This window comes from Mastigoproctus giganteus, chromosome 5 (genome assembly GCF_048544385.1).
Source record: "Mastigoproctus giganteus isolate SK-2022 chromosome 5, ASM4854438v1, whole genome shotgun sequence".
In the NCBI taxonomy this organism is placed as follows: Eukaryota; Metazoa; Arthropoda; class Arachnida; order Uropygi; family Thelyphonidae; genus Mastigoproctus; species Mastigoproctus giganteus.
The window spans coordinates 189,471,454-189,752,158 of NC_143579.1; the positions used below are offsets into that span (position 1 = coordinate 189,471,454).

The 280,705-nt window shown below is 37.1% G+C and overlaps 2 protein-coding genes across 7 annotated transcripts; one reads left to right on the forward strand and one right to left on the reverse strand.

The window, feature by feature from the left end:
* Window positions 1-58,340: 58,340 nt before the first annotated feature.
* On the reverse strand, window positions 58,341-58,688 carry LOC150085948 (uncharacterized). The gene has a single exon (XM_090374751.1). The coding sequence runs from the start codon at window positions 58,686-58,688 to the stop codon at window positions 58,341-58,343; it is 348 nt and encodes a 115-aa protein (XP_090230877.1).
* A 31,282-nt stretch (window positions 58,689-89,970) lies between these two features.
* On the forward strand, window positions 89,971-243,227 carry LOC150085949 (CUE domain-containing protein 1-like). Of its 6 annotated transcripts, none has more exons than XM_090373604.1 (7): window positions 89,971-90,148; window positions 112,623-113,383; window positions 134,781-134,979; window positions 169,870-170,007; window positions 199,066-199,135; window positions 218,409-218,529; window positions 242,922-243,227. In XM_090373604.1, exons 1-7 carry the CDS (start codon window positions 90,121-90,123, stop codon window positions 242,976-242,978), a joined length of 1,374 nt encoding a protein of 457 aa, XP_090229730.1. In that variant the 5' UTR covers window positions 89,971-90,120; the 3' UTR covers window positions 242,979-243,227. The 6 variants fall into 6 exon arrangements, with proteins under 6 accessions (XP_090229730.1, XP_090229731.1, XP_090229729.1 ...); XM_090373605.1 differs by having other exon boundaries at window positions 89,974-90,148; window positions 112,100-113,383; window positions 169,861-170,007; XM_090373603.1 differs by having other exon boundaries at window positions 89,974-90,148; window positions 169,861-170,007.
* Window positions 243,228-280,705: the final 37,478 nt, after the last annotated feature.

Sequence of the window (280,705 nt, forward strand, 5' to 3'; positions counted from 1 at the left end):
TCCTCAACCTTTCCAGATCCTGTTGCAGTAGCATAGTGTCAGTAGTGTCCTTGACAACTCTACCAACCTTCGTATCGTCGGCAAACTTGGACATTAAGCTTGATATACCATCATCGATATCATTTATAAATACAGAAAACAATAATGGACCCAATACTGAACCCTGAGGGACTCCACTAATAACATTAGTCCACGATGAGCAGTGTCCATTGATTACCACTCTCTGTCTTCTCCCCCTCAACCACCCCTTTATCCACAACAGCAATTTACCTCCAACGCCACACTGCTCCAATTTGTGCAGCAGTCTTCCATGTGCAACAGTATCAAATGCCTTTCTAAGATCCAAGTATATAATATCAAAGTTATTCCCTGCATCAAGTTCTTTTGTGACTGCATCATATTATCCAATCGAATTGGTCAGGCAAGATTTCCCCTTAACAAAACCATGCTGTGTCTGAGCTATGACTGAAGTCTTGTCTAGATGATCCTGCAGTGCTTCTTTAACCAGTGCCTCCATTAATTTTCCAGGAACAGAAGTTAAACTAACAGGTCTATAATTATTTATGTCGCCCTTTGATCCTCCTTTGTGAATTGGGGTTACATTTGCACATCTCCAGTCCATGGGTACTTCCCCTGAGTCCAAGGAAGCTCTCATAATTATGGCTAAGGGTTTGCTTACTTCCTTTGCAGCTTCCTTTAATATAACTGGATAGATCCCATCCACCCCAGGTGCCTTTCTTGTATTTATCTTCAACAATTTCTCCTCCACTTTACTCTCAGTTATTACAAGATTCTGTAGCCTACTGCCAGAGTTAAATACACCTCTGGCATTCCCCTCGCTGAATAACTCCTCATGTGTGAATGTTGATGCAAAATATTCATTCAGTTTGTTAGCTACCTGAGCAGGATCATCAACAGTTGACCCATCGATATCAAGTGGACCAATCTGATTCATCCCCTTGCTTCTAGAGTTTACATAAGTAAAGAACTCTTTGCTGTTTTTCTTTCCATCCCTTGCCAAAGATTTCTCGTAATCTGCCTTCGCCTGCCTAACCTCCTTTGTAACTTGGTTACAGATCAACTTCTATCTATCATAGGCGTCTATGTCACGTGTTAATTTGTATGTATCCCATGCATTTTTCTTCTCTGCCATATGTCTCATTAGTTCATCTGACATCCACTTAGGCGGGTTCGGAACCCGCCTCAGGCTTGGATCAAAGTACTGCAAAAAACCTTGGGAGGTGCACTATGGCCACAGAAGCCGATGCGCCAACAACTAACAAAGAAAGAAGAAGAAGAGAAGACATCCACTTAGGCCTAAACCTTGAACAATATTTCTTAGTTGGTATGTAAAGTCTAGTAGCTTCCAAGATAAGTTCTTTGAATGCTTCCCATTTTGAATTTCCTGTTGGTAACATCATCAGTTGGTCCCACTGTATAGAATTTAAATACTGTCTCAGTCCATCGTAGTCGCCTTTACGAAAGCAATAACCCTTCCCTTTACCCCTAATGGTAGTTACCTCTTTGAGTAAATCCCACTTCAGCACACTGTGATCACTGCCACCTAGTGGTTCATTTACCTGCAAATTCTTAATGCATGAAGAATCACTACTCATAATCAAATCAAGAGTATTACTCTCTCTAGTTGCCTCCCAAACATGCTGATGTAGAAAACAATCATCCAATAAATCCACAAAAGCCTTGCTAGTGTGTGAGTGACGAGCCCCCAAATTCCAGTCAATATCTGGGAAATTAAAATCCCCCATTATAAGACTCTCTGATTTACTGGCCCACTCTATTTCCCTGTACAGTTTCTTATTATACTCATCAGAGTCATTAGGCCTATAGCACACTCCTACTCTCAATTTTGATCTCCCAATGCTTATGTCACACCAAACTGACTCGACACTGCACTGTCCAGCAATGTCGACTGGCTTCACATCCTTGGATTTTATGGATTTCTTAACTAATAGCATAACCCCTCCTCCCTTCCTACCCTGTTTATCGTTTCTGTAGACATTGTACTCCCCAAATTCCAGTTCTGCATTCCTTATATCTGTGTGACACCATGTCTCTGAAATCCCCACAATATCTGCCTTTGATGTTTTGAGCAATACCTCAAATTCATCAAATTTATTCACTAAACTCCTAGCATTGGTGTACACGCAAGTATACATTCACCTGTTCTTTTTCTTAGCTACCCTAACACAACCTATGTGTTTATTTGTAACCCAATGATTCCCAGCAGTCTCTGAACTATCCTGCATCTTATTTTCCAGCTGCAGCTTATTCCAATAGAAGCAGTGCAAGAATCACTTTCACCTCTGCCAGTGGCTACCGTTAATCTATTAGTCCTTGTATCCCCCCCAAGCTAGCAGTTTTCCGACCCACCTTACACTGCCTCGATAGAATCAGCAAACATTCTTGCACCCTTTCTATTTAAGTGTATCCCATCCCTGTAGAAGCAGTCTCTCCTGTTAACAAGTACAGACCAGGCTGAAAAAAATTCTACCCCTTGAGCCCTGCACAATCCTTCCAGGGCCGAATTGATCAACAGGGCTCTCATCATATACTCCCTCCTATCGTGTCTGGGCAGAACTGGTCACTTGTTAAAGATGCACTGCATGATCATCTAGACAAGACTGCAGTAATAATTCAGACACAGCATGGGTTAGACAAGACCTTCATTTGATACTATGATGTGGTCACTAAGGAACTGGATGCAAAAAATAATTTTAATACCATATACTTGGATTTCAGGAAAGATTTTGACACTGTTGCACATGAAAGACTATTGTACAAATTGGAGAAGAATGATATTAAGGGTAAGTTGCTACAATGGATAGGAGGGTGGTTGAGTGGGAGAAGATAGAGAGTGGTAATCAATGGACACTGCTCTTCATGGACTAATTGTACGTTTAGTCAATGCACTGTTTGCTTGATGCTTGATGTTTGCAGAGCAATCGGGTACGGAACATGATACTGCCAAGGGGGATGTCTTTGTGTGTGCGCGATGCAAGGAGTGTATCGATATCAGGCAACAACTCGGCGTTCTTGTGGGCCTATATGAGAGCTTGAAGGACAGGGTGGATGCCCTCGAAGAAACTAAATTGAGGGGCCCATCAAGCTCTCAGCTGCCCACATCAACGCCAGAGCTTGCTCTTGGGCATCGCGTGACACAGAGACAACCCCTAAGGCAGAATGCACTGGTCCCGAAGGAATTAGTAGTTGTTGGTGACTCTATTGTCAGGGAAATGGGGAACATGCTTTGTAAAAAAGATAGGTGGAACAGGACCAGGGTATGTCTGCCAGGGGCAAAGGTTGATGACGTTGTAGAGCGAATATCATCTTTTAAGGGCACAAAAGGTGATATAGTTGTACACGTTGGCACTAATAATATTAAGAGTAGGAGACCGGCAGAATTACTTAACAAGTACAGGTCATTGTTGAACAAAAGCCGAGAATTAGGGTTGAATTTGAAAGTGTCTGCAATTCTGCCCAGACATGATAGGAGGGAGTATATGATGAGAGCCTTGTCGATCAATTCGGCCCTGGAAAGATTGTGCAAGACTCAAGGGGTAGAATTTTTTTCAGCCTGGACTGTACTTGTTAACAGGAGAGATTGCTTCTACAGGGATGGGATACACTTAAATAGAAAGGGTGCAAGAATATTTGCTGATGCTATCGAGGCAGTGTAAGGTGGGTCGGAAAACTGCTAGCTTGGGGGGAGACAAAGACCAATAGATTGACAGTAGCCACTGGCAGAGGTGAAAGAGATTCTTGCACTGCTTCTATTAGAATGAGTAGAAGCCTGAAAAACAAGATGCATGGTATTTCAGAGACTGCTGGGAGCCATTGCGGTACAAGTAAACACATGGGTTGTGTTAGGGTAGCTAAGAATAGAAACAGGTGCAGGTATACTTGCGTGTACACCAATGCTAGGAGTTTAGTAAATAAATTTGATGAATTTGAGGTATTGCTCAAAATATTGAAGGCAGATATTGTTGGGATATCAGAGACGTGGTGTCACACAGATATAAGGGATGCAGAACTGCAATTTGGGGAGTACAACGTCTACAGAAAGGATAGACAGGATAGGAAGGGGGGAGGGGTTATGCTATTAGTTAAGAAACACATAAAAACCAAGGAAGTGAAGCCAGTCGACATCGCTGGACAGTGCAGTGTGGAGTCAGTTTGGTGTAACATAAACATTGGGAGATCAAAATTGAGAGTAGGAGTGTGCTATAAGCCTAATAACTCTGATGAGTATAATAAGGAACTGTACAGGGAAATAGAGTGGGCCAGTAAATCAGAGTGTCTTATAATGGGAGATTTTAATTTCCCAGATATTGACTGGAATTTGGGGGCTGGTTACTCACACACTAGCAGGGCTTTTATGGATTTATTGGATGATTGTTTTCTACATCAGCATGTTCGGGAGGCAACTAGAGGGAGTAATACTCTTGATTTGATTATCAGCAGTGATTCTTCATGCATTAAGAATCTGCAGATAAATGAACCACTAGGTGGCAGTGATCACAGTGTACTGAAGTGGGATTTACTCAAAGAGGTAACTACCATTAGGGGTAAAGGGAAGGGTTATTGCTTCCGTAAAGGCGACTACGATGGACTGAGACAGTATTTAAATTCTATACAGTGGGACCAACTGATGATGTTACCAACAGCAAATTAAAAATGGGAAGCATTCAAAGAACTTATCTTGGAAGCTACTAGGCTTTACATACCAACTAAGAAATATTGTTCAAGGTTTAGGCCAAAATGGATGTCAGATGAACTAATGAGGCATATGGCAGAGAAGAAAAATGCATGGGATACATACAAATTAACACATGACACAGAAGCCTATGATAGATACAAATTGATATGCAACCAAGTTACAAAGGAGGTTAGGCAGGCGAAGGCGGATTATGAGAAATCCTTGGCAAGGGATGCAAAGAAAAACAGCAAAGAGTTCTTTACTTATGTAAACTCTAGAAGGAAGGGGATGATGAATCAGATTGGTCCACTTGATATTGATGGGTCAAGTGTTGATGATCCTGCTCAGGTAGCTAACAAACTAAATGAATATTTTGCATCGACATTCACACATGAGGAGTTATTGAGCGAGGGGAATGCCAGAGGTGTATTCAACTCTAGCAGTAAGCTACAGAATCTTGAAATAACTGGGAGTAAAGTGGAGGAGAAACTGTTGAAGATAAACACAAGAAAGGCACCCGGGGTGGATGGGATCTATCCAGTTATATTAAAGGAGGCAGCAAAGGAAGTAAGCAAACCCTTAGCCATAATTATGAGAGCTTCCTTGGACTCAGGGGAGGTACCCATAGACTGGAAATGTGCAAATGTGACCCCAATTCACAAAGGAGGATCAAAGGCTGACACAAGTAATTATAGACCTGTGAGCTTAACTTCTGTTCCCGGAAAATTAATGGAGGCACTGGTTAAAGAAGCACTGCAGGATCATTTAGACAAGACTTCAGTTATAGCTCAGACACAGCATGGTTTTGTTAAGGGGAAGTCTTGCCTGACCAACTTGATTGGATACTATGATGCAGTCACAAAAGAACTGGATGCAGGGAATAACTTTGATATTATATACTTGGATCTTAGAAAGGCTTTTGATACTGTTGCACATGGAGGACTGCTACACAAATTAGAGCAGTGTGACATTGGAGGCAAATTGCTGCTATGGATAAAGGGGTGGTTGAGGGGGAGAAGACAGAGAGTGGTAATCAATGGACACTGCTCATCGTGGACTAATGTTATTAGTGGAGTCCCTCAGGGCTCAGTGTTGGGTCCATTATTGTTTTCTGTATTTATAAATGATATTGATGATGGTATATCGGGCTTAATGTCCAAGTTTGCAGACGATACAAAGGTTGGCAGGGTTGTCAAGGACACTACTGACACTATGCTGCTGCAACAGGATCTGGAAAGGTTGAGCAGATGGGCTGAGAGGTGGCAAATGAAGTTTAACATTGACAAATGTAAAGTACTACACATGGGAAACAGCAACCCCAGAGCAACGTATCAACTCTGTGGTACTACACTGACAGTGGTAGAGAATGAAAGGGACTTGGGGGTGGTTGTGCAGGCAGATATGAAGTTCTCTGAGCAGTGCAGACGGGCTGCAAGAGTAGCTCATGGAGTATTATCAATGATATACAGGAATTTTTCTAGCAGGGATAAGGAGGTGATTATTCCATTGTATAAGGCGATGGTCAGGCCACACCTAGAGTACTGTATACAGGTCTGGAGGCCTCATTTCAAGAAGGATGTAGAGCTGCTGGAACGAGTACAGAGAAGGGCAACAAGATTAGTGAATGGAACAAAGGGGTGCTCTTACGAAGAAAGGCTTAAGTTTTGCAAATTACAGTGTCTGGAGTCTAGGCACCAGCGAGGTGATCTGATAGAGGTGTATAAAGCCTTGAATGGTTTAAGCATGCTCAATGCTGTTGGGATTCTTCCTGTAGCTCAGAAAAATCACCTGAGAGGGCATAAATTCAAATTGAGGAAAGACAGATGTAGGATAGACGTGCGGAAATTTGCCTTTAGCCAGCGGGTGGTTGGTTGGTGTAACAGACTTCCATCCCTTGTGGTGGAGGTTGATAGCCTAAATAAGTTTAAGGCTCAGCTGGACAGGTATTTTGAACGATCAGAAGGGTGAAGTGGGGTTTTTTTTTTTTTTTTTGACTGATGCTGCATAAGCTTGCTTTCTTGCATCAAATGCCTCTACTAATGCTACTAATGTTATTAGTGGAGTCCCCCATGGTTTGGTGTTGGGCCCACTGATGTTTTGTATATTTATCAACGATACTGATGAAGGTATAGCAGGCTTAATTTGGAGTTTGCAGATGATACAAAGGTTGACGTTGACAGGGTTGTTAATGACAGTAATGGCAGTGTGCTACAGCAACATGATCTAGAAAATTTGGGCAGATGGGCTGAGAAGTGGCAACTGAAGTTTATCATTGATAAATGCAAAGTACTGCATATGGGTAGAAGTAACCTCAGAGAAACGCACCAACTGTGTGGTACTACATTTAGTGAGGTAGAGAATGAAAAAGATCTGGGAGTAATTGTGCAGTCAGATATGAAGTTTTTTGATCAACGTAGACATGCAGCCAGAGCACGTCATGGGGTATTGTCAGTGATATACAAGAATTTTGCTAGTAGGGAAAAGGAGATTATCCCTTTGTATAAGGAAATGATCAAGCCACACCTTGAGTACTGTGTACAACTCTGGAGGCCTCATTTTAGGAAAGATGATGGAGAGTTGCTTGAGTGTGTATGGAAAAGGGAAAGAAGGTTGGTAAGGGGAATGAAGGGGTCCTCTTACCAAGAGAGACTTAAGTTCTGCAAATTGCGGCCTGGAGACTAGCCACCCTCGAGGTGATCTGATTGAGGTGTATAACGCCTTGAATGTGTTGAGCATGCTGAATTCTGATGGGATTCTTCCACCTGCTCAGATTATGAACCTGAGGGGACATAAATTCAAATTTAGGAAAAAGCAGTTGTAGAATAGATGTGCAGAAGGAAGTTGATAGCTTAAATAAATTCAAGGAGTAACTGGATGAACTTTTAGAGGGAATAGATATGTAAAATTGTTTTTTTTTGGCTGATGCTATATAAGTTCATGTGCTTGCTTTCTTGCATCACATGACTCCATTACTACTACTATATCCAGTTATCTTTACCCCACTTGTAATTCTCCAGTGGGGTAAAGATAACTTAGTTGATTTCAATCCTTCTAAAACTCAATCCTGTCTTACACCTCACAAAACGGATTTTTTTGCTCCTATACTTATCTTTGATGATGCTCAGATTTCTACACATGTTCGCACATCTCTCTTAGGGATTACCCTGACTTCTAATCTCTCTTGGCATAAGCACACCACAAATATTGTTTCCTGTGCATCTAAAAAACTGGAGTTTCTCTTTCTCTCTTGTTTTAATTTTCTTCCAACAGCTGTTCACTGTACACAAATTTCATATCCACCCTACCATTGAATATTATTGGCACATCAATGTGGGAATAATATTCAATGTTAGGATTCAATGGATGGGAATAATAGGCCGATTGATGACCATCTCTAACAAAGTCTCTCACTCTCTGTCTCATATTTGTTCCATTCCTGCTACATGCCTTTTCTGTATATGCCTCCATGGACACAGTTCTTCTGACTTGGCTTCTATAATTTTTGCCCTCTCTTCCAAACTTGTTCAAACACGTGCAACAACCAGTCAGCATCCTTTTGCTGTCCAACTTCAAACTCACTGAACCAACTTTCCTCCTTCCTCAGTTATTCCTTCAACTTCTGTTTTTGGTTCAACCTCCCTTCACACATATTTCCTGAAAATTATAATCTATAGAAATTCAAGTCTCATGTCAACAAGTATCTTCTTTCATCTTCCCAACCTTCTACCCATGCACGATAATAAGTACTGCAGGTTCTAATACCTTTCATGTTTGGGGTTTTCATAAAAAAAAAAGCTTGATCTGTTTCACAAAAAAAAATGGAAACCAATAATTAATGAAGTAATGCAGGTTCATTTTTACAAGAATGCAGTTATATGACAATCACAGCACAGATTCTTTAAGGAAAGATATTTTCTGACAAAACTGGAACAAAGGGTTGCTCTTATGAAAAAAGGCTTAAGTTTTGCAAATTACAGTGTCTGGAGACTAGGCACCTGTGAGGTGATCTGATTGAGGTATATAAAGCCTTGAATTGTTTAAGCATGCTCAATGCTGATGGGATTCTTCCTCTTGCTCAGAATAATCACCTGAGAGGGCATAAATTCAAATTGAGGAAGGATGGTTGTAGGATAGATGTGCGGAAGTTTGCCTTTAGCCAGCGGGTGGTTGATTGTTGGAACAAACTTCCATCTGCCGTTGTAGAAGTTGATATCTTAAATAGATTCAAGGCAGAACTTGACAAACATTTGGAGCGAGTGGATGGGTGAAATAACGGGTTTTTTTTTTTTTTTTTTTTTGGCTGATGCTATATAAGCTTGCTTTCTTGCATCATGTGCCAATGCTAATTCATGACAGCTAATCTAACTGATTAGCTGCCATGATGTAGTAACAAACGAACTGTATGCTAAAAATAATTGTGGCATTATATTATTTAGATTTCAGAAAATCTTTTGATACTATTGCACATGAAATACAACAGTGCAAATTAGAACTGTAGTTAAATTACTGCTATGATACAAGGATAGTTGGCAGAAAGCAGAGTTTAATTATTAATGGGCAATGTGAACTAATGTTATTAGAGGAGTCCCTGAAGGTTCAGTGCTGGGGCCCTTTACTGTTTTTTAAAATATTTATTAATGATATCGATGAAGACATACATATTAGTGGAGTCTCCCCAGGGATTCTGTGTTAGGCTCGTTGTTTTGTATATTTATCAATGATATTGATCAAGCTTAATATTGAAGTTTGCAGATGATACAATGATTGCGACTATTATTGATCAGCATTTGGCTGATCAATAATAGTCGCAATTCTCATTATTAATTCTCATGCAATCAGTTGCATATTGAAAATCAATATGCAACTGATTGCATGAGATCGGTCTCATATGACTGATTTTATGCAACTTGAGAAAGCAGCCTAAGTGCATTATTAACTTTTAGCTTCAACAAATTCTCTTCCAATTTCTTCTCAATTATCATTAAATAATTTAGTTCTCAGCATAATTCTGCTATCCTTAAATACTTCTTCATGTAATGAATGTAGATGCTAAATATTTATTCAATTTTTCAGCAACCTCAACAGGATCATCAATAGTTATGCCATTCTTATCCTCTGTGCCAATGTGATTCATGCAGTTCCTTCTAGTGTTACCCCCAAACAAAGAATTGTTTGTTTGGGGTAACACTAGAAGAATGGGCTTGGCACACCCAGGGTCCTGAGCTGGATATCATCATTCTTCTCTTTCTTGCTCTCTCTCTCTCTCTCTCTCTCTCTCTCTCTCTCTCTCTCTCTCTCTCTCTCTCAGGGTAATTCAGAACTTTTTTTTTTTTTTGGCTGGTGCAGCATAAGCCTCAGGCTTTCTTGCACCCCATGACTAATAATAATAATAATTTGCCTTAGCTTACCTAAGCCTTTGGTGACTTGACTATAGTTTGTACTTACTATAAGTTTCCATGTCGGCTGAAAATTTATAATCATCACATGCATTTTTTTTCTCTCTAAGAATAGTCTCATCAGTTCATCTGGTGTCTATTTAGGTTTAGACTTTACACAATAATTCGTATGAAAAGCTTAGCAACTTTTATGATTATTTCCCATTCAGAAATTGCAGCTGTTAACGTCAGTTGGTGATCTGATTGAGGTATATAAAGCCTTGAATGGTTTGAGCATGCTCAATGCTGATGGGATTCTTCCTCTTGCTCAAAATAATCGCCTGAGAGGGCATAAATTCAAATTGAGGAAGGATGGTTGTAGGATAGATGTGCGGAAGTTTGCCTTTAGCCAGCGGGTGGTTGATTGCTGGAACAAACTTCCATCTGCCGTTGTAGTCTTCAAGCCCACATCCTCAGTTCTGCCTTCTTGTTGTTATGGGGGGGTTGATGGTGCATAAGCTACTTTGGCTATAATGCCTCAGTTCCAGCAAGGTTACAACTAGTGATGGACATAATCGATTATTTCGATTACAGCAAATCATTTGATTATTCTGATTACAGCAAGTCAATTTATTATTTCAACTACACTCATATCATTTAAATCATTCATTTGATTATTTTGACTATACTCATATAATTTAAATCATTCATTTGATTATTTCGACTATACTCATATAATTTAAATCATTCATTTGATTATGACAAATCATTCATTTGATTATGACAAATCATTCAAATGATATGATTGAATTAATTATTCAATTATTTCATTTGAATCATTTCATTTGATTATTTCAATTACTGAATCTCTCTATTGTGAATCATTCAGTTATGTCCATCACATCTACTGAAAACCACAAAACTGATATAGGTAATCGCTATATTCAACCATTTGGGCTATAAGAGAGAGAGAGAGAGAGAGAGAGAGAGAGAGAGTGTGTGTGTGTGTGTGTGTGTCTGTAATTTTTTTTTTTTTTTTTTTTTTTCATAGTATGAGACTTCACTTCACATGTACTTACTTCACCTCCATGCTGCTTGGGATTAGTAGTCGGTTTCCAAAATGTAAATCGGGAACTTTAACCGAGTTATCCAAATCTCTATGATAAAATGCAATTAGAAACATCAAATAGATTTACCAGATTATATTCACATAATCAAAAAAACAAATAAAATTCAACCATTTGGGCTATAAGAGAGAGAGAGAGAGAGAGAGAGAGAGAGAGAGAGAGAGTGTGTGTGTGTGTGTGATTTTTTTTTTTTTTTTTTTTTTCATAGTATAAGACTTCACATATACTTACTTCACCTCCATGCTTGGGATTAGTAGTCAGTTTCCAAAACGGAAATCAGGAACTTTAACCGAGTTATCCATATCTCTATGATAAAATGCAATTAGAAACATCAAATAGATTTACCAGATTATATTCACATAATCAAAAAAACAAATAAAATTCTGGATATAATTCTGGACTAATATTGACTAATGCAATACTTTGCACTAGTCAATGTTGAACTTCAGTTGTCACTTCTCAGCCCATTTGCCCAACTTATCTAGATCCAATTGGAGTAGCATACTTTCTTTACTGTCGTTAACAACCCTGCCAAACTTTGTATCCTTTGCAAATTTCGACATTAAAGCTGATATACCTTCTTCAATATCATTGATAAATATACAAAACAACTATAGGCCCAACACCGAACCCTGGGGAACTCCACTAAAAACATTTGTCCACAAAGAGCAGTGTCCATTGATGACCACTCTCTGTAGTCTCCCACTCAACCATCCCTTTATCCATGTAGCAACTTACCCTTAATGCCATACCTCTCCAATTTATACAGTAGTCTTCCATTTGCAACAGTATCAAAAGCTTTCCTGAAATTCAAGTATATGATATCAAAATTATTTTTGGCATTCAGTTCCTTTGTGACCACATCATAGTATCCAATCAAATTGATCAGACAAGACATCCCTTTAACAAACCCATGCTGTGTCTTAACTATTGTCTAAACGATCCTACAATGCTTCTTTAACCAGTGATTCCATTATTTTCCCCGGAACACAAGTTAAACTTACAGGTCTATAGTTACTTGTATCCTTTTGAACCCGCTTTGTGAATTGGTGATGCACATGCCTCCAGTCCATGGAAGCTCTCATAATTATGGCTAAGGGTTTGCTAACTTCTTTGCTGCCTCCTTTAATATAACTGGATAGATCCCATCCACCCCAGGTACCCTTTTTATGTTTAACTTAGCATTAGTAGAGGCATATGATGCAAGAAAGCAAGCTTATGCAGAATCAGCCAAAAAAAAAAAAAAAAAACACTTCCATTTCACCCCTCCGTTCGTTCGAAATACCTGTCCAGCTGAGCCTTAAATTTATTTAGGCTATCAACCTCCACAATAAGGGATGGAAGTCTGTTCCACCAACCAACTACCCGCTGGCTAAAGGCAAATTTCCACACATCTATCCTACATCAGTCTTTCCTCAAATTGAATTTATGCCCTCTCAGGTGATTATTCTGAGAAAGAGGAAGAATCCCATCAGCATTGAGCATGCTCAAACCATTCAAGGCTTTATACACCTCTATCAGATCACCTTGCCGGTGCCTAGTCTCAAGACACTGTAATTTGCAAAACTTAAGCCTTTCTTCATAAAAGCAACCCTTTGTTCCATTGTGGCGCCTCCGTAGCCAGGTGGGAAGGAGCAGCAGTGCATAGCACACGCTTCTTGATTAGACCGGGGTTCGAGCCTGTCACCACCAAATACGGAGAATGCGGAAAGGTCAGGGAATGACCACCGCATATCCCGGAGCAATATGGCCTTAGTTGCTAATGCTCCTAAAAACCAAATAACAACAACAACAACAATTTGTTCCATTCGCTAATCTTGTTGCCCTTCTCTGTACTCATTCCAGCAGCTCTACATCCTTCTTGAAATGTGGCCTCCAGACCTGTATACAGTACTCAAGGGGTGCCTCCGTAGCCAGGTGGGCAGGAGCAGCAGTGCGTAGCACACGCTTCTTGATTAGACCGGGGTTCGAGCCCGTCACCACCAAATACGAAGGGTGCGGAAAGGTCAGGCAATGACCACCGCATATCCCCAGAGCAATATGGCCTTAGTTGCTAATACTCCTAAAAAAAAAAAAACCAAGTACTCAAGGTGTGGTCAACTTCAACAATTTCTACTCCACTTTGCTCTTAGTTATTACAAAATCACTTAGCTCCCTGTTAGAGTTTGATAAACTTTTTGCACTCCCCTCATGTGTGAATGTAGATGCAAAATACTCATTCAGTTTATCAGCTACCTGAGCATGCTCATCAATAGTCAACCCATCTATGTTAAGTGGTCCAATCTGATTCATCCCTTTCCCTCTAGAGTTTACATAAGTAAAGAACACTTTGCTGTTTTCCATTGCATCCTTTTCCAAGGATTTTTCATAATCTGCCTTTTGCCTACCTAACCTCCTTTGTGACTTGATTACAGACTAGTTTATATCTGCAATAGGCTTCTGTGTCACCTGATATTTTATATGCATCCCATACATTTTTCTTCTCTGCCACAAGCCTCATTAATTCATCTGACATCCATTTAGGCCTAAATCTTGAAAAGTATTTCTTAGTTGGAATAAAAAGCCTAGTAGTCTCCAAAATTAAGTCCTTAAACATTTCCATTTAGAATTCAATGTTGGTAACATCGTCAATTGATCCCACTGTATAGAATTTAAAAATTGTCTGAGACCCCTGTAGTCACCTTTAAGAAAGCAATAGCCCTTCCATTTTGCCTTGATGGTTGTTACATCTTTAATTCCCACATCAGTACATTGTAATCACTGTCACCCAGTGGTTCCTTTATCTGCAAATTCTTACTGCATGAATAATCACTGCTGATAATCAGATCAAGAGCATTACTCTCTCTGGTTGCCTCTCTTTCTGTAGAAAACTGTCATGAAATAAATCCATAAAAGTCTTGCTAGTGTGCGAGTGACCAACCCACAAGTTCCTGTCGATATCTCCACACAATTGCTCATTATACTCATGAAATTCATTAGGCCTATAACACACACACGCACCTACTCTCATTTTTTCCTTTCCCAGTGCTTATGTCACACCAAACAGACTCAACATTGCATTGTCCACCAACATCAATTGAATGCACTTCCTTAGATTTTATGTGTTTCTTAATTAACAGCATAACCCCCTCCTTTGTTCCTGTCCTGTCTATCCTTTCTGCATACATTGTACTCCCCAAATTCTAATTCTGCACTGCTTATGTCTGTGTGACACCACATATCTGGTATCCCAACAATATCTGCCTTTGATGTCTTGACTAGAACTTCAAGCTCATCAAATTTATTAACTATACTCCTAGCTTTGTTGTACACAGAAGTATACATGCACATGTTTCTACTCTTAGTTACCCTAACACAGCCCATGTATTTATTTGTTGCACTATTACTCCCAGCAGACCTGGAAATCTCCAATAGTTTGCTTTCCAGATTGCTGCTCATTCTAATAGAAGCAGTCAAAAAAAAAAAAAAAAACACATTCTAATATACCATCATCAATATCATTAATAAATACAGAAAACAACAATGGACTCAATACTAAACCCTGCGGGACTCCACTAATAACATTACTCCATGAAGAGCAGTATCCATTGATTACCACTCTCTGTCTTCTCCCACTCAACCATCCCTTTATCCATAGCAGCAATTTATTTCCAATGCCACACTGTTCCAAATTTTTGCAGCAGTCTTCCATGTGCAACATTATCAAAAGCCTTTCTAATATTCAAGTATATGACATCAAAATTATTCTTTGCGTCCAGTTCCTTTGTTACCACATCAGAGTATCCAATCTAATTGGTCAGACAAGACTTTCCCTTAACAAACCCATGCTGTCTGAACTATAACTGGTCGCGTATAGATGATCCTGCAGTGCTTCTTTAACCAGTGCCTCCATTACTTTCCCCAGAACAGAAGGTTTGTTTGTTATTTGGTTTTTAGGAGCATTAGCAACTAAGGCCATATTGCTCCGGAGATATGCGGTGGTCATTCCCTGACCTTTCCGCATCCTCCGTATTTGGTGGGCACGGGATCGAACCCCGGTCTAATCAAGAAGCATGTGCTACACACTGCTGCTCCTGCCCACCTGGCTACGGAGGCACCTTAAAGTATACATGCACCTGTTCCTATTCTTAACAATCCTAACACAGCCCATGTATTTTCTTGTTCCATTGTCCCGCAATGACTTCCAGGAGTCTCAAAAATTCCCTGCATCATGTTTTCTAGGCTGCTACTCATTCCAATAGAAGCAGTGCAAGAATCACTTTCACCTTTGCCAGCGGCTACTGTTAATCTATTAGTCAGTGTATCCCCCAAGATAGCAGTTTTCCGACCCGCCTAACACTAGCATCAGTAAATAGCCTTGCATCCTTTCTATTTAAGTGTATCCCATCCCATCAATTATGAAGCATTCTTGGATTCAGGAGGGGTCCCAATGGACTGGAGATTTGCAAATGTATCCTCAGTTCATAAAGGGTGACAAGAATAATTACAGACCTGTCAGCTTAACATCTGTTCAAGGTAAACAATGGAGTCACTGGTTAAAGAAGTAATTCAAGGGCCATCTGGACAGGAATGCAATTATACTGCAGTCACAGCCAAAGGCATAGCTAGGTTTTCGGTGCCCTTGGCAAACTCTCGGCTACGTGCCTTTTTTCGATAAATGGTAAAATTATAATAAATAATAATAAGCACAGTCGGACCTCTGTTTAATGAACGCCCTTCTAGCGAATTTTTTCTATTTAGCATTTTTTTTTTTTTTCAATTCCCTTGGTTATTACATTATAAAACGAAGAAAATTTTCCATATGATGAATATAAGAGACTTAACTGGGTAGCACTGTTGCACTGCCGGCCTTCAAGCAATTTAGGTAATAGTGCTGCAACTAAGTGGTACCCGCAAAATCTATCCCATTACCTGTTTAACACCCCAGGAAGTCGAGCTGGTCAACTACTTTCTATGTATCCATAGCCAGTGGGCAGATCAAGGCATATTCCACATTCGGACATTAGGCTCTGGTTTGTTGGGCTTTTGTTGTTTTTTTTAAATTATAAATCACAATATTCATGATAATCAGTTTTTAAGCACAAAACACTATACACACATTATTTATAACTTCTAACTTTCTCAGTATCGTAGAACGATGAATTTAAATTCAAATTATTATATTAAGGTCACCCATAATTTCTAATATAAATCTGTATTTGTGTCTGTAAATTGCGTGTGTTCTATGGTCGATTTGCCTGTTTTTCTGGACGAAAAACCTGCAGTTCTGAAAGAAAAAACCTTACTCTCTACACCTGAGACTGACTACTTCAGCCGCGGAGTGAAAAAAGTCCATTAAAGTTCCTCGCATCATCGACAGGATTCGAACCCAGGCCCTTTCCACCCGGTGTGGGGAGGACAGTGAAGATACCACTGCGCTACAAGCGCAGACACAATGCATGAATTGTGAACAGCTATGCATGCACTGATCTAGGGGTGCCATTTCGTCAGCTAGCCTCGGGTGTTGAAATAGCTTGGTACAGAACTGATATCTCCTGTCAGTGGCACCCTTTTGATACTGTCACCCTTGGCACCTGCCCCAATACCAAGGTGTTCCTACGCTACTGGTCACAGCATAGATTTGTTAAGGGACTGTCTTGTCTAACTAATCTGATAGATTAGTATGATGCAGTGACCAAGCAACTGGATGCAAAAAAACTATTTTGATATCATATACTTCGATTTCAGGAAGGCTTTTAATACAGTTCTACATAAAAGACTGCTGTATAAACTGGAGCAATTTGGCATTAAAGAAAAGTTTCTACTATGGATAAAGAGATGGTTAAGTGGAAGAAGACAGAGAGTGGTTATCGAATGGCACTGCTGGTCATGGAGCAATGTATAATCGGAGTTTCCCCGGTTTCAGTGCTGGGCCCATTATTGGTTTTAATATTTATTAATGATACTGATCACGATATTAGCATTAGCATTAGTAGAGGTATTTGATGCAAGAAAGCAAGCTTATGCAGCATCAGCCAAAAAAAAAAAAAAAAAAAAAACCCCACTTCCACTTCACCCCTCTGTTCGTTCAAAATACCTGTCCAGCTGAGCCTTAAACTTATTTAGGCTATCAACCTCCACCACAAGGGATGGCAGTCTGTTCCACCAACCAACCACCCGCTGGCTAAAGGCAAATTTCCGCACGTCTATCCTACATCTGTCTTTCCTCAATTTGAATTTATGCCCTCTCAGGTGAATTTTCTGAGCTACAGGAAGAATCCCATCAGCATTGAGCATGCTTAAACCATTCAAGGCTTTATACACCTCTATCAGATCACCTCGCTGGTGCCTAGTCTCCAGACACTGTAATTTGCAAAACTTAAGCCTTTCTTCGTAAGAGCACCCCTTTGTTCCATTCACTAATCTTGTTGCCCTTCTCTGTACTCGTTCCAGCAGCTCTACATCCTTCTTGAAATGAGGCCTCCAGACCTGTATACAGTACTCTAGGTGTGGCCTGACCATTGCCTTATACAATGGAATAATTACCTCCTTATCCCTGCTGGAAAAATTCCTGTATATCATTGACAATACTCCATGAGCTACTCTTGCAGCCCGTCTGCACTGCTCAGAGAACTTCATATCTGCCTGCACAATCACCCCCAAGTCCCTTTCATTCTCTACCACTGTCAGTGTAGTACCACAGAGTTGATACGTTGCTCTGGGGTTGCTGTTTCCCATGTGTAGTACTTTACATTTGTCAATGTTAAACTTCATTTGCCACCTCTCAGCCCATCTGCTCAACCTTTCCAGATCCTGTTGCAGCAGCATAGTGTCAGTAGTGTCCTTGACAACCCTGCCAACCTTTGTATCATCTGCAAACTTGGACATTAAGCTTGATATACCATCATCAATATCATTTATAAATACAGAAAACAATAATGGACCCAGCCCTGAGGGACTCCACTAATAACATTAGTCCACGATGAGCAGTGTCCATTGATTACCACTCTCTGTCTTCTCCCCCTCAACCACCCCTTTATCCATAGCAGCAATTTGCCTCCAATGCCACACTGCTCCAATTTGTGCAGCAGTCTTCCATGTGCAACAGTATCAAAAGCCTTTCTAAGATCCAAGTATATAATATCAAAGTTATTCCCTGCATCCAGTTCTTTTGTGACTGAATCATAGTATCCAATCAAGTTGGTCAGGCAAGACTTCCCCTTAACAAAACCATGCTGTGTCTGAGCTATAACTGAAGTCTTGTCTAAATGATCCTGCAGTGCTTCTTTAACCAGTGCCTCCATTAATTTTCCGGGAACAGAAGTTAAGCTCACAGGTCTATAATTACTTGTGTCAGCCTTTGCTCCTCCTTTGTGAATTGGGGTCACATTTGCACATTTCCAGTCTATGGGTACCTCCCCTGAGTCCAAGGAAGCTCTCATAATTATGGCTAAGGGTTTGCTTACGGGTTTGCTTACTTCCTTTGCTGCCTCCTTTAATATAACTGGATAGATCCCATCCACCCCAGGTGCCTTTCTTGTGTTTATCTTCAACAGTTTCTCCTCCACTTTACTCCCAGTTATTTCAAGATTCTGTAGCTTACTGCTAGAGTTGAATTCACCTCTGGCATTCCCCTTGCTGAATAACTCCTCATGTGTGAATGTCGATGCAAAATATTCATTTAGTTTGTTAGCTACCTGAGCAGGATCATCAACAGTTGACCCATCAATATCAAGTGGACCAATCTGATTCATCCCCTTCCTTCTAGAGTTTACATAAGTAAAGAACTCTTTGCTGTTTTTCTTTGCATCCCTTGCCAAGGATTTCTCGTAATCTGCCTTCGCCTGCCTAACCTCCTTTGTAACCTGGTTGCATATCAACTTGTATCTATCATAGGCTTCTGTGTCATGTGTTAATTTGTAAGTATCCCATGCATTTTTCTTCTCTGCCATATGCCTCATTAGTTCATCTGACATCCATTTTGGCCTAAACCTTGAACAATATTTCTTAGTTGGTATGTAAAGCCTAGTAGCTTCCAAGATAAGTTCTTTGAATGCTTCCCATTTTGAATTTGCTGTTGGTAACATCATCAGTTGGTCCCACTGTATAGAATTTAAATACTGTCTCAGTCCATCGTAGTCGCCTTTACGGAAGCAATAACCCTTCCCTTTACCCCTAATGGTAGTTACCTCTTTCAGTAAATCCCACTTCAGCACACTGTGATCACTGCCACCTAGTGGTTCATTTATCTGCAGATTCTTAATGCATGAAGAATCACTGCTGATAATCAAATCAAGAGTATTACTCCCTCTAGTTGCCTCCCGAACATGCTGATGTAGAAAACAATCATCCAATAAATCCACAAAAGCCCTGCTAGTGTGTGAGTAACCAGCCCCCAAATTCCAGTCAATATCTGGGAAATTAAAATCTCCCATTATAAGACTCTCTGATTTACTGGCCCACTCTATTTCCCTGTACAGTTCCTTATTATACTCATCAGAGTCAGTAGGCCTATAGCACACTCCTACTCTCAATTTTGATCTCCCAATGCTTATGTCACACCAAACTGACTCAACACTGCACTGTCCAGCGATGTCGACTGGCTTCACTTCCTTGGTTTTTATGTGTTTCTTAACTAATAGCATAACCCCTCCCCCCTTCCTATCCTGTCTATCCTTTCTGTAGACATTGTACTCCCCAAATTGCAGTTCTGCATCCCTTATATCTGTGTGACACCACGTCTCTGATATCCCAACAATATCTGCCTTTGATGTTTTGAGCAATACCTCAAATTCATCAAATTTATTTACTAAACTAGCATTGGTGTACACGCAAGTATACCTGCACCTGTTTCTATTCTTAGCTACCCTAACACCACCCATGTATTTACTTGTACCGCAATGGCTCCCAGCAGTCTCTGAAATACCATGCATCTTGTTTTTCAGGCTTCTGCTCATTCTAATAGAAGCAGTGCAAGAATCTCTTTCACCTCTGCCAGTGGCTACTGTCAATCTATTGGTCTTTGTCTCCCCCCAAGCTAGCAGTTTTCCGACCCACCTAACACTGCCTCGATAGCATCAGCAAATATTCTTGCACCCTGTCTATTTAAGTGTATCCCATCCCTGTAGAAGCAATCTCGGGCTTTATATATCAGTATATCTTTATATAACAATTTATATATCTTTATATATCTTTATATATCTTTATATATATATCTATCATTATATATCTTTATATATCAAGCAATATATCAGGCTTAATGTCAAAGTATGCAGATGATACAAAAGTTGTCAAAGTGGTTAATGACAGTAATGATGGTATGCTACTGCAACAAGATTTCGAAAAATCAGGTGAATAGGATAAGAAATGTCAGGCGAAGTTTATCATTGACAAATGCAAGGTACTGAATATGAGCAGCAGTAATCTTAGAGTAACTTATCAGCTGTGTAGAACTACTGTCAGGGTAGTAAAAAATGAAAATGACCTCGTGGTAATTGTGCAGTTAGATATGAAATTCTCTGAGCAGTGCAGACGTGCTGCTAGAAATTTTGCTCTTGGGGACTTTTGTCAATGATATACGGCAACTTCTATAGCAGGTATAAGGAGGTGATTATCAATTTGTACACGGCCATAGTTAGGCAGCATCTTGAGTATTGCATGCAGGTCTGGAAGCCTTACTTTAAGAACGTAGATCTGCTGGAATGGGTGCAGAGAAGTGTACCCATTCCAGAAGAAATGCACCCAATGGCAAAGGGAACAAAAGGGTGCTCTTACCTAGAACAGCTTTGGTTCTGCAAATTGCAGCTTCTGGAGACTAGGCACCTGCAGGATGATCTGAGTGAAGTGCTTAAAGCCTTAAATGAATTGAGTAAGCTGAATGTGAATGGCACTCTTCATCCTGCTGAGATTACACACAATGGGGCATAAATTTAAATTGAGGAAGATGGTTGCAGGATAAATGTGTGGAAGTTTGCCTTCAGCTAACAAGTGGTTTATTGTTGGAACAGGCCTCCATCTCTTGTTGTGGAAGTGGATGATTTGAATAAATTCAAGGATGAACTAGAGAAATCCTTGGATGGTAAAGATGAGTTAAGAGTATGTGCGTGTGTGTTATATTTTTGGATGATGCTATATAAGCTTGCTTTCTTGCATAATTTGCCACTAGTACTACTTTCATCTGTTGCTGTAGAAGTGAGTTTGAATAAATTCAAGAAAGAACTAGGAAAACTATTGTATGGATGGACCAGTGATGAAGTTTTTTTTTTTTTTTTGACTGATGATGCTGTATAAGCTTTCTTTCTTGCATCATTTGCCACTACTAATAATAATACCAAACATGAATACTTTGACTGGGCACCCATATGGAGAAAATTTTGTTGGACTGGGGGTCTCGGAAACACAACTAGTTGTCCCATGATCACCCATCCTACTGTTTTCAATCAGTTTTAACAAGGTGGGACAGCCTACATTCACCATAGCCTGTGCACCTGCCACTGTTGCTTTGTCTACTGTCTATCCATTCTTAGAACACCATAACTAAAGCAATCCACAAACAGCACTCAAGGTATTGCAGTTTCTGTAATACTGCCACCCTTCACCTGGTACCCAACAATCATCCGTTTATTGAAGTCTGTCAAATCACGTCAATTGCCCATGTTTATTAAGTACTTCGTATGGATCACTTGCCACAAACCTACAGTATCACCTTTACCGGTTCTCACCACACCAGGTAGGGAGGAACAGCAGAGAGAGGAAAGTTAACACACCGAGGGTGTTCAGAATGTTCTGACTGGACAGTAAATATGCCTGAAGTCACATTACAGCTGTTCTGTTCATCAAAGCATTATGTTAAATGAGGGAACAAACAGCAAACATTAAATCTTATTTCAAGTTGTGGAAAAGTACAACTAATGAAATGATAAAACAAGTGTACAGTAACAAGCCTCAATCTCACTAGTATATTCAGAATTTATTTGATAATCGAAAAACAACAAGCATTGTGGGCATCTAAAAACACATCCAAACTACAGAAATGATTGAAAAATTTTGTGTACTGACTGTTTTTGACCAATGACACTTCAAATGACAATAACAAATTCACATTCAGATAGAAACAATTTGAGCAATCCTGACAGATGACAAGGTCATCTGTCAAGATTATAAATATTATAAAGTTTCAAATATTATAAACTAAAGTGATGTTGATCACTTTTTTGGTAACAAGAGAAGCATTCATAAGTTCTACCAAGTAAAACAGTGAATAAGGAATGTGAATAAGTGAATATGGAGTATTAGCATTAGCAGAGGCATATGATACAAGAAAGCAAGCTTATGCAGCATCAGCCAGAAAAAAAAAAAAAAAAAAAATTCCATTTTACCCCGCCGTTCTTTCGAAATACCTGTCCAGCTGAGCCTTAAATTTATTTAGGCTATCAACCTCCACAACAAGGGATGGAAGTTTGTTCCACCAACCAACTACCTGCTGGCTAAAGACAAATTTCCGGACATCTATCCTACATCTGTCTTTCTTCAATTTGAATTTATGCCCTCTCAATTGATTATTCTGAGCAAGAGGCACAATCCCTTCAGCATTGAGCATGCTCAAACCATTCAAGGCTTTATACACATCTATCAGATCACCTCGACGGTGCCTAGTCACCAGACACTTTAATTTGCAAAACTTAAGCCTTTTTTTGTAAGAGCAACCCTTTGTTCCATTCACTAACCTCGTTGCCCTTCTCTGTACTCATTCCAGCAGCTCTACATCCTTCTTGAAATGAGGCCTCCAGACCTGTATACAGTACTCAAGGTGTGGCCTGATCATTGCCTTATACAAGGGAATAATCATCACCTTATCCCTGCTGGAAAAATTCCTGTATATCATTGACAATACTCCATGAGCTACTCTTGCAGCCCGTCTGCACTGCTCAGAGAACTTCATATCTGCCTGCACAATCACCCCCAAGTCCCTTTCATTCTCTACCACTGTCAGTGTAGTACCACAGAGTTGATACGTTGCTCTGGGGTTGCTGTTTCCCATGTGTAGTACTTTACATTTGTCAATGTTAAACTTCATTTGCCACCTCTCAGCCCATCTGCTCAACCTTTCCAGATCCTGTTGCAGTAGCATAGTGTCAGTAGTGTCCTTGACAATCCTGCCAACCTTCGTATCATCTGCAAACTTGGACATTAAGCTTGATATACCATCATCAATATCACTTATAAATACAGAAAACAACAATGGACCCAACACTGAACCCTGAGGGACTCCACTAATAACATTGGTCCACGATGAGCAGTGTCCATTGATTACCACTCTCTGTCTTCTCCCCCTCAACCATCCCTTAATCCATAGCAGCAATTTGCTCCAATGCCACACTGCTCCAATTTGTGCAGCAGTCTTCCATGTGCAACAGTATCAAATGCCTTTCTAAGATCCAAGTATATAATATCAAAGTTATTCCCTGCATCCAGTTCTTTTGTGACTGCATCATAGTATCCAATCAAATTGGTCAGGCAAGACTTCCACTTAACAAAACCATGCTGTGTTCGAGCTATAACTGAAGTCTTGTCTAGATGATCCTGCAGTGCTTCTTTAACCAGTGCCGCCATTAATTTTCCAGGAACAGAAGTTAAACTAACAGGTGTATAATTACTTGTCACCTCCTTTGTGAATTGGGGTCACATTTGCTCATCTCCAGTCTATGGGTACCTCCCCTGAGTCCAAGGAAGCTCTCATAATTATGGCCAAGGGTTTGCTTACTTCCTTTGCTGCCTCCTTTAATATAACTGGATAGAGCCCATCCACCCCAGGTGCCTTTCTTGTGTTTATTCAACAATTTCTCCTCCACTTTACTCTCAGTTATTACAAGATTATCTAGCTTACTGCCAGAGTTGAATACACCTCTGGCATTCCCCTCGCTGAATAACTCCTCATGTGTGAATGTCGATGCAAAATATTCATTTAGTTTGTTAGCTACCTGAGCAGGATCATCAACAGTTGAACCATCAATAGCAAGTGGACCAATCTGATTCATCCCCTTCCTTCTAGAGTTTACATAAGAAAAGAACTCTTTGCTGTTTTTCTTTGCATCCTTTTGTGAAAGATTTCTCGTAATCTGCTTTCACCTGCCTAACCTCCTTTGTAACTTTGTTACAGATCAACTTATATCTATCATAGGCTTCTGTGTCATGTGTTAATTTGTATGTATCGAATGCATTTTTCTTCTCTGCCACATGTCTCATTAGTTCATCTGACATCCATTTAGGCCTAAACCTTGAACAATATTTTTAGTTGGTATGTAAAGCCTAGTAGCTTCCAAGATAAGTTCTTTGAATGCTTCCCATTTTGAATTTGCTGTTGGTAACATCATTAGTTGGTCCCAGTGTATAGAATTTAAATACTGTCTCAGTCCATCGTAGTCGCCTTTACGGAAGCAATAACCCTTCCCTTTATCCCTAATGGTAGTTACCTCTTTGAGTAAATCACACTTCAGCACACTGTGATCACTGCCACCTAGTGGTTCATTTATCTGCAGATTCTTAATGCATGAAGAATCACTGCTGATAATCAAATCAAGAGTATTACTCCCTCTAGTTGCCTCCCAAACATGCTGATGTAGAAAACAATCATCCAATAAATCCCCAAAAGCCTTGCTAGTGTGAGTGACCAACCCACAAATTCCAGTCAATATCTGGGAAATTAAAATCCCCAATTATAAGACTCTCTGATTTACTGGCTCACTCTATTTCCCTGTACAGTTTCTTATTATACTCATCAGAGTCATTAGGCCTATAGCACACTCCTACTCTCAATTTTGATCTCCCAGTGCTTATGTCTCACCAAACTGACTCGACACTGCACTGTCCAGCGATGTCGACTGCCTTCACTTCCTTGGATTTGATGTATTTCTTAACTAATAGCATAACCCCTCCTCCCTTCCTATCCTGGCAATCCTTTCTGTAGACGTTGTACTCCCCAAATTCCAGTTCTCTATTCCTTCTTTTTGTGTGACACCACGTCTCTGATATCTCAACAATATCCGCCTTTGATGCTTTGAGCAATACCTCAAATTCATCAAATTTATTTACCAAACTCCTAGCATTGGTGTACACGCAAGTATACATGCACCTGTTCTTTTTCTTAGCTATCCTAACACAATCCATGTGTTTACTTGTACCGCAATGACTCCCAGCAGTCTCTGAAATATCCTGCATCTTGTTTTCCAGGCTTCTTCTCATTCCAATAGAAGCAGTGCAAGAATCACTTTCACCTCTTCCAGTGGCTACTGTTAATCTATTGGTCCTTGTATCCCCCCAAGCTAGCAGTTTTCCGACCCACCTAACACTGCCTTGATAGCATCAGCAAATATTCTGGCACCCTTTCTATTTAAGTGTATTCCATCCCTGTAGAAGCAGTCCCTTCTGTTAACAAGTACAGACTAGGCTGAAAAAAATTCTATCCCTTGAGCCTTGCACAGTCTTTCCAGGGCCAAATTGATTGACAAGGCTGTCATCATATACTCCCTCCTATCGTGTCTGCGCAGAATTGCAGACACTTTCAAATTGAACCCTAATTCACGGCTCTTTTTCAACAGTGACCTGTACTTGTTAAGTAATTCTGCGGGTCTCCTACTCTTAATATCATTAGTGCCAACATGTACAACTATATCACCTTTTGTGCCCTTGAAAGATGATATCCGCTCTACGTCATCAACCTTTGCCCCTTGCAGACATTATGCAGAAGTTCTTTAATCAAAAAGATAAATGAATAAAAGATAAAAGAAACAAGGAGTTTGAATAAATTTAAGGAAAATTTATATGGGAGGATGTGATGGGTAGTAAGACACCAGTTCAGAAAAAACAGGGGGCTGGATCCAGTATGACATTATAAAGACACATTCTCTGCTGATTATCAACGAGTATCTGGAAAGCATGGGCCTGTGAAGTGATTATGTTCCATACATGCCTTGATTCTTGCACAGTCCAATATGATTATTTATACATATTACACAATATCACGCATATTTATTACTTTGTGCCTGTACCTACTAAGAGAGGTTCCAATCCTTTAAAAAATCAGCCAATTGATATTGTTAATCATATACAGTATAAACACACATATATCAGGGGTTATCATTAACATTAGCAGTGACAAACAATGCAAGAAAACAAGCTTATACAGCAACATCAAAAAAAAAAAAAAAGACACCTCCCATTTCACCTCTTTATACCCTCCAATGGTCTGCTAATTCTTCCTTGAATTTATATAAGTTATCAACTTCCACAACAACAGTTGGAAGGTTTGTTCTGGCAATCAACTATCCACTGGCTAAAGGCAAACTTCCACAAATCTATTCTGCAATTATACTTCCTCAATTTTAATTAGCATTAGTAGAGGCATTTGATGCAAGAAAGCAAGCTTATGCAGCATCAGCCAAAAAAAAAAAAAATAATAATAATAATAATAAATAAATAAATAAAAAATAACCACTTCCACTTCACCTCTCTGTTCGTTCGAAATACCTGTCCAGCTGAGCCTTAAACTTATTTAGGCTATCAACTTCCACGACAAGGGATGGAAGTCTATTCCACCAACCAACCACCCGCTGGCTAAAGGCAAATTTCCTCACGTCTATCCTACATCTGTCTTTTCTCAATTTGAATTTATGGCCTCTCAGGTGATTATTCTGAGCAAGAGGAAGAATCCCATCAGAATTGAGCATGCTCAAACCATTCAAGGCTTTATACACCTCTATCAGATCACCTCACTGGTGCCTAGTTACCAGACACTGTAATTTGCAAAACTTAAGCCTTTCTTCGTAAGAGCACCCCTTTGTTCCATTCACTAATCTTGTTGCCCTTCTCTGTACTCGTTCCAGCATCTCTACATCCTTCTTGAAATGAGGCCTCCAGACCTGTATACAGTACTCTAGGTGTGGCCTGACCATTGCCTTATACAAGGGAATAATCACCTCCTTATCCCTGCTAGAAAAATTCCTTTATATCATCGATAATACACCATGAGCTACTCTTGCAGCCCGTCTGCACTGCTCAGAAAACTTCATATCTGCCTGCACAACCACCCCCAGGTCAATTTCATTCTCTACCACTGTCAGTGTAGTACCACAGAGTTGATACGTTGCTCTGGGGTTGCTGTTTCCCATAGGTAGTACTTTACATTTGTCAATGTTAAACTTCATTTGCCACCTCTCAGCCCATCTGCTCAACCTTTCCAGATCCTGTTGCAGTAGCATAGTGTCAGTAGTGTCCTTGACAACCCTGCCAACCTTCGTATCATCTGCAAACTTGGACATTAAGCTAGATATACTATCATCAATGTCACTTATAAATACAGAAAACAACAATGGACCCAACACTGAACCCTGAGGGACTCCACTAATAACATTGGTCCACGATGAGCAGTGTCCATTGATTACCACTCTCTGTCTTCTGCCACTCAATCATCCCTTTATCCATAGCAGCAATTTGCCTCCAATGCCACACTGCTCCAATTTGTGCAGCAGTCTTCCATGTGCAACAGTATCAAATGCCTTTCTAAGATCCAAGTATATAATATCAAAGTTATTCCCTGCATCCAGTTCTTTTGTGACTGCATCATAGTATCCAATCAAATTGGTCAGGCAAGACTTCCACTTAACAAAACCATGCTGTGTTCGAGCTATAACTGAAGTCTTGTCTAGATGATCCTGCAGTGCTTCTTTAACCAGTGCCTCCATTAATTTTCCAGGAACAGAAGTTAAACTAACAGGTCTATAATTACTTGTCACCTCCTTTGTGAATTGGGGTCACATTTGCAAATCTCCAGTCCATGGGTACTTCCCCTGAGTCCATGGAGGCTCTCATAATTATGGCTAAGGGTTTGCTTACTTCCTTTGCTGCCTCCTTTAATATAACTGGATAGATCCCATCCACCCCAGATGCCTTTCTTGTATTTATCTTCAACAATTTCTCCTCCACTCTCCTCTCAGTTATTACAAGATTCTCTAGCTTACTGCCAGAGTTGAATACACCTCTGGCATTCCCCTCACTGAATAACTCCTCATGTGTGAATGTCGATGCAAAATATTCATCAGTTCGTTAGCTACCTGAGCAGGATCATCAACAGTTGACCCATCGATATCAAGTGGACCAATCTGATTCATCCCCTTCCTTCTAGAGTTTACATAAGTAAAGAACTCTTTGCTGTTTTTCTTTGCATCCCTTGCCAAAGATTTCTCGTAATCTGCCTTCGCCTGCCTAACCTCCTTTGTAACTTGGTTACAGATCAACTTGTATCTATCACAGGCTTCTGTGTCACGTGTTAATTTGTATGTATCCCATGCATTTTTCTTCTCTGCCATATGTCTCATTAGTTCATCTGACATCCACTTAGGCCTCAACCTTGAACAATATTTCTTAGTTAGTATGTAAAGCCTAGTAGCTTCCAAGATAAGTTCTTTGAATGCTTCCCATTTTGAATTTGCTGTTGGTAACATCATCAGTTGGTCCCACTGTATAGAATTTAAATACTGTCTCAGTCCATCGCAGTCGCCTTTACGAAAGCAATAACCCTTCCCTTTACCCCTAATGGTAGTTACCTCTTTGAGTAAATCCCACTTCAGCACACTGTGATCACTGCCACCTAGTGGTTCATTTACCTGCAGATTCTTAATGCATGAAGAATCACTACTGATAATCAAATCAAGAGTATTACTCCCTCCAGTTGCCTCCCGACCATGCTGATGCAGAAAACAATCATCCAATAAATCCACAAAAGCCTTGCTAGTGTGTGAGTGACCAGCCCCCAAATTCCAGTCAATAACTGGGAAATTAAAATCCCCCATTATAAGACTCTCTGATTTACTGGCCCACTCTATTTCCCCGTACAGTTTCTTATTATACTCATCAGAGTCATTAGGCCTATAGCACACTCCTACTCTTATTTTTGATCTCCCAATGCTTATGTCACACCAAACTGACTCGACACTGCACTGTCCAGCGATGTCGACTGGCTTCACTTCCTTGGATTTTATGTGTTTCTTAACTACTAGCATAACCCCTCCCCCCTTCCTATTCTGTCTATCCTTTCTGTACACATTGTACTCCCAAAATTCCAGTTCTGCATTCCTTATATCTGTGTGATACCATGTCTCTGAAATTCTCACAATATCTGCCTTTGATGTTTTGAGCAATACCTCAAATTCATCAAATTTATTTACTAAACTCCTAGCATTGGTGTACACGCAAGTATACATGCACCTGTTCTTTTTCTTAGCTACCCTAACACAACCTATGTGTTTATATGTACCCCAATGATTCCCAGTAGTCTCTGAAATATCCTGCATCTTATTTTCCAGGCTGCGGCTCATTTCAATAGAAGCAGTGCAAGAATCACTTTCACCTCTGCCAGTGGCTACTGTTAATCTATTAGTCCTTGTATCCCCCCAATCTAGCAGTTTTCCGGCCCACCTATCACTGCGCCGACCGGGCTAGCCGGGTGGGTAAAGTGCCTGCCTAGCAACCCAAAGGTCGCGGGTTCGAATCCCGCCTCGGGCTTGGATCAAAGTACTGCAAAAACCTTGGGAGGTGCATTATGGCCACAGAAGCCGATGCGCCAACAACTACCAAAAAAAAAAAAAAAAAAAAAAAAAAAAAAACCTATCACTGCCTCGATAGCATCAGCAAACATTCTTGCACCCTTTCTATTTAAGTGTATCGCATCCCTGTAGAAGCAGTCTCTCCTGTTAACAAGTACAGACCAGACTGAAAAAAATTCTACCCCTTGAGCCTTGCACAATCTTTCTAGGGCCGAATTGATCGACAGGGCTCTCATCATATACTCCCTCCTATCGTGTCTGGGCACAATTGCAGACACTTTCCATTTCAACCCTAATTCACGGCTTTTTTAGTGCCCCCTCGTGTGTTCTGAGCAACCCCAGAGGCTCACATCTGGTGAGTATGGGCTTGGCAAACCCAGGGTCCTCAGCTGGATATCATCATTCTTCTCTTTCTTGGTGATTCCTTCCTACTTCTCTCTCTTTCTTTCTCAGGGTAACTCGGGATTTTTTTTTTTTTTGGCTAGTGCAGCATAAGCCTTGGGCTTCCTTGCACCATAGGACTAATAATAATAATAAGAAGAAGAAGAAGAAGAAGAAGAAGAATCCCATCAGCATTGAGCTTGCTCAATCCATTCAAAACCTTAAACACCTCAAACCTGCCTAGTCTCCAGATGCCGAAATTTGCACAACTGAAGCCATTCACGGTAAGAGCACCCATTTGTTACCTCACCAATCTTGCCGCCCTTCTTTGTACTCGTTCCAGCAGCTCCTTCCTAAAATGAGGCCTCCAGACATGTATGCAGTACTCAAGGTGTGACCTGACCACTACCTTATACAATGGGATAATTACCTCCTTATCACTGCTAGCAAAATTCCTGTATTTCATAGATAAAACTCCATGAGCTGTCATTGGTACTTCATAATCTAAAGATTAACCAAAATTTACTTTTAGCCAGGTGTGGAGGTGGTGTTTGAATAAATTTAAGGATAAATTATATGGGAAGATGAGGTGCTTAGTTTTAGTTTTATTATTATTTTTTTATTTTTATGTATTTATTTATTATTATTTTTTTTTGTATGCTGATACTATCTCCTGCTTCCTTGCACCAATATTACACATTTCTTTTAATCCCTGAAAATTTCTAGTACTGTATTTTTACGGTGACAATCAATTTTTGCGGTTCTTATGCGATTGTCTGTAAATTGAATGTACAAATCATGAATGAATTTGTGCCTCTTATAACAAGAATTTTCTGAGAATTTTTTTAGTTATCCAAACTAATAACAAAAATAACAAATCTGTAAGCTGCCTTAGTTAAAAAGATACCTTTCCTCGATACTGCATCAGGCATGTATCTATATTATATATAATGAAGTTGTCTATTTACAAGCAGTGAAATACTCGCAGTTTGACTTATCATTAAAAAACTACCTATTCTTTTTACCATCAATTCGCAGAAGTAAATTCAATAAGTATTGAATACCGGTATAGCATATGGATAGCAGACGACAGCAAATTAAACATATTGCGCCACCATGCAGTCGTAATACACTGCTCGACAAAATTAAAAGAACTCGTTAAAAACGGCAACTTGCGATGAACGGGACAAAATTATAAGAACTCGTTAAAAACGGGCAATTTGCGATGAACGGGACAAATAAGAACTCGTTAAAAACGGGCAATTTGCGGGACAAAATTTGATTGGCAGTTATCATAGAATAGCGATGAAATGAGGAGACATCACGAAACTCCGGACAGGTATATGGGACATTTATAGGGGTTATATAAGAATTACCATAAAGGTTAGATTACAGAAGTCGATAAAAGATGCTCGAAAATATGGTCACATGACATCGGTACGGCGTACGGCGTATTATCTCCTCCAACGGCTAAACAGTCCTCGAAGCGGTGAACCACGTTCGATATAAGGGTGCCTATAAGGTACTGTGGCAACAAATCCCATTCTTCCACCACCGCAGACCTTAGCTCACCAACTGACCAAGGAGTTGGCTATCGGTGCGCATACAACGCCTGTGGGAATCCCACACATATTCAATCAGATTTCAGTCTTGAGATCGTGCTGGCCATGGCAGTCGTCGCATATCTTCAGCTTCAAGATGTTCCTCCACAACTTGAACTCTATGTGCAGTGTCGTTGTCGTGCATGAAAAGAAAATCTGGGCCAACCCCACCCCCAAAAAGCACATAGGGTTCAAGGATCAATTCTCGGAACCTCTATCAAAAACATGGAAAGGAGTGCAGCCGTCGATCATTATTATAATAGATTCAAGGCAGAACTTGACAAACATTTGGAGCGAGGGAATAGGTGAAATAAGGGTTTTTTTTTTTTTTTTTTGCCTTATAAGCTTGCTTTCTTGCATCATGTGCCCTTGCTAATGCTAATGCTAAAATTCCGCCCCACACGAGAAGGCTGTCTCCACCGCAAGTGTCCCTTTTACTGACGTTGGAGGATTGATACGCATTCCTCGTTGTCTCAGAACGACATAAAGTCTACAGTCTGTTTGGAGGCTAAAATGGGAGTCATCAGGGAACAGAACTGTACCCCACTTTGTCAGGGCTCCAAGTCACATGTTCATGACCCCAGTTTTGGCTAGCCCTGTTTGGGTCAGTTTGGGGTTAATGGGATTCAAAAAATTTTAATTCGAATTTTTATATTAGGGCCACCTATAATTTCTTACATGTACCCATTTATGTAATTTGTCTGTAAATTGCGTGTGTTCTCTGGTCGATTTGCCTGTTTGGCTGGGGTTAATGGGATGAAGGTTTGGATTTGTTTACCTGCCTTGTTGCCTTCCTAAATATGATTGGATAGATCTCAGTTATCCAATAAATCCAGTCAACAAAATCATTTAGCTCCCCGGGTAAATCTGAGTCAAAATCATTTAGCTTCCTGTTAGAGTTTTGATAAACTTGTAGCATCCCTGTTCCTAAGGAATGTGTGAATCTAGAAAAAAATACCTATTGAATTTGTCAGCAAACTGAGCAGGTCCATCAACAGTTAAACCACAGACATCAAATGAACTGATATGATTCAACTACTTCCTTCTATTGATAATTTAAGTAAAGAAGTTTTTGCTGCTTTTCTTGGCTTTCTTTTCCAGACACTTCTCGTAATATGCCTTGGCTTCCTTACCTGCTTTGTGACTTAATTACAGACTAGTTTACCATAAAATTCAGTAGCACCTGTTAATTTATATGCATCCCATTCATTTTTCTTCTATGCCACGAGCTTCATTAGTTCATCTAACGTCCATTTAGGCCTAAATATTGACCAGTATTTCTTAGAAGATACTATACATGTAGACATGTATAGTACCTTCTGCACAGCGGCTCCAGGAACTTAAGTTCATCTCCACCAAGTTACTCTGTGATGATACAAAACTCTGTAGAGCGGCCAAAAACGTGTAGTATTATGTTTGCATATGCTATGTTTTGTTGTGTTGTTTCTGGCCTCTTTGCCACGGGGCAAGCGGTCACCTGGAAAGCGTGCCCAGTGTCGGTCTACGCCATGAGGAGGTGGGCCACAACTAGATATGTCCTTAGCCAAGTGGGGATAGACCATTATAATCTTTGTCTGCCCTGAAGAGGGCGAAGTCCCACACCCACCAGAGATAGTGCTATAGGGGTGCCAGCAAATCCCGTACCCACAGCTACCCAGACTTAGGGTACAGGCATAGAGAAAAAAATAAATAAATAAAATCACAATTTTTTAAAAAATAATAAAATAAATAAGTTAGTTAAAAAAAAGTAAAATAAAATAAACTAAGATAAAAATTTATAGATGAGTAGAAAAAATAAAATAAAACAGTATTAAAAAAATGTAAAATAAAATAAATTAATAAAATATATATATATATAGATAAAAAGTTTAAAAAATACTAATAAAATGAATAAATACAATGAAGATGAAGTGAAATTATATAATATCAGATTATATAATATCAGATTCCAAGGTGTGAGGCAGATTCTACTAGATGATTTTCGTTGCCAGATGAGAAGGTGTTTATACGGTCTGGTAGGAATTTCCGTAGGTCAGCATAAAGAGGGCAGTGATAGAGCAGTTGGTTCCAGTCTTCCAATTGGAGACAACGGCAAGAATCGCTATTGCTTATTCTGAACTGAAAGAGTTTGGAGTTAAAAGAGCCATGTCCAGTTATGATAAATAATGTGTAGAGGTTTGGAGAGAACCCCACAGGGAATTTTTCTTGTTGGCAGTAAAGGAGACGTCTGGTATAAATTTATATGTAGTTCTGCCTTTAGGGGTTGTATTCCAACGATCTTGCCAAATTTTTTTTAAAGCAGACCAAATCCAGGTTTTTTTCAGCTTTGGTGTCTGCAAGGAAATCATTCTGTATTCCATAGACTTCCATGGAGGTCTGATGTTTTTGAAAGTAACAGAAGGCACGATGTAAAATGTGCAAGTCCAGAGGTAATACTCCAGCTGTGACATAGCTGGAGTATTACCAGCTTTTGAGCATTTGAGACATTTGAGCTCACATTTGAGACATTCCTGCAGGCATGGAGCAATGTAAGAATCACGGATCTTTGCAAGGAGAGTAGTTTAGATTTGAGTTTGACGTTCTTAATTCTGTCATACCAAACCGGAGCAGCATAGGTTGCAATAGGTATGAATACTGCCTTGTAATATAAGAGAACTCTGTGTCCAAGCCCCCAGTCAGTTCTTGTCATCCGAAAAATAGCCATTGTAAATTCTTGATTTTATCTATTAGGTGGTTTATGTGGAGAAAATAATTGAGTCTATCATCAATGCACACCACGATGTTTTAAGTGCTTGACATATGGTATTTGCTTGTTAGCTATTTTCAAGATAGGAGGATGATGGATATTTAGTTGACCTTTAAAGCTCATGAGCTGGGTTCTGGATGGAGATATTTTAAGTTTGTTGGCAGTTGCCCATTTATTGAGATCCTTTAAGACCGGAGAAGCTCTTGCTTGAATTTGTTGCCTGGAGTTGCCTGAGAAGGCAATGACAAGGTCATCAGTATATGCGAATGGAGTAGCAAAATAAAAATGTCTGGTTAACCATGTAATTAGTGTAATGTTCCAGAAGAGCGACCCCAGAACAGAGCCCTGAGGACATCCTCTATTGACAGCTAGTGTTATGCTGCAGGTTTTTGAAGTATCCTGTATAGGTCTGTGATCCAAGTAGGCTCAGATAGCTTGGTACAACTGAGAGGAGCATGAGATTTTCCGAAGGCTTGCGAGGGCGCTCTCACACAAGAGGGAGTCAAAAGCACCTTCGAAGTCTATGAAGATGGCCTTTTCACATTTTGATGTGGAATCCTGGATGTATTTTTTTAACGCAAGAAGTGCATCTTCACAAGACTTGCCCTTAACGAATCCATACTGGTGAAGTGAAAAGATGTCTTGAGCTTGGAAAAGATCATAGATTCTTGGGGCGAGTAGTCGTTCGTAGAGTTTTCCCAAATTCGATAGGAGAGAAATGAAGTGGAAGACTCTGGGGTCTTGTTGGGCTTGTTGGCTTTTCTTTGTAGTTCGACTAGTGCATTCTTCCAGAGACATAGAAAGTACCACAGAGAAGCCATTTTTTGAAGAGATTTAACAGGATGTTAGAATAAGTTTCTCCAAACTTCTTAATGATAGTATTCTCCAGCAAGTCAGGTCCAGGACATTTTTGGACATTGATTTTATTTAAAGCTGTTTGAAACTCTAGTTGAGTAAACATGTGGAGTTTTGTTGAGTCCCAGCGGGTTCGAGTTGCCCACAGTGGAGACGAAAGACTGCCAGGTAGCGATTTTATGTTACATAAAAACTTACCATAATGAATCCAGATTGCACAGGCCTCTTTACCTAGTGTAGGTTAGTAATCATGATGATGCCGAACATGACATGATCGCCAAGTTAAATTTAGCAATCTGTTTGGGTTTTAACAAGTACAACTTTCTATAAACATCCTCTTCGTTAAGCAAGATAACATCTGTAGGTGATATTTTTAGGTGCGATGAACTGTTCGGTTATAAGTGTCGACAATATCGGGGAGGACATGAACACATTTCTTATTTTGAGAATAAGTTATCCATTTAAAGATATTTTTTCTTTCAGAGTTCTGCAGAAGTGTTCAGCTACAGTGGCCTTTTTTTCTTATCTAGTTGTACAGAAATTAATGTTAAGAGACTTAAACAACGCATAAACAGCTTTATTCGTAAACTGTTTCCTTAGTCAGTTTTAATGTTAAACAGTATTTTTTTTTTTTAAACCGACTTGAATGATTTAACTATTTGCTGTGAAGTCTTATTTTTAATTGGTTGCGCCCAAACATACCTAGAATATACAAACTAGAAGAAAGCATATACTCCCATTCTCTTGGACGGATTGGATACTTCAAATAATCACATTTAAATGTATGATGAAGTCCTGGAACTATTATTTTGTTCCTTGAAAAATTAATTATTTGTGGCTTATGTCGGACAAGATGAATTGATTGACTGGCCAAGTACTCTTTCACGATACGGCGGGGTAACTTTGTATGTTTTTGTAATGCATTAACACCACTGAAACTACCCACTACACGAGGTCGTTGTAATCTTTAACATGTGTTCTTTTTCAAATAACAGAACTATAGGAAAACATTTCGCTGTTCTAATGCTGGTCCTAATATTGCTTGTCATCTGGGATTTTACGATGTGTTCCTAGACGAAATACACAGACATGTAAACAACACAAAGGATGTGTCCATAGGAGCATTAAATGTGTCATTAGTCAATTACCATTAAAGTAAAAATATCTATATTGCTTTTCAATTAATTACGTTTCTGTAAATTTTATCAGTGTCTGTCTGTCCTTCTTTTTAGGATAAGTACTGTTCTGAAATAAACTTTAAAATTAACTATAAAAGAAGATGATTGTTGGCAAAATAACTAAAAGCAAAACTAACTCCGAATTTCAAACTTTTACATTGGAAATTTTAAATTGTTCCAGAAAAACACTCTTATTTGTTTATTTAAATAATGGGGGATTTTAACTTCAAAGATATAGACTGGAACTTGTGGGTTGGATACTCACACACCAGCAAGAGTTTTGTGGATTTATTGGATGATTGTTATCTTCAGCAGCATGTTCGACAGGAAACCAGAGGGAGTAATACTTCTGATCTGATTATCAGAAGTGATTCTTCATGCATTAAAAATCTGCAGATAAAGGAACCATTAAATGGCAGTGATCACAGTGTACAGGTGGAGGATTTATTTAATTATGTATCTACCATCTGGGGTAAAGGGAAGGGTTTTTCCTTTCGTAAAGATGACTACAGTCGTCTTAGATATTTCTTAAATTTTATACAGTGGGACCAACTGATTATGTTACCAACAGCAAATTCTAAATGGGAAGCATTCAAGGAATAAATCTTGGAAGCTACTAGGCTTTTCAAACCAACTAAGAAATATTGTTCACGGTTTTGGCCTAAATGGATGTCAGATGAACTAATGAGACTCGTGGCAGAGAAGAAAATGCATGGGACGCAAATAAATTACAGATGCCTATGGTAAATATAAGATAGCCTGCAATCAAGTCACAAAGGACGTTAAGCAAGCAAAGGCAGATTACGAGAAATTTTTGGCAAACTGCAAAGAAAAGCTATAAAGATTTCTTTATTTATGTAAACTATAGAAAAAAGGGGTTCAATCAGATTGGTCCATTTGACATCGACGGTTCGATTCTACATGAACCTGCTCAGATAGCTGATAAACTGAATGAGTATTTTGCATGTACATTTACACATGAAGAAGTATCTAGGGACCAGAAACGTATCAAACTCTGGGGCCAGAAACGTATCAAACTCTGGGGCCAGAAACGTATCAAACTCTGGCAAGGAACTAAATGCTTTAGTAATAACTAAGAGTAAAGTGGAGGAAAAATTGTTGAAATTGAACATAAGAAAGGTACCTGGGGTGGATCTAGTTATATTAAAATAATGGAGTCGCAGGTTAAGGAAGCAATGCAGGATCACATGGGCAAGACAGCAGTTCAGATATATCAGCGGTTTGTTAAGGAGAAGTTTTGACTGAGAAATTTGATTGTACAGTCACTCACTGACTAGGGAAGTTTTGCGTTCCGCGGAAATCTACGTAAGTCGAATTATACGTAAGGCGGAATTTCCCTAAATGCTTATGCAGCACTTGCAACCATGTGTGCTGCATTTGATTGAAGCAAAAAAGGAATGCTAAATAAACATGTAAATAGAATTATTTATTCAATTTTTTTATCTCATGTGCAAGAAAAATTACAAAACTGTTCAAAATTACAAAAAGTGAGAGGAGACAGATATAAGATCAGCAAGTTTTAGCATCGTCCAGAATCCACGTCTCCAGGTGATAAGTACGCTACTCCAGAAGTTTAGGGCTATGGAGGTTTAGAAAGGGTTTTATCCAACACATAACCCCGGGGGCTCACATCTGGTGAGTATGGGCTTGGCAAACCCAGGGTCCTGAGCTGGATATCATCATTCTTCTCTTTCTTGGTGATGCCTTTCTACTTTCTCTCTCTCTCTCTCTCTCTCTCACACACACACACACACACACACACACACACACACACACACACACACACACACACACACACACACACACACACACACACACAGGGGGGTAACTCGGGAATTTTTTTATTTTTTATTTTTTTTGGCTGGTGCAGCATAAGCCTCAGGCTTCCTTGTACCATATGGCTAATAATAATAATAATAATAATAATAATAATCACAAAATTTGTCAGCAGCTGCAGAATCAGCACTGGCAACTTCACCGCATACTTTAATGTTTTGGAAACCACCGCGATGCATGAACCTATTAAGCCACCCGTTGCTTGCCATGAACTTGGCTTGGGGTTCACTGTATTTATCCTTAATATCTTCATAAATACTTTAGTTTCAATGGCCATTGGACTCTTGGGTACTCGCTTCTCAGTCTGATTTTCTATCCATATTATTAATAGCTTTTCCATCTTCGATATAGCACCTGAATGCTGTTTTATGATCACTGTTGATCTTAAATGCGTTGACCATTTCACATGTTCTTTTATATGCGCACTGTCCCTTAAAACAGTACTCATTGTTGAAGCTGCGAGACCTAATTCCGTGCAATGGATGACAACTTTTGTCCTGCTTTGTACTTCTTAATAAATCATCTTCATTTCTAAATCAGTTTTGTTTCGTTTCCTAGCACTGCCAGCAATTGCCCTTTCCGTTGGTCCTTTTTCCTCCTCCATTGTAATAAGTAAATAGGAATGAAGAGAAGATTCTGAAAATTTATTTATGGTTTTATATGATTCAAGATTTCAGTGAAGGGCAATTCATTTCCTCTTCACTGAAATCTTCAATAAACCAGAAAGTGAAAATTAAAAGTGAAAGCCCAATAAACAAGAAAGTGCAAATTGTTTTTATTGTTTTATGGTAATGACCACCAGAAATCTGGTTTAGAAAAATATCACAAAGGCATTCAAAATTGATTCTTATAAAAGAGCAGACGATAACGATGAAAGTGTAGCGAAATTTCCATTATAAAAAGAACCTTTTAGAGACATAAATAGCTTAGTTATATAGAGAAAATTTCGATTTCCAAGGTCTTGGAACAAATTAATAGGATACCTGGTTTCACATTGTGATGTTTTCACAGCAGCTCCATTTATTCCTATGGGATGCAAAATATGTTTCCACAGGCCAGAAAAAACTTAGGTAAACTTGAATTTCCATAAGTCAAGTATTACGTAAGCCTGGAAATGCCTGTATACTATGATGTGGTCACAAATGAACTGGATGCAAGAAATAACTTTGATATCATATACTTGGATTTGAGGAAAGCTTTTGACACTGTGGCATTTAGAAGACAACTGTGCAAATTGGAGCAGTATAGCATTAACGGAAAGTTGCTACAATGGATAAAAGGATGGTTGATGAGAGAAGACAGAGAGTGGTTATCAATGGACAATGCTCTTCATGGACTGTTATCAGTGGAGTCCCCCAAGGTTCGGTGTTGGACCCGTTGTTGTTTTCGTTATTCATCAATGGTATTGATGAAGGCAAATCAGGGTTTATGTCTAAGTTGGCAGACGACATTAACATTAGCATTAGCATTAGTAGAGGCATATGATGCAAGAAAGCAAGCTTATTCAGCATCAGCCAAAAAAAAAAAAAAAAAAAAAAAGCCACTACTCCCATTTCACCCCTCCATTTGTTCGAAATACCTATCCAGCAGAGCCTTAAATTTGTTTAGGCTATCAACTTCAACACCAAGCGATGGAAGTCTATTCCACAAACCAACTGCCCGCTGGCTAAAGGCAAATTTCCGCACATCTATCCGACATCCGTCCTTCCTCAATTTGAATTTATGCCCTCTCAGGTGATTATTCTGAGCAAGAGGAAGAATCCCATCGGCATTGAGCATGCTCAAGCCATTCAAAGCCTTATACACCTCTATCAGGTGTATAAGGTTGACATGAAGGTTGACAGGGTTGTTAATGGCAGTAATGATAGTACGCTACTGCAACAGGATCTCGAAAAGTCGAGCACATTGGGCTGAGAGGTGGCAACTAAAATTTAATATTGAAAAATGTAAAGTACTGCATATGGGTAGCAGTAATCCCAGAACAATGTATCAACTGGTTGGTATTACTCAGATTAGTGGAGAATAAAATGTGAAGTTTTCTGAGCAGTGTAGAGAGGCTGCAAGGGTAGCTCATGGTGTCTAGTCAATGATATATAGCAATTTTGCTAGCAGGGATAAGGGGGTGATTGTCCGCTTTATAAGGCAAGCCACACCTTGAGTACTATAACCAGGTCTAGTGGCTTCATTTTGGAAAGATGTTGAGCTGCTGGAATGAATGCAGAGCAGAGCAATGAGATTGGTGAGTGGAACAAAGGGTTGGTGTTACCAAGACAGGCTTAAGTTCTGAAAATTACAGCTTCTGGAGACTTGGCACCTGCGAGGTGATCTGTTTGATTTGTATAAGGCCTTGAATGATTTGAGCAAGCTCAATGCTAATGAATGCTAATCTATTGGAATGAGCAGCAGCCGGGAAAATAAGATGCAGGATATTTCAGAGACTGCTGGGAATCATGGGGGTAAAAGTAAACACATGAGTTGTGTTAGGGTGGCTAAGAGGAAGAGCAGGTGCATGTATACTTGCGTGTACACCAATGCTAGGAGTTTAATAAATAAATTTGATGAATTTGAGGTATTGCTCAAAACATCAAAGGCAGATATTGTCGGGATTTCAGAGACGTGGTGTCACACAGATATAAGGAATGCACAACTGGAATTTAGGGAGTACAATGTCTACAGAAAGGATAGACAGAATAGGAAGGGAGGAGGGGTTATGCTATTAGTTAAGAAACACATAAAATCCAAGGAAGTGAAGCCAGTCGACATCGCTGGACAGTGCAGTGTCGAGTCAGTTTGGTGTGACATAAGCATTGAGAGATCAAAATTGAGAGTAGGAGTGTGCTATAGCCCTAATGACTCTGATGAGTATAATAAGAAACTGTACACGGAAATAGAGTGGGCCAGTAAATCAGAGAGTCTTATAATGGGGGCTTTTAATTTCCCAGATATTGACTGGAATTTGTGGGTTTAGCATTAGCATTAGCATTAGCATTAGTAGAGGCATTTGATGCAAGAAAGCAATCTTATGTAGCATCAGCCAAAAAAAAAAAAAAAAAAAAAAAACCACTTCCACTTCGCCCCCCTGTTCGTTCAAAATACATGTCCAGCTGAGCCTTAAACTTATTTAGGCTATCAACCTCCACCACAAGGGATGGAAGTCTGTTCCACCAACCAACCACCCGCTGGCTAAAGGCAAATTTCCGCACGTTTATCCTACATCTGTCTTTCCTCAATTTGAATTTATGCCCTCTCAGGTGATTTTTCTGAGCTAGAGGAAGAATCCCATCAGCATTGAGCATGCTTAAACCATTCAAGGCTTTATACACCTCTATCAGATCACCTCGCTGGTGCCTAGACTCCAGACACTGTAATTTGCAAAACTTAAGCCTTTCTTCATAAGAGCACCCCTTTGTTCCATTCACTAATCTTGTTGCCCTTCTCTGTACTCGTTCCAGCAGCTCTACATCCTTCTTGAAATGAGGCCTCCAGAGCTGTATACAGTACTCTAGGTGTGGCCTGACCATCGCCTTATACAATGGAATAATCACCTCCTTATCCCTGCTGGAAAAATTCCTGTATATCATTGACAATACTCCATGAGCTACTCTTGCAGCCCGTCTGCACTGCTCAGAGAACTTCATATCTGCCTGCACAACCACCCCCAAGTCCCTTTCATTCTCTACCACTGTCAGTGTTGTACCACAGAGTTGATACGTTGCTCTGGGGTTGCTGTTTCCCATGTGTAGTACTTTACATTTGTCAATGTTTAACTTCATTTGCCACCTCTCAGCCCATCTGCTCAACCTTTCCAGATCCTGTTGCAGCAGCATAGCGTCAGTAGTGTCCTTGACAACCCTGCCAACCTTTGTATCGTCTGCAAACTTGGACATTAAGTCCGATATACCATCATCAATATCATTTATAAATACAGAAAACAATAATGGACTCAACACTGAGCCCTGAGGGACTCCACTAATAACATCAGTCCACGATGAGCAGTGTCCATTGATTACCACTCTCTGTCTTCTCCCCCTCAACCACCCCTTTATCCATAGCAGCAAATTGCCTCCAATGTCACACTGCTCCAATTTGTGTAGCAGTCTTCCATGTGCAACAGTATCAAAAGCCTTTCTAAGATCCAAGTATATAATATCAAAGTTATTCCCTGCATCTAGTTCTTTTGTGACTGCATCATAGTATCCAATCAAGTTGGTCAGGCAAGACTTCCCCTTAACAAAACCATGCTGTGTCTGAGCTATAACTGAAGTCTTGTCTAAATGATCCTGCAGTGCTTCTTTAACCAGTGCCTCCATTAATTTTCCTGGAACAGAAGTTAAGCTCACAGGTCTATAATTACTTGTGTCAGCCTTTGATCCTCCTTTGTGAATTGGGGTCACATTTGCACATTTCCAGTCTATGGGTACCTCCCCTGAGTCCAAGGAAGCTCTCATAATTATGGCTAAGGGTTTGCTTACTTCCTTTGCTGCCTCCTTTAATATAACTGGATAGATCCCATCCACCCCGGGTGCCTTTCTTGTGTTTATCTTCAACAGTTTCTCCTCCACTTTACTCCCAGTTATTTCAAGATTCTGTAGCTTACTGCTAGAGTTGAATACACCTCTGGCATTCCCCTCGCTGAATACCTCCTCATGTGTGAATGTCGATGCAAAATATTCATTTAGTTTGTTAGCTACCTGAGCAGGATCATCAACACTTGACCCATCAATATCAAGTGGACCAATCTGATTCATCACCTTCCTTCTAGAGTTTACATAAGTAAAGAACTCTTTGCTGTTTTTCTTTGCATCCCTTGCCAAAGATTTCTCGTAATCTGCCTTCGCCTTCCTAACCTCCTTTGTAACTTGGTTGCATATCAACTTGTATCTATCATAGGCTTCTGTGTCATGTGTTAATTTGTATGTATCCCATGCATTTTTCTTCTCTGCCATATGCCTCATTAGTTCATCTGACATCCATTTTGGCCTAAACCTTGAAGAATATTTCTTAGTTGGTATGTAAAGCCTAGTAGCTTCCAAGATAAGTTCTTTGAATGCTTCCCATTTTGAATTTGCTGTTGGTAACATCATTAGTTGGTCCCACTGTATAGAATTTAAATACTGTCTCAGTCCATCGTAGTCGCCTTTACGGAAGCAATAACCCTTCCCTTTACCCCTAATGGTAGTTACCTCTTTGAGTAAATCCCACCTTCAGCACACTGTGATCACTGCCACCTAGTGGTTCATTTATCTGCAGATTCTTAATGCATGAAGAATCACTGCTGATAATCAAATCAAGAGTATTACTCCCTCTAGTTGCCTCCCGAACATGCTGATGTAGAAAACAATCATCCAATAAATCCACAAAACCCTGCTAGTGTGTGAGTAACCAGCCCCCAAAATCCAGTCAATATCTGGGAAATTAAAATCTCCCATTATAAGACACTCTGATTTACTGGCCCACTCTATTTCCCTGTACAGTTCCTTATTATACTCATCAGAGTCGTTAGGCCTATAGCACACTCCTACTCTCAATTTTGATCTCCCAATGTTTATGTCACACCAAACTGACTCCACACTGCATTGTCCAGCGATGTCGACTGGCTTCACTTCCTTGGTTTTTATGTGTTTCTTAACTAATAGCATAACACCTCCCCCCTTCCTATCCTGTCTATCCTTTCTGTAGACGTTGTACTCCCCAAATTGCAATTCCGCATCCCTTATATCTGTGTGACACCACGTCTCTGATATCCCAACAATATCTGCCTTCGATGTTTTGAGCAATACCTCAAATTCATCAAATTTATTTACTAAACTCCTAGCATTGGTGTACACGAAAGTATACCTGCACCTGTTTCTATTCTTAGCTACCCTAACACAACCCATGTGTTTACTTGTATCGCAATGACTCCCAACAGTCTCTGAAATATCCTGCATCTTGTTTTTCAGGCTTCTGCCCATTCTAATAGAAGCAGTGCAAGAATCTCTTTCACCTCTGCCAGTGGCTACTGTCAATCTATTGGTCTTTGTCTCCCCCCAAGCTAGCAGTTTTCCGACCCACCTAACACTGCCTCGATAGCATCAGCAAATATTCTTGCACCCTTTCTATTTAAGTGTATCCCATCCCTGTAGAAGCAATCTCTCCTGTTAACAAGTACAGTCCAGGCTGAAAAAAATTCTACCCCTTGAGCCTTGCACAATCTTTCCAGGGCCGAATTGATCGACAAGGCTCTCATCATATACTCCCTCCTATCGTGTCTGGGCAGAATTGCAGACACTTTCAAATTCAACCCTAATTCTCGGCTTTTGTTCAACAGTGATTAGTCACTCACACACTAGCAAGGCTTTTGTGGATTTATTGGATGATTGTTTTCTACATCAGCATGTTCGGGAGGCAACTAGAGGGAGTAATACTCTTGATTTGATTATCAGTAGTGATTCTTCATGCATTAAGAATCTGCAGATAAATGAACCACTAGGTGGCAGTGATCACAGTGTTCTGAAGTGGGAGTTACTCAAAGAGGTAACTATCATTAGCGGTAAAGGGAACGGGTATTGCTTTCGTAAAGGCAACTACGATGGACTGAGACCGTATTTAAATTCTATACAGTGGGATCAACTGATGATGTTACCAACAGCAAATTCAAAATGAGAAGCATTCAAAGAACTTATCTTGCAAGCTACTAGCCTTTACATACCAACTAAGAAATATTGTTCAAGGTTTAGGCCTAAATGGATGTCAGATGAACTAATGAGGCATATAGCAGAGAAGAAAAATGCATGGGATACATACAAATTAACACGTGACACAGAAGCCTATGATATATACAAGTTGATCTGTAACCAAGTTACAAAGGAGGTTAGGCAGGCGAAGGCAGATTACGAGAGATCCTTGGCAATTTATGTAAACTCTAGAAGGAAGGGGATGAATCAGATTGGTCCACTTGATATCGATGGGTCAACTGTTGATGATCCTGCTCAGGTAGCTAACAAACTAAATGAATATTTTGCATCGACATTCACACATGAGGAGTTATTCGGCGAGGGGAATGCCAGAGGTGTATTCAACTCTAGCAGTAAGCTAGAGAATCTTGTAATAACTGAGAGTAAAGTGGAGGAGAAATTGTTGAAGATAAACATAAGAAAGGCACCTGGCGTGGATGGGATCTATCCAGTTATATTAAAGGAGGAAGCAAAGGAAGTACGCAAACCCTTAGCCATAATTATGAGAGCTTCCTTGGACTCAGGGGAGGTACCCATGGACTGGAGATGTGCAAATGTGACCCAATTCACAAGGGAGGATCAAAGGCTGACACAAGTAATTATAGACCTGTTAGTTTAACTTCTGTTCCCCGAAAATTAATGGAGGCACTGGTTAAAGAAGCCCTGCAGGATCATTTAGACAAGACTTCAGTTATAGCTCAGACACAGCATGGTTTTGTTAAGGGGAAGTCTTGCCTGACCAATTTGATTGGATACTATGATGCAGTCACAAAAGAACTGGATGCAGAGAATAACTTTGATATTATATACTTGGATCTTAGAAAGGCATTTGATACTGTTGCACATGGAAGACTGCTGCACAAATTGGAGCAGTGTGGCATTGGAGGCAAATTGCTGCTATGGATAAAGGGGTGGTTGAGGGCGAGAAGACAGAGAGTGGTAATCAATGGACACTGCTCATCGTGGACTAATGTCATTAGTGGAGTCCCTCAGGGTTCAGTATTGGGTCCTTTATTGTTTTCTGTGTTTATAAATGATATTGATGATGGTATATCAAGCTTAATGTCCAAGTTTGCAGACGATACGAAAGTTGTCAAGGACACTACTGACACTATGCTGCTGCAACAGGATCTGGAAAGGTTGAGCAGATGGGCTGAGAGGTGGCAAATGAAGTTTAACCTTGACAAATGTAAAGTACTACATATGGGAAACAGCAACCCGAGAACAACGTATCAACTCTGTGGTACTACACTGACAGTGGTAGAGAATGAAAGGGACCTGGTGGTGGTTGTGCAGACAGATATGAAGTTCTCTGAGCAGTGCAGACGAGCTGCAAGAGTAGCTCATGGTGTATTGTCAATGATATACAGGAATTTTTCTAGCAGGGATAAGGAAGTGATTATTCCCTTGTATACGGCAATGGTCAGGCCACACCTAGAGTACTGTATACAGGCCTGGAGGCTTCATTTCAAGAAGGATGTAGAGCTGCTGGAACGAGTACAGAGAAGGGCAACAAGATTAGTGAATGGAACAAAGGGGTGCTCTTACGAAGAAAGGCTTAAGTTTTGCGAATTACAGTGTCTGGAGACTAGGCACCAGCGAGGTGATCTGATAGAGGTGTACAAAGCCTTGAATGGTTTGAGCATGCTCAATGCTGATGAGATTCTTCCTCTTGCTCCGAATAATCACCTGAGAGGGCATAAATTCAAATTGAGGAAAGACAGATGTAGGATAGATGTGCGGAAATTTGCCTTTAGCCAGCGGGTGGTTGGTAGGTGGAACAGACTTCCATCCCTTTGGACAGGTATTTCGTGCGAACAGAGGGGTGAAGTGGAAGTGGTTATTTTTTATTTATTTATTTTACTTTATTTTTTTATTATTATTTTTTTTTTTTTTTTTGGCTGATGCTGCATAAGCTTGCTTTCTTGCATCAAATGCCTCTACTAATGCTAATTCTAATGACATTCTTCCACTCGCTCAGATGATTCATCTGAGGGGATATAAATTCAAATTGAGAAAAAACAATTGTAGAATAGATGTGTGGAAATTAGCCTTTAGCCAGTGGGTGTTTGATAGTAGAAACATACTTCCATCTGTTGTAGGGGGGTTCAAAGCTTAAATAATTTCAAGACTGGAATAGACAAACATTAAATAGACAAAGTGAATGGTTAAGTGAAACGCAAGGTGCTTTTTTTTTTTTTTTTTGCTGTTGCTATATACGCTTGCTTTCTTGCATCATATACCTCTGCTAATGCTAAATATACACTATTTTTTGGAAGAATTCCAATACAAAATTTTACAATTAAGATTTTTTTCAGCTTTCAACCAACAGACGAAGCCACAGAAAAACACCATCATCCGTGAGGAAAGGCAAATTACAGTCGTTCACTACTACCACGATCGAGACCATCTCAGGTAAAATTAAAAATATATTGTGAAAAATAGTACTGGTGCCATCTAGTGAGGAATATAAAAATAAACAATAAAAGCGAAAAATAAATCATGTTCGCCAAAATCAAAATTAACAATAAAACGCCGGCCCCAAATAGCTGCCGTAATCACAAACAAAATTGTTCCCCGCCGTCATCTTGTCAGTGATGACCATGTTTAATCTCTATTCTGATATTACTGGTATCTCTTTGAAAAACCCTAAGCGAACACAAACACTGAATATAACAAATAATAAGGAAAACTAATATTAGCATTCAACATTTACAATTTTTTTTAAAATGAAATTTTAAAAAACACACCGCATTAATTGCTTGGTCAGAAAGCTTGGATTCGGTGTCAGTGAATATTATTATTATTATTATTAGCCATATGGTACAAGGAAGCCTGAGGCTAAAAATTTCCGAATTACCAAGAGAGAGAGAGAGAGAGAGAGAGAGAGAGAGAGAGAGAGAGAGAGAGAAGTAGAAGTAGAAGGGAATCACCAAGAAAAAGAATGATGATATCAAGCTCAGGACCCTGGGTGTGCCAAGCTCATACTCACCAGATATGAGCCCCTTGGGTTATGTCGCTTCATATAAATTCATCTCACTTCTTAATGATGAAAATACCTTATTTGATTGGATTGGCTCTGATTTTGCTGTTTCAGGGGCTCACATCTGGTGAGTATGGGCTTGGTCCTGAGCTGGATATCATCATTCTGTTCTTTCTTTGTGATTCCTCTCTCTCTCTCTCTCTCTCTCTCTCTCTCTCTCTCTCTCTCTCTCTCTCTCTCTAGACAAAGAGACTGCAGCAATAATTCAGACACAGCATGGGTTTGTTAAGGGAAAGTCTTGTCTGACAAATTTGATTGGTTATTATGATGTGGTCACAAAGGAACTGGATGCAAAAAATAATTTTGATATCATATACTTGGATTTCAGGAAAGCTTTTGACACTGTTGCGCATGGAAGACTACTGTACAAATTGGAGCAGAATGGTATTAAGGGTAATTTGCTACAATGGATAAAAGGATGGTTAAGTGGGAGAAGACAGAGGGTGGTAATCAATGGGTGCTGCTCTTCGTGGACTAATGTTATTAGTGGAGTCCCACAGGGTTCGGTGTTGGGGCCACTGTTGTTTTGTATATTTATCAATGATATTGATGAAGGTATATCAGGCTTAATGTTGAAGTTTGCAGATGACACGAAGGTTGGCAGGGTTGTTAATGACAGTAATGGCAGTGTGCTACTGCAACAGGATCTAGATAATTTGGGCAGATGGGCTAAGAAGTGGCAACTGAAGTTTAACCTTGACAAATGCAAAGTACTGCATATGGGTAGAAGTAACCCCAGAGAAACGTACCAACTGTGTGGTACTACACTTAAGGTGGTAGAAAATGAAAAAGACCTGGGAGTAATTGTGCAGTCAGATATGAAGTTTTCTGAGCAATGTAGACAGGCTGCTAGGGCAGGTCATGGGGTTTTGTCAATGATATATAGGAATTTTGCTAGCAGGGAAAAGGAGGTGATTGTCCCTCTGTATAAGGCAATGGTCAGGCCACGCCTTGAGTACTGCGTACAGGTCTGGAGGCCTCATTTTAGGAAGGATGTAGATTTGCTTGAGCGTGTACAGAGAAGAGCAACACGATTGGTGAGGGGAATGAGGGGATCCTCTTACCAAGAGAGGCTTAAGTTCTGCAAATTGCAGTGGCTGGAGACTAGGCACCTGCGCGGTGATCTGATTGAGTTCTATAAGGCCTTGAATGGGTTGAGCACGCTGAATTCTGATGGGATCCTCCCACTTGTGCAGATTACGAACTTAAGGGGTCATAACTTCAAATTAAGAAAGGATAGATGTAGAATAGATGTGCGGAAATTTGCCTTTAGCCAGCGGGTGGTTAATTGCTGGAACAAACTTCCATCTGTCGTTGTGGAAGTTGATAGGTTAAATAAATTTAAGGAGGTACTGGACAGGCAATTGGAGGGTATGGTGTGATTTTTTTTTTTTTTTTTTTTGGCTGATGCTGCATAAGCTCCTACACTGCTTTCTTGCATCAAGTGCCACTACTATTACTACTACTACTACTACTACTACTCTCTCTCTCTCTCTCTCTCTCTCTCTCTCTCTCTCTCTCTCAGGGTAACTCGGAAATATTTTTGGCCGGTGCAGCCTAAGCCTCATGCTTCCTTGCACCATATGGCTAATAATAATAATAATAATAATAATAAGAATTTTTGTCCTTATTCTAGTCAAAAAACACTATAACAATAAATGGTACACTATGGTCTTTAGAAGTAAAAGGCTAAAATTTAAAGAGAATGACATATTAAAAAAATACCACTTATAGTTTGATGAATGTAAACAGAAAAATTTTTATACTGGTACTGCGAGCAGTTAGATAACATAATTCTATACATTTATTCGAAACACGAAGATTGAGATGAGCATAAAAAAACAGAACAAATAATAAGGAAAATTAATATTATCATTTAACATTTACAATTTTTGTAAACATGAAATTTTAAAAAATACACTGCATTAATTGCTTGGTCAGAAAGCCTCGATCCTTTCTTAGTTACAAATAAGCCTGAAGTAGAAAAAATTCTTTCATTTTGGGTTGAAGTAAGTCTAATTGTTAGCAGTGCATCTAGTTAAATTTTTAGATTCGGTGTCAGTGAACATGTCGGTGTCAGTGAACAGCTTCATATAAATTCATCTCACTTCTTAATGATGAAAATGCCTTATTTGATTGGATTGGCTCTGATTTTGCTGTTGAAATGGATGTAGACACTCGCTAACTCTGTGTTTAAGTCCGTTTCTAATCCCACGAATTCCGAAATTTCCATTGCTTTGTATGTATTATTTTGTTTCAGACTCTTCTATTGAAGTACACCTTTCTTTGAAAATTCATTCCATTATCGATTTCACAGATCGCATAATTTCATTTTTATTTGCCATAGCAAAACAATCATTACTAACCTCATTTAATTTATTTGGATTGTTTAAATACCTAATGATGGACACTAAGGCTTTATCCCTGTTTAAAAAGCTGCTCTTTAATTTCCTTTAAAAGCTTATTATTTAAGATAGAATTTTTAAATTTTTTTTCCAATTACAAAACAAAAATCTAAAATTTCTTAACTTGATAGTAGATTTGAGTTATGATTACTCAATGTTTCAGCTGAGCGTCGCAGGTGTTTTAAGCAGTTTAATATCTCTTCGGCGATTTTTGGATATTCATTCTTCCCTAGATAACAGAGCGTTAATTCAATTCATGCAAAACAATTTAGTAACACTTAACTGTGACTTCAGCCTGCACATGCACTGACCCACATAGAAGGGATCTGGAATTGTAACGAACTTAAAGAATACACAATTATTTCACACTGGAACTACCGCCGTTCTCATGGCGAAAGCGCAGTAATTTTCTAATTGGACTTAGATCATAAAATTAGAAAAAGAAAATGAAATGGTTAATTTCAACTATATTTCAATAAAAATTCTGATTTTTAAAATAAACTACGTAGCGGTCTTTATATTACAAAAACAAAAATCACAAAATCTGAATTTCTCTAGAAACATTTTTTGCTTTTCCTGGGAATTCTCGATAAGAAACTCTATCTCTGAACCCCCATCACATGTGCTGAAAACGAATTTGACAGTAGAAAGTGCATAGCATGTCACGTTTAGATGTTATGGCTTCGTGCTGCTTTTTTTTTTAAATTGAGAAATTTTACTTATCTAAAGGTATTCGACTACTTTTCTTGTAAATTAATTTCTAGAAATAGAAATGACATCCAGTAAACATTCCAAATGGATAAAAATAACACATTTAAAATTTATAAAAACCTATTTGGATTTAAGTAAGCAATTGAATCATAAAATTGGAGGCAAAAGTAGAAAATCTTAACTTGGTAGTAGATTTGGTAGTAGTAGAAAAAACTACTTACAGTTGTCTTTTCCTCTTTTGAGCAGAATGGTCCTCCCTTATAAAAACCAGCAATAGTCACCAATCATTGCTGGAAGCCATCTTCCTTGATACCTTTGCTCCACAGTGTGGATATCTTGGTGGAATCATTCCCTGTTCGTTACTAACAAATCCCAAGTCGCCCGGAAACAAGTCCAGGTATGAATGTAGGAAGTACATCTTCAGCAGCATTCAATAACCTAACTTTTGGCTGTTATGCAACAATTCTTTATAGTTCTCTACTTTTTTTATTCCCTAAAAACCGGCTAACAACACCTCTGAACAATTTCCGCACAGCTAATTCAGTGGAGTTAAGTTTAGTTTCAAATATTTCATTTTTTAAATGCCTTGTAATTCGTGGGCCTACGATTATATCCTCCTTTCACTTTGCATCACAAATTTTTGGGAACTAGCTTTTTAAGTACTCAAAACCTTCACTATTTTTGCCCAGAGCTTTTACAAAATTTTTCATGAGACCCAAGTAACGTGCAAAGGAGGGAAAAACGCCACTTCAGGTTTCACTAAAGGCGTGCATTTGATGTTCAGTTTCCCATGAATGTATAATACTCTGATGGGCATTCCTCCACAATATAATGATATTCTACTGCTCGACTATCCCATAAACACAAGAAACAACAGTACTTAGTAAAACCACCCTGTAGACCAAACAACAAAGTTATTACTTTTAGATCACCACATTTTATTGAGTGACATTTATTAGTTAAAGCGGTCCCAGCCACCAATGGCAACCCCGCTGTCAGTTGCACATAATTTAGCAGTACTCTTATATACTGCCTCTCCTGTTTTCCCAGTTACAGGGGGGGAAGAAATCTGCCATGACCAAAACAGATTGATATGAACAAACTGGAAATAATCAAATTACATAAAAAATAAATATACATGTAATTAAATTTCAGACAAAGTCCAAATTTCATTGGAAAGAGCTACATCTGTTCACAGTCTGTTGAAAAGCCAGCAGCACCAGGAGCTGCCGAGAATAGAAATGCCAGGAAAAGGAGCTGAAGTTGCAGTGGATATACAGACTCAAGACCCCACGATTTCACAGATCTTTAGATAATTCGAACCTACACCATACCACACTACAAATCCAAGGCTTCTAGATGCAGGAGAGTCTTCTGCCTAAGAAATATTGCAGTTGCAAAAGCTTGGAAGCCAAGAAGTTCTCCTGTTTATCAACTAGAATTGTCTCGCAGCCTTCTGCCATAAGATTGAGATTACTAATCCGCGATTACTAATCCAATTCAATTCGTAGATCGCTTTACTCCTAACAGTTGTACATAATATGTTCCCATGATTCTCTTTCGCCACAATGGCAATTAGAACTTTCAGTAATTCCTAAATCATGCAACTTTGCATTAATCGAACCATGACCAGTCAGTAAGAACATAGCTTGTAAGTTTGGGGCAAACCATTTGAATCTTATCGAGGCTCATCACCACAGATTTTCCAAAAATATTTCTTATAGTTCAAGGCATTTAATAGCAATGACATGCTATCATAACTTTCTTTCATAGCCACTGAATGAGCCATTGGGACCGACGGTTTGATATTACCATTTGGCAAACAAAGTTTAGAAGAATCGGTGAATAATCTCCATTCTTCAGGATTGTGTTCAAACCTAGTTCATCAATCACGTTTACATCTTTGTAGACATAAAGAGAACCTTCAATTTGATATTTATCAGGCAAACTTTTCATTTCGGTTTCTAAACACAGAAATCCTCGTCGTTTTTGCCAGCAAATTCCACTGTTGCAACCTTGATCCTAATAGCTCATCCTGTTGCTTTGAAAGATTTAAATCCCTAACCAAATCATTAAGTTCACTTTGCTCAATTAAGTGTGGAGTTTTGTCAGTTTTGAGGATTGTAACTAGGATCGATAGAGGTTTATGGTGCAGGTATGGTTTCTAGTGACTCTTGCTCCTCTTCCAGAATAGTGACTTCACAACTAGGTGGAGGAATAGGAATAAGGAGTTCTGGTGTGCAGGGTAGGTTTTGGGCGGTTAGCCGCCTGCGTGCTAGAGATATTTGGCCGCCTGTATCAGTGCGGATCGTGGGTAGATTCATAACATAACCAAACCCATGGGATCCTACTAGTATGTTCTTATGACAATTCCATATAGTGCACAGGGGTAAAAAAATCAATAAAAATATTTGATATATTTATTTAAAATTTATTCAAATCAATAATGTACAAGATATCAAACAGAAGTAACAAAATGTAACCATAAAGTTAGAACTGAATGCTCTTCTTATTTGCCAATTCATCAATAACATCTGATAATTCCAAACTTTCACACAATTCCTTTTCTATAGCTGACAGTCCTAGATCATTAAACCTTTCTTGAGTCATTGACGTTCTTAAATATGCTTTTATACGGTTGAGTTTCGAAAAACTTCTTTCACCTGATGCTACACTAACCGGTATTGTCAGAAAAATTCTCAAAGCTATAAACATATTAGGAAATGATGACATCAAGTTATTTATTGTAATAAATGTCAAGTTTTTTAATGGGTCTGCAGTTCCACTGCTCAAAATTCTATATGTTATCAGCTCATTGAAGAACTGAAGACCATTAATATCCTTAATACTTGTGCTTCCTTTATTAATTTGAAGGGAAACATCTAAATCAAAACAAGATTTTTTAATTTCCTCTTCAGTCATTTCTCCAAATTCACAAAGAAATGTAAATACATTATTACATTCATTTAGATTTTCAAACCTTTCCTGGATGGAAGTTAGCATTAGCATTAGCATTAGCATTAGCAATGATGCAAGAAAGCAAGCCCTTATTTCACCCATCCACTCGTTCCAAATGTTTGTCAAGTTCTCCTTGAATCTATTTAAGCTATCAACTTCTACAACGATAGATGGAAGGTTGTTCCACCAAGCATCCACCCGCTGGCTAAAGGCAAACTTCCGCACATCTATCCTACAACCGTCTTTCCTCTATTTGGTTTTATGCCCTCTCAGGCGATTATTCTGAGCAAGAGGAAGTATCCCATCCGCATTGAGCATGCTCAAACCATTCAAGGCTTTATACACCTCAATCACCTCGCAGGTGCCTAGTCTCCAGACACTGTAATTTGCAAAAACTTAAGCCTTTCTTCGTAAGAGCAACCCTTTGTTCCATTCACTAATCTTGTTACCCTTCTCTGTATTCGTTCCAACAGCTCTACATCCTTCTTAAAATGAGGCCTCCAGACGTGTATACAGTACTGAAGATGTGGCCTGACCATTGCCTTATACAAGCAGATAATCACCTCCTTATCCCTGCTAGAAAATTCCTGTATATCATTGAAAAGACACCATGAGCTACTCTTGCAGTCCGTCTGCACTGCTCAGAAAACTTCATATCTGCCTGCACAATTACCCCCAGGTCCTTTTTATTTTCTACCACTGTCAGTGTGGTACCACAGAGTTGATACGTTACTCTGGGATTACTGCTTCCCATATGTAGTACTTTACATTTGTTAATATTAAACTTCATTTGCCACCTCTCAGCCCATCTGCTCAACTTTTCTAGATCCTGTTGCAGCTGTGTACTGTCATTAGTGTCATTAACAACCCTGCCAATCTTTGTATCGTTTGCAAACTTGGACGTTAAGTCTGATATACCATCATCAATATCTTTTATAAATACAGAGAACAACAATGGACCCAATACTGAACCCTGAGGGACTCCACTAATAACATCCGTCCACGATGAGCAGTGTCCATTTATTACCACTCTCTGTCTTCTCCCCCTCAACCATCCCTTTATCCATAGTAGCAATTTGTCTCCAATGACACACTGCTCCAATTTTGTGCAGTCTTCCATGTGCAACAGTCTCAAAGGCTTTTCAAAGATCCAAATATATGATATCAAAGTTATTCTTTCCATCCACTTCCTTTGTGACTACATCATAGTATCCAATCAAATTAGTCAGACAAGAATTCCCCTTAACAAACCCATGCTGTGTCTGAGCTATAACTGTTGTCTTGTCTAGATAATCCTGCAGTGCTTCTTTAACCAGTGCCACCATTAATTTTCCTGGAACAGAAGTTAAACTCACAGGTCTATAATTACTTGTGTCAGCCTTTGTGAATTGGATAGGTTTTACGGGTACCACTAAGTTGCCGGGTAATCTTTAAAGCCAAAGAGATTACCATTGTGCTTAGCAATAGCACTGTTGCCTAAATTTCTTGAAGGCGAGAAAGACGAACAATGCATACCCAGTTAAGTCTCTCATAATCCATTAACCACATAATCTCATATATACAATTTTCTATGTTGTACACAATTACATTTAAAATAGTTAAGGGTAAATCAAAAAAATTCCCTAAACAGAAAAATCTGGTATAAAGAAGTTCATTAAACAGACGTAAGACTGTACTTATTATTATTTATTATGATAATTTTATTTACGTGCCTTTTTACGATGGTTTTACTAATTATAGTAAAAAGCGCGTAGCAACGAATTTGCCAAGGGTGCCAAAAACCTAGCTCCGCCTCTGGCTGTGCCCGAACTATAACTGAAATCTTGTCTAGATGATCCTGCAGTGCTTCTTTAACCAGTGCCTCCATTAATTTCCGTGGAACAGAAATTAAACTAACAAGTCTGTAATTACTTTTGTCCTCCTTTCATTCCCCATTATGAATTGGGGTCACATTTGTACATCTCCAGTCAATGGGTACCTCCCCTGAATCCAGGAAAGCTCTCATAATTATGGCTAAGGGTTTGCTTACTTCCTTTGCCGGCTCCTTTAATATAACTGGATTGATTCCATCCACCCCAGGTGCCTTTCTTATCTTCAACAATTTCTCCTGCACTTTACTCTCAGTTATTACAATATTATCTAGCCTATGGCCAGTGTTGAATACATCTCTGGCATTCCCCTCCCTGAAAAGCTCCTTACGTGTGAGGAGTTATTCAGGGAGGGGAATTCCTGAATCAACGATTGTTAGATAAAATTGTATTGTAAACAATTCTTTTGGATTCATGATTTGTTCATCGGGACTTTCATATCCAAATTGGTGAACTTTAGTTCTACTCCTTACACTGGAAATCTGCCACTACATTTACTTTTGCAGCTAAAACATTTGCATCCCTAATATATTTATTAAATGCCTCATCAGATCTGGCTACACTTAAAAACTTAACTAGCTCATTCAAAACATTAAGAGGTTCATTTATGTTGGATTCAGGGCACTGCAACATTTTACTTACAACGTCAATTTTTGCCAGAATATCGTTCCATATAACGACTGAGCAAATGAACTTGAAAGACACAACCTGATCTAACAAACATTGAGCTGTATGTTTTGTTTTCATGTCTCTGGACTTGTCATCTATTATGTCATTTAAACTTTTCAAGACTTCACTTAATAACGTCCTCGAAGTCCATATGACAAGTAATATCGTTCTCGATACCTACAAGTACCAACTACGATAAGCGAACTTTGCTCATCTTTGAGCATACACGGTTCTTGATCTGCTTAAGTTTCGAAAATGAGCGCTCTCCTTCAGCATTCGATCGAATTATGGATAGATAAATTCTTAAAGCTATGTGTATGTTAGGAAAACTAGTCATCAGTTTATCTTTTATTTTTGCCTTTATTAATTCTGCCACCGACGTTTTGACCTTGTATAGTGTCGAAAACAATAGGAATTCATTAACGAAGTCTACTTCCAAGTCTGAGGAATGGGTGTTGACTAATGCTGTGACTTTGGTTTGAATTTCTTCCTTTGACATATATTTATCTATAAGAAAACTGAAGGTATCATGCAATGTACTGTATGCAGCACGTCATTTTGTCATTTCTCTGACTAAGGCGTCAGCAATACAATAAAAAACTAGAATTATAAATGTATCTTTTGCACTTAGGTCTGCTGTTTCCAATTCCTTTGGTGTTTCATCAAACGATTTCTTCCTTTTCCACTTTCGGTCTTCATGTTGTCTGCAATCAGAATTTGGAACGAATTCTTTTGCCATTTTTTCAAAATCATCAAATTTGTCTTCGTCTCGAACATCAATCAAATAATCCAGAAGAGCATCATATAATTTCACAATTACCCATAACTCAATTCCAGGTTCTTGAATTGCTTTGTTCACTCTTTGCTCACCATGTTTTTTCAAAAGATTTTCCCAAATGACAGTCATTAATGCTATTTTTAACCTGTTCAGTTTATTTATCAAAGCTTTTGCTTCATGAACCACTGTCGGGTTTTGTTCTTCGCATTTTGAGATATCAACGAGTTCTGCACGAATTTTATTGTAATTTTTTTTTCCAATGATCTCGAAGCATTGTAACGTGATGACCATATTGTGACTGACAGATTTTTTTATCGAGATTGTATTCTCCATCATATTCAATATAGACCATCTTTGTGGTGAGGCTGCAAAGAATGTGTAGAGCGATAATAAAATTCCGAAAAAATTAACGGCAGCAAACAGCTTTCTGCGAATATGGTCCCCACTAAATTAAGACTGTGTGAAGCACAAGGAATGCATATTACTAGTTTGTTGACTTCCTTGAATCTGGCTTGGACTTTAGAATACATTCCACTTATATTAGCAGCCTTGTCATATGACTGAGATCTGTAATTTGCTACATCTATTCCATGTTTATCAAGAACAGATGCTATCGTGTCAAAAAGATATTTTGCATCATGCCTTTCAATGGGAACAAATATGTACTTCGCCATTTTTTGATACATAACGAATAATCACCGACAACTGATATGTGCCGCTTCTGATCTGAACTGATCTGAATCTATGCTGATGCCTTAATATTTGGCTTCTTTAACTTCAGATGTGATGTGTGGCAACACTTTTGACCCTTAATAAATTGATAAATTCTTCATATGTGGCTGAAGACAGGTACGAAACATTTCCACTTCCTGGATTTCCGAATTTTCTTTTATGCTCTTTTAGAAAAGGATCAAACTCAGATAGAAGATCAATACACTCGAGGAAGTTGGCATTGTTAGGATTACAGTGTTGCTCATTATCACCACGAAAAGCTATACCTCTTTCAGCCAAAACTTTTACTACCGCAACTACTCTTCTTAAAATTTCAGTCCAGTATTTAGTTGCTTTTTCCTTCTCGATTTGAAATTTTGTATCAATTCGAGTAGAATTTTGGAACTGCAACATATTAAATACAGAAGGGAAATTCTTTTTTGATTTTTCATGTGTTGTGATTCTTGCATGTGCATTCGAATCCAGTTTGAAATTGATTACATATCTCATTAAATTCGTCTTCAAATAACATACACGCATAACAATACACTTTTCCAGTAGATTCTGAGAATATTAGCTAATCTCTTTTAACGACCTTGCCATTTCCCATTTTCCTATAAAACAATTCTTTTCTTGCATATCTTACTGTTGCAAAGCGCCTATCATCGCTTCACAACCAACCCAATCTCTCTCTTACATTATTTACTTTTTTATTCTATTTTAGTTTACTTACTTAATATTATTGATTGGGAATATTATCAGAAGAGTAAATTGATATCGGAAACCATCAAAATATAACTTTAATATGTTGCTATCAGTTAAAGCTGATGAAGCTTTCTTTTACTGGTTATTGTTCAATTTTATTCTTTCATTTCGCTTACGAAACCGAGCTATAATTAACGTTTTTTAACGTTTTACGCATTGTCTTTCTGACAACTGCCCTTGAAAGAATGATGAAGTAACCTTTAAATTACAAACAAGCATGTGTTGTTCATATAACTAAACCACGACCATGTCAAATAGTTAAACATAATTATTAACCCCGGGGGCTCACATCTGGTGAGTATGGGCTTGGCACACCCAGGGTCCTGAGCTGGATATCATCATTCTTCATTTTCTTGGTGATTCCCTTCTACTTTTGACTCTCTCTCTCTCTCTCTCTCTCTCTCTCTCTCTCTCTCTCAGGGTAACTTGGGAATTTTTTTTTTTTTTCCTGGTGCAGCATAAGCCTCAGGCTTCCTTGCACCATATGGCTATTAATAATAATAATAATTAATAATTATTAATTCTTGTTTTGTTTCAGGGTTTCTTATCCATATGCCATGTTTTGACTCATAAACGGACATAATAACCTTCGTTTCGTAAGCGAAAGCTTCGTTATAGGCCTAATGACACGAATGACTACAATGCACAATTGTACAGAGAAATAGAGTGGGCTAATAAATCGGAATGTCTTATAATGGGGGATTTTAACTTCTATAGGGATGGGATACACTTAAATAGAAAGGGTGCAAGAATATTTGCTGATGCTATTGAGGCAGTGTTAGGTGGGTCGGAAAACTGATAGCTTGGGGGGATACAAGGACTAATAGTTTAACGGTAGCCGTAGGCAGAGGTGAATGTGATTCTTGCACAACTTCTATTAGAATAAGTAGCGACCTGCAGCGTGGGGTGTTGGGGGTTTCAGGGACGGATGGCAGTCATCCTGAAATAGGTGGGTATATGGGATGTGTTAGGGTAACTAGGAATAGGAGTAGGAGCATGTATGCTTGCATGTATACCAATGCTAGAAGTATAGTAAATAAATTTGATGAATTTGAAGTGTTGGTCAAGACATCAAAGGCGGATATTGTTGGGAGAGCAGAGACGTGGTGTCACACAGATATAAGGAATGCTGAACTGGAATTCGGGGAGTACAATGTGTACAGAAAGGATAGACAGGATAGAAAGGGAGGAGGTGTTATGCTGTTAATTAAGAAAAACATAAAATCAAAAGAAGTGCATCCAGTTGATATAGATGAACAGTGCACTGTTGAGTCAGTTTGGTGTGACATAAGCACTGCGAAAGCAAAAATAAGAGTAGGAGTGTGTTATAGGCCTAATGACTTTAATGAGTACAATGAACAATTGTACAGAGAAATAGAGTGGGCTAGTAAATCGGAATGTCTTATAATGGGAGATTTTATCTTCCCACATATTGCCTGGAAATTGTGGATTGGTCACTCACACACTTGTCAGATTTTGGGGAATTATTGGATGATTGTTTTCTGCAGCAGCATGTTCGAGAGGCAACCAGAGAAAGTAATACGCTTGATCTTGTTCGGGAGGAAACCAGAGAAAGTAATACGCAGATGATATCAGCAGTGATCATTCGTGTATTAAGAATTTGCAGATAAAGGAACCACTAGGTGGCAGTGATCACAGTGTATTAATGTGGGATTTACTAAAAGATTTAATTACCATCAGGGGTAAAGGAAAGGGTTTTTCTTTCCGTAAAGGTGAGTACAGTGGTCTCAGACAGTTTTTAAATTTTGTACAGTGGGATCAACTGACGATGTTACCAACAGTAAATTCCAAGTAGGAAGCATACAAGGAATAAATCGTGGAAGCTACTAAAAGTTTCCTACCTATTAAGAAATATTGTTCAAGGTTTAGGCCTCAATGGTTATCAAATGAACTAATGAGACTCGTAACAGAGAAGAAAATGCATGGGATGCATATAAATTATCAAGCGATTCAGAAGCCTATGGCAGATATAAGCTAGCCTGTAATCAGGTCACAAAGGAGGTTAGGCAGGCGAAGGCAGATTACGAGAAATCCTTGGCAAAAGATGCTAAGAAAAACAGCAAGGATTTCTTTACTTATATAAATTCTAAAAGAAAGGGGATGAATCTGATTGATCCACTTGACATCGATGGTTCGACTGTTGATGATCTTGCTCAGATAGCAAACAAACTGAATGAGTATTTTGCATCTACATTCACACATCAGGAATTATTAAGGTTTGAAAATGGCAGAAGGTTATCAAATTGTAGCAGGATACTTAATGATTTTGTAATAACTGAAAGCAAAGTGGAGGAGAAATTGTTGAAGTTAAACATAAGAAAAGCACCTGGGGTGGATGGAATCTATCCAGTTATATTAAAGGAGGTGGCAAAGCAACTAAGCAAACCCTTAGCCATAATTATGAGAGCATTCTTGCACTCAGGGGAGGTTCCCACGGACTGGAGATGTACAAATGTATCCCGAATTCACAAAGGAAGATCGACGGGTGACACGAGTAATTAGACTAGATAGTTTAACTTCTGTTCCGGGTAAAATAATGTAGTCACTGGTTAAAGATGCATTGCAGGATCATCTAGACAAGACTGCAGCAATAATTCAGACACAGCATGGGTTTCTTAAGGGAAAGCCTTGTCTGACAAATTTGATAGGATATTATGATGTGGTTACAAAGGAACTGGATGCAAAAAATAATTTTAATATCATATATTTGGATTTCAGGAAAGCTGTTGACACTGTTGCGCATGGAAGACTATTGTACAAATTGGAGCAGAATGGTATTAAGGGTAATTTGCTACAATGGATAAAAGGATGGTTAAGTGGGAGAAGACAGAGGGTGGTAATCAATGGGTGCTGCTCTTCGTGGACTAATGTTATTAGTGGAGTCCCACAGGGTTCGGTGTTAGGTCCACTGTTGTTTTGTATATTTATCAATGATATTGATGAAGGTATATCAGGCTTAATGTCGAAGTTTGCAGATGATACAAAGGTTTGCAGGGTTGTTAATGACAGTAATGGCAGTGTGCTACTGCAACAGGATCTAGGTAATTTGGGCAGATGGGCTAAGAAGTGGCAACGGAAGTTTAACCTTGACAAATGCAAAGTGCTGCATATGGGTAGAAGTAACCCCAGAGAAGCGTACCAACTGTGTGGTACTACACTTAAGGTGGTAGAAAATGAAAAAGACCTCGCAGTAATTATGCAGTTAGGCTTGAAGTTTTCTTAGCAATGCAGCCAGGCTGCCAGGGCAGGTCATGGGGTTTTGTCAATGATATATAGGAATTTTGCTAGCAGGGAAAAGGAGGTGATTGTCCCTCTGTTTAAGGCAATGGTCAGGCCACGCCTTAAGTACTGCGTACAGGTCTGGAGGCCTCATTTTAGGAAGGATGTAGATTTACTTGAGCTTGTACAGAGAAGGGCAACAAGATTGGTGAGCGGAATGAAGGGATCCTCTTACCAAGACAGGCTTAAGTACTGCAAATTGCAGTGGCTGGAGACTAGACACGTGCGCGGTGATCAGATTGAGGTGTATAAGGCCTTTAATGGGATGAGCACGCTGAATTCTGATGGGATCCTTCCACTTGTGGAGATTACGAACCTACGGGGGCATAATTTCAAATTAAGAAAAGACAGATGTAGAATAGATGTGCGGAAATTTGCCTATAGTCAGCGGGTGGTGGTTAATTGCTGGAACAAACTTCCATCTGTCGTCGTGGAAGTTGACCGGTTAAATAAATTTAAGGAGGAACTGGACAGGCATATGGAGGGAATGGTGTGATTTTTTTTTTTTTTTTTTTTGGCTGATGCTGTATAAGCTCATACACTTGCTTTCTTGCATCACATGCCACTACTACTACTACTACTATTACTACTACTACTATTTTATCATAATTGTTAAAAATAATTATGATGTAAATTTAGAACTCTCTAAAAACTCTATTGTTCTATTCTATTTTGATGTCATGAAAACTCTAAAACAATGGTAGATTATAAGACAGTTCTCTCAATAATCATTTTTCATCTACAGGGTGTCTCAAAATATTAGTACAAACGTTTAAGGGAGGAAGGTAAAATCTAAAGGAATGTGAATCGCATCGGAACCCATAACTGGAAACGTCACCATAAGTGGATAGACGGTGCTGTTCATAAGTTCGCGAGAGGGAAAATTTCTGGTTTACTCATTCATGCGGTAGTTGCAGCATGAAGACCATGCATCGATATACGAAATGTGAGCTGGCAGACATGCACCTAGTGTATGGATTAGCAGAGGGCAATGGACGAGCCGCTCATCGAATTTATATAGAACGCTTCCCAGACAGACATGTACTGGACCACCATTTGTTTGCGCATGTGCATCAAAATTTGTGCGATTGATTATGGGTCATTTAGAGGTAATAGAAGTAGTGCGGGCAGACCACGTTCGACGCGAACTACCACCATGACAAAAAGTGGGTTGAATGCCGTCCAGAATAATCCTACTACCAGCGCACGTGCTGTTGCCATGTACAGCGTATCTGGCACGACGATTCCTTACACCCCTTTCATCTCCAAAGGCTTGAATTACTGCTCCCCCAAGATCATCCTGCACGTGTGGCTTTTGCGCAGTGGTTTCTCCAAGAAAATGTTCAACACTTGAATTTTCCAGCCTATGTTTTGTTCACGTATGTGGCTTATTTCACTCGGGAAGGCTTATTCAATCAACGCAATGTTCATGTGTGGGCTCACGACAACCCACACAGTGTGCGTACCCATGCGGCACACATCGCTTCACAATAAATGTGTGGGCAGGTATGGTTGGTGACTGCTTAGTCGGCTCATACCTGTTACCATCCCGCATGAACTCCGCTAAATATCGGAACTTTCTTGAACAAGTTCTACCAGGGTTACTTCACGATGTCCCAGCAAATGTGAGACACAACATTTGGTTTCAACATGACGGGTGCCTGCCCATTATGGAAGGTGTGTTCGTGACCATTTGAACAGGTATTTTGTTCGTCGATGGATTGGCCTTGATGGACACGTTGCCTATCCCCCACGCTCACCTGATTTATCGAGCCTTGATTTCTTTCTGTGGGGGGAATCGCCTGTGGAGACGGAAATGGATCTCGCGGCGAGACTTGTCTGAGCTGCTGCTACTGTGAAAGAAATTCCAGGTGACCGTATCTGCCAATCCATGCTGCTTCGGTGTCACGCATGCATCGCGTCTTACGGTAGAACCTTCGAGCAACTGTTGTAACATCCTGAAATGCATCCATCCCCTGCTCCATTGTTAATATTATGTCAAATAAATGTTTGCCACTAATTACTCTCTTGTGTCATTTCTGCTTCTTGTGCCATTGCCATTGCCACTACTTTCCCATGATGTAGCAGTAGTAGTAGTAGTAGTGGTACTGTGATGCAAGAAAGCATGTGTATGAGCTTATGCAGCATCAGCCAAAAAAAAACAAAAAAAAAAACAATCACACCATTCCCTCCAAATGCCTGTCCAGTTCCTCCTTAAATTTATTCAACCTATCAACTTCCACAACAACAGATAGAAGTTTGTTCCAGCAATTTACCACCAGCTGGCTAAAGGCAAATTTCCACACATCTATTCTACATCTGTCTTTTCTTAATTTGAATTTATGCCCCCTTAGGTTGGTAATCTGAACAAGTGGAAGGATCCCATCAGAATTCAGCGTGCTCAACCCATTCAAGGCCTTATATACCTCTATCAGTTCACCGGGCCGGTGCCTAGTCTCCAGCCACTGCAATTTGAGGAACTTAAGCCTCTCTTGGTAAGAGGATCCCTTCATTCTCCTCACCAATCTTGTTGCCCTTCTCTGTACACGCTGAAGTAAATCTACATCCTTCCTACAATGAGGCCTCCAGACCTGTACGCAGTACTCAAGGCATGGCCTTACCATTGCCGTATACAGAGGGATAATCACCTCCTTTTCCCTGCTGGCAAAATTCCTACATATCATTGACAAAACCCCATGACCTGCCCTGGCAGCCTGCCTGCATTGCTCAAAAACTTCATATCTGCCTGCACAATTACTCCCAGGTCTTTTTCATTTTCTACCACCTTAAGTAGTACTACACAGTTGGCATGTTTCTCTGGGGTTACTTCTACCCATTATGCAGTACTTTGCATTTGTCAAGGTTAAACTTCAGTTGGCACTTCTTAGCCCATCTGCCCAAATTACCTAGATCCTGTTGCAGTAGCAAACTGCCATTACTGTCATTAACAACCCTGCCAACTTTGTATCATCTGCAAACTTCAACATTAAGCCTGATATACCTTCATCAATATCATTGATAAATATACAAAGCAACAGTGAACACCGAACCCTGTGAGACTCCACTAATAACATTACTCCACAAAGAGCAGAACCCATTGATTACCATCCTCTGTCTTCTCCCACTTAACGATCCTTTTATCCATTGTAGCAAATTACCCTTAATACCATTCTGCACCAATTTGTACAATAGTCTTTCCTGTGCAACAGTGTCAAAAGCTTTCCTGAAATCCAAATATATGATATCAAAATTATTTTTTGCATCCAGTTCCTTTGTAACCACATCATAGTATCCTATCAAATTTGTCAGACAAGACTTTCCCTTAACAAACCCATGCTGTGTCTGAATTATTGCTGCAGTCTTGTCTAGATGATCCTGCAATACATCTTTAACCAGTGACTCCATCATTTTACCCGGAACAGAAGTGAAACTAACTGTTCTGTAATTACTCGTGTCACCCTTCGATCCACCTTTGTGAATTGGGGATACATTTACACATCTCCAGTCCGTGGGAATCTCCCCTGAGTCCAAGGATGCTCTCATAATTATGGCTAAGGGTTTGCTTAGTTGCTTTTCCGCCTCCTTTAATATAACTGGATAGATCCCATCCACCCCAGGTGCTTTTCTTATGTTTAACTTCAACAATTTCTCCTCCACTTTACTCTCAGTTATTACAAAATCATTAAGTATACTGCTACAATTTGATAACCTTCTGCCATTTTCAAACCTTAATAATTCCTGATGTGTGAATGTAGATGCAAAATACTCATTCAGTTTGTTTGCTATCTGAGCAGGATCATCAGCAGTTGGACCATCGATGTCAAGTGGACCAATCAGATTCATCCCCTTCCTTTTAGAGTTTATATAAGTAAAGAAATCCTTGCTGTTTTTCTTAGCATGTTTTGCCAAGGATTTCTCATAATCTGCCTTCGCCTGCCTAACCTCCTTTGTGACCTGATTACAGGCTAGCTTATATCTGCCATAGGCTTCTGCATCGCTTGTTAATTTATATGCATCCCATGCATTTTTCTTCTCTTTTAGGAGTCTCATTAGTTCATTTGATAACCATTTAGGCCTAAACCTTGAACAATATTTCTTAAAAGGTATGAAACTTTTAGTATCATCCACGATTAATTCTTTGAATGCTCCCCACTTAGAATTTACTGTTGGTAACATCGTCAGTTTATCCCACTGTACAGAATTTAAAAACTTTCTGAGACCGCTGCACTCACCCTTACGGAAGCAAAAACCATTTCCTTTACCCCTGATGGCAATGATATCTTTAAGTAAATCCCACATCAGTACACTGTGATCTCTGCCACCTAGTGGTTCCTTTATCTGCAAATTCTAAATACAGGAACGGTCACCGCTGATAACCAGATCAAGAGTATTACTCTCTCTGATTGCCTCTCGAACATGCTGCTTCAGAAAACAATCAATCAATAAATCCACGAAAGTCTGACTAGTGTGTGAGTGACCAACCACAAGTTCCATTCAATATCTGGGAAGTTGAAATCCCCCATTATTAGACATTCTGATTTACTGGCCCACTTTTGGGTTACAACCCAAAAGCTAAAGCAGCCGTGATGAGAGTCCCAGTTGAGAACTCACTGTGGGTAAGAGTCTCCCTGGACATATTAGGACCTCTCCCTATGTCACTTAGAGGAAATAAATACCTGTTGTTAGCAGTGGATAATTTTACCTGCTATGCCCAATTTACTCCACTCCAGACTCAGAAAGCGGATGAAGTTGCCATAGCCTTTATGAACAACGTGATAACAAGACATGGATTCCCAAGTACATATTAACAGATCCGGGTACGAATTTTATGTGTTCACTGCTACGACAAGTGTGTGAGAAGCTGAACATCCACCAACTTCACACATCATCTTTTCACTCTCAGTTTAATGCGAAAGTTGAACGTTTAAAGCATACTTTGGCAAATATTTTTTCATATATGGTGAATGATTCCCAATCCGATTGAGACGTGATGGTTCCTCTGGCAGTGGCTGTGTACCATGCTGCCCCTCACAGCACGACACAGGAATCCTCCAACTTTTTAATATATGGCAGAGATTTGGTGTTGCGTTCAGACTTACGGCATTCTAAGGAGAGGCGAACTTATTCATCATTGGAGAATTATTCTGAACAAATGTGTGCACGACTTAGGAGAACTTATGAAATTGTCTCCGAGCATTTAGAAAAGGCAGTGCAGAAACAAGAACAATGAAGAGCAGCAGTAGCTGTAGGTAAGGATATCCGTGTAGGAAATCTCATTTATGTCTTTATCCCTAGGGTGAAAGTCGGTACCACGAAGAAGCTAGCTCATCTTAGCTCAGGTCCCTACCGTGTAATCAGTCAGAGTTCACTAGTAAACTATGAAATACAGAACTTGTATAACACAAGAGATAGGCAGATAGTGCATGTAGACCGATTGACGAAAGTTGTTGATCGAAAAGTTTTTCCCGAACTTAGAGTAGAAGAGTCAGAAAACTCCGAAGATAGTGATGTACAAGATCAATCGTGTACAGAGTGAGAGCCTAAAGAGACTTGGATGTTTGATGAACCCACTGTGGAAGAATGTGCTTTAATTCCACCAATAGACACCCGACCTGTGTATTTTCAACCAACTACAACTCCACCTGTTCCAGAACCTTTGACGACGTCTCCAAGTGAAAGTTTGATTAGACCCTCAGTGATAAGACCATCTGAGGAGTCAGCTGAATCCACCCGTAGGCCAGCCCAGACACATGACTATAATTTGCGTAGTCTCAGTCGGGTGACTCATACCCCCTGTGGGGGTGGCGTTTTATTCTTTATTATTATTATTTTTTTTTATTTATATATTTACTATACCCCACTTTGCATCTGACTTGTTATCTCACAGAAGAATTCCGGTTCTGAGGGAGTTTCTATATTAGTGCACTCCTCCTTTGGGTTTTGCTGTGTGTTCAGAAATGACCAAACTCTATTTTCATTAAGTGAAATACAATCAGTTTATTATACATACTTACAAATAAAAGATAAGACAAATCATTACACATTATTCACTTCATATATAGGTACAGGGCATGGATCACGTTCCTGGTCATTAGGCTCTCCCATCCATCATGTTCTTCTTACTATAGGCCCACTAACATCTCGTACAATCAGTTTAATTTAACTCTTTCTTAACTACAATTGACATTTATTATTTATCTATTTATATCTTTCTTTTTCATACCTATCTAGCACAATCCTACATTCTTCTTCATGGTTGATACAGTTCTTCTTCTGGAATTTAATGTCCACTTTACAAACTATTCTATTCTATTCTCTCCCCAGCACTTTAAAGTTACATGTTAATGAAATATACATGGGATTATTTATTTCTTCATTCCCTCAGGTAAACTTCAGCATATAGCGACTAATTTCTCTCCTTCAGTAACATTATATAAATAACATACAACTGTACCTCCTCTATAGGCTAACCCGTCCAAAATTATTACTTTTACTCCATTAATTGATCGGTAAATAGACCACAACTGTAAACCATCCTTCATTAAACTATTTCTATGATATTTCCTTACTTATCTATACAACATGCATTGAATTAATTGTATGCTTCCCTAAATCTCACTTAATATTTATCTATCTTCCCTGCAGTCCTTTGCAATTACATAGAGGTAAATTCGTTGTTTAACCACTTACTTCTGGGGATTTGGATCTTACCGCTAATACAACGTGTGGCCTGTGACTTTCTACTCTGCATCGGGTCCTCCATTGGTTTGGGAACGTTCATCTGGAATGCTAAACTTTGCCAGGGACACCTTTCGCTTTGCCGATCATCCTGGTGTCGTATCCTTCTTTGCTGTGCCGGATCATTCAGTAGGAGTCGCTTCCCATCACTTTATTTCTATAGGACGGTACGGTGTTCTTCTGTTAGCATTATCTCGCTGTCTTCCTTTCAAATATATCTCTCGGTGGACGCTCTCGGACTTCTATGTTCCATCTCGAGAAAGTTCCCCTTTCTGTAACTTATCTACAGTTTATTAAAGCTATCAGAACTTAGTCAACTCACCATAACTGGTTCTACTGGTGGATCGCTTCCGGGGACTGTTTCCTGAGCCTATCTCTCCAAAAACACCTTTCTCGCCTCCAAAAAGAAACTTTATCACACCGAAAAAAACTTTATCACACTCCGAAAAACTTTATCATCTCCAAAAAAACTTTATCACATCCAAAAAAACTTTATCACATATCTCTTTTGCGCGCGCTCTTCCCCTTTTATTTCCCAAAATTTAGTAACGCCCCTCCTTTCCTCAACCAATCACTTCTATCTGACCATCATCGTCTCCATTCTCATTTGCCTATGACACATGACAGGAAGGCCGAGTTCCTTCCGGTGTAGAAAGAACTTCCGTTTCTAGAGAATTCTCGAATGTTCTGGAAATGACCAGAAATTTCGGAGCTCAGAATCCATCCGGAAAACATCTGCGTCCATTTACTTGATTCGTCTCGCATTATTATAAAATGACCACACCTGCTCTGTTTGCAGTAAACAAAAACGCTTACACCTGTTACCCCTATTGTAATCTCTGGAGCACTCCGTCCCTTTTGCCATGCCATCAATTAACCCCCCACTGTTCCGTTTCGTTTTCTTCACTTGCTGCTTCAGGTAGTGGGCGCTGATCGTATATCTGTTTCTAATGTTTATCTTCAAGGTATATTTGCTTGTACACTAAATTTAACCTTCTCTTAAATTAATTCCATTAGCGCGAGACCCATTATCTTAAACAATATTTGTGATTTTAAGTGTTTTCTTTTGACGTTTACAAATCACTCTATCTAGCGTTCTATCATAAATTATATAGACATTTAATTTAATTTGTAAGACTTTGTGTCTTACACCCCACATGTAGTAACCCTTATTCCTCTCTCACAAAATGAAGTGATAATTTCCGAATCAGCTTCTGATAGAAAAGAGGAGGCAGTACAAAATTATCCCACCATAGTAACGGAGGTTCAGAGGAGTGAACCTCCAGATCAAAATAGTGAAGAACAAAGAAGTGCAGACCCAGTTGAACAGCTGAGTAGGGTGGATAGGACTATTAAATGGATGGTGGGAGGTCCACTTGCCGCGAGGTGGGAGGCACCGAGTAATGACAAAGACTTTGATTTGACAGGTCTTTTCAGAGATGCATGGAGAGATTAAAAAAAAAAAGGAAATCGCAAGGTTGAAATTCTGAAGAACAAGAAAACAGCATGAGGGGAAGTTTCATTATTGTGTTTCCTCTGTCTTTAAAGAAAAGGAGTCAGTTCTTGGAAAGGGAGAGGTACACAGAATGACATTTCCAGTATCATGATAAATTGATTCATAGTGTCCTGAGACGAATATGGCATTCGGCCGAAGATAATTTGATTACTAAGGCTAAGAAACGAAAAAAAAATGAAGCTTCTGATTAATTAGAGGGTCAGGCCCATGAAGATTTATACTTCTAAGGGTAAAAGAACGGATAGTTTTCATCAGACTCTATCAATGTGTTTTCAGCAGTTATGTTATGGACGTTGCAACGAGCACAAAGAATTAAATGATGAAGGTAGAAACACGGGAAAGAGAACCTGGATTTCAAATAAAAGCAAGAATTATTTCTAGGAGTCAAAAAAAAAAAGGCAAAAGAGGGTGAATACTAGAACTCCTATTCAAATATGACCATTGAGAAAACATTTTTATGTAACCTATATTATCACCCTCCTCCCACAAAACATGTTTCAATTATATAGGCCAATGTAGAGAGGAAGGATGCAGATGGGGCTAGGGCCTCATGGGTGCACCCCTTGGTTTCTTTTTGTTCTCTTTCTCTCTCATTGCATGGTAAAATTTAAGTTGAAGAGAAAGGATCCTAAGCGAGAATGGAAAAAAAATATTTAGACTTTTTCTTTTGAAGATCGGATGAAATAAGTAGCCTGAGGACGGCTGGATGCGTTCAGTCACTGCTTGTTTTGTCGTTTCTCCGAAGAGTAGAGTAGAGTGAAAGAAGTAGTAACACCCGTATTTCAAGATGAAGATAAGACGATCTTTTCTTGTGCTTTTTTTTGAAAAGAAAACTCAGCCTCATCCTGAGTTCAGGCTTGAAAGAATACAAATCAGAATTCTAGTTCCATAAATAATTTTTTTTTTCGAGAAGAAGTTTATCCACTAATTGCAACTTTATCACGTATGAATTTAGAGGAGTGAGTGATATTGCATTAATGTAAAGAGGGTTTAGACAGTACACATACATAGTTAATATCAACTGCAATTAAAAGAAACCTGAAATCAAACTGCTGAAGTATCGCACTCATGCTCATGTCTTCGAAAATCCAGACAGCCGATAATTAAAACAATGTGCTGATTGAGAAAATCAGAGCTCATTTTCAAATTAAGAGAATGGTTTCCAATTCCTTTTGATGAGAATCTTGTAAATCTTTCATGCGTGACTTGTGTGTTTCTTTTTTTTGCAAATAAATTGAGAGATCGGTTTTTGAAAAGGGATGAAAGGAAATCGAGAAAGTGACAGTTTTGAATATGAATGAGAACAAGAAGAGTGAGTGGAAAGTGTAAATGTGAAGTGTAAATGACATGAGATCTCACCCCTCTCCTTTAATTCAAAATAAAAAGCAAAAAGATGAGTAAATGTTACAAATCTGTCAGTTGAAAGTGTTGAATGGAAAGAAGAGTGAGCAAATGAGATCATTTTCTCCGCTTAACATTTTGCCCTCTTCTTGCTCACAGTTGCTTTGACGAGATTATTGCTGGATGTCGTAGGCGTCTTTGCACAGCTGTTGGCTTTTTTCTGGTCGCCTTTGAATTGGATGCAAGGCGCTCAGCATCCAAGGACCACCCCTTTGGAGACTCAAGAGATCCCAGTGTCCAGTCAGCCCATGAAAACCTGCCAGGTGACACCCAGAGTGGAGTTGATTTTAACTCCCCAACGTTTATTTAAACCACGACATGACGTTCATGCCAACTGTGAAGGACTATCTCCATGAATGTCCATGGAATCACCCAAAGGAACATTGTGCTGTCTTCACAGCCAACAAGTGTACACAGTGGCTTGAACGCAAAGGACTTGTGAAGTCGAGAACTCTCCCTATCCGGAGGTAGTGAGATACCTCCTAAGATGACTGACAACACCGCCAGAAGGTCGTAAACAGTTAAAAACTATTCAATAGGCCAGTTAATGCAACTGCCAAAATTTTTTTTCAGTTGAATTTGTATTCTTAGAGCATTGCAAGTTAGGTCATATGTAGAAACTTGCAACCATATTTACGCATATGTATTCCTTATATTCATTGGTTTTATCTTCTTGCAAATAGTATGTAGAATTTGCAATTATATATTTGAGCATTTATATTATTTAACCACTTTGAGTTTGTTGTTTGCTAAGTTTCCCTTTAAAAAAAAAAAAACTGGTCACGTGTTGTAAAAAAAAATAAAAAAAACTGCCTTTACTGTTTACTAGATACATATATAAATACATTCACCATAAGAGAATGTCAAGTGTATTGTATACTTATGTTGTCTCAGATATTAACTGTCACAATGTAAAGTATGTCTAGTGTTATGTTATACTAATTATGTATAAACAAGAACAGATATTGATTCTTTGAGTTTTCTGTTGCATGTAATGCTGATGTGTAGAGTCAAGAGTACGATAAAGGAAATGTGTTCAGAGAATTCTTTGAGAAGAAAATTCCAGTATTTCCCCGGACCAACAATGGACAGTCTCATCTGTATTCCGATACTTCAAATTTCCAGTCTCAACATTTGCAGTCAAGAGAACATTCAGTGCAACGGTTTCCAAAACAATATGTGTCGATCCATTAAAAAAAAAAAAAAAACATTGCTACACTGTAAACATTGACACATGATAAACAGGACATTGCACCTCTTATGTTAAAATATACTTTCTTTTGTGTGATTTTGTTTAAGGTCCGTGTGAGACCAGTTTGTCTGTTCAACCAAGGTAATATTGTTGGATGTTAAAATTTACACAAAATTATCATTGTTTGTTACTAGATGACTCAGGAGATACAAAAATTTTTATTAGGTGAACATATATAATTTTCTTTTGATACTATTTGTCTAGTTAAGATCAACTTAGTCATGTAAGAGAAGAGATGTTTGTATCTACTACCCCCCAATAGCAAGGTTTCATGTTTCCACGGTAAATTCAAATAAAAAAAATAAATAAATTTTGAGTGTGTGAAATTTTCTTCCCCCTTACTCAAAATTTATGGCCGTAGCAGGATGCCCCAGGGGATGCAGTCATTGAACCATTACCTCTGTTGGGTGTCCAGTCAATTAATGACGTCAGCCCCCTCTCCCGAAAGCAGGCAGGTGGGCAGCGAACACGTAATTGCCCCAAGAATGACGAGGAGAGGACGCGACTTTTGTTGGAGAAAGATGATTAAGCAGAACAAGAGACATGATATTTTATGCAATCGAATCCGATAAACATTGACTGTCATTTCAAAATTCCATACATAAAAGTGTATCGATTTATGTTCGATGACTGCGATTTTAAAACAAAAGAAACTGCCCTACACAAATATCAGGTTTCCCTTCTACATATAACATATAATTTTTAATAGTGTCAAATCCCAAAAGTTGACAGTCCCCAAGTATAATTCTTTGCCCCACATAATTAACCCGTGAGATCAGAACAGGCCATGGGAAACTTAGGAAGGGGGAAGCAGGGATATATATATATATGTATGGAAAGGGGATAGAAAAGGCGAGCATCTTTGGGTAGATTTTGAAAGATTCGGAGTTGTAAGAGAGTCTGTGGCTAGATTTTGGAGCGTTCAGAGTTCTGAAAAGAGATTTGAAAGTCACTGATTAGATTCAAGGTTTACAGAGTTTGAAGAGATCTTCTGGAAGCCGAGTGTAATCAACAGAGCCGTGAAGAGCACAAGAATAAGAAAACAGAAGAAGATCGCGTCAATTGAACAGGTATCCCCAGAACTGTATTTATGGAGCAAAGAGTCGAAGCCAGAAGTGTCGAAGAAGACTGATGGTTTGTTGGTAAGTTGATTAGCCTTTTTTAGAACAAACCAAACCCGACCACTCAAAGTTAATCCTACTCCCCCATTCCTGTAATTAATCTGTACCCACTGACCTCTCTTCTCACAGAGACATTCTGACAATTGTTTAGCTACTTTTAGTAATTAGAATTTAACAGGTAATGAGACTTAATGACCTAGTTGTCAAAAATACTAATTGTATTAATTGACATACTTCCCTATTCTAGCAGTAGAACTGTTGTACACCAGCCATTGTGAGTACTTGTGAGAGTAATGGTGGAAGTACCAACACGAAGAACACTGTAAAATTGTAATAATAGTAGCAGCAAGATTATACCTGCTATTCAGTTAGTTTTGAAACAGTCAATTGCCAATTATACTAAAACTTTGACCGGTTCTTTACAACTATTTGTATGACTTATATGTGTAATAAACATTGTGTAATAGGGCTAATATTTTCATTTTTTTAGCCCTTTTACTTACTTTCAAGAAGTAATTTTTTTTTTCAGTGACCTGTACACTAAGGCAGATAGCGCCACTTGACAGAGCCTAAGCTTTTGCTTTCGTTTTCAATCACCCCAGGGGTGCAGTCGCCGTAATGGGACACTACAGTGACGTCACCCGTTCTCCTGAGTGGACAAGAGTGTTGATCGAACGCAAAGGTCCGAAGAACGGTGTAAATTGTTATATGAGTAGAAATTACCAGAACAAGACACAGCAGGTCTTGTGTAACAAGACCTTTATAAAAATATTAATTGTCACTTCGACTCCATGCATGGTACAGTATCAATTTATTTCTTATCCCCCCCTCCCCCCCGAGGCGATGCAGTGATGTATATATTTGAAAGGGAAAAAGAGGGGGGATAGATACACGGGGACACACAGTTAACTTTGGGCGAAACATGACAGGAGGAGAAGATCAGTGAAAGTTTTTCGCCAATTTTTGTCATTGTGTAAAGAAGAAGTAAATAATAATTACTAGGAAAATATGAGAAAGGAACATATTGATGTCTGGTACAGATTCCTAACCTCCCCCCCCCCCCCCGAGGCGGTGCAGAATATTTTCGGGTAAGTCAACCCTTATTGTTTAATAACAAACTGTATTAAATTGCCCAAAGTTGAACCTACCATATGCATAAGTTTTAATGCATTAATAAGATATCTTTCCTCAGATATATATAAATATACCCCGACAACTGTATTATTTTCTTAGTATTCAACTTTAATAATAATGCGACTTATTAATTTAATTGTCAATCACTAATTACACTATTAAGATAATATAATTACCTGTCTCATATTTTGAACAGTGGTATGTTATGACAAACACTAATTATTTTGTACTTGCTAAGGAATTAGTGGAGAAAAACCATATGAAGAATATTACAACATTGTAATACAGCTAACAGCAAGATAATGCTTGCATTCAATTAATTTGTCTAACAATTAAATACCAATTAATCTAACTTATTTACCAGTTATATTGTACTCATTTGTATACATATATGCTAAATAAACCTTATTTTGTTTGTTATTATTTTGCGTTCTGCTCATTCTTTCTAAATTACATACAATTCACTGAACAATCATTTTTTTTAAAGAATCATTAAATGCGGCATTTCGAGTCAGCCCTTAGCTAAGAGGTGTCTCGGGATGAAAAACACAATGTGTCTGGATGTTGCAATTTGCTCTTTACTTCTCAGAGTAAATTTAGAACACTAGATTATTTTTTGTCCTAATTTGGAACCGCTAGACAGATCATTCGAAACCCAGGGTTTTCTGGAATTCACATGATATTGTGCTGGCTTGCTATAGCGAGTGATTCATGAGTATATTGATAGGCAAGGGTATAATATGACGGAAAAGCCTGTGGAACACTGTTGCTAATTGTGACCAGGATCAAATGTGCTTTTGCGGGATGAAAAACCTTTTTTTTATATGAAAGCTTGTGAGTTATGAGGATTACTGTAAACTGAAGAGCAAAGCACAACAAGAGTAACTAGTGAATAGAAGACAAATAAAGGGATTAATGTGGTAATAGAATAAAAGGGAAACATCTAACACTAGTGATTTTGTGTGTATACAGAAATTGGTTAGAGGCATTTTTATTAATTTTCTTTTTCTTTTTCAGCAATACAAATAACACAGTCAAGTACATACATAATAGTAACACAGCAACTAGAAGCATTTAGGTTAGTTAATTGATTTGTCAAAACAAATAATAATAATAAATTACAAAAAAAAAAAAAACTCTAGTTGCTATATGTTAGAAACTCATTTTGTTTTTAGCATTGCTCAGTACTAACAGTTTAGTTCTATTTCAGCTACGTAAAGGTAAGTACACTATTTTGGAGGGACCTTTCCACCCCAAATTTTACTCAAATATTAATAGAGTCATCTAATTTAACATAGACACTTATAAATCCAACATGGAAGAACAAATCCCACAAACTTCAACCGATTTGTCGGCTGCATTGTTTGATACGCAACAAACACAATCCCCTCCCGAATCAGGCTGGCCGCATGTGGCTAATATTGCAGGTTACCTAAGTTTGGTGCCTACTTTTTTTTGGTACAGATGAAGGCCCATCTGTCCAATATTTTTTTGAAACTTTAGAAAGCACAGGAGAATTGGCATTTTGGCGCAATTCTGAGTTTATATCTATTTGTAAAGCGAAATTTCGGTCTTTAGCAGCGGAATTTCTAGCACAATCCACTGAATTACGTAATGAAAAAAATTATAACGTGTTAAAAAATGCTTTCTTAGGTCAGTTTGAAAAAAAATGGAATCTATAGTCACTTGTTTAAGTGAATTCAATAATACTGTGCAAAAACTTAACGAAAATATCGCCAGCTTTGGAGCCCGAATTCAAAATCTGGCAAGAAAGGCGTTTAAGATATAAAATGAAAACCCTGAAGCAAATTCGATTTTAGATCAGGCAATGTTAGCCCAGTTTCTTAGGGGTGTTTCAAATAAAATTAAAAGGATAGTCCTGTCCCAAAACCCCCTCACTTTCCATCAAGCAATTATAATCTCGAAACGGGAGGAGACAAATGAACTTCTTACAGAAACAAAACATAGATCCGTTCACAACTTTTGTGGGCAAACTAACAATGATGGAGAAATGCTGAATCAACAAGAAAACTATTTTAAAGAATTTTTAAAGCCGTTACAAGAACAGATACGAGACCTACAACAATCGTTATATACTCTATCAGTAAATAGTGTTATGCAAAATAAGTTAGAAACGCAAGGTCCCGCTAATAATGGAAATAATCCATGTCAAAAATGGAGCACTACAGATTATGCATCTTCCCCTTCTAGTGACCGCGAAGCGTTCCCTGTAAGGCACAGTTGAACAGGGCGTTGCTAAGCGATGCTTGCAATGAACTCGCCCGAAGCGAGAGATGCAATTTTGCTCTGTGCTATGCTAGGAAGCATGTATACTGTAAATCTATATATGAAGCAAGACAGTGGGAAAGATGCTATACGACTGGCGGTCGCTGCGGCAGCTCCTGATCAATGCCAAATTATCCTAACCGTCCATGCACGAGTCGCGGAGCGCGCGAATACACTGCGTTACCAAAATATCGGACGCCTTATGTTAATACACAAAGTGGTAATTTTAATGGAAATGGGGTTAAAAATGCAAACAAAATGTATTATAATAATCGAAATAGGACAGATTGGAACTCTTACACAGGTGTAAGAAAAGAAATACCTAGAAATGAGTTTAATCAGGGACAAACTCATCCTAAAGCGATTTTTGGTAGGCAAATTAACCAGGTAGATAAAGTAAGTTACAGACAAGATAGAGATAGGCAATTCTGACATAAACGGATGTCTGGAGGAAATAGAAGGAACTATCAGCGTCATAGAACTGTTTTACCAGGTCAAAATTATTATAGAGGAGCTAAATCGTATGCCAACCACAAAAATGTACAACATGGAGTTTATATTTTAGATAACGATTCCCAATTACCATTGATCATGGGATCAGTTCAAAATGTTGAGGCTAAATTTTTGGTAGATTCAGGCGCTAGCGAACTTTAATTAGTACAGACTTATTTAATAAAATTAAAAATGATAAATCTCTTAATCCAAGAGCTCCAAACTTGACTGTAACTGGTGTTTCTGGATATGTAGTACCGATCCATACTGAAATTACAGTAAACGTTAAGCTGGATAGTGCAAGTTTTAAAGATAATGTTTTGGTAGCTAATGGAAATTTCACAGGACAGTATGACATTATTTTAGGATTGAATGTTTTGAGACGTTTTTCGCTCATAATTGACTTAGGTAAAAAAATGGTTTGCTCGATCCCATTGAATATTTGAGAGAAGTAGGTGTTAGGGAACGAATTATGAGTTCTAAACCCGTGGTAGCTAAGCTCACATGTAAACATGTGCTGCCAGGATCTTCCGAAAGGGTTGTGACAGCATATTGTAACCAGCTTGCTGTTTCCACAGAACAACTGGTGTTAACAGAGCCTAATTATAACCTTGGTCGTGAGGACTTAGCTCTCTGTTGTTCAGTGGACAAAGTACAGGCCGATGGATTAGTATCAGTCCTGGTGGCAAATTTGTCAACTGAGCCTTTATATCTTCCAAAGGGGATGGGAATTGCTAGTTTGGAAAGGGTTGAAAATAATCCAGTTACTTTTGCAGGTAAGGAAGTAGAAGAAAATAAGACATCTCCTGTGACTTTAAAAGATTTTAATCTTGATCATTTGACTGGTGATCAGAAGCATAAACTCTCTAGACTTGTTGTATGAGTATAGAGACATTTTTGCCAAGTCTCCAGCTCAGCTAGGAAATTCAAAGGTATATAAACATAGAATTAAATTGACGGACAGTATACCGGTTAAGCAGTCAGCTTATAGAGTTCCTTTCTTGTTGAAAGATGAAGTTCGAAGGCAGGTGAATGAACTTTTGGAGGCAAACATCATTCAACCCAGCAACTCCCCACATTCAGCGCCAATTGTTTTGGTGCACAAAAAAGACCAATCATATAGGCTTTGTATTGATTTTCGGAGATTAAATTCGAAAACGGTTTCAGATGCATATCCTGTTCCCGATTTGCATGAAATTCTTCAACCTCTAGGAAAAGCGCGCTATTTCACTTCGCTTGATTTGCAGAGTGGTTTCCACCAAATTGAGGTGCACCCCGCTGATCGTCACAAAACCGCCTTCACCACTGGGGAATCGTTGTACGAATTTTCGCGCATGCCTTTCGGTCTCCGTAATGGAGTCGCATCGTTTGTGAGAACTATGTCATTGGTGCTTTCTGGCCTGGAAAATCAATCAATATTCGCTTACCTCGATGATGTAATCATAGCTTCAGACACCTGGGATTCACAGATTGCCAAGTTGCGGATGGTCTTCCAACGTCTAAGAGGCTATGACCTAAAATTGAAGCCTAAAAAGTGTGAATTTGGTAAACAACAAATTTGTTCCCTTGGCCACCTAGTGAGCAGCGAGGGCATTCGTCCAAATCCCGAAAACTTAGTCGCCGTTCGAGACACTCGTCCCCCGAGACGCTCGTAAAACAAGTCCGATCGTTTCTTGGAATGGCAGGTTTCTACAGAAAATTCATACCAAATTTTGCTGAGATAGCAAGACCCCTTACTTCGCTAACAAAAAAAGAAACACCTTTTGTTTGGGACTGTTCCACGCAGCAAGCTTTCGATCAACTGAAAACTGCCTTGACAACGGAACCTCTGTTGGTTTTCCTGACTTTACAAAACCATTTCTCTTATCAACTGATGCCTCAACATACTGCGTAGGGGCCTGTCTTGAGCTTCAGATGGATGAAGATACAAGACAGCCAGTTGCCTATGCTTTTAGGCTATTAAAGAAGTCAGAATTGAATTATAGTACGACAGAGAAAGAAGCTTTGGCTATTGTTTTCGCAGTCACAAAGTTCAGACCTTTTTTAGTGTCCAATCATTTCACCCTGATAACAGATCACCAACCCTTGAGTTATCTGCTCAATTTGAAGAATCCTTCATCCTGCTTAGCGAGATGGAGCATGCTTTTACAAGAATACGACTTCCAAATTCAGTACCGTCCTGGTAAAGTACATTCAAATGCAGATTTTCTTTCAAGGCCAGTGTTAGAAGAGGATGAAAAGAAAAAAAGGCCAAGGAAGGCTAAAACAACTGAGTTAGTTGCTCCCATATCATATCAGCTGATTTAACCATGGAGTCATTGGTGATGCCCCAGCAACAAACCAGAAATTTAATTAAAACCCTGCAAAGAGAAGATCCAGTCTTAAAAAAGTTGATTGAACAATTGGAAGGAATACCCCAGGCATCAGCAAAAATCCCAGATTCCTTCTATTTATCTAAGGAGGGAATACTATATCACTACACTTTATCTGATCCTGGAGCGACAAGAGAAGAGCCAACAGAACAATTAGTGGTCCCCGTTGGCCTAAAGACAGAGGTGTTGAAAGCATGTCACGACAACGCTCTGGATGGAGGCCATTGGTCTCTACAGAAGACATGAGAGAAGGTAAAAAAGAATTTTTTCTGGATTGGGATTTACAGCGACATTTAGAATTATATTGAGTCATGTCCATCGTGTATGGAACATAAAGGGTACAATCCTAAAGCTAAAGTAGCTCTGATGAGAGTTCCCAGTGAAAATTCACCTTGGGTGCGAGTATCATTAGATATCCTAGGACCTCTTCCTATGTTCTTGAGAGGACACAAATATCTATTGTTAGCAGTGGATAATTTCACTCGTTATGTTGAAGCAATTCCACTCCAAACTCAGAAGGCAGACGAAGTAGCCACAGCATTTATAAACAATGTGATTGTGAGACATGGAATTCCTAAATACATACTCACCGATCAAGGTACAAATTTCATGTCCTCATTGTTGCGACAAGTGTGTGAGAAGTTGAACATTCATAAACTTCATACTTCGAGCTTCCACCCGCAAGGAAATGCAATAGTTGAACGTCTAAACCGTACCTTAGCGAACATATTATCCCATGTCGTAAATCAGACCCCGTCAGATTGGGATCAGATGGTTCCATTGGCTGTTGCTGTATATCATGCTGCAACTCATAGTGCTACTCAAGAAACACCCAACTTTTTAATCTATGGCAGAGATTTGGTGTTACCTTCAGATTTATGGCAGGCAAAAATACGGCAAAGTTACGCATCTTTAGAGAACTATTCAGAAGAAATGTGTGCACGACTCCGTAGAGCTTATGAAATTGTTTCTGAACATTTGGAAGAAGCAGTGCAGAAGCAAGAACAACGTAGAGCAGCAGTGGCTGTGGATAAGAATATTCGAGTAGGAAGTCTTGTTTACCTTTTCACTCCTAAGGTGAAAGCCGGTACCACGAGGAAACTGGCTCGATTGAGTACAGGACCTTACAGGGTAATCAGTCAACCTTCATTGGTCAACTATGAAATACAGAATATGAATAACCAGAAAGACAAGCAGATTGTGCATGTTGACAGATTGACAAAGGTAGTAAATAGAAAAGTTTTTCCTGAACTTAGAGTGGAAGAGTCAGAAGAATCAGAAGATAGTGAACTACAAGATCAATCTGGTACAGAGACAGTGCCGAAAGAAACATGGATCTTTGATGACCCCATAATAGAAGAATGTGATTTAATCCCTCCAATGGACCCCAGACCTGTGAGACTTCAGCCAAATAGAACTGCACCTATTCCAGAACTTTTGATGACGTCTCCAAATGAAAGCCAGAAGAGGCCATCCATGATAAAACAGTCTGAGGAGTCAATCGAATCTACCCATAGGCCAGCACAGACACATGACTATAATTTGCGCAGTCGTAGTCGTGTAACTCACACACCATATGTGGTAACCCTTAATCCACCGTCACAAAATGAAGTGAGAATTCCCGAATCAGCTTCTGATAGTAGAGTAGGAACAGAACATGGAAGCTCCTCTCATGAAACAGAGATGCGGAGAGATGAACCTCCAGGTCAAAATACTGAAGAACATGGAAGTGCAGATCAAGCTGATCAACCCAGTGGATTAGATAGGACTATTCAGTGGATGTTGGGAGGTCCACTTACCGCAAGGTTAAATACATCAAATAATGACAAAGGCCTTGATTTGGCAGGTCTTATCAGAGATGCCTGGAGAGATTAAAAGTAAAAAATGGTAAAGTTTGAATTTTGAGGAAGAGAAAACAGTATGAGGACAGTTTTGTTATTGTGTTTCTTCCGTCTTTAAAGAAAAGAAGTCAGTTCATGGAGAGGGAAAGTTCTACAAGAATGATGATTCCAATATCATGATAAATTGATGCATAGTGTCATGAGATGAATATTGCATTCGGTTGAAGATGATTTGATTATAAGCTAAGAGATACATTAAAAGAAGCTTCTGATTAATTAGAGTATCAGACCCATAAAATTTTTACTTATAAAGGGAACAGAACGGTTAGTTCTCATCAGACACAAGCATTGTGTTTATCAGCAGTTTTGTTATGGATGATGCAGTGAGCACAGAGAATTAAAGGATACAGGTAGGGAACATGGAAAGAGAATTTGGAATTAAATTAAAAGCAAGAGCTATTTTCAGGAGAGTTGTTTTAAAAAAAAAAAAAAGTAAAAGAAGATAAGTACTAGAACTCTTATTTAAATTTGACCATTGAGGAAAATATTTTCTTATGGAACCTATATTATCACCCTCTTTCCACAAAACATGTTGCAATTGTATAGGCCAATTTTGAGAGGAAGGTTGCAGTGGATACTAGGGCCTTATGGGCGTACCCCCTAGTTTGCTTTTGTTTTCTCTCTCTCTCTCTCTCTCTCTCTCTCATTGCATGACTGAAATTTCACTACAAGAGAAAAGATTCTGAAAAAAAATATAAATGTGTCTATATATATAGTTAGGCTTTTTCTTTTGAAGATCGGATGAAATAAGTGGCCTGAGGATGGCTGGTTCCGCCCAGTCACTGCTTGTTTTGTCGTTCCTCCGAAGAGAAGAATAGAGTGTAATAAATAGTAACACCTGTGTTTCTAGCTGAAAATAAGAGGATCTTTCCTTGTACCATTTTAAAAGGATACTCAGCCTCATCCTGAGTTAAAGTTCTGAAACAATAAAAATCAGAGTTCTAGTTCCACAAATATTTTTTTTTGGAAAGAAATTTATCCACCAATTGGAACTTTATCACGTATGACATTAGAAATGTAAATGATATTGTATTAAGGTAAAGAGAGTTTTAATAGTACTCATACTTGGTCAATATCAACTACAATAAAAAGGGAACAGAAAGCAAACTGTTGAAGTATCAATCTTGTGCTCTTGCCTTTGATAATCCAAATAGCTGATGATTAAAATAGTGCACTGATTGAGAAGATCAGAGCTCATTTTCAAGTTTAGAGATTGGTTGTCAATTCCTTTTTTGGGAATCTTGTTAATCGGTCATGAATGACTTGTGTGTTGCTGTTTTGAAAATAAAGAGAAGAATCCATTTTTTTTTGAAAAAAAAATGAAAGGAAACAAAGAAGGTGACAGTTTTGGAAAGTGAACAAGTACAAGAAAAAGTGAGTGGAAAGTGTATAGATGAAGGGTAAAGGGCATGAGACCTCACCCCCTCTCCTACAAGTCAAAACAAAATGTGAAAAGATGAATAAAGGTTGTGAACATGACATTTGAACGTATTGAACAGAAAAAAGGGAAAGACAGAAAGAGAAAATGAGATCTACTTAACATTTTACCCTCTTCTTGCTCAGTTGCTCGAGGATATTTTTCAGGATGTCTTAGTTTTTAGGTGCATGACGGATGACTTTCCTCTGAAGGCATGCAAAAAGTTCTCCCATTCAGAACGGTAGTGAACATTTAGGCTTTTTCATGCTCTGACATGGTGTTGCAGTCAATAGTGAAGGACTATCTCCATGAAATCACTCAAGGAATATTAGGCTGTCTTCACAGCCGACAAGTGTACTCAGTGGCCTTAAACTTTAAGGATTTGTGAACCCAAGAACTCTCTCTGTCTGGAGAGTTAGTGAGATATCCACCATCAGAAGATGCTGAACAGTTAAACTATGTAATTGGTCAGTTAATGTAACTGTCTAAATTTCTACAGTCCAATTTGTAGTTTTATAACTTTGCTAGTTATAAGTTGGAACTTGCAGCCATATTTATTCAATGTATTCTTTAATTTTTGTCCTTTTGCAAAGAATTTGCAATTATATTTGAGAATTTATATTATATAGTCATTTAGTGTTTAATGCTTACTATGTTTCCCTTTAAAAAAAAAAAAATGAATAAATAAGTGAGAACTGTTCATGTGTTAGATAAAATTTTTTTTTGATGTTTGCTTGATATGTTTTTTAATACATTCATTATAAAAGAATGTCATATGTATTGAATATTTGTGTTGTCTCAGTTGTTAACTGTCATAATGAATAGTATATCTAGTGTCATATTATACTAATTATGTTAAAAAGAATGATGCCCACAATAACTACTTTGTAGTTTTTTAAGAGTTGTCTATGGTTTATCAAAACACCGATATTATATAGATATTAAACTCTTAATGTATTATGCCTTGAGCATTTAATTATTTTAAATATTATCTTATACACCTTTTGGCATCTCTCATATTGTGTGATTAACTTCACAACTGGGTCGTCATGTCTGCAATACTAGGGTACCTGCCAGCCCACTGATGATAGGCCAATAGCCTTGAAACATGTCTGGGTGGTGGTATTCACCCAGAATAAGTAACAATAGTGTTCTCTATTAGTGAAGCGTTACTTATTCGAGGTAGTGCATTATCATGGCAACTCGTCGTGAAGGCAGAGCACAATATGAGAAAGAGCAAATGATGCCCACAACAACTACTTTGTAGTTTTTTAAGAGTTGTTTAAGAGTTTTTTTAAGAGAGTTTTAGAGTTTAAGTGTTTCAAAACACCGATATTATATAGATATTAAACTCTTAATCTATTAACCCGTATTTGTGTCTGTAAATTGCGTTTGTTCTATGCTTGATTTGCCTGTTTTGCTGGACAAAAACACCCCAGATACTGGGAAGAAAAACCTTGCTATCTACGCCTGAGACCAACTAACTCAGCCACGGAGTGAAAAAAGCCAATTAAAGTTCCTCGCGTCATCGACGGGATTCGAACCCAGGCCTTTTCCACCCGGTGTGGGGAGGACGGTGACGATACCACTGTGCTACCCACACAGACTTAACCCAAGGGAAACTTACCAACTGTGTGATTCTACACTCCTGGGATATGGAAAGTGAAAAAGACCTGTGGGTAATTGTGCACTCAAATATGAAATTCGCTGAGCAGTGCAGACAGGTGCCAGGGCAGCACATGGAGTCTTGTCAATGATATATAGGAATTTTGCTAGCAGAGGCAGGAAGGTGATTATCCCGTTATATTATACTAGGCCGTGGTCAGGCCCCACCTACAGTACTGGAGGCCTCATTTTAGGAAGGATGTAGAATTGCTAGAACGAGTACAAAGAACAGCAACAAGATTGGTGTGGGGAACAAAGGGGAGCTCTTACCAAGAAAGGCAGAAATTCTGAAAATTGCAGTGCCTGGAGAGTAGGCACTTGCGAGTTGATCTGATTGAGGTGTATAAGGCCTTGAATGGATTGAGCAAGTGTAATGCTGATGGTATTCTTCCTCTTGCTCAGCGGAGCAATATGGCCTTAGTTGGTAATGCTCCTAAAAAAAAAATAAAAAAATCCTCTTGCTCAGATTAAGAACCTGAGGAGGCGCAGTTTCAAATTGAGGAAAGACAGTTGTAGAACAGATGTGCATAAATTTGCCTTCAGCCAGCGGGTAGTTGATTGGTGGCACATAGATATCCATTTTGTGTTGTGGAAGTTGATAGCCTAAATAAATTTAAGGCTGAGCTGGAGAGGCATAGGGAATGAATGGAGGAGGGGTGAAATAGGAGGGGTTTTTTGTTTTTTTTTTTTTCGGCTGATGCTGCATAAGCTTGCTTTCTTGCATCATATGCCTCTACTAATGCTAATGCTAATATACTGTCTGTAAATTGCGCGTGGTCTGTAATCGATTTTATATTGTCTGGAAGTAAAATTGATCTTCTGGGAGAAAAAACCATGCTATCTTCGCCTGAGACCGACTGACTCAGCCGCATTGTGAACAAAGGCCCACAAAAATTCCTCACATCATCGACAGGACTCGAACGTCGGTCTTTTCCACCAGTGTGGGATTGGACGCGATTTTATGTCTGCTAATAACGAGGGCAGGACGGCTACAGTCGAAGATACAAGAGATAAGGGTGAAGATAGGCCAACTAACCCAGTACCAAAGCGCCAACAGAGGAAAGAAACTAATCAGAAAAGTGAAGACCATACTTAAGAAAGACCACATCCACATAGTCGACATATTGCACTCAGTGTGTTTCTTAGGTGGTGCCAATAATTTCCCACAAAACAGCACTTAGTGGCACTGTGAAGATGCAAGACTCTGCAAAGCCAGATTAGCAAGAGTTATGTTGTAAAAGTAAGTTATGCGTTGTTCATCTAGCCATTTGATTACTTGGAGGTGCATTCACCCTCATCCTGTCAAGGAGCAATAGGGAAGTCTCTCTGGAATGGCCCCAAATGAAGAAAAAAAATAGAGATAATGGAAAAAGAGGAAATAAATGTGAAGGCTAAAGGGGGACACCAAGAGAAATGTCTCTAAGGCGAGTAGGAGCTTGGAATCCCTGTACCAGGTGGGATGCCCTCAAGAACGGTGGAAGGGGTGAGAGTGAAAGCGTGTATGCATGAATAGATAGACTTACCAGGAGTTCTTTTGAGGCTGCAGCATGTTGGGGTGCATGAACTATGTCACTGACAAGTGGATTTTCCGCCAAAGGAACAAGTTCAGTGATGTTTCAACCAAAAGGAGATTCTAAATAGGCCTGTGGAGGATTGTATTGAGGGATGACTATTCTGTCGGGGGGAGGTATCAGTCAAAACTGTTACATTAGGGTCACCTGGAAAGTTATTTCGTATACCCATGTGTATTGTATCTTTGAATTGCCTGCATTCTCTGGTCGATTTGTCTGTTTTGCTGTACGAAAAACTCTAGTTTCAGGGGATAATCCTTGCTATCTATGCTTCAGACTGACTTTCTCAGTCATATCTCAGTTGACCCATAAACGGAGAAGAGATATGTCGTCTCGTGGTTGGGGTCGATACAGGTCAGGATGCAGCTGACGAAGTGGTCAATGGTTAGGATAAGCAACTTTGTAATTACATCTTTATTAGTAATGGTCCATCGGTATTGCCACAGGATGTTTATTTCTTTCCAAATACGTTTGCTTTCTACTTTCAGTTCTGGTGCATGCTTATATCTAGGATTCTGTTGTTATGTTCTTCGTGATGTGTTCTGTTTGACTGCATAAAGAGAAGTGCAGATCTAGGGGAAGTTTCCATGTGATTACTTGGAGAGCACGTATTGATATGGTGCGGCATTCTCTAGACATGCGTAGAAGGAAGATTCGTTGGATCTTTCCCAGCCTGTTGATGATGGTCCTCGTCCACACAACGAACCCAGATTTGGCTCCACAAGTTATACTGGGTATGAAGACAGCACACTGTAAAGGAGGTGCAGAGTTCTTCTTTTTTGTCGTTAGCCATTTCTGCATTTCTGGTAACATGGTCTAACAAGGCTGTGTAGCGCTTAGTTGTTTCTTTGATGTAGTACAGATGCGGTAAGAAAGTGTACTTATTGTCCAAAGTTACACCAGGAATTTCACTGTCCCTCATATTGGAGAGGATGGCCGTCTAATCGTGTTATATCTTCGTACGTGAAGATTTCTCTTTGCTAAGAGTATTTTTGTCTTATTTGTGCTTATGCTCAACTTTTAGTTTGAAGGTCATGTGGCAAGGGCTTCAATGACAAGATTTCTCTGATCTCAATCGAGTCACTTGTGGGCGTCCATCTATAAGGATAACATAGAGGTGTGCTCGAATCTGTAGACTAGCCAATCATCCACCATCAGGTTCCAACAAAACTGGACCAAAATGGAACCTTGACGGCAGCCTCTGTTGGTATTCCTGGTAATCCGATTGAATGGGCTCTTGATTGTGATTTTCCTATTTGTGAAATAGCCATTGAAGCATTTGTAAAGATCAGGAGAACATTTCAATGGCCCTTTCCCGTATTGTTGAACTAGCACCAGACAGAGTCAAAGGCCCCTTTGCTCTTTGAAATATATAAAGATAGCTGTCATGTATGAGTGAAGACGACCAGACTGATCACTTTCGTCTTTCGCATTTCAAATGCTCTGAATTATGTGAACAGTGTAGCAATCTGATTTAAGCCCATATTGGTTGGGTGGGGGGTTTATTCCTTGTCTTCATATATAGGTAATAGCCTGGCTATCAGCAAGTGATATTATATTTGTTAATTATCATATTTGTGTCCCATGGTTCATGTCTCACCCAAGCGGGAAATAGACCTTCCTCATTCATTTTATTTAATCCCTTCAGTGCTGCATACACCCCAGTTCCTTCTCCCCTTAGATGTCTTGTTGTCTAAATTTCCTGTCTGCGCCAGTAGCACAGTGGTATCGTCACCGTCCTCCCCACACTGGGTGGAAAAGGTCCGGGTTCGAATCCCGTCGATGACGCGAAGAACTTTAATGGCCTTTTTTCACTCTGTGGCTGAGTTAATCGGTCTCATGCGTAGATAGCAAGATTTTTTCCCCAGAAGCTGTGGTTTTTCGTCCAGCAAACAAGCAAATCGACCAAAGAACACACGCAAGTTACAGACAAAATAAATATATAGGTAGATGAAATCATTTACAGGGGACCCTAATATCATAATTTGTTGTCTAACTTTACTGCCAAACCTTCTAAGCTGTTCTTCATATGCACACTGCGTTGGACTCGTCACCAGTCTAGTCGTCTTTTTCTGAACGGTTCCAGAAGTTCTATGTTTTTTTTAAAGTGTGGTCTAGAAGTTATCTACTTTTAGAAACTAAGAATGACCAATCTTAATCGAAGTAGTTATCGATAGGACTTACATTTACAGGGATGATCATGATAAAAAGCCAAGCGATCAATTGGTCTGGCTTTAGAAACTAAGAAAAGCAAATCTTAACCCAAGTAGTTATTGATGAGACTACAATTTACTGTAATGTTCATGATAAAGAGCCAAGCGATCAATTCTTTCATCGCTTGTTTTATTACTTCCTAAATGTTTATTGTTTTATGTACGATAAAAATTTAAACTATGTACAAAATAATATATATATATAAAAAAAATGCAAGTAGGTCATTGGTCTGGGCGTGTATTTAGACTATAAAGCGCTCCTCAGGTTAAGCGTTACTTATTCGAAGTAGTGCAATATCATGGCAACTCGTTGTGAAGGTATTCACAATATGAGATATAACTTAAAACGAAGCCGCTTTGCTAATATTTTGTTCATTCAGATTTGGCTATGTATTATTGATGCTTTCGCACTATACTTATACATAGTCTGGGCGTGTATATAACTAATTTTTATGATGCTGCGAAGACCACGAAGTGTTCAGTGTTGTTTTCTATTGCGATTGTTCACCGTTAGAGGTTCAATTTAGCCTCAGACCTGCAGTGCATATGCCAATACTGTATTTCTATTTCGCGACTTACATCATAGTGTTTGGGTATTAGTTAAATGGTTGGCATTTCAGTTATTTGAAGAGTGGAGTTAGAATATTCCGATTATAGCCGAAAAGCGGCTGAAATCTGAGATATGTTCGTGATTTGCTTTAAATGTGGATGATTAATTTACATATAGGAGGTAATCAGAATATTTTAATGTAGGTGTGGCTCTCGTTTCAAAATTGATACCAGTTATGTTTTAACTACATGATAATATGAACTAATCAGTAATGATTTCCTTTTAAGCTGGTGCGAAACTTTTTTTTTTATCAATGTGTGAACTCCATTCATGTAGTCCTAGAGATGCATTTAGAAGTAATATAGCAAAACACGCTTAACATTTTTTAAGTTAAGTATTTCCTGATTTCTGTATATTCCTCTACGTAAGGACACTTCCTTCAGGGGCTGCCTGTCAGGATTCACTCCCCCCTCCAACAAAAGACTACAGCCAAACGCAAAAAAAAAGGAGTAATTTTATCCAAGCTGTAGCCCTGACCCCATCCACCTCAAAAAAAAAAAAAAAAAAAAAACATACACAAACAGTTGCTGTTGTCTCTTGAAAAGTTCTCTAATTTGAAGTGAGATCCTGTTTATTCCATTTAGCAGAAACCAATTCAGCTTAGGAACAGAATTTGATTTTATATATTTCTTGTATATATGTATATCTGAAATGTGTTTTAACTCCTGAAATATTTTGTGTTTTTCTTTTGAACCAGTTGAAGTACCATTTATAATCTGTATTTCCGAATCTTATCATTTTTGCTTTATTTATGAATTGTCTAGCCTTCACATTTTTCATTATCAGATTTATTCTTTATATTTCAAAGCAAAAAAAAAAAAGTGCCCAGATATTATTACATTATTAGGTGGAGATAAATTAATGTAACTGGACATTTCTTGAAAGGTGGAATGCAAATTGGATTAAGTGATGATTATAAATAAACGTTCTTGTTTGTAATCTGGCAGAACCACTAGGTTGGACAGAAGAGTTTACATTATTTTCACAATGAATATAGTCATTAACACTATAATGTAAATTATATAATTTGTGTCCGCATATACTTTGATATTTTCATTTTCAACAGTGGAAATGTTTTGTTCGTTTTCCTTTTATAAGATTCAGGAAAAAAAATGTCAACCTTTTTCTCATATTCTGTATAAAAAAAATAGTTGCACTATTCTGCTTTTCACTCACTTGCTTTTAGCCCACATTGCCTTTTGTATTATTGAATATTTTACCTGATTTGTCCAAAATATCATTTAAGCAAAAAAAAAAAAATGTACACACACAATCTAGTCAGAACATTATAATCATCCATATGTTTTTTTAGGAAGTTGGCCATTCCTCCTCTCTTGGTGGCACATGTTGTGGTGAGAACTGGTAAATGTGATAATGCAGATTTTTGGCATGCAGCCCATACGAAATACTTGATTTACATGTGCAAGACTAATGCAAAGACATTAGCAGAGGCATATGATGCCCTCGCAGTTGCCTATTCTCCCAGGCTAACCCAATGAAGTACTAATCAGGTTAAAAGGAACAATTTAAATCGAAAGTAAATGCCTCTCAAACACATTGTACCATGTGAACTGGCATTATGACCAACGTAGTCCATGTGCCTCAACCCCAATACAAACTGAACCAAAAGCCTGTTCTCCAAATGCTGCAGTTTGCAGATTAAGCCTTTCTTGGTAAGACCTTTGTTGCCCCTCACCATTCACGTTACCTTTCTCTCTACCCGTTCCAGCAGCTCTGCATCCTTCTAAAATGAGGCCTCCAGACCTATATGCAGTATTTGTGTGACCTAACCATTGCCTTCTACAAGGGAAAACAAAAATGGGCCCAACACTCAGTTGGGGCACTCCACTAATAAAATATTAGTCCACGAAGAGGAGCGTCCATTGATTACCACTCTTTGTCTTCCACTTGGCCATCCCTTCAGCCATAGCAACAACTTGCTCTTAATGCCATACTTCTCCAATTTGTATGCAGTCTTCCATGTGTAACACCTTACCCCTGCTAGCAAAATTTCTGTATATAGTTGACAATACCACATGAGCTGCTCTTGTAGCCTGTCTTCACTGCTCAGAAAACTTCATATCTTACTGCATAATACCCTCAGGTTGTTTCAATCTTCACTATTCTAAGTGTAGTAATGCATAGTTGGTACATTACTCTGGGGTTACTAATATGGAGTTATATGGGATATTTTACATTTGTAAATATTAAACTTCAGTTGCCTCCTCTCAGCCCATCTGCCCAATTTTTCTAGATCCTGTTGCAGTATTGTCATTAATAACTCTGCCGACTTTCATATAGTCTGCAAAACTTGGACATAAAGCTTGATATGCTTTCATCAATATCATTGATAAATCTAGAAAACAAACATGGGCCCAACACTCAGTTGGGGCACTCCACTAATAAAATATTAGTCCACAAAGAGGGGCATCCATTGATTGCCACTCTGTCTTCCACTTGGCCATCCCTTCAGCCATAGCAACAACTTGCTCTTAATGCCATACTTCTCCAATTTGTATGCAGTCTTCCTGGTATAACACTATCAAAAACTTTCACAAAATCCAAGTATATGATATCAAAATTATTTTTTGCATCCAGTTCTTTTAACGGGAGAGCTTATTTCAGTAGGGATAGGATACACTTAAATAAAAAGGGAGCAAATATTTGCTGATGCTATCGAGGCAGTGTTAGGTGGGTTGGAAAACTGCTAGCTTAGGGGGGGGGATTTACAGACTAATAGATTAACAGTAACCACAGACAGATGTGAAAGTGATTCTTACACTGCTTCTATTGGAATTAGTAGCAACCTGGAAATGAGGTGTTAGGGATTTCAAGGTCTGCTGGGAGTCATAGAACAAGTAAATACATGGGTTGTGTTAGGATAACTAAGAGTAAGAATAGGTGCATGTATACTTGCGTGTACACCAATGCTAGGAGTATAGTAAATAAATTTGATGAATTTGAGGTGCTGGTGAGGGAATTTTGGGAGTATGATGTGTACAGAAAGGATAGAAGGGATTATACTGTTAGTTAAGAAACAACATCTAAGGAAGTGCATCCCATATCAACTGGACAGTGCAGTGTTGAGTCAGTTTCGTGTGACATTAGCACTGGAAGAGGAGTTTAGAGTAGGAGTGTGTTATAGGCCTAATGACTCTAATGAGTACAACAAACAACTGTACAGAGAAATAGTGGGCCAGTAAATCAGATTGTCTTATAATGCTGGACTTCAACTTCCCAGATAGACTGGAACTTGTGGGTTGGTCACTCGTACATTAGCAAGACTTATGTGGATTTATTGGATGATTGTTTTCTACAGCAGCATGTTCGAGAGGCAACCAGAGGGAGTAATAATCTTGAAATGATTTTCAGCAATGATTATTCATGCATTAAAAATATGCAGACAGAGGAATCACTAGGTGGGAGTGATCACAGTGTACTGCTGTGGGATTTATTTAAAGACGTAACTACCAACCGGTGGTAAAAAAAGGGAAGGATTTTTGCTTTTGTAAAGGTGACCATGGTGGTCGTCTCAGCATTTTTTTTTTTTTTTTTTAATTCTATACAGTAGGACTAACAGATGTTACAAACAGAAAATTCTAAATGGGAAGCATTCAAGGAATTAATCTTGGAAGCTACTAGGCTTTGTATACCAAAGCCTAGTAGCTTCCAAGATTAATTCCTTGTGCAAGGTTTAGGCCTAAATTGATGTCAGATGAACTAATGAGACTCGTGGCAGAGAATAAAAATGCATGGGATGCATATAAATTGTCAGGAGATGTAGATGCCTATGGTAGGTATAAGATAGTGTGCAATCCAGTCACAAAGGATGTTAGGCAAGTAAATGCAGAGTACGACAAGTCTTTGACAAAGGATGTAAAAAAAGAGAGTAATAACTTGTTTACTTATGTGAGCTCTAGAAGGAATGGGATGAATCAGATTGGTTTTTGATCTCAAGGGTTTGATTATTGAGGATTCTGCTCAGGTAGCTGTTAAACTGAATGAGTATTTTTCATCTACAATCACACAGGAGGAATTCTTTAGGGAAGTGGAGGCCAGTAGCTTATCAAACTGTAACACAGAGTTAAATAATTTTGTGATAACTGAGAGCAAAGTGGAGAGGAAATTACTGAAGTTAAACATAAGAAAGGCACCTGGAGTGGATGGGATTTATCCAGTTATATGTAAGGAGGCAGCAAAGGAAATAAGCAGGCCCTTAGCCATGATTATGAGGGGTCCCCACGAACTGAAGATGTGCAAATGTATCCCCAATTAACAAAGGGGGATTGCAATGTGACAAGAGTAATTACAGGTGCTTATTAGTTTAACTTCTGTTCCGGGAAAAACATTGGGGTCATTGGTTCAGGACGCACTGCAGGATCATCTTGACAAGACTACTGTTATAGTTCAGACACTGCATGTGTTTTTTACGGAGAAGTCTTGTTTGGCCAATTTTATTAGATACTATGATGTCATCACAGAGGAACTGAATTCAAAAAATATAATTTTGATATTATATACTTGGATTTTAGGAAAGCTTTTGATACTGTTGTACATGAACGAATACTGTACAAGTTGGAGCAGTATGGGATTAAGGGCAAGTTGCTACAATGGATATAAGGATGGTTGAGTGGGAGAAGACAAAGTGATAATCAATGGACACTGCTCTTCATGGACTTATGGTATTGCTGGAGTTCCCTAGGGGTCCACATCGGGCCCATTTTTGTGTTCTGTATTTATCAGTCATATTGATGAAGGTATATCAGGCTTAATGTCCAAGTTTGCAGATGATACAAAGGTTGGTAGGGTTGTTAATGCACTAAGGATGGTACACTACTCCAACAGGATCTAGAAATGTTGAGCAGATGGGCTGAGAGGTGGCAACTGATGTTTAACTTTGACAAATGCAAAGTAGTGCATATGGGTAGCAGTAACTCCAGAGTAATGTACCAACTGTGCTGGCCCTTAGTGCCAAGCGATTTATAGTGTGTTTTTCTAGTGTTTCTCTAGTGCAAGTACTAGCTTTTTTTTCATTAACCCTTCTCCACTTGCAATGTTACTACTGACTACTTGTCTTCACTGCTTCCCTCGCTAGCAATATTACTGTTACCTCTGCTATCAATATTACTGTTACCTCTGCTAGCAATGTACTGCTTTCTGATCACTTGGTCACTGGTTGGCACTTGCTGCCTCCACGTGGTGGGGCTGGTAACCCAGGAGAAGGAAGTCCGTCTCCCAGGTCTAAAAGGAGCAACAATGGATTGCGCTGATTATCCACCAGGCTCTCATCATACTGACACTCATAAAAGGGAACACGATATAGGTCTTTCAAAAAGAATGAGAACGGATTCTAACAAATCAGAACCACCACTGTTTCTGATAATGCATTCGTTATCAACTCAGCTGTTAAGCAGACTCTCCTCCTTTGTTATCCAAAGATGTCTCGAAAATGCTGCAGGTATACCAAAAATGGTAAAACGACTTCAGTCAGGAGACCTATTAATTGAGACTACACGAGCAAAGCATTCTGAATTATTATTAAAAATGTCTTCTATAAGTGGAATCCCAATCAAAGTTTCTGATAATGATTTGTTATCAACTCAGCTGTTAAGCAGACTCATCCTTGGTTATCCAGAGATGTGTCGAAAATGCTGTAGGTACACCAAAAATGTTAAAATGACTTCAGTCAGGAGACCTATTAATTGAGACTACACAAGCAAAGCATTCCGAATTATTATTAAAAATGTCCTCTATAAGTTGGATCCCAATCAAAGTGATGCTACATAACACATTGAACTCTTCAAAAGGAGCGATAAATGAGTGGGATCTATTGAATGTCACCGAGGGGGAGATAGGTTGGGAATTACAAGAACAGAAAGTGATACAAGCAAGGCGAATTGTGATCCTGAAGGATGATAAACTTGTTCCAACAAGAAATATTATTTTGACATTTAGTACACCTAATTTGTCAACTTCAGTTAAGGCAGGGTATCTGTGCTGCCAAGTCTGTTCATATATTCCGAATCCCGTAAGATGTTTCAAATGCCAAAAATTTGGTCATTCTCAAACGACATGCAGAGGCAAAATTATATGTCCTTATTGTGGGTCAAAAAATCGTGCTCAAGCACAGTGTACAGCAAAGTCTCCTGAATGTCCAAATTGCAAGAGGAATCACCCAGCTTTTTCGAAATCATGTGACCTGTGGAAAATGGAAAAAAAGGTTAAGGTATAAGATTGAAAATAAAGTATCATAGCAAGAAGGCAAGCCAAGGTAACTATGCCAAAATGTAGCTATGCGTTTGCAACACAAAATTGTCAAGCTGTCGCAACTGAAACAGAAGTGTCAATCCCACTTAACACATCCTTTGCAGAATGGGCATGATCTGTACTGTTGACAAATCAGCTTACTAAGAAACCTGTTTCAGTTGATGAAACAAACAATATCCCAATCTCAATTCCATCTAAAATTACATCAAGTGATAAAGTACAAAAGAAACCGCAAAGACAGTGCACCACTGAATCGTCACAATCAAAGAACGTGGACAACGAAGATGTAAATGCACCAGAAGAAACAATCCTTGATCTTCAAGCAGAAGACGACATGGAGATTGGATGTTCACCGATTGGAACTGATGGTAGAAGAGAGAGTGCAGATTATGGATGCCCTTCCTTCCTTTCCTAGAAAGGAAAAGACTAAATATGATCGTCAAAAGCAAACTGCTCCCTCTCACAAGAAACAGACAGACTCATCTTCCCCCTCTAAAACCAAATAATGCAGCATATTGTACAATGTAATTGCAGAGGTTTATGAAGTCTAATGTGATATCTACAATTTGAACTCACGATATAACCCTATAGCCATTTGCTTACAAGAGACTAACTTAAATCCACAGGTAACTTATATGATTAAAAATTATACAGCCTACAGAAAAGAAATTCTTCAAGCTGAGGCATTGCAATTCTAGTGAATTGTAAAATACCAGCTAGAAACATTCCACTTCAGACCCACTTAGAAGCTGTTGCAGTACATGTAACAGTGGGACAAACAATAACTCTAGTCTCATTATACCTTTCACCTAACAATATCTACAGATTGAAAGAATTAGATCTTATAAAACAAATACCATCTCCTTTTTGTCTTCTTGGTGACTTAAATGCACATCATCCACTATGGGGATCTGCTCACATGAATTATAGAGGACACTTGATAGAAAAGCTCAGACCAACTGAACCTAATATTGCTGAACACTGGTCATAACACCTACACTCATCCCTCCACGGGATCTATGTCAGTAATTGACTTAACCATTTGTTCCCCTCAATTATTTCCCATTATAGATTGGACAGTTTAAATGATCTGCACAACAGTGATCATTTCCCAATTACAGGTAGTTCCTGCTTTAAGAGTTTTTTTTTTTTTTTCAAGTATCAACAAAATCGAAAATAAGAACATTGATTGCAAAAAAATGAATGTTAAACATTCATAAATATTGCATTTCAAACCATGCGCACAGCTATACGATACAGTGTAACCCGCTTTACGATATTAATCCATTCCAGAGACACCATCATATCGTGAAAATATCGTAATGTGAACCCAATAACCCATTGTTTTTTGGTAATTTGTTCCACGACCTCAGAAGTTGAAATTTTCACTAGATAACTCTCTAAACAGTCGTTTTCATAGTGTAAATTGTATTCGTTACCAATTCAAATCATTAAAATGTACTATACTTTCATCGTTATCATATGTTCTGTTATAAGAACCAATTTTGAACGGCCTTCTGATATTTTTCTAACATATTTATGGAGGTCACTGCCATAGAACGCCGACTGGGCTAGCCAGGTGGATAAAGTGCCTGCCTGCCAACCCAAAGGTTGCGGGTTTGAATCCCGCCTCGGGCTTGGATCAGAGTAAAATGCAAAAACTTTACGAAGTGCATTATGGCCACAGAAGCCGATGCGCTAATTAATAATAATAATAAAAAAAAACTGCCATAAAACAATAAAAGCAATTTGCACTTTCCGGTTTATTGGGCTTTTCTGTTAGAGCAATCAATTATAAAAAGGTAGTAAACTCCATGTTATTGCATTTGCAAAAATACCGATAGCTGGAATTGTGTGGTTTTTTACGCTATTATGGTGAAATGTGTTTCCCCTTTACTGAAATCTTCAATCATATAAAAAACAAAATTTCAGAATCTTCTCTTCATTCTTTTTTTTTTTTTTTTTTTAAAGCTTCGTAAACTTGTTACTCTGTGCAAATCGTGTTAGTTGCAATTTGTGTGTTCCGTTATAAAAAACAAGGCTTATGCATGCTATTGAAATTAAAAAAAGAAAAGAGAAGATTATCTTGGAAATAAATGCCTCTTGAAGCATTTCTGAAGACGACGACTCCGGCAACAAATCAACGAGTGCCGAGCCAATAATGAGTGATCAACAGGTGTGTATTTAGTCGATGATGATGGTGAAGAATAAACATTAACATTTGAAATTCATAAATAATTTCTTTATTATTATAACTTGCTTGATTTTGCAGGCTACGTTTTTATTTCTTTGGATAAATCAATTATTGTTTAAACATAAAAACTAATTAGCTAACTAATTTCATTATTGATAACATAACCCCTCTATTTAACATTGTCTATGGGAAATAAATTCCCGATTTACGAGTGCGTGCTAGGAACAAATTAACTTGTAAAGTCGGGAACTACCTGTATATGCAGAATTCAAACAATGCAGATGCTGTGCCCTGATCATCGGGTAATATGGAAATTCTCTAAAGCAGATTGGGAAAAGTATTCTACCTCCATCCCCTTTGATAAACAATTGACAAGACTAGCATCCATTGACAATGTAACTGAGCACATTACTATATAAATACTGGCAGCAGTATCTGAAGCAATACCACACTCTTCTGTTTTCAAACACAGACACCTTAAACACTGGTGGAATGATGCTTGTAACATAGCAAAAAGAGAGAGAATTAAAGCCTGGAATCTGTTCTGTAACTTTCCAACCACCAGCAACCTAATTCAATTTAAAAGGCTTAAGGCAAAAGCACAACAAATCAGAAGAAAAGCCAAAAAAGATTCATGGATACAGTTTGCCTCCTCTATCACAAAGGATACTAGCAGTCTAATTATTTGGAAAAAAAATTGACAACTAAATGGTAAATATCTACCAGTTTCTGTTCCAGTCTTAACCAAGAATGGACAAGGAATATCTTCACCACAAGAAATAGCTGACGCACTTGCAGAGAGTTTCTCTGAAACGTCTGCCATTACAACTTATGATGCTTCCTTTTTACAAATCAAAGCTTTAGCAGAAAGATAAAAGATTAATTTCCAAACTACTCTGTCTCTTGCCTACAATCAACTTTTTTTTTTTGTCTACTTGAACTCCAAACAAACAGCATTAAATAGATCACCTAATAGTGCTGCTGCTGGAGTTGATGGAATCTTTTATGTAATGCAAAAGCAACTAAACAATGCAGATTTGAATTTACTAATAACTTTCTTTAACCGAATCTTTCTTGAAGGTACATATCCCTCTACCTGGCATCATTCCGTTATTTTAGCCTTTCCCAAACCTAGAAAAGATCAGTCACTCCACAAAATTACCGACCAATCTCCCTCACCTGTTGTCTAGGTAAGACTCTACAAAGGATAATACACAGATGACTTACCTAGGTTCTTGGAACCGACAAGCTGCTAAACAACAATCAGTTTGGATTCCGACAAAATAGAACCACTTTGGATCTCATGGTGAAAGCAGAGACTAATATCCATAATGCATAAGTATAGTGCGAAAGCATCAATAATGCTTATGTAGAAAATGAATCTTGTAATGGTAAGTTTGGATATTGAAAAGGCTTTTGATACAACCTGGAGGTATGGCATATTACAAGAACTTTACTCCCAAGGATTGTGAGGACATTTACCAAAATTCATTCAAAACTTTCTTCAACACAGAACCTTACAAGTACATTACTGAACAGTGCTTTCTCATATCTTTACTCAGAAAGAAGGGATCCCATAAGGATCAATACTTAGTGCTATTCTTTTTTCACTTAGACTGAACACCATAACTCAGAACATTCCCAATACTGTAGAACTATATATGTACACTGATGATCTCACTATATCTTGCAGTTCAAAAAATATTCATACCACAGACAGCTATAACTCTCCCTAAATAAGCTAGAAATACGAACAATGCAAAATGGATATCGTATGTCTGAACAAAAAACAGTTTCACTTCACTTCTGCAAAAAATGCAAGCTGCATCCAGAACCAGAACTTCGGCTAAAGAATCACATGATCCCTCTCACCAGTAATCTTCGTTTCCTAGGTTTGATGTTGGAAACCAAACTTAACTTTGTTTCTCACATAACATATCTCCAAACTGTCTGCCTGAAAACTTAACTTGCTCAGATCCATTTCTGCCATGAAATGGGGTGCTGATAGATACTCTCTTCTACATCTGTATTGTGCATTTATCTAAATTTGGTGCTGTTTCAGATTTGGTTCAGCTAAGAAAAGTGCCCTGATTAGACTCAATACCATTCAACACAGTGCACCCTCCAAACTGCTCTAGGAGCGTTTAGAACATCCCCTGTCCAAAGTCTTTATGTAGAGTACAAGAACCTCCACTTTTCCTTAAAAGGAAAATGCTGCTCCTCTCCACCAAATACGAAGGATGCGGAAAGGTCAGGGAATGACCACCGCATGTCCCCGGAGCAATATGACCTTAGTTTCTAAATAAACAAACAAAGCTGCTCCTCAATTAAGCAGCCAAAATTCGAAGTCTTCCAACTCATACTCTTTGACCGATGCTTTTGAACTCAGGATGGACTGCAGTCTACAACAGCAGACTGGCAGAATATAGACCCACTGGTATTCGTCTAAAAGATTTATTGCATACCCAGAACTTTCAATTTGACAATATACATCAAGAGACCGATGCACGTCATCCACCCTGATCTGTAAATCTCATTCACTGTGGTACCTATTTTCATCAATGGGGTAAGTAAGAAATGTCTTGAAAATGAAAATATTAAACAACTTCATAAAGACCATGCACTCAACAATGCTCAAAGTTCCCTAATATATACAGATGGTTCGAAAACACTCTGCCGTTGGTGCCACGACTGTCTTTTCTTCTTTTACAGTTTCCATATCACTACCAGTTGAATGTAGCAGTTGTACCACAGAATTATGCGCAATAAAATTAGCCTTAGAGAATATTAATACTCTCTACAATGCTAGCAGTGTAATATACACAGATTCCATGAATAGTCTCTGCATTGAACAGTAAGTTTTCAATATCCATCCTATCATAAAACAAATCTAATGACAAATGTAAAGTACTATATATGGGAAACAGCAACCCCAGAGCAACATATCAACTCTGTGGTACTACACTGACAGTGGTAGAGAATGAAAGGGACCTGGGGGTGGTTGTGCAGGCAGATATGAAGTTTTCTGAGCAGTGCAGACGGGCTGCAAGAGTAGCTCATGGTGTATTGTCAATGATATATAGGAATTTTTCTAGCAGGGATAAGGAGGTGATTATTCCCTTGTATAAGGCAATGGTCAGGCCACACCTAGAGTACTGTATACAGGTCTGGAGGCCTCATTTCAAGAAGGATGTAGACTTCTGGAACGAGTACAGAGAAGGGCAACAAGATTAGTGAATGGAACAAAGGGGTGCTCTTACGAAGAAAGGCTTAAGTTTTGCAAATTACAGTGTCTGAAGACTAGGCACCAGCGAGGTGATCTGATAGAGGTGTATAAAGCCTTGAATGGTTTGAGCATGCTCAATGCTGATGGGATTCTTCCTCTTGCTCAGAATAATCACCTGAGAGGGCATAAATTCAAATTGAGGAAAGACAGATGTAGGATAGCTGTGCAGAAATTTGCCTTTAGCCAGCGGGTGGTTGGTTGGTGGAACAGACTTTCATCCCTTGTCGTGGAAGTTGATAGCCTAAATAAGTTTAAGGCTCAGCTGGACAGGTATTTCGAACGAACAGAGGGGTGAAGTGGAAGTGGTTTTTTTTTTTTTTTTTTCTTTGGCTGATGCTGCATAAGCTTGCTTTCTTGCATCAATTGCCTCTACTAATGCTAATGATTTATCAAACATTATCCAGTAGAGATAGTGAGGTCATAATCCCACTGTATAAATCTTATCCTGTTTAAATCATCTACGAAGTAAAAATCACTCAGTGAAATTTTGCTGGATCCCAGGGCATTGTGGTATCACGGGTAATGAGAGAGCAGATTAGGCAGCCAAACAACTGAACAGTACAACACCAGTGAAATACCAAGTGCCATATATAGCTTATTTAAAGCGTATTAAAAAAATTTTTCTGTACAATTCAGTGGTCCGAAACCTGGAAGTCACAAATAAATAACAAATTGCTCCAAATCAAAGAGAAACCAGAATTATGGAATTCTAGCTATAGGCAAAACAGACAGGAAGAGGTTGTACTAGTGAGATTACGTATGATTTGTGTAACTTCTAATTTTTACTGTGCTTGATTTGCAATTTATGCAGGATGCAACAGTGTTGTTTACTGCAGATGAACTTTCTTCAGTTAACACTTTAAAAATGTCATCTACAGTGGCTTGATATTATTATTGTCACTTTGGTCCATTTTGAATAAAGAGTATTAAAATAAATGTAAATTTAAAAAAAAAAAAAAATTGCAACTAAGTCAACACAGCACTATCACAAAGGAAAAAATACTCTACACTTGGAAGAAAAAAAAAATTCCACTTAAAAAAAATATTTTCCAATTAATCAAGGATTAGATAATTAGTAAAATAATGAATTAACAAGAAAAGAATCTTGAAAGAAACTGGTTTACTCTTTCAAAGCAAAGAAAGAACTGAGGTGATGATGAAACCATGATTGAGTGAAATGCATGTGTTTACAATCCTACTAATACTAAGTTAGAAGTAACAGGTTTTTTGTTGTTATATACTTGTTTATATACGACAATTGTTTATATACTTAGCAACCGCAGGGGCTTGCGTCTGGTGAGTATGGGGTTGGCACTTCCAGGTCCTAAGCTGGATATCATCATTCTTCTGTGTCTTGGCAATTCCCTTCTCTCTCTCTCTCTCACACACCTAGGGTAACTCGAATTTTTTTTGGTTGGTGCAGCATAAGCCTCAGGCTTCCTTGCGCTATACGGCTAATAATAATAATTAGCATTAGTTGAGGCATATGATGCAAGAAAGTAAGCTTATACAGCATCAGCCAAAAAAAAAAAACAAAAACCTTCCCATTTCACCCATCTTGTCACTCCAAATGTTTGTCTAGTTTAGCCTTAAATTTATTTAAGCTATCAACTTCCACAACAACAGGTGGAAGTCTGCTTCAACAATCAACTACCTGCTGGCTAAAGGCAAACTTTTGCACATCTATTCTACAACTGTCTTTCCTCAGTTTGAATCTATGTCCCATCAGGTTCTTAATCTGAGCAAGCGGAAGTATCCCGTCAGCATTGAGCCTGCTCAAACCATTCAAGGCCTTATATACACTCAATCAGATCACCTTGCAGGTGTCTAGTCTCCAGATGCTGCAACTTGCAGAACTTAAGCCTGTCTTCGTAAGCACACCCCTTCTTTCCTCTCACCAATCTTGTTGCCCTTCTCTGTACTTGTTCTAGCAACTCTACATCCTTCCTAAAATGAGGCCTCCAGACCTTTATGTAGTACTCAAAGTGTGGCCCGAACATTACCTTCTACAATGGAATAATCACCTCCTTGTTTCTGCTAGCAGAGAAAGGAGGTGATCATCCTTTTGTATAAGGCAAACAACTGCTCAGAGAACTTCATATCTGACTGCACAATTATCCCCAGGTCGTTTTCATTCTCCACCTCCCTGAGTGTAGTACCACACAGTTGGTACATTTTTCTTGGATTACTGCTACCCATATGCAGTACTTTGCATTTTTCAATGTTAAACTTCAGTTGCCACTTCTCAGCCCATCTGCCTAACTTTTCCAGATCTTGTTGCAGTGGAATGCATCTTTACTGTCATTAACAACCCTGCCAACCTTTATATCATCTGCAAACTTGGACATTAAGCCTGATATACCTTCAATATCATTGATAAATACACAAAACAACATTGGGCCCAGCACCGAACCCTGGGGGACTCCACTAATAACATTAGTCCTTGTAGAGCAGTGTCCATTTATTACCTCTCTGCCGTCTCCCACTCAACCATCCTTTTATCCATTGCAGCAACTTGCCCTTAATGTCATACCACTCCAATTTGTACAGCAGTCTTCCGTGTGCAACAGTATCAAAAGCTTTCCTGAAATCCAAGTACAGGCATACCTCGGTTAACTTTACCTCTGATAACGAAGCTTCGATATAACGAAGTCCGCAACTTCAAGCCCCATTTAACATAAAAAAAATATTCCAGTTTAATCACCTGAAATCTAAACAAACTGAAGAAATTACGGAAACCTTTGGGGCTTCTCGTGGTTGGTTCGAGAAATTTAAAAAAAGGGCCAGGATTCATAGTGTAAAATTAACAGGAGAAGCTGCAAATAAGTTTCCAGAAAAACTAAAGGAAATAATTGAACGTGAAAATTTTCCACCAAATTTGGTGTTCAGTGTTGACGAAAGTGGTTTGTTCTGGAAACGGCTACCAACAAAAAGCTTCATTTCTATTGAAGAAAAATCAGCTGCTGGGTTCAAAGCAGCAAAAGACCGTTTAACGTTACTCTTTGGATCAAATGCCTCTGGCGATTATAAATTAAAATTGTTATTAGTTTACCATTCAGAAAATCCGAGGGCGTTAAAAGGTAACATAAAAATGAATTTACCTGTAATATGGAAAGCAAATAGAAAAGGGTGGGTTACCAAGGAGTTATTTACTGATTGGTTTGTTAACCACTTTTGTCCTGAAGTAAAACGGTATTGTCAAAAAAACAACTTTGAAGAAAAAGCTCTTTTGTTGTTAGACAATGCTCCGGGACATCCTACTGATCTTAACACGTTGGACACATGCATTCCTGTCAAAGTTGTGTTTCTTCCAGCAAACACAACTTCCCTGATTCAACCATTGGATCAGGGAGTAATAGCATCATTTAAAGCTTATTATCTGCGTCGAACATTAAGCAATTTAACTGAACTAGAGGATAAAGAGGAAATGACAGTTAAAACTTTTTGGAAAAACTACACCATTAAAAACGCAATTGAAAACATTGATAGTTCTTGGAAAGAAGTCACTAAGAAATGCTTAAATGGAGTTTGGCGCAAAATATGGCCAGAAGTTGTACTAGAAGAAGAAAATAACATCCAAGAAATTAGAAATGAAGTTATCCAGATGGCTCAATCAATAGGTTTCGAAAATGTCGATGAAGAGGATGTTAGAAATTTATTGAATGCAGAAGATGATGGTTTTTCAGTGGAAGATTTAGAAAACCTTGTTAGCAACGAAGACGAAGTTAAAGAAGTTCCTCCCGAAAAAGTGTTAACAACCAAAGATTTAAAAAGGTGCTTTAAATGACATTGAAAACGTTTTAAATTTTTTTAGTGAAAAAAAGTAAAAAAAGTAAAGTGCAGCCATTATCAACCCACTGCAGGGTGGAAGCCTCCTCAACAATTAATGCTGAGGGAAATGGACCATAATCTGCCACGCTGGTCCAGTGCGGGTTGGCAGATCGACCGTATTCAGCAGGCAGGGGCTTGAACCCCGGTCTACTCAAAGAGCGTGTGCTACTGCACTCCCGCTCCTGCCCACTCGGCTACGGAGGCCGTTTTAGTGAAAATGATCCTGATTTAGGAAGAAGTTTTATTGTTAAGCGATCAGTGTTAAATGCAATAACTCCGTATAGGCAATTGTTAAATGAAAGAGAAAAAAAGCATAAGCAATCAACTTTAGACTCATATTTTAAAATGTGATTTCACTTTGTATGTAAGTTGACTGTTTATTTAATAAAACTTTTCTTTGTTCGAAAAAAAAAGCTTTTACTTTTCTTTACGTAGGAACGTATCCCTATTCTGGCCATAGTATTTTTACCTCTGAAAACGAAGTTTCGCTTAACGAAGTAATTTCGTGGAACGCATCCTATTTGTTATTCGAGGTACGCCTGTATATGATATCAAAATTATTTTTTGGATCCAATTCCTTTGTGACCACATCATAGTATCCAATCAAATTGGTCAGATCCGACTTCCCCTTAACAAACCCATGCTGTGTCTGAACTATTACTGCAGTCTTGTCTAGGTGATCCTGTATCAACTCTTTAACCAGTGACTCCATTATTTTCCCCGGAACAGAAGTTAAACTAACAGGTCTATAATTATTTGACCTTTGTGAATTGGGGTTACATTTGCACATCTCCAGTCCATGGGGACCTCCCCTAATTCTAAGGATGCTCCCATAATTATGCAAAGGGTTTGCTTACTTCCCTTGCTGCCTCCTTCAATATAACTGGATAGATTCCATCTGCCCCAGGTGCCTTTTTTATATTTAACTTCAACAATTTCTCCTCCACTTTGCTCTCAGTTATTTCAAAATCACTTAGCTTCCTGTTAGAGTTTGATGAACTTCTGGCATTCCCCTCCTTGTGTGAATAACTCCTCATGTGTGAATGTAAATGAAAAAAATACTCATTCAGTTTATCGGCTATTTGAGCAGGATCATCAATAGTCAAACCATCTATGTTAAGTGTAGCAATCTGATTCATTCTCTTCCTTCTAGAGTTTACATAATCAAAGAACTCTGCTGTTTTTCTTTGCATCCTTTGCCAAAGATGTCTCGTAATCGTCATTTGTCTGCCTAACCTTCTCTGTGACTTGATTACAGACTAGCTTATATCTGCCATGCCATTGGCTTCTGTGTCACCTAATAATTTATATGCATCCCATGCATTTTTCTTCTCTGGTACGAGCCTTATTAATTCATACGTTATCCATTTAGTCCTGAACCTTGAACAGTATTTCTTTGTTGGTATGAAAAGCCTAGTAGCCTCCAAGATTAAGTCCCTGAAGGCTTCCCATTTAGAATTCACTGTTGGTAACATCAACAACTGATCCCACTGTATAGAATTAAAAAACTGTCAAGGCCACTGAAGTCACCTTTATGAAAACAAAAACCCTTTCCTTTACCTTTGATGGTAGTTACACCTTTAAGTAAATCCCACATCAGTACACTTTGATCACTGTCACCTATCGGTTCCTTTATCTGAAAATTCTTTATACATGAATAAACACTGCTGATAATCAGATCAAGAGTATTACTCCCTCTGGTTGCCCCTCGAGCATGTTGCTATAGTAAACAATCCTCCAATAAATCCACAAATCTTGCTAGTGTATGAGTGACCAATGCACAAGTTCAGTTAATATCTGGAAAGCTAAAATCCCTTATTACAAGACATTGATTTAGTGGCCCACTCTATTTTTCTATACAACTCTTCTTTGTTCTCATCAGAGTCATTACGCCTATAACACACTCCTCTCATTTTACCTTTCTCAGTGTTTGTCACACCAAACAGACTCAAACATTACACTGTTCACCCATGTCAACTGGATGCACTTCCTTAGATTTTTGTGTTTCTTAACTAACAGCAAAACCCCTCCTCCCTTCCTACCCTGTGTATCTTGTCTGTATACATTGTACTTCCCAAATTCCAATTCTGCACTGCTTATATCTGTGTGACACCATGTCTCTGATATCCCAACAATATCTGCCTTTGATGCCTTGATCAGCACTTCAAATTAATCAAATTTATCTACTGATAAATACTTGTAGAATGATAAGCGATATGAAAAGGAAGGTGCTGTATGTAACATACAGAACCTTCTTTTCATAATATAAACAAGTGTTTAAATGTCAATAACTATACTGCTCTCTCCTGTAAGCCTAAACATGCTAGTTAATAGCAATTCAAATGGAAAAAATGTAATAAATAAATTATTTTAGTGAGAATTTTAAATCTTATATGAGAATAATTCTGTATTACATTATTAAATAAATGCAAATTAAAAACATTCTGAATTAACTACTACGTGGACACAGAGGAGGAAAAATTCTTGGAAAGCATTGGGGCTTGAACTTAAAGGAAAATTTTAAAAAAATTTTGTATTTATAACCGCGTTATAAGAGCCATTTCTCATAATAGTGTTAAAAAAATAATCTGTTTTAAATGAAACCATTTTATAGCAGGATGCAGTGTGTTTCATTTGTTTCTTATTATTCAGTTTCTTATGATAATCAAGATAGTCAATTAATGAAATTAAGTTTTTCAAGTGTGTGTTTTTAGTAATATTTTCTTAGTCTGAATAAAATCTATGAATAATGAATACTATTTTTTTTTAACGAATAAAGAGAATAACAAAAAAATTAATGATGAATAAATGACTAACGAATAAATTTTTATTCAAATAAATATTTGAATGTCGAACTCTGGCAGAATAAGGGGGAAAAGCCACAGGATGGCCATTTTCATTTGTGCAAACTCAAATGCTGTAAAGGGGAGTATAGGCGTGGTATCACTAACTTTTTATCATAAATTAATAGGAAGTCTTCCATCACATAAAGCACCCATTAGATCCAAAGGTGAGCTGGTGCACTATTAATTTCTCCAAATGAAAGATTAATGATTGAACCTTAACTCAGCAGTGGTGGTGTGACCATTTGTAGCAAAGACAGTGGCAGGGCACCTGACAAGTGTCTGTTTTCTTTTTAATTCTGCTTGAACTGTGCTAATATTTCATCTTTTCTTGATGGATTTCAATATTTATTTTGTGTAACTTTCATTTTTAATTCTGAAAAAAAAAATTTTTTGCTGAAAATTACAAAAAAAAACCATTTTAAAAGTAATTAAAAAACTCTCTCTCTCTCTCTCTATTGAATATATATATATATATATATATATATAAAGTAAAGTGCAGCCATTATCAACCCACTGCAGGATGGAAGCCTCCTCAACAGTTCATGCTGAGGGAAATGGACCATAATCTGCCACGCTGGTCCAATATATATATATATTCAATACTAATATTCACTTCCATTTTCAGGTTTATTTCAAATTTGGTACCCTGCACAGTGCTGTAAAATTTATGTATGTTGCTTGTGCAAGTAGCAACATATGCAAAGTTATGCATGTTACTGCAGATTAGTAGCCATACTGAGAAAATACCAAGTTTCATGTTATTTTTACTCTGTGAAAACAATAAATCATTTAAAAACAACAAGGGTAAGATTAACAACAAGGGTAAAAATAAGTAAGCTTAAAATTTTAAAAAAACCCAGCTTCAGGGCTTCTCTGGTATTATTCCATTCTTCAAGCAAAAGCCAAAAAATAAAATAACAATGGCAGGGCACCTGACAGTTTCTTGTACACAATTTCTCTATGAAAACTATAAGAAAAATTACTTTGGAAATGAATGCAGTAAAAGTTTGATTATATTTAGGAAGGCAGAAAAATTTCATATTTTTTTATCATTGATTAAGATTAATGCAGGAACATTATTTTTGAGGGGCACATGTCAGGTGGCTTTCCACAACCACTGAGTTAAGCAGTGAATATTCATAACTGATTATGCATGGAATAACCTCAGTTCTTTACAGTATACTTTCTTTTTTTTTTTTTAATGGTGCACTGATGTTTTTTCTAAAAAAAATAAAAAAGGTGAAAAAAAAAAAAAAAAAAAAAAAGATTAGAGAACTCAAAAAAAGAATGTGCATATCATTTGGGCCTTTCTAATTCAATTATGTCATAGACAAAAAATTGGGAACTGAAAATATTAGTTTTTGGAAAACCATCTGCCAAAATATGAAATGAAAGAGAGATAAAAACAGGAAGATTTTATACACTGTGTGACATTGAAATTGTAGCACTCTGAAGGAACAGGAATACAAAGAGGATACTAAGTAGTGATAGCTAAGGAGTTAAGAACACACAATAAATGTTACAGATACTAATGTGTGAACACAATGACACAAAATGATGCTTACAGAATAATATGCTATAAATCCACCATCGAGCTAAGCATCTCAGCATTGAGTCTCACAGGTGTTGAATAGCCTTCTGCAGTATTTCTCACCAATTGTCTTGCACCTGGTCTTGCAGAACATCCATGGTCTCTTCTGGATGCAGGCAGCTTTTAGATGGCATCCAATCACGGCCCATGTGTTCGATATGGTGAAGAGGACCAGAGGACCTAGCTGGCCAAGGCATTACGTCCACATCACAAGGCACTTAGAGGAAACTCCTGTGGTATGTGTTTGGGCATTGTCCTACTGAATGGGATCATGCACCCCCCCATAAGAAAGGCAAGACTAGTGGGTTCCAGAATCTCATTGGCAGCAGCAAGCAGTCAGATGAACATTTGACTGTATATTGCTGATGAACACCACTGATTACTGTCAAAACTGATTGTTCATCACATGTCGCCACATGTGTATGTGGCAATCATTGGGGCCCAACCAAAGTGGGATTCATCACTGAAGAACACTTGACATCATTCTGTATTATAGGTAGTCTGCATGTGGCACCATTCCAGATACTGTTGGCCAGTGGTCAAGGGTAATCAATGCAATGGCTGGTATGCACAGCAGTTCCCTTCTGCCAGACAGGGTATAATGGTTCAGTGGGTGATGGGATGACAGCCAGCTGTCACAGATCATTACATGGTAGCTCATGGCTGTAAGTGAAGTGTAAACCTGTCAATGGGTAATATGATCCTCCCATCCTGTAGTCCTCTATTGTGCTCCACTACAAGCAGTTGTACCTTCCTACAGCCACTATTTCTTGCATCTGTGTGTGATATTGTCATACCCCACATGTTCTGCTACACGACAAAGTGACCATCCAGCTTCTGAGGTCAATAATATGGCTTCTGTCGAGTTGCTGATATTGAAGTAGAATGTCTCAACATTCTCTACAGTCTACTTGCTCTCTGAAATCACTTCTTGTGAGACAGAAGCCTGTTAACTGCATCTCAACTCATTGCTTTGAACTCAACATTTCCCATGTTCATTTTCAGCTGAAGCTTCTGCCCATTTGTTCCTGTGGGTTAATTGTTTGTATATCTCAGCTCAAATTGAGTGACCTTGAGTGATCATGATCCAAATGAGAAAAATAAATGCAGTTGAGGCTCCATGCTTTGGAAATTTCTAATGGAACATGAGTGTTAAGTTAAGGAAAGTATGACATTGGAATGTTTGAAGGCCTGAAGTTAGTATTTTTGGGAAATAGAATATGATGCACTTGACGAAAAAATTGTTTGAAAAAGACAATTTCTCCAGAAATTATTTGACAAGTTATTGTAGTGATAATATGCTCTTTTCTTATGATTGGTGGATGTGTTCAATGTTCTTAGAATGACACCCCTCCTGACTGTCAATCATTATATGATATTTTTAACTTTTGTTTGTTACACTTATTTTTATTTATTTATTTTTTATCCCTTGTGATATGACTCCTTACTATTATGGGAAGAAAATGTTAAAGTGATATCTTTTTTGAAAAACTTTTTGCAACATAATCAAATTGACAGGAAAACGATAAAGTAACTTGGTAAGCACTTTGCTGAAGTCCAAAGGTGGGATATTACTTTGAACAGCAGATTCTATTATATACCATTTTAATAGTGAATTAAAGTACCAGGACTTATATTTTATACCCATTTTTTATGAGTGAGAGTTTGCAGTGTATGCCCACTTTTTTATTTTCAAACAACTAAAGAAAAGCCACTCCCCCCCAAAAAAAACTTATCTTAGAGTAAACTTTTTTCTTATAAAATAATGGGAATCAGTAGCAGTTAGCAGACCAAAAATGGCTATATAAACAAAAGAAAATCTGTACAGATTTGTTTTTGTTTATATAGCCATTCAGTTTTAAGTTTGATTTAAACAAACTCACATACTATGGTGGCTTAGCTATGAAATTCTTCTTATGAAATTAAAACTTATGAAATCATATATTATGGCATATATTAATAGCATTGCTAATAATGAGTGGGAATATAAAATTATAAAAAACATTTTTTTAACATTTATGTACATATATATATTTTTTTAAAAAATTTTTTTTAGGTATTTATTGTTTACTGCCATCTTCAGTGAAGAAGCAGAGACATGTTACAAGTCAAGTTGCTAAAACATTTTAATGCATTTAATCACTTATAATTCCTGTAATTCAGAGTCAAGCAATGATTAAAATAATGCAGGATACACTGTTCCATGCAACTATAAAGGGAAGGTTCATTTCATGTTGTATTCATGTTTTCAAAATTGTTTAGAATGACTTTTATATAATGATGAATTCATACCAACTTTTTCTGTGTGCCTCAATAAAATTGTAAAAAAATATGCAATATCTTAGAAATCTATGAGAAGTGAGTCTTTTCCTGAAGTCTGTTGCATGCAATTTTTTTAAATATATGTTCAGGTGCAACAGATATATATATAAATATATATATATATCATGTTAAATTTAGTTAAAATTTAAAATAAGCTGTCTCAATATGCCTCCTTATTAAAATTCAAACAATAAAAGTAATGAAGTCATGAAGATCATTAGTTAGTCAGACTAACTTGTTTATAAATATTATGGCAGCTATAGAACAACAGCATCAACAGCAAGGTCAGGAACGACCTCAGGTTACTCAATTAGAATTTCGACAAGCAATGCAGGATTTCAAAAATATGTTTCCTGAAATGGATGAAGATGTAATTGAAGTTGTACTCCGCTCTAACAATGGTGCTGTTGATGCTACTATAGATCAACTACTGGCAATGAGCACTGATAATGAAAATGAACGCCTCCGTACTGAATTAGATGCTACTGAAAATGATGAATTGCCACCCTGTTATTCGCCTTCAACTCCTCCTCCTTCTTACCATCAAGCAGTTCCATATGCTCAAAGTCCTGCTCATTCACCTGCTGTTGCACCAGTTGTTGCTCCAGTATCACTTCCATCTGTCAGTTCATCACTTGCAGTGCCAGTACAAAATATGTCTGAGCAGCAGTCAGAAATAGAAAAGACACAAGAATTGCAGTTATCTACAGTGACTCCAGCACATTCACCAGAAACAACTGATCCTATTGAGATAATACCACCAAGTTCTATTACTTCAGCCTTTGATAGTATTATTGCTACAAGTGTTACTTCTACCATACCTGCTTCTGCTGCCACCATCGCTTCTGTTACCACTACTCCTACTACTTCTACAACCACCACTACTCCTGTTGTTGTTTCACCAAATACACCCTTACAGTCACTAAAGAAATGGCAGCCTCCAATGCTAGGAGCTTTACCACAATCATTTTTACGGCTTGAAGAAAAAGACAGCAAATTGCTTCAACCCAGAGTTGAGGTAAGACTCCTTTTAATTCAAGTTATTTCTTTCAATAATCCTTGATTATTTTATGTTTAATGTATCTTTTAATTCAGTGTTTTTGTGTGTGGTTTGTTTCCTACTGAATTCTAGATTTTAAAATTTTTAATTGTGGATACACATATAAAAAAAACCTGTGATAAAAAAATTCAAAACAAACAAATTTTGTTTTGAATTCCAGTCTGGTTCCATTGCAATATTCTGTTAGCAGAAATTAAGACGTGATTTTTACACCATAGGATACAGTCGTTTCAAAATGAAAAAATTAAGTGTGGATGATAAAATGAAAGTTGTTAGAGAAATAGAAAATGGCCAGGAGAAATATATTTTTATGAAATGTATTTCTTAGAACAGCAATAATGCATTTTCTTAGAAATGCATTATTAGTGCATACCATTTGGAATTCAAAACAAAAAATTATTGCCATTTATTATCAAGCCAAGAAGCAAAATGAAACATGCATAAATCTGAACATTGTATCAGAGTAGTGTCAAACAGCTCTTTTAAAAGTTGTTTACACACTGAAAATATCCCAGTAAGAGGTTCACTTTTAGCAGGGAAAATTGAACATTTTGCTAAATTATTTGGAATTGAGAACATGTTCCACTGGTTGGATAGATCAATTTAAGTTTCATCATAACATGTATTTTGGAATAGTTGCAGGTGAAGCAAAAGAAATGAACTATATCATTCTGGAGTGGTTAAATTTGATGTGCTCCAAAGTGCAGGAAGGCTATGCACATAAAGATATTCTTAATGTTGATAATGCAGGACTCTTTTTTTTTTTTTTTTTTTTTTAAATAAACTGCTGAGAACATAAAATTCAAGGATGAAAAGTGTGTAGGCAGTAAACTATCGAGATCATAAAACAGTCTTAGTTTTCACAAATTTGAATGGCACAGAAAAGAAAAATGTTGGTCATAAAGACCAACTAAAAATACATACTTTTTCAAAAACATTTAAAAATTACTTGCTCAATGTAGTGCAAAAAAAAATTCATGGCCTCAGCCTTGGTGGAATCTGAGCTGTGTTGCAGTAGGATTTTTCACTGTCCTTGAAAGCAAACCCAATGAATCAAGGGGTAATACAAAGTTTCACATCTCATTTTCAAAAATCGATTTTGCTTAATTGATTACTTGTCTTGCAGTTTGTGAAAGACAATCTGTAATGCTTTAATACAGAAACTCCCAGGACTGATTCTGTAGAAACTGATAGATACTAATGAAGACTTTCTTTATTGCAAAACAAATCACACGGGTTTTAAATAAGTATGATTTAGTTGCCTATGTTATGATCAATAATGACATATTCACAGTGCAAATTTTCACTGATAATGACACTTTACTGATAATGACTTCACTGATAATGACACTAACGGAAGAATCAAATGCGTGAGAAAGATGGAGACAAAGAAACTGAAGGCTTAGAACTGAAAATTCTGACTACTGTATTAGTAAAGCACTTCAAGCAGTTAAACTTTGGGATTGAATATGATTTATAAAAATTGAATACAATTTATAAAAATACTTCTGGTCAGGAAATAAAAAACAAACAAATATTAGATTATTTCTGTTACACAATTCAGTTTTATTAAGTGCATGATATATTTGTGCAAATAATATTGTACGTATAGAAATTTTTTTTAATGTATGTAATTAGCATGTGCAATTCTGTGAAAGTATTTGTAACTGGAGTTCAATGTTTGATATGGGTCTAGGAAAATTCATCGAAAAACAGTTCATTCACTGAAAACACAGTTCATCAATAAATTTGAATAAGTAACACAGTAATTACATTTATTTTTACTCTAGAACCTGTTATATACAATTCATCAAGAAGACAAAAAAATGTTTTATTAAAATATTTAGTAATTATATAAATATTTTTCACATTGAAAATACAAGGCAGTATTTAAAAGGCAAATCTTTGAACCTGCAATTTTATGGAATTTCTATTGTTAAGAACTGTGTAAAACTATTTGACTGTGGTCCTGAAGTTGAACGTATTTTAATATTTTCAACACAACAGAACCTTCAATTAGTAGCACAGTTCCAGTATTGTTATGCAGACAGTACATTTAAAACTTCCTCCTTTTTTTTTTTTTTTTTTCTCAGCTATATATGTTTCATCGTTTAAGAAATTGATGTTATTCTTTTATTATTTGCATTATTACCGAACAAATCTGAAAACACGTATGTTTGGATGTTACGAGAATTAAGAAAATTAATTCCCTCTGCATCACCAGAAACAATGGCTGATTTTGAGACAGGATTTATGAATTCTGTAAAAATTGAATTGCAAATGGTAAGACATTGAGGATGTATTTTTCACTTTTGCCAATCTATATCGAAAAGGACCTGGGGGTAATTGTGCAGGCAGATATGAAGTTCTCTGAGCAGTGCAGACAGGCTGCAAGAGTAGCTCATGGTGTCTTGTCAATGATATACAGGAATTTTTCTAGCAGGCATAAGGAGGTGATTATTCCCTTGTATAAGGCAATGGTCAGGCCACACCTTGAGTACTGTATACAGGTCTGGAGTCCTCATTTCAAGAAGGATATAGACTGCTGGAACGAGTACAAAGAAGGGCAACAAGATTAGTGAATGGAACAAAGGGTTGCTCTTATGAAGAAAGGCTTAAGTTTTGCAAATTACAGTGTCTGGAGACCAGGCACCGGCGAGGTGATTCAGATAGAGGTGTATAAAGCCTTGAATGGTTTGAGCATGCTCAGTGCCGATGGGATTCTTCCTCTTGCTTAGAATAATCACCTGAGAGGGCATAAATTCAAATTGAGGAAAGACAGACGTAGGATAGATGTGCAAAAATTTTCCTTTAGCCAGTGGGTAGTTGGTTGGTGGAACTGACTTCCATCCCTTGTTGTTGAAGCTGCTAGCCTAAATAAATTTAAGGCTCAGCTGGACAGGTATTTCGAACGAACAGAGGAGTGAAATGGGAGTGGGGTGTTTTTTTTTTTTTTTTTTTTTTTTGGCTGATGCTGCATAAGCTTTCTTTCTTGCATCATATGCCTCTACTAATGCTAATACACCGGATATTCAGCAAAATGGATTAAAGCAAAAGTACAGTACCGATGCTGATATTGCGTTAGTCTTAAAATGTTTCTGACTTTTGCTTTCAGTGATAGCAATGTGTTGTTGCCACCAATAAATATGAAGAATATTTATATAATTATTATATATTTCAATAAAATTTATTTTTTTTTTGTCTTCTTGGTGAATGGTATATAACATGCTCTGGAGTAAAAATATACATTATTACTCTGTTAATTGTTCTAATTTATTAATCAGTGAACCGTGTTTTCTGTGAATTGATATGTAGTGAATTGGTTTTACTATAAATTGTATTTTTGGTGAATTGATATTTGAACTGTAAAGTAAATTGTTTTTGGATACTATTTGATAAGTATGCATTTTATATCTGTTAATAAAATTTTATTAAATTTCTACTAATTCAATTTAATTTAAATGAATATCAGTCATAGTTATTAATGTCAGTAATATTGCAGTCCCTCAATGACATAACTGAGTTTGATCGTATTCACCTCCATTTTCAAGTTTTTTCAAAATTTATTTCAAATTTAGCATGCTTAACAGTATGCAAAATTTGAAACTTGATATCTTTATTTATGCAAAAGCAATAACAGATCTTTTGATGAATTATGCAAGATGTTTACTTAATAGTAGGAGAGAAAAGTCAAGTAGCCTTGACCTATAAACAAATACATAATTCAAAACTCTGTGGCAGTTTTGGCATCTATCAGTTCCACAAATAGTTGCAGAAATGATTGTATGACATCTGACAGGTGCGTGCTTGTAATTTCTCTGTGAAAAAAAAAAAAAAATCGAAACTATTGCAGTAAACATTTGGCTATATTTGAGCAGCTAGAAAAAAATTCAGATTTTTAATCATTAATTGAAGGGTAATCCTGATTTGTTATTTTAGGGCAGCACCTTTCAGGTCTCTTGAGACTACTGTCAGGTTAACATTGTGGTGATGAAATGAAACTCTATATTCCCAGATCTGTCATGTTTTTGATTATTTCTAATATAAATAACTGTTGAACGATATGTTTAACAGTTGAGTCAAACTGATTTAAATAAAAACTTCTCTGTATGAAATTTAAAAATAATACATTAACTACTCAGAGGCGCATATAGAATTTTTGAATTTTAATAATGCAGGTAAATAAATTGAAATTTAAAATGCTTTGTGGCTTTCAGTGGTAGAAATCTTTAAACAGAAAAAAGAAGTTGCATGGTTTTTGATGTTTGCAAACTAATAGCTGTTTTAAACTCAGTGTTTTACACTGATTTCAGAAATGTTATTAATTTTTTTCCTATCATGTACCTCTTTTTTGTCACAAATCATTTAAGTTGATGGCATGAGTTGTATTATTGGATGTATTACGTTAGGGGTAAATGCTGGGAATTTGTGAACTAAATCTTTACATGTTGGCAACATTGCCTTCAATCATTTTTTCTTGACCTTGAGAGCTCCATGCAGCAGTGTTTATCAGTGTGAGCTCTGTTTATTTTTGAGGTTATTGTGTCAATGTGCTGAAAAGTGAGTAAAATGCCTTCACGCAAGTATTTGAACAATCTGAACTTATTTTGTTATATTTGTAGAAGTTATTTAGTCAAATTTTCTGTTTATAAATAAATAAATTTTCTGTTTATACTCCGGCATGACAACCAAGTCAGTAGAGTTTACAATAAATCGTCAGTACAAATATTTATCGTATTTAGTAGTCATGGACTTGAACCTCGGTCACTCAAGGAACACGTGCTATGCACTCTCGCTTCTGACCACTCGGCTACGTCAGGCCAATAAATAAATTTTCTGTTTATACTCCGGCACGACAACCAACTCAGTAGCGTTTACAATAAATCGTCAATACAAATATTTATCGTATTTAGTAATCACGGGCTTGAACCCCAGTCCACTGAAGGAATGCGTGTTATGCACTCTCGCTCCTGACCACTGGGCTACGTCAGGCCTAAGTCCTCAAGCAAAGACAAGATGTCACAGAATTTGTAAGAAATATGTGAAAATGTGAAACTTGGTGACCAAGATAAACCACGGGCTCCACAAAGTTTGCTGAGCCTGTGTTGAAACTTTGAGATTGTGAAAAATGGTAAAAAGAAAGCTATGCTATTTGCAATTTTCACAGGAGCTTACAAACCACTCTGATGACTGATATTTTTGCTTAGTTAATGTAGAGAGAGAGAGAGACACAATGAAAAGAGTAAGGAAGGGTATTGTGACCTCAGATTCACAAATTGATGAGGGATCAAGATTTTGAGGGAACTATGAATAAAAGAGAAAAACAGACATGGATTATCTTCAGTTTTCTGTTGTTGATAACTCATTAGGGAACAAGAACCCAGACTACAAGAATATGGTTGAAAATATGTTGGCAAACTTCAAGTAGCTGGGCTGCAACATGAGTATCAAGGTACATTTTTTATGCTCCCGTATAGACTACTTCCCAGAAAATCTAGGAAGTGTTAGTGGAGAACAGGGTGAGAAGTTTCACCAGGTCATTAAAGACATGGAGATGAGATGAGGTACCAGGGAATGTCAACATGATGGCTGACTATTGCTAATTGCTCAAGAGGGACTGTAAAGTAGAAGGATCTGCAAGAAAATCAAAGAAACAAAAATTTTACTCATCATAGATCAGTTTTTAAAATGAGAGGCATGTTTAATGAACTTTTTATCACACTGCCCTTTATAATAGAATTTTGAGCATGTATTTAAATGTAAAAATCTGGCAAAAGTAGCATTTTGTTATAATTTCAGTGCCAAAATTAATAAAAATTTGTGAAAAATCAAATTTTCTTTTATGATTCTCAAAGAAAGCTAACATGATGGAAACAAATGGAAGTCATTTTTGAAATCCACATTAGAAAATTATTTAGAAACACCCTTTTCTGAGAAATCATCAGTATTGTTTTTTTCAAAATGCAGAGTAATGTATTCCTCCACCTCATGGGAGAACATTTCAAACCTTGAATGTATTTTACCTCCATAAAATTGGAACGTGAAGCGATTCCTTATCACGTTGTATTTGTTCCTATTTTCATTATATGTACATGTGACATTTTGGTTGTTCCTTCACTGGGAAAACAGCTGAAAATAGTGGGTGATACACCCTTTTTCCACCAAAAAACTAGATATGTTAGTCAGCAAATTGCATAACTGTATCCTCAGTTAACTTATCGATTAAGGAAATTAGGATACTGAGTTTGTTGCAGTTCATACAAAAAGAAGGTTGTCATTTCCAGAGATTGGAATTTCTGTCATGTATTATGATATTTATTTTTAATTTTTGGGAATTTCAATCATTCTATCATAGTGAAGGAATGCGAGGAGGTTTCTTTTCCCAGCATTTTCCTATTAGACTTTTTAATTGCAGCATAACTGTGCTCATAGTTTAGTCTCGCAATGAAGAAATTCTTGAAGTTCAGGTTAGAAAATTCTTCATCTGCTAGGAATGCTTGGAACTGGTTGTGGTCCTGGGATAATATACATTTTGCTACCAAATGTCATCAGGACTTCCTACTAAATTTTGGTAGAAAGCTGGTGGTACTGCTCTCCATTCTCCTTTAAGGTATTTGTGAGCTCCAATGATGAAGGCCATCTTGGTCCTTTCCTAATTGTGATGAAATAGATTGCATAATTATACAGTTTGTTTCATCCCAAAGTTGTTTAATTTAATTTAAGTCTGGATTCTGGTTTGCTACTGCTTTGTTCCAATGTTATTTTCTTGAACCATGCTATTACAATCCTTGTTTTGTACATGGAGCATTGATGTGCAGAAAGGTGTTAAAGGCCACTTCTATGAAATTGTCACAATGTAGTATGCACAAAATGTCACATAGGATGCAGCATTCATGGTCCTGTGCACTTCAACTGGTGGACCTAATTCACACCATGAGAAATGCCCCCAGATCATGACACTCCATCCCCCCCCCCTCTGAACTTCATATCTGGGACTCAGATAATATGCATTCTCCAGTCATCCTCCATACTTACAAACATCCATCAGACAAGAGAATGTGGCATAACTTTGCCCACCCAATGTCATGGGGCACTTAAAACTATGAACAAAACATGTATTAACTCACTTTTAACAAGAAATTAATAGTGCATTGGCCCACCTTTGTGTGTAATGATGGCTTTCTACTGATTTATGATAGAAAGCCGGTGGTATGTGCTATATTCCTTCTTTAAAGCATTCATGAGCTGCATGCATGGTTTTGTTTAACAAAGATATAGACCAAACCATGCATGCACAGCCTTTGCTTTGTGGTATGGAGTGTTAAGAGCCACTTCTGCAAAATAGCAACAATGTTTATAGCATACAGAATTGTCCAGAATATCATTTCATGCATAATTATGTGCCTACTTTCTTTTTTAGGTGAATTAGCATATATGCGTAATATGCCTATCATCTTCATCATGTCTGTCCATCTGCATGTAACAACTCGACTCCAAGTGGACAGATTTAGATGAAATTTTATATCTGCCCTTTTTAAAAAGATTTGTATAACTAATTTAAATTTAATTAAAATTAGATCAATAGAAATCCAGAAATTATTATTTCTTTGTGTATATGGATGTAATAACTTGACTCCCAGTATGTGGATTTTTTATCAGATTTTATATTTGGCTCTATTAGAATAGTTTGTTGAATACCAAAATTTCATTAAAATTGGACAAACAGAAATCCAGCATTATTTAATTTTTTCATACATATCACAGGCTATATATGTACTGTATATTGTAGCTGAAGCACTGATATTATGTTTGTTTCTGTGCATTGCTTGAAGGAATGAACGGACAGTATGGTGGCGGGTGCAGAGAAATGAAATATTCACAGTTTATGCATAAAAGTTGTTGCTTTTTGCTCATTTTTTGGCGTGTTTGTATATATGATGTGTGCAAAGCACCTATTGTCTTCACCACATCTGTTGGTTCATCTGTCTGCATGTAATAATTGACCCAAAGTGGATGTATTTTCATGAAATTTTATATTTGGGCCTTTTAGAAAGATTTAGTATTAGTAGAATTAGTATTAATAGTGGCAAATGATGCAGGAAAGCAAGCTTATACAGCATCAGCCAAAAAAAAAAAAAAAAAAAAAAAATGAAATAAATAAAACAAACTAGCAAAAACAATGCTTTCCATATCACCTATCCATCCCCCTCTAATATGAATTGATGTTTAACATTGACAAATGCAACATACTGCATATGGGTAGCAGTAATCCCAGAATAATATAGTACCACCTCAGGATAGTAGAGAATTAAAACAACATGTGGATAATTGTGCAATCAGATATGAATTTCTTTATGCAGTGCTGCCAGGGCAGCTCATAAGCTTTTGTCAATGATATACAGGTATTTTGCTAGCAGGGATAAGGAGGTAATTATCTCACTGTACAGTATAAAGAAATGGTTAGGCCACATCTTGAGGATAGCATAACGACCTGAAGGTCCCATTTTAGGAAGGATGGGTCTGCTGGAATGGATGCAGAAAAGGGCAATGAGATTGGTGAGGGGGGAACAACAGCGTGCTCTTAAGAAAGGCTTCAGTACTTCAAATTGCAATGTATAGAAACTTGTGAGATCTGTTTGAAGTGTTTAAGGCTCTGAATAGATTGAATAATTTCAATACCAGTGAACCCTTCGTCTTGCTCAGATTACACAAATAGCATAAATTCAAATAGAAGGAGGCTGATTGCAGGATAGATGTGCAGAAATTTGCCTTCAGCCAGCAGGCAAATTTCTGGTGGTGGTGGTGGTGGTGGTGGTTGATTGTTGGAACAAACTTCCATAATGTTGAAGAAGTGGATAGTCTGAATAAATTCAAGAAAAAACTAGGATGCCTGATGTCATTTATGAAAATCAGAAACAAAAGTGTCCAAGAACTGATCCTTGGGGAACCCCACTTCTGACATTACACCAATCTGAAGACTATTTAATCACGACCTTCTGCCTTCTGCTCTGCAGCCACTAATCAATCCATTTTATAACCTTTACAGTAATCCCAACATGTTCCAGCTTATACAGTAACCTCTCATGAGAGCTGAGTCAAATGCTTTGTTAAATCCAAATAAACTATATTGAAATTGTTTGCTATTGAAAAAGCCCATGAGCTGCCCTGGCAGCACTGCATAAAGAAATTCATATCTGTTTGCACAATTATCCACGTTGTTTTAATTCTCTACTATCCTGAGGTTGGCGCCTCCGTAGCCAGGTGGGAAGGAGCAGCAGTGAGTAGCACACACTTCTTGATTAGACCGGGGTTCGAGCCCGTCACCACCAAATATGGAGGATGCAGAAAGGTCAGAGAATGACCACCGCATATCCCGGAGAAATATGGCCTTAGTTGCTAATGCTCCTAAAAACCAAATAACAACAACAATAATATCCTGAGGTGTTGCTGTGTGGCTGGTATGTTATTCTGGGATTATTGCTACCCATATGCAGTATGTTGCATTTGTCGATGTTAAACATCAATTCATATTAGAGGGGGGATGGATAGGTGATATGGAAAGCATTGTTTTTGCTTGTTTTTGTTTGATTTATTTTATTTTTTTTTGGCTGATGCTGTATAAGCTTGCTTTCCTACATCATTTGCCACTACTAATACTAAATATTTCTAAAAGGCCCTGATACTTTATATTTATACTATTACCTAGTAGCTATTTATACAAAATAGCTACTAGGTTAGCCAAACATGATTTTTCCTTAAACAAAACCATGTTGTATGTTCTTCATAATTCCATTTCTAAATGTCCTTGGATTGCACTCCTAATCATTGCCTCTGCCTCTAATTTTTTCCCTATCACTGAAGTCAGGCAAACCAGTCTGTAGTTACCAACTTTACTCTTAGAACTGCTTTTATGTATTGGTGATATGTTAGCACTTGTCCAGTCCGAAGGATTCTCTCCCTAGTCAGAAGATGCCCTCATAATTAACTTCCGTGGTTCAGTACACTCTCTGCTGGCCTCCCTCAAAATAACTGTTAGAATTTGATATACTTTACATTCCTATTCCTAAAAAATTCCTCATATGTGAGTGTAAATGAAAAATATCTATTCAGTTTGTCAACAACCTAAACAGGATTATCAACAGTTAAACCATTCATATATAGCAGACCAATGTGATTCATCCCCCTTTCCTTCAGTGTTTACATAAGAAGTCTTAACTGCTTTTCTTTGCCAGAGACATCTCATAATTTGTCTTAGCTTGTCTGACGTCTTTTGTGATTTGATTGCAGACTAGTTTATGTCTACTTTAGGCCTCTGTACCACCTGATACTTTATATGCATCCCACTTATTTTTCTCTGCCATGAATCACATCAGTTCATCTGACATCCATTTAGGTCTAATCTTTTAATTGATATAAAGAGTTAGTTTCTGTGATTACTTTCACAGATGCTTCCCATTTAGAGTTTGCTCTTGACATCATAAGTGGTCCCACTGAATAGAATTTAAAAACTGTCTGAGACCATTGTAGTCACCTTTACAAAAGCTCTTCCCTTTGTCTTTGACATCCCATATCAGCACCCTGTGATCATTTGCCACAGGGTGAATTAGTGATTTTTATTTGCAGATTCTTAGTGCATGAGGAGCTGCTGTATCAGATCAAGAGTATTGCTTTCTCTTGTTTCCTGTCTAAGTGCTAACTGTATTCTATTTCTCTTGTTTCCTGTCTAAGATAATCATTTGACTCATAATACACTTACTTTTGTTTTCCCACTGCTCTGTAGCAGCAAATAGACTTACCATTGCACCGATCAGCTGTCAGATGGTTGCACTGCCTTAATTTTACGCAATTCTCAACCAAGATCATAACTCTCCCCATTATGTCTGACTTTTCTCTGCATACTGTACTTCAATTATTCAGCCAATATCAGCTATGACCTAGACTGAGTCAAATGAAGTAATCTTGCCATTTGACATTTAGAGCTATAGATTTTATGTTTAACTTTTTTTCCCCTTAACTTCAAGTAGATCACAAAGCATGTAGAGTACAAAGAAGACAGTCAAAATCAGCGTTTCACCATTTATTCTCAGCGAGCTGTTAGTCATTAGTTTTTAACCACGAGATAACTTTATCCCTTCGAGAAAAGTCAGTCAGAAACTCATTTTTCTGAAAGCGTGTTTTAAGAATTTTAATTTATATCTATCAGCTACATTCAAAACATAAATTTATTTAATTCATTTCATGATTTGTTATTTGGTACAAGGAAAAAAATTATATTATTTATAAGTCACCACAACTACTGTGGGCATGGGCGTCTGTAGAGGGGGGCAAACGGGGCACTTGCCCCTCCCTGGGATCAAGTAAAAAATTCCACAAATTATAATGTAAAAGTGATTAAGATATGTAACCTTACACCCTCGACCATGGGATGCTTTGTCTGCCTTAAAATTTTATTACGGGTTGACCGGTTTCGGCCCTCGGCAGGGTAACCATAGAACACGTGTTTCATCTATTGCAGCAATAAAACATGTGTTCCTGTTTTTGGTTCATCGACTGATATTCCCCAAACTTTACCAGAAGTTTTGGAACATTGCGACTATTTCCTTTCTAATAATTCGGCAATAACTATTGGTATGACATTACCTGTTACGACCTGTACCAATGAAAGAAGTTTCAGCACCTTGAGACGTGTGAAAACATGGTTAAGGTGTCCACTATTTCAGAAACTCGCTTATCAGGTTTATTTATGATTAGTGTGCACAGGAAGAAACTAGAAGAGGAAGCGGTAAAGAAGAAATTTATTGAAAATGTCATCAATAGGTTTGCAAGCGATAGATGGAGAATTCAGTTCTTATACGATATGTGATTATTGAAATTATTATTTATATATATATATATATATATATATATATATATAAATAATAATTTCAATAGTAAAATTAAAATGATAATATAGCTAATTATAGATATGTGGATACATTGAATGGAACATTAACTAAGGCTAGCTCCTCTCAATACATCCCATCAATAATTAGCTGAAGCTATCTGTTTCTGTTTGCTATTTGCCATCTGGAAAATGGCAAACAGAAATGAGTATAGTTTGCACCCCTAATACTTTTTGCTAAATTCTCCAATTTATCTAGTTGGTATTATAATTAACTAAAAAATTTGTTATATATATATATATATTCTTGTTTCCTTTATATTGTAAATTTATATACATTATGTATGTGTTTTTGTATTGATGCAATACTGTATTCTATAATCTACTTGTTTAAATTAAATAATTAAATAATTATTTAAAAAATTAAATAATTAAATAAAAATTTACTGATGTAATTATTTATCTCCAAGCTTTGCCCCCCCCCCCCCCTGGAAAATTTTCTGTGGGCGCCCATGACTGTGGGGTAATATTTCTACTCCTATTTTGACTTGGGTTGCTTTAGAATAATTTAATGTGAAAATATTTTTTTAATTTGTGATATACCGTATCATTAGGGGTGTGGGGTGTAAAGTACATTATGATAATACTTTTTTATTACAAATGCAAAAATGTAAAAAAAAAAAAAAAAATCATGACGTATTTAAGTAATAGTATTCATCATATAGTGCAAGGAAGCCACAGGCTTTTGCTACACTGGCAAAAAAAAAATTAAAAAAAATAAATGTAATAAATTTAATTTTAATCTTATCAATATTATGAAAATAAAAAATACAAGAAATAATCAAAGTAATTATAAAATAGAAACAGAATTGTAAACATCAGTGTAGGATTTTGGACTGTGATTTGTCTTCAGTGAACTTAAAAATTAGATTTATTTTTATTCACTTTAAGGAAGGGTTTTCTGTGTAAGCTGGTTTTAGGTAATTATATTTTGATTTTTTGGCCACTTTGTTATTTGCAAACTTTCATTTGGAGATCTTGTTTTGTATAAATATCTGAGCAATTATTTTATTATATATTTTTTTTTGTTCTTATTATTATAATGTCACCTATTTTGTCTTTGTTCATAAATTTTGTGGAAGCATTGTATATACCAATATGTGTGGACTTATACCAATTGTTTAAGTCCATTCATATTGGTACAAGCCTCATGGATCAGTTTTATAGAAGAAATCACTGTCTATCCTGTTTCTATGAATTTATAAGGTTTTCCTGTTTTATTAGCAGTAAAGGTATGTGATGCAAGAAAGCAAGCTTATGCTTTCTTGCATCAGCCAAAAAAAAAAAAAAAGAAAAAGCCTATTTCGCACATCCATTCCCTTTAAAAGTTTGTCCAGTTCCTCCTTGAATTTATTTAAGCTATCACTTCCACAACAACAGATGGAAGTTTGTTCCAGTAATAAACTAAGTGATAAATACTGTGAAGACATTAAAATTGATTTCTTCACTAAATAGATTTCATCAGTTTCTTCACTGCCAATAACAGAATGTACATTGCCACTGGCGTTTTGTGCATGCCCTTTAATTAAATGTTTGACTAATATCATAGTTTTTAGTGTTCTATGCTCAAATAAAACACATCAGGGAAAAAAAATAATAATAATAATAAATCGGAATAGAACAGAAATTTTAAGTGCAGTATTCAGCACTGAATTTGCACTTTATACTCAAGCCAGAAGTGCTATTTTCTTGTTTATCTTATGCATTTTCAGGTTAGAAGTAAAATGACACGTGCTCTCATGTCAATGAGAACATAAGATGCTCTCACTGGATGTTCTAAAAGCTTATGCTTTCATCAGATGTCGTCTGTGACAGTAGACACATTTAGCATTATTATCATGTCAATAGTGGACTTAACACATGGCTTTGGTCAGTCGTGCACCATAAAAACCAAACATATCATACCAATAGCTCAAAAATTACATATTTTGACTTGTGTCATCTTTCTCACAGGGAGGGGAGGGGAGGGGAGGGGAGGTGATGTGATAAGGATCAAGCAAAAGTTTACTTTCAATCTGCTCAAACATCTTGAGAAGACTGAAATTGTGTCATGTGAATGTTTTTGTTTTATGTGAGTTAAGATGCGTGTTCCTACTGAAGATACATTGTTGACAGCAGCATTAACTAATTTCTTGTGACTTATTTTCAAATAATTTTTTAAATGTAAATACACCAATTCAAATGAATAATTGCCATTTGATTAAGAATTGAGTTTAAGTTAAGTTAACATATTAAAAGTAACTAGTACAGTGTTCAAATTTTTACGTCACCACAAACTTAATCATAATTATGACATTATGACATCAGTTTACTAAAACTTTTTTTATCGGTTACTTTTTGGAAATCCAGCATTAAGATTTATTATACTTCCATATCTCTGTCTCTAATATTACTACATTCCGAAGACCAACTAACATGTGTTATGCTCGTTAACTGTTATGCAGTGATTGAATATTGCGACATGTGTCTACCACATGTATCTGTTTCTTTTTTTTTTTTTTTTTTTTCTTTCTGTTTTTTTTTAACCGTAACCATCTTGGATTCATAATGCGAAACATAGCAAGACAATGGTGAACAGAACTTTGCAATTTTTTTTTTTATAAAATATGAACAGCTAAGCTAAGACATTGTTAGGACCAGTGACGTCTTGGATTGTATGAAGGATTAAAAATTAAGGTAAGTACAAAATAACTCCTTAAACCTTTATTTACAGTCCCTTTACATGGAACTAAACTAAGCACCACACAGCTACTACAACATGACTGGCCCATATAGCAAAGTTCATAAAACATCACTTAGTTTCTTAATACTTTTTTTTTAATAAATCAGGAAATATTCATGGTGTCCTTAGCCAAATAATAACATACATATAAACTGAACTTTACAGACATGTAGAGATTTCTATAACAGTTCTGGGAGTTTTATATAAGATTATTTTTAATAGATATTGGATAATATGCAAATTATGCATAACATTTTTATATTTATTACCACTTTATCATAACTAATTGAATTAAGTTTCACTATCTTCAGTATTTAAAAGCAACAAAACATCAATAAAAAGTTTTAGAATAAGGATCATTTTACAACACAAACATGGAATAAACTTTGTTACAGTAAACATGTATTTTTCAGTGTGATTCATTATAAAACTGTGGTGTTTTTCATCCAAATTCATTATAAAACTGTGGTGTTTTTCATCCAAATTCATTTTAAAAGCTGAGAATGATCTTTCTACATTGATGAAAGTAGTGACTGGGATAAATTTACAAATTGCGCCTTTGAGGCTTCTGCTTGAAGTAGAAGATCCTGTTCATTTTTACCATTAAAAAAAATTATCTATTTTCCTTAAAATATGAAATCTGGAGACCTTTTTTAAAACATTATGAAATTTATTTTTTTATTTTCTGATCTAAATTTTCTCTACTTGTACAAATACACTACTCAAAGAAGTCCCCATGCTGTAAGTTTGTTTTAGAATTAGGTAACCAAACAAAATGAATCTCAATGAACAGATAATATTTTCTAATAATAGAACCTGAAAGAATTGCCTAGCAGCATCTATAGTCCAAAGCATTAAGAATTTTAGTTTTTTTTTATTTTATAGAATTAAAGATTTTGGCATAAAATAATGCTGAGCATAACCATGTTTTCCACGTTAACAAGGTAGGTTCTGGTGGATGAGAATGCGAAACCTTACATATTTTTGCGAAAGCAAAAATAAGAGTAGGAGTGTGTTATAGGCCTAATGACTCTAATGAGTACAATGAACAATTGTACAGAGAAATAGAGTGGGCTCGTAAATCAGAATGTCTTATAATGGGGGATTTTAACTTCCTAGCTATTGACTGGAACTTGTGGGTTGGTCACTCACACACTAGTCAGACTTTTGTGGATTTATTGGATGATTGTTTTCTGCAGCAGCATATTCGAGAGGCAATCAGAGAGATTAATACTCTTGATTTGGTTATCAGCAGTGATCATTCGTGTAATAAGAATTTGCAGATAAAGGAACCACTAGGTGGCAGTGATCAGTTGTTGTTGTTGTTATTTGGTTTTTAGGAGCATTAGCAACTAAGGCCATATTGCTCCGGGATATGCGGTGGTCATTCTCTGACTTTTTCGCATCCTCCATATTTGGTGGTGACGGGCTCGAACCCCAGTCTAATTCAAGAAGCGTGTGCTACGCACTGCTGCTCCTTCCCACCTGGCTACGGAGACGCCGCAGTGATCAGAGTGTACTGATGTGGGATTTACTTCAGTTCAAACCTCTCAATCCATTTTGGTGAGACATCGTTCTCTAGAGCTGTAGTTCTGAACTGTAGGCACAAAGAGCCTGGGAGATGTGTGATTGAAATTTTGAAATAAGTTCATTGCCAATACTTTAAATATGGTGCTTCAAAATCCAGAGGATTTCAATATGTATAGTCAATTGTGTACATATGTATGTAGGGATGAAAGAAAAGTTGAAAATTTGTGCCAGGAAGTCTTTCTTAGAATGTTACCTATTCTTTCATATATTATGTCCATTGTTCTAGCAATATATTATATATCCTGCTATGCTGGTTTTTTTTTTTTCTGCTGGAATGTGACAGTATGGCATCCTAGAAGTTAAAAAGAAATAAAATTAAAAAAATCAATCATTTAAAACAAAAAAAAAATATATTTTAAAATAAAAATTATGTATTGTTTCTAATGCCGTTGGCACATATTGCATTGTTGAAAAGTTAAGCTAGATGCACAGTTCAATTTCGTGACTAATCTATCGGTGCTTAATTAATAATTAAAATGCTTAATAAAACCATGGCTTATTCAGAGCCATCATGCAGCCATAGACATAAACAGCAAAAACAGAAATTGCAATAAAAAATATGATGACATGCTTTTACTGGGGAAATCTTTATAAAAACATTTTGAATAAAAAATATATACCTATTAAATTAGTTTTAAATAGTTTTGTCCAATTTACTATACTTTTGTAACTTGATGTCAAATTAGCACTTATGACTCCATTATTTAAAAGCATTACTGTGGAACGAGAGCATGTACTGTTGATCATTTAAGTATAATATTACTGAGTTGTCAAATAAAGGAAAAGAAAAGTTTATTAAACACTACAACAAAGAAGCAAGAGTGCAGGGCAATAAGCAAAAATAACAAGTGGCCAAAATGATATAAGGCAATTGTAAAACCTTATTTGTTATCCACTACTGTGTCCAAGTATGGAGACTTCAATTGAAAAAGACATTGAGCTTCTTGAAAGGATCCAAAGATGGTTAACTTGCATGGTGAGATTGGCATAAGGGCTACCATGTGAAGAAAGACTCAGAATATGTGGGCTACAGAGCTTGGCAACCTCAATCAGGTCCCTCAGGAGGGACCTGATTGAGGTTGCCAGAATTGAGGGGCATAAATTCAAATTACAGGGGAAGAGGTTTAGACTAGATTGTAGGAATTTTTCTTTTGGTTGCTGAGTCATTAATTACTGGAACAGCGTGCCTTCACAAGTATTTGAGGCTGACAGTTTGAATAAATTTAGAGGTAAACTGGATAGTTGCCTATGTGAGGAAGGAAGCAAATAATTTGTATTGCATTATCAGCTTATTTATTATTATTATTTATTTTTTTTAAAAAATAAATATAATGCAAGGAAACCACAGCAAAAGCCTGTGGTTTCCTTGCATTATATGGCTATTACTACAATTACTGCTATTACTATATTTCTGAAGCAGCAAAGGAATTTCCATTATTGTTCCAGTAATAGGCTTCATCCAGTAATGCTTAATTCCTCATTTCAAATACCACATTGACTCTCTGCACCTGTTCTGTGGTCAGCTAACTTCCACTTTTTCAGGAGGAAGTCATTGGTATCTAATTGGCATATACGAGGTGTGGTCAAAAAGGTTGAGGTCTGACTTTGTATCTTGATATTGTGATAACAGTGCTATGTCTAGATGAGTCACAAAATGTTTGGTAACTCTTCTAAACATAGTAACAAATGAAGCATCCATTTATTTGCAGTTAGTCTGAATTAGTGCATGTTGAATGGAAGGTTTTTTGTGTGTTTTAAAATGAGTGATTTTACTGAGCAATGAATTTCCCTCAAATATCAAATTTTGTTTTGAATTAGGGAAAATGCAAAGAAACCGAAAAAATATTAAAAAAGAGTTTTTGGAGAAGATGCTGTCTGTCATTCAATGACTTTTCAGTGCTTCACAAAGTTTTAAGAGTGCCACTTGAAGGTGGCCCTTTAGTAGCTCTTTAACTTCAAAAACCAATGATTCATTCACTCACACTGGTGATCAGATCAGGAGTGTTCAATATTTTAACTAACCATGAAGCTGTTATTAAAACTGATTTTTCTTACAGGTATATGTCAATCATTTCGAACACAAGACTAGAAATGACATGTTTCAGCCAGAATTGTGCGTTGCATCCTCATTAATGAGAACTTGCCACAAGTTCTCACATCAAGTTCTTCATTGTGCTGCTACTGATCCACACTTTGTTTCTTCCATCATTTTAGTCACATCTTCATTTATTTCTTAGAGAGTTATACCTTTAATGGCACTGCTTTATGACTATATGAAAATCTATTAATTTTAATGAAGTGACTTTACCTCATGTTTTTTTGAATAACCAGAAAAGAAATTATTTTGATCAAAGCAGAATTTGAATGTACATTCATTAAAGATATTTATATCAGTTTAATTTCTAAAAGATTACCTTCATATTTGGGTCGTAAACTCATCAAACAGTGTTTACAGCTAAACTGATATAGTTGTAGAAATAATTACACTGGCCAACAATTTTTTTTTTTTTTTTTTTCTTGTTGCATCTGGAGTGAAAACTGCAGCTTCTAAAGGAAATGCTAGAATTATGCCTCTATATTATCTGCTGTGAAAGATATGCTGAAATATTACTTAATGAATGGCCAATTTCAAATACAGTATTATACAATAATACATACACTATCTTAAAAAATTAGCCTTATACATTTTAAAATACTTTAATCAGACATATAATGTGCTCTATACATTCTGTTTTTTAGAAATGTTTGCCTTCAGAGTTTTTCTTATAGTCCATTTTGCTTTCCATCTTAAGAAACCAGAAGTAACTCCCATCATAGCAGTATACCAGTGATCTTGGTACCACTTTTCCATTTGGATATGTCCTGAAGAAAGCACAACTCCCTTGCTCATCACTTTCTTCTCCCAGATTTTGATTAGAAAAAAAAAAAAAAAAAACACTGCCAATGGAATGAAGAAAATGAATTTTCAAAGGCATTTAGCAGTCCATATCTTTATGATGCTACAATAAAGTTGATACCAAAGATTCATAATTATCTTCTTTCCTTCTGAGATATCCATGCACAATTGCTCTAAATTATTGGCCGATTGCTAGCTCAGTATCCTGTAGCTTCATTTTGAAATACATAATCTTGGAGGAGTCTTTTTGTTGTTTTTTAAGGCTCAGTGAAAATTCCTTCTTTTAGTTTTGCAGCTTAAATTAGGCGCCTCCTTAGCCAGGTGGGAAGGAGCAGCAGTGCATAGCACATACTTCTTGATTAGACCGGGGTTCGAGCCCGTCACCACCAAATACGGAGGGTGCGGAAAGGTCAGGGAATGACCACCGCATATCCCAGAGCAATATGGCCTTAGTTGCTAATGCTCCTAAAAACCAAATGACATAGCAGCTTAAATTGGGAACCACTTCCATTAGTTGGCCGAATCCACTTTCATTCTTTATCAAACCTTAACAAAATTCTTTATTAATTCAAGCTTTATATGAGGTAGAACCTTTTTTGGTTCAATCTGTGGAATATATTTTATATTCTCCCTGGTAAAAATTCCTCCCTCTTTTTCCATTGCTGCCCAGTGTTTTTCAGTTGCATGAATGTCTCATGAACATAGAAAATAACAGTATTTTGTGAAACTTCCTTGTAGGCCAGTGAACATTCAATTACCTTAAGATTACCACAGATATTCCATGCGAAGTCATGGTACTGTATTGCACTCAGGATCTTGGAAAAGTTTCATGTTTCTTTCAAGCCAACAGCATGAAGTAGAGAAACTGATTGGAATCATTTCCATTGTGCAGCCAAACTGCTTTTTAATGTAATTTTTAGGCATGAATAATACTCGCAGCATATACCTTCTTCCAAAATGAAATATTTCAAGAACACCATGACATTTCCGTAATCTGCAGCTAAGGAGTTTTTGTTCTTTAGGTAAGTTTAATTACAAACTGAGCCATTCAGCTCTTATTACTTAATTGTAGCATGTTATATTATAGTTATCTAAATAAATAGTCCAAATCTGTTGAAGTGGACAGTCTATAAAAGTGTTCAACACAAGAATACTAGCTATATTCATCACTACTGTATTCCATAATTTTGGGGATGTGGTATTGCCTGGTCTTTATTATGTGGAATGGGCCTAATTCAAGATTTTATGTTAGGATATTTGATGCTGTGCTCGCTTTTTCTGGACATCCCTGATATTTTTGTCATGCTGAAAAAATTACAATTGTCAGTGTGATTTCGCAGCTCTTACCAAACAATAGGAATAGTAAAAGGCATACTTTTAATTTTACAAATTAGCCACATCCTCAGATTTGTGGTGCAGGTAACAAGCACATATGTGGAGCCCAAGATTTCTCCTGATCACCAATCTTGCAACCAAACTACAAAGAATATGCATGCGTAGTAATACCATAGTAAATCGTCCAGACAGGTACCAGAAATTGTCTGTGATCTGATACTTCCTTTATTTATTCTTAAACATTTTAACAAAACATTTCTAAGCAAAACAGAGGAAACAAACAATGTGTAGATGCAAAGATAAACTGTACACATCTACAACTGTTGCATTTCCATTACTGAAGGACAGAGATGAATAGCAAACAGACAAGGTCGAATATGTTAACCCTCCCCAACATTACTTCCATCTATGAGCACATGCAAACTTTATTATTTTCAGGTAATACAACAGATCAGTGTCATGTTTACTTCCCTAAATTGTAGTAAGAGATGGGTAAACACAAAAACCTGTTGTATGTAGGAAATTTTGATGCAATGTGAAATTTTAAGAAATACTTTCAAAATGTACACATAAAAATTGACTGGAAACAGTTAATAAGTTAGTGGACGAAAATCATGTTGGCCAATTTTATTATCATCTGGTAATATCACCTCATACTCACAGAGGTGATATTTTATAGTAGCTTCTTTTCAGAAAAAAAAAAAGAAAAGAAAAGTAGCACTTCTCAAAAGTGGTTTAAGAAAGTTGTTTTGAAAAGGGTACTTTCCAACATCTTAAACCCATTTTTTTATTGATTTTATTGACTATAACTGTATAGACTTATTATTATCTTTTATCAACCTTTATTAATTACAATGGGTGATTTTATCAGAATGTTACAGTACTGAGTTCATCAATGCTTCAGCAAAGAATGGAAGAAAATGAGAGGCAGAGGCGAAATACCATTGGAACAGAAGATCCAGAACTAGCTCAGTATTTAGAAGATGAAAGGATTGCTCTCTTTCTTCAGAATGAGGAATTCATGCAGGAGTTACGGGACAACAAAGAATTTCTTTCTACATTAGAAAGAGGTATGAAATTTTTACTTAGTTTTGATAATTAGCACAGAAATATCTGTAATTATTTTCCTTGATTTCAATTTTTAATCTTGGGTTTAAATTTTAACTAAGAAGAAGAAAACTTGTACACAGTGTGTACAAGGTCAGTGATACCACTATATCTGGAGAAAGGATTAGACAAAACAGGCACAAAGAGCTAGTATATGTTGTAGTCTTGTTATACATTCAGGTTAATTCAAAAGTAGTCACAATGTTGTGGTGGGGCACCTCCATAGCCATGTTTTTTTTTTTTTTATGAAACCCCCAAACACGAAAGGTATCAAAACCTATAGTACTTAGTACCGTGCATGGGTTGAAGGAGAAGTATGGGGGAGGGGATGCCGGAAACTTTACTCTAGAGACTAAACATGGGTTTAACCACTTCAAGCCTCCAATAAGCAAAGTGGTGGTATTTCACCGGTTGATGAAAGTCATCTACCACCTGCGGGCAGGAGCAGCAGTGTGTAGCACACGCTTCTTGATTAGACCAGGGTTCAAGCCTGTGACCACCGCATATCCCTGGAGCAATATGGCCTTAGTTGCTAATGCTCCTAAAAACCAAATAATAACAACGACAATGTTGTGTATTTATAACTTAAAGTAATTTGAACTCATTAAAACATACTGAGGACTGAAAGAAAACTATGGTTTCAAATTTTTATTGGTGAGTATAGTATTTAAACATGATTCCTACTATTTATGTGACATATGCCTCAATAACAATCAATGATTTGCCACATCCACCCTGGCATATCAAAAAGGTTAATACCAAAGTTGATAGTAACATGATCACTAGAAATTTGTGCAAATTTGCTGGTAATGGCTGATAATCCAATCCTTAGTGTAACCTCAGAATAAATAAAAAAAAATCAATGTAATGAAGTTAGGGAATCATGATGGCTCTAGAATTGTATCACAACCCTGTCCAGTCCACAAGTAAATACAGGGGGGTATATCATCCAGTTGGATGGTATACCTCCCCAGAAATAAATATGGGGGGGGTATACCATCTATCACTTGCTCTCTCACTCACTCACTCCAACCACAAAAGGTATGTGGGTTGAAGACGACGACAGAAGATATTTGTTGACACTGAACTTGAATTTCTGTAGATTGCAATTTTTGGTTCTGTTCCAAACTCACAGAACCAAAAGTTGGTTCTGTGAGTTCTGAGTTGAACATTAAAATGGATCTTGACAAGTGATGGCATGTATTCAGTTTAATTTTGAAAAAATTGGTGGAAAGTGCTTGTTAGCATCATTTTTTCTTTTTTTTATTTTTAGCTAAGAAATTTTACTTTTTTAGTAAGGATATAACTAATTTAAAACTGCAGTCGTAATGGTATAGCATTATATATATATATATATATATATATATATATATATAGAGAGAGAGAGAGAGAGAGAGAGAGAGTAAGAGAGAGAGAACTTGATGAGGCAAGTTATAACATAAAACTTGATTGTGTAAGACATCACGGCATTTAGGAATCTAGCTTAGTGTAGTATTGTCAATTAAATTGATTGTTGATCAATTAAATTGTATTTAAATGGAAACTGTGCCTTAGACTAGCGTAACAAAGAAATGGGCACAAAGTAGTGGGAGTGCTATGGCTAAGAGGAGAACCAAAGGGAACAATTCTCCTACAAATCATAGCCTAAGAAAATATTCACTTGTGCAATGTTCACCGATACTGTAATAAATCCATACTGTAGTCACAGTATGGATTTACTAAGCGTGTCTTGATTGATTGATTTGATTTGGTAGTTGTTGGCGCATCGGCTTCTGTGGCCATATTGCACCTCCCAAGGTTTTTGCAGTACTTTGATCCAAGCCCGAGGCGGGAATCGAACCCGCAACCTTTGGGTTGCCGGGCAGGTACTTTACCCACTCGGCTAGCCCGGTCGGCAGCGTGTCTTGTCTAACCAATTTGATAGGTTACTATGATGCAAGGAACTGGATGCAAAGAATAAATTTGATATCATATACTTGGATTTCAGGAAAGTTTTTGATACTGTTGCACATTAAAGACAGCTGTATAAACTGGAACAATGTGGCATTAAGGGCAAGTTACTGATATGGATAAAGAAATGGTTAAGTGGAAGAAGACAGAGTGGTTATCAATGAGCACTGCTCTTTGTGGACTAATAGAAAGGGTGAAAGAATATTTGCTGATGCTATCGAAGCAGAGTTAGGTGGGTCGGAAAACTGCTAGCTTGGGGGGATACACGGACTAATAGATTAACAGTAGCAGCTGGCAGAGGTAAAAGTGATTCTTGCACTTCTTCTATTGAAATGCAATTGAGCAGCAGCCTGGAAAGCAAGGCAATGGGGATTTCCAGGACTGCTGGGAGTCATAGTGGAACAAGTAAATACATGGGCTGTGTTAGGGTAACTCAGAGTAGAAACAGGTACATGTATACTTGCATGTACACCAATGCTAGGAGTATAGTTAATAAATTCGATGAGCTTGAAGTGCTAGTCAAGACATCAAAGGCAAATATTGTTGGGATATCAGAGACACACAGATATAAGCAGTGCAGAACTGGAATTTGGGAAGTACAATGTGTACAGAGGGGATAGACAGGGCAGAAAGGGAGGAGGGGTTATTCTGTTAGTTAAGAAACACATAAAATCTAAGGAGTGCATCCAGTTAATGTTGGTGGACAATACAATGTTGAGTCTGTTTGGTGTGACATAAGCACTGGGAAAGGAAAAATGAGAGTAGGTGTGTGTTATAGGCCAAATGAATCTGATGAGTATAATGAGCAATTGTGCAGAGAAATAGTGGGCCAGTAAAAATGGGGGATTTTAATTTCCCAGAGATTGACTGGAATTTGTGGGTTGGTCACACACACACACACACACACACACACACACACACACACACACACACACACACTAGCAAGGCTTTTGTGGATTTATTGGATGATTGTTTAGTACAGCAGCATGTTTGGCAGGCAACTAGAGGGAGTACTACTCTTGATCTGATTCAGTAGTGATCTTCATACATTTAAGAATCTGTAGATAAAGGAACCACTAGGTGGCAGTGATCACAGTGTGCTGAAGTGGCATTTACTCAAAGAGGTAACTACCATCAAGTGTAAAGGGAAGGGTTTTTGCTTTCATGAAGGTGACTACAGTGGTCTGAGACAGTATTTAAAATCTATACGGTGGGGCCAACTGATGATGTTACCAACAGCAAATTCAAAATGGGAAGCATTCAAAAGAATTAATCTTGGAAGCTACTAGGCTTTTCATACCAACAAAGAATTATTGTTCAAGATTTAGGCCTAAATGGATGTCAGATGAACTAATTAGACATGTGACAGAGAAGAAAAATGCATGGGATACATATAAATTAACATGTGACACAGAAACCTATGATAGATATAAGCTGGTCTGTAGGCAGGCGAAGGCAGATTGAGCAATCTTTGGCAAAGGATGCAAAGAAAAACAGCAAAGAGTTCTTTACTTATGTAAACCTCTAGAAGGAAGGGGACGAATCAGATTGGTCCACTTGATATCGATGATTCAACTGTTGAAGATCCTGCTTAGGTAGCTAACAAACTAAATGAATAATTTGCATCTACATTCACATATGAGGAGTTATTCAGGGAGGGGAATGCCAGAGGTGTATTCAACTTTGGCAGTAAGCTAGATATTGTACTAACTGAGAGTAAAGTGGATGAGAAATTGTTGAAGATAAACATAAGAAAGGCACCTGGGGTGGATGGGATCTATCCAGTTATATTAAAGGAGGCGGCAAAGGAAGTAAGCAAACCCTTAGCCATAATTATGAGAGCTTCCCTGGACTCACGGGAGGTACCCATGGACTGGAGATGTGCAAATATGACCCCAATCCACAAAGGAGGATCAAAGGAGATACAGGTAATTATAGACCTGTTAGTTTAACTTCTGTTCCAGGGAAATTAATGGAGGCACTGGTTAAAGAAGCATTGCAGGATCATCTAGACAAGACTTCAGTTATAGCTCAGACACAGCATGAGTTTGTTAAGGGGAAGTCTTGTTTGACTAATTTTATTGGATACTATGATGTAGCCACAAAGGAACTGGATGCAAAGAATAACTTTGATATCATATTTTTGGATCTTAGAAAAGCCTTTGATGCTGTTGCACATGGAAGACTGCTGCACAAATTGGAGCAGTGTGGCATTGGGGTAAAATTGCTGCTGTGGATAAAGGGATGGTTGAGTGGGAGAAAACAGAGAGTGGTAATCAATGGACACTGCTCTTCGTGGACTAATGTTATTAGTGGAGTCCCTCAGGGTTCATTGTTGGGTCCATTGTTGTTTTCTGTGTTTATAAATGATATTGATGATGGTATATCAGGGTTAATGTCCAAGTTTGCAGACGATACGAAAGTTGGCAGGGTTGTTAATGACACTAATGACAGTGCACTGCTGCAACAGGATCTAGAAAAGTTGAACAGATGGCCTGAGAGATGGCAAATGAAGTTTAATATTGACAAATGTGAAGTATGGGAAGCAGTAATTCCAGAGTAACGTATCAACTCTGTGGTACCACACTGACAGTGATAGAGAATGAAAAGGACCTGTGGGTAATTGTGCAGGCAGATACGAAGTTTTCTGAGCAGAATAGAGATGGTCTGCAAGAGTAGCTCATGGTGTCTTGTAAATGATATACAGGAATTTTTCTAGCAGGGATAAGGGGGTGATTATTGCTTTGTATAAGTCAATTGGTCAGACCACATATACAGGTCTGGAGGCCTCATTTTAAGAAAGATGTAGAGCTGTTGGAATGAGTACAGAGAAGAGCAACAAGATTAGTGATATATTGTATATATTTTAGTGTTGTGGCCGAAAAATTATTAAAATTAAAGAAAGGATTGCTCTTACGAAGAAAGGATTAAGTTTTAAAAATTACAGTGTCTGGAGACTGCGAGTGATCTGATTGAGGTGTATAAAGCATTGAATGGTTTGAGCATGCTCAATGCTGATGAGATTGTTCCTCTTGCTCAGAATAATCACCTGAGAGGGCATAAATTCAAATTGAAGAGAGACGGTTGTAGGATAGATGTGCGGAAGTTTTCCTTTAGCCAGCGGGTGGTTGATTGCTGGAACAAACTTCTATCTGTCATAGTAGAAGTTGATAGTTTAAATAGATTCAAGGCAGAATTTGACAAACATTTGGAGCAAGGGGATGGGTGAAGTAAGGTGTTTTTTTTTTTGGCTGATGCTGTATAAGCTTGCTTTCTTGCGTCACGTGCACTTGCTAATGTTATCATTGGAGTCCCCCAGGACTCAGTGCGAGGCCCATTGTTGTTTTCAATATTTATTAATGATATTGATGGTATATCAGGCTTAATGTCAAAGTTTGCTGATAATATAAAGGTTGGCAGAGTGGTTAATGGCAATAATCCGGGTGAGCTACTGCAACAAGATCTAGGAAAATTGGGTCAATAGGTCGAGAAATGGTAGTTGAAGTTAACAAATGCAAGGAACTGCATATGGGTAGCAGTAATCCCAAAGTGACTTATCAGCTGTGTGTTATTACACTCAGGTTAGTGGAAATACAGAAACTTTGCTAGCAGGGATAAGATGGTGATTGTCTCTTTACACAAGGCCATGGCTAGTGGTACTGTAGTCGTAACCTTAGCAATAGGTATATTCTTTGAATGTTATGAAAAGCAGAGTATACTCTGCATATCAGGCTTATTAATCAAATTCCAGAGGGTATTCGTTTGTGCGTGTGCGTTCGTGCGTATGTGGTGTTGGTGCGGTGTGCTTGTGTGTGTTTTAGTAATTTGTATGAAATTGCTCACCTATCTTGCTACTGGTTGCATAAATAGTGCTAGTAAGTTTATATTTATTTTATGTATTATAGTTAAGTCATGGTCTGACTGTTTAGCTAATGGAAAGTGAAGTTAGGAAGGTAATTAGGATAGAAATAGACACTCCTGCCCTTGTATTACACTAATAGCTCACAGTGTGGAAGAATTTTGAGTTGTAGGATAGTAAAAAGTATATGACAAAAGAATATAAAGCTGGTGCTCAGGTTATCTGGGAGCGCAATTCCCCATCCATGTTAGTAACAGCCCTGGATATGGTAGGTTTCTGCATTCAGAAGTAGTTGTCTGTATATCTACCAAAATCTCATACTTACAATTATACTTCAAATTAAAATATTAATTACAATTATACTTCAAATTAAAATATAATGTATACACTTATACTTATGTCGTTTAATTTAAACTAAGGTTTTAAACTTAAATTAGTGGGTAAGTGGCTGATATATGTGAAACAGTATCTCTTCAGGATGCCACACAGTTTCACTATTTCACAATTATGCTGAAGTAGTCCATATATGCAGCCTTTAACGTTTCAATAGTTTCCTGTGTATATATTTTAGTGTTATAGCCGAAAAATTAATAAAATTAAATGAGTTTATTTAAATATGGACAGATAACTGTGGCATCTACATTATGTTACCTTTACTTTAAAAATGTTAATAAAAATAGAAATGCAGCTAATTAAGTTAATGGTTATAATGAAAATTATCGATAATTAATTAATGTTTAAAAAGAGCAAAAGTTATAAATAAAAAAATAAACACGTAGGTAATTTAAAATTAATGGTTATAATTAAAATTAATTATCGGTTATTAATTAAGAATGTTTAAAAAGAGCAAAAGTATTTATTAAAAATTAGTTATTTAAGAGTATGTTAAAAAAAAAAAAAATTCTAAGCCTCTGCAAGATCTTAAAGAGCTGCACATTGCCGACTGAACAAAAAGTGAATTAGTTAGTTTGCTGTGTTAAATTTTGAGATTGCCACCCTAGTCGCGGACTTCAGTGGCGACCTCTTATGGCTCAGGATTAACCCTGTGTAATCTGGGAAACCTACAGTAATTCAAGCGAAAATTCGCAAAATGTAAAAAGAATAAATGAAAAAAAAAAAAAAAAAAAAAAATGTCTTGAATATATACGTATACTAAATATTCAGGTGACATCAAGTCAAGTGGACCCAATTTCGGCGAAGTCCGGACGGTCTGTGACAGCCAAATCCTCTGCTTGCACCTTCACGATGGTGGGACTGTTAGTAATCCTGGGTATAACCTCCATGTACAAGTACATGGTGGGTGACCACCCAGGTGTGAACCAACATAAGCAGGGGTCGAGGTGTGGTGCCCACACCACATGGAGGAACGCCGCCACTCTATGTTACCAGGCAGTACTAGGTGGTAGATGACTCTCATCAACCGGTGAAATACCACCACTTTGCTTATTGGAGGATTGAAGTGGTGGAACCCATGTTTAGTCTCCAGAGCAGAGTATTGATTTGATACCCTTTCCGATACTAAGCAATACCTACAAAATCTCTATTTAAGTTACTTTAATCTAAATATCGTAAATAAGAATATAAATCTACTCTAGAAAATAAGTTAATATGCCAATTTAAGCTAATAAAACAGAAAATAAATCAGAAAAACTTCTCTGTTCCAGGAGCGGTAAAAATGCACGTCCGCACAGGCTACACTCGTTCTCAAAACTCATATTTAGTTCTAAATAATAAAATAAATAAATAAACTAAATAAAATTATATTTAGTTAATTCTTATAGTATAGGTATTTTCAATTAATTGTATTAGTGCATTCTAGAAGTAACTTTTAGTTTTTTAAGAAATTATTAGCGATGGATAAATTTTTAGTGAAAGGAAATCAGAAGAGGAAACTTGATAACAACGAGCTTGGAGAAAAATGACAAAAACAAAAATGAGCAACCATCAACATAAAAAAAAAGAAAACACGTCGTAAATATGATGATTATTTGGGGATGGTATTTTCATCCCCAAATAATGCGCCAGTAAAATTTTCACCCCACTGCTGCTAATGCACCAGTAAAATTGTCCCAAGATTGTCCTCTACCTCTATGTGTGGTATGTGGTTTAAAATTGTCGAATGAATTAATGGTGCCGAGTAAATTGCAGTGTCATTTTTCTACGAAACACGAGAATTTATTGTCCAAAGCAATGGAATATTTTAAGACTGCAGGCCTCTACTAGAAAACAAGGCACAGAACTTTATAGTATTGCTAAAATATCTGATAAAGCACAAGAATCCAGCTGTTAATAGCCGAACTGATGGCAAAAAAAAAAAAAAGAAGAAAGAAGAAATCTTGCCTGATTGCAAAAAGAAAGTCTGATTTTACCAGCATGTCGGGTAATCGTGACAAGTATTTTGGGAGAGGAAGCTGGGGAAAAAATAATGACGGTGCTTTCGAACAGCAGAATTAGCAGGTGTATAAAAGAAATGTCCAATGATATCGAAGAACAAGTTGTTTAACATATTAATAATTTTAGGCGACTGTTCATATTGCAAGTAGATAATTCTACAGATATTTATTATTATTATTGCTCTTATATTATTTCTCCTTGATGGGGGTTCCACCTCGTGACATGTATTGCTACCAAGTACACAGGGTGGTTGTTGTTATGTCTGGTGTTACTGTTGGTCGAGGTTCAGGATTGCAACTTTCTGGAGTTTCTTGTAGGTGTTTCTGGGAGACCTATTGATGCCAGGCCTTTATGTAGGGTCTTTGGCACCATACCTGTGGTTGACACGATGATTGGCATGGTTGTTACTTGTTGCATATGCGACATCTCTTTGATCTCCTGTCTTAGGTTTGTGTACTTCCTGATTTTTTCCCCATGGGTTTTCTGCAGGTTTCCAGTGTTGGGTACCACTATGTGTCAATCACTATGGACTAAGAAAATAACAGAATGGTATCCAAGAGGAGCTAGAAGAAAACCTGGAAGACAAAGGTGGAGATGGATAGATGAAATTCATGTGTTTGTGGGTAGTAAATGGATGCCCAGTGCTCAAAACAGAAGGAACTGGAAAGTTGCTGGAGAGGCCTTCATCCTGCAGTGGATTGAAAATGGCTGATAATGATGATGTCAATCAAATAGGTACCCTTTTCCTTCTTGTCGACAAGGATTATGCCAGGTCTGTTGTGCAAGATTCTTATCCACTATTAAGGCGCAGTCCCAGTACAGCTTGTGGGATGGGTTCTCCAGTACTGCCTGGGGTTCTTACTTGTACTTATTATTATTATTATTATTAGCCACCATATGATGCAAGGAAGCCTGTCGCTTACGCTGCACGAACCAAAAAAAAAAAAAGATGCTGAGTTATCCTGAGAGAGAGAGAGAGAGAGAGAGAGAGAGAGAGAGAGAGAGAGAGAACAAAAGTAGAAGGAAGTCACTAAAGGTTGATATGCCTAGGGTATTTTCCCCCACTTTTGCCGCTGTTTTTAATCAGGAACTTGTTTTACCATTTTAGAACAGTGGGATGAAGGGATAAACACCCTATGTGAGCTAAGCCTCTCCTCCTCGACGACATGCCGCATAATAGCTGCTAATGCGCCAGTAAAATTTCAAACCAACCTCCTCGACAACACAAAACAACCAGAAAAGGGAGGTGTCTTCACCTGTCAATTATTGCCGTCTTCCTCGCTTTCATCGAAGTACCTGCCAGTGTATACCCTACTGGACTTCAGCCAATATCACTATGTAAAATGTTGGCTGAATTATTTACCTGCATTCACATAGGTCACTAAGGAAAAGGCCTTTTGCTTCAGGTTCCATAATATCTAGGAATATTTTATTATTATCAACAGCCATATGGTGCAAGAAAGCCTGAGACTTATGCTGCACTAGCCAAAAAATAAATTTGAGTACCCTGAGAGAGGTTATATTGTTGCATTCCAAAGAGCAGGACTAAAATATTTAACTGAAATATTTACAAACTATACAAATATTTAAAATATTTATATAAGGCTAAACTACCATATTCACAAATATACAATATTCATTAATATACAAAAAAATATTACAGTGGAACATCAAATGTTAGACAGTGAATCATGGGCATAAGGTTGGTGAATGTTATGGAGGCAGTTGTCAATAATTAATTGCATTTGTAGTGACATAATTGCCTCACCCTCTTCTCCCATTGGCTCGAATAAATATCACTAGGAGGAAAAAGATATTAATATATATGTATATAGTATAGATAGATATTATAAATATATATGTATATAGTATATATGAGTATAATAGTGATTGTAGTGTGCCGCAAAATTTTAGTGCCTTTAAAAGTGTGCCACAACAAGGAAAATGTTGAGAAATACTGCTCTGGGATATTAACATTCTTTCACCTTTAACTAATCTACCACTCTTCTTTTTCTACTTTCCTCACCCTTATAGTTACTGGCACCTTGTGGAACTTTCACATCCATTTATGCATATTTAATTTAATATTAATGTAACTTACATATACTCTTGCATCCTTTAATGCTGTTTTGTGCTTTTAGGTGCATCTGTCGTACCTATTATTAATCTTGCTTTCACTGAAACCATTTCATCTACTGTATACTTCTTTTCTGTGTAACTCTTTAAACTTTTCCTTTAAAGAGTTGCATTGAAAACCCATGTGTGTGTGTGTGTGTGTGTGTGTGATATGTACATGGCATATTTACTTACTTTTATATACGGCATATACAGCAGACTCTCGATTTACCGGGATCGGTTTAATCGAGACACTTCAAGACTCAAAATAAAAAAATAAAAAAAAACCCAGAATAGGTATAAACAGATGTTTTGCAAGTCGTAAATAAGCTACAAGCAGGGCATTATAAAGTCGTCATTGGGATATTATTATCTTGCAACCCCCACGCTCAAAAAAAAAAAAAAAAAAAAAATGTTTAGTTTGTTTTAATGCGTCACTTCGATTGTTCTGTTTCATCGTACCGCAAAGAGAAAAATTTTTTTTTGTTTAGAAATCGCGAAAATTATGGGTAAACGCAAACGAGTTGCGCTTTCAACTAAACAAAAACTTGAAATTATTCAAAAGTTTGAAAACGGTGCATCCGTTAAATCTCTAAAGAACCAGTATAAAGTTGGTGACCAAATCATACGCAACAGTGTAAAAAATAAAGGGAAGCATCGTTATTGGACACGCAAGTAGTGTGTGGTCAGTTTTTTTATCTATCGCCATATTTTTACATAGATTGCTGAACATTTTTGGATATACTGTACTGTAATAAGTCCCTGAATGACATAACTTCGAACTTACATTATTTATTATTTTTTATTATTTTATAGGATTGTAAAATTTAAAACAGAATAATAAGCAATCAATAAAGACGATCACTGCACGCGGGATTTGGAGTCACAAGCTTAAAAATAGGAATGAAGAAGATTTTTAAAATTTATTTAGGTTTTTTTTTTTATATGGCTGAAGATTTCAGTGAAGGGGACACAATTTCACCATAATAACATAAAATCCCACAGAATTCCAGCCATCGGTATTTATCGCAAATGCAATACGATCGAATTTACTACTCTTTTATAATGAATTGTAGTAATAACCCAGAATATGCAAATTGTTATATGATGTTATATGTTACTAAAACACCTTTCTTAGTAAAATGTGAGCTTGCGTAGTGTGATAATAGTGAGTTTTTCGCTTAACCCTGTGAAATTCTTTACATAAAATTATTTTGACCGTTATCATGGTGCTGATTAAGAGAATAAGTGACAGCGGTACTAGTAAATCTATCAAGAAAAGGAAAGCGATCGAGTTGGATCAGAAAATTAAAATAATAATGATGTATTGAAAATGGCCAAACATTAACAAGTATCGCACTGAATTTAGATTTGTCAGTGTCAATGGTGAACACAATAATAAAGGAAAAAGACAGAATACGAGAAGCGGTGAAGGGATTGGCACTAATGAAGTCAACTATGATAACCAAGGCTACAAAATACATATCAGATTTTACTGTACAGTTTCTTCCTTTAATGTTTTCTTTTCTTATGTGCCACTCCAACTTCTATTTTTCTTCATTGTTCTGAGGATATTATGTGGTTTTTGCAATTTTGGCATATCACGGATATAGGAGCAATATTTTATTAGTTATTCCGTAGTTACGTAAAACTCAACTTACATAAGAAGTCCTGGAACGTATGTTGGGGACTTACAGTATTTTTGGATTTGGATTAACTGGGAAATCAATTATCCGGGATTTTTATTTTACTGTCTATCCCGGAAAATCAAGAGTCTACTGTATATTAAAAATAAGTATTGCCTAAGAAACAAATTCTAATGAATTTATTTTTTAATTTTCAGTAAATATTTTAATATTTGGTTTTTCAAGTCTTTCAAAAACCAGAAGGTATATGCTATTTACCTAAAAAAAAAAAAAAAAAAAAATCCAGAGGGTATATGGCATATACCCTTTAGTACAGTTATGATGGTTAGGCTGCATCAACTATAGAACCCTCCAGAACTGTATGCAATACAGTTCTGGAGGCCTTGCTTTAGGGAGGATGTAGATGTGTTTGAATGGGTGCAGAGAAGGGCAAACAGATTGGCAAAGGGAACAAAATGGTGCTTTTACCTAGAAACGCTTCATTTCTGCAAATTGCAGATTCTGGAGCCTAGTCCACAGTTTTCTCATTTATAGTTTAGTGTACATCTTGTGATCACTTCTCTAAAAGCTTCATGTATGAATGTAGATGCACGATACAAGGTGTGGCAATCAAGTAGTAGTAGTAGTAGTAGCAGTGGCATTTGATGCAAGAAAGCAAGTGTATGAGCTTATGCAGCATCAGCCAAAAAAAAAAAAAAAAAATCACATCATTCCCTCCAAATGCCTGTCCAGCTCCTCCTTAAATTTATTCAACCTATCAACTTCCACAACGACAGATGGAAGTTTGTTCCAGCAATTAACCACCCACTGGCTAAAGGCAAATTTCCGCACATCTAATCTACATCTTTTCTACATCTAATCTACATCTTTTCTTAATTTGAATTTATGCCCCCTTATGTTCGTAATCTGAACAAGTGGAAGGATCCCATCAGAATTCAGCGTGCTCAACCCATTCAAGGCCTTATATACCTCAATCAGATCACCGCGCAGGTGCCTAGTCTCCAGCCACTGCAATTTGCAGAACTTAAGCCTCTCTTGGTAAGAGGACCCCTTCATTCCCCTCACCAATCTTGTTGCCCTTCTCTGTACACGCTCAAGCAAATCTACATCCTTCCTAAAATGAGGCCTCCAGACCTGTATGCAGTACTCAAGGCGTGGCCTGACCATTGCCTTATACAGAGGGATAATCACCTCCTTTTCCCTGCTAGCAAAATTCCTATATATCATTGACAAAACCCCATGACCTGCCCTGGCAGCCTGTCTGCATTGCTCAGAAAACTTCATATCTGACTGCACAATTACTCCCAGGTCTTTTTCATTTTCTACCACCTTAAGTAGTACCACACAGTTGGTACATTTCTCTGGGGTTACTTCTACCCATATGCAGTACTTTGCATTTGTCAAGGTTAAACTTCAGTTGCCACTTCTTAGCTCATCTACCCAAATTATCTAGATCCTGTTGCAGTAGCACACTACCATTACTGTCATTAACAACCCTGCCAACCTTTGTATCATCTGCAAACTTCAACATTAAGCCTGATATACCTTCATCAATATCATTGATAAATATACAAAACAACAGTGGACCCAACACTGAACCCTGTGGGACTCCACTAATAACATTAGTCCACGAAGAGCAGCACCCATTGATTACCACCCTCTGTCTTCTCCCACTTAACCATCCTTTTATCCGTTGTAGCAACTTAGCCTTAATACCATTCTGCTCCAATTTGTACAATAGTCTTCCATGCGCAACAGTGTCAAAAGCTTTCCTGAAATCCAAATATATGATATCAAAATTATTTTTTGCATCCAGTTCCTTTGTAACCACATCATAATATCCTATCAAATTTGTCAGACAAGACTTTCCCTTAACAAACCCATTCTGTGTCTGAATTATTGCTGCAGTCTTGTCTAGATGATCCTGCAATGCATCTTTAACCAGTGACTCCATTATTTTACCAGGAACAGAAGTTAAACTAACTGGTCTGTAATTACTCGTGTCACCCTTCGATCCCCCTTTGTGAATTGGGGATACATTTATACATTTCCAGTCAGTGGGAACCACCCCTGAGTCCAAGGATGCTCTCATAATTATGGCTAAGGGTTTTTGCTTAGTTGCTTTGCCGCCTCCTTTAATATAACTAGTAGATACCATCCACCCTAGGTGCTTTTCTTATGTTTGACTTCAACAATTTCTCCTCCACTTTGCTCTCAGTTATTACAAAATCATTAAGTATCCTGCTACAATTTGATAACCTTCTGCCATTTTCAAACCTTAGTAATTCCTCATGTGTGAATGCAGATGCAAAATACTCATTCAGTTTGTTTGCCATCTGAGCAGGATCATCAACAGTCTAACCATCGATGTCAAGTGGACCAATCAGATTCATCCCCTTCCTTTTAGAGTTTATATAAGTAAAAAAATCCTTGCTGTTTTTCTTAGCATCTTCTGCCAAGGATTTCTCGTAATCTGCCTTCGCCTGCCTAACCTCCTTTGTGACCTGATTACAGACTAGCTTATATCACCTTATGTCACCTGTCTACTCAGATAACTCCATGTCTAACTGTATTGTAACTTCCAGAAATCTTTCTTTCTCTACCAATATAGTTCATAGTTTAGCCCTACCAATTTTGTAAGTTATTTTGGGGTTGCTATTTCCCCAAGAACTTGCATTTTGCTGCATTAAAAGAAACACATCCTTCATGATGATGTCATCCTGAAGAAGCTGTGTTTGGTACTGATCTTTAACCACTTTACCAATGTAAATATCATCTGCAGTTTGACGTCATGCCCTCTATCCCTTCAATGTCATTTAAGAAAATCAAACACAAGGGTGGTCCCAGCACCAACCTCGGGGCAACCCACTTCTTACGTAATCTAAAGAATAACTTAATCACAAACTTATACCTCCTGTCCTGTAGCCTGCAATCCATCTCTGAATTCCCCCATGATTCCAACATGTTTCAGATTATACAATAACCTCTCTCATGTGACTGAATAAAATGCTTTGCTGAAAGTTAGGTAAACATTGTTTAAATAATTTCCTATGTCCAGCTCATGAGTGACTCTGTAAAAATAGCTAACCAGGTTGTTTAAACATGAATTTCCCTTTACAAAACCATGCTGTGGTTCCTTCAGAATATCATTTCTCTCTAAATAATTTTGTAATGAACTCTTGATCTTTACTGCCATGATTTTCCTTTTGACCGATCCATAGTTACCCACTTCACTCTTAAAGCTATCTTTATGTATTGGTGATACATTAGCACTTCTCTATTCCAAGGAAATAGCTCTTAGTGATGACCTCATAATTAACCTCAATGGTTCAATGTACTTTCTTGTTGCATCCCTCAAAATTGCTGGGTGTATACCATCAATTCTAGGAACTTTAATTGTCTTTAGGCCCAAAAGATTTTTTAATAAATAATTTGAAAATTTTCTGAAATTTCAGTATCACTAATTGCATGCTTTCAAGCTTACTCACACAATTTATTCTCACTATGACGGAACTTTCTTCTGTAAATATTGATGCATTGTTTAATTTATCTACAACATCAACAGGATTATCTATAATTTTCCCCTGCCGCCTCCGTAGCCAGGTGGGAAGGAGCAGCAGTGCGTAGCACACGCTTCTTGATTAGACCGGGGTTCGAGTCCGTCACCACCAAATACGGAGGATGCGGAAAGGTCAGTGAATGACCACCGCATTTCCCGGAGCAATATGGCCTTAGTTGCTAATGCTCCTAAAAATCAAATAACAAACTATAATTTTCCCACATCCATTATGCAAAAGTGTGATCTGATTCCTCTTTTCTTCTTAGTATTCACATGTAAGAAACACTCCTTGTATCCTTTCTTTGCTCTGTTAGCCATAGATTTCTCATTTGCCTTAGACAACTTAACCTTTTCTGTGATATTTTTATGGATCAGTTTTAATTTTATGGGTTTCGATAGTTTTTATTGCTCTAAACTTTTCCATGCCATCATTTTCTGCTTTATTAAACTGGCTGGTTCATTATTCAGCCATCTCTGAATCTTTCTGTTATGTTTTCTTAATGGTATATGTGTTCAAGGCTTCTATGACTGCAGTTTTAAAATTATACCATAATTCTGAAGTATTTTCACTGTGAGATGTCTCTAAATTTGATATAAGCCATGTAGCATCTTAAGGTCATTGTCCTTTCTGGAAATTGAAACCTATTTCTTTGCCTTTAACAACTGCTACCTCTCCTCATTATTCAATTGTTGTTGTTGTTTTTGGTTTTTAGGAGCATTAGCAACCAAGGCCATATTGCTCCGGGATATCCGGTGGTCATTCCCTGACCTTTCCGCATCTTCCGTATTTGGTGGTGACGGGCTCGAACCCCAGTCTAATCAAGAAGCATGTGATACGCACTACTGCTCCTTCCCACCTGGCTACGGAGGCGCCCTTATTCAACTGAGAACTTCTTGATCACTTCTGGCTAATGGATTCCACAATGTCAGCAATATGATATCATCTGGTTCATGGGAGATGATCAGATCTAGAATAGTTTCCCCCTAGTAGTTTTCCTAACATGCTTGATACATATAGTAATCATCTATCATAGCAATCATTGATTTAAAAATTTTGTTCCCAATGGCGGGTCCCTCCTACTTGCTCCAGTCAATTAGGGACGAATTAAAATCACCCATAATAAGATATTCACATTTGCTTACCCATTCCATTTGTCTTTAAAGGTTGTTATCATACCTTTGCTTCCAGCTAACTCACCACAGATCTGGGATAGCTTTTTTTTCCTTTTTTTTTTTTTTTTACATCTCATGCTGCTTTTGATATCAGCACTTCTGTCTTTCCCATCCTTCTAAATACATTGTACATACCACAGTGAAATTCATCCCTTATTTGGCACCATGTTTATTTTAGCTGTATTATGTCAACATTGGTTGTTTTAACCAGGATTTTGAATTCACTCATTTTATTGATGTCTCTTCCTGACAAATATTGTATATACAGCTGACACTGTGTTCTTGTATTTTACTACCCTGACACACACACACACACACCCACACCCCAACACCCCTTGACGTTATTTAATCTTGTTTCCCTAGCATAAGCTTCCTGCTCATTTGAAATGTCATTATCTTCCAAATGTCTTGCCAATATAATCTGTAGCAACAAACAAGAATTCTTGAGATCTGTGTACACATTACTTTGACCCATATTATCAGATAAACATGTATGTACATGAAATGAAATGTTTTTTTTTTTTTTTTTTTTAAACCAGTCATAGCAGTGCCTTGAGTGTTTAGTACAATGTACAATGTATTTACTTTAGGTTGATTTCATTTGTCCATGTCAATTTAAAGTATCTAATATAATTTTTAATTAGATAATCTCATCCATTAGCTGAATCCATTAATCATTAAAAACTCAAAGAATTGCTGTGATTGGTTTAAGAACTATTTTGTTTCATCATCAGACAGCAGGTAGCCATGTTAGCAACCTTATGTCAAGCAGTGTTTTCCTAACACTACTTGACATAAGTGTTAGGATGTATCAAGCCTAAATTAGTAGCCAAGTGGTAGGCAAGTAGTTTGGAAGGAAACTACTGATAAAGTCACATCTATAGGAGACTGCATGAAAGCCCAACATTACAATATAATAAAGAAATGGAGTGATATTTCAATGCAGGTTATTGCAAAAATTATTGCAAAACACTTGACATAAGTGTTAGGATGTATCAAATCTAAATTAGTAGCGAAGTGGTAGGCAAGTAGTTTGGAAGGAAACTACTGATAAAGTCACATCTATATTAAACTGTATTGAGGAGACTGCATGAAAGCCCAACATTACAATATAATAAAGAAACGGAGTGATATTTCAATGCAGGTTATTGCAAAAATTGAAATATGTACAACCTAGATATAATGGTGTCAAGCAACATCATTAATACCAATGCTATAAGAGAAGCATGTTATAGTCAAAAATATTTTATCATATTTTTCCCAGATTTTTTAGCATAAATACACTTTACTTAAGTAAATAAATACTTTTATTTAATACTGTTATTTTTTTGAGTATATAGACTAAAAGACAAAGTATTAAAGCTTGTTCCCTTTACATTCTACTTACAATGCTGTTATGGACTTTACACATATGTTCTGAAATAGTCATGTAATTTAGTTTGCCGGAACTGATGATAGCATTTTTGCAGTACATAATTCTATAACGATCAGGTGCGATATATGAAGTTCACTATTACTCTGACATTCTCACCACACCATTACTTCATTAATGTTTTCAAGCACTTTGTTAGTTTCTCGTGCTTTTCCTTACGTGAGTCATTCACATTATCTTCTGAGTCACTCCCTATGTCACTGGCCTTCTGTTTGTCGATTGCCTTTCTGCTATTCTCAGTGGCTGCAATTTTACCCTTGCTCAGGTAATGTGCAACTGGAGCTTTTGCATCCACCTCAATCCAAGCAGCCTTTGCTTCTTGTTTTGAAAACTCTGCTAATTCAAGGTTATTGTCTCATCTTTTCCAATACATTTTTCCAGCAGTTTTCAATTGCTGTTGAGCTTATTTCTCCCAGGCTAATCCAATATGTTTTTGTATACCTTTCAGTATTAATGTTTTTAGAAATTCTAGAACTTGAATTTCTAAAAATATTGCACAATGACTTTTTTGAACCAATGCACAATGACTTTAGATTGTGATTTCTACATCTGAATAATGTGATTCATTTCTGAATCATTATTTAGAAATTCAGGAAACCCCTCTGCTGCTGTAATGTCACCAAATGCAGATTTGTCTACAAGACTAACCTGATATATCTCATGCCAAGCCTTCTACCCTTCAGAAGCTTTAAATATCATCATTTTCATTGAGTAACTTAGGAAATTTACTTTTAAAATTACCCCATTTATCAGTACTCCTTTGCTAAGCTTCTGTAGAAACCACTTGTATAAGCATTGGTCCACATCACTGTTCAACTGTATAATATTTTCTTTTGGTGGCCATTACTTCAGTCCTACTAATTTTGCCACGTATTTATTTCTGATGCCCTAGAATTTACCGTGTTTTGAGAAAACTAAACCAAACTGTCTGGCCTATTGTAGTGCTGAAGTGAAGTCACACAATTTCTCCATAAATCACTTATCAGTTCAAGTACATTTTTGTTTAGTTTAGCCTTTGGCAGTTTTTCTATCCGAAGTGTAACTTCTAGTTGAAGAAAGCTTGTCGCATGCTGTTATTTTCAAAAATTTACTTCAAGTAATGTAAGGCTTTGACGAATGGTATCTGTGTGTAATTAGTGTTCCACTGATATGTTCTTTTATTGCCCCTCCAGCTAAGGGGAGAAACTGGCTTTGTATAAAACGTCCTTGAACCAGTTCCAAGTGTACCCACATTGACTTTTGTTTGGAACCACCTCGACTAGGATGACTGCACAGAAAGATGTCTTTATGAATTTTCTCAAGGCTGCAGAACTATAGGTCTACTTGGTGGTTTCTTTTTGAACTGTGTTCAAAATTTACACATAACAGCAATGGCACTTTCAGCTAGTTGAACTGTAGAAGGCACTGTGCCTTCTTGAAGTTACCAAATTCCACCATAATTTACAGTTTTGCGATTATGCTGCCATCTCCTGCAGAGCCCAATTTCCAGTTCTTGGTGAGTAAAAACTTCAAGATATTGTCATACCATACATTTGTAGATGTGGAAAATCCTCATGGGCTACTGTTAAAAATTATTTATGGAGAGTTTTTTTAGAGCATTTTTTTAACGTTTTTTTTCCTTTTATGAACATCCCAAACAAGAGATATTAGGACATAATAGTACTTAGTACCATGAATGGGTTGAAGGTTGAGAAGATATTTGTTGACATAAAACTTGAACTTCTGCAGATTGTAATTTTCAGGAAATACGTATGAAGGCAGGTTGTTGCGGAAAACGGAAGTTGAATGAATAAATGAGGAAGAAGAAAAGTTGGTTCTGGGAGTTTGAAGTTGGACAGTAAAAGGATGTTAACTGGTTGAGCACATGCTTTTGAAGAGTGGGTAGAAATTATAGAAGCCAATTCAGAAGAACAGTGCCCAAGGAAGTGCCTATAGAAAAGCATGCAGCAGAAACAATGTCTATGTGACAGAGTGGAGAGACCCTGTCAGAGATGGTTAATTAATTAACCTAACTGCCCTCTTCTGAGTGAAATCTAGAAGCCTGAGAGAGGTTTGTGGACATTGTCCCAGATGTGGGAACAATATTCCATGATAGGGCAGATTTGTAATTTGTACAGAGTGAACAGCTGTTTGGAAGAAAAGTAACACCGAAAGCAAAACTGAAAACCCAGTTTTTTAGACACAGAGGAAGCAATATTTGTAATGTGCTTATGCCAAGAGATTAGAAGTGAAGTAATTCCAATAGAGATATATGATCTTGCTTAGAAATTTGAGTGTCATCGAAGATAGCATAGGAGTAGAAGAATCATTTTTGTGAGATATAAGACAGGACTGAGTTTAAGAAAGATTGAAATCAACTAAATTATCTCTGACCCACTGGAGAATTACCTGGAGATCAGTATTTAAGGGATTGGTAGTGAATATTCTAGAAGTTGAAGCTGTTTGTGCAGGGCAAGGTTTCTTAAACTGGAAGGTGGAATGCAATGTGCTATCATTGGCAAAACTATGGATAGGATTTCTGGTCAATGGAAGGAGGTCATTAATATACAAGAGGAAAAGAGTAGGAGAAAGCACAAGCATTAGTGGGAAGTTAGAAAACAGAGCCATACCATCACCCGCAGTAAGCGGTCGGAGAGAAAACTGTATAGCCAATTACAAAAAAAAAACCGTTGGCAAACCATAAGATAGAAACTTATTTAGAAGACCTTTATACGAAACACAATCAAGAGCCTTTGAAATGTGAAGAGCAACTGCTTGAGTTTCACCAAACTTTTACATCGAATTTGTCCATAGATGGGTAACACAATCCAGTATATAACCAGTGGATGGACACTGACTGACTCCATACTGGTGATTATTGATCAGATGGCCCCTCGACGTGGGCACCTGTACGTAATGTGGGGACCTGCCAGTGATGCTGCTGGACTTCCAGACTAGCATCACTGGGATCCAACACCCACAGCCTAGGTTCCAGGCTAACATCAAGGGAATCCGGTATGTTTGCTGTGCCCTGTGACCCGTGGAAATTTGGAAAGGGGGATCCTAGTGGTTGAGGGCCCAAGCTTCAATACACTACTTTGGCCCCTGCTTCGACAAGATGGGTGGTCCTGGAAGGCCCGGCTAGGATCAATCGGCTAGTAGGCTCACCTGCAAGGGTCAACTGTGTCAATGCCATGCCCCTACCCTCATGGTCCGAAGGTCAGGATTCAGGCTGGTGGCGGTGCAGGTATGGTGTCTGGGTAGCCCTGGCGTTCCACTCCCGAGCACATTTATTGCATGCCAGGTAGTGGGCATCCCTTTGGGCTCCGTGGTGGGTGGGGAGCCCGGGCACTGAACCATTTCAAAAACTCCATGAATCTTACTTCTTCAGGGGTCCCAACCCGGTCCCTATCTGCAAACATAGACGACGACACAGACAGCACTATTGCTACAAAGAGGCAGCAAATTGCCTCTTTGTAGCAAAGAGGCAATCAGGGCCTGTCCCAAGGTTCTTAATTATACACTCCACCAGCAAAAAACTGATTGGTAAAACGTCACCCTTCTTTATACAGAAAGGGTTAGATGGGTTAGCAGGTTAACCCAAATCAGTTAAGAGGCTCCGTTCTGGGGATCTCTCTCTCTCTCTCTCTCTCTCTCTCTCTCTCTCTCTCCTTCCTTCTATCACTTGGGGGGGTAGAGGAGAACCTTTATGGAAGTGATCACTTCCCCGTGATAACCAGCCTACTTAAAGGGATGCCATGCCCACCATTTAGGTTACCGCGATGGAAGATTGATCAGGCTGACTGGAATACCTTTCCACACCTGATAGAAAATGCCTCCGTAGCCAGGTGGGAAGGAGCAGCAGTGCGTAGCACACGCTTCTTGATTAGACCGGGGTTCGAGCCCGTCACCACCAAATACGGAGGATGTGGAAAGGTCAGGGAATGACCACTGCATATTCCCTGAGCAGTATGGCCTTAGTTGCTAATGCTCCTAAAAACCAAATAACAAACAACACCTGGTAGACTTTAACATCAGTAGTCAGTCAGGAGCCTATCAATGATGCAGTGGCGTACATCACAGAAAGCATTGTCCATGCAGCTACAACTACAATTCCGAAAACATCTACCCGGTTTCCGCCATTTCCAAAACCTTGGTGGAATACTGAATGCACAGCAGCAAAAAAGGCACAAAATAAAGCTTGAAGGATATTCCGACGATATCCTACCACAGCCAATCTCTCAAACGTGCATGCTTGAAAGCACGATATATATGTCGTCAGAGCCAAAAGGAATCGTGGATCTGCTTTGCATCCATTATTACCTAGTCAACCAGCAGTAAAGCTATCTGGGACAAAATCCAGAAAATGAAAAGTAAATATACATCGCACCCTTCATCGGTCCTGGAGTGTAATGGATGCGTTATTGCAGACCCAACTGCAACTGCATAGACTGGAGATGTGCAAATGTAACCCCAATTCACAAAGGAGGATCAAAGGCTGACACAAGTAATTATAGACCTGTTAGTTTAACTTCTGTTCCAGGTAAATTAATGGAGGCACTGGTTAAAGAAGCACTGCAGGATCATCTAGACAAGAATTCAGTTATAGCTCAGACGCAGCATGGTTTTGTTAAGGGCAGGTCTTGCCTGACCAATTTGATTGGATACTATGATGTAGTCACAAAAGAACTGGATGCAGGGAATAACTTTGATATTATATATTTGGATCTTAGAAAAGCTTTTGATACTGTTGCACATGGAAGACTGCTGCACAAATTGGAGCAGTGTGGCATTGGAGGCAAATTGCTGCTATGGATAAGGGGATGGTTGAGTGGCAGAAGACAGAGAGTGGTAATCAATGGACACTGCTCAACGTGGACTAATGTTATTAGTGGAGTTCCTCAGGGTTCAGTGTTGGGTCCGTTGTTGTTTTCGGTGTTTATGAATGATATTGATGATGGGATATCAAGTTTAATGTCCAAGTTTGCAGATGATACAAAGGTTGGCAGGGTTGTTAAGGACACTACTGATGCTATGCTGCTGCAACAGGATCTGGAAAGGTTGAACAGATGGGCTGAGAGGTGGCAAATGAAGTTTAACATTGACAAATGTAAAGTGCTACATATGGGAAACAGTAACCACAGAGCAACGTATCAACTCTGCGGTACTACACTGACAGTGGTGGAGAATGAAAAGGACCTGGGGGTAATTGTGCAGGCAGATATGAAGTTCTCTGAGCAGTGCAGACGAGCTGCAAGAGTAGCTCATGGTGTCTTGTCAATGATATACAGGAATTTTTCTAGCAGGGATAAGGAGGTGATTATTCCCTTGTATAAGGCAATGGTTAGGCCACATCTTGAGTACTGTATACAGGTCTGGAGGCCTCATTTCAAGAAGGATGTAGAGCTGCTGGAACGGGTACAGAGAAGGGCAACAAGATTAGTGAATGGAACAAAGGGTTGCTCTTACGAAGAAAGGCTTAAGTTTTGCAAATTACAGAGTCTGGAGACTAGGCACCGGCGAGGTGATCTGATAGAGGTGTATAAGGCTTTGAATGGTTTGAGCATGTTCAATGCCAATGGGATTCTTCATCTTGCTCAGAATAATCACCTCAGAGGGCATAAATTCAAATTGAGGAAGGACGGATGTCGGATAGATGTGCGGAAATTTGCCTTTGGCCAGCGGGTGGTTGGTTGGTGGAACCGACTTCCATCACTTGTTGTTGAAGTTGATAGCCTAAACAAATTTAAAGCTCAACTGGACAGGTATTTCGAACGAACGGAGGGGTGAAATGGGAGTGGTGTGTTTTTTTTTTTTTTGGCTGATGCTGAATAAGCTTGCTTTCTTGCATCATATGCCTCTACTAATGCTAATGCAATAGCAAATGTACTTGGGGAGACCTTTTCTGCCATCTCGTCAACATCTGCTTACTCCCCAGAATTTCTGGTCTGGAAAAATAAACTTGAAAAGCAGCCAATTAACTTTAAATGTAAAAGGTGTCATCCCTATAATGGGCCCTTTACCACAGAAGAGTTAGAAACAGCTCTAACTCTTACCAAGGCAAGTGCTGCTGGAGCAGATCTTATCCATTATGATATGGTCAAACATCTGTTTGCAAAATCCATGGACCAACTGCTCTTTCTATATAACAGAATATTTCAAGAAGAGCAGTTTCTGGATTCCTGGCATAAGGCAGTTGTGCTTGCCTTTCCTAAGCCAAGAAAGATATCCTAAAATCCCAACGAATTACTGTCCTATTGCTCTGACTAGCTGTCTGTGCAAAATTCTGGAGAGAATGGTCAATGTCCGCATTACCTGCTATTTGCAGGCAAATGGGCTCCTCTCCAGATTGCAGTGCGGCTTCCATAGGAATAGGTCAACTCTGGACCATTTAATCAGGCTCGAAACTTCCATTCGAGATGCCTTTTTAAAATGAGAACACCTGGTGTCCATGTTCTTCGATATGGAAAAAGCGTATGACACAACTTGGAGATTTGGAATTTTAAAAGACCTCTACAGCATTGGCCTTTTTAATTTTATTAAAAACTTAAGTCATCATTCTTTCCAAGTCCGTGTAGGATCTACTCTCTCTCTCGCTCTTTTAGCCAAGAGGAGGGAGACCTCAAGGATCCATTTTAAGTGTTACGCTTTTTGCCATCAAAGTGAATTCCATCACAGAATAACTTCCTCCAACTGTAAATTGTGCCCTCTGTGTTGATGATTTTAGCATATTCTGTCATTCCTGCAACACATGAGGGTAATCGAGAGGCAACTGCAACGTGCCATTGACCATCTGAACTCATGGGCAATGAATAACGGATTCATTGCCCATGAGTTCAATTGGTTGGTGGAACAGACTTCCATCCTTTGTTGTGGAAGTTGATAGCCTAAATAAATTTAAGGCTGAGCTGGACAGGTACTTGGAACAAAAGAGGGGTGAAATGGGAGTGTGTTGTGTTTTTTTTTTTTTTTTTTTTTTACTGATGCTGCATAAGCTTGCTTTCTTGCATCACATGCCTCTACTAATGCTAATGTAATTTCTAATACTTCTGGCCAGGATCTAAGCCTGAGTATCTGTAACAAATGGTGTCCCTTTCAGAGTGGTGTTCGTTAAGGGAATTTCACTGTATATATAAAGTCATTATAAAGTCCTTGTGCAGTTTTAAATTTTCATAACCTTCTTTATCCGTAGAAAGGATAAGGGTAAGAATTTATTACAGTTTTACATACATTTATTCTTGGGATTGTTAATTGTCAATATGTCCACTGTTATTATGTATACAAACTGAGATACAATTCTGAAGTTCTACAAATACATTTTGCAGTTGATTTTTAGTAATATCCTTTGTATCCTGTAATATCTTTTTAGTAATAACTAATCACATTAGTTATCCTATCCTAAAGATCGTCTAAATAGTGAGATTTTGTTGAATAAGCAATAGTTTTAACATGTCCCCATATAAAAAAAAAAAATCCAATTGGCTCAAATCTGGTGAACGTGGTGGCCAAGAGATCGAACCACTTCTTCCAATCCATCTGTTAGAAAAATTTTCATTCAGAAACTGTCTAACACTGAATGCAAACTGACAAGGTGCACTATTTTGCTGAAACACTGTATCACCTATAAGTCTTAAATATGTTAGTTCAGGAATAAAGTAATTCTGCAGCATTTCCAAATAACTCTCACTATTAACACCCCATCCTTGGCCTTCCAGATCGTAGTTTATCATTGACAGAACCTGTTTCTAAACTTTTTCATCCAGTTAGTTATGGAATTCCTGTGTGGTGCATCTTTGTTGTAATGGGTTATAAATCTTTTTTGTACTGCAATTATAGACTTTAACTTGGCCAACCACAATACACAATTTACTTTCTTCTATTGAAGCCATTTGGTCAAGCCTAATTCTGCAAAAAATATAACAATAATAATTTTTTTTCTAATCTACCATAAAATAAATGAATCACTTACTACATACTAAACTTCACTAAATTATATTTATAACGTTTTTTTATAGATTGATTTTTATCATGTATGGAATGGAAGTTATGAAAATTTAAAACTGCACAAGGACTTGATTATGACCCTATATATTTTTTTATTTTTAGTAGAATTAAAGTTTTCTTGAAAATAACGGGTATAAAAACATATTTTGAAATTTCATAAAAAATATTTAAATTATATTTATATTATAAAATATAAATAGAATATTATAAATTATATTTATATTATAAAATGTGTCTCCCCCCAATGTATTCATTCTGAAGTTCGATATGCTTATTGTATTTAATCCTCCAAAAAATTTTTTTCAGATTGAGCATCAAACCAGATTGCCACAGTTTCTTTTCACTCTTAATCTTTAAAATGAATTCCATGAAGATGAGACAAGTTTTCTGAACAAATAGTAGTCACTTTTGGACAGTCTGAGCTTTATGAACAGTCATTTTGTTCAAGGGGATGTTTTAATTGTTCAAATCCACATACACAAATTTTATCATGTGCAATCCAGCTTTTGTGCATGAGTACATTGTCACAGAGAAGCAAAACCCAGTGACCCAACTTTCCTTCTTTTTTGTCCCAACCTGTATATTTTAACTGTGGATAATATAAAGCCTGGCATAATATTCCCTTGTTATTGTGGTTTTTAGGTAAAAGATAATCAATTAAGAACAATGCTTTTCTGTCCCAGAAAATTGAGGCCAACACTTGTTCAGTGGATTGTTGAGTTTAAAACTTTTTCAGGGTTGGAGATATTGTGTGCTTTCACTGCATGCTTTCTAATTTGGAATCAAGATTATAAAAATGTAACCAATTTTCACCAGATGGGATAAAAATCTATGTGGATTAACAAGAATTAATTTTAAATTTTCTTTTGTTGACTCCATCCTCAGATATTTATGAATGGAAAGGTTTCTGGGTATCTTGTACTAAATTATGACATTTCCAAGTGTTCGTGTATCACTATGTTTTTCTGTCACGACTGATAAACTGATTTAAATAACTTTATTAAAACATAAAATAAAATATACAAAAAACTGATGTAAAATAAAAGTGCTAACATATAAGTAAAATAGTAAAACAGTAGCCTTTGGGGTGATGTGTCCTTTCTTCAGCTGAACAGTGAATGGTGTGCATATATATGTTACATGGAATAATAATATGAGAGTGGGAATTTGGATCGGCAATGTACATCAAAAATTGAAGGGAGAATCCAGGTACATGCAGGAGTTGAGGTTTTGTTTCTCCCTCAACTTTTTCTACCATTATTCAGGTTTTATGTTCACAAGCTATATGTGAGACAGAAGTATACCAAGATAAATTTAATAACTTACTACTTGAGGCATATACCATCAGGAACACATGTAGATGGCACACAAAAGATACCTCACAATTTATCTTGAATTTAAGTAGTAAACAGTTGTCTAGGGAATAAAGTGATCTTTTAGCATTTGGCATAAAGTTTGCTGTTCTTTCGCGGAAACCTCCCATTACATGGCACTGAAGGTATCATTTGATTGTGTATCCAAAGAAACTACAAACAAAATTCATTTTAAAACTGCCTGTCTTACAGGATGTCCGACCCATTACCACCAACCTTAGACGTTACCAGCAAGAAGCCCTTAGATTGTTATGCAAAGATGACACTATTGTGGTCTTATCTGCTAATAAAGGTCAATGCACTGTTGTCATGTAAGGCCCTCTCTCTTCTACATGATCAAGAGGTGTATGAACCTGTACAGGACTTCCCTATCAAAGTATTAGAGAAGTTAGAGTCCAAAGTTAATAAGTTAGTACATAGCTGTACTAACAAATAAGATTTCAAAAAACATATGTTGGAGACCTCATATGACAGGTTGTCAGCTTCCACAATTCTGCGGACTCCCAAAGATCCAAAAACCAGATATTCCTTTAAGACCTATTGTTTCCTGCTGTAATATCCTACATACGAGCTCTTCAGACACACTCCTTGTGGGGAGAACTAATTATACTGCATCCAGCAATGTACAGTTTCTACATATCATTAAAGATCTTACTATTTCGGAGGAAGAGGTCACGATTTCCTTTGATGTGGGTCCCCTTGTTCATTTCTGTTCCAGTGCCGCAGGCTATTTGCTTGTGCAAGGCAGCTTTTAGATGAGGATGCCGCCTTGGGTGTCAGGACCTTGCTCTCTACCGACAATATTTGTATGGCCCTTAATCTGTTTGACTGGTGGCGTGATCATGTTTAACGACTCTCTGTTCCGCCAAGTTCATGGCAGAGCTATGGGTGCTCTTGTCAGTTATATTATAGCCAATATTGCCATGGAGGAACTAAAGTGTCGAATAGTTTTGAATTTGCCTGTCCTCATCACTCTCTGGTGTCGATATGTTGATGATATTTTTGCGATTGTCCCTCGGGGATCGGAAACTCAACTACTTAAATATCTCAATTCCCTGCCACCTTTTATCCAGTTTAGAGTTGAACTGGAAGAAAATTATACTTACCCTTTCTTTTCTGGATATTTTGGTCCAATGCAGGGGTTCATGTTTTACAATTTCGGTTTTTAGGAAACCTACGTGTGCAGGCCAATTTGCGAACTATGGGTCTGCGCATGCTCCTGGTAATTTACACAGCACGATGTGTACCTTGTTTACTCACACTTGGACCTATTCTAGTTCCATAGATGATAGTTAATTAGATCTTTCCAAAGTAAGAGCGGATCTTTCCAGCTGGTTATCCAGCTCATATTCTGGATAGATGTGAATTACAAGCTTGTGAGTTTGTTGTATGACCTAATCCACAACATGATAATGAGTTTACCTTAACTGCCTACATTCCCTACTATCCTGGCGTGTTGGAACGTCTTACCAGCATTTTATGCTCTTACATACGGTGGACACAACTTCCTGGTAGAAAATTACATTCTATTATTTCTAAGGTGAAAACCCCCATTCTCCCCTCCTTGCGTAGCAGTTCTCTGTACCACATTAAATGTCCAGATTGTGGGGTTGTTGTGTAGGCAAAAGTGCTAGGAGATTAAAAGATCATGTTTTAGAACATGAAGGGGGGGCTCTCTGATACACTAATTTTGAATGCTCTGCTGTTGCTGAGCATTATTGGGTTGAGTAACAGAACCATGATACCTGACATGACATTGAGATCGACTACACACATGACTACTGCCAGCGCTCATTGCTTGAGGCACTATACATATCCAGTTGTAATAATGTCTTGAACCGTAATAAGGGAGTACATATACACCCAGTTATGGAATTTGCCATTTTACAGTGCGATGAATGCTGGCATTCATCTCGCGTACCAAATACGGAGGATGCGGAAAGGTCAGGGAATGACCACCGCATATTCCCGGAGCAATATGGCCTTAGTTGCTAATGCTCCTAAAAACCAAACAACAAACAACATCTCGCGTACGTGGTTTTGCATTACTGGTGCCAGACATCTGATCATGCCCAGTGACAAATTTTATTTTATTCCATGTAATGTATATATACACCATTCACCACATGTTCGTGGTCTTGCTTTACTGGTGCCAGTTGTATGATTCATGATATTATTATTTCATGTAACATATATATGCACACCATTCACTGTTCAGCTGAAGAAGGGACGCCTCACCCCAAAAGCTACTGTTTTATGGTGCCTCCATAGCAGTGAACAGGAGTATCATAGTAATTCCCTGAGTGATCTCTGAATCATGTATGGCTGGTGGTTTTTTTTTTTTTTTAACAATTTTGTATCCTTTCTATCCCTAGGCTTCAGCTTAAGTTGCCATTTATATATATTTTTTAATGTCTTTAATATTACAAAGTATATGATAAGTACGTATCACTTAATTTGTAACATTAAAATGAATATGTAAAATTAAAAAAATTACTGAAGTTTAAGAGGGAAAAAAATAGTTTACTTAAACAATTGTTTTTTTTTTTTTTGTTTTTTTTAAAATTTGTTCTGCATATTTCTAATGACCTCCAAGTACATCTTAAGTGGTGCAAATACCCTTGGCTGACAGTCCTTGATGTATGGTTTTAAGGATATTTTGTTGAAAGAATAATATAAATTTTTTTTACATGTAATTTTGCATAATTGCAAAGTTTAATTCCCACTAAGATAAATGTGGATAAGTGATAATACAGTTGAACTTGGTTATAACGAGCATGGAAATAATGAGATCACAGCTGTAATGAGCAAAAAGCCATAATGATTTTAATTTATGTGTATTCCCATACAATCGCTCACTGTTTATAACGAGTGTACTATATGGATATACCAAACAAATTTTGGTAACTATGCAAACATTTTTAATTGTTCGGGTAGTTGAAAAAACCCAATTCTTGGAATATATGAAAATGGAAAGGGCAGCTTAGCTTTATTACCACCCTCATCAGATTAGCAGCAAGGTTTATGACCTTGTCCTTCAGGGGGATGGGGGCTATACAATAGTACATTGGCATTCCACTTGTCACATTACCCTATTTACAGATTGTGTTGTATTCACTGAACCATAAATTTATTTGGGAACGTATAAGAATTTTGGAAACGGGACTTCTAAGAATGTTGTGTGCATTTCGGGGCTTCTAAGAACTTTATATGCAGATCACTTTATCATTTTAAAGTAAAATCAGTTAGAAATGAACCCTTCCTTCGGAAACATGTCTACTAACAAAAGAAAGACTCTCTAGATTCATGAAAAAGTCTAAATTATTCGTGAGTTAGAACGTGGTGCAAAAAATGTTGAAGTGTGTAAAACGTTTTCTTTGTCCTCTTCATGTGTATCAACATTGTGGAAGAATAAAGATGTTTACATATTGGCACTGAAAAAGAACATAGCCGACAAAAAAAATTTAGAAAGTGCGAGGTTACAAACATTGATGAAGCATTGCTTCGATGGTTCACCACACAAAGAAGTGCTGGATTTTCAATAGACGGTCCGATCTTGAAGGGTCAAGCAGAAAAGTTTGCTAAACAATTTGGATGTGATGATTTTGTGTGTAAACAATGGTTGGCTGGATTGATTTAAAAACTGATATAACATCGTTTATGCAAAAAATAGTGGAGCATCTCGATCTGCAGATCGAATAATGGGAATTGAATGGATTGGCCGTGTTTGGGCAGAAATCAGGAAAGATTTCAATGACAAAGACATCAACAACAGTTGTGCTACTGCAATAGGATCTAGAAAATTTGGGCAGATGGGCTGAGGAGTGGCAACTGAAGTTTAACATTGACAAATGCAAAGTACTGCATATAGGTAGAAGTAATCCCAGAGAAACATACCAACTGTGTGGTACTACACTTAGGATGGTAGAAAATGAAAGAGACCTGTGAGCAATTGTGTAGCCAGATATGAAGTTTTCTGAGCAATGCAGACAAGCTGCCAGAGCAGGTCATGGGATATTGTCAATGATATACAGGAATTTTGCTAGCAGGGAAAAGGAGGTGATTATAGTAGTAGTAGTAGTAGTGGCATGTGATGCAAGAGTAGTAGTGGCTAGTATAGTGGCATGTGATGCAAGAAAGCAAGTGTATGAGCTTATGCAGCATCAGCCAAAAAAAAAAAAAAAATCACACCATTCCCTACAAATGCCTGTCCAGTTCCTCCTTAAATTTATTCAACCTATCAACTTCCACAACGACAGATGGAAGTTTGTTCCAGCAATTAACCACCCGCTGGCTAAAGGCAAATTTCCGCACATCTATTCTACATCTGTCTTTTCTTAATTTGAATTTATGCCCCCTTAGGTTCATAATCTGAACAAGTGGAAGGATTCCATCAGAATTCAGCGTGCTCAACCCATTCAAGGCCTTATACACCTCAATCAGATCACCGCACAGGTGCCTAGTCTCCAGCCACTGCAATTTGCAGAACTTAAGCCTCTCTTGGTAAGAGGATCCCTTCATTCCCCTCAATCTTGTTGCCCTTCTCTGTACATGCTCAAGTAAATCTACCTCCTTCCTAAAATACGGCCTCCAGACTTGTACGCAGTACTCAAGGCGTGGCCTGACCATTGCCTTATACAGAGGGACAATCACCTCCTTTTCCCTGCTAGCAAAATTCCTATATACCATTGACAAAACCCCATGACCTGCCCTGGCAGCCTGTCTGCATTGCTCAGAAAACTTCATATCTGACTGCACAATTACTCCCAGGTCTTTTTCATTTTCTACGACCTTAAATAGTACCACACAGTTGGTACATTTCTCTGGGGTTACTTCTACCCATATGCAGTACTTTGCATTTGTCAAAGTTAAACTTCAGTTGCCACTTCTTAGCCCATCTGCCCAAATTATCTAGATCCTATCGCAGTAGCACACTGCCTCTTTTTATCTCTTTGTATAAGGCAATGGTCAGGTCATGTCTTGAATACTGCGTACAGGTCTGGAGGCCTTATTTTAGGAAGGATGTAGAGTTGACAGAACAAGTTGTTGTTGTTATTTGGTTTTTAGGAGCATTAGCAACTAAGGCCATATTGCTCCGAGGATATGCGGTGGTCATTCCCTGACCTTTCCGCAACCTCCGTATTTGGTGGTGACAGGTTTGACCCCCCGGTCTAATCAAGAAGCGTGTGCTATGCACTGCTGCTCCTTCCCACCTGGCTACGGAGGCACCTGCTAGAACAAGTACAGAGAAGGGCAACAAGATTGGTGAGAGGAAGGGTGTTCTTACCAAGGGAGGGTGTTCTTACCAAGAAAGGCTTATTAATTTCACAAATTGCAGACTAGGCCCCTGTGAAGTGATCTGATTGAGGTGTATAAGGGCTTGAATGGGTTGAGCATGCTGAATTCTGATGGGATTCTTCCGCTTGCTCAGATTACGAACCTCAGGAGGCATAAATTCAAATTGATGAAAGTCAGTTGAAGAACAGATGTGCAGATATTTGCCTTTAGCCAGCGGATAGTTGATTGCTGGAACAAACTTCCATCTGTAATTGTGGAAGTTGATAACTTAAATAAATTCAAGGAGGAACTGGAGAAACTTTTAGAGGGAATGGTTGTGTGAAATTTTTTATTATTATTATTATTTTTTTATTTTTTTTTTTTTGGCTGATGCTACATAAGCTTGCTTTCTTGCAATCAGATGCCTCTATTACTATCTACCACAACGCTGATTAAACAGAACTTTTTTATAATTTGACACTTGACAATGCCATTTAAATTCAAAGGGGGAAAATGTGTTTGTGGAAAAAAAATCAAAGGCTGGTAAGTCCAAATATCACAGGAACTGATAAATGAAACAAACAAAAAAACTTTATTGGAAAATCATTAAAACCTTGGTGTTTCAAAAATAAGGAAACTTCCTGTAGATTACATTGCAAACAAGAAATCTTGGATGACTTCAGATATTTTTTGGGAATACGTAAAAGATTGGAATAAGGAGTTATTCAAAAAGAAGGAAAATATTTTATTGTTAGTTGATAACTGTCCTGCACATCTCCAGATTCAAAATTTATCCAAAATTAAGCTAGTGTTTTGGCCTCCCAATCAATAAACATAGGTGTAATCAAGAGCTTGAAAGGATTTTATAAAAGATTTCTAGTTCTACATCTGACCAGTCAAAAAGAACAGAAACTTAGAGTCTATCTCAAAAAAAAAAAAAAAAAACCCCTTCAGAGTATACGATTAAGGTGCATCGTCCTCTAGACACCTCAGATCACAATTTGTAGAGGTCTTTTGTATAATGGAACCTTTATTGGATGCCAAAAATTCATTGAATGATGCATGGAACAACTTTACTCCCACAACCATATTGAATTGCTTCAAGAAATTGAAATTAAATTCAAATGAAATTTGAATTTAATTTTCAATCTTCTTCCATCTTCTTCATCTACAATTATCAATTGTAGATGAAGAAAACAACTTACCATTATCTGAATGGTTGCTACGTAACAATGTTGTAGGTTTTAATATAGATAACATCAATGAATTTGTACGAGTCGATGACAACTTATTAACTAGTGGTCTTCCTACAGAGAGTGACATTGTAGTTGCTGTGCTCAACAAAGACAATAATGGTGATGGTAAAGACAACGATGTGATGACAATTGAAAGTGAATCAGAATCAGTGCCAACAATCTCAAGCTCAAGATGCAATGGACACTTTAGTAAATTTTTTTGAAGGAACTGAGGCAAGTAATGAGACTTAACACGTTGAGTGTTTTAAGGGGAAACTTAAGAAATATCAAAGTGAAATCTTTAAGACAAACATCAATTTTAAGATTCATAAATAGACTAATTGAAATTGTGTTTATTATTAAAGAATTTTTTTTTTAATTACAGAGAAATAAATTGTGTTTTGTATTAAGTGTATGGCTTTAAAATTACAGACAAATAAATTGTTTAATGTTAAGTGTATTGTAGTTTATAGAAGCATATTAATACAAATAATATGTAGGTATATACTTATATTATTTTTTTTCTCTCTAATATTCCTTTTGTTTTTTGAATCTATCTTTTTATGAAGTTATTGAGAATTTAAAAAAAACAGGAGATAAATTTAACTCATCACTGATATAAAGTGTTCATTGTTTAACAGCCCCAGGGGTTTCCCCATCTCCATTATCACCGATATAGCGTGTAACGGTTATAACAAGGAAATTTTGTTGGTCCCTTGATTCTCATTATAGCCAAGTTTGACTGTACTTGTAAACAAAATTCTTATATAGAAATTAATTTGAAATATATATAATATCAATTTTATTTTGTTCATATGCTATCTTAACAGTGTAATAACTTCTTATAGCATCTTCAGATGTTTCATCTCAGGAAGAAGATGAAGAAGAAACTGAACCCCCAGAAGAACTGGATGCCTTTCCTTACACACAGAAAGTTTCCTCTTCAGAAGATACAGATGCAGCTTTCAGGGAAAAGTTGCGAAACATGGGTAAATGTAAGTATTATTAAAGTATTTACAATTCATTACAAATTCAGTACTCTTAAGTGACACTTGATAGATATTCTACTAAAGGTACTATATATGCAAAATGTGCTAAACTAGCAGTCTTCATTGTTGGTTTAAAGATTTATATTTAAGAACTTTCCTTTAATAGCTAGGTTCCATCAGTGGAAATAGTCATTTGGGGCAAACATTTTGTTTGTGTTCAGATAAAGATAAAGTATCTGACTAAGTACTTTGAGTATTACTATTAATAAAGACAGAATAATATAAGGAAGCCAAGCTTATTCATCAGCCTAAATGGAATAAAGGTAAAACTGATTTGTCAACAGTATAACTGACATTCATCTGAAAAAGAAAATATTCTGTCCAGTCTACAGCTATTTCTTGTAGTGTGTCATCTGTAATAAAAAAAAAAAAAAAAAACTTCCATTATTTAGCCTGCTCAAACCTTTAAAAGTCTTATGTATTTTATTTTATTGATAAACACACAACAACAAAGTAATGTCACATGATACAGAGTTCAGGTTAACAGAACATAAAAAATTAAATATAAAAACAAATTAATGTACAATAATAAATAATGATAAATATCTTTATAAAATTTTCACACAGACCTCTTATGTCTAGACTCTGCAAACCACAAAACTGTCGTCTCTCCCTCTCTATAGGAACAGTTCTATATGTTAATGTAATAGTTAGTTACTAATCTTTTTGCCCTTTGTTGCATCTTTTCCAGCAGATTCAAACCCTTTCTGAAATGTGATCACCAAACATATATAAATAATTAAGATGTGGATGGGCTACAAATTTTCAATATGGACTCCATTAGTTATTCAACAAAGATCTTGCTGAAATTCAATCTCCTCCCAAGGTTTCTGTAGTGATTCATGACGACTTGTGCATTGAATCTGACCTTCAGTTACATTGCTGATAGACTATCTGTCAAAACTTCAAAAATGGAAATCCAGCAACATGAAATCTGGTGACTGAAGGCCAATGAATGGGAGCCCATCACCACTCCACCTGCCTGGGAAGTACTGAGCAGGCTCTTACTTCCTATTGGCAGTGGGGAGGGGTATCATCCTTCTGGAAAATCAGTCAACCATTATGGTTACCATTACTGATTTACAATAGCAAAAAATTCACACAAATTTTCTCTGAAGTCAGCTCATATAAACATTAATTTTGGGACTAGCACAAACATGTTTCTAAGCAGTCAAATGCTTTCCCCCCACATGAACACTGAATGTTGATATTACCACTGACATGTAGACTGCATTCATCACTGAAAATGGTAATACCTCAAGCAGGTCATTTTCAAGCCATGTAGCCATTATATCCTTTCATTTCAAACTGTTATGTCCATGTAGAATGTTTTTTGCTGAACATTTTCTTCAGTGATTGCTTGTAATACTTCACTTCACCGGTAAGATGTCAGTTGAAAATGTTTCTGTAGCATATCCAGATGGATGATTGAGCACATTCAGTTCATGGCTTGCACATATTGATTTCTGTGGGTTTATGAGAAATGTTTCCTTCCTCATACTGTTTTGTTGCTCACAGTTTGCCTGTCTATTTTTTTCTGCATGTGTTTCACAACATTCTGCATGCATGCATGAAATTTCTGTACCATTTGTACACAGCAAGTCTGCTGGGAAAATCTCTGTTGTAACAAGCTGAAATTGTCTTTGCACTTGGATTGCTGGCTTGGTTTCCTGATGTGGAAAAATATATTATCAAAGCAATGAACAATATTATCCCATTATAAGTAGGTCTAATTATGACAGTAATGATTGATGCATACGTCAATGATAATGTTGATGATAAAGTTTAAGGTTAATCATGACTGGTAATTAAAAGCAAGTATGTTTTACCTTATTAATGAGTGTAATTCTATTAGTATGTCCTTGTTACAGTTGGGCACAATTTTAGTATTGTTACGTATTAAGCTCTGGAAGTTATCTTGATACAAAAGTTGGCACCAGTTCAGCTTAAACACAAATATGAATTATAATGTACAGCAGTTGCCATAGGTAAAAATACATGAAGAGGAGGTGGGGTGGGGGGGGGGGAATATTTTTTAAAAATAAACAACTGGTGGCATAGAGAGAAGTGATTTCAAAGTGAGAAAAGCTTATTGCTGTAGTTTTATTTTAAATCTGTATGTTTAAGTAAAGTCATAGTGGTCTGAAAATAACTGAAGTATTGTTGTAATTCTTAAGAGAACTAAACCTCACAAAAATGAAAAGACTTATACTTAAAAGGATCACAGGTTTGAGTTTAAAAGAAATTTTTATTCATGCTTATATAAATTGTGCCGATGTACATAAGCACTGGGTAAACAAAATTGGAAATAGAAGCTTGTATAGGTCCAATGACTGCAATGAATGGTTCAGCAAATCAGAATGACTTACCATGGAAGATTTTAACTTTCCAGATTTTGATTGGAGTTGATAAGTTGGTAACTCACTCACTCACTCACTAGCAAAACAATTCTGGATTGGTCAGATGACTTCTTTCTACACAGATGTTACAATTTATATGCAAAGATTCTTAATACATCAGTTCATGATGTATTAAGAATCTTTGCATGAAGGAACAATTAGGTGGCAGTGATCACAGTAAACTGATGTGGGATTTATTCAAAGAAATAACCTCTTGCCAAGGGTAAAAGAGGATTTTTGTTTTTACAAAGACAACTATCTTGCAAATTTTTTAAATTCTTTGCAGTGGAATCAGTTGAAAAATGGGAAGCATTCAGAGAAGTAATTTTAGAAGCTTCAACAGAAGCTGATCAACTAATGAACTTATTGGTAGAGAATAAAAAAACATACATGAGATGATTATAAAGTGGAAAGGGCCATAGAATCTTACAATAAAGAGTATAATGGTCTCTATAAAGTTACTTGTGGTTGTGGGGGAGGGGGATAGGCATGATAAGCTAAGAGTGCCAAGAAATGTAGCATACATTCTTTATGCTAATATTGACTTTTTTTTTCACTACTGAAAATGAAAGTGTGTTAAGAAAACTTCTGGATAAAATTTACTTGTGGGTACACCCTTCCAAAATGGCGGCGAGGAGAAGAGGAAGAAGGCAGTGATTTACATGCTTAACCCACTATTGTTGGTGTTAATTAGGGTGTTTATTTCCCCCTCCCTGCCACTGTTTTAAAATCGGGAGCTAGTTTTCCTATTTTAAAACAGCAGGAAGGAGGTGAATATGGACTTGGCACACCAAGGGTCCTGAGGTAGATATCATCATTCTTCTCTTTCTTGGTGATTATTTTCTACTTCTCTCTCTCTCTCAGGGTAACTTGGAAATTTTTTTTGGCTGGTGCAGAATAAACCTTGGGCTTCCTTGCTAATAATAATAATAATAATTGAAGCAAGGGAATGAACTATATTGTTCTGATGGATATGAATAGTAAAAATATTGACTTTTTACAAATTTCTGATAAAGTAACTAAATAAATATTTTAGATCTATGGCTTTGTGGTAAAGTAAACTGAATAAATGTATTGCATCTACATTCACATGTGAAGAAGTTTTCAGACATGACAATATCAGAAGTCTGTCTAATAAAACCTATCCAGTTATGTTTACCCCTGCAGTATAGTTCCCTACAAAGTTTAGAGCCTGACAGGTGCTAAAGTTTCATTTTAATTTCTGGAAAAGCTTTTTTTTTTTAATTGTTTGGAATACACTAATATTTCATCTTTATCATAATGGATTGCAACCCTCTTGTATGTAATTATAGCTTTTAATGAAAAAAATTAAATATTTCAAAAATGCATTTTTCTGAAAATTAAGAAAGTTAGATTACCCATTAGCAAGGAAAGCAGTGCCAATGGGTAATCTGCAAGGGTATGGGCAAAGAAAGCAGTGCTTTCCTTGTAAATAATTTTTCCTGATTTTTGCTTTCATAACCTTTACAATTAATTCCTCTCCCCCCCCCCCCACACACACACACCAGATTTATGTATTGCAATGCCATTGTGTTTGATAGTGTGGATGTGTAGAGGAACAAATTCATTGTGGTGAGTTACGTGCCAAGGATATTGTGCCTTTGTGCAGTTAGTGTTGAAGTGTGTTTGCAATTTTTTAAGCTGAAGACAGCAGACATTAAGCAACAGTGAATTTGCATCAAATTTTGTCAAACTTGTAAAAATAGTTTCAGAAATTTATGATATTCTTAAACAAGTATTGGCTGATGATGTTATGGGTAGAACACAAACTTTTATTGAGGACTTTGAGCATTCAGGTTGTCCATCAATGTAAAAAGTGCATCATCCTCTATATGGATAGATAGCATAAGACATTAATGATATTTGTGGCAGTCTATGCCTATTGTGCATCTTAACTGAAAATTTGAACATGAGGCAGATATTTGCAAAAATGACAAAGAAAACATCTTTTATGTTTTCTTTGTCTTGCACACAGAAAATATGTTTTCTGTGTGCAAGAAAACACACACACACACACACACACACACACACACACACACACACACACACACACACACACACACACACACACACACACACACACACACACACACACACCTTCTTTCCAACATCATAACAGGGGATGAAAGCTGGATTTATGGTCATGGGTCCAGAAACAAAGCTGCAGTCCTCTCTGTGGAAAAGTACATTTCCACATCCAAAAAGGGTAAGGCAGGTCAGATCAAACATCAAGAGCATGATGATTATTTTCTTTGACAATGAGGTAACTGTTCATCAGGAGTTCATCATTTGGACAAACTTTAACTCAGTGTTTCTCAGACATATCTATCAGAGACACCCTCTGGGTGAATGTTTGGTTGCTACAACCCCCCCACCCTTCTTTTTTTTAAATGCAAAAAATGGATTTCTGCAAAAATGGGAATTTATGATAATAAGCTAAAATTTTACCACTGAAATTACTTGATTAACATTTTTAATGCAAATATGAATGTTTTGAGATGTTTATCATTACTAAGACATATCTACTTGTTATTTATTACATTGGAATAACATATATACAGTTGTACTTCTCTATTGGGAACTTCTATTTAGCAAATTTCTCACTATAATACAAATTTTTTGGAAAACAATGAAATTACATGTAAAATTAACCCCATATAGCAAAGTGTTAGTCTCTCTATAATAAAGATTTAAGCATTTACTGCTAAATAGCCCCTCAAATATAATATGACCTCCTTCCTTCCTTCTGAAAATGCTCATTAGCAGCTGGAATTAACCATCCTTTTAGTGAACACTTGTGGCCATTGATGCCCATATGTGAGGGTCTTTGTTTCATTTTTGTTACAGGGATAAAACCAAATGGGTTTCCTTTAAAATGGTCATCAACTTTACAATAAATAGTTTAGATTTGTAAATTGATGTTGGCTAAGGGGAAAATGAAATTCGCTGCGGGGAGACCTTTATAATGCTGTGGCCACAATAAATAGAATGCTTTGGTAGTTGGTTTTTAGTAATGCCTACTGAGTGACATTTGCTTCTCACCTCAACCGTACCATGTGACTTTCCTGTCAATTGTATGATAGTTTTCATCTAACTGGACTCACAGTAGATGTTTTCATGAAATTTTTTAAATTTCATTTTTTTAGAATGATTTGTTATCAATCATATAGGCTATATGCTCTTTTCTTTTTCTTTTTTTCTGAAAAGTAATATACAGCATACATTAACAATAGATTTTCTTTCATGTATTTATGAATGAAAGCAGAATAAAAGGTATTCACAAAGTTGCATATTTCTTCAAAGTTATTGATATAAAAGGTCACATGATACTGATGAATTGACAAGCAAACGTCATTGAATAGGCGTACTAACAATTCATTATATGGCCAGTGAAGTTTGTGGTGGCTACACAATGTATGTTTTGGCAAGTCACCTGTTACATCCAAGTAATTTTTACCATTGAGGAAACAGTGTTGAAGACAAAGTGTTTAAATATTAATGATAAAGTCAAGATTCTTCATGACATTGACCAGGGTGTTAAGAAAAAAGATATTGTGGAGAAATATAGCATACTGAAAGCAGTTTATCTACAATTTTAAAACATCGAGAATTAATTTTAAATGAAATAGGAGGAGGAGCAGCAGACAGGAAGCAAATTAAGTTGTGTGTATACGAAGATGTTGATAAAGCTGTTCTAAACTTCGTGCAAATGATACTTGAAAAGAATATACCAATATCAGGTCCAGTATTAAGCAACAAGCTCTGAAATTTGTGCAGTCTCTTGGACATACAGAATTTAATGCAAGCACTGGGGGGGTAGATAAATTTAAGAAGTGCCACAGAATTGTGGAAAAGGTTATTTGTGGAGAAAGTGTTGATGTAAGTGAAGAAGATTGCAACATTTGAGGAACTACACCTTAAAGAAGATTTTGAAAAAATATGAACCTAAGGATGTTTTTAATGCTGACAAAATAGGTTTATTCTTTATATATAAGTGTTTACCTAATAGAACATTTGCTTTTAAGAATGAAAAATGTTTTGGCAGAAAAAAAAGCAAATAAAGAATCACTGTGCTAATTGGAGCCAATATGACAGGAAGTGAAAAATTAAGACTTAGTCATTGGGAATTCAAAAACCCAAGATGTTTCAGAGGCACAAAATCATTGGAAGTTGACTACACCTTTAATAAAAAAGCATGGATGACATATTTTCGAAGATTTGATATTAAAACTAGACAAGCATATAACAAAAGAAAAATAGTGTTGATTCCTGACGACTGTCTGGCACATCCTGCTAGTATTTCTGCCAAACTTAAAAGTGAAATTATTGCTTTTACCACCAAATGTAATGTCAAAGCTCAAGCCAGTGGACCAAGACATTATTAAAAATTTTTAATTTCATTATCAAAAGAGAATATTAATGAAGATTATCATTGCATTACAAGAAAACAGAAACTTGGAAGTTACAATAAATCTTAGAGACTGCATCTCTGAACTGGCAAACTTTTGGACAAATGATGTCAGTGAATATTAAGAATTGTTTTTCAAAAGTGGGATTTGCATTGAACAGAAGTTGAACGACAACTGGACGAACAAGATGAACTAACCCTTTCACAATTGACAAACTTTTGGACATTATTAGACTTGTCTGGAAACATCAAAAATCATATAACACTGGATGTTTACATTAATGTAGATCAGGATCTGGCTACAACAGAACATCCAAATGAACATGAAATACTGCTGAACAGCATTAGATGTGACCATGATCGTGAAGAAATTGCTGAAGATACATCAGAACAACCCATAGAAAAGCCAACTTGCAAAGAAATGATCATGCTTTTAAAATGGTTCGTCTGGGTCTACAGTTTGTGAAAATGTTCCTGATAATGTTTTTAATGCTCTGAATAAATATGTTTTCTTTGAGAATCAAGACAATTTTTTAATTGTACTTGTGCAAATGAAAATTACTGTTTTTTTAAAAAAATTTGTAATACCTGCAAAAATTGTTTAAACATGTAATTTAAATAAGTATGTTTTTGAAATTGGGGCTTGGAGGGGAAAGGGCATTCTGTTTATTATCAGACACTCAGTCTAAAACACTGATGGATCCAATACCTTTCTATTTTAGAAGATTTAGGAGAGGCCTGGTTGGTCTGCCTCCCTAAAATCCACTCATGTATACCTTCTCGATGGTGAGCCCTGTTAAATCACTTTGGTGGCAGCAAACGTGTAGAGTGGTTCTCTTCAAGACACCTGGTTAGCATGAAGGGAAAAGACCAAACCTTTCAGCACATGACAACACGATGAAGCAAATGTCCCTCAGTCCCCAGTGGCTTTCACTCCCCCTCTTATAGCAGCAAGAGGATCAGAGTGGAAGCAGAGGATGCAAAGAATCTCTGGGTACGGCCAGGCTGACATGCATGGAAACTGAACTTGGCCTGTTCAACATAAAATCACTCATCAGTGAAGATAGGATATTAGAACTAGAGAAGGAATTAGAAAATGTGGATTAGAATGTCATTGGTTTGGCTGAAACAAGAAGAAATGAATAATTTATAAGTTTATCAAGTGGAAATCTGCTGTACACTAATGATAATGGAAACAGTAAAAAAAGCAAAGGTGGAGTTGGCTTTCTAGTCCATAAAGATACAAAACACAACATTTTGGAATTCAAAAGTACATCACCAAAGTGTGAAGACTGCTTCTAAGGATTTATAAGAGGTACAAACTAAAGGTTATAATGATTTATGCACCAACATCGAGCCAAGATGATGAAGAGGTTGAAGAAATAAGAGACAAAACAGTGCAGAAAGGGAAACTACAGAAAATTTTGGAATTGGTGAAAGACTTGTGGAATTTGCAGAATCTTGAGGAATGTCAGTAATGAACACATTTTTCAAGAAAAGAGTGAACAGAAAGTGGACATGGAAAATCCCAAATGGATTAACAACTAATGAAATATACGTCATCCTCACTAACCAAAGATATATTGTGAATGATGTTACCATCCTGAACAAGGTAAATGTTGGAAGTGATCACAGAATGGTAAGATGCACACTTGATATAGATGTAAGAAAAGAAAGGAAAAAAACTGACTAGAAAATAATATGAAGGTCTTTGAGATAACAGAAGAGGAGAAAGTATGTACTGGAACTTAAGATGACAAATGAAGAGCAAGATAAACCCCGACAAGGAGAAAATTGAGTATACTGAGTTATGCAAAGCAATTAGAAAGAGACTCAGAGAGGACATAAGAAGATTTAACACAAGAAAAGTAGAACAAGCATTAAGGGAAAACAAAGGACTTAAATCAGCAGCCATGAGCAGTAATACAGAAAGACAAATGATACTGAAACTGAAGAATAGTGATGGTTTACTTATAAAGTGGAGACTAGGCACCACCGAGGTGATCTGATAGAGGTGTATAAAGCCTTGAATGGTTTAAGCATGCTCAATGCTGATGGGATTCTTCCTCTAGCTCAGAAAAATCACCTGAGAGGGCATAAATTCAAATTGAGGAAAGACAGATGTAGGATAGACGTGCGGAAATTTGCCTTTAGCCAGCGGGTGGTTGGTTGGTGGAACAGACTTCCATCCCTTGTGGTGGAGGTTGATAGCCTAAATAAGTTTAAGGCTCAGCTGGACAGGTATTTTGAACAAACAGAGGGGTGAAGTGGAAGTGGGTTTTTTTTTTTTTTTTGGCTGATGCTGCATAAGCTTGCTTTCTTGCATCAAATGCCTCTACTAATGCTAAATATCAGAAAACTACTATAAAGAATTATATAAGGAGTGAGGAAATAATGCCAGCAGTGGGGAAGGTGGATCACAAATTAGCAACACATACCACATACCCAATATCCTTTCTGATGAGACAGAACATGCATCAAAGAAAATGAAGAATCAGAAAGCCCCGGGTGAAGATGAAGTTACTGTAGAATTGTTAAAATTGGGAGGAAGAGATATGACACAGAAACTGGCAAGGCTCTTCACAAAATACATTAGGAAAGCCGTGACACCTAAGGAGTGGAATAATGCAATCATAATTTTGTTGCATAAGAAAGGAGATAAATCAGAAATTGGAAATTATAGACAAATTAGCTTGTCCCACATCTACAAGTTGTTCATTACTAACAGATTAGAAAGAATACTTGATAAGAATCAACAAAAAGAGCAAGCTGGCTTTAGGACAGGATTCTTCACATAATATCAAATAATGGAGAAAGCAAATGAATATAAAACCCATTATACCTGACATTTGTGGATTATGAAAAGGTATTTGACTCCATGCAGCATAAGGCAATGTTTTGGGCACTGGAAAGACCAGGCATAGATACCCCATACATTATGATATTGAAGAAAATATACGAGAATGTTACGTCCTTTATTAGACTAGACAAATATAGTAGCAATTTCAAATTGACAAGAAGACACAATAGCCCCAAAGTTGTTTACTGCTGCCCTTGAGGAATATTTCAGAAGATTAGACTGGTTGCAGAAAGGAGTCAATGTGAACGGAGAGTATCTAAACCATTTACAATTTGCAGATGACATTGTGATCGTAAGCCATGATCCCAAAGAATTAGAGGAAAATCTTAATTAGTTATGCCAAATTAGTAAGGATTTCAGACTAAAGATGAATATGGCAAAAACAGAAGTAATGATGAACAAGTATGCTACAGAAAGGGATATAATCATTGAAGGAGAAGAAACTGAAAAGGTGGATACTTCTCTTGAAAAGCAGATGGCACCAGGGGTTTCCCCCTGGTGCTATTGGACCCTAAACACACTATACACTTATCTAGGAGAAGTCATTAGCTGTAATAATGATAAATGGCGGAAAGTCAAGAGAAGGATACATTTCATGTTTGGATAGCATTCAGGAAATAGTCACATACTTGAGGAGCAATATGCCAATTTGTCTGAAATGTAAAATAATGAACCAATGTATACCCCCACTATAACTTATGGAAGTGAAACTTGGGCACTCACCAAAAGAATGGAAGAGAAGCTGAAAACTACACAATAAAGAATGGAATGAATTATATTAGGAATCAGCCTGTTAGATAAGAAGAGAAACATGGGTTAGGCAGCAAACACAAATAAAGGACATTCTTATTAAAACATAGCTCGAAATGGACACAGCTCGAAGACATGATGACAGATGGACTAAGATAATAACAGAATGGTACCAAGAGGAGGCTAAAAGGAAACCTCGAAGACAACAATGGAGATGGACTGATGAAATTCAGGAGTTCATGGGTAGTAAATGGATAGCCATTGCACAAAACAGAAGTTGCTGGAGAGGCCTTCATCCTACAGATTGAAAATGGCTGATGATGTATTTGAAATAATACATCATCAATTCAATTAAAAATAAATGTGGGTTCGTTTTCATTAATTAACTAGATAACAATTCCCAATAAAAAGATATCTCTGTATAACAAAATTTCTCACTGGAATTATAGAGTTTGTTATAGGGAAGTTTGACTGTATTTTTAAAATTGCAGATATAAGTGTATCCCCGCTTTATGATATTAATCTGTTCCAGAGACACCATTGTATCATGTGAACCCAATAACACATTGTTTTTTGGTAACTCATTCCAAGCCCTGGGAAGTTGAAATTTTTGCTGTATAACTAAGCTATTTATCTCTTTTCTTTTACACAATGTTTTACATACAAGAATGCAATACAGTAAATTTATGTCAAATTAACACAACACAAAAAATCACTTCAACTAAAGGATGCAAAAACAAAATACATCACCAACACATTTACAAATGCTGCTATTGGCTGAGAAGAAGGACCAGGTGGTCTGTTTGGAGACTTTCACTTTACAATGGGCTTATGATTGTCTCCAAACAGACCACCTGGTCCTTCTTCTCAGCCAATAGCAGCATTTGTAAATGTGTTGGTGATGTATTTTGTTTTGTAGTAGGCACCAGTTAACATGATCACTGGTTAGTAGAATCAGCAGCTTTATAGAATCAAATTTCAAAAAACCTATTGAAATCATTAAAATGTACTACACTATCTTTATCATATGTTCGATTATAACAATCAATTTTTGAATGCCTTTGTTATATTTTTCTAAAGCACATTTCTGTAGGTCACGACCACCATAAAAAAAAAATTTGCAGTTTTCAGTTTATTGGGCTTTTCTGTAGTGCAATCTGTTATAAATGGGTAGTAAATGTGATCTTATTGCATTTGCAATAACACTGATAGCTGGGATTCTGCCTGTTGTACATTATTATTAATGATGAAATGTGAATGAAATCTTCAGTCACATAAAAAAACAAATAAATTTTCAGAATCTTCTTTGTATTCCTATTTTTTAGGCTTTGTAAACTTGTTACTCCTTATTTCACTTGTGCTTATTGTTTTACATACACGAATGCAATACAGTAAATTTATATCAAATAAACACAACACAAAAAATGTGTTAGTTGCAATTTGTGTGTGCTGTGCTATTTGTTATTGATTGCTTATCTTTTTTGGTGTTTTAAATTTTTCAACACCCCCCCCATACAAAATGCCAGTGAACAGAAATATCATTTAGTGTGCTCATTACAATATTAATTAAGCTATGTATGTAAGCATAAATTTATTTTTATTTTGCTGTGGAAAATATTCTTCTGATTTTCATGTATCATTTAATTTTGTTAATTGTTAAGGTGATAAAGTGTAAATCTGTGCTTTACTTTTATAGCCTGTGGATAATATTCCTCCTATTTTAACTTATTAGAATTGCCATTTAATAGAATTAAAATTCAATTCACAAATGTGATCACAATGACCATCACTTACTACATATTGTATAGTGAACAATATTTTATGGAGAGTCCGTTGTAGAGTGATTTGATCATACAGTGAACCAATCATAAAGCAGGGGTCCATTGTATAGGTTAAAGAAGTTTATCTTTTAAACACAACTCGTCAATTTTGGGACACGTATTACTTAGAACACAATGTAATTTGCTATTAACATCTATCAGTTTGTTTGTGTAGGTGCCTCCGTTGCCAGGTGGGCAGGAGTGGCAGTGCGTAGCACACGCTTCTTGATTAGACCGGGGTTCGAGCCCGTGACCACCAAATACGGAGGATGCGGAAAGGTCAGCACAGCGAATGACCACCGCATATCCCCGGAGCAATATGGCCTTAGTTGCTAATGCTCCTAAAAACCAAATAACAACAACTATCAGTTTGTTTCTCGCTTTACACTCAATTCACACCACACTAGAAAATCCAAGTCACAAAGGTAAGTAATAGGAAAAACCACTAGGGAATTTACTTACAATAAAATCAGATATGTTTACCGACCAAGGCGAAAAGCACAACCAATGCTAAGGACTGACTGCATGAAATTCAGTGTGAAAATATACAGTGTCTCTTAGAATTTTTATTGCAAAAATTTAACGTCTTGGATCCTATCAATGACTCATCCCACACAGTTGTACAAAATGAGGCTGACATAATTGCACACAGAAACACTAAGTTAAAAACTGTTCCAGATATCTTTTCAAATATTCACCTAAATGTTTTGTTTGCATAATTGTTGGAGTGACTATTCCACTACAGCGTAGTCAAGGACTGAGAGAATGAGGAAAATAATTGTTGAACTAGCAAAAATGGCTTGTGATCCCCCCCCCCCCTTTGGGGTCACAACCCCTGCTCTAAATCACCAGTTTACATTGGGTGGTCCTAAGGTGTTTGAGGGAGGATGCCAGGAGAAAATGGCTCATTCACTCGTGAGAATGCACCAGTCCACATGACTTCGTCAGTTCAGAAGTTTTTAGCTAATAACAAAATGCAATTGGTCTCATATCCCCGGCTCATATCACAGGAGACTTATATTGATTCCTCAAATCCTATCTTGAAAACAGGCGAATCACTGTTACCACTCCATACTCCTCTGTTTCTAGGCCGGTCCATAGGGGCTGCCCTCAGGGTTCTATCCTGGGGCCGCTCTTGTGGAACCTGGTCCTTGATGAGTTCCTTAATTTGGATATTCCAAATGTTAAAACTGAGGCATATGCGGATGACCTGGTTCTGATGCTGCAGGCTGACAGCCGGGCACAACTGGAGACCATAGCAAACCGGGCTATGGACTTGCAAAATTAGGCTAATGCAAATCTCCTTACTATCTCCTCAGATAAAACAAGTTCAATACTTCTCAAAGGATTCCTTGACCCTAGAAGACCTCCACAGATTAAGATAAACGGGAAAAACCATAAAGTTGCTAACAGAAATAAAATACCTCGGAGTGATACTTGATAGAAACCTTAGGAGATATGCGAAGCTACTGGCCAGAGTCACTAGGAAAGACTGGGGCCTGAAGAAGAGGGTCCTTGGCATCCTCTATAAGGCATTCTTTATCCCAGCACTAGCCTATGCAGCTGGGGCCTAGTACACAAAGACTTGCACAGCTGTCAGCAAGAGAAAACTGGAGATGACACACTGATCGATATTACTCATAACGACAAGAGCTTGCTGCACTGTGAGCACCCACGTGCTCCAGGTCCTGGTGGGATGCCTTCCCCTGGACTTGGAGATTGCGTGCTGGGGGTTGCTGTATCAACATTCCAAAGGAAAAATAGTCTCCCATATAGGATTCACCACAGACCCAGCAAACTCCAAAACTATGGAGAACAGACAGATTTTACAACACATGAAATCACTATGGCAAAATCACTAGACCCTCAATAACAAAGGCTAAGAAGTTTATACCAGATGTCGGACAAGTTTATCCACTCACCCCAGCCTGGTTTTTGCCTGGACTCCAAACCACCTACCTATTGACCAGACATGGCTCATTTAGAAAGAGGCTATATGACTTTGCAATCTCAGCTACTCTGCGGTGCTCCTGTGGACAGGAGGAGTTCTGGGAGCACCTGGTCTAAGAGTGTGACCACTACGAGGACCTCAGATGTGAACTATACAACAAGATTCACTCGCTTCTTTGAAACCAGAGGACATCGTTCTGCAAGAGGAAGAGACCTACAAAGCCTTCACACTTTTTGCGCAAAATCTGTTCACAAGACAACAGACCCTCCCCTCGAGTGGAGGTATCCCAAAAGTTCACAAATCCATGAATAGGACAATATCAATCACAAGACAACAGCCATCCCTCAATGGCCCAGAGTAATGGAAACACAACTAAGACTGTGACTGAACTTGGTCAAAGACACCACAGAAGACCAGAAGCATCTTGCCCTGTTGGGCACCTGGACTAAAGGACATCCAAGGTGGTCATTTGACTCAACATACACTGTTTCTCTCTTGAACAGTGCTTTCTTTCCTCTCCCATGGGGAGAGGGGACTTTGCCCCCCACTCCTCCCCTTCCCCAAATCTCTTCCCTCTGGTGGAGCACAGGCCTGCTCCACTGCAATCACAGGCCATCCTCTCTATCGGCCCCTTACTTCCTTTTCTTTCCTCCAGTCTTTACACCCCCTTTACTGTTGACTTTCACAGCATTTTCAGCCCTACGCATCCAAATTTAATTACATCAAAATTTCTTGCTCGGCCCATTTAGGCATATAGAAAATATAATTTCAGCGTATAGCCCCTTGCAAGCTTCTAAATTATTTTAACAACAAACGCTACTAATTTAACCACGAGCAGCACTTTTTTTAGGTTCTGGCCACTGAAATCCCATACTATATAGGTAACATCCGGCTGGCTTCCCCGTGGCGAGGTATGGTAACGTCGGGTCCCATTAGGGGCCCAGCAGCTAACAGGCCGGATGAACAAGGCACAGCATGCTATACACCACATGACCCATATACTTTTAAATCCCTGGCTTGTCCGATACAGTGTACATACGCGGAGATGGGAGAAATCCCAGGAGCCGTTAGACCCAAATATACCTATACCCTCCCTGTTAACAACGGCACATGACACTACACTTTACAATATCCATACACTTTTAAATCTCTGGCACTTTACAGTGTACTGTAACACAAGACAATGTATACTACACGGAGAGGGGGGAACCCCTGGTGCCATTAGACCCCTAAACACACTTCACACTTACCCTCCCTATTCTCTTGCCTGGCCTTCTGTAACTGCTTCCTATTCCCCAAAATGAAAATTCAATTAAAAGGATGAAGATTCAAAGACATTATGGAGATTCAAGAAGCTGAATCACAGAAATTGTTGGACAGCTTCACAAAACAAGAGTTCCACAGATGCTTCACACAGTGGGAGAGGTTCTGGGATCGATGTATAAGCTCTGGTGGGGTCTACTTTGAAGGGAACAATGCCTACATGTGATGTGTCTAAATTAATTTTACTGCCCCAGTCTGGAAACTTTTGGCTTTCTCACAGTACTGCCATGGGTGGTGTATAATTGTTCATAATTGGCAAAATTTCATTTTAAAAGTTTAACATATTTGTATTTTGTTTTGCTAATAAGGTAGCTCAAGAGTCTGAATGGGGAAAAGTGAAATGAAATGCATTTTATAGTCCGGGAAGGACATTGTGGTTGTTTTCCATTAAGATTATTACTGCATTTCATACCATTCATATACCACATGAAATTAATAATATAGTTTATTAACTTATTCACCTAAACTTAATTTAAAGTAAAAAATGTAAACTAAACTTAAAGCTTAATGTATAGTAGCTTATGCAAATAGCTTAATAAACTATATTATTAATTTCACATGGTATATGAGTGGTATTAAATATAGTAATAATCTTAATGAAATGCACGTTCCCTCTTGTGTATTTCATCAAAATTGGTAATCCAACAAGCATCTTAGTCTACAATAGTCTCCTTTCTTTAAAATAAAACTGTTGTCCTTACCTAGTGAAATCTCATTTATCTTCATCCACTTTAACACCATGCTCAGGCATAACTGATAGTAAGAAGAAAAACAACTGCAGGTAAAATGTCAATGGCCTTGTGCTGCCAGTTGTTTTTCTCCTTATTATACCAGTTCCTCTGTTATCACATTTTTTGTTATTACCCTGGCATATATATTTGTACAGTACAAAGTCAGAATTAAAAAAAAAAAAAAAATCTTATCACACAGCAGTCTGTAAGTAGTGAGTTGATCTGCCAGAATGAGGTACACAGACTCACTTGTCCATTCAAATTGCACATAGTACAGGTCAATGTTGAAAAAAAGCCATGAGTTACGGTTGAATTTGGAAGTGTCTTCTGCAATTCTGCCCAGACACGATAGGAGGGAGTATATGATGAAAGCCTTGTCGATCAATTCGGCCCTGGAGAGATTGTGCAATGCTCAAGGGGTAGGATTTTTCTCAATCTGGTCTGTGCTTGTTAACAGGAGAGACCGCTTCTACATGGATGGGAAGGGATACACTTAAACTTAAATAGGAAGGGTGCAAGAATATTTGCTGATGCTATCGAGGCAGTGTTAGGTGGGTCGGAAAACTGCTAGTTTGGGGGGATACACGGACTAATAGATTAACAGTAGCTGTTGGCAGAGGTGAAAGTGACTCTTGCACTGCTTCTATTGAAATTCAATTGAGCAGCAGCTTGGAAAGGAAAGCAATGGGAATTTCCAGGACTGCTAGAAGTCACAGTGGAACAAGTAAATACATGAGTTGTGTTAGGGTAACTAAGATTAGAAACAGGTGCATGTACACCAGTACTAGGAGTATAGTTAATAAATTTGATGAGCTTGAAGTGCTAGTCAAGACATCAAATGCAGATATTGTTGGTATATCACAGACATGGTGTCACACAGACATAAGCAGTGCAGAATTGGAATTTGGGGAGTACAATGTGTAAGAAAGGATAGACAGGACAGGAAGGGAGGAGGGATTATGCTGTTAGTTAAGAAACATAAAATATAAGGAAGTGCATCCAATTGATGTTGGTGGACAATGCAATGTTGAGTCTGTTTGGTGTGACATAAACGCTGGGAAAGGAAAAATGAAAGTAGGTTTGTGTTATAGGCCTAATGAATCTGATGAGTATAATGAGCAATTGTGCAGAGAAATAAAGTGGGCTAGTAAATCAAAGTGTATTATAATGGGGGATTTTAATTTCCCAGAGATTGACTGGAATTTGTGGGTTGGTAACTCACACACTAGCAAGGCTTTTATGAATTTATTGGATGATTGTTTTCTACAGCAGCATGTTTGAGAGGCAACTAAAGGGAATACTACCCTTGATATGATTATCAGTAGTGATTCATCATGCATTAAGAATCTGTAGATAAAGGAACCACTAGGTGGCAGTAATCACAGTGTGCTGAAGTGGCATTTACTCAAAGAGGTAACTGCCATCAGGGGTAAAGGGAAGGGTTTTTGCTTTCGTAAAGGTGACTACAGTGGTCTGAGACAGTATTTAAATTCTATACGGTGGGACCAACTGATGATGTTAACAACAGCAAATTCAAAATGGGAAGCATTCAAAGAAATAATCTTGGAAGCTACTAGGCTTTTCATACCAACTAAGAAATATTGTTAAAGATTTAAGCCTAAATGGATGTCAGATGAACTAATCAGACGTGGCAGAGAAGAAAATGCATAGGATACATATAAATTAACAGGTGACACAGAAGCCTATGATAGATATAAGCTGGTCTATAACCAAGTCACATAGAAGATTAGGCAGGCACAGGCAGATTATGAGAAATCTTTGGCAAAGGATGCAAAGAAAAACAGCCAAGAGTTCTTTACTTATGTAAACTCTAGAAGGAAGGGGATGAATCAGATTGATCCACTTGATATCGATGGTTCAACTGTTGATGATCCTGCTCAGGTAGCTAACAAACTAAATGAATATTTTGCATCTACATTCACACATGTGGAGTTATTCAGGGAGGAGAATGCCAGAGGTGTATTAACTCTGGCAGTAAGCTAGATAATCTTGTACTAACTGAGAGTAAAGTGGAGGAGAAATTGTTGAAGATAAACATAAGAAAGGCACCTGGGTGGATGGAATCTATCGAGTTATATTAAAGGAGGCAGCAAAGAAAGTAAGCAAACCCTTAGCCATAATTATGAGAACTTCCTTACAATCAGGGGAGAGGTACCCATGGACTGGAAATGTTCGAATTTTGATTAACATATCAACTCAATCCACAAAGGAGAATCAAAGGGAGACACAGGTAATTACAGACCTGTTAGTTTAACTTCTGTTCCAGGGAAATTAATGGGGGCACTGGTTAAAGAAGCATTGCAGGATCATCTAGAAAAGACTTCAGTTATAGCTCGGACACAGCATGGGTTTGTTAAAGGGAAGTCTTGTCTTACCAATTGGATACTATGATTTAGTCACAAAGGAACTTGATGCAAAGAATAATTGTTATATCATATATTTGGATCTAGAAAGGCTTTTGATACTGTTGCATACGGAAGACTACTGCACAAATTGGAGCAGTGTAGCATTGGAGGCAGGCAAATTTCTGCTATGGATAAAGGGATGGTTGAGTGGGAGAAGACAGAGTGGTAATGAATGGACACTGCTCTTTGTGGACTAATGTTATTAGTAGAATCCCTCAGGGTCCATTGTTGTTTTCTGTATTCATTAATGATATTGATGATGGTATATCAGGCTTAGTGTCCAAGTTTGCAGACGATATGAAGGTTGGTTGGGTTCTTAATGACAGTACGCTGCTGCAACAGGATCTAGAAAAGTTGAGCAGGTGGGCTGAGAGGTGGCAACTGAAGTTTAACACTGATAAATGTAAAGTACTGCATATGGGAAGCAGTAACCACCAGAGTAATATATCAACTGTGTGGTACTATGCTGACAGTGGTAGAGTTAAAGACTTGGGGGTAATTGTGCAGGCAGATATAAAGTTTTCTGAGCAGTGCAGATGGTCTGCAAGAGTAGCTTATGGTTTCTTGTCAATGATAAAGAGGAATTTTTCTAGCAGGGATAAGGAGGTGATTATTCATTTATATTAAGCAATGATCAGGCCACACCTTGAGTACTGTATACAGGTCTGGAGGCCTCATTTTAAGAAGGATGTAGAGCTGTTGGAATGAGTACAGAGATGGGAAACAAGATTAGTGAATGGAACAAAGGGTTGCTCTTAGGAAGAAAGGCTTAAGGTTTGCAAATTATAGTGTCTGGACACTAGGCACCTGTGAGGTGATCTGATTGAAGTGTATAATGCCTTGAATGGTTTGAGCATGCTCAATGCTGATGGGATTTTTCCTCTTGCTCAGAATAATTGTCTGAGAGGGCATAAATTCAAATTGAGGAAACAGTTGTAGAATAGATGTGTGGAAGTTTGCCTTTAGCTAGCGGGTGGTTGATTGCTGGAACAAACTTCCATCTGTCCTTGTACAAGTTGATAGCTTAAACAGATTCAAAGCAGAACTAGACAAACATTTGGAGTGGGGGGGGGGGCTTGCTTTCTTGCATCATGTGCCCTTGCTAATGCTAATATAGACTTTATGTAACTTGAATTGACAATTAATGACAGTATCCAAATTCTATCATGAGGTTTGTATAATGCCACCATTCTCAACTTTATTTTGGCATTAATAATCTTTCACCACAAAGACTCGGTGTTCTTGGTAGTTTTCCAAATCAAGATATAATCTTATGATATTCCCACAGCCTTTGATCAGAAACATAAATTCTTCATCTCTGCTATCTTTCTGCCTATCCTTCCTGTGCATGTGTTGCAATGAAACTCATTATCCTCTATAGCAGAGATTCCCAACCAGTGGTTTGTGAACCCCCAGGGGTTAGCACTAAAAATTCTATAACGGCATCTGCTTAATTTACATATGTATACTATTGTAAACTACAAAATATAAGTAATAATAAACAATAAAGTAAACTCAAATAAAAAGTAAAGAATTGCCAAAGAAAGAAATTTTGCATGGGTTTGTATATCATGTGGGCCAACATAATGCTTGATCATTGTTGACAAAAATTTGTCTGACAAATAGGGGGACAAAAGTGTTGTCAACAACCTATAGCTTATTATACACCATTGGAAAGAGCTCAACGAGTAGGTTTAAAATATAATTATAAAACATAAATTGCAAATGGCACCAGATAGGAAAATGTAATGTCCTTCCACCCACTCTATTTCTCTCACTAATGGAGCTTAAAATTAAAAAATTAGTTCATCATCAGCCATTTGCAATCCACTGCAGGATGAAGGCCTCTCCAGCAACTTTCCAGTGCCTTCTCTTTTGTGCAATGGCCATCCATTTACTAACCACAAACTCATGAATTTCATTATCCATCTCTACCGTTGTCTTCCAGGTTTTCTTCTAGCTCCTGTTGGGTACAATTCTGTTATTTTCTTAGTCCATCTGTCATCATGTCCTGCCCAAGACCATTTTAGTTCTTTAGTTTTGATATGAATGGCCTTTACTTGAGTTTTCTGCCTAATCCATGTGTTTCTCTTCTTATCTAACAGTCTGATTATCGAAATATAATTCATTCCATTCTTCGCTGTTTAGTTCTCAGCTTCTATTCCATTCTTTTGGTGAGTGCCCAAGTTTCACTTCCATAAGTCATGGTGGGGAGTATACATTGATTCATTATTTTACGTTTCAGACAAACTGGGATTGCTCTTCAGTATGTGACTATATTTCCTGAATGCTATACATCCAAAATTTATTCTTCTCTTGACTTCCAACCATTTATCATTATTTTAGCTAATGACTTGTCCTAGATAAGTATATGACTCCACCTTTTCAATTACTGCTCTTTCAATCATTATGTCCCTTTCCGTGGCATACTTGTTCATCATTACTTTTGTTTTAGCCATATTCATCTTTAGTCCAAAATCCTTATTAACTGTGCATAACTGATTAAGATTTTCCTCTAATTCTTTGGGATTGTGATTTATGACACACAATGTCATTGGCAGATCGTAAATGGTTTTGGTACTCTCCATTCACATTGACTCCTTTCTGCGACCAGTCTAATCTTCTGAAAGCATCCTCAAGGGCAGCACTAAACAACTTTGGAGATATTTTGTCTCCTTGAACTCCTTTCTCAATTTTAAATTTGCTACTATCTTTGGCTATTCTAATAAAGGAGGTAGCGTTCTCATATATTTTCTTCAAAATCATAATATATGGGGTATCATTGCCTTGTCTTTCCAGTGCCCGAAACATTGCCTTATGCTGCAAGGAGTCAAATGCCTTTTCATTATCCACAAGTGCTAGGCATAATGGTGTTTTAATTCATTTGCTTTCTCCATTAGCTGTGATATTATGTGAAGGTGATCCACAGTTCAGAATCCTGTCCTAAAGCCAGCTTGTTCTTTCGGTTGATTCTCATCAAGTATTCTTTCTAATCTGTTAGTAATGATCCTTGTGAACAACTTGTAGGTGTGGGATAACAAGCTAATTGGTCTATAATTTCCAATTTCTGATTTATCTCCTTTCTTATGCAGCAAAACTATGATTGCATTATTCCAATGCTTAGGTGTCACATCTTTTCTAATGCACCTTGTGAAGAGCCTTTGCCAGTTTTTGTGATATGTCTCTTCCTCCCAATTTTAACAACTCTACAGTATCTTCATCTTCCCCCAGGGCTTTCTGATTCTTCATGCTCTACTCATGCATGTTCTACCTCACAGGAAGAATATCGGGTATGTCGTATGTGTTGCTAATTTGCGATCCATCTTCCCCACTGCTGGCATCATTCCCTCACTCCTTGTATAATTCTCTATAGTATCTTCTGCTATTTGAATTATGCCTTCTCTGCTATTTATAAGTACACCATCGCTATTCTTCAGTTTCAGTATCATTTGTCTTTCTGTATTACTGCTCATGGCTGCTGATTTAAGTCCTTCGTTTTCCCTTAATGCTTGTTCTACTTTTCTTGTGTTAAATCTTCTTATGTCCTCTCTGAGTCTCTTTCTAATGGCTTTGCAAAACTCAGTATACTCAATTTTCTCTTTGTCAGTGTTTATCTTGTTCTTCATTTGTCGTCTTCGGTTCATCATAAGTATTTCTTGACTAATTTTTTCTTCTTTGGATTTCTTTTTCCCTATAGGTTTCTTGGGTTTTATCACTTTCAGAAAGTTGTAATATTCCTCGTTGATATCTTGGTCCTGAGCAGTCTGCAGAAGCTCAAGCTTGTTCTTAAGCTTTTTCTTGTGCTTTTTCTCCTCTTCTATTATCTCAAAGACTGTATTATTTACTCGAGTCAGTTTTTTCCTTTCTTACATCTATATCAAGTGTACATCTTACCATTCTGTGATCACTTCCAACATTTACCTTATTCAGGACGGTAATATCATTCATGATATATGTTCTGTTAGTGAGGATGAAGTCAATTTCATTAATTGTTAATCCATTTGGACTCTTCCATGGCCACTTTCTGTTCACCCTTTTCTTGAAAAAAGTGTTCATTACTGACAGTCCTTGAGATTCTGCAAATTCCAAAAGTCTTTCACTTCTTTCATTTCTTTCACCAATTCCAAAATTTACTATAGTTCCCCTTTCTGCACTGTTTTGTCTTTTTCCAACCTTAGCATTGAAGTCCCCCATAATAATAGTGTAGTGGGTTTTCTGCCCATCTAGAAGACTCAATTTCAGTGTACATTTCTTTAACCTCATCATCATGGGTCAATGTTGGTGCATAAATCATTATAACCTTTAGCTTGTACCTCTTAGAAATCTTGAGTATTATTCTTGACACCCTTGGTGTCAAGTATAAATTGAAAAATTAGTTATTCAATGCTTATCAAGGGAAAACTATTCCGATTGAAATCTATCATTTACTTTTTTGTGTTAAAATTAAAAAAATAAAAATTTTTTTTATTGCACTTCGATAGCACACTTCTTTGTACTAAGTAACTCTCCTTTTGGAGAGTTACTTAGTACAAAGTTGACCGATTTATTTATTTATTTTTTTTTTTTTAGAACCTGTAGTACTTAGTACCGTGCATGGGTTGAAGATTGAAAAGTTGAAAGAAGATACTTGTTGACATTAGACTTGAACTTCTGTTGATTGTAATTTTCAGGAAATACATAAGAAGGAAGGAAGGTACTAAGTAACTCTCCAAAGGTGGTAAATAGTTAGTTAATAATTCTATAAAGGTCATTTATAAATTTTGTGACAAGAAATATTTTTTTAACAATTTTTAAAGCTGGAGTTGTCCCAGCAAGGAGGTACTCAGAGAGCCAGTGTTGAGGTGGGGAGGTGCCTGCGTGGAGTCTTGCACGGCCTTCACCTGCCAGTCGCTTCTCCTACCCTTGTCATTCACAACGACTGGAAAAACTGAAATAGACAACATTTTCGTTAGTTCCTCAGTTTTAGGCCAAGCTGGGCGTACTAGAAACTTTTCCAGTTACCCTAAAGCTCTCTATTTGAGATACTACACTAACAACCATTTCTGACTACAGACCCTTCATTCTGAGTACCTGGCACTCAGTAGTTGACCGATTTATTTATTTTTTTAGAACTTGTAGTACTTAGTTCACGTGCATGGGTTGAAGATTGAAAAGTTGAAAGCAGATACTTGTTGACATTAGACTTGAACTTCTGTTGATTGTAATTTTCAGGAAATACGTAAGAAGGAAGGTTGTTCCAGAAAACGGAAATTGAATGAATAAATGAAGAAGAAGAAAAGTTGGTTCTGTGAGTTTGAAGTTGGACAGTAAAAGAATGTTGACCGGTTGCGGAACATGTTCGGATTGCTTTGAAAGAGAGAGAGAGAGAGCGGGAATTGTAAAAGCCAATTCAGGACAGTGCCCGTGGAAGTATCTGTAGAAAGGTCTATGAGACAGAGAATCTGTTAGAGATGAGACTGTTTCCCGCGTAGCACAGTGGTATCGTCACCATCCTCCCCACACTGGGTGGAAAAGGCCCGGGTTCGAATAACGCAAGGAATTTTAATAGGCTTTTTTCACTCCGTGGCTGAGTTAGTCGGTCTTAGACACAATAAATATATGGGTAGATGTAATCATTTATGGGTAACCCTAATATCATAATTTTTTTTTTTTTTTTTTGTTAAAGATGAGACAATAATTAACCTAACTGCCCTCTTTTGAATGGAATCTAGAAGCCTGAGAGAGGTTTTGGGGGCACTGCCCCAGATGTGGGAACAATATTCCACGGTAGGCCGAATTTGAAATTTCTACAGAGTCAACAACAGTTTGGAAGAAAAGTAATACCAAGGGAAAAAAGAGAAAACCAAGTTTTTTAGATGCAGAGGAAGCAATATTTGTAATGTGCTTTATGCCAAGAGAGATTAGAAGTCAGGGTAATTCCCAAGATCTTGCCTAGAAATCAGTGTCATCGAAAATAAACATTAGGAACAGAAGAATCTGTTTTGAAAGATATAAGACAGGACAAGTTTTTAGAATGATTGAAATTAAGTTATCTTTGCTCCACTGGAGAATTATATGGAGATCAGCATTTGAGGAAATGGTAGTGGATATTCGAGAAGTTGGAAGCTGTTGAGCAGAGCGTGGTTTCTCAAACTGGAAGGTGGAATGCAATGTGCAATCATCAGCAAAACTATGGATATGATTTCCAGTCAGTGGAAGAAGGTCATTAATATACAAGAGGAAAAGAGTGGGAGAAAGAACTGAATCTTGGGGAGCACCAGCATTAGTGGAGAAGTTAGAAAACAGAGAGCTGTCTACCATTAACCAGTGAGCAGTCAAAAGATAAAACTGGATACCCAATTACAAAAAACAGCTGGCAAACCATAGGATGGAAGCTTATTTAGAAGACCTTTATGCCAAACACGATCGAAAGCCTTTGAGATGTCAAGAGCAACTGCTTGTGTTTCACCCGACTTTTCCATTTAATTTGTCCATAAATGGGTAACGTAAGCCAGAATATCACCAATGGATCGACATTGATGGAATCCATACTGGCAATCATTTATCAGACGGAAGGTTTCTAGGTAGTTTCACAGTTGGCAGTTAATCGATTCCTCCATTACTTTAGAAAGAGTAGAAGTAATTGCAATGGGAAGAAAATTGGATGGGAGGGATTTGTCACCCTTTTTATGAACTGGCTGGATATGAGCAAATTTCCAAGCAGGAGGATCAAGCACCTTTCCAAGCAAATTTCCAAGCACCTTTGGAATAAGGAAGTGAAAAAAGCAGCAAAGAACAGAAGTAAGTTCTGGAGCTCAGGTTTTGAGAACAAGTGGAGAGAAAATACCATCAGGACCTGGAGCTTTCTTAGCATCAGATTCATCAAAATCCTTCTGAAATCCTTTTGACGGCATTGAATGAAGTGTACTTGGAATGGTTTGAGGTGATTTACCAATATCATCAATACGTGAGTTGGAAGAAAAAATAGGATGCTAGCAGGTCAGCTTTGTCTTTGGCTGATGTGGCAACAGAACCATCTGGTTTTGACAGAAGTGGGAACAGAGATGGGCAAAACTTGCAGCCAATAGTTTTGGCAACAGACCAGAATCGTCGGCTACCATTGGGTGAGAAGTAAGTTTTTTGGCTCTTAGCCTAATCGAAATCTAGTTTGGACTGATTAATAACTGCTTTATGCTATGTCGCTTGTAAAAAATGTAGTACTGGAAATATTTTATAATAAAAATTCAGAAATATACGATTTCAGAGAAATCGTATATTTCTGATTAGTGGTTTCTTAGTGGTTCGCTAAAAAAAAATTTTGCGTTGAAAGGGGTTCGGGAGTCAAAAAAGGTTGGGAACTGCTACTCTATAGCATTGGTTCCCAATGGTGTGCCGCAACCCTTTTCAAGTATGCCATGAGATTAGGAAAAATTCCACTGAGTTCAATGGCATCACTATTTTGGTATGCTATTAATATTCGTCTTTTAACTTAAAGTGTGACTTGAGTGACAAAAAATTGGGAATCGCTGCTCTATAGCAATGACACTAAGTTTCAGTTATCAGTTAATTCTCTATTATATCAGTATCTGTAGACCTAATCAGTAGCCTGAATTTATAATTTTATTGATAGTACTCCTGATATTACTTTAACAAGAAGTTTAAGTTTTTTACTTGCTTGTTGGTAACCTTCCCGGTATATCCCTTGTAATTACTGAAGCATGTTATGTTGTCATCATATACTGATTTTATCACATTCTTTCACAATGCTCTGCTGTTCTAGAGTTGATTCATAGCTTTAATTTCTTCCTTTTCCCCAGGAGCATTTTTATTTATGATATAATTTTACCCTTCTTAAGGATAGTGAAGATTAGTGATGAGGAAAATCCATATCTCCTGTACGATTCACTTTTTATGATGTTGCCCCAACCCTTCCAACCAAATTGACACTGCCATTCTCACAGGCATATATCATTTCAAATTATAAGTCCACACCTTTCTACAAGTAGCATTAATGAGTTATCTTATGGGTAAACAGAAAGGCATTTCAAGTTTGCAATGCTTTCATGCTTCAATCACATAAACTTGTTTCCATAACTTTGAAGAATGATTGTTTGTTATTTGATTTTTAGGAGCATTAGCAACTAAGGCCATATTGCTCCGTGAATATGCGGTGGTCATTCCCTGACCTTTCCGCATCCTCCTTATTGGGTGGTGACGGGCTCGAACCCCGATCTAATCAAGAAGCGTGTGCTATGCACTGCTGCTGCTTCCCACCTGGCTATGGAGGTGCGCCCATTTGAAGAATGAAAACATGATAGTATTGTGCCAAGTAACTTTGACAATAAAATTAAATGAGACATTTAATCAGAATGAGAAAAAAGAATGAGAAACTGGGTGCTGCATTAAAGTACTTTCCATAGCCCAAAGTTACACATTTTATCATTAGTACTACAAAATATTCCTTTATTTAAAATCGTTAAGCTTACAGTACATTATTAATGCTTGTTATGGCCATGATCATCATTGTGGGCTGTACTTGTAGTAATGTTGTGGGCTGTACTTTCACTGTATTAAATATGTTTATCAGTAAGCTATTCAAAGATTACAATTATTGATGTTATTCTTACCAGTTCAGCAAAGTAATGAAACTGAATTAAAAAAAAAATAATAAAAAAATTTTAAAAAAATCTAATGCGATTATTTTTCTGCGGGAGAGTGCTATAGAAGCACAGAAGTGCAACCTTAGTAATCCCACCAATCCAAACCAGTTGGTCTGAATCAACATTGAGTTTTGTGTAAAGGTGGGCAAAAGTCGCACCGCAACCGATGAAATGTTACAAACAGCTTATGGGGAGGCGAAGCTCTGTTCCTAACACAAACATTTTGATGGTTTAAGCATTTTAGAGTTGAGGATGTAGCAGACGATCCTGTAAATCAGGGGTCAGCAACCTTTTTTGAGTGAAGAGCCATTTTTGATTAAAAAAAAAAAAGAGAGAATTCGAAGAGCCACATCCCAGCTCAAGCTGGGAGGATGGGGGTGAGTTTTTTAAGAAATGGAATAGTGGGAAGGTGTTTTATTAAAAAATATATATTTTTTTGAAATATTATTTATTGATACTGAAAAAATGTAACAAACATCCAAATAGGTACAAATTAATGTGACTTTTACTGCTGAACTTCTTGAGCGCATCTCCCAACATCAGGTGAGTATGCCGTAATTTTCATCTTTAAACATGCTGAGAGACTTGCATTGTTCAGACGGTTTCTTGATTTATTTTTAATATAGTTCATGGTCAAAAATATTTGCCCACAGAAATATGTCGAACCAAAAACCGAGAGAAGTCCAAACACAAATATTTTCAAATTTGTGTGTGTCCGGTAATGCTACTCCACGCATCAAACAAAATTGGGTCTTGCATTTTCAACTCATCTATCACCGCTCATTTGTGTAGAATTTCAAAGGCAGCCTTTTGCCTCTCCAAATCCTAAATTTCAGTTTTAAAGCATTTTAGTCTTGCACTCCACATGTCCTTGATTTTTAAGTCCTCTAACTCCATTTCAAATTGTGCTTCATGTGGACTAAAAGAGCTGCAGGTTGCTGACCCCTGCTGTAAGTGAATGAATGAATAAATGAAAAGCAATAAAATGAAAAAACAATAGTATAAATTTATGACAATTGGAAGGATGTGACAACAGAACTACCATCATAGAAGAAGAGTTTCCAAAGCTTATATGAACACTGTAACAAGCGTATTTAGTCCTTTGGAGACAATTTTCAGGAAGGTGAGTAAGAAAATATTTCCCTTATCCATATTTTACCATATTTGAACCCCATTTCATTACTTTTTTTTGCTGTTCTGTGTAGCTTCAACAAAGAACGAAAAAGCTGTCTGTGAGGGTAGTTGATTTTTCTTTTTGCTCCCTTTTTTTATGCCTGGGATCAGGTTTTAAAGGACAGGATTACTAAATTAAATTATATATCCTTGAAAATATTAACAATGGATTAAAATGAACATACACAAGTTACTGATGACAGTTATTGGGCAAACAGTGATGAATTAACAAAATATGTTAACAAAATTTGCAGTCTGTTGTATTTATGTAAATATTAATAGTGACAGTTAGTTAGCAGTTCACGTTGCAATAAAAAAGCGCTACCAGATACAAAAAAAAAAAAAAAAAAATTGAAATAAAAGTACAATACTATGAATTGATAATATTTACAAAAATTAAGTTGCTCTTTCAGGTATTTAATTCTTATATGTTTGTGTGTAGTTTATTTTATTGTTTTTTCTACCAGAAAAAATCACCTACATTTTAATCCACTCTTCTACAGTGTCAAGAAAAAAATTTACCCAGCTTGCTAAACTGTTTTCTAGAAGAAAGAAACGGACTTTTAAACCAATGTATCCTTTTTAACTTTTTTTTTTTAATAAAAGATTGATTTCTTAAAATTTGTATAATATCACAGGTTTTTTTTTTTTTTGTATTCTTGATTAATACTACAAATTATCAATTATACTGATATTTAAGCATCTAAATGGTACTCAAATATGTTCTATGCCTGAATTTAAATGCAGGAAATTTGTGGTCTGTATTGAAACAAAAGTGAACACTGATGTAATTTATGCATTATTGATGTGTGTAGGATGGTGTGTACATTGTTCATGCAGACCAAGGAAAAAGTGGCTGTTAAACCCATTAATTTTCATGATGCTGAGGCATACATGTGGATCACAGTTCAGCCCAAATTTAAATGATATTAATGATTATTTCTCATTAAATTTTTTGTGGGTCAGTAATACTTAAGTATTTCAGTAATAAAATATATTACTGTAGTTATTTAAAGCAAAACAAAATAAAACTTCAGTGACATATACAATGGTTTTTACATTATTATGAATCAACAGGGATTACCTTTATTTTAGATATAGGAAGCTTCTTTTCCAACCAACTAGGAGAGTTGGTTGGAAAAGAAGCTTCCTATATCTAAAATAAAGGTAATCCCTGTTGATTCATAATATAATAGAATATAGGAATTATTGAGCACTTAATAGCTCTTTATTATCAAATTGGTTTTTACATACTAATGTTTTGAAACTTATAATATAGCCATTTGTTAATTAGGGTTTTTGGTGCATTGACTACTTCAGTCACAGAGTGATAACTTGTAGTAGTAGTATGTGATGCAAGAAAGCAAGTATGAGCTTATGCAGTATCAGCCAAAAAAAAAGAAAAAATCATACCACTCCCTCCAAATGCCTATCCAGGTCCTCCTTAAATTTATTTAACCATCAACTTCCACAACAACAGATGGGAGTTTGTTCCAGCAATTAACCACCTTCTGGCTAAAGGCAAATTTCCGCACATCTATTCTACATCTGTCTTTTCTTAATTTCAATTTATGCCCCTTAGGTTCGTAATCTGAAGAAATGGAAGGATCCCATCAGAATTCAGCAATCCCTGTTGATTTATAATATAATAGAATATAGGAATTATCGAGCACTTAATAGCTCTTTATTATCAAATTGGTTTTGAAACTTATAATATAGCCATTTGTTAATTAGGGTTTTTGGTGCATTGACTACTTCAGTCAAAGAGTGATAACTTGTAGTAGTAGCATGTGATGCAAGAAAGCAAGTATGAGCTTATGCAGCATCAGCCAAAAAAAAAAAAAAAAAAAATCACACCATTCCCTCCAAATGCCTATCCAGTTCCTCCTTAAATTTATTTAACCATCAACTTCCACAATGACAGATGGGAGTTTGTTCTAGCAATTAACCACCTGCTGGCTAAAGGCAAATTTCCGCACATCTATTCTACATCCGTCTTTTCTTAATTTCAATTTATGCCCCCTTAGGTTCGTAAGCTGAAGAAATGGAAGGATCCCATCAGAATTCAGCATGCTCAACCCATTCAAGGCCTTATACACCTCAATCAGATCACTGCACAGGTGCCTAGTCTCCAGCCACTGCAATTTGCAGAACTTAAGCCTCTCTTGTCATTGTACAAGTGTATATTCACAGTCCCATGTTTTTTGTGTTGTCTTGAAAAAACTTGGAATAGCTCACAGAAGTAATTCTACTCCTTTGAACCCACACCTTTCTAAATGAGTGATGTTGCAAGCACACCATAACAAAGGAAAATATGGCTCTGAACAGATATAGTACAGATGTGGCTTGTTAACTGTTGCTCCAAGAGAAATGTGGATTGGTAAAATTTATACTCAAAATAATACTTTTAAGAGGAAATTAAAAAAAAAAAAAAACCTCGCGAATAGCAACCAAAATATCTAATGAATATGCAATAAAAAATTTACCTTTAAAATATCAAATCTGATAATGTGCAATATACTGTGACTTACCAATAATAATAGCAATAAGAGCTTAATTGATGGTACTCACCTCAATTAATCTGCTTAGTTACATGGTATTGAAGTGGAAATGAAGTTTAAAATAAGTTAAAATAAATAGATGGAATTATTAAAAACCTGTAATTAAAATTTGCTCAAGGAAGAAGTGCACTACCTGTCCCTGGTTGTCATTTATAAAATATTAATATGAGAACAAGGTGAAGCCAAGTCCCTGGTTATCAATTATAAAATATTAATATTTTATAAATGACAACCGGGGACGAGGTAGTGCACTTCTTCTTCCTTGAGCAAATTTTAATTACAGGTTTTTAACAATTCCGTCTTTATTTATTTTACCTTATTTTAAACTTCATTTCCATTGGCTTCACCTTGTTCTCATATTAATATTTTATAAATGACAACCAGGGACAAGGTAGTGCACTTCTTCCTTGAGCAAATTTTAATTACAGGTTTTTAACAATTCCGTCTTTATTTATTTTAACTTATTTTAAACTTCATTTCCACTTCAATACCATATAACTAAGCAGATTAATTGAGGTGAGTACCGTCAATTAAGCTCTTATTGCTATTATTATTATTAAGTCGATTACATAATGGTACATTAAGAAGCTCTATAAATCAGCTAAGTGTCACTGTGACTTACCTTAAAAAATATACCAAAAATTACCAGAAAAACAATTACTATGACTTTATTCATGTGAAGTGATGTTTTACTATTGGAAAAGGAATAATTCCTTCTTCAAAACATCTGTTACCTTACTTTCTTAACAGACCTCGTAGTTTAAACAGACCTTAATGTGACTTGCATATGAAAAAAAAATTTTTGTGTATACAAAATACTCTTTTTTTTTTTTATTTTCATTTACAATATTTTCCCTGTCATTTCATGATAGTTTATACAATAGTATTTTTACAATATGCTAATTTATTTACTAATGAGCATGTTAAATATAGTCAAATTGAAGCTATCGGTTGTGATTTGATATTTTAAAGTAAATTTTTTATTGCATATGCAAATTTTAGCATTAGCATTAGTAGAGGCATATGATGCAAGAAAGCAAGCTTATTCAGCATCAGCCAAAAAAAAAAAAAAAAAAACCCACTCCCATTTCACCCCTTCGTTCGTTCGAAATACCTGTCCAGTTGAGCCTTAAATTTGTTTAGGCTATCAACTTCAACAACAAGTGATGGAAGTCGGTTCCACCAACCAACCACCCGCTGGCCAAAGGCAAATTTCCGCACATCCGTCCTTCCTCAATTTGAATTTATGCCCTCTGAGGTGATTATTCTGAGCAAGATGAAGAATCCCATTGGCATTGAGCATGCTCAAACCATTCAAAGCCTTATACACCTCTATCAGATCACCTCGCCGGTGCCTAGTCTCCAGACTCTGTAATTTGCAAAACTTAAGCCTTTCTTCGTAAGAGCAACCCCTTGTTCCATTCACTAATCTTGTTGCCCTTCTCTGTACCCGTTCCAGCAGCTCTACATCCTTCTTGAAATGAGGCCTCCAGACCTGTATACAGTACTCAAGATGTGGCCTAACCATTGCCTTATACAAGGGAATAATCACCTCCTTATCCCTGCTAGAAAAATTCCTGTATATCATTGACAAGACACCATGAGCTACTCTTGCAGCTCGTCTGCACTGCTCAGAGAACTTCATATCTGCCTGCACAATTACCCCCAGGTCCTTTTCATTCTCCACCACTGTCAGTGTAGTACCGCAGAGTTGATACGTTGCTCTGGGGTTACTGTTTCCCATATGTAGTACTTTACATTTGTCAATGTTAAACTTCATTTGCCACCTCTCAGCCCATCTGCAAAACCTTTCCAGATCCTGTTGCAGCAGCATAGCATCAGTAGTGTCCTTAACAACCCTGCCAACCTTTGTATCATCTGCAAACTTGGACATTAAACTTGATATCCCATCATCAGTATCATTCATAAACACCGAAAACAACAACGGACCCAACACTGAACCCTGAGGAACTCCACTAATAACATTAGTCCACGTTGAGCAGTGTCCATTGATTACCACTCTCTGTCTTCTGCCACTCAACCATCCCCTTATCCATAGCAGCAATTTGCCTCCAATGCCACACTGCTCCAATTTGTGCAGCAGTCTTCCATGTGCAACAGTATCAAAAGCCTTTCTAAGATCCAAATATATAATATCAAAGTTATTCCCTGCATCCAGTTCTTTTGTGACTACATCATAGTATCCAATCAAATTGGTCAGGCAAGACCTGCCCTTAACAAAACCATGCTGCGTCTGAGCTATAACTGAATTCTTGTCTAGATGATCCTGCAGTGCTTCTTTAACCAGTGCCTCCATTAACTTACCTGGAACAGAAGTTAAACTAACAGGTCTATAATTACTTGTGTCAGCCTTTGATCCTCCTTTGTGAATTGGGGTTACATTTGCACATCTCCAGTCTATGGGTACCTCCCCTGAGTCCAAAGAAGCTCTCATAATTATGGCTAGGGGTTTGCTTACTTCCTTTGCTGCCTCCTTTAATATAACTGGATAGATCCCATCCACCCCAGGTGCCTTTTTTATGTTTATCCTCAACAATCTCCTCCACTTTCCTCTCAGTTATTACAAAATCATCCAGCTCACTGCCAATGTTTACTTTACCTACATCATTCTCCTTCCTGAATAACTCCTCATGCGTGAATGTAGATGCAAAATACTCGTTTAGATTGTTAGCCACTTGAGAAGGATCCTCAACTGTTGAACCATCAATATCCAGTGGACCAATCTGATTCATCCCTTTCCTTCTCGAGTTTAAATATGTAAAGAACTCTTTTCTGTTTTTCTTTGCATCCTTTGCCAAGGATTTTTCGTAGTCTGCCTTTGCCTGCCTAATCTCCTTTGTGACTTGGTTACAGACCAACTTATATCTATCAGAGGCTTCCATGTCACCCATTAATTTGTATGTATCCCATGCATTTTTCTTCTCTGCCACATGCCTCATTAGTTCATCTGACAACCATTTAGGCCTAAACCTTGAACAATATTTCTTAGTTGGTATGTAAAGCCTGGTAGCCTCCAAGATTAGTTCCTTGAATGCTTCCCATTTTGAGTTCGCTGTTGGTAACATCATCAGTTGGTCCCACTGTATAGAATTTAAATACTGTCTCAGACCATCATAGTCGCCTTTACGAAAACAAAAACCCTTCCCTTTACCTCTGATGGTAGTTACCTCCTTGAGTAAATCCCACTTCAACACACTGTGATCACTGCCACCTAGTGGTTCATTTATCTGCGAATTCTTAATGCATGAAGAATCACTACTGATAATCAGATCAAGAGTATTGCTCCCTCTTGTTGCCTCACGAACATGCTGATGTAGAAAACAATCATCCAATAAATCCACAAAAGCCTTGCTAGTGTGTGAGTGACCAACCCACAAATTCCACTCAATATCTATGAAATTAAAATCTCCCATTATAAGACTCTGATTTACTTGCCCACTCTTATTTCCCTGTACAATATCGTATTATACTCATCAGAGTCATTAGGCCTATAGCACACTCCTACTGTCAATTTTGATTTCCCTATGCTTATGTCACACCAAACTGACTCGACACTGCCCTGTCCATCGATGTCGACTGGCTTCACTTCCTTGGACCTTATGTGTTTCTTAATTAATAGCATAACCCCTCCTCCCCTCCTGTCCTGTCTATCCTTTCTATACACATTGTATTCCCCAAATTCCAGTTCCGAATTACTTATATCTGTGTGACACCACGTCTCTGATATCCCAACAATATCTGCCTTTGATGTTTTGAGCAATACCTCAAATTCATCAAGTTTATTTACCAAACTCCTAGCATTGGTGTACACGCAGGTATACATGCACCTGTTTCTATTCTTAGCTACCCTAACACAACCCATGTGTTTACTTGTACCGCAATGACTCCCAGCAGTCTCTGAAATATCCTGCATCTTGTTTTTCAGGCTTCTGCTCATTTCAATAGAAGCAGTGCAAGAATCGCTTCCACCTCTGCCAGTGGCTACTGTTAATCTATTAGTCCTTGTATCCCCCCCAACTAGCAGTTTTCCGACCCACCTAACACTGCCTCGACAGCATCAGCAAAAATTCTTGCACCCTTTCTATTTAAGTGTATCCCATCCCTGTAGAAGCAATCTCTCCTGTTAACAAGTACAGTCCAGGCTGAAAAAAATTCTACCCCTTGAGCCTTGCACAATCCCTCCAGGGCCGAATTGAGTGACAAGGCTCTCATCATATACTCCCTCCTATCGTGTCTGGGCAGAATTGCAGACACTTTCAAATTCAACCCTAATTCACTGCTTTTTTTCAACATTGACCTGTACTTGCTAATTAATTCCGCCGTTCTTCTACTCTTAATATCACTAGTGCCAACGTGTACAACTATATCACCTTTTGTGCCCTTAAAAGATGATATCCGCTCTACAACGTCATCAACCTTTGCCCCTGGCAGACATACCCTGGTCCTATTCCACCTATCCTTTTTACAAAGCATGTTCCCCGTTTCCCTGACAATAGAGTCACCAACAACTACTAGTTCCTGTGGGACCAGCGCATTCTGCCTAGGGGGCTGCCTCTGTGTTGCCTGATGACCAAGTGCAAGCTCTGGCGTTGATGTGGGCAGCTGAGAGCTTGATGGGCCCCTCAATTTATTTCCTTCGAGGTCATCCACCCTGTCCTTCAAGCTCTCATAAAGGCCCATAACAACGCTGAGTTGTCGCCTGATTTCCTTGCACTCCTTACATCGTGCACACACAAAGACATCCCCCTTGGCAGTATCATGTCCCGTACCCGACTGCTCCGCAAACATCAAGCAAACAGTGCATTTTAAAAGACTGTGATTCAGAGGGCAACTGCCCCCCTCAGTTCTTCCCTGAACCACAGCACTCCCATTAGCTTGAGCCTTTTGCTTTGCTGCTCTGGTCAGAGTCATGATTCCGATTTAATTCAATAAAATTTCAAAACAAAAATTAAATCCTTAAGTTATATCCCAAAACAGTTATGTTATATATATATATATTTTTTTTTTCGGTATCTAGTGTTTTCTACGAGTTCCCTTTATACAACTTCCGTATCACGTGTACCACTATAGTTATGTATTAATTATTTGTTACGATTAAATCGTTATATATATATATAGAGTTAAAAATACAATTTAATTGACAATAAAGTTTATCAAGATTAATAGATTTACTGATTAATTGACAATATTATATTATGCACTATACTACACTAAGCTTATGCTATCGTGTAAAAATGGCGGGAATTCTCGAACGGTACTTCTACGGACTCGTAAGTATTGATTAGCTTCCAAATCTCGCTATCTCAATTTAGAATAAACTAAGGATCCCGACTAGGTCTATAATCTACTTATAGAAGATAATTTGATATAACAATTGGTTAATAAATCGACTAAATTTGGTTTAAAAAAAAGACCTCTCGTTCAATTTGTGACACGTGGATTTGATACCGTTACCGATACTAAGTAATATCTACAAAATCTCTGTCTAAGTTAAACTTTAAACTAAGTATCGTAACTAGGAATATAAAGCTACTCTAGAAAATAAGTTAATATGACAATTTAAACTAATAAATCAGAAAATAAATCAGGAAAAACTTCTCTGTTTCAAGAGCTTCAAGGAGCTACGTCCGCACAGGCTAACCTCGCACCCAGACTCCCAAATTTTATTTAATAAAGTAACACTAGCCAACACAATTTTTACCGCCAAAGAACTTAGATGCTGTTTTTAACCAATTTTTATGTGTAGATTTCGAAAATCACCATGATAGTTTCACATCACATTGCAGTATCACATTGCAGTTATTAAATATAAAGGGAGTTACATTTTACCAAAATATGCCAGTTTTGCATAATCTAGCCAGTAATGTATGATATACTGATTTATTTTAACAGATATAAGCTAATTCTCTTAATTTTAGCAATTGATTCTGGCCTTAGTTTTCTTGTGATGAACATAATGAGACTTCTACCCATGGTTCTTAGGTTCAAATTCTGATACAACAGTTTACAATTTGAAGAGAGCACACAGCGTTTTTGGTGAGGATTTTTGTAGGCTGGCCACGGTTTTCCGAGTATTAACTGATCGTTACATGTTCTCAAGGTTATAAAAATATAAATCTATCCTCCAAACATAAACAACTCCTAGAGAATATATATTTTTTCACACTTGTATTACAATCTTGAATTATATGTATATATCCCTTTATTTTAACATTAAACATTGGTACATCTTTTGATGTAGACGTGATAGACTTTTTAAGGTGATTTTCAGAATCACATATTTTCATTGTGGAGGTATGACAAAAAATATTTTTTGTTGGTTAGTGTAATTTATGTTCTTCAAAACGTTTGTACCCCTCAAACTTTAAGACTTTCACGTATACCTTCCAGAATTACTAAGATTAGCCATCCCTCATATTGTGCATGACATCTCATATTCAATAGAGACAGAAAAACTACACACAGAATACAAGCTCAATATAACAGGAATGTTGGGCAACAGCAGCACTTGCATTATAAACAAGCTGTTTTATAAACAAAAATAAATTTATACAGTTTTAATATGAATACATGACTAAAAGACACAAATTATTAAACAAGCATTTTTATTGTAAGCAAATTTCATTTTGCGTGTGCTTTTTTTATACTATTTTTGTCCCACTAGTTGACAAATCAGTTCTGCTTTACAAACTGTTTGCTAAGCAGAATTGCTTTCTGAAATCCCTCAAAACCTGTAAATCCCAAGAACATCTGCGAGGAAAGCTGATTGAAGTGTTTGTCTTATTTTTGCTCAGATAAGGGAACATAAATTTGAATTGAAGGATAGATGTGTGGAAATTTGCTTTCAGTCAAGGGATAGTTAATTGTTGGAACAAACTCTTATCTGGTGTTGTGGAAGTGGGTAGTTTAAATAAAGTTAAGGAAGAATTAGACAAATAGAGAGGATGATGGGAATTGTGGTTTTTTTTTTTTTTTTTTTTGGCTGATATAAGCTTTCTTCCTTGCATCATTTGCTAATACTAATACACAGAGCTGTGTAAATTTTAACAATATAAAATTTTTAAGTTTAAAAGAAGTACATTTTCCCATGCCATTTTGGAAAAAAGAAAAGCTTTGTTTTTTCCTAACTGAAATTGAGTAGACAAAAACCAGGAGGATCTTGGATCATTTTCCTTGGCAGATGATGACAGCATGCAGGTTAGTGCGATTGCGTGAGATTTGTGCATAGATATAAAAGCAAACAAAGTTTTGCTTAATACAGTATGGGTCTGTATGTAATTCTATATTCTTTCTTTCTTTCTTTGTAGCTTGAAGCATTTTCTCTTAAAACACTCTAAAAATATGCAAACTGTTCATCAGTTAATGCACATTTTCCAACATTCCCCATACCATGATGCCAGCTCCAGATGCTTGGGTTGTCTTAACAAGGCAAGCAAGGTTTATTGCTTTGTGAGGTTCTCACCACACTCTCTGCCTACCATCAGTGCAGAATAAAGTATAACGTGGTTCATCTGATGACATGACTTTCTACCATTTGTGCACTGTCCAATCATGACGTTCTTTGTACCACTGCAAGTGGATTTTCTGTTTTTATTTGAAACAAGTGGCTTCTGAATAGGCAGGTGACTGCCAATACCCAATTTCTTAAATTTGCGGGACATAGTATGAGTTGAAATAGGGCTGTTCTGGTCTTGGTTGAATTCAGATGTTATTTGCTGCACATGGGTGACCTATTTTTTCCATACAGTCCTCCTTAGTGTACAACAGCTTCACTCTTGAAATATTGTCTTTTTTGCCACATTTATGCATTTGAGATGTAGAAGAACTGTTTGCTTTCCAATAATTAAAAACCTTTGAGTTGAATGATTTTTGAGAAACCAGTTATGTCATGTTATGAGTCGTACACATGAAATATGCATGTGCACTGTATTTAATCTATGGATTTCTTTTTTCCATACAGTTTGTATAATAATTGAAGAAATAATTGCCAGATTTATATTTGTCTAACTTTAATTAAATTTGGAATGGTTCAAAAAATACTTTTAAGACACCCAAATATAAAATTTCACAACAAATCCATCCGCTGGGAGTTGAATTGTTACTTGTGGACAGATGGAAATGGTGAAGAAAATAGGCACACATGTGAATGTACCTAAAAGAGAGAGAGAGAGAGTGAGTGAGTGAGGTACATTATTATCACCATAAATTCAATCACAAATTCAATTAGCCACTCCTAGTAAAGAAGTACAGACATCTGGTTGATGTAAGTAGCCAGTTTGGTGGCATAAGTACTGGGAAAGCAAAAATTAGACTAGAAGTATGTTATAGGCTGAATCACTATGATATAAACACCTATACAGAAAAATAGTGGGCTAGTAAATTAGAATTGCTTATTCTGGGGGGGACTTTAACCTTTCAGATATTGACTGGAACTTGTGGACTGGTCACTCACACAGTAAAAGAATATTTCTGGATTTACTTGGAAACTTTTTTTACACCATCAAGTTAAAAAAAAAAAAAAAAAAAAAAAAAAAATACACAAGATGGGGGGGGGGAAAGAGAGAGAGCACTTGATTAATTATCAATAGTGACTTTTCATGCATCAAGGATCTTCAGATGAAGAAACCACTTAATGACACTGATCACAGTAGCTTAATATGAAATTTATTTAAAGATATAACTGCTGTTGAGGGTGATGGGAAATTCTTTTTGCAAAGGTGATATGAATGGTCTTGAGACAATTTTTAAATTCTTCTCACTTGGATGAGCTGCAAATTCTAAATGAGAAGCAATCAGAAGGGTAATCATAGAAGCTACTAATCTTTTTACTCTAACTAAAAGATGCTGTTCAAATTTTATACCTAAATGGATGGCAGATGAACTGATGACTAGTGGCAGAGAAGAATGAATGGGGTGATTATAAATTACTAGAAGCCTATATTCAAGTCACTAAGGGGGGAGGGGTCTAAGCAGGCTAAGGTGAATTGTGAAAAATCTTTGACTAAGAATGCAAAGAAGTGATAAAGAATCCTTTACTTTTATAACAGTGAAAAAAAAAGGAGGGAATGAATTCCATTTGTCCACTAGTATGAATGACATGACTATTGATTCTGTTCAGATTGCTGACAAACAGTAAACATTTTCCATCTACATATGCAGAAGTTTTAGGGATGGTGATGCCAGATATATACCTATTTCTAATTGGAAGCTAAATCATTTTATGAGAAAACTGGGAGAGGAATTTAGAGCTAAAAAATAAAGAACCTGGGACTGCAGCATCTCTCCAATTATATTAAAAAAAATAATAAAAAGCAGCAAAAGAGGTATGCAAACCTTGCTCCATAATTATGAGAGCATCCTTGGCTGGAGAGGAGGATCACTGAGCAAAGTGAGTAATTACAGACTTGTAAACTTAACTTCTTTGCCAGGGAAAATAATGGAAATGTGTTTAGCTATGTGATAGTCACAAAGGAACTGAATGCAAAAAATAATTTTGATATACAGGGTGTTTCAGTTAAACGTTTCAGAACTTCTAAGAGGGGTAGGGTACATCCTGACAACTCGAAATCATATAGCAATGTGGGGTCGGAAATGCTTTCCTGAAGCGGTGTTGTACACAGAAGCACCATAAAAAGAAAAGAGACCATAAGTGAGAAATCGTTTTAATAATACATGAAAAGAAGCAAAAGGTACATGGATTAAAGTAAGTGTTCGAAGTTTCTTCCACGGGCTACAATGCACGCCTCACATCTCCGACGCATGGACATCCGAACATTCTGGAATACTCCAGGCGAATTTCGAATTTCTTCGGCAGCTACTGCGATTCTTGCAACCAGCTCCTCAGCATTGTCAACAGGGGTGTCATAAACTAGCGATTTCATATGACCCCAGAAATAAAAATCAAGACATGATAGGTCGGGTGACCGAGCAGGCCAACGCACGGGTCCACCACGTCCGATCCACTGTTGACCAGATGTGACATCCAGGTAGTTACGAACATCTCCGCTCTAATGGGCAGGGGCTCCATCGTGTTGGAACCACATTGTCTGTTGCGTCGATGCAGAAATCTGTTCATCTCTCAAAAGTTGTGGCAATACTTGCTGCAGAAAGATCAAGTAGATAGGTCCGGTTAGACGACACGGTAACAGGTAAGGTCCGATGAGGTGATCTCCCATAATACCGGCCCATACATTGACCGAAAATCGAATATGTGCTGCACGACGTTGTATTGCATGCGGGTTCTCGACCGCCCAGATATGGTCGTTATGCGTGTTGAAAATTCCTTCCCTTGTGAAGGATGCCTCATCGGAAAACAACACTTCAGCAGGAAAAAGGGGATTTGTAGCACTTTTTTTGCATCGACGCAACAGACAATGTGGTTCCAACACGATGGAGCCCCTGCCCATTATAGGGGAGATGTTCGTAACTACCTGGATGTCACATTTGGTCAACAGTGGATCGGACGTGGTGGTCCCGTGCGTTGGCCTGCTCGGTCACCCGACCTATCATGTCTTGATTTTTATTTCTGGGGTCATATGAAATCGCTAGTTTATGACACCCCTGTTGACAATGCTGAGGAGCTGGTTGCAAGAATCGCAGTAGCTGCCGAAGAAATTCGAAATTCGCCTGGAGTATTCCAGAATGTTCGGATGTCCATGCGTCGGAGATGTGAGGCGTGCATTGTAGCCCGTGGAAGAAACTTCGAACACTTACTTTAATCCATGTACCTTTTGCTTCTTTTCATGTATTATTAAAACGATTTCTCACTTACGGTCTCTTTTCTTTATGGTGCTTCTGTGTACAACACCGCTTCAGGAAAGCATTTCCGACCCCACATTGCTATATGATTTAGAGTTGTCAGGATGTACCCTACCCCTCTTAGAAGTTCTGAAACGTTTAACTGAAACACCCTGTATATTTAGATTTGAGTAAAGTTTTTTTTTTTTTTTTTTGAATGCTGTTCCACATGAATAACTATTGTACAAATTGGAGAAGTGATAGGATAAATGGATGATTGTGTGGCAGGAGATAGAGTGATTAGTAATCATTACTGCTCTTCATGGACTAGTATTGTCAATGAAATCCTTTGGGGAAGGGATTATTCCTAAGCACCTACTGTTTTCACTATTGAGTGGCACAATACCGAAGTGGAGAATAAATTACTAAGGGTAATTGTACAGACAGTATGATTCTTCTGCACTGTTCTCTTAATGATATACAGGAATTTTGCCGGAACGGTTAAAGAAGTGATTATCCTGTTGTATATAAGGCAATGGTTAGGCTTTATCTTGAGTGTTAGATACAGACCTCATTTTAGGAAGTATATGGATCTTTTGGAATGGCTGCAGAGAAGAGAACAAAAGGGTTCCCTTACCAAAAAAAAAAAAAAAAAAAAACTCAAGTTCTATAAAATGCTGAGATTGGAAACTAGGCATCTGCATGGTAATTTATTTGAATTGTATACAACTTTAAAAGGGTTAGGTTTAGATAAACTAAATGTGATAGCATTTAGCCTTACCTAAGCATTTTCCTAAACTTAGGAAAATGCTTACTCTTGCAAATTTCTCCGTGTGCAGTATTTTTTCTTTGGTGTATTTTTTATTGCATCTCTAATAATTATATTTGAAATAGGTGAGAAACTGAACATCTACAGTAAAGACTCAAGTCCTGCTTATAAAAATTTTTCCTAATTGAGTATACAGTATTTTTCCTAATACTGTAGAAGAGAATATAATATCTTAGTGGTTACAATTTGGAATCCTCTGCAGTAGCTGTTTGCTCCCTCTATGAGGCAAAGAGCTTTTGCCAGTGTCAAAGATGAAGTTTGTGTTTTGCCATTAACTGCATTTTTATATCCCTCTTGGGGAACCCAGTCACACTCATATTACATCCAGGATTGCAGTATACCAAGGTTGCACTGTGTACATGTGTGTAAATGTACATACATACAGGATCATAAAGGAATGATGCAACAGTTTTGAATAATTCAATTTTTTTGATTTGATGGGCCAGAATTATTAAGTTTGGTGTTGTTATATATGGAAACTTTTTAATCTTCTTCCTAAGAAAATTTTACCAGGATTACATATTGAAGATAAATGTGAATAATCAACTGTTTAAATGACTAATGTCTGCCAGTGGCAGTGCAGTATAGCAAAAAATATGGAAACTGTTGCACTAAACTTTTCTTGATGACTCTGTATATATATATACCCGAGCTACAACTTATATCTTGTAATGTCTTTAAACTGTCCTACACTCTTTATTTTTATTTCTCCGAAATTATTAGGGCAATCCGAGGACGTAGGAGAAACTATTTCTTATCTATACCACTATTTTTCGCCTTTGTGGAGTTCAGGTTCTATTATTCCTACTCCTTTAGTTTTTATTCTTACTATCTGCATGTTTCTCAATGCGTTAATTTAATTAATTATTTTTACCGTATCCATCACATAGGGGGCACCACATATTATTTTGACGACTATTACATTATGTCCTAGATACGGTCAATATGTAGTATGTATTATATATTTAATCTTATTTTAATCATTAAATTACGTTCTCTGTCGGGTCAACGATGATTAATATATGCTTACATTTATATTTTACTTATATTTCTTACCTTGGATTCTAATAATGCTAAATTTTATTATCATCTTTCGTTTTATATTCGATTTACTTTAGGCCTATAGTGGTTTACATTTGGTTTAGATTTAAATTACTTAGCATATATTGATCATCACAGAAACAGAGAACTTCTTGTCGTTTTTTGCCTTCATTCTGGGTGGTTGGCCCCAGTTGACGTCATCTAGATTGTCGGTAAAAAGCGATAATTTTTTATTTTTTTTTTTTATTATTATTTTTTTTTTATTTTTTATTTTTTTTTTTTTTTTTGCGTTATCTTAGGTCCCTGATGGTATTATTGTTGGATTTATTGTTGGATTTATTTGCTTATTCTTTCTATTATCTGTAATATTATAGACATTATGGGTGCTTTGCATGATTGCTTGCAACTGCATTGACTCATAAATATTATTTACTTATTTACAGTTACTGTCGTTTTAATTTAATTATATATATATATATATATATATATATATATATATATATAATAATAATACTACGGATAATATAAAAAATCCAACAATAATACCATCAGGGACCTAAGACAACGCAAAAAAAAAAAAAAAAAAAAAATTATCGCTTTTTACCGACAATCTAGATGACGTCAACTGGGGCCAACCACCCAGAATGAAGGCAAAAAACGACAAGGTTCTCTGTTTCTGTGATGATCAATATATGCTAAGTAATTTAAATCTAAACCAGTATAGGCCGAAAATAAATCGAATATAAAGATGATAATAAAAATTTAGAAATATTAGAAACTAAGGTAAGGCCCGGGCATACCCGAGCCACAACTTATATCTTGTAATGTCTTTAAACTGTCCTACACTCTTTATTTTTATTTCTCCGAAATTATTAGGGCAATCCGAGGACGTAGGAGAAACTATTTCTTATCTATACCACTATTTTTCGTCTTTGTGGAGTTCAGGTTCTATTATTCCTACTCCTTTAGTTTTTCTTCTTACTATCTGCATGTTTCTCTATGCGTTAATTTAATTAAATTATTTATTTATTTTTACCGTATCCATCACATAGGGGGCACCACATTATTTTGACGACTATTAGATTATGTCCTAGATACGGTCAATATGTAGTATGTATTATATATTTATTATATATTTAATCTTATTTAAATCATTAAATTACGTTCTCTGTTGGGTCAACGATGATTAATATATGCTTATATTTATATTTTACCTATATATATATATATATATATTTCTTACCTTAGTTTCTAATATTTCTAAATTTTTATTATCATCTTTATATTCGATTTATTTTCGGCCTATACTGGTTTAGATTTAAATTACTTAGCATATATTGATCATCACAGAAACAGAGAACCTTGTCGTTTTTTTGCCTTCATTCTGGGTGGTTGGCCCCAGTTGACGTCATCTAGATTGTCGGTAAAAAGCGATAATTTTTTTTTTTTTTTTTGCGTTGTCTTAGGTCCCTGATGGTATTATTGTTGGATTTTTTATATTATCCGTAGTATTATTATTATATACATTATGGGTGCACTGCATGATTGCTTGCAACTGCTTTGACTCATAAATATTACATTTACTGTCGTTTTAACTTCCTTTTTTATCAATAATTATAATTATATATATATATATATATATATACACACACACAGGGAATATACAGTTAATGATAAGCTCATTAAAGAGATTACTTCTATTTTGTATGTATAACTTTACAAGACCATACAGTAATTGCTGGAAAAAAATTTATACCTTATAAACTCATGGAAGAAGTTAGCACATTTTTCTGGAGTGATTACTGCACAGCTTGAGTAATTTGGCTTTCACTTCATTTGTGACCTGATCTGGAAAGAAGTAGAATGCCTTTGAACATACTCTCCAAAAAAAAAAAAAAAAAAAAATGAAAATCCACGGGTGTAAAAGTATGGAAGGCTAAGAAATGGGACTACTGCTCCAATTCAAGGTTGCTTTAAACTACTGAGGCATGAAGTATTACCTGCTGTGCAAGAAATACAACCACATATTGTTCAAACCAACCTCCAAATAAATTATTGGGCAATCATTAAATAACCTTTTGGACAGTTACCATCCTCATTCACTATCTGCAGTCAATTGCAGCTAGACACATTACATAAATCATGTGCATAGTTTTGGCATCTATATAGAATGAGTGTCCCTAATCTTCTGTTAGCTATGTGCCACCGTAGGTAGATTATGAAAATATAAATTACTATTGAAAATTCACTGCCAAGAGCCATTTGCTTATACTTTAAATTAAAATAATTATAGCATCTTGACCTTTTTAAAAGTTCAACTCTCTCTCTCTCTCTCTCTCTCTCTCTCTCTCTCTCAGAATTGCTACACAATTGCAGTGTATTAACACCATGCGCTCCTGAACTTAAAAACCTGTACTACTTTCAGAAAGCAACAAAAGGTTTTTTCCCCTCCTCGGCTTCCAGTTCAAATGTTTTTCATTAATTGGTCCATATACAGTAGAGTGTCAAAAATCCAAACATCAATAATCTGAGTATCAATAATTCGAAATTTCAATAATATGAACGAGTCAGCATTTATTATTATTATTATTATTTTTTTTGTGGTTATTGTGATCACGTTCGTGAATTGAACTTTGATTCTATTAAAGGCAATTGTAATAAGCGAAAATCAGAGGAATATTATCCACAGGCTATAAAAATGAAGATATAAAGCACAAATTTATACTTTTATTTTACTTGCCAATTAAAAAAATTAAATGATACATGAAAATCAAAAGAATATTATCCACAGGCTAGCAAAATAAAAATAAATTTACACTTACGTACATAGCTTAATTAATATACATACAGTACTAACTAAACAAAACACTTTATAATCTGATATTTCTGTTCACTTACTTTTTTTTTGTTGTAAAAAACAAAAAATAGTAAAAAATAAAATAAGCATCAATAAAAAAGAACACGGCACGCAGAAATTGCAACTAACACGATATGTGCAAGTGAGATATGGAGTAAAATGTTTATGAAGTTTAGATACACAAAAGAAGAGATCCTGAACATTTACGCTTTTATTTTTTCATACTGAAGTTATGGTCGTCTTTTAAAAGGAAGCAGAATTTTTTAATAATTAAATCAAAGATTGAGACTTTCAAAGGGAGAAAGTGGGTCTCCATTAGCAAGATTTTACTAAGTTGGAAAATCAACCATAACAGAAATTAAAAACAAGGAAAAATTTTTAGGAAGTTTGCATCGAAACTTGATTCAGATGATGGTGCAAAAAAAAAAGAAAAACTACAAGAACAGCTAATGAACCATCCTTCGAAGATGCTGTTTGTTGTTCTTGTAGTTGGGTTCTGGGAGTATCAGCAACTAAAGCCATATTGCTCCATGTATACTCTCTGTAAATTGCATGTTCTGTGGTCGATTTTCTGATTGCGGGACAAAAAGCTAAAGTTTCTGGGAGGAAAAAACCCTTATCTAGACCGACTAACTCAGCCACATTGGGAAAAAGCCCCAATAAAATTCCTCCCATCATTAACGGGACCTGAACTCAGATTTTTTACACCCAGGGTGGCGAGGACGGTGATGCTACCAACTGTGCTACATGAGGGCTAGGTAAGAGCAACAGTCTGAATACTCTCGAACTCAACTACTCTTGCTGAAAAGAGTGAGAGATCTGGAAATGAAGTTCAAAAATGATGCAGCAAAAAATAAGTAATTATTTTTGTACAAGTTAGTGCAATTGCATCAATTCTGTACATAGCCAGCTACTTAAGTAGTTATAAATTGACATCATTATATCATTGACATCACAATATGAGATATAAGTATATCTCATATTGTGAATACCTTCACAATGAGTTGCCATGACATTCGAGTTGCCTTGAATAAGTAATAACTGTGTATATATATATATATATATTTTTTAACTTTATATATATATATATATATATTTTTTTTTTTTTATATATTTTTTTTTTATAACTACTTAAGTAGTTATAAATTGACATCATTATATCATTGACATCACAATATGAGATATAAGTATATCTCATATTGTGAATACCTTCACAATGAGTTGCCATGACATTCGAGTTGCCTTGAATAAGTAATAACTGTGTATATATATATATATATTTTTTAACTTTATATATATATATATATATTTTTTTTTTTGCACTCTTACGGGTAGTAAGAATATGTACATGTGTAACTGTCTATAAATTTTTATAGTACAAAATAGATAAATGAAAATGTGCAACAGAAACAGAGAAAGAGTATAATATGATTGCACATGGATTTTTTGTGCTCAAGTTTGAATTTTCTTGTACATCACAGCAGACAAGGTGCCAAAATAATATGCATGAAATTTCATTGTAAGATGGCATGTTATAGTAGAATGAGCTGTACCCATCCCCATCTTCCCAAAGGCCAATTTATATTTTATTACCCAGTGTTTTTTAAACAATATAAAATCATACTACAGTAACAAATTAGTGTATAAGTTCGCTCTGTTAAAAGTTTGACTTTAAACATATTTCCTTTGAGAGTAAGCTTTTTCTTATTTAAAAAAATCTGCCCTTATAACAAAATTGCCATTTTATTTTCTATATTTTTAAAGCATTAAGATTCTTATATTTCCTAACTAACATATTAGCTTAGGAGATGGAACCAACCCATCAAGAGACAATTTGCTACTGCATGAGGATGAATATTCAGAATTATCTGAAGAGGAATCTGAAAATGAAGTAAATAAAAAAGATACCTGGAACAGTCATGTATGTTTATTTGTATGATATTGTAAGTTATTACAAATTATATAAATGAGCTAAAGTTTATATAAAGTTTAGTGTAAAAGTCAAGTTAGTGTAATTGCTTAACAGAAAAACAATTTTACCTAAAATTTTTATAATTGCATCATACGTACTAAGTGAATAGGCTTCACAAAACTTATCCTGATAATGCTGACACCCGAACAATGATCATTGTTTTGTGGCACCTACCACAGGACATTTAGGGAGACTGCAGAAAGCTTCACTGTTTTTGTGCAGAAACTCCAAAGCTATCCTTCTAGAATGTAGCCAAACTGTTCAATTTTCAAACAACATTATTAGCCATTGATTGATGGAAGTGGTCAGCCAGAATTAGATGAATAGCATGCACTGGATACAGGATGGTTTACATTCTGCAGCTGTGTAAGTACCTGGAATGGTGACGCTCTTTTTTTTTCTTGTGATGATTTATAATGTCCTTACTATCTCACATACACACGGATGTCACTGTTAAGTTCAAAACTGTTAGCATTAGCATTAATGCTAACAGTTAACATTAGTTGAGGCATTATCATGCAAGAAAGCAAGCTTATGCAGCATCAATAAAAAAAATAAAAAAAAAATCCCTTCCCATTTCACCCATCCAGTCATTCCAAACGTTTGTTTAGTTCAGCCTTAAATTTATTTAAACTATCAACTTCCGCAACAACAGATGGAAGTCTGTTTTGGCAATCAATTACCTGCTGGCCAAAGGCAAACTTCGGCACATCTATTCTACAACTGTCTTTCCTCAGTTTGAATCTATGCTCCCTCAGGTTCTTAATCTGAGTAAGCAGAAGTATCCCGTCAGCATTGAGCCTGTGTATAACAGTATGAAAAGCCCTCCTTAAATCCAAGTATATCATATCAAAATTATTTTTTACATAGAGTTCCTTGGTCACTGCATCATGGTATCCAATCAGATTGATTAGACAAGACAGCACCTTAACAAATCCATGTTGTGACTGCAGTATAATTTTATTGCTAACTAGATGTCCCTACATTACTTCTTTAACCAGTAACTCCATTATTTTCCCTGGAAAAGATATTGGGCTAACAGGTCTGTAATTACTCATGTCACCTTTTGATGATTCCCCTTTATGAATTTGGGATACATTCACACTTCTTCAGTCCATAGGTACCTCCCCTAAATCCAAGAAAACTCTCATAATTACGGCTAAGGGTTTGCTGTCTCTCTTAATATAATGGGATAGATTGCTTCATCCACCCCAGGTGCTTTTTAATGTTTAGCTTCAACAATTTTTCTTCCACCTTTCGCTTTCTCTTAGAGTTTGATAAACATATGGTACTCCATCCCCTAAAGAATTCCTCATGTATAAATGTAGATGCAAAATCCCTATTCAATTTGTCAACAACCTGAGTAGGGTCAACAGTTAACCCATTGACATCAAGTGGCCCAATGTGATTCAACCCCTTCCTGCTACTGTTAATATAAGCTTGGTATGAAAAGCCTAGTGGTTTCAATGATTAATTATCTGAATGCTTCCCATTTAGAATTTTCTGTTTGTGACATCTTCAGTTGGTCCCACTGCATGGAATTTAATAACTGTCTGAAACCACTAGTCACCCTTATGAAAGCAAAAGCTTTTCCCTTTACCTTTTACAGTAGTTATGTCTTTAATTAAATTCCACATTAGTACACTGTGATCACTGCCACCCAGTGGGTTCTTTACCTGCAGATTCTTAATATGTGAAACATCACTGCTGATGACCAAATCCACAGTGTATTGCTTCCTCTTGTTGCCTCTCTAGCATGCCGCTGTAGATAACAGCCATCCCATAAATCTGCAAAAGTCTGGATAGAATGTGAGTGACCAACCCACAAATTCCAGTCAACAACTGGATAGTTGAAATCAGCATTTAGTAAAGGCATATGATGCAAGAAAACAAGCTAGCATCAGCCAAAAAATAAATAAAACAAACCCTTCTCATTTCACCCATCCATTCACTCCAAATGTTTGTCTGGTTCTTCCTTGAATTTATTTAAGCTATCAACTTCTACAATGACAGATGGAAGTTTGTTCCAGCAATCAACCACCCTTTAACAATTTGAATTTATGCACTCTCAGGTGATTATTCTGAGCAAGAGGAAGAATCCCATTGGCATTCAGCATGCTCAAACCAGTCAAGGCCTTATACACCTCAATCAGATCACCTCGCATGTGCCTAGTCTCCAGACACTGTAATTTGCAAAACTTAAGCCTTTCTTGGTAAGAGCACCCCTTTGTTCCATTCACTAATCTTGTTGCCCTTCTCTGTACTCGTTCCAGCAGCTCTACATCCTTCTTAACATGAGGCCTCCAGACCTGTATACAGTATTCAAGGTGTGGCCTGACCATTACCTTATACAAAAGGATAATCACCTCCTTATCCCTTCTAGAAAAATTCTTGTATTTCATTGACAAGACTCCATGAGCTACTTTTGCAGACTATCTGCACTGCTCAGAAAACTTCATATCTGACTGCACAATTATCCCCAGGTCCTTTTCATTCTCTATCACCGTCAGTAGTCCACACAGTTGATATGTTACTCTGGGGTTACTGCTTCCCATATGCAGTACTTTACATTTGTCAATGTTAATCTTCAGTTGCCACCTCTCGGTCCATTTGCTTAACTTTTCTAGATCCTGTTGCAGTAGCATACTGTCATTAGTGTCATTATTCTGCAAAGTTAGACATTAAACCTGATATACCAACATCAGTATCATTAATAAATACAGAAAACAAAAATGGACCCAACACTAACCCTGGGGGACTCCACTAATAACATTAGTCCCTGAAGAGGAGTAATGGTGGTCTAATGGTAATGTGGTCCATTGATTACCACTCTCTTCTCCTACTCAACCATCTCTTTATCCATATCAGCAATTTGCCTCCAGTGCCACACTGCTCCAATTTGTGCAGCCGTCTTCCATGTGCAACAGTATCAATATATGATATCAAAATTATTCTTTGCATCCAGTTCCTTTGTGACCACATCATAGTATCCAATCAAATTAGTCAGACAAGACTTCCCCTTAACAAACCTATGCTGTGTCCGAGCTATAACTGAAGTCTTGTCTAGATGATCCTGCAGTACTTCTTACAGATCTGTAATTACTTTTGTCGCCCTTTGATCCTCCTTTGTGAATTGGGGTTACATTTGCACATCTCCAGTACATGGGTACCTCCCCTGAGTCTAAGGAAATTAGTAGCAAATGTGGGGGGGGGGGATTACTGTTTCAATTGAAATAGTTTGAGTGAAGATTTCTGCATTAAAGTGAACATTAATCCATGTTCTGTCCAAGGAATAAAAATGTCCCTACAGGAAAGTAAAGACAGAGAAATGGCATTCTTTTCTTAGATTAAAACATTTGAGTTAGTTGACTTGAGTTTTAACTGAATGTAAGTGCAATATGTTCTAGTTGGATGGTATCAGTTCTCAATTTGATTTCAGAGTCCATTGAAAATTGAAGCAGTTCACCTTCATCAAACTGAATGATGTGGATTGCGACATAATAAATGCTATAAATGTCTATACTAACCGTATAAATGCATTCCTTGAATTCCCTAGTTAAATTACTGTAATGTAATTAAGGTGAAATAAAATGACACTAACTATGAAAATTGAAAGGGCTTACTTAAAATAACAGTATCACTAACTACATTGCAGCTATACATTCAATGAAATATCATAAAACATAAAGTACTGATACACAATGACTATCTAAATGGTCTTTGATAGCAAATCTTCAATCAAATAGTCTGGCACCCAACATAATTTGTATTCATGTCAGAATGGATGTCATGCTATTTATATAATTATTATGACATCTGCTCTGACACATGCCACCATAGCCATGTAGCTTTCCCCTTCCTCTCTTTAATCTTCTGCTAACTAGGCTGTATATACACACATGCTATAATTGTTTTTCAAACCTTTTTTTTTTTTATTATTATTTTGAATGTTATGATACATATAAGTTTCAATGCATTATTTCAAAATGTAGCAAGTTGCAATGAAGCAAAACTAAGTTAGTATAAAGAGCATTCTTACTAATATATTTCATGTTGTGAAATCTTTCAAGTAATCCCTATCTACTATTCATTCATTTCAAATAAGTAAATGCTTCCAGTAGAGAAGTCTCTTGTTACTTATTCTTAGTTGAGTACCAATATTGCTGATGCTATCGAGGCAGTGATAGGCGAGTCAGAAAACTCCTAACTTGAAGGGGGTGGGATACACAGAATAGTTTAACTAGAACTGCAGGCAGAGGTGAAAGTGATTCTTGCATTGGTACTATTGGTATATGCAGCAGCCTGGAAAGCAAGGTGTCTGGGATTTCAGGCTCTGTTGTGGGTCTTCTCTGAAATTCTCTGAGCAGTGTAGACAGGCAGCCATGACAGCTCATGGGGTTTTGTCAATGACAGAAACTTTGCTAGCAGGGATAAGGAGGTGATTATCAATATGTATAAGACCATGGTTACACCGCATCTTGAGTACGGTATACAGGTCGGAGGCCTCACTTTAGGAAAGATGTAGATCTGCTGGAATGGGTGCAGAGAAGGCAACCAGATTGGTGAAGGGAACAAAAGGGTTCTCTTACCTAGGAAGGCTTCAGTTCTGCATATTGCAGCATCTCAAGACTAAGCATCTGTGAAGAGATCCAATTGAAGTGTTTAAAGCCTTGAATAGATTGAGTAAGATGAATTTTAATGGTATTCTTCTACTTGGTGGGACTACAAATGGGGGTGGGGGATTGAGGAAGAATGATTGCAGGATAGATCAACAGATGGGAGCCTGTTTCAACAATCAACCACCTGCTGGCTGATTGTTGAAACAGGCTGTCCTGAAGCTAACGCACATCTAACCTGCAATCATCCTTTCTCAACTTTAATTTATGCCCCCTTGTGTGTAGTCTCAACAAATAGAAGAATACCATTAACATTCAGCTTACTCGATCCAGTCAAGGCTTTAATCAGACCTCCCCGCAGGTGCTTGGTCTCAAGATGCTGCAATTTGCAGAACTGAAACCTTTCTAGGTAAGAGTGCCCTTTTGTTCCCTTCAACAATCTGGAATAGTTACCTGTTCCAGCAATCTACATCCTTCCTAAAGTGAGGTCACCAGACCTGTATACAGTACTCAAAATGCAGCCTAACCATTGTCTTATACAAAGGGATAATCACCACCTTATCCCTGCTAGCAAAATTTCTGTATATCATTGACAAAACCCCTGTAAGCTGTCCTGGTAGCATGTCTGTGCATTGCTCAGAGAATTTCATGTTTGTCTACACAATTACCCCCAGACTTTTTCATTCTCCACAACGCTGAGTGTAATACCACACAGCTGATAAGTTACTCTGGGGTTAAACTTCAGCTGCCATTTCTCAGCCGATCTATCCAATTTTCCCAGACCTTGTTGTAGTAGCTCATCCTGATGACTATCATTAACCACCCTGCCAATGTTTGTATCATTGGCAAACTTAGACATTGAGCCTGATATACTTTCATCATTATTGATAAATATTGAAAACAACAATGGACTCAGTACTGAACCCTGCATATGGGCTTGGCACACCCAGGGTCTTAAGCTGAATATCATTCTCTTTCTTGGTGATTTCCCCCCCCCTCTCTCTCTCAGTAATTCAGAAATTTTTTTTTTTTTTTTTTTGGCTAGTGCAGCATAAGCCTCAGGCTTCCTTGCACCTTATGGCTAATAATAATTCCAGTAATAACATTAGTTCACCAAGAAGCACAGTGCCCATTGATAACCAATCTGTCTTCTTCCACTTAACCATCCCTTTATCCATAACAGTAACTGCCCTTAATGCCACATTGCTCCAGTTTGTACAGAAGTCTTTTATGTGCAACAGTATCAAAAGCCTTCCTGAAATATAAGTATGTGATGTCAAAATTATTTTTTTGCATCCAGTTCCTTGGTCACTGTATCATAGTAACCTATCAGATTGGTTAGACAAGACCACTCCTTGGCAAATCCAAATCCATGCTGTGATTGCTGTATAATTGCATGCCTGTCCAAATGATCCTGCATTATTCTTTAACTGGTGATTCCATTATTTTTCCTGAATGAGATGTTAAGCTAACAGGTCTGTAATTACTCATAGCCTTTTGATTCCCCTTTATGAATTGGGTATATATTAGTATTTCTCCAGTTCATATCGCAAAACCCTTAGCCATAATTGTGAGAGCATCCTTGAATGCTCTCACAATTATGGCTAAGGGTATCCTTAATAGAATAGGATAGATTTCATCTGCCCTAGGTGCCTTTTTTTATGTCCATCCTTAACAATCTCTCCTCCACTCTCCTTTTAGTTATCACAAGATCGTTTAGCTCCTCGTTAAGAGTTTGATAAACTTTTGGCATCTCCCTAAAGAATTCCTAATGTGTGAATGTGAGATGCCTCCCAAAATGTTTATTGCAATTTCTTTCTCAGTGGAGAAAATTCTAAAGTTGAGAATTCTTTATAATTAATATTATGAATTAAAATTGTTAACATTAATTGCTTATTAATTAAATATACCTACAGGCACTTCCTGAGCTATGTTCTTATGATGTTATGTCACTGAAAAATAAAATTTGAAATTTATTGTGCATCTCATTCTGCAGTACAAACCTGGACGACATCCTTTATTTGTTCCATGCTATGCATTTAGAAAGTATGCAGTTTTTGGGTATCTAAATGAATGCTATTATTCACTCATTACTGCACAGTCTTCACACACACATCTCACATTTCGATTACCCCCGATTAAGGTTAAGTGTATGCTTTCTACTCTGTTGTTGTGTAATTTGCCTCCATGCACTAGTTATCAGTTTGTCTTCACTGCGGGTAGTTGTTTTCGCATTTAACTCTACTACAGTTGATAAAAAAAAAAACGAAAAAAAAAAAAAAAAAAACAGTTGATAGTTTAGTTAAAATTGCAGTTTTTTTGTACTTTCAAAAAGATGAGAAAATATCAAATAAAAAGAAATACAATTAGGATTATGTGAAATTTGGGTTCATGTATTGTCTTGGAACTGAAAAACCTTGGTGCTTTTTATGTGCAGAAATGCTCTGTAATGATAACAAGAGGCCTGCCAAACACCAAGAGAATTTCACAAAAGTGCACCCAGGAAATTCTGTACACTCGCTGAAGCAGAAGAAAGCTCGATTCCACTCATCAGGCACTTTTTTTTTTTTTTTTACCCAAGTTGGATTTTGTATCTACTAAAAAAAAATCTCACAATTGGTGAGACTGATCAAGCCTCGTGCCCTTGAAATGGTCAAAGTTGTTCTAGGAAAGCAACAGAGGAAACAGATTGCTGAAATAACGCTGTCAAATGACATCATCAGAAGTCAATATTTGGATATGTCATCTGATATCTTGGATCAACACATAGAGGAACTGAAGAAAGTGGTGCAGCCCTTTGGATTTCAATTGGACGAAAGCTGATGAGGCTCAATGTTAGATTATGCACATATATTTTATTTATATACACACACACACACACACATATATATAGAGATTATATTTCAACTGGTGGCCTTTGAGATATGACACTGAAATGTGCATCAAAGAGAAGTTTTTGTTCTGTGAACCTCTGTTGGCTATCGCAAAAATTGCTGATGTGTACCAGCTAATTGACGATTTCTCAAAAAATGTATTGGAAATGTATTTGCAAAATTACGCTTCATATGCGCTGATAGATGCATGTTCCTTGTTGGAGAAGAAATCTGGCTTTGGTGCAGGTGGAGGATCCATTGTTTTTGCATCATTATGCATTGGCTTCAAAAACTTTCTCCAAGACTGAAATCAGCCCTGGATACTGCTGTTCAAGTAGTGAACATCTTGTCTTCAGCTTTGAACTGTGACCCTTCAAAATATTCTGCCAAGAAGTATTGCTTTAGCTTTATTACACAGATGTAAGCTGGGTGTCACATGGACGAGTCTTCACTCATGTTATGGAACTTAGAATGGAGATAGCATGTTTCTTCAAGAAAAACAAAGAAAGCAAACTGAAAAGTTTGAAACAGATTTCATTGTGTCATTGGCCTATTTTGCAGATATATTCTCTCATTTGAATGAACTCAACATTTCACTTCAAAAGTGACTGTTCTTGATGCACACGAGAATATTGCTTCCTTCCAACAAAATCTAGCTCTCTGGAAAATGTTTTTCTCTCTGGAGAGGGTTTGAAAGAGACGGTCCCGGCTTGGATTGAAGGCAACATTTTGAGGCATTCGGAAAACCTAACGGACTCTTTTGATAAATACTTTGTTCAGCTGAAAAATGAGTGGATTTGAAATTTTTACCTTTAATTTGTACTTGATGGATGATGCTGACATGTAGAATAATGACTTCATAGATTTGCAGAGTAAGGCTTTCCGTGCTATATTTTCATATTTATTTGATTTGAAACTATGCTGTCTTTAATTAAAGAGAACATATTGGTTCAATCACAAGCTTGACTGTATGGAAAGCTGAGAAAGAGAAAACTGGAACTTGTAATATGATACTTATTGGGAGGAGAACCCCCATAGAAAAGGTCTCGGTTAAATTGGTCATAATTAAAGGTCAGTTATATTTGTTTAATTTTCAGTATTAGACAACCAAATAATAATAAAAAAACAAGGAAAACTAATTTCACTTTTTATATAGTGGTTTGCTGAATTTTTTTTTTTTTTTTAAATATATGAATTTCTTTAAGAATAATTTTTTTTTTAAAACGTGTTTTAATACAAAATTCATCACCATTTTTTCCAGTTTCTAAACTTTGAAAAATCTTTATTTGTCTCTCACTAGTTTTTCAAAATCCAGACTTTCCTGATCAACATCCATTTCTTTTATTACAGCTGCTTTGATTGAATCATTTTTTTTGACAAGATTGTCAATAAAATTTTCCTCGGTGGCTGTTTCCTGTTATATAATGCTTGAATGATGCTTGGACTCTTGGTGTTTTTGTCCTTCACACAATTTCGTGCTGGATTTTTCTTCTTGGTTGTTGAAATGCACAATTCTTAAGATATCCTTGTGAAAATTTTGATATTAACATGTATGTTTATCACAATTTACAAGGTCAGGTCAATATAATCAAGTGCATCCAGCCATGTAATTTTTTGGAATGATCTACAGTACTATAACATTACTCCATTTTTGTTAATAAATATCTCATCATTGAAATGTAGGAGATAACTTTGAAAGCTGTGATAAATCCTTTGTTGCAAAGCTGATTGATGGATGTTGTTTTTAGTGGAAGGAATTCCAGTTTTAGATTCTGTATTTCAATGATGATTCAATATCCCTATAGCATGACATGTCCAAAATATTCTCTTAATTTCTTGGCTAAATGTGCTTAATCAAAAAATTTATCCATTAACATCTAAGCTTACTGTGATGATTATCAATCATTGATTTGATTTAATCCTATCTAAACCACTTTGAATTTTAATTTACTTGATAAGGAGCAGTTTCCTGATGAAGCCATCAGCAAATGTGAATTAAACCATAACTATTCTCCTTTGATAATCCTACACTCAAACAATTTTCACCTTTCAATTGTAAGATTATTTTCAGTGCACAGAAAAATCACCTGCTCTTATTATAGTTAGCTATATTTTGTGAGTTATATTTCTCACAGATGTATCCAAAGTTTTCTTCACAAAGCTACTGAATTTTCTCCAGTAGTATTTCAGAAAATAATTTTAAACTTCTGAGTCATCCATTTGATGACTTGAATTCAAATTTGGTTTAAGAACTACAATACATTGCATAAATTGGAAATTTTGTTTTGCTCTCACAGTGCAAAAACCATTCATGAATCATAAATGATATTATTCAATTGTTCATTTGATGACTGTTCTGATGTATTCACTAATTTGTTAGAAACAAAAAAGCCATTATACTTTTTCATAATAGCCTTTTGTTCTTCAACATCTGTTTGTTTCATCTTTAAAGAGGCCAACAGTCTGCTTTACTTACACTTCCCCCCCCCTCTCCCTGAGCTGAATATCATAATTCTCTCTCTCTCTCTCTCTCTCTCTCTCTCTCTCTCTCTCTCTCTCTCTCTCTCTCTCTTGGGGTAATTCAGAATTTTTTTTTTTTTTTTTTTTTTTTTTTTGGCTGGTGCAGCATAAGCCTCAGGTTTCCTTGCACCATATGGCTATTAATAATAATAATAATATTTTTGCTTCAAATTCAAATTAACTATTCCTATTGCCACCATTTCCCATAAAAATTAAATATATACAATACATAACATTGATCTAAAAATTTTATTTATATAAATAAATTCATTATAAAACCAAGAGCAACTAAGGCTCAATATATCCTATCTTTAAATCAGATTTTAAAAATTACATAAGTTACCTCAATCTTTATCCATAGGATTACTTCTCTTCGAAGTAATCACAAAACTGCAACTCTGACCGACCTTTTATTACGCACAGTTTAAAATGATTAAAAAGATTAAAATTATATACTCTTCATTAAAGTACAATTAAATGGGTTCAATTCTCTAAGCCCATGTATAACCAGACACCCCTGGGATCACAGCTGAAGGTCCCAACCCAAACCCAGATCTATCCGATTCACCACATAACCTCAAGAGGTTGAGGACATTGTGTCAGAATTTTAAATAAACACTGTTAAAATTATCATGAATATACTAAAATATGATAATGATAAACATGCACGTTGACGTCTAAAAAACTACTTTCCTTCCTTAAGGGACAAAACTTTTCGACATATTGTCGTGTTCACAGGTAAGAAACATTCCCCACACTATTTATTACTGAGAGATTACTTGTTAACACGAATCCATGAATCTGAGATGAGAAATGGTCTCAGCAGGGCTGGCTTTAGGGTAAGGCCGAGTAGGCACTGGCCTAGGCACCATAAACCTTGAGCCAGCCATGGGTCTCCATATGTTAATCGCATTATTTTTGATTCTCATTTCTAAGGCTTCAGCAATTAAGTCTTGTGTAATTGTGCTCTACATTTAGAACCTTATCTTCGTTAAACAAGAAGACACGATCCTCGTTTATCATCTGAACTGTCATTCCATTTGATAAATGATCCTCGTTTATCAAATGGAATGACAGTTCAGATGCCGAGGCTCTCATTGCCCTAACCAACACAGCACGTTGCTTAAGACGTATGTCTAAAAGGCACCTCGTAGATCCCACATACAAAGAGTCGAAGAGTCACAGTTACCACGCGAATATTATATACTACATCATGCAATTCCTTAGCTGAAGAGGAGAGTGCTGAAAGCCTTTTCAGCATGGAATGAAGTTTCTGAGTGGGCTTTGCTATTACTCACTGTCCCTGAAAAGAATATTGAGCTGTTTGTACCATTGATGGACATATGGAATTGTAATAAAATGTTTTTTCCCCAAGCCTATCATTATTTCCTGTATTATCTATTCTATATTTGGCCTGTAACCTAATTTTATTTATGGTACCTAGTGAATACCCAGTGTTTAAAAACCTGCATGTAAGCTCTTCAATTTCATAATCTAATGCAATTTGAGTCGTATATTTATATGCATTTATAAGTGAAATGATGATAACTCGTATAATGTAGGAACATCACTGTTTTTGTCGGCTTTCAATATAATTTAAACTGTAATTTATCACTATCTTGTTAATGTAAAGTTTAAAAAATTTATTGTCTTCACTTGTGTATTCTCCTCCAATGTGAATCTTAACCTCGTGTGCACATTTTTAAATGTTCCTAAAATGTTATCCGTCGTCTTCTCATCTGCTATAATAAGAACATCATCTAAGTATCTCCCATAAAAAGTAATGTTGGGTAAAAATGGTGTTAGATACAAATATAGTTAAATAAAATTCAAATTCTATTTAAATATACAGTATCTCAGCAATAAGACCACTCAAACTAAGCCCCATGGGTAACCCAAATATTTGTCTGTAAATTTTATTTTGGAAGACTATAATAATTTGCTTGAATCAAAAATTTTGCTAAATTAAAAATCTGTTTTTGGAAATTTAGTCTTATTTATATTAACCAAATCATTGCTATGTATTAGATACTATATAGTTCCCATATAGTATCTAATGTCAGTATTGGCATTAGAGTATAACAACACTACATCCAAAGAGAATATTTTTCTCTCTTCTATCCTTCTATCGTTTAAATTTGTAAACAATGTGTTGTAATTTTTTATGCTAAAATTTAATATTTGTCTCATCGGCTTTATTATATAATACAAGTGTGATGCTAACGAAGCAAATGCCGAATCTTTATATGACCATCCCATCAGGCCCATTTTGTGTCATATAAAGATTCAGCAGTTGCTTTGTTAGCATCACACTTGTATTATATAATAAAGCCGATGAGACAAATATTAAATTTTAGCATAAAAAATTACGACACATCATTTACAAATTTAAATGACAGAAGGACAGGGAAGAGAGACAAATTGTTCACTTTGGATGTAGTTGCTATACACTAATGCCAGTACTGACTATGCATTAGATACTATATGGCAACTATTTAACAATGATTTGGTTAATATAAATAAGACTAAATTTCTAAAAACAGATATTTACATAGCTAGAAACACAACACATTTTAGGAACGTTTAACAATGTGCACACAAGGTTAAGATTCACATTGGAGAAGAAGGATACACAAGTGAAGCCAATAAATTTTTTAAACTTTACATTAACAAGATAGTGATAAATTACAGTTCAAAATATATCGAAAGCTGACAAAAACACAGGGATGTTCCTACATTATACGAATTATCATCCTTTCACTTATAAATATTGCATTATTTTAAATCAATTCATAAACGCATATAAATATACGACTGATCAGATTGCATTAGATTATTAAATTTGAAGAGCTTACATACAGGTCTTTAAACAGGGGCTATTCACTAGGTACCATAAACAGAATTAAGTTACAGGCCAAAGATGGAATAGATAATACAGGAAATAACTTATTACGATTCCATATCCAACAGTAGTACAAACAGCCCAATATCTTTTCAGGGACACTGATTTTAGAGTAATAGCGAAGCCCACTCAGAAACTTCATTCCATGAAAAGGCGTTCCACACCCTCCTCTTCAGCTATGGAATAGCATGATGCAGTATATAGTATTATGTGTGGCAACTGTGACTCTTTGTATGTGGGATCTACGAGGTGCCTTTTGGACATGTATCTTAAGCAACATGCTCCATTGGTTAGGGCAGTGAGGGCCACGGTATCTGAACTGTCATTCCATTTGATAAACGAGGATCACGTCTTCTTGTTTAATGAAGCTAAGGTTCTGAATGTACAGCACAATCACACAACTTTTAACTGCTGAAGCCTTAGAAATGAGAATCAAAAATAACATGATTAGCATACAGAGACCATTTCTCATCTCAGATTTGTGAACCTTTGAGCACATGCGTGTTAACAAGTAATTTCTCAGTAATAAATATTTGTTTCCTACCTGTGATCATGACAGTATGTCAAAGTTTTGTCCCTTAAGGAAGGAAAGTAGTTTTTTAGATATCAACATGCATGTTTATCATCATTGTATTTTAGTTTATTCATGATAATTTTATAGGCATTTATTTTAAATTTTGACACAGTGTCTTCAATCTCTCAAGGTTACATGTTGAATTGGATAGATCTGGGGTTGGGTTGGGGTCCTTCATCTGTGATCCTGGGAGTGTCTGGTCATACATGGGCTTAGAAAATTGAACAAATTTAATTGTATTTTAATGAAGAGTATATAATTTTAATCATTTTAAACCATGCATAATAAAAGTCAGTTAGAGTTGGAGAGTTCTGAAGAGAAGCTTACCTCGATACCTCAATCTTTATCCTATGGATAAAGATTGAGGTAACTCTTATGAAATTTTTAAAATAAATAAATTAAATAGTGTAAATAATATGTTCAAATAACTCAAACAACTGAATTAAAATTATTTCTAATGAAGCACACAGTGCACAAAAGCAAAAAAACCTTGTAACAGTATCAATATTTCCTACAGTCAGTCAAAATTATAAAACAGATTTTATAATTTGCCTTTTGATGCTATTTACTGAAATTATATTTTTACATTTCCATGCGAATGGCAAATTGTAGCCAATGATTGCATCCTAGAAGGGCAACTTAATGGGGACATCATTCTGTGGAAGTCATTCTTTGATGGACCCTGAAACAAATAATGTCCATCCGCAGGACCTGGATGGACATTATTTTTAAGTCTGAGGCAGTAATCCCTAAACTAAGTAAGAAAGAAGTGGAGGCTGGACTTCAAATACCTCTATGAGAAATGGTAGCTGTGGATACAATCAGTACAAAGCCTGTTTGTTCATATATTAACTCTTTCAACTTTAAAATTGTGATTTGTAGCATAGTATCTCAATTTCAAACTGTGTGACACATCAGAGTCATGCCCATGACTGACAGTTTGGGCAATGATGACAATTGCCCTTTTAAAACATACCATCTCAACACAGTGCAATGGTTCTGAGTTAACTTATTTTCAATGATGTTAACAATGGCATCATGCCTCTTGACTTGTAGGCCATGGGAGTGGCAGCATCTATGTGCCATATGAACTAAAGTTAGTTTCTGTTGCCTGGCACCCAGCTCTGCATGCTCTACTGTCTGTCTGCCTGCCCGCATGATGTTCTGGCGAGGGTGGGTAAGGTGTTCACTCTGGTCCTAATAAGGTCAACGAATTCATGACCCGAAAGTAACCGGCTGCCGTCGCTGACCCAATTGGCACTGACATTTTACTTTGTTGGAAGTCTTAAAGGCATGGCCATCACAACATCCATGAAGGCCCTGCCACCTATTTTTTTTATCTTAGTGCTGGTGTCTATAGCTCGAGTAATCTTTAATTAAATTATTGCTGGCCCTAAGTTCATTCTTGATGTCAGCTACCTTTCTGATGGTAAGTGACAAGGAATGTCAAAGTCCCAATAGCCGATTTCTCTTAAATAATGGTATTATCCAACAAAGAGAGGGGATGCCAGGCTCTCTGTTAACCACATCGGCATGAAAATATGCAGTAGGCACATCCTTAGGCAGTCTCAGCCAGATTCTAATGGTGGCCCGAACTTGAAGATCTATTTTTTTCAGCTGGCCAGCCATATGACATGACCAGGTACTAATTGTGGTATAGACTAGGTAAAACATACAATCTACAATGAACAGGCACTGCTGTGGTTTAAGAGGAGCCTTTCGAAGTTTATCTAGCATTTCTTGCAAGTTGCACCCCACTCTTGTTCGACTTCCAGGTGAACACTGCATCCCTAGATACCTCTATGTGGTCTCAACTGCAGAAGATGGTAAATCAGTTCTATAGAGTAAGAATTTAATGTCCTGGACCTTGATTTTCTTATCACGGTCGCACAGAACAAGAGACAAAATCCGTGATTTAGAGAGGTTGATCACTAAGCCCCTTTTCCTAAAGAAGGTAGAGGCCTGGTCCAGCAACCTCTGTAGGCCACCTTTTGTGGAAAGCCATAAATATTAAGTCATCGGTGAAGGCCATTGCATTAATCCTCTCATCCTGCAAGTCAAAAGCCTACATGAGTTGGCAGCTTTTAAGAGCAAATTCACAATTAGATTGAATAGCATTGGAGATAAAGGATCTCCTTGTCACACACCTCGAGTGGGTTTTGTAGTGTGTTCATGTCCTGTGACTTGTAAACTTGTAGAACAATTATCCTGCGGGGAGATAACAAAATTAATAAATGTTCAAGGAAATCCCTTTCTAAGCAATGCCTCAGTCACCACTTAATAGGAAACTTGGGCAAAGGCCTTCTAGATAGATGTCAATAGAGACCAGATTTATATCTGGCCTCTATTGACATCTAGAAGGCTGGACCTCAAAAGAGCTTAGACCTTTATAGGTTAAGCTCTTTTCTTGAACATTGGAGAATGGTGGATAATAAATAAACATTCACACATTCTCAGCACAGCCATCAGAGAGAGAGAGAGAGAGAGAGAGAGAGAGAGAATGAAGATCCCATCCACCCTGGGTGCCTTTTTTATGTTTATTCTCAACAATTTCTCCACTTTCCTCTCAGTTATCACAAAATCATCTAGGTTGATGATTTTATAATTTGTCTTTTGATGCTATTTGCCCCTATTGAAATTACATAAAGTTAGGAGGGAGAGGAAGCCTTTCGTGGCTATTGCCCTCTCCTGGACAACTGGGGTATTTTGCCATATAATCAAAATTCTAGATAATCTCCAAAATGAATGTTGCATTTAACACAGTAGAACCTTAAAAAATGCAGTAGTCTTTGAATATTTCTCCAAGGGGGGTTGACTGTACAAGGGCAGAGTGAAAATAGACTGGCTGAACTTAAAAAAAAAAAAAAACACAATGCAGATGTCCAATTTATGCATTGTTTCATTACCTCCAAGAACTTAAATGCTGTTTTTAACTAATTTTTATACATAGATTTCGAAAATCAGCAAACATTTCGTTTTATCAAAATATGCCAATTTTGTATAATTTAGCCAGTAATGTATGACACTGATTTATTTTAAGAGATATAAGCTAATTCTCTTGTTTTAGCAATTGATTCTGGCCTCAGTTTTCTTGTGATAAACATAATCAGACTTGTACCTATGGTTCTTAGGTTCAAATTCCAATGCAACAATTTAGTGTTTTTAGTGAGGATGGATTTTTGTAGGCAGTGCCAAGGTTTTCCAAGTATTAGCTGATTGTGACATGTTCTCGGGTTGTAAATCTATCCTCCAAACATAAACAGCCCCTCAAGCATAGGAGGATGCGGCCTGCAATCCTTGAGGGTAGAAGTAAAATAATTTCAGGCTCTACCTGCTGATTTCAAATATTTTTCCTTTCAGTGTTTTCACATGAGTAGAACTAGTAAGTTGCCGTGTACTGTGTAGTGATAAAAATTGAATTTGTGTTGTTTTTATATTGTAGTGTTCAAAACGTACAAGTTTTATGCAATAGCATCATGTTAATATGCAGCTGAAAACAGCATTGTTTTAAGTGTATTTCATATTGCGAATACTTTCACAAGTTGCCATGATATTGCACTACCTCGAATAAGTAATGCTTCACCAATGGAGAAGACTATTGTTACTTGTTCTCAGCGGATCCCACCACCCAGATGGCACCGTTTCAAGGCTATTTGGCCTACCCTTGGTGGGTGGGTAGGTAGGTACCTTGGTGATGCAATGATAGCAATTCAGTTATGAAGTATAACTTCACAATATGAGAGATACCTGATGGTGTATGAAATGAATCAGACGAAAATGCTTTTCTGCAGCCTGAGGCTTAAAACCCTAAAAGCATTTTAGTTTTAGTGTTCAAAACTGAATTTACGTTTTCAGAAATTCATTAGTTGTACAATGAATAAACAGACAGAGGAAGTGTATCAATCATCCAGACAATTTTTGTTATGTTTGTGGACGGTTTATCCCAAAGACTTAAAGGAAAAATATCTGACATTACAAAACTTTCATATTCTTTTTATTTCTGATATAAAATTGGTTATCAAGACAAACCTTGGGTGCCTCACAAGTGTTAATACCTGTATGAACTTAGGATGTGGTTACATGGCAAACTCAAAGCGTTACCTTTTGTAGTCCCTATGGTTTGGCAAGAACCATCTAACCACATTAATGATTGCTACTTCCGTATGAGAAATATATCTGGTATGTCTTTAAAAAAAAGCAAATACACTATAACATATCCAGATATACCTTCTGCAACTCAGTCTATTCCACAGAGTGACGGAAGTGGGGAAGATAATAGTGATTAAGTTCAAGTTGAGGATTCCCCGGAAGCCTCCACTTCACAAGATGTCAACTATCAGCCAGTAAGTTCAGGTAGGGGGTATATTTGATCAAACAAGATGAGTTGAATGATTTGGTTCATGACTTAAATTTGCTGAAAGAACAAGCTTGAACTGTTAGGTTCTAGGTTATAACAGTGGAATATACTTGCAGCAGGAACAAATATTTTGGTGTTTTGAAATATTTTGCTACAGAGGACCAGTAAGTGGTTTTGCAAAGACATTATTGGACTTCTGAAGGAACTAGGTGCTGTGCATAAGTCAGATGAATGGTGTTTATTCATAGATGCCTCAAAATTATATTTAAAAGCAGTGTTGCTTCATAATGGCAATGAATTTCCATCAGTTCCTGTGTTTTGTTCAGTTGGACTTAGTCATGAAAGCATGTCTGAGGTTCTACATGCTATAAAATACCAGGATTATGGTTGAAACATATGCAGTAATCTTGGTTTGCAGGGAGGTTTCACAAAATGTTTTTTGTGTTTATGGGACAGCTGTGTGACAGAAGGACATTGTTGTGCAAAATTGGGATGAGTTCGTACCAGGACAATGTAAAATATATTCCTTTATTGCAATCAAACAAGATTCTTCTTCCACCCCTGCACATCAAACTTAGATTGATGAAAAATTTTGTGAAGGGACTAGATCAGGGGTTGGCAACCTTTTTTGAGTGAAGAGCCATTTTTGATCAAATTAAAAAAAAAAAAAAAAAAAAAAGAATCCAAAGAGCCACACCTCAGCTCAAGCTGGGGGGGGGGGGGGATTTTTAAGAAATTGTAGAGTGGGAAGGTGTTTTATTAAAAAAAATATATTTTTTGAAATATTTATTAATAAATAATATTATTTAATATTAATTAGTTTTAATAAATATGCGAGAATTAATAAATAATATTATTTATTAATGCTTGTGATGCACATGCAAACTAAACTGAGAATTTTTTGCAGCTTGCACTGAAACTAATGTTATATTATATTCATGTCGCCACCCGCTGCTCTTGCCTTATATATGGGCTAAAAGTTAAAGAGCCACACACACACGAGCTGCAGGTTGCCGACTGAGAAGTGTGTTTCCTAATTCAACATATGCCAAACTTACAGAAGGAATTTTCGTAGGACCCCAAATTAAGGAATTCCCAAAAGACAATGTGTTGAAACCCAGTCAAAGGAGATTGAATTGGCAGCTTGGTGATCATTTAAGGTGGTAGTACACTGTTTTTTTGTGTAATAGGCAAGAAGAAAACTATGAAATGTCGGTGTCTAATTTACTGAAGTGCTACAAAAACATGGGCTGTCGAATGTTCATTTCCATCTCAAATTTTTCCCTGAAATGGGAGATGGGAGCAGTTTCATCAAGATATTTCCATGATGGAAAAGCGGTACCAAAACCCCTGGGATCCTGTAATGATGGGGGATTACTGCTGGTTCCTTGTTGAGGGAGAGTAAGCAGGAATACAAGAGAAAATCCCTTAGTAGCAAACATTTTTAAGGACAAAGCGAAATTGAGGCTTATGCTGCACCAGCCAAAAAAAATTCCTGCGTTACCCTGAGAGAGAGAGAGAGAATAAGAAATAGAAGGGAATCACCAAGAAAGCAAGAAAGAGAAGAATGATGCTATCCAGCTCCAGGACCCTGGGTTTGCCAAGCCCATACTCACCAGATGTGAGCCCCTGGGGTAAATGAATTATATAGAACATATATTTTTTTACATTTGTATTACAAACTTGAATTATACATATACACTGAGAGATCACTGAATTATAACCACCCCCTATGAAAACTGAATGCGATCCGTTGACCATGTGAGGTACGAGTGTGTGGAGTTAGTCGACCTACGTAGCATAGATAAGGGTTCAGTAGGTAGTAAAATTCCAAGCGTGATGGGTAAAAGGAAGGATTTATCAGACTTTGATAAAGGACAGAGTGTGGGTGCTCGACGAGCTGGTGCCTCGATTTCCTAAATGGCTGAACTGGTAGGATGTTTGAGAGCCACCGCTGTACCGGGACTGGTGTCAAAACGGTCAAACAACGACCCAACGGCAAAACTGCAAAGGTTGAAGTTAAAGGTGAGTGCCGGGTCTGACGACTCGTACAGGCGAACAGATGCAGCACTGTTGAAGAGTTGACTACCCAATACAACATGGGCCAACCCAGAACTATCTGGCATGACCACGCATTGCACACTCGCACATATGGGCTATATCAGCAGACGACCCTCCACGGCATCTTCTCCCAACAAGGTTCATCGGTGTAAAAGACTTGCCTGGTGCAAAGAGCATGCAAGTTGGACGTTAGAAGACCGGAAGGTGTGCTGGTTAGATAAGTCACGTTATTTATTCCACACTGTGGATGGTCGTGTACGGATTTGACGTCAACAACATGAGCTCTTGATCCATCATGCATGGTATCAAAAAGTGCAGGCCGGTGGAGGCAGTTGTATGGTGTGGGGCATGTTTCACTGGCAGGAACGTGGACCCCTAGTGCATGTGGAACAATCAGTGGTCTCCCCTATCGTCAACTGCTTGCTGACTTTGTACACCCATCTATCTTACACTGTTTCCTGAATGGCAATGGCATCTTCCAAGATGACAATGTGCTGAGCCACCGGGCACTTGTGCAGAAATGGTTTGAGGAACACAGTTCTGACTTCCAGCATATCAATTGGCCTCCAAACTCCACCGATATCAATCCATAGAGCACTTGTGGGACACGTCTGGATACACCAATTACCTTGCCGACCGGGCTAGCCGAGTGGGTAAAGTACCTGCCCGGCAACCCAAAGGTCGCGGGTTCGATTCCCGCCTCGGGCTTGGATCACTGTACTGCAAAAACCTTTGGAGGTGCAATATGGCCACAGAAGCCGATGCGCCAACAACTACCAAATCAAAAAAAAAAAAAAAAACCAATTACCTCCATACCTGCATTGCTGACCACATTACACACAGCTTGGTTGGCCCTATCTCCCGAAAGCTTCTGCCACATCGGATAGCTGCTGTACTGAGGGCAAAAGGAGGACCTACAAAGTATTAGGTAGGTGGTCATAATTCAGTGATCACTCAGTGTATATATCTCTTTATTTGAACATTAAATGTTGGTACATATTTGGATGTAGACGTGATAGACTTTTTATGGCGATTTTTGGAATCAGCATGTTTATTTCCTCCAGAATCATATATTTTCATTGCGGAGGTATGACAAAAAAATATATTTTTTGTTAGCTAGTGTAATTTAATGGAGCATAATGCATAGTAGTAGTATAGAGATAGTTTCTTTGTTTTCTATATTTCCTAGACTGTATGTCATTGTTACCTGTGTTTTTGCAGAATGAATTATTCATTCGTTGTGCAAGACATTCAATGCCAGCTCACAGTTTGGCACTTAATAGTATGTATTTAGTGTTTAAGACAATTCAACTTGACATATTATCACATTATATTTCATTAAAAAATAAACTGGATGGTCACAATACTCGACCCTGGGAGACAGCATTCAAACCTGCATTAGGCAAGTATGTTACCCACTGGACCAGTGTGGATTAACATTTTGGCTTAATGCTGGTGACTTATGTTCCTCCGTAGTAAAGTGCTTAAAGTGTTAAGTGCCTCCGTAGCCGAGTGGTCAGGAGCCCGGGCGCAATAGCACACGCTCTTTGAGTAGACCGGGGTTCAAACCCCTGACTGCTAAATACGGTCGATCTGCCAACCCGCACTGGACCACCATGGAAGATTATGGTCCATTTCCCTCAGTATGAATTGTTGAGCAGGCTTCCATCCTGCAGTGGGTTGATAATGGCTATAGTTTACCTTTTTATTGTTACGTTGAGATCATAGGGATCTGGCTATTGTATTACAACTGAATATTTAAGTTATGTGCATAACCTTTAAAAACTGAATATGTGAGCTTGGCCCTGAGGATACTGGACTTGAGACTACTGCATGTATATATTGTTTTAAAAGAAAAAACATGAAGTATGATCCCCCCCCCCCCCCCGGTTGGCCTGCCTGTGAATGATATTACATAAATTGTAAAGAATCATCTTGTTAATGAGACTGGTGTTCCATATAGTTGAGTGAAACAATGCAGAAATAACTGTTTTTTTTTTTCTTTTTTGCAATGTACATTCTTTTGTAACAACCTTATATTTTATCAGATTGGTTAGACATTTTCCTTTGACATAGCAATTCCTGCCCAGATAATCCTTAATTCCTCAAAGAAAATCACACTATCTTTGCCACAGAAGATAAACTTAATATATTTAATTAATAATAAAAATAGGAATCAATAAATTTGTATCACTAATTTGGCCATATAACTTGCACAATATTAAATATTCAGAGAACAAAGGTTGTTCTGAAGTGGCAGTCTGACATACTTGACTTTTCAGATGTTTAAAATCTGAAACAAAGGGCTTCTGATTGATGTCATTCTGGTACTTTTATCCATATCATAGGTTGTTGTCACAGAGAATTTGATTTCAGTTTAAAGGCTACAGTTAAGGCTAGATATTCATATCAGCACACATTGTGTTAATGACAGTAATGGCAGTGTGCTACTGAAACAGGATCTAGAACATTTGGGCAAATGGGCTGAGGCTGACAAGTGACAACTGAAGTTTAACATTGGAAAATGCAAAGTACTGCATATGGGTTGAAGTAACCCCAGAGAAATGTACCAACTGTGTGGTACTACACTCAGGGAAGTGGAAAGTGAAAAAGACCTGGGGGTAATTGTGTAGTCAGATATGAAATTTTCTGGGCAGTGCGGACAGGCTGCCAGAGTAGGGTCATAGGATCTTGTCAATGATATACAGGAATAAGAGGTGATTATCCCCTTGTATAAGGCAATGGTCAGGCCACACCTTGAGTAATGAATACAGGTCTGGAGGCCTCATTTTAGGAAGGATGTAGAGTTGCTATAACCAGTACAGAGAAAGGCAAGACTGGTGAGGGGAACAAAGGGGTGGTCTTACCAAGAAAGGCTTAAGTTCTGCAAATTGCAGCATCTGGAGGCTTAGGCACCTGTGAGGTAATCTGATTGAAGAGTATAAAGCCTTGAGCAGGCTCAATTCTGATGGGATTCTTCCTCTTGCTCAGATTACGAACATGAGGGACATAAATTCAAATTGAGGAAAGACAGTTATAGAATAGATCAGTGGTCTCCAAACTTTTTTTGGACATGGATCCTTATTTTACTTAAAAGGACTAGTGCACACCCCGGAATAAAAAAATTAAATTTATAGGTTTAATTTTTTTTTTTTTTTTTTATTTATAAATCATTTACATGGAAGGCATTATTATATCTAAAATTACATTTATAAAACCACATATAATTTTAAAAGATCACAAATAAAAAAAATACAAAACAAAATGAAGTTCAAGCACAAAATATGAAATCATTAATGTAACGAGTGTAGTAAATGTAATGTAAACTATGTTTTATTTTACATGGTATGCATTATATATAGAATCACATATAATTTGAAAAGATCGCAATCTAATTTGATGCAAAAATACAAAACGAAATTGAAATTAAAGTACAAAGTGGTATAAATCAAATCAACAGCATTTTTTAGCAGGAACAATATGCTTGAATATTTTTCATTATTGCTGTGTATCTTGGTTTCATATTTTGGGACACAGCTACCTGAAGATCTGGTTCCAAGTTAAGTTTATTTCTAAACATGGTTTTAATAATAGTCATTACAGAGAAAGTCACCTCATGTAGGTACGTTGATCCAAATGGAAGGACTGCATTGCTTGCTTGTCTTACCAAATCACCCCATGGATCATCTGCATACCCCACTTTGGAGAACACTGAAATAGATCTGTGGAAATTTGCTTTTAGCCAGCAGGTAGTTGATTGCTGGAACAAATTTCCATCTGTTGTTGTGGAAGTTGATAGCTTAAATAAATTCAAGGAGGAACTGGACAAAAGTTTAGAGGGAATGGATGTGTGAATTTTTTTTTTTTTTTTTTTTTTTGTCTGATGCTACATAAGCTTGCTTTCTTGCATCACATACTTTGATGTACTACTACTACTGTCAGAAAATTTGCATTTTTTTTTGCATCTCTTTTGCACAGCAGCATATGCATTCAAAAACTTTTGGGCTACTACTCCCATAAAATATTTTACATATTGTTTCCTAAGAACAATGCATGCAAACAAATGCTTATGTGTAAAAGAATGGAATGTGTCTGGGGGTTAAGATTATTATTCTCACCATGGAGCTGTAGTTTTTTTTTTTTTTTATTTCTACACATTGAATTTTACCTTGGGGTACAATTTTTGTCAATTCCTTTTTCAATATTAAACAGGTTTTTAAAATTATCATATGATGAGCTTGCAATAAAATAAGGTCATTTTCTTTGGATAGTTAGCAATTGCCAAACTGGAGAAAGAAGTAATTTTCAGGTCAATAATTTTGGGTTCTGGGTTTAAAAGTATTAATGAATTCCTGTAACAACTAACAATGAAAACTGTTTAATTAGGTTTGGAATATAATGGCTAATTCAATTTTGAATTTTTTTTTTTTTTTTGCAGGTTGGAGGTCAAGGTGACAGAGTCAAAACTCCTGATGATAGTAAACGAGAATTATAGACATAATGCAAGTAAAGAACTGGAGCTGGTCTCCATTCATCTGAAATTCATGAATACATATTTGCATAATGGTCAGTGTGCTGACTTCACTATAGACAGTTGTTAAAATCCTACTGCACTGCATTTAGGCTACAATGTTATGGGCCATACATATGCATTTATGTGAAGAGGAGCTCATAATGTGTATTATTAAAGAGTGAAGTGTATGTAAAATAACAATAGAGTGAAAAATGCTGTTTTAAATCTTTATTTTACAATATATCATTTATAAGTAAGCTCACAAGCAAACATTGTAAGTCTTCTTTTCCTTCCAATTATATACAACTATGATTAATCTACACTGTATGATCAAAAGTATTCAGACACTTCTCTACAAATATTGCGTACTGTGCAAGAAGTCCTCCATGAACGAGCATACCAATATAAAACTCAGGTCTACCTGCCAATTCAGTATATAAATGGATTGACAATTAGAGAATTTCAGAGTGGGATGGTATTTTACAGTGCTTGTATTGTCCCCTCTATATATTTCACATATACTGGTGTTCAAAGAAAGTGCATCACCCCTTAAAATTGTAATTGTCTTCCAAATAACGAACGTATATGGCAATATTTCTTACAGCTTGCATCAGATAAGATTGACACTCGTAGGTGATGACATAATATTGCATCAGCTGTTACTTTCAGCTATATAAGCACACTCTGCAAGAGTTGCAGTCATCCTTGCTTGTTAGGATGGCGAGTTATGTGCGGTTTACGTCATGAAGAAAGAGTGCTATTATTGCTTTAGGTGAGGAAGGATGTTCTTCCCGTCATATTGCTTATAGTGTGTCTTGTAATCACTCAACAGTGAGTAGATTTCTTTCCAAACTCAAGAATACTGGTTCTGTAGATAGGAAAAGAGGAACCCGACACAAACGAGTCTCTAGGACTGCATTTTGTAGCGATTATGCCTAAGGAAACGTAAAGCTTCTTCGCCTGAGCTGAAAAGAGAATGGGAAGAACATACAGGAGTGGTAGCAAGTGCAGTAACAGTCGAAGACACTTCTTCAAAAATGGACTAGTAGCCTATTGTCCTAAGAAGAAGGCCCTCCTCTCACAAAAAATGAAAAAGCCTGATTACTTTTGGTGTAAGGAGCATGATTCAACAGAAGAAATTCAACCTGCATGGCTCTGATGGGAGACAAATGATTTGCCATAGATGTGAAGAATGCCATCCAGACTGTATGGTGTCTACAGTGAAATTCCCTACCAGCCAAATGATATGGGGGTGCATTTTGTATTGTGGTAGGTCACCTGCAGTTTATAGAAGGTTCTGTAAATGCCAATGGATACTTGGCTATATTGGAAGGCAAATTTCTGCCAACCATTAGAGACCATTTCAGCCTACCAAGTAACTGCATCTTTCAGGATGACTCTGCTCCTTGTCATCGGGCGAAAAGTGTAAGTAGGCGCTTCTGTAGTTACTTTAGCTTCATTTCTGCATTAGAGGTTTGACAGTAATTTGCTTACATTTATTACAGGTGAACAAATGGTTGTAAGAATGGTCCATTACAACTCTTAGCTGGCCATAAAACAGCCTGAAACTGCATCCTGTAGAGAACTGTTGGCATCATGTGGAATCTGCAGTTGGCAGAAAGAATCCAAAGACCCTTCATGAACTTGAGGAAGCCATAATTCGTGTTTAGAACCTCAAACTATCAGTTGATTATCTTCAGAAATTGATCTTGTCAATACCTCAACAGTGTGCTGCTATCATCAGGGCCAGAGGCACTTCAACTAAATATTAGTTTGCACCTGGTGAACTTTTCATTTTGTTTTCCATATAAAATGATAAATTGCAACAAATTTGAGGGCTTCTGATAACATTTTAGTATAATTGTATGTGAACGTGACAATTATATCTTGCATAATTGTCATGTTTACCAAAACTGTTGTACAAAGGTTGCTCATTATGGAATATTTTGAGAGCACCTGTCAAATATTACTTAGCTTTGCCTCAACTATTAATAAATATCTATTTTTTTTTTGTTTATATTTCTATTTGTGATGCTAGTCATTAATGTAACATACCATCGTGAAAAAGGATTATAAATGTGAAATTCCTAGTTGATGCACTTTTTTTGAACACCCAGTGTATATCCTGAAACTTTTAAATGCATGATCTACTTGGACATTATTCTTTTAGTGGCATTGTGTGCAGGTATATCAAGAACTGGAAATTGGTGAAATAATGAGCATGTAACTTGCATAGAGCACAGTGTGCTTTTAATTTCTTTAAGAATTACAGATTATTCTTAGATGTTTCTTGGTACTTCCTGTACCACATCTTTAGTGACTGTAAAAACAGCGGAACCAGTAAATTATGGTCACTTGATTTACATAAAGTTGTCAATTTCATTACACATTTTCTAGTTTGTTAAGTTTTGTTCTTGTATTAGTTAACAAATAGGTATTAGCAAACATCACATAAAGATTAATTTTAACAGTTTTAAATAAGTTGACATTAGTTATTAGTTAATAAGATTAATGATTAATGTTAAATAAATTAACATTAAGTAAATGGATAACTATGAATACTTACACTATTTTAGTGCTGTCCTTATGATGCCACCAGCCTCACATACGAAGACAGTGGTTTACAATTCATTATATGTTCTGTGCTATACTTTCAAACTAAGAATGTTTTCAGTTAACTCCATTTAAGTCTCCTGAGGCCAACCTGGGTTTAATTTGCTGCTGAGGATGAGGGGATTTGGATGTTGTAAGATTAGATAAGTTTGGTGGCTAATCTTTGTGAGCATCTTAATTGTGTGGATGGGTCCAAGATTATGTTAGAAGATGGGGAGGGGTTCTTTTTTCAAGATATACTTATTATGGTTCTTATTTTTGTTTTTCATCTGCTCCAATACTCTGCTTTTGAAAATATCTGTGTGGTCAATGTTTATCTGCATGCTTTGTTTCAATTAATATTGTTGGTTATGCCGATAATAATTGTCTGTTTTCTGTACCTGTCAGTGATTAGGACCAAGATGTTATTTGAAATCCCATTGGTAATCCTCATGCCAGGTGTGGAAAGTTGGATCTGATTTTGTTAATTGGCTGTGGGCTATGCCATATTTAAGTTCTTTAATTATTTTGAAGGGCGCCTCTGTAGCCAGGTGGGCAGGAGCGGCAGTGCGTAGCACACGCTTCTTGATCAGACCGGGGTTCGAGCCCATGACCACCAAATACAGAGGATGCGGAAAGGTCAGGAATGACCACCGCATATTCCCCAGAGCAATATGGCCTTAGTTGTTAATGCTCCTAAAAACCAAAACAACAACAATTCTTTTGAATAATCCTCTACTGGTTTGTCCAGTATACTGGATGGGCAAGTCCCCACAATGTGCAAATGTATCTCCAATTCACTGAGGATGACATGAGTAATTACTGACCTGTTAGTTTGATTTCTGTTCCAGGGCAAATAATGGAGTCACTGGTTAAAGAAGCATTGGAGGATCATCTAGACAAGACTGCAGTAATAATTCAGACACAGCATGGGTTTGCTAAGGGGAGAAGTCTTGTCTGACCAATTTTATTGGATACTATGACGTGGTCACAAAAGAACTGGATGCAAAAAATAATATATCATATACTTGGATTTGTGGAAAGCTTTTGATACTGTTGCACGTGGAAGATTACTGTACAAATTGGAGCAGTATGGCATTAAGGGAAAGTTGCTACAATGGATAAAAGGATGGTTGAGTGGGAGAAGACAGAGTGGTAATGAATGGACACTCCTCTTCATGGACTAATGTTATTAGTGCTGTTCCCCAGGATTCATTGTTAGGCCCATTGTTGTTTTGTATATTTATCAATGATATTGATGAAGGTATATCAAGCTTAATGTTAGATTTGAAGATGACAGAAAGGTTGGCAGGGTCGTTAATAACAGTATGCTGCTGCAACAGGATCTGGAAAAGTTGGGCAGATGGGCTGAGAAGTGGAAACTGAAGTTTAACATTGATAAATGCAAAGTACTGCATATGAGTAGCAGTAATACCAGAGAAATGTACCAATTGGGTGGTGTCACACTCATGGTAGTGGAGAATGAAAGAGACCTGGGGGTAATTGTGCAGACAGGCTGCCAGAGTAGGTCATAGGGTCTGGGCAATGATATAAAGGAATTTTGCTAGCAAGGATAAGGAGGTGATTATCCCCCTGTGTAAGGCAATGATAAGGCCACACCTTACCATTGTCTTACACAGTACTGCATACAGGTCTGGAAGCTTCATTTTAGGAAGGATGTAGAGTTGCTAGAATGAGTACAGAGAAAGGGAACAAAGGGGTGCTCTTACAAAGAAAGGCTTAAGTTCTGCAAATTACATCATCTGAAGACTAGGCACTTGTGAGGTGTATAAGGCCTTGAATGGATTGAACAGGCTCAATGCTGATGGGATTCTTGCTCAGATTACAAACTTGAGGGGGCATAAATTGAAATTGAGAAAAGACAGTTGTCAAATAGATGTGCACAAATTTGCCTTTAGCCAGCAGGTAGTTGATTGCTGGAACAAACTTCCATCTGTCCTTGTAGAAGTTGATAGCTTAAATAAATTCAAGGAAGAAGTGGGCAAACTTTTGGAGTGAATGGATGGGTGAAATGGGAAATTTTTTTTTTTTTTTTTTTTGATTGAAGCTTGCTTTCTTGCATCATATGCTTCTGCTAATACTAACACATTAAAAAATACTACTTTCGTTGAATGGGTCATGGTCGTCCAGTATCTTGGCCACTACATTCTCCTGCTATCAAACCACTAAATTTTTAAACTTTGGGTCGAATAAAAAACCTTGTCTGTGTCACTGAAGTAAACAACAGGCGGGAGCTATGGAATGGAATGGAATACAGTAAAACTTCGGTTATCCGTAATAATTTGAAAGGCTGATTTTTTTTTTTTTTTTAATGGTAGTATTTGAGACGAAAGTTTATGATGCTCCAAGAGTATTTCTGTCTGATTTTTTTTTTACATTGTGTATCTGGTGAAATGTTGGATTAGGACTGATGGATTTTCTCGGGAACCATGAATGGTAGTCTAGTCATTTGCTTCCGTGAACCCAATTTTCCTTTACATATTTTGTTCTCTTCATTTCATATTATATTTAGTTTAGCTCCAGATTTGGTAAGGATAATATTGGCCCTAAACCATGCAATTTATTATTTTTCTCAGTTTTTATACGTTAAACCGTCAACGAAAAGAAACGGCACTGAAATGGGCATAAAACCAGGAAGGATGCAATATAATCAAATTGATATTATTAAGGAACTTGAGAGATTTAGCATCGAAAAAAATAGGTCACAACAAATGAAACAAAAAATGATAGAACATTATTTTAAAACATTACTTTAAAATTTTTTGACATAAAATACCTATCTGGAATATACGTACATACATAAATGGGCAAGTTTTTAAGTTATCATCATTATTTTTTAAATTAAATAAATTCGTTTTTTTCACGATTTTTAAAGCCTTTTTCTTTTACTTTTAATACATTCTAACAGAATTTTTATTTCATTTTACCATATGTTTGATTATCTGGAAAATTTTGCTATCAGGACGAGGTCTGACATTAATTATTCCAGATAACTGCTCTACTGTAGTTATTGCATGCGATGATATACAGAATATTCCAGGAAGTTTTGCAAATGTGTGGGCATCACTAATAAGACATGCTGAAGTATGTATTGCAACAAATAGACTCCATTTTGAATATCTATTTTCATGGTAATATTATTTTTTTCAATAAAATGTTCTTAAAATGGACTTTTTTTTCTTAGTTGCAATGTTACTACCATTAAATTATATTTGTTCTTTTATATTTGTGCTCATTAGAACTTTTTTTTCTCGTTATTAATCTTAGAAACTCCCTATTGACTTTTTCAAACACCCTGTATAATGAATTGTTAACCAGTGTCTTGGTATGTGAGGTGATTGGTGTTAAGGACAACACCACAAAGTGTAAGTATTCATAGTTATCCATTTACTTAAATGTTAATTAAATTTTAATTATGAATCTTAATAACTTGATAATAGCATAGAGAGCAGTGCTACTGGCCACTGTCTATGCTTAATGTGGTTACTATGTGCTCCTGGGTTTTATGTTGAAATTGTATATTAAGAAGAAGAGTTATTCGATTTCCTTAGTGACCACCTTGTTAAAGAGTTGCATTGTAGTTAGGGTTGAGTGTTTTTGCTCCATAGCAGGTAGTATTCAACTACTGATAGATGTGTTTATTTGACAGTGGGAACATTCTTAGTTCTAACGGTCAGCTGATCGTTTGCTTATGTTACAGCATAGCGTAAATATTTAACATTTTATCTGATTACAATTTAAAATTTATTCATTGGGACTAAATCTATACAAATCACTATGAAAATAAGTCTAAGTCTAATAAGTCTTAAGTCTAAGAAAATTCAAAAATCATTAATATATTGGATATTTTTAGCAAAATTGAGAGAGGAAGAGGGATAAAAGCTCCACCTCACTGATAAAAAATAATAATAATAAATAAATAAACATTTGTTTTTTTTTTTTATGAAAACCCCAAACACGAGAGGTATTAGAACCTATAGTACTTAGTACCATGCTTGGGTTGAAGGTTGAGAAGATGAAAAAAGATATTTGTTGAAATTAGACTTTAACTTCTGTGGACTGTAATTTTTAGGAAATAAGTATGAAGAAGGTTGTTCCAGTAAATGGCAGTTGAATGAATAAACGAGAAAGATGAAAAGTAGGTTCTGTGAGTTTGAAGTTTGGACAGTAAATTTTTTTTTTTTTTTTTTATGAAAACCCCAAACACGAAAGGTATCAAAACCTATAGTACTTAGTACCGTGCATGGGTTGAAGGAAAAGTATGGGGGGAGGGGGATGCCGGAAACTTTGCTCTAAAGACTAAACATGGGTTTCACCACTTCAAGCCTCCAATAAGCAAAGTGGTGGTATTTCACCGGTTGATGAAAGTAAATGGATGGTGGCTTCTTGGCTCAAGTTCGAACTGTTTTTAAAGAGAGAGCGGAATTATAAAAACCAATTCAGAAGAACAGTGCCCATGGAAGTATCTGTAGAAGAGGCATGCAGCAGAAACAGTACGTCTATGAGACAGCAAAAGGGGGGGAGACTGTTAGAGAGGAGTCATTAATTAACCAAACTGCCCTTTTCTGAATGGAATATAGAAGCCTGAGAGAGGTTTTGGGGTACCGCCCCAGGTGTGGGAACAATATTCCATGGTAGGGCAGATTTCCGATTTGTACAGAGCAAACAGATGTTTCGAAGAAAAGTAACGCCGAGAGCGAAAGAGAAAACCAACTTTTTTAGATGCAGGAGAAGCAATATTTGTAATGTGCTTATGCCAAGAGAGATTAGAAGTCAGAGTAATCTCCAAAAGAGATATATCATTATACCTAGAAATCGGAGTGTCACCAAAGATAAGCATAGGAGCAGAAGAATCCTTTTTGTGATATAAGACAAGACTGAGTTTTAGGACTGAAATCAACTAAGTTGTCTTTGGTCCACTGTAGAATTACTTGGAGATTGGCATTTAAGGAATTGGTAGTAGATTTTCGAGGAGTTGAAGCTGATTGAACAGGGCAAGGTTTAACTCCTTATTCTTTTACAAATATAACACTTAATATATTTGCATTAAACAAGTTCTTTCAATTTTGCATCCCTTCCCCCATTAGTCTTATGATGTTTCTAATATGCTGACATCTGATGACTTAATCAATGACTTGTATACACATATATACAATAACCAATATACACATATTTGCTTAAACAATAATGCTCCTAGAAGTAGTATATAGTCTGATCAAAAAGTTGAAAAAGTTGCAAGACTTTATTACTAAAGCAGTGGAGGAAGAGGATACAAGTAATGTGCCACTATAATTGTCCCTGAACCACATAAGAAATAATAATATATGAGGTTACCCCAACATCATTATCCTAAGTGCATGCATCAAGTTTTGTGTGAAGAAGGGAACATGACCAATGTTCAGGTCAATATACAGTTGTCAATGAGATGATTTCAAAAAAGACAAATAGCAAGTAAGCTTCATTTCCAAAATTTTTGATTATACCTCATATATAGGAAACAGTTAAACACACACTTTTGTTACATGGTGTAATTTATCTAAATCTTATTGAAGTAACATTCCTTCATTACTGTCATTACCTGCTCTGCCACATTGTGTTTAATTTCAATATCATTAATGAATAAGTAAAGGGCCTAGAACTAAACCCGTTGGTTTACTGGTTATGACCCCCACTCATAACACTGATCCATAGGAGCAATGGCCATTTATAACTACTCTCCCTGTTTCTTGCTACTAACCTATCCCTTTAGCCCCTAGTAGTAATGCCCCTAATGCTACAGTCTTTCATGCAGGATAGTATCTAAAGCTTTACTGACAATTTCATAGTAGCTAATTAGATTAGTCAGACATGATCTGCCCTTAACAAAGCCAAGCTGTGACTCCCTTATAATGCCACACCTGTCCAAATTATCTTGTAATTATTCTTATATAAACACTTCATAATCTTCCCTTGCACAGAAGTCAAATTGATAGGCCTGTAGTTACCCACTTCTCCCTTTGAGAACTTTTTTTTTTTGAATAGCAGATATGTTTGCACATCTCCAACCTGTAGGGACTTTGCCTGAATCTAATGGTGATCTCATTATCATAGCTAAAGATTTGCTCACATCTTTTGCAGCTTCCTCCAGTATAAGTGAATGGATTCTATCAACTTGTGGTGGTCTGTTCACTTTTGACTGGTCCATGAGGAGCAATGGCATTGTAATAACATCACTTTTGGCCCCTTCTAAGTTAACACAAAATCATTCATTGGATTTATTAAACACAGCTGGCCCACTTCTGACTTTCAAAAGGCTAGAGATCAGACATTTGTTAGCAGGAAGGGAAAAAAAAAAAAAAAAACAGATTTTTTTGGAAAAATAAAGCAGATTTTAGTGAAGTCCACACTGCACCAGAAATTCAATTTCACTGACAAAATATGCATTTTATATTAAAATACAATCAGTACTTGACTAGTACAGTGGGGCCTTGGTAGCCATATTAACAAGTGCACAAGGTTGTACTGAGTGGAGTGTGCAGGGTTTGAGACCAGCTGTTTGTAGTCGTGGATTTCCTCCTCAGTATCTTGAGTTAGTCAGTCTCAAGGCCGGGTTCTATTAGCAAGTCAAATCCAAGGATCCTGACTAGAAATGCATTCAAAATAAAAAAAAAAAAAAAAGCGAAGTATACTTTCAAACAGCAATTTACCCAGGATTTTTCTGTATGTGGATTATCTGTTAGACAACTGATTATCTTACTTTGAGAAAGATACTGTTATAAACTTTGCTCTCTTCAGAAATGTTGCATCAATGTTTTGTTCATAAAAACAGCCCTACTATCTAGGCTTGGCTCTCAGAAGCATTTCCAATGCTTCAAAAAGAAAGAGAATATATGAACTCAGTTTGTTTTTCTAACCTTGCTGAATATTCTCACATTCAGCATTGCCATGAGGAATTCTTAAAATGCGAAGCATAACTTGGGATAATATGTTAAATTTCAAGCTTTCTTGTGCACTTGTCAGTTCCCTCCGCATCAGTTCTTTCTTCTTTCATAACAGCATCTGGTAGGTTTTCACACTGATATTGACAGAAGGGATACTACAAAAAAAATGTATTGCTTCACCTATTTCTTTGTCTTTAATGACACTAAGAAATACTTGAAACTTATCCACAAAAGATTTCAAATTTTAAAATGCACTATCAATTGATGAACAGTTTGATAACTGAATAGTGCTAAAATGCTCATATCACTTTTCTGAACACTTCTAACCTCTTTGTTAAAATACTTGTTAAGTGTTGCTACTGGTCTACTGCCAAAATCTCTACACTGGGAATAAATGTCTTTTGAAGTGAATTTTTGAATGAAGCAATTGAGGGGGACAAAAAAAAAAAAAAAAAAAAACCCTTTCTTTGGATATTTTAATATTATATAGTCACAATGGAATGAAGCTGTGATCTTGCTAAGCACTAGAGGTTGTTTACCGTAATATCAAAAGAAATATAAAAGAATATTGTATTTTATTTTTAGAAGATATGCTCGTTACTTGTAATTTACACTGTCTTATCAAGTGTACTAGATATCATATGCTTTTGATGTTACTGATACACTGCATTCAAAGGAAAAAAAAAAAAAAACTGTTGGTGCCAGAGAAGTACATGCTATGATGTGCTAGCAACATCAGGTAATTTTATATACTTTTGATGTTACTGATACATGTGGATAATGAATACACCCATGGAAAATGGTAAACATTACAACTTGAAAAAATGGCTAGCAGTTCTTTTACTTGTGCCAGTTATGGGAAATACATTAGTGCCATTAGGGGGGGGGTGAGAATTTTGCTCACCAAGAAATTGACATTTGACAAGGATGACAAATTTAAAATATTACTAGCTTATGAATAATTATAACATCAGACATTAACCTGAGAATACACTAGATACTATTTGTGCATAAACCTTTGGAAGCCGGTGACTTACAGAGCTAAACAAATAAAAATGAAGTGTGCATGCACATTTTGCTATTAATCAAGCAGAAGCGATAAAAAAGGAAGTAGAATTTTTGTTTATTTTGCAATGTGTTAAAAGAGTTCTAGGAATGCTGATAGTAAGAAGTTATTGTGAACCTACTGTAAGGATGAACATTCCATTGATTTGCATTTTATTATTATATTAACTGTTTGCTTGAATTGGCTCCATCTTAACAGATAAAGAATATGTATTTGAATTTAAATGAAAATATTTCTTTATAGATCTTAAAAATGTCTGGAAGAATGTGAGAGAAGGGTATAAATTTGTTATTTAATCTCATGTTGAATGTTAAATGATGACTGAGTAAAAAGAAGGAATTAGACTTGCAAGTTATGAATCATAGGACCTGGAAGATAAAGGAATTATTAAATGTGTTACAACACTACCAGTTTTGTCACACATTTAACCAAAGACAGCCAACACATGCACGCACACACACACCTTCCAATTTTCTTTACTTCAATGACATGCATCAATTAAAATTATTGAAATCTATCTTTCCCTTTAACATGTCTCTCTCTAGATAGTAGTAAATGTCTACCAAGTATTAGCATTAGTTGAGGCATATGATGCAAGAAAGCAAGCTTATACAGCATCAGCTGGAAAAAAAAACCATCCCATTTTGCCCAGCTGGTTACTCAAAATTTTTGTCTAGTTCAGCCTTAAATTTAGTTGTTCCAGCAATCAATTACCCGCTGGCCAAAGGCAAACTTCCACACATCTATTCTATAACTGTCTTTCCCCGATTTGAATCTATGACCCCTCTGATTCTTAGTCTGACAAAGCAGAAATATCCCATCAGCATTGAGCCTGCTCAAACCATTCAAAGCCTTGTAGGCCTCAATCAGTTCACCTCGAGGTGCCTAGTCTCCAGATGCTGTAACTTACAGAAATTAAGCCTTTCTTCGTAAGAGCACTCCTTTGTTCCTCTCACCAATCTTGTTGCCTTTCTCTGTACTCATTCTAGCAACTCTACATCCTTTCTAAAATGAGGGTCCCGACCTGTATGCAGTACTCAAGGTGTTGTCTGACCATTGCTTTATACAAAGGGATAATCACCTCCTTCCCTCTGCTAGCAAAATTCCTACATAACATTGACAAAACTCCATGACCTACTCTGGCCAACCGTCTGCACTGCTCAGAGAACTTTATATCTAACTGCACAATTACCCCAGGTCTTTTTCATTCTCCACATCCCTGAGTGTAGTACCACACAGTTGGTATGTTTCTCTTGGGTTACTGCTACCCATGTGCAGTACTTTAAATTTGTCAATGTTAAACTTCAATTGCCACTTCTCAGGCCATCTGCCTAACTTTTCTAGATCCTGTTGCAATAGCATATTGTCTTTAGTGGCATTAACAACCCTGCCAACCTTTGTATCATCTGAAAACTTGATATACCTTCATTGATATCATTCATCAATACACAAAACAATAATGGGCCCAGCACTGAATCCTGTGGGACTCCACTAATAACATTAGTCCATGTAGCACAGTGTCCAGTCAATCATCCCTTTATCCATTGCAGCAACTTGCCCTTAATGCCATACTGCTCCAATTTGTTCAGCAGTCTTCCATGTGCAACACTAGCAAAAGCTTTCCTGAAATCCAAGTACTGTATATGATATCAGAATTATTTTTTGAATCCAGTTTCTCTGTGACCACATTGTAGTATCCAATCAAATTGGTCAGACAAGACTTTCCCTTAACAAACCCATGCTGTATCTGAAGTATTACTGTAGTCTTGGCTAGATGATCCTGCAATGCTTCCTTAACCAGTGGCTCCATTGTTTTCACCAGAACAGAAGTTAAACTAACAGGCCTATAATTATTTGTCACCCTTTGAACCTCCTTTGTGAATTGGGGGCCTCCCCTGAATCTAAAGATGCTCTCATAATTATGGCTAAGGGTTTGCTAACTTCCCTCGCTGCCTCCTTCAATATAACTGGATAGATTCTATTCACCCCAGGTGCCTTTTTTATATTTAACTTCAACAATTTTTCCTCCACTTTGCTCTCAGTTATTACAAAATCACTTAGCTCCCTGTTAGAGTTTGATAAACTTTTGGCATTCCCCTCCTTTAATAACTCCTCATGTGTGAATGTAGATGCAAAATACTCATTCAGTTTATCAGCTGCTTGAGCAGGATCATCAATAGTCGTACCATCTATGTTAAGTGGACCAATCTGATTCATCCCGTCCCTTCTAGAGTTTACATAAGTAACGAACTCTTTGCTGTTTTTCTTTGCATCCTTTGCCAAATATTTCTCGTAATCTACCTTTGTGACTTGATTACAGACTAACTTATATCTGCCGTAGGTTTCTGTGTCGCCTGATAATTTATATGCATCGCATGCATTTTTCTTCTCTGCCACGAGCCTCAATCCATTTAGGGCTGAACCTTGAATAGTATTTCTTAGTTGGTATGAAGAGCCTAGTAGACTCCAAGATTAAGTCCCTGAAGGCTTCCCATTTAGAATTCACCGTTGGTAACATCGTCAGTTGATCCCACTGTATAGAAATTTAAAACTATCTGAGACCACTGTAGTCACCTTTATGAATACAAAAACCCTTCCCTTTACCCTTGATGGTAGTATCATCTTTAAGTAAATCCCACATCAGTACACTGTGATCACTGTCATCTGGTGGTTGCTTTATCTGCAAATTCTTAATGCATGAATATTCACTGCTGATAATCAGATCAAGAGTATTACTCCCTCTGGTTGCCTCTTGAACATGTTGCTCTAGAAAACAATCCTTCAATAAAACCGCAAAGGTCTTTCTGGCGTGCGAGTGACCAATCCACAAGTTCAAGTCAATATCTGGAAAGGTAAAATACCTCATTACAAGACATTCAGATTTACTAGCCCATTCTATTTCTCTGCACAAGAAAAATTGTACTCATCAGAGTCATTAGGCCTATAACACACTCCTACTCTAATTTTCCCCTTCCCAGTGTTTGTCACACCAAACAGACTGAACATTGCACTGTTCACCCATGTCAACTGGATGCACTTCTCCAGATTTTGTTTCTTAAGTAACAGCATAACCCTCCTCCCTTCCTACTCTGTCTATCCTTTCTGTACACATTGTACTCTCCAAATTCCATTCCTGTATTGCTTATATCTGTGTGACACCATGCCTCTGATATCCCAACAATATCTGCCTTTGATGCCTTGATCAGCACTTCATATTCATCAAATTTATTTACTATACTTCTAGCATTGGTGTACATGCAAGCACCTATTCTTACTCTTGGTTACCCTAACACTGCCTATGTATTTACTTGTTCCATGATGACTCTCAGCAGCTCTTGAATGCTCCAGCAACTTGCTCTCTAGGCTGCTGCTCATTACAATAGAAGCAGTGCAAGAATCACTTTTGCCTCTGCCTGCAGCTATTAATCTTTTAGTTTGTGAATCCCCCAAGCTAGCATTTTTACAACCCACCTAACACTTCCTCGATAGCATCAGAAAATATTCCTGCACCCTTTCTATTTAAGTGTATTCCATCCCTGTAGAAGCAGTCTCTCCTGAAAAAAAAATTCTACCCCATTAGTCTTGCACAATCTCTCCAGGGCCAAATTGATTGACAAGGCTCTCATAATATACTCCCTCCTATCGTTTCTGGGCAGAATTGCAGACAATTTCAAATTTAACCCGGACTCGTGACTTTTTTTCAGCATTGACCTATACTTGTTAAGTAAATCTGCAGAATTGCAGACAATTTCAAATTTAACTCTCAGCAGCTCTTGAATGCTGAGAGTTAAATTTGATGACTCTCAGCAGCTCTTGAATGCTCCAGCAACTTGCTCTCTAGGCTGCTGCTCATTACAATAGAAGCAGTGCAAGAATCACTTTTGCCTCTGCCTGCAGCTATTAATCTTTTAGTTTGTGAATCCCCCAAGCTAGCAGTTTTACAACCCACCTAACACTTCCTCGATAGCATCAGAAAATATTCCTGCACCCTTTCTATTTAAGTGTATTCCATCCCTGTAGAAGCAGTCTCTCCTGAAAAAAAAATTCTACCCCATTAGTCTTGCACAATCTCTCCAGGGCCAAATTGATTGACAAGGCTCTTATAATATACTCCCTCCTATCGTTTCTGGGCAGAATTGCAGACAATTTCAAATTTAACCCGGACTCGTGACTTTTTTTCAGCATTGACCTATACTTGTTAAGTAAATCTGCAGATCTCTTACTCTTAAGGTCATTAGTGCCAATGTGTATAACAATATCACCTTTTGTGCCCTTAAAAGATATCTGCCCTAAAACGTCATCAACTTTTGCCCCTGGCAGACATACCCTGATCCTGTTCCATCCATCCTTTTTGCATAATACCAACAATAACTGCTTCTTGTGGGACCAGCACGTTCTGCTGTGTTGCCTGATGCGCAGGAGTGAGCTCTGGCGTTGAGAGTTTGACGGGCCTCATTAATTTCTTCGAGGGCATATACCCTACACCTTAAACTCTCATAGATGCCCATCAGACTGCTGAGTTGCCGCCCTGTGCAGATACTGTGAATTTCTTCACAGTCTCTGCACCTAGCACAGACACTCTCCTTGGCTAGATGATGTCCTGTTCTAGACAGGTCTGCAAACATTTCACATTTCGCACATTTTTTTAGACTGTGATGCATTGGAAAATCACCCCCTTCGGTTCTGCAAGCCACAATACTACTGCTACTTTGTGCTCGCTGCTTTGCTGCTCTAGTTTGGCTCGTGATTCTGTTTAAGTATAATTTAATTTACAATGAAATTTAATAAGATTAATAAATTTAATATTTAATTAATAATACTACACTAATCTAACAGATTTCTAACATAGTGCTACATATTTCTCTATTTATTACGTTAAACTACGTTTTTAAGGACTACATTTTTAATTACGTTAAGGACTCCTTAAAAATCAAGAGTTAAACTACGTTTTATTATGTTACATTCTTTATTACGTTAAACCTTACGTTATGAAGTTTACGATTTATGGAATTAACTTCCAAAATCACTATCTAAATTCAAATAAACCAAGGAGCTTGACTAGGACTATAAAGCTACTTATAGAAAATAATTTAATATAACAATTAAGTCAATAAAACAACTAAAAACATATAAAAACTTAGTGTTCGCCAGAGCTTCAAAAATCTTGGCCAAAATGGTAATATCCTCGTACCCACATTCATCCACTTCCACAGACAGGCACACAAATAACAAGATGACAAGGAATAACCCATTACAAGTGCTCAGTCTCCTCTTTTATAATACCCATGTCACTCCAGTTTTTAGGCCTACCATAACAGTGGCATTATAAAGTACCAGACAGTGTTTTTGAAGGGATCCCACATGCTTTCAGGTTTTTCAGAAGATGTCCAATGTACTCTGTAGAGTCACTATCCAATGCTGGCACCGAGAACAAGCTGACACTCACTCAGTTTGTTTGTTATTTGGTTTTTAGGAGCATTAGCAACTAAGGCCATATTGCTCTGGGAATATGCGGTGGTCATTCCCTGACCTTTCTGCATCTTCCGTATTTGGTGGTGACGGGCTCGAACCCCGGTCTAATCAAGAAGCGTGTGCTATGCACTGCTGCTCTTTCCCACCTGGCTACGGAGGCACCCTGAAACTCAGTTGAAAGATATTTTTTTCTGTTGCAGAAGGTGACCATAACAGGATATAGCTTGTAATCTCTGACAATCGAATGATCCATTTTTCAGAGCCATCCCTCACTCTTCTTTCTCTACCCATGCTCTGTTTTTTTTTGCCCTTATTTCACTACGGGGAAACGTTTATGAACAATGCTCCTGCATGAACAGCACAACTCACAGGAAGATTGTGACAAAAGATGCAAATTCATGCATGACATCATAGTCACTATGAAATACTACATCTATTTTTGCTATTCTATGTACTACATGCTGTCCTTATGCTTATTTGTTTTCAAAGCAAATGTGTTGCCTTTTCCAGATTTTACTCTACCTGAAAAATCTTGAGTATTTGTCCTGAAATTTCACATCCCATTTCATTGGCACCTTACAGAAATCAATTATCATTGTTAATTATTACTACACAAAGTAATATGAAATGATTGCACATGACAGAGAATAATGCTATCCTACATTTGTATTTTATAACACAGACTACATAGTACACTTGATGGCCAATGCATTAAGAAAATAAGCAGAAATTAACAATACTTTTTTAATTCCAATTTTAACATATTTATTATTATTTTTTTTTTGTAGAAAAAAGATTTTGAAAAAAAGATGGAGAAACATGACCATAAGTAGTGATAAAGTAGTTATGACAGTTATATGGAGAAGGGTCAAATTGAGTAAAAGAGGCTCCATTGTAAAGCCAGAGAGTTGGCACCTGTGATTACATTGGTGCTATGATATGATTACTTTGTTTTAGATATATTTTCAGAAGCCTGATACATGAAAAATCACTACTGATAACTAGATCAAAAATATTTCTTTCTCTTAGAGTTTAATATAGGTAAGAAATAGTCATCTAGCAAGTCCAGTAAAGTTCCTTCTCCTGAATGGGATTAATTAGCATTAGCAGGGCACATGATGCAAGAAAGCAAGCTTATATAGAATCAGACAAAAAACAAAAAAACACAGACCCCTTCTCATTTCACCCAGCCACTCGCTACAAATGTTTGTCTAGTTCTGCCTTGAATCTGTTTAAGTTATCAACTTCTACTTTTACAGATGGAAGTTTGTTCCAGCAATCAACCCGCTGGCTAAAGGCAAAAATGAACTGCAACTTATAAGTTTGAATCAATATCTGTTAAGGACTACTCTATTTGCCTGTTTAGTTGTTCATACATTCAATCCGACCTATAACATACTTCTCTCATTTTTCTTTTCCCAATGCTTACACCATGCTAGATTGGCTCAATATTGTATCAGCAATTGGCTGTACTATTGTAATTTGTGTTTCTTAATTAAAAACCATAATCCCTCCTTCCTTCTGTTTTCACTACATATCATATTATGCTTACTATATTCAGATTCTGCATTCCCTCTATCAGAATCGCACAATGTTTCTGATATTCCTATCATGAAATTGGCTGACTTAACACTATATTCAGAAATTTATTTATTCTCCCAGCATTAGGCTATAAGCAAGTGTATGCTGTTTATGCGCTTTATAACTGTAATGCAGCCCATATAATCGCATATCCCTTTAAAGACTCTCAATGTGCTTTGCTTCTACAGGGATGGGATACACTTAAATAGAAAGGGTGCAAGAATATTTGCTGATGCTGTCGAGGCAGAGTTAGGTGGGTTGGAAAACTGCTAGCTTGGGGGGGGATACACGGACTAATAGATTTCTGTAATATCAAATGTGATTATAATAATAAAAATTGTGATTTTTAATATTACTGTCTTTATTTACAATAAATATCCCTTGTTTATAATTTTTTATAGTTTTTCTATCTTGTACACCCCATTTGACCTGGTGAAGTCGCTAAAATTGCGTTTTTTGGTTTACAGTGTTTTTAATCATCAAAATTGCACCAACTCCGGCCCGCCATTTGTTATGAATTTTCTATGTGGCCCTCCAATGAAAAGGTTGGGGACCCCTGATTTATTAGATGATTGTTTTCTATGGCAGCATGTTCAGGAGGCAACTAGAGGGAGTAATACTCTTGATCTGATTAGCAGTAGTGATTCTTCATGCATCAAGAATCGGCAGATAAAGGAACCACTAGGTGGCAGTGATCACGGTTTGCTGAAGTGGGATTTACTCAGAGGTAACTACCATCAAGGGTAAAGGGAAGGGTTTTTTGCTTTCATAGAGGTGACTATGGTGGTCTGAGACAGTATTTAAATTCTATGCGGTGGAACCAACTGATGATGTTACCAACAGCGAATTCGAAATGGGAAGCATTCAAAGAATTAATCTTGAAAGCTATTAGGCTTTTCATACCAACAAAGAAATATTGTTCAAGATTTAGGCCTGAATGGATGTGACACAGAAGCCTATGATAGATATAAGCTGGTCTGTAAACAAGTTACAAAGGAGGTTAGGCAGGTGAAGGCAGATTACGAGAAATCTTTGGCAAAGGATGCAAAGAAAAACAGGAAAGAGTTCTTTACTTATATAAACTCTAGAAGGAAGAGGATGAATCAGATTGGTCCACTTGATATCGATGGTTCAACTGTTGATGATCCTGCTCAGGTAGCTAACAAACTGAATGAATATTTTGCATCGACATTCACACATGAGGAGTCATTCAGGGAGGGGAATGCCAGAGGTGTATTCAACTCTGGCAGTAAGCTAGATAATCTTGTAATAACTGGGATTGAAGTGGAGGAGAAATTGTTGAAAATAAACACAAGAAAGGCACCTGGGGTGGAAGGAATCTATCCAGTTATATTAAAGGAGGTGGCAAGGGAAGTAAGCAAACCCTTAGCCATAATTATGAGAGCTTCCCTGGACTCAGGGGAGGTACCCATGGACTGGATATGTGCAAATGTGACCCCAATCCACAAAGGAGGATCATCTAGACAAGACTTCAGTTATAGCTTGGACACAGCATGGTTTTGTTAAGGGGAAGTCTTGTCTGACTAATTTGATTGGATACTATGATGTAGTCACAAAGGAACTGGATGCAAAGAATAACTTTGATATCATATATTTGGATCTTAGAAAAGCCTTTGATACTGTTGCACAAATTGCTGCTATGGATAAAGGGATGGTTGAGTGGGAGAAGACAGAGTGGTAATCAATGGATACTGCTCTTCGTGGTCTAATGTTATTAGTGGAGTCCCTCGGGGTTCAGTGTTGGGTTCATTGTTGTTTTCTGTATTTATAAATGATATTGATGATGGTATATCACACTTAATGTCCAAGTTTGTATATGAAGGTTGGCAAGGTTATTAATGACACTAATGACAGTACACACTGCTGCAACAGGATCTAGAAAAGTTGAGCAGATGGACTGAGAGGTTAAAAATGAAGTTTAACATTGACAAATGTAAAGTACTACATACGGAAAGCAGTAATCCCAGAGTAACGTATCAATTCTGTGGTACCACACTGACAATGGTAGAGAATGAAAAGGACCTGGGGGTAATTGTGGAGGCAGATATGAAGTTTTCTGAGCAGTGCAGATGGCCTGCAAGAGTAGCTCATGGTGTCTTATATACAGGTCTGGAGACCTCATTTTAAGAAGGATGGTGGAATGAATACAGAGAAGGGCAACAAGATTAGTGAATGGAACAAAGGGTTGCTCTTACGATTAAAGGCTTAAGTTTTGCAAATTACAGTGTATGGAGACTAGGCACCTGGGGTGGATGGGATCTATCCAGTTATATTAAAGGAGGTGGCAAAGCAACTAAGCAAACCATTAGCCATAATTATGAGAGCATCCTTGGACTTAGGGGAGGTCCAGACCAGTTAGTTTAACTTCTGTTCCGGGTAAAATAATGGAGTCACTGGTTAAAGATGCATTGCAGTATCATCTAGACAAGACTGCAGCAATAATTCAGACACAGCATGCATGCTGTGTCTGAATTATTTCTGCATTGGCTTGTTAAGGGAAATTATTAATTAATAATTAATGCAATAATTAAGGGAATTATTGCATGGGTTTGTTAAGGGAAAGTCTTGTCTGACAAATTTGATAGGATATTATGATGTGGTTACAAAGGAACTGGATGAAAAAAATAATTTTGATATCATATATTTGGATTTCAGGAAAGCTTTTGACACTGTTGCGCATGGAAGACTATTGTACAAATTGGAGCAGAATGGTATTAAGGGTAAGTTGCTACAATGAATAAAAGGATGGTTGAGTGGGAGAAGACAGAGGGTGGTAATTAATGGGTGCTGCTCTTCGTGGACTAATGTTATTAGTGGATTCCCACAGGGTTCGGTGTTGGGTCCTCTGTTGTTTTGTATATTTATCAATGATATTGATGAAGCTATATCAAGCTTAATGTTAGATTTGAAGATGACAGAAAGGTTGGCAGGGTCGTTATAACAGTATGCTGCTGCAACAGGATCTGGAAAAATTGGGCAGATGGGCTGAGAAGTGGAAACTGAAGTTTAACATTGACAAATGCAAAGTACTGCATATGGGTAGAAGTAACACCAGAGAAAAGTACCAACTGTGTGGTACTACACTTAAGGTGGTAGAAAATGAAAAAGACCTGGGATTAATTGTGCAGCCAGATATGAAGTTTTCTGAGCAATGCAGACAAGCTGCCAGAGCAGGTCATGGGGTTTTGTCAATGATATACAGGAATTTTGGTAGCAGGGAAAAGGAGGTGATTGTCCCTCTGTATAAGGCAATGGTCAGGCCATGCCTTGAGTACAGGTCTGGAGGCCTCATTTTAGAAAGGATGTAGATTTGCTTGAGCATGTACAGAGAAGGGCAACAAGATTGGTGAGGGGAATGAAGGGATCCTCTTACCAAGAGAGGCTTAAGTTCTGCAAATTGCAGTGGCTGGAGACTAGCCTGCGTGGTGATCTGATTGAGGTGTATAAAGTCTTGAATGGATTGAGCACGCTGAATTCTGATGGGATCCTTCCACTTGTTCAGATTACGAACCTAAGGGACATAAATTCAAAATAAGAAAAGACAGATGTAGAATAGATGTGCGGAAGTTGATAGGTTAGATAAATTTAAGGAGGAACTGTACAGGTATTTGGATGGAATGGTGTGGATTTTTTTTTTTTTTTGGCTGATGCTGCATAAGCTCACACACTCCGTTTTCTTGCATCACATGACGCTACTACTACTACGCCCCTGCGAGGTGATCTGATTGAGGTGTGTATAATACCTTGAGTAGTTTGAGCATGCTCAATGTGGATGGGATTCTTCCTCTTGCTCAGAATAATCGCCTGAGAGAGCATAAATTCAAATTGAGGAAAGACGGTTGTAGGATAGATGTGCGGAAGTTTGCCTTTAGCCAGCGGGTGGTTGATTGCTGGAACAAACTTCCATCTGTTGTAGAAGTTGATAGCTTAAATAGATTCAAGGCAGAGCGAGTGAATGGGTGAAATAAGGGATTTTTTTTTTTTTTTTTTTTGGCTGATGCTATCTAAGCTTGCTTTCTTGCATCATGTGGCTTTGCTAATGCTAAATCCCTCCAACATCTAGGTTTGTATGTCCCAATAGTTGCAGCACTACTTATGACTACCTCCGTAGCCGAATGGTCAGGAGCAAGAGTGCAGCGGCACACGCTCTTTGAATAGACCGGGGTTCAAGCCCCTGACTGCTAAATACGGTCGATCTGCCAACCTGCACTGGACCAGCATGGCAGATTATGGTCTGGTCCATTTCCCTCAGCATGAATTGTTGAGGAGGCTTCCATCCTGCAGTGGGTTGATAATGGCTGCAATTTACTTTTTTTTTTTTTTTTTACTTTTTTTTTTTTTTTTTTTACTTTATGACTACCATTAAATTATCAGTTGCAACCTATTGCTAACATTTAATGTATTTTAAATTTGTCTTTTGAGTACTGAAAATGCTCTAATTTTATTTTATTTCATATTGAAACAAACTCCCATTCACTAATTTAAAAAAAAAAAAAGCCATTACTATATGTTTGGTATCCTTTTCCTAAATAACATGTAATAAGCTGAAATTAATAAATTACAGAATAACATGATCAGCTAGTTATGGAAATATTTTACAACAAAAATAAAATAAAAAACCAACAGCTCACTATAGGTCCTGCCAGGGACGGGACAGTTTCAGCTGTTCCGGCCAATACACCTAATTCTGTTTTTGCACAAACTTTTTTTTACACGAATTTGATTTAACACAAATTCAAAATAAATATTTCACTTTCTTTTTATGCGAGTCATTTTGATTTAAGACGATTTCTATGAATTTTTTTTTGCCTAAATTCTAAGGAAAATTTTTTTTATTTGTGGCATATTAGTATCATTTCTATATTACACGCACCCATAGATTGGATAACAGCTAGTGTGTGCGTTTTAAAATGTATGCTTTTGTTTACCAATGTGTGCATCTAGGTATCTATGAATCATCAACGTTTTTATTGAATTTGGTGCACATCTATGATATTCGTGCTTGTATCTTTAAAAGACAATTGGTAGTAAGCTCTATTTCAAAGTGAAAGAATCTTTACTGAAATTTGTGCACATATAAATTTATTAATTTTGCCGATAGTCAATAAATTGTAAGTTTACAAATTTTTCATACCTTTTTTTTTATTAATTATAACTGAGATATTTTTCGGTAGCCCTTATATAATGTCGAATAATTCGCCTATTACCAAAATGAAAAGGAAAGCCATTTGTTTGGAACTTAAAATTCAAATTTTAGATCATCTTGCAACTGGACAACAGACTAGATTCTGCCTTGAATCTATTTAAGCTATCAACTTCTACAATGACAGATGGAAGTTTGTTCCAGCAATCGACCATCCGCTGGCTAAAGGCAAACTTCCACACATCTATCCTACAACAGTCTTTCCTAGAGGCTACGTCTGTAGGAAAGCATTTTGGTGTACATGAAGCTACCGTAAGAACTATTAAGAAAAATGAAGCTGCAATTAGGAAGTCAGTATGTTCTGGAACAAAAGTAAGTGTTAATTCATCATCATATATAAGAGATATTGTCAAGGAAAAAATGGAAAAGGCTCTGGTAATATGGATTGAAGATAAGTCACATAAAAAAGTACCAGTAGATGGAAATGCCGTCAAGCAAACAGCACTAAGAATTCACAGACAGATTAAAGAAAAGGAGCCAAGCACTTCATCTCAGTTAAACAGAAAGTATGAATTTTCTGCGAGTACATGTTGGATGACAGGGTTTCTTAAAATGAATGCTCTTCGTAATATAAAAATTAAAGGTGAAACTGCATCTGCAGATGAATCGGCTGCTAAAATATTCCCGTAGGAACTTGCAAAAATTATTGAAGATGGAGGATACACTCCTGATCAAGTGTGGAATGCAGATGAAACTGGTTTTTTCTGGAAACGAATGCTGAACAGAACATATGTTGCCAAATCGCAGAAAACTGCTGGTGGTTTTAAGGTAGCTAAGGATCATGTGACCTTATTATTTTCCTCCAACGCTTCAGGAGATTGTATGTTGAAACCACTGCTGGTAAATCGAGCCTAAACCCACGTTCAATGAAATAGATATCAATAAACTGCCTGTTCACTGGATGGCAAACAAGAAGGCCTGGGTGACCACTGCTATCTTTACAGAATGGTTCAACAAATGTTTCGTCTCAGAAGTCAGACGTTATATGAATTTGAAAGGTCTCGAATTTAAAGTTCTTCTGATTCTTGACAATGCACCCGGCCATCCTGTCTTGGAACACCCAAATGTACAAATTTTATTTCTGCCACCTAATAGAACCACTAGACCAAGGTATAATTGCGACAATTAAAACATACTATGTAAAATGAACATTCCAACACGTTTTGGACAAACTGAATGATGAAACACTAACAGTCATTGATGTGTCGAAGAAATTCTCAATTATGGATTGTATCAATCAAGTTGTATTAGCGTTAACTGAATTAAAACCAGCAACTTTAAATGCGTGTTGGAAAGTGGTTTGGCCACAATGTGTAAAAAGCAAAGATCCCATCATCCCTAATACGACAGAATTTCCCAACATCATTGCAATGGCACACAAAATTGGTGGAGAAGGATTCAATGATCTATCATTTGAAGATATTGATGAATTGTTAACCGACAAAGTCCTAAGCGAAGATGAAATATTAGAGGTTGTCCTTGGGACTCCTTATCCCACACTAACATAGTGATAATGAAGAAAATGATCCTGTTCTAAATGCAGATTTAATAAAAGGTCTGGAACTGGCCAGAAAATTAGGTAATCATTTTGTCAAACATGACCCTAATGAGGAACGCGCTGGGAAGTTTCAACATGAACTGAAGTTGTTGACAGCCTCTTACAGAGAATTATATAACGGCCTAACCAAAACACGAACACAACGATTAATAACTGAATTCGTTTGTAAAACCGGTGAAACATCAGCACCAGAGGAGACTCGTGCTGATTTTGCTCAAGAGATCACAAAGAATTTCATTAATAGAGGAAGAAGATGATGTCCACAACATTTCTAGTAATAACAGTGATATTTCAGTCATACGCAAACGTATGCGCCGTTTATTATCAGAAAGTGAAAATTAATAAAATCTTATGTGTAAAACAGATTTTTTTTGTTCGTGAAGAATTTTTATCATTTCATATGCATACAAATTTACTTTAATACATTTTCATTACATGTGTATTTTGTTGAAATAAAATAATAAGCTTAAAACGAATATTTTTATGGGTTTTTTTTTTTAATTATTTTTACTGATTTTTTAGATCCGGAACCAATCTTCTTTTCTTCCATAAATACGTCTTTTTTTACATGAATTTTTCAGGAACGTATTGTATCTATCATGTAAAAACAGAATTAGGTGTATATTCTTTTTTTTTTCCTACATGACACTACAGGGATTTTATCATTTGTCACTCATTTCGAGAGGTTTTAAAATGAGTGACAAAGAGGAATTCTTAAAGGTGTTTTTCAACTGAGACTGTAGTTACCTAATCTCAAGCAGAAGGAGAAAGGACTTTCAACTTTTAAGCTGATGATTCCCACTTTGTTTTCAGCAAGTGATTTTTTTTAGTGGCAGTATTATTTGTAGAAAGTAACTTAATATTTGTAGAGCCTTTGTATCAGTGATTTTGTATCTCATAGCTAGTAACTTGTAGTTTAGCACATCATAGTGGTAATTGTAGTAATTAAATAGTTTGAAGATTTTAGATAGTTCAAAGTAGGTTGGCAGCATATTTTTTGTTTTTAGCTAGGAAAAATAGAAAGGCAGTAGGGTTATTTAAGACATAATAGCATTAGTACATAACAAAACTACATGATAAACTATAAACAATGTAACAATTTAAAATAGTGCAGTACTCCCATCAAATAAGCAGGATTAGTATAGCATTATTTTCATATCCCTTAGTTCTGTATGTTATTTTTAAATTAAATTTTGAGTAAAACCATGCCTCAGATTAGAACAGCAAATCAATGGGCTCAAAGTAGTAGGAAATGTTCTGGTTTGAGAAAGACCATCCAAGGGCAGTTCTCCTGCAAACCAGGACTATATTTTATGTGTTACTTGTTCTCTTTTTTTGTAATTATGGCAAGAAAACAAAACACAGAATTGGCACTTATCCAGTACCACACCACTTTTAAAGCAAAAGACAAATATTTACAAAAATGGTGGCAGAGAACCTGATGTGTACTTGTTTGCAATTTCTTTATGAAAATTGTAAAATATTAATATCAGAAATTATAGCAGTAAAAGTTTGGCTATACTTAAGAAGTTTCAGATTTTTAATGAGTGTTTAATAGTTAATGTAGGAATGTTATTTTAAAGAGCTACCTGTGATGTACTCCCACTGCCAAACTAAAAATGGAGTGTTTTTTAAGCTTATTTTCTATGAAACAAAACTTTCATTAATTAAGCTGGAAAAATAGAAAATTATCATCAAGAAAGTAGTCTCTTCTATTTTCAAATTTAGGAAATCATAAGTACAACCCACTTCTCACAAAGTGGCAAACATAATTTCAATAACACTGGTGCCTCATCTGTTAGCATTTTTCACAAAATATTAATGTGTAAATAACCTCTGCCACTTCCCAAATCATTCAAGTAAGAAAGATAAAAAGCCACTAATCTCAAACTGCCAGTTTGTAAGCCATTGCTAGATGCTAAAGACCATTGCTATATGCTAAAGAACTGTTTAAGAATTTTCTTTTTAAAGATTTCATTATAATGGTTATATTTTTTTTCATAGCAAGACATTTTTCTTGCACTAAACAAATGTTATAATGCTATTTGTTAAAATGAAATAGTTTCAAACAGGCTGGATGTGGTACTCACATAAGTGCACAAATGCAAATTCACACATTACGAGACAAGCCAATATGCTGCCACATAAAAGGGCAGATCCCCCCTTGTTAGCTGCTGTGCTTTTTTGGCAGCTGAAATAAAACAGACTAAAGTTGTAAACTTTTTTTTTTTTTTAAATGAAAACCCCAAACACAAAGTATTAGAACTTATTGTACTTAGTATTGTGTATGGGTTGAAAAGTTGAAAGAAGATATTTTGCTTACATTAGACTTAAATTTCTATAGACTGTCATTTTCAGAAAGTATATGTGAATGGAGGTTGTTCCAGGAAACAAATTTGGAAGAATAAACAAGTAAGAAAAAAATTCAGCTTTGTGAGTTAGAAGTTGGACAGTAAAAGAATGCTGAGGTCATAGCACATTCAGACTGTTTTGGAAGAGACAGAGGGAATTATAGAAGCTAATTCAAAAGAACAGCACCTATGGAAGTATCTATAGAAAAGGTATGCAACAGAAACAATGTCTTTGAGACAGAGTGGGGAAACTTTGTTAGAGATGAGTCATTAATTAACCTAACTGCCCTCTTTTGAATGGCATCTAGAGGTTAGGGGGACACTGCCCCACATGTGGGAACAATATTCAATGGTGGACTTGATTTGTACAGAGTGAGCAGCTGTTTACAAATGGTTAGCAAATCATAAGATGGAAGTCTCCTTATTTAGGAGACTTTTATGCCAAACACGATAAAAAGCCTTTGAAATGTTGAGATTTAGTAATGGACATAGGGATGCAAGGAAGCCTAAGGCTAATTCTGCACCAGCCAAAAAGAAAAAAAAAAAAAAAAAAAAAGCAAAATAATAATAAAATTAAATTTAAAAAATAATTAATAAATAATATAATAAAAAGAAATTGACAAGATATGCATTTCCTTCCTTGAGTAGGTAATTGCCCAGCTGACCTTTGAATTTCCCCAAACTGTCAGCCTCAACCACCCACGTAGGTAACATTCCAGTAATTTATAATTTGCTGGCTGAAATAAAATTTCCTGCAATCCAGTCTAAACATCTCCTTCCATAGATTGAATTTATGGCCCCTAGTTCTAGAATCATTTATAACCATGAAAATTTCGTCCTCATTCATTTTTACTTTTGCCTCTCAAAGCCTTAAACACCTCAATCAAGTCTCCTCTAAGGTTTCCAAGCTGTGCAACCTAATATCTGAAATCTTTCCTCATATGGGTGCCCATTTGCTGATCTCACCAGGCAAGTTACTTGTCTTTAGACTTTTTCAAGAAGCTCAATTTTTTTTTTTTTAGGGTGCAGTCTCCACATTTGAACACAGTATTCCAAGTGTGGTCTAACAATAGCATTATATTATGACATCCTTATCTGTACTAGCAAATGTTTGATAAATCATCGATAGGACACCATGGTCCTTCCTTCCTAGCAATGCTCAGAGAACTTCATGTCTGACCATATCATAACTCTCAACTCCCTTTCTTCTGGTACTGACTATCTCAGCTCCACCAAATGTATAAGTTATTTTTGGGTTGCTGTTACCCAGGTGTAAGACCTTGCATTTTGCTGAATATCCCTGAAGTCTACCTTCAGGGATATTCAGGGATATCTAAGTCACTCTGAAGCTCTGCTTGATGGTGATCATTAACTACATTACCAACCTTTACATCATCTGTAAATTTAGACATCATGCCCTCTATCCCTTCATCGATGTCATTTAAGAAAATCAAAAACAACAGTGGTCCCAATATTGATCCTTGGGGAATCCCACTTCTTACATTAACCCAATATGAAGAATAACCATTTATCCCAACCCTCTACTTCCTGCCTGCTATCCAGCTAAGGAATTTCCTTTTGATTCCAACCTGTTCCAACCAGTTTATAAAGTAACTGCTCATGTGCTGAAATCTAAATAAACAAAAAAGTCAAATAAATTATTCCCTAAATCCAGCTCATGAGGGACCCTGTCAAAATTAACTAACCAGATTTGTTAAACATGATTTTCCCTTTACTAAACAATGCTGTGTATCCTTCAGAATTCTATTTCTATCTAAGTGATCCTGAATTCCACCCTTAATCATTGCCTCCATGATTTTCCATACTACTGAAGTTAGACTGACCAGTCAGTAATTTCCCAATACAATTTAGGACTGCCTTTTATGTACTGGCGATACATTGGCACTTTTCCAATCCAATGGGATCTCTCCTGAGTTCAGTAATGCTCTCATGCACTCATTTGATGCATCACCTAAGATTATATATGCCATCAATCCCAGGAGCCTTACTAGCCTGTAGGCTCGTTGATACTAAATTTCAGTATCATTAATTACATATTTTTCAACTTCAATCCCATAATTCAATCCCATCACCTAAGATTATATATGCCATCAACCCCAGGAGCCTTACTAGCCTGTAGGCTCATTTTTTCATTAAATTTCAGTATCATTAATTACATATTTTTCAACTTCAATCCCATAATTTCTCATTGACATAAAGGATTTTTCTTCTGTAAATACTGATATAAAGTAACTGTTGAGTTCATCTGCAACATCAGCTCGGGTATCTAATACTATCCCACATCTATTATATAAGAGTTCAATCTGATTTGTCCTCTTCTTTGCATTTATATACGTGAAGAAATCCTTATCCGCACACTTTGCTCTCTTTGCCAGCAATTTCTCATAATCTGCCTTTGCTAGCCTAGCCTTTTCTGTGGCACTATTACAGATCAATTTGTAGTTGTTATTAGCTTCAGTACTTTTTATTGCTCTGCAACTTTTCCATTCTGTATTTTACTGCTCAAGTAATCTGGCAACTTCATTATTCATCCAACTTGGAATCCCCCTCATGCAGTATTTTTTTAATGGTATATATGCATTCACTACTTGAGTTTCACCAAACTTTCCCACTAAATTTGTCCACAGATGGGTAACATAAGCCAGGGTATCACCAGTGGATTGATACTGATAGAAACCATACTGGCGATCATTGATCAGATGGAAAGATTCTAGAGAATTTACAAGTTGATAGTTGGATTTGTCCATTACTTTAGAAAGAATAGAAGTGGAATGGGACAATAATTAGATAGGAGGAATTTGTCACCCTTTTTAGGAACTGGCTGGATATCAGCAAATTTCCAAACAGAAGAAGAAAAACATCAGTGGAATAAGAAAGTGTAAAAAGGCAACACAGAACAGGAGTAAGTTCAGGTTTTGAGAACAAGTGGAGAAATATGATTGGGACATAGTGCTTTCTTGGCATCAATATTTTTCAAAGTTCTAACGTCTTTTGACAGAAGACTGTGGGATGCATTGATTGGAGTGTACTGGGAATGGTAGGAAGTGGCTTATCAAGCTCATCAATACAAGAGTTATAAGAAAAGTAGGTTGCTAGCAAGTTGGCTTTATCATTATCTGAGGTGGCAATAGGACCATCACATTTTTAACAAAGAAGGGCAAAAGTTGCAGCCAATAGCTTTGGCAAGAGACCAGAATGCTCAACTACCATCTGGACAAAAAGCAAGTTTTATACTCTTAGTCTGTTCAATATCTAGTTTGGACTGATTAATAACTGCTTTGGGGTAGGCAGCAAATGAACCTGAAGATTTGGATGCAAGCCAATATGCAACATTCTTATCTTGAACAACCTTAGCACATTTATTGGAAACCAAGGTTTAGATAAAGAACAAGATTTTAAGGTGGACTGTGGGAATAAAGGATTTCATCCCTACAAGATCTAAGCAAACACTGACTGACATAAGAAGGTTTAAAAGAGTAATCCAACCATGGAAAAGAAGAATAGAATTCTTGCAGATCATCCCATTTTGCATCCTTGTAATTCCAAACAACACGAGGTTGAGATCAGCCACAAAAGAAAGGCTTCATTGGAGAAGAGACCATCACCAATTTGTGATCTGAGATACCAGGAGACTACTCACCTTGACTTGTAATTAGAAGGGTTATTTGTGAGAAAAAGATTGAGGGTTTTGGTTGTGTGATTACAACTGTCTGGTATTCTGGCAGAGAATTTAGAATCTGTGTGAGGACTGAACAATCTATATGAAGGCCAAAGAACAATCTTCTGGCACTCAGCTGTCCAGAGTATAAATGAATATTTATTTTATATAAAAAATACATAGTAAATTAGCAGGGGATGGGAGGTATTTTCATTTTTCTGACATTTTACTATATTGCACTACTTTCAAACAAATAGCATTGTCTAAAGGTTAATTTGCTGTTGATTTAAGAGGTTATCCAATGCAAAAAATGAAAGATTAACCTTTGTTGATATCACTTTTTATAAATTAATAAAATATCAGGGCAATGTGAAGAAAAGTTTGTTTTTCATTGAGCAATAAGACCACTGCATTCACTTTTATAGGCAGTTTAAATCTGGTAGTTACAATAAATAGCAGACAAAAGTATACCTCCCAAAAACGTTGGGTTACTTAATGACTTTATAAACCAAATTTGTGCTCTATTGGAGGCAGAGAAACAAATTTTTGAGCTTTACTATGGAGGAACATAACTCAAACGGTGTTACTTAGGTCTCCCCAAATTTCCTATAAAAAAGATGCACAACTTGTGATGCCGACCAGGCTAGCCAGGTGGGTAAAGTGCCTGCCTGGCAACCCAAAGGTCGTGGGTTCGAATCCTGCCTCAGGCTTGGATCAAAGTACTGCAAAAACCTTGGGAGGTGCACTATGGCCACAGAAGCCGATGCGCCAACAACTACCAAAAAATAACAACTTGTGATATGTTTGTGTGCTTTCTGGTACAGGACATGATCTAACCATGGAGGATTCTGTGTGTGCATGTGTGCTAGATGCAAAATATGTCAAGAAATTAGGTGCCAACTCAATGTTCTGTTGGGGGAGTCTATGAGAGTTTGAAGAGTAGGCTAGATGCCCTCGAAGGAATTAAAATAGGGCCCATCAAGTTCTCAGCTGCCCAACTCAAAACCAGACAGCACAGTGGCAACCTTCAGGGCAGAATGCTCAGACCCCACAGGAGCTAGTTATTATATTTCCAGTCTACCTGACTGGAAATATAATAACTATTATCAGGGAGACTGGAAATATATTGTACAAAAAGGATAGATGGAATAGGACCAGGTGATTTTGTAATAACTGAAAGCAAAGTGGAGGAGAAATTGTTGATGATAAACATAAGAAAGGCACCTGGGGATCTATCCAGTTATATTAAAGGAGGCAGCAAAGGCAATAAGTAAACCCTTAGTCATAATTATGAGAGCTTACTTGGACTCAGGGGAGGTACTCATGGACTGGATGTGCAAATGTGACCCCAATTCACAAAGGGCCACAAGTAATTACAGACCTGTTAGTTTAACTTCTGTTCCAGGGAAATTAATGGAGGCACTGGCTAAAGAAGCACTGCAGGATCATCTAGACAAGACTTCAGTTATAGCTCTGACACAGCATGGGTTTATTAAGGGGAAGTCTTGTCTGACCAATTTGATTGGATACTATGATGTGGTCAAAAAGGAACTGGATGCAGGGAATAACTTGGATAACATATATTTGGATCTTAGACAGGCTTTTGATACTGTTTCACATGTAAGACTGCTGAACAAATTGGAGCAGTGTGGCACTGGAGGAAAATTGCTGCTATGGATTAAAGGGATGGTTGAGAGGGAGAAGACAGAGTGGTAATCGATGGACACTGCTCATCGTGGAATAATGTTATTAGTGGAGTTCCTCAGGGTTCAGTGTTGGTCCATTGTTGTTTTCTGTATTTATAAATGATACTGATGATGGTACATCAAGCTTAATGTCTCCAAGTTTCAAGACAATACGACACCAATGACACTACGCTGCTGCAACAGGATCTAGAAAAGTTGAGCAGATGGACTGAGAGGTGGCAACTGAAGTTTAACACTGACGAATGTAAAGTACTGCATATGGGAAGCAGTAACCTCAGAGTAGCCAGCTCTTCTTGTAATGGTTCATGTCTCCTGAAACTGCTTCCACAATGCCTAGACGACACTGCATGTCCCATTAAGCCAACGTGCCACCTCCCTCTGCGACTGCCCAGCTTCAAGTCGTCTAACAGTCCGCCATCTCAAAAACAATGACTTACGATCCTGAGTACTGGAGATGTGGTTGTCCCACTGAGCAAGAAAAAATGAAGTAATGTGGTCGCAACCCGTCTATGAATAATTTGCATAATACATATCAACTGTGTGATACTACACTGACAGTGGTAGAGAATGAAAAGGACCTGGGGTTAATTGTGCAGGCAGATATAAAGTTTTCTGAGCAGTGCAGACTCTGCAAGAGTAGGTCATGGTGTTTTGTCAATGATATACAGGACTTTTTCTACAGGGATAAGGAGGTGATTATCCCCTTGTATAAGGCAATGGTCTGGCCACACCTTGCGTACTATATACAGGTCTGGAGGCCTCATTTTAAGAAGGATGTAGAGCTACTGGAACAAGTACAGAGAAGGGCAACAAGATTAGTGAATGGAGCAACGGGGTGCTCTTATCAAAAGAGGCTTAAGTTCTGAAAGTTACAGCACCTGGAGACTAGGCACCTGCAAGGTGATCTGATTGAGGTGTATAAAGACTTGAATGGTTTGAGCATGCTTAATGCTGATGGGATTCTTCCTCTTGCTCAGAATAATTGCCATACAGGGCATTCAAATTGAGGAAAGACAGTTGTAGGATAGATGTGTGGATGTTTGCCTTTAGCCAGCGGTGGTTGATTGCTGGAACAACATCCATCTGTCATAGAAGTTGATAGCGTAAATAGATTCAAGGCAGAAATAGACAAACATCTGGAGTGAGTGGGTGGGTGAAAGGAGAAGGGTTGCATTTTTTTTTTTTTTTTTTTTTTTTTAATGCTAATGTTAGGGGAAAAGAAAAAAAAAAAAGTTGCGAGTTGGGATTAAATTTGAAAGTGCCCGCAATTCTGCCCAGATACGATAAGAGAGAGTATATGATGAGAACCTTGTCAATCAAATTGGCCCTGGAGAGACTGTGTAAGGCTTGTGGGGTAGAATTTTTCGCAGCGCGGCCTATGCTTGTTAACAGAAGAGATTGTTTCTATAGGGATCGGATACACTTAAATAGAAAGGATGCCAGAATATTTACTGACGCTATTGAAGCAGTGTTGGGTCAGAAAACTGCTAGTTTGTTGGGGGGGGGGGAGATTCACAGACATATAGATTAATAGTAGGCAGATGAAGAAGTGATTCTTGCACTGCTTCTATTGGAAGGAGAATCTGCCTAGAAATCAAGGTTGTGGGGATTTCTTAGACTGCTGGGAGATATTGTGGAACAAGTAAATACACGGTAACTAAGAGTAAGAATAGGTGCATGTATACTTACATGTACACCAATTTTAATGTTGGGACACCAGATAATGTCGGGATATCAGAAATGTGGTGTCACACAGATATAAGGAATGCATAACTGGAATTTGGGGAGTACAATGTGTACAGAAGGCTAGACTGGATTCGGCTGTTAGTTAAGAAACAAAATCTAAGGAAGTGCATCCAGTTGACATGAGTGGACGGTGCAGTGTTGAGTCAGTTTGGTGTAAAATAAGCCCTGGGAAAGCAAAATTGAGAGTAGGAGTGTGCTATAGGCCTAATGACTCCAATGAGTACCACAAACAACTGTACAATAGTTGTTTGTTGTACTATAAATTAATAAATCAAGGTCTTATAATGAGGAATTTTAACTTCCCAAATATAGACTGGAACTTGTGCATTGGTCACTTGCACACAACCAGGACATTTGTGGATTTATTGGATGATTGTTTTCTAGAGCAGCATGTTCGAGAGGCAACCAGAGGGAGTAGTACTCTTGATCTGATTATCAGCAGTGATAATGCATGCATTAATAATCTGCAGGTAAAGGAACCACTAGATGGCAGTGATCACAGTGTACTGATATGGAATTTACTCAAAGATGTAACTACCATCAGGGGTAAAGGGAAGAGTTTTGATTTTATAAAGGTGACTACAGTGATCTCAAAAGGTTTTTAAATTCTGTACAGTGGGACCAACTGATGATGTTACCAACAGCAAATTCTAAATGGGAAGAACTTCAAAGTGGGAACTACTAGCTTCAAAGATTAATTCCTTGAATTAATCTTTGAAGCTAGTAGGCTTTTCGTGCCAACTAAGAAATACTGTTCAAGGTTTAAGCCTAAATGGATATCAGATAAATTAATGCGACTCGTGGCAGAGAATAAAAATGCATGGGATGCCTATGGTAGATATAAGATAGTCTAATCAAGTCACAAAGGAGGTTAGGTAAGCAAAGGCAGATTATGAGAAAACGCTCAAGATTTCTTATGTAAAATCTAGAATAAAGAGGATGAATCAGATTGGTCCACTTGATATCGATGATTTGATTGATGATGAACCTGTTGAGGTAACTGAATGAGTATTTTGTACCTATATTCACATATAAGGGAGGAGAATGACAAAAGTTTATCACACTGTAATAGGGAGCTAAAGTATTTTGTAATAATGACAGCAAAGTGGAGGAGAAGTTGTAGATAAACATAAGAAAGGCACCCGGGGTGGATGGGATCTATCCAGTTATATTAAAGAAGGCAGCAAAGGAAGTAAGCAGGCCCTTAGCCATGATTATGAGGGCATCCTTGGACTGTAGATGTGCAAATGTGTCCCCAATTCACAAAGGGGGGATCAAAAGATGACACGAGTAATTTCAGACCTGTTAGTTTAACTTCTGTTCCTGGAAAATTAATGGAGGCATTGGTTAAGGAAGCAATGCAGGATCAACAAGACTGCAGTTATAGTTAAGACACAGCATGGGTTTGTTAAGGGTCTTGCCTGACTAATATGATTAGATACTATGATGTGGTTATAAAGGAACTGGATGCAAAAAATAATTTTGATATCATATACTTGAATTTTAGGAAAGCTTTTGATACTGTTGCATGGGGAGACTACTGTACAAGTTGGAGCAGTATGGCATTGAGGGCAAGTTGCTGCTGTGAATAAAGGGATGGTTGAGTGGTAATCGATGGATAATGCCCTTCATGGACTAATGTTATTAGTGGTGTCTGTGTTGGGCACATTGTTGTTTTCTGTATTCTGATATTGATGAAGGTATATCAGGATTAATGTCAGAGTTTGCGGACGATATGAGGGTTCGTAAGGACGGTACACTACTGCAACAGGATCTGGAAAGGTTGAGCAGATGGGTTGAGAGGTGGCATTCACACCTCTCAGAAACATTTACAAATGCAAAGTGCTGCATATGGGTAGCAGTAATCCTAGAGTAACATACCAACTGTGTGGTACTACACTCAGGGTAATTGTGCAGTCAGTTATGAACTTGTTGATTGCTCTTATACATATTTTTGTAGAAATCGTTTTCTGAAATCGTGTCCAATATTCCCGGGTAATTGTAAAATTTTAACCTTTGTTTCTGTATTTTTAATATGTCTACTCATTTATCGTGGTTGGAAGATTATAGTCTAGGTTGCTGTTGTGCCAGTAAACCCCAAATAAAATCAAAGCAGTAGGATATGAAGTTTTCTGAGCAGTGCAGAAACTGTTAGTGTTGTCATGGGGTGTTGTCAATGGTATATAGGAATTTTGCTAGCGGGGATAAGGAGATGATTAATCGCCTTGTATAAGGCAATGGTCAAGCCACACTATGAGTATTGCAAACAGGTCTGTTGGCCTCATTTTAAAAAATATGTACAGCAGCTGGAATGAGTATACAGAAGGACAATGAGATTAGTGAGTGGAACAAAGAGTTGCTATTACCAAGAAAGAAAGGTTAAGTTCTACAAATTGCAGAGTCTGGAGACTAAACACTTGTAAGGTGATCTGATTGAGGAGTATAAGGCCTTGAATGGTTTGAGCCAGCTCAATGGTGTATGGTGTATTTAGTGTCAGATGGCACCAGGGGTTTCCCCCATCTCTGTGTTGCTTTCATTGTGGGTGTACCAGTTTGCTGGAAATGCCAGAGGTTTAAAAGTGTATGGATATTGTATATGTGTAGTGTCATGTACCGTTGTTCATCTGGTCGTTTAGCTGCTGGACCCTTTCTGAGGCCCCACCTTCACCCCATGGAGGCAGACCAGGAACCCAGTAGTTTTAGTTTCACTCTGGCAGGTCCTGCCACCTAATTTCCTGAGATTTCAGAGGCTAGGACCTTAAAAAAATAAAAAAAACGCACGCGCTCTTTTATATGCACGTACATACAGACAGATCCATAAATATGCGATATATATATATCCATCATCATTGGTTTGATGATTGTTAGGTAAGGCGGATAATGCTTGCATAATAAAGGCCGAAAGAATGGGCGAACGAGAATTTTGACATAATTAAATTTTTGTGTGTGGGACATTCGCTGGCATAAAGATAGAGTGGGTGGAAGACTGAAGGCTGGGGGGTTAAGGCAGAAATGTGGGGATGATAGCGTAGGCAACCCCAGAAGTCAGTGAGGCAGGCCCATGCCTCACCAGGAGAAAGTAGGGGGGACCGTCCCACCACCTACGCAGGGTGAGGGGGTGGAAAGGCACCAGGCAAGGGAGCCCAGTGCGATTGCCAACAAGCATCTGCAGGAAAACTATACAATGACCCTGTTGGTGGTGTCCAATCTGGTGTCATGTCCGAGTTGTCATCCTTGGGACCTGGGTCCCGTCCATGTTAGTCTATTTTGGTATAGTTTGTGAGTGAGTTTTCTAATTCTTGGGGGTGGGTCATTTCTGATGTCCCAGTCCTAGCAAGCTGAAGAACAGATGTTCTTTGGTTATAATGGTAGTGAGTTGTGGGCTGCGGCCATTTGGTTTCTCCTCCTCCTCGCGAACAATGCCTGTGCGTAATCCGAGAAGGCTTGATACTCCTCAAGGAGTATCAAGCCTTCATCACCTCCGTGTTTATGTTTGTTTGTTGTTTGTTATTTGGTTTTTAGGAGCATTAGCAACTAAGGCCATATTGCTCCGGGATATGCGGTGGTCATGCTCTGACCTTTCCACATCCTCCGTATTTGGTGGTGACGGGCTCGAACCCCGGTCTAATCAAGGAGCATGTGCTACGCACTGGTGCTCCTTCCCACCTGGCTACGGAGGCGCCACCTCCGTGTTTAGGAGGTGATGTTCTTGTCCCTGTGGTAAGTAGTGGATTCTGGTTAGTAAAACACCACGTAGGTCTTCATAGAGCCTGCAGTCATACATGAGGTGCTG

Coding starts and splice junctions, on each gene's coding strand:
- LOC150085949 (XM_090373603.1), top strand. CDS start 90,121: ATGTGGATGATTAATTTACATATAGGAG. Junction 113,384..134,780: donor TGCTTCAACCCAGAGTTGAG/GTAAGACTCCTT, acceptor TGATTTTATCAG/AATGTTACAGTACTGAGTTC. Junction 218,530..242,921: donor AAGATACCTGGAACAGTCAT/GTATGTTTATTT, acceptor TTTTTTTTGCAG/GTTGGAGGTCAAGGTGACAG.
- LOC150085948 (XM_090374751.1), bottom strand. CDS start 58,688: ATGTTGCAGTTCCAAAATTCTACTCGAATTGATACAAAATTTCAAATC.